This window comes from Labeo rohita, chromosome 18 (assembly GCF_022985175.1).
Source record: "Labeo rohita strain BAU-BD-2019 chromosome 18, IGBB_LRoh.1.0, whole genome shotgun sequence".
Taxonomy (NCBI): Eukaryota; Metazoa; Chordata; class Actinopteri; order Cypriniformes; family Cyprinidae; genus Labeo; species Labeo rohita.
The window spans coordinates 10,309,599-10,597,956 of NC_066886.1; the positions used below are offsets into that span (position 1 = coordinate 10,309,599).

A 288,358-nucleotide genomic window follows, 5' to 3' on the forward strand; every position below is an offset into this window, starting at 1 on the left:
CCGTCTGTATTTCAAAGCTTTGTCTTCCTGATCCCTTGGATCGGGTTTAACAGCTTTGGCTCTTAAATAGCATTAAAAAATAAGTTAAAAGATTCAGCAAGTGCCACATGACCACGCAGCCATCAAACAATGAGCTATATAAATAAAATATGAAAAGCAATGCTGAATATGATTGACCTTTTGAGGAGATTCATGGCTCTAGTCTGTCCCTTTACGCTGTCACAGCATTAACCTTATCTGTGAGGCACATAATAGACTCCTGACTACTGCATCAGTCACCTCTGCATGCTCTTCTGTTGTTGTAAACTGCATTTTAACACTATCATTTTTCCTCTTTTATGCCTCATAGAGGGTGGCAAGTCAGACTAGTGCTTTCATTCTTTATTGAAGTTGCATTTTCTTCAGAGGGGTTTTCTCTTTTTCTCTGCCTTTAAAGATTACCTTTAGGTGAGCAGGGCGCATTCAGCTAACAATTTTTGATTCAAAGAATGTCTGTGGAATGTTACTTTAAGGTTATAAAGCTAAAACCTAAAAGATTGTTTTTAAAACATGAGGAACTGGTTCCCAAAAGGAGTGAGCAGCATAAATGGAGCATCTGCTGTCTGTTAAATGCCTGCTATTTTCTTTTTCCGCTGTCTTAGCCCATGCTTTTCAATGCTGAAGAGAGAGATTTAAGTGTTTCCCATGGGTAATGAAGGAGTTGATCATCCTATTGTTGCCCTGGGCACACCCTGCCTCATATACCAATGTGAGTGCCTATGTAATTATTGCTACCAATTACTGGCAGCTGAATTAGAAGATGACAAGGTTATAAAAACCACTTGAACTTGTGGCATGAGGGGAGGGAATGAAATATCAAGTCATTGGTGCAATTTCCCTTGTGTTTTCTTTATTTATTTTTTTCCATTCTATCTACTTCCTTTGCTCTGTAGCTTGTTATATGTTTAAGTTGAACCTGATGTATCTCTGTGTGCTATATAATTATCATCAAATATAAGCAATGTTTCCTGAGGACCAAATCAGCACCTGGTTTGTTATGAATCCAAACCCATAAGACATTCATCTTCAGGACACAAAATAAGGTATTTTTGATGAAATTCAAGTTTTCTGACCCTGTATAGATAGCAGCACAATCGTTAATTAATTATTCAATCGTGAATGTGCATAAAAAAACTGACATGGAAGAGAAGAAATTGTTGAAAATAGTCTACTTGATCTTAAGACAAAAATGTACCTATGGGAACTTTTTCGCAAGACACAAAATGCATACCAATACATATCACTTAACACTAGAGGCGGTAAAACAGCGATCAGTTGTAATCGTTTTCTTACACAGTTATGATTACAGCTCCATATGTTTTGCTTTCCAGACATAACAAGCTTGCTCGGTAGGTCAGCCGGCATGGAATTGGACTAAGTATGTGGAATCCTTGGGTACAAATCCTGTGAAAAACATGACTCATGATGAAAGAGCTGAAAGCTGAGAGATTGACAAACAATCTAAAATCACATGCTTGCGATTGCATTTTTACGTCACATTCGCTTTTGTTTATACTATCTGGTAGGTTTAGGTGTAGTGGAGATGAGACGTTACTTAAAAATGTCATGGAGCATTGGTACGACAGCGTTTTAGTGCCACGTTAAAAAAATAAAAAAACTAAAATTATGATTTTTGAGAATAAAGTCAAACTTTTTCAAGAACAAAGTCAAAATGTTTTGAGAATAAAGTAAAAATTACGAGAATAAAGTCTAAATATTTCGAGAATTAAATTGAAATTATGAGAATAAAGTACAATTTTTTCAAGAATTAAGTTGAAATTACGAGAATAAAGTCAAAATGTTGCGAGAACAAAGTGGAAATTATGAGAATAAAGTTTTTTCGAGAAAAAAGCTGAAATTCAGAGAATAAAGTCAAACTTTTGGAGAATTAAATCAAAATTACGAGAATAAAGTCTAAATGTTTCGAGAATAAAATTAAAATGTTGCAAGAATAAAGTCGAAATGTTGCAAGAATAAAGTCAAAATTACGAGAATGAAGTCAAAATGTTTTGAGAATAAAATTTAAATTCAGAGAATAAAAAACATTTTTGAGAATTAAATCGTAATTACGAGAATAAAGTCAAAATGTTTCGAGAATAATGTTGAAATGTTGCAAGAATAAAGTCAAAATGTTTCGAGAATAAAGTTGAAATGTTGCAAGAAAAAAGTCTAAATTATGAGAATAAAGTTAAAATGTTTCGAGGCTAAAGTCAATATTACGAGAATTAAATCATAGCAGTTAAAGTAGCCTGCGCATGCAAATGGCCTGAAATGGGAGCACGGGAGAAGTTGCCAGGCCACCAGAATTTATTTGAATATATGTGTATATATGTATATATTAGCACAAAACAGGAATTAGAAATCAGAAATTAGGCCTAATTGTAGTGCGCCAGCCACCCAATAATAGCAATAAGCTTTGTGCTTTTGCTACTTTTAATATAAAACAAAGTCTCAGGTTTCAAAATCTGTCAGTTTCATAGTGAAATACAAACAATGTGTCTTGCAATTATGTGTTTTTCACAGTCTTTAAAATGGCGGGACAGATCGCTGTAATGATGTGAATCAGTCGTCTTTTCGATGAATTAGACATTCGTTTCATAAAATTATAGGCTACTGTTTTCTTTGTGAAAATTCCACCACCTACTCTGCAAAATTTTAATTAAAAACAACAATAAAACATTCTAAAGGTTGAAGTGAGCTCTAACTTGTTTACATAAGTTATATTGTTGTTTTTCTGAGGTATATAAGTGACTATTCACAAGCTGTTTTATTCATGGTATAATACAGTAAATTATTGGAAATAATATTTAACATCTTCCATTCTTTATTTGTAGCGCGCCAGCCACCCAATAATCGCAATAATTTTGTGCTTTGTTACTTTTAATATAACACAGCTCAGCTTTCAAATTCTGTCAGTTTTATCAATCAATCAATCAATCAATCAATCAATCAATCAATCACGTTTATTTATACAGCACTTTTTAACAAAACAGGTTGTGTCAAAGCAACTTTACAGTTTTAAATAGGACAATAGTGTGTCAATAATGCAAAAGTTCCATGCTGCAGATTTCAGAGGACTCATCTGGTTCCCGTGGACTTGCGCCAACTGCTGTCTAGGTGACAAGTTCCTCACTGATGATCTGTCTCTGGGGCTCATCTAGTTGACGTGGTCCCCGCTGACATTCAGGGCTGTAGAGGTTGTCTCTAGGTGCTGATCCACCATCTGGGCTGGGTACAGACTGGATCTGGGGGACTGCAGTGACCATCTGATCTGGAGTATCTCGAAATACAAATTATAAATGTGTTTTTTCTCTTTATTTCAAGTTTAGAAACATGAAGGAACATCAGAATGAATGAATGAAAAAAACCAAGGGTAACCTAATGTAATAAAACAAATGCCTCATTTTTTAATTGGAAAGACGACTGATTTACATGCTGCTTAAACTGAGGGTGAATTCAGCAATCTGTCACACCACATTAAAGAAAGTTGAGATTTTGAAATATCTCCGGTGCTCCCACTTCATTTTGTGCAATAGGCTAAAATATACTCTTAAAATATTAAAAACTTTAATCTCGTAATTGCTACAAATTAAGTCTCATAATTTTCTCATAATATTTTACTTTATTCTTGAAACATTTCGACTTTATTCTCAAAACACTTTGACTTTATCCTCGTATTTTTTTACTTTATTCTTGAAACATTTAGATTTTATTCTCATAATTTTTACTTTATTGTTGAAATATTTTCACTTTATCCTCAAAATATTTCAACTTTATTCTGTAATTTCGACTTCATTCTCGAAATATTTTGACTTTATTCTTGTGATATTTTTACTTTATTTTCGTAACATTTCAACTTTATTCTTGTAATTTAAACTTTATTCTCAAAATATTACAACTTTTTCTCACAATCTTCTATTTTTTTTTTTCACATGGCACTAAAACACCGTCGTAGATTAGTGTTATAACACCACTCCACAGACATTTCAAGTCCGAACTGTGGTGACACGTACAAAACCAACATCACATAAAATGTACCATAGGTAAAACCAAACAGCCTTTTAGTTCCACTCAGTGGACATTTCAGGTCTCGAAATGTATATTCTTAATGTATGTTCTTTCGAAAAAGTTCCCACAGGTACGTTTTTGTCAAGAGATCAGTTTAAAAAAAATTTTGTTTTTGTTTTCTTTGCATACAAAAATTATTCTCGTAGCTTCATAACATTACAGTTGAACCACCGATGCCACATGGACTATTTTATCAATGTCCTTACTACCATTCTAGGCCTTGATCGTATCAGTTGCGTTGCTGTTTATGCAGGGTCAGAAAGCTCTTGTATTTCTTCAAAAATATCTTCATTTGTTTTTCGAAGATGAATGAAGGTCTTGCGGGTTTGGAATGACATGGGGGTGAGTAATTAATGACAGAATTTCCATTTTTGGGTGAACTCTATAAATACTTATGTTGATGTAAGTTCCTGCTGGACCGTAACGCCATATCCTTACCTTAAAACTTGAAAGTGTGGGACCAAACATGTTTATTTTGACATGTTTTCCAAACCCATGCCTCATTCACCCATACAGAAAATATCTGCCTACGACAGCTTTAATGTCAAGCAATAAACAGAGGCCGGTGCGAGTGGTTTGAAAGCGGTGCATCAAAGAGAAATGCATTGCTTATGCCTTCCCAGGAATGGCAGAGGGAAATGGCTGAAGGTAAAGTTGGACAGATTTATAGAGTGTTTTTACGGGCCTGTTAGAAATCACTCAGGTCTTATTGAGGCTGATAATGAAGGGAAATATAAAACAGGCCGGCTCTTTTTGTTGGCACCGTTCCTGCCTATCCTCATTACTGAGGCATTGTGATGGCATTTTGAAATCTCACAAACACACACTTGCATACACTGATTTTTCTTTCCAAAGCCTGAAGAAATAAAGGCACGAGGGTCCAAAAAACTAGAAGCAACACTTGCAAACCAACTGCCCAAACAAAACAAATAGTCCATAAGTACATATGTTTACATGCTGAACAATGGATGGGAGTGTTGTTGCTTCTAGAATCATAATTGAAAAACTATAAAGTAATCCTCTGTACACAATTCCCCCTAGCAGATATTCATTGTTTTCCCTGAATCTACTGGAAATGAAACTCAACGGATGTCAGTAAGTGGTTGCATTCTTCAGTTTGCTTTAGCAATAAAAAGACGTTTGTGCATTTGCGGAATTGCTATTCAAAATCATTTTCTTCTTCACTATACCAGAAAATTACAGTGAACATGCTGTGTGCCTCACTCCACACGCTTTTGTATGCTGACAATATTAGCATTAGTTAGTTAAAATGTCCCTCGTAGCGCACAGCTGTGCTGTTTAATTAACATAATTTCCTCAGCCGCACACTCACTAATTGCTATTAAAATCCTAACACCGCTCTCTGCTTAAAATGGACAATGTCTTGCAAGCAAACGTTTTTATTGCCAGATTTCAGGCTGGAAATACATAGAGGAGGATCTGAAGGAAAAAAGAAACAGGTGTTGAAATCATATTAGCTTTGGGGGATATGCCAGAACTTCATGGTGAAATCTAGTTTTAATACTATACTTGTCTGGAGATGTCCACAATTTCATAAAGGCCGATGTTTATTTACTCGCTGGGAGGAAACCATGAAGAAACGTCCTCCATTTTTGCAGGCAAGCCCATGACTAAGGCTAAATGCTTATTAGAAGTCACATGATGCCCTTTAGGTTTTATATTTGATTAATATTTAGCAGTTTGCTAATATGAAATGCTTTTAAACTGTCTGTGCCCTTTAAAAAATCTAAAACATACTCACCAGTTATATTATATTAAAGAAACATGCATTTGGTTCAGCTCATCAGCGTCTGTAAATAACAGGTCTGAACAGAGCAACATTACAATAATTAATGGAAATGTTCTGTAATGTCACATCATCCTGTCTGGACCATTAGTATGTCTGGGACACAAAAACCCAGGACTGTCGTCAGATGTGAAAGGTTAGTCTTTCCATATTGATCCATATTGGAACCATCAGAATGTTTTTTCCAAAATCTCCCACTGCTTTATGGGTTCAAATAAAGGCCTGAATTTATGTATGACTGTAATAGTGAGAGTAATGTTTCAGGGCGGACCTTCACGCAAATGTCATTTTCGACAATTCATTTTGGAGAAGGAGAAGAAGAAGAAACTGAGTAATTCCAGTATAGGGTCTTCGCACTATCAGTGCTTGTGCCCTAATAAATGTGAGTTGCCTGAGTGGTTTTAAATGTGTTTTGCTGTCCGTGGTTTCCTAAAGTCTGCATGACTTTTAGGCATTAAGTGGGGTGTAATAGCATTCACACACACTGAATGAACATCTTTGATGCTTGGCTGAGCAATCTCATTAGAGCACAATATCATTTATAGAAATTTGTAGTGTCCATATTCCCTAAACAAAGATGAAGGGCAAATATTGAGATTCAAACAATTTAACGGCTGACCAGCACTTTTCTCTTTAATAGAAGTTAACACTGAGTATTGTTTTTTTTATTTATTATAACTTTTTTTTCACAAAATTCCTTGAAAATTCATGTGTAAAATGTAAAGTTTTATCATTTAATATATAGTAATATAGTATAGTAATTAAATTATAATATAAAGAATATATATGGGCAATATCACGAGTAGCAGTGCAATATGGCTGTATGTCAACACGGCTGTGATATCGCATGGCTACAAGTCAGTCTTTTGTGCAGAACTACTTTCTTTCAACACAGATTCAAATCTCAGTTTGAGCCCAAGCCTCTGTTACTAATTCAAAAACATCACTTTAGAGCTAATAACAACAGAACGTTGAGTTGTTTCATTGAAAGCTTATTGTATTACTGTATTAAAAGCTCACTGTATTATGTAGAGTATTGTGAAAGAGAGATGGACTGAGCAACTGTGATTACCGGCATCAGATACAGCATTCATTTTTCAGAACAATCTCTTATTCACAGTAAAACATTAGTTTGAATGTCCGCCGAGAAAAGCAATATCTTTGTCATACTATCCTTTCATCTGTTAAGGGTAATTTCTGATGACAGCACTGCTCAGTGCATTTGTTGGCTTTGTCTTACAAGCTGTTGTTGAAAGTAAAAACAGCTTCCTTGTTTACAACCGTTTTTAGTCTATTTCAATATAAAAGTCATTACTCGTGACTCACTCATAATGTCAAAACACTAGGGGTGTGACGAGACACTTATCCCACGAGACGAGACACGAGACACGAGACTGGGTTCACGAGAACGAGACGAGACAAGATTTTAAAACTTTTTTTTAAAGAAATCCTCAGTGATGGTGCATTTTGAACTTTATGAAATTAAACTTCCATTTTAATGAAATATATGCAGTAATAAACAACATTTAAACAAGAGCCTCATGATTCCGGATAAATTGAGAATCCCAGTTGTTTTTAATAAATTGGAGACTATGATTCTCACAATTCTGGAGAAAAAAAGATTAGAAAATAATGTAAAATACTAATGTAAACTAATTTTACTAGTGGTTCTGACAAAATGTTTATTGCTTAAGTCTTTTAAAAACATATTCATTTAAACAAAATAATAAAGAAATTAAATGAAGGAGTCAGTGTCTCCAATTCATTAAGACTTGTTTGACTATTGACTATTTAGATACTTTTGTTTTGATCGCTACTGTAGACAACAAGTGTTTATACCCAAACTAGAAACTTTTATCCCAGTATTTCTGTTATTTAAATGTCTGTAACACAGAAATAATGTTTGTAATATGGTTAAAAAGACAGTTTGCTCTTTCTGGATCAGCAGCAGCATGCAGATTTAAATGTCTTTAACACCTGTTTCACATCCTAAGTGTCAGTAGAGCGTCAGTAGCGCGTTTTGTCGCTGCCCATATCAGTGAAAGACAGGTTCACATCGGAAGCATAATGATGGCCTAACCTCTGATTCATTAACATGGGTAGTGACAAAACATGCTTCTCACGCTCCACTGACACTGGCGATGTGAAAGAGTCCTAATAGACAAATCGTTGTCATTCAGGAATAAGATCATGTGGGTGTTTGAATGGAGATCTCGATCTTCTAAGGATTAATCGTGCAGCTCTAATGTAAACACTGCAAAATGTTTTGCCAGGATATCATCACGCGAGATCCGACTGGTCTCGCGAGACACATCGGATCTCGTCACATCCCTACAGAACACACACTGTTTCTCAATATTAAATACCACTATTATTTATATAAAATGGTGAGATTTTGCCAAAACTATTTGCTCTGGAACAAATAATAGATTAATAAGACCAAAGACCGCCCATTAGATTTACCCGAAATGAATTATATCTTGTGTTTAACCACTATAGAGACATCAGAGCCAGTAGCAAATTCCATAAAAACTGTCCGAAGTGACGCTGCTCTCGGCTAGCTCATGTGCGCTGAACAGCCTTGAGTAAACACTAAAGCAAATTTTTAATGTACATTATCCTCTTTAACAAACTGCATATTTAAAGTCTAAACAACCATATTTGTGCCTAAAAACTCTTAAAACTACACTACATTCCATGACCAAAACAATATTATTAATTATAGTGGATTTGGGCGTCCACCATGACACTGGCTGTGAGAAATGCTGCAAGCAGAGTGATACAAACAGTTGGAGTTCTGTTATCACTTGCAAAAATCAAGTATGTCTCACACAGGTTGTATAATTTTTACATAACCTCTCATTGAGTGTTCCCGAAATGCCGTCTCAAGGAGCACTGAGAACCTACACGCATTAGCATAATGTCTATCCTCTGCAATCATTCAGACACAGCGACGCTGTCACAGAATTTCAACCAACAACATCTCATGAGCAATTAAACCATAACAGAAAGGGATGCATGCATTTTTCACAGAAAATCAATGAACAAAGGTCGTACGAAAGACGATACAAGAGACTGTAATTTAAGCACATGTCTAAGATTCAACAATTGGCCCTAGTCATCCTACAGTATGATTCATTGCAGAAATAAAGACAGACATGTTTCTCATAACCTTTCCGTTTAATGTAATCCATCAAAAGATCCTTAATCTCTTTTTGGGTGGATGAAATCTGCAGCTCTTAAGAACACTTATAAGAGAGACCATATATGATCGTTTTGCTTTAGAAAGCAAAGAAAATATTTTGTTGGCAGCTTGCAATGCAGGCAGCTTGATCTTTCCGCTCAAGATCACTTTACCCATTGAAAACTTCACTGCTTTTTTTCCTAACAAGGTGTAAGTAATAAGCCCCTGGAACCATTTCAGTACTCCAGTCATGCATTTAAACAATTTCGTATCAGGTTTATGCACTTTACAGTTGGGCATGTTATATTTGTTAACAAATGATCTTGGCTTGGGGAGCAAAAGTAATTTGGAAATGCACCCTGAGGGAGGCCGTGGCACACCTTCCAATTTAATTGGAAGAGACATTGGTGCACATTAGCAAATGTTTAGGAAAAATGTGATCATGTGACGCTCAAAATATGAAAAACATCTAATGTCAGTGGAAGCTTGTGGGTGTGTCTTTAAGGCAAATATCACTGATGTTCATACAGGGGCGGAGAGGAAACATTTTATGTAACAAAGCCCGGTAGTGACCGGTAGTTTTTAACCCCTTCTCTGTATAGCCTTGAGTTTATACTGGCCTCTTTTTACCCTGCCTTCATGTTTCACACCTCTCTCAGAAATCTGATAGGATTAGATAAAAACCGGTCTGGGTTACTTGTCACAACGTTCCCTATGGAGTCTTTACTCTCGTGCCATGGACATGTGACTTATATTTTGCTTCAGGACAGAACACAATATGTGTCTATGCACATAGCAAAATGCATGGAATAACAACCTTGAGGAAGTGGCAAAAAATTACATAATCTGCATTCTGTCAAAATTTAATACTTATCAAAAACGATATAATATATATAAAAACTACTACAATTATATATTTCTCTCTCCTTCGGCTTGCTCCCTTTATCAGGGGTTGCCACAGCGCACTAAAATTATATATATTTTACATTACAGTAGTCAACATTTGAAGTGGATCAAAAAAGTTAATCAAAGTTGTCCTAAGACAAGAACAGGTATCGTTTTGGTTTTTGGACAACTTTGATGAAAGGTTCTGATCCACATTAAATGTTGACTACTGTATTCTGTTTCTGATTATTGCTGCTGAAAATGGTCAGTAATTGTCATGTTTTGGGCTGTACTAATCGGTTGGACCGGGAAAAACATTTGGAGTACTATAGACTGCCAAAAGTTATAACAAATCAAGGAGAAGAGTGCAAAAAACTGTCTGAGGTTGGCCAGACTGAAAGAGTATTTCCAGGGCAAGAATCTTGACAACATTTGTGTTTGTTCTTATAATTTCCAGTCAGGTAGGTGAAATACTATGCTAATATCTTAATTAAAACTGCTTGTACCGAACGTTGATAACGTTTCTGACAGACAATATTACGATGTTTTTTGCGTTTGCCTTACCGAACGTGGTATCAAATTAATTGGAAAACACTGTCAAATTAATTGGAAATTGTCAAATTAATTGGAAAACACAAGCTCAAAGATGCTTTTAAAAGGTGGATCTGGCAACACGTCCTCACTCATTTTCACACCACGGACACTAAACATTCTTGTAAACTGTCTAAACTTAATTATACACGCGGACACTCATATGAGGAGTTTTAAACAGCCAATTAGTCATTCAGAGAATACATTTTATTTTTGAACATGTAAAGTTTACTGCTAAATTTTCAGTTAAATTTAAAACATTAAAAAAAGCTGAAAAGCCTATAATGGGCCATTTTATTGGCAGTCTCCATTGTGACAACATCCCCCAATAGAACAAAAAGGCAAGTTTGTGTTTAATGAAACTTAACTTTTCAGTATTTTACTGACATAGTTTGCTCAGTAAAGGTAGTTTACTGGAGTAAAATGTGTGACAACTATGTGTGTCCCCTACATTAAAAAAACAAAACATTGTTTTAGTATTTAAAAGCTTTTTTTTGTTCTCCATTCACACAATTCTCACAGGTATTTTATACCATATGTGGGTCAGTCGTAACATATGCCACATGAAAAGACCCATTATTCAACACTTTCCTAACGTATACTAAGACAAAAGCCAGACACTATTTTGAAAATGCCTCCATTGCTCTCCATTGAGTCTTCGTTGGAGATGGGGGGATCTGTGCATGCGTGCTGATACAGCCACATGAAAGCTTCCACTTCTGAGCGCATGTCTGCAGCTCTGCGCTCAGGGTGGTGTGAGAGAGCACAGTGCAACCCTGAGGAATAAGATAAGTAAGAACAAAGCTTGCTTTCCCATAGTGTCAAAACAAAGATTTCCCACTTCACCCTCAGGCTCGCCCGCCTTGAACGCTACATGAGAGACTATACGGTCTGAAGGAAGCTGAGGAATTAGAACACACTCTAGACATAACTATTCAGTGGATTGCTTTGTTTTTCTCTTTACTGTCATGGATTTTTTTTTTTTTTTTTTTTTTTTTTTTTTTTTTTTGGCACCAGACAAGTTTTGGATCAGGCGGGGTAAGGTGATGGAGATGGTAGCACTAGTGATGGAGTAAATTCAGGTAGTAAATTACTGTTGAAAACCCAAGCAAACATTAATATTTACACTAGTGAATGCAGTGCAATTTGTTTGTGATGGATAAATGAATGAAAGAAAGCCTGTTTCTGACACTGCATTTAAAAAATATGACCTGCAAAATATAAACTCAGAATTGTGATATAAAAACTAGCAAAGAATTGTGAGGTGAATTTTTTATTTTATTTTATTTTATTTTATTTTATTTTATTTTATTTTATTTTATTTTATTTTATTTTATTTTATTTTATTTTATTTCATTTCATTTTATTTCATTTTATTTTATGGTGGAAAAAAACCCCACTAACAAACCCAAACCAAACCAAAAAATAAAACAGAACAGAAATAGAATCAGATTGTACAATCAGAAAAAAACAACAACAAAAACATTTATTTCTCACAAACTTTATTTTCTCTAAATTGAAATAAATAAAATGCACCCCTTAAGATCAATTACCTGCCTTTATTTTATTTTATATTTTATTTTATTTTAAAAAGTTATTTTATTTTATTTTGTTCCATGGTGGAAAATAAACCAAACCAAACCAAAAAAGTACTTAATTTACTTCTCACAATTCAGACTTTTCTCTGAATTAAAATACTTAAATAAAATACTTAAATTAATAAATTATTTTACTTTATTTTATTTTATTATTTATTCCATGGTGGGGGAAAAAACACAAACCAAAACAAACCAAACAAAAACAAACAAACAGAATTACAAGAAGTACACTCGGATTTGAAAAAAAAACGAGTTCCTTATTTCTCACAATTCAGACATTTCTCTAAATAAATAAATAAGCAGACCTCAAGATCAATTACCTGCTTTTATTTTATTTTATTTTATTTTTTGGGGAAAAAAACCCAAATAAAAAAAAAAATAATTACAAGAAGAACCAACAGAATTACAAGAAGTACACTTGAATTTGCCGAACGTACTTTAAAACAAAAGTTATTTCTTTCTCTCAATTCAGACTTTTCCCTAAATAAATAAATAAACAAACAAATAAATGCAGGCCTCAAGATCAATTACCTGCTTTTATTTTATTTCATGGAAACGTTTATAGTAAATTATTGGCAGTATAAAAAAAGTGTTTGTTTTCAAAGCATTTTGATTAGATTTTTCCAAATCATTCTTCTTTGGAACATTAAAAGAGAAATGTTGAATATCCTGGCCACTCTTTTAAATATCATGGAAGTGAAGCTGGCACTGTTCAGCTGTCAAATGAGCAAAAAAAAAAAAAAGCATCATAAGTTTAATAAAAGAGGGGGATAAAACTCTAGTTCGAAGTTTATTTTGCATTTAATTAAATAAAATGGGAATTCAGCCTGCTGAATTCCAAAATGAAAGAAACGCCCTCCCAAATCACTTGTCACAGCAGAGGAAAAGATTAAAGATAAATAAAGGCTTCAAATTTCACATTCAAAGATATTCTATGGGTTCAAAAGAAATTGAATATATGAGAAAAGGTTGTATGACTACTTTTTTATTCTTATTATGTTCCGCAGATCCCCATTTATTTTCAAGAAATGAGTAGGCACTACATTCATCAACATTTATCCTTTTTGTCTTTTAAGAAGGAAAGTCATGCAGGAACAACATTTTGATTTTTGACTGAGCTATTCCTTTTAAGTCAAAGACTGATCATCATGTGTATTACGACTAATAAAGGTCATTCCACGTGGGCACAATGAAGGGTGTTGTCCATAAAATGCAGGCTTTCACTTTCTAGTTCAAACCCTCTGATTAGAGGCATTAAAGGTGATGGAAAGTAAATGAGGTGCAAGGATAGTGAGGGAGTTCAGAAAGCAGAGGAAGCACGCTGTCTCTTTGACAATACGCTGGAGCCCATGCCGGGTATCTGTTTCCAGGGTTGCACACGTGTACACATGGACACACACAATGGTACTTGGATGCACTCACAGAAGGGATAGGTCTCAACCTTTTTCCCCTCTTGTGGCAGCATTGTGCGTAATTCAGCAGGTGTTCCCAATAACCCAGCTGACATCACCCTCCAACACAAAGGCACATCAAACCTATCCGCTGCCAAAGAAAGCAAAACTAGAGGCAGCCGAGAAAGAAAGGTCAGAATACAAAAATACTTTCTACAGGACATACTTTAAGTACCACAAACCTCCTTGGGCAACCAATTTTACTAGGTGCATTATGTCTACTGTTACTGTTCTCTATAGTTCATTGAATTAGGTTTTCAGAACATTATATATTTGGTTTTATTTGATTTAAATAAAAGTATCTAATGATATAATATAGAATGATACAACATAGATGTAAAAAAATGATAGAATATAGCAAATATAAGTATAATTAATATAAAATATAATTATATAGAAATAATTATAAATTAATATTCTTAAATAAAAAAAAAAAAAAATCCTGACAAGCAATTAGATTTATTTTTAGAACTTTACATATAATATATAATATAATATAATATTAGTATAATATAATATAATATAATATAATATAATATAATATAATATAATATAATTACAGTATATTTAAATATATATTTATAAATAATATTAAATTATTTTATTTAATTGCATTTAAATAATATAATTAAATGTATAATATATATATATATATATATATATATATATATATATATTTATATATTTATATTTGCACAAACCTGATGAGCAATTAGGTTTATTTTTAGAACTTTACATTTAATAATATAATATAATATAATATAATATAATATAATATAATTACAGTATATTTAAATATATGTTTATAAATTATATGAGCAGTTAGGTTTATTTTTAGAACTTTACATTTAATAATATAATATAATATAATATAATATAATATAATATAATATAATATAATTACAGTATAATTAAAAAAAATATATATATATATATATAAATTATATTAAATATTAGTTCATATTTAATTACATTTATATTTGCACAAACATGATGAGCAAATAAGTTTATTTTTAAAACTTTACATAATATAATATAATATAATAATATATATTTATAAACGTAATTGAACATATTTGCTCATAATTTTTTTTAAATTATATTTATACATATTTAAGTATATTTATATTTGCACAAACCTGAAGAGCAATGGGTTTGTCTTTAGAACTTTATATATAATAATATAATATTTATAGTATAAATTATTTTTAGTAGAGTTAATAAAGTTTGGTTTGACAAAATGATATTTAAATTAAAAAGCATTTCATTTCAAATTGCCAGTTAAACACAACATAGTGCCCAAGGTCTAATTTCTAAGTCAACAAGTTTGTTATGTTTGACTTCTGCAAGTGTGCTTACAATACACATTCCATTCTATTCCCAGTGATATCCTATCTTCACAGTCCCTCGGGGTTACATCAATTCACTTTGTTACACTGGGAATCTGGGCCACTGCTCCAGAGGCCGGCCTGGTCTTACTCTAGGGACAGTCTACTCCTGTGACCTGCTTACAATGTCTCAGGAAATGGTGCATAAACATTGTCATTAGGCTTTGTTTCATTTCCTTGATAGTGGTCCAATTGTTTAAAGGGAATTATGGTTCATATCTTGTTCAGTCATATAAAAGTACATGATCCGGTAGCCTCCAGGAACATTTCTGTACTGTGCCAGTCAGGGGAGGGAAGCATTAAATGAATCTGGTTACCAAATTGAATTACAGCTTTAAAATTTAGTGTCTTTGGGGCGTTTTCCACTTATCTACTTTGGTGTTTTGTAAAAAGTGAAAATTACTGTAATAGCCGGAGATACAATCAGGGAGACAAATGATGATTCGCATTTTTTTTTTTTTTTTTTTTTTTTTGCCAAGATGTCTGGCCTCCTACATACTGTGTGCAATAGAATTATAGCAACCATTTACTAGGACACCAATTTCATTACACATTCCCTGTGATAAATACTGTACAATATACATTTTAGAGTACTGATAGAAGACAACAACACTGGTGGGGATTTTCAGTGACTCTCTGCATAGTTACATAGTTACATAGTTACGCCTGTAGGTGATGACAAATGACTTTTTTGAGTGAATTACTGAATCAAAAACGTTCAAAAACGCTGATTCACACAAGAATTTAACGCCTCTTTGCGTCGCCTAGAGATGTGTAGACTAAGATTTGACTTCGTTAGGAATTGTATAACGACGAAAAATAGATTAAATATATGTAAAACTGAAAAAGAAAACATTCAGATATATTTTTTGTTTATTTACTTGTAAAGTAAGAGCAGGTGCAGTCTTTATGGTGTCCTGGTAAGTAAACTGCTATTTGTTATCATATTATTTTCATTTTTATTATCACAATCGTAATTACACTTTTATGTTATTCTTAATTTGTTTACCTATCCACCGTATTCTTCAACACCATAGTAAGCCTATGCGCAAAACTTCAGATTCATTAGTCGCTATAAAGAAATAACAAGAAGAATAATAAAGTTTAGTAAATGGTAAAACTTTGCACTACAAACCAATGTGTTCATACTTACATTAATACATTAAAATAATATGGTAAGACACAACAATTTGCAATATAAAGCAGCAAAACGAGCTGTTTTGTATGGGTAAAAATAGTCAGATCCATAAAATTAAAAATTTTCAATAAGGTGGAGAGTGGCTAATAAATCGGAAGTCCAGCATCCACAGCACAAAACAGTCATGCCAATGAAATGCTTTAGCCTGCAGTAGGCAAACATGGCAGACTAAAATCTGATTTGACTAAAAATTGATTTGCTTCATAGCATAGAAGCTTTAGAGCTAATCAAAATGGCACGCTTTAATACTGCACCTCTTCAAAACTACATTACAGTAGGCTGTGATTCATTTCTACGAACCCGTCTGTTGAGATAAAGAGACTGCTGTACTGCAAACCAACTGAGGAACTGCATTACTCCTCAAGAACCCACCAAGGACACTCACATTGTTTCTTATTTAGTCTGTAGCCTATTATTATACAGTGCCTTGCAAAAGTATTCATACCCCTTCGTGTTTTCATGTTTTGTTATGTTGCACCCTTATGTTAAACTGCTTGAAATAACTTTTTTCCCCACATCAATCTACACTTCATACACCATAATTACAAAGCAAAAAAAAAAAAAAAAAAAAAAAAAAAAAAAAAACTTTATTAGACTTTATGTAGCAACTATTCATACAGTTTTTTTGGGACGTTTGAAACTTAGCTCAGCAGCATTTAAATAGCTTGTAGATGTTACTACACTTTGAGTGGAGCTAACCTGTGGCAAATTCATTTGAATGAGTATGATTTGGAAAGCAGATTAAATGAACTGCCTGTAGAGCTCAGAGACAAGACTGTGTCAAGGCATAGATCTGGGGAAGAGTTCAGAAAAAATTCTGATGCATTAAAGGTTCATAGAATCATTTAGCCTCCATTATCCATAATGGAAGAAGTCTGAAACAACTAGGACTCTTTCTACAGCTGGCCTCCTGGCCAAACAGAGCAATTGATGGAGAAAGGCCTTGGTTATACTGGTGATCAATAAGCTCTAGTAGAGCTCCGTGATCATATATGCAGATGGGAGAAACTTACAGAAGGACAAACATCACCGCAACACTCCACCAATCCGGCCGTTATGGTCGTGTGGCCAAACTCAATCCTCCACATAAAAACCCACTTAGAATTTGCAACAGATAACATAAAAACCTCTCCGACTGTGAGAAACAAGATTCTCTGGTCTGATGACCCTCAATTCCAAGCATCATGTATGGAGGAAACCAGGCACTGCTTATCAACATGCACAGTAGCATCCCAGCAGCCTCATGCTGTGGGGCTGTTTTTCAGCGGGAGGGACTGAGGGACTTGTCAGAGTAGAAGAAATGCTCAGTGCACCAAAATATTGAGATAGCCTTAATGCAAACCCAGTCTAGAGCATTCAGAACTTCAGACTGGGCAGAAGGTTCACCTTCCAACAGGAAAATGACCCTAAGCACACAGCAAGAGTAGCTTACAGACAACTCTGTGAATTTCCTTGAGTGGCCCAGCCAGAGCCTGGGCTTGAACCCAATCAAATATTTCCGTAGAAACCTGAAAATGTGGGGGCGTCTGCCCCTGTCTAATCAAACATAGCTTGAGAAGTGAAGAAGTGAGGAGGAAAATGCTAAATGCTGATGTGCATAGCTTGTCGCATCATACCCAAAAAGACTTGAGGCTGTAAAGGTACTTCAACTAAGAACTGAGTTAAGGGTATGAAATGAATACTTACGCAATGTACTTATTTCAGTGTTTTATTTTTAATGAATTGTTGTCACAAGCCTGTTTTGTCCTTTGTCATTATGGTGAATGTAGTGTAAATTGATGTGGAAAAAAGGTAAATTTAAAGCAGTTTAAAGGAAAACTCCACTTCCAGAACAACAATTTACAAATAATGTACTCACCCCCTTGTCATCCACGATGTTCATGTCTGTCTTTCTTCAGTCGTAAAGAAATTATGTTTTTTGAGGAAAACATTTCGGCATTTTTCTCCATATAATGGACCGCTATGGTGCCCCGTTTTTGAACTTCCAAAATGCAGTTTAAATGCAGCTTCAAAAAAATCCCAAATGCTGTTGTAAACGATCCCAGCCGAGGAAGAAGGGTCTTATCTAGTGTAACAATTGGTTATTTTAATAAAAATAATACAGTTTATATACTTTTTAATGCCAAACACTCGTCTTGTCTTACTCTGCCTGAACTGTTTTTGTTTGTCGAAAAAAACTCCCATCTCACGTTCGTCCTCAACTTCAAAATCGTTGTTTTACCTTTTTTGTTAAGGGTGTTTGATCTTCTTTGCATGTTTACTTGGCAAAGACTGTGTCGGTACTTCTGCAGTGATGTAAGATAATTTTGAAGTTGAGGGAGAAAATACGGTTGGAGTTTTTCGACATACCCTAACTGTCTTGAACCAGAATACACAGAGTTCAAGGACTGCAAGGCAAGACAAGGGTTTGAGATTAAAAAGTATTTCAATTGTATTTTTTTATGTAAATAACCGATCGTTACGCTAGATAAGACCCTTCTTCCTCGGCTGGGATCCTTTACAACCACATTTGGGATCGATTGAAGCCGCATTTAAACTGCATTTTGGAAGTTCAAAATCGGGGCACCATACCAGTCCATTATATGGGGAAAAATGCTGAAATGTTTTCCTCAAAAAAATTAACTTCTTTATGACTGAAGAAGGAAAGACATGAACATTGTGGATGACAAGGGGGTGAGTAAATTATTTGTAAATTGTTGTTCTGGAAGTGGATTTCTCCTTTAACATAAGGCTGCAACATAAAACGTAAAAATTGAAGGGTATGAATACTTTCGCAAGAAAAATGATTTTTTAAAATGAAAAATATCAAATTTATAACCGCCTTACAAAAGAAACAGCATTACATGACCAAGAACATGGCTTTTCACTGGATTTGTTAGAACAATGAAAGTGTCATTCATATAAGGTATAATGTACAGTATCTATCCTATTATTGGACCCACTGAGCTATTAGAAAGATGTATCTTGCAATGTGTTGTTTTTGCAATATTAGCTCTTACACTTTTATTTTACATCAAATTGCCAATTTAGCAATGAATTTAATAAATGCGGGACTTATTTGATTTTTAACTGCTCGGTTTTGTTGTTGGTGATAGCCAGGTTGGTAGAACTGTGAAACATTTCTCTAAGCTCTGACTCTGGAGTTCAACAGGAAATGTTGACCATTGACTCCAGAGGAAACCACTCCCATACAGTGTACAAAAGCAAGAGGAAAGAGACCCACAAACGTCAGTATATTATCAGTATATCTCAGAGATATGAAGGCCTTCACAGACCTGGTGGGACACTGATTTGTTGCCCACTGTCAAACCCAGCGCAAACTCTTCTTTGGAGTTTGAAGAAATTAGTACTTTTAAAGAATCCAGAAAAACTATTCTCAAAGTTTTATACAAATATTAAGCAAAATATTAACTGTATTCAACATTAGGAGATGATAATTTGACATTGAAGACTGGAGTAATGGCTGCAGAAAATTCAACTTTGTCATCACAGGAAAAAATTACATTTTAAAAATATATTCAACTTTAAATATTTTTATTATTTTTTCATAAATGCAGCCTTTCTGCAATTAGCATTAATATACGACAGCCTGCTTTAGAATTCTGTCCATGGAACCAGCAAGCTAGCAATGTACATTTGCATCATTTACCGTAGTATACTATCAAGGGCGAAGCACTTAGTTGCCATAGTGATTTATAAAGTGTAGGTTTTGGTTTGTAGGATGAGAGCTGCAGACATGCTCTCAGGAAATGAACGTCAACTTCTCTAAATCTTATAAACAAACTGGGGAGGAGAGAACAGAAGACTGAGGATGAAGTTCATCAAGATTAGTGTTGTGCCCAGCACGTTCTAGAGGAAGCCGGGAGGAGCGAGAGAGAGCGAGACAGGGCATCCATGTGATCAAAGGCCTGCCGTACAAGATCTCAACCAGGCAAGGATGGGTTCTCCGTAATTGGTACTTCAAACCCTACAAGTGGTGAGAGTGAAGGCCTCAGTTCAAAGTCTTCATCACAGACACTTCTGAGTATACCTGGTGTCACAAAGGCACTGGCATCTGTGTTTGTGCAGCGTATCCCCTCGTGTTTTGATCTCGGGTGAATCAAAAGATTAAAAACAAATGAAGAAATGCTCATTTTTTAAGATGCATTCATCGATGAGGATAATATGAATTTGCTATTGAGGGTGATTAAACTGCCTTGATGAGATTTCAAGGCTTTTAAAACCAATGGGACTGAAAAAAGACGAATATGAGAATATTTAGCCTTGAATTCAACCGGAATCTGAAGTAAAGTTAATATATTCACTCTCACAAATAATATTCATGAGAAGCGTTGATTTTATTAAAAAAAAAAAATCAGTTCATTACAATTTTCAATTGTAAATGAGCACCACCAATGTCTCATACGAATCAGCAGAAACAAGATGGGGTCATGGCTTTAAGCTGATTAGCTGCAATGGATAAACTCTCCATGCTGTAGGCAATCAGAGCGTATACAAGCGCAGAGAGGGCCTCAGAGGAAGAGATTGGGAGACGAGGACCAGGCTTCGAGGAGGATTCAAGCACAGAGGGTGAGGTGGCAAAAGCAATGTTTATATAAGCAGCTAATCAGCAAGACACACCAGGGTTATGAGGGCTCGTGGAAAGGAGGAGGGGGAACAGGAAAATGTCTCGCCTTAATGCAAACCCATGTAAAAACATCAAATCCTTTGGACCAACCAACATGGAAAGAGTGGAAAGTCCAGATTGCCGTTAATAAACGCCTGGCGGCAAACCAAACGACATTAATCCTTCTGGTTTACCAGCATTTTTGAATACTTCAAAAGCGTTTTGAACGCCTGACTGGCTGCCTGTCAGGTTAAGTTCTCCCAGAGCCACTTTTGTTTTCTATCTAGTAAATGTCCTAATCTATTTCCTTCCTCTTTTGTATCTCAACATGCAACCCCCTTCCCTCTCTTCGTTTTGGCGCTATAATAAGAGGTTTGCTGATGAGCCTTGGCGAACACCTGTGGCAGAGCAAATGCTCTGAGAAACAACAGCCGTAATAAGAGCACATTAATGTCTGAGCCAGGCAAGACAGAGAAAAATATAGACATAAAGGCAGTTCAGACCCGCTATCACCTTCTAGGAATGATCTCTGGAGACAATAGACCACCCCAGAGAGATCTCAGTGTGTGTGTGTGTGTGTGTGTTTGACGATTGTTTCAAACCAGAGGCTTTTGCAGGTATTTTCAGAGCCTTCATACTAATTCATTTACAGCACTGCAATAAAAATACTGCTGTGCTTCTGTGTCTGGAGGAGCAAGATTGACTGCCAATGTATGACAACCCTGAAGGCTTGGCTTTGCGATCAAGTAAAATCACTGCACTTTATACATACATCTTGCATTTCCTCAGTTTGAATGGGAGATTTGTGGCTTTTAGTCAATGTCTATTTGTTCTAAAGCCATCAGTATACTTCTGGAAGTTGACAAAATAAACTTTTATCAGATAAATGTATGATATATATATATATATGGTTTAAAGGCTATACTTTGACGACACGACACGCAATAAAAGAGATTTTGTCCTAACTAGCCACGACACACTAAATTTCTGTTTTAGAAACGGTTCCCATTTCCGCATCGTTGTGGCTGGAACAACATTTAAACTAATGACAGTGATAATCTCAGGTACTTATTATGTTCTTTATTCAAAGTTAAATGTGTCTAATGTGAGTTTGAATATCATTTTGTGTGACCTTTATAGCCATACTAAAAGCAACAACAGTTTACCTCAGATCTTGAAAATAAATTATTACAAAGATAATATCAGTCACTCAATATGTACATTAAATAATGTTAAAAAGGTTTAATATTTATGAATTAGATTATAAACGTACCCATTCCATTGCCAATGTAGTGCGCTTCCAGGGAGAGCCCGCCCACACACACTTCTAACTGGCTTTAATACTTGATCGATTCTTTGCGTTGTTGGTGTGGTCAATCTGGAATCTTGTCACATCGTGTGTAGTTAGGGCACAGTGTTATTCTTCAACAAGAAAGTAAGCCTATGGGCGAGACTTCCAGTTCATTAGCCGCTATAGAGGGTTTGCACTTACATCACGATTTGGTCAGTTACCCGGATGCGTGGCCTTACTGGCAATTCTCAAATGTAAACAACAGCATGGATTGCACAGTTAATGTACTACTGAATACATTGTTCAGCTAATTTATGATGTCTAAACCACTGAAAAAACACATGGAATCTGCTAAATCATATAGAGAAGGACTTAGTAAGCAGGAAAAGGCATAATATTTTGACAAACTAAAGTTAACAGATGTTAAAGTACGGCGGAGCAGTGTTAATTAAGATATTAGCTTAATATCTTACCCACCTGAGCGGAAATTATATTAACAAACAAGAATGTTGTGAAGATTATTGCCCTGTAAATCCTGGTTCAGTTTGGCCAACAACAAATGTCTTTTGTTCCTCAGTTTTTTGCTCTTCTCCCTGATTTGTTATAACTTTGGCAGTCTATAGTAGTCCAAATATTATTTTCCCCGTCTGAGCGATTAGTACAGCTCAAAACATGACAATAATTGACCATTTTCATCAGCAAAGTTTCGTGTAGTTCACTGGCATTGTTTACTTTCCATGCGGCCAATATGGACGACTTGGTTTTGAAAACACTAGAGTAAATGATAAAACCAAGATGGATACACCGGACTTGAGCGGGGCGACGGGACAAGACAAAAGACCACAGATCAGCCTACACTGTGATACGACACGATAAATCATCAACAGTAAACTGATGCCTTGTTCTATTTATGACGCAAATACTCTCACAAAGTTTAAATTATTTGCAACCGTCGGTTTACCATTTAGTGTTTTGCAGCGCGGCGCGACACAACAGTCGCGTCCATTGTTGACAAGCCATAAGCCATTCATCCATCTAATTCCAAATCATTTTACATATATTATGCATTAGGACATGAAATCATTATTGAATTGGCTATTAAAAGGAGATAAACATTTACTGATATATACAGTTTTGATAAATAGGTTAACACAGAATAGAAAACTACACCCGTTAAGTGATTTCGAAATCACTTTTAAATAATAACTAAACTATTTAGAGTTGACACATTTATGCCAAGATTTATTGCATGCAACTTTAGATAAACGTATTAAATTATACCTTACAAAACTGCAGCAAGCTGTGATTACTTTAGCTAATTTTATTTTAATTCAGAGAGTTTGGTCAAACGGCATCACCCTTTTAAACTGCTTTTATCCAGCCAATTACCTTTGACTTGGGAAGAAGTTCAGACATGCCGAGTGCATGTGAGGCAGAGACACAGTGAGCTTGTTTCAGATGCAGTTATTTTTATGGGATTCAAAAAAAAAAAAGATGAACCTGTTCCCTGACACGATTCTGCAAGTGCGCACAGTTTCGCCTGAACGCTTTGAACGTACACACAAGGATAGAGTGTTCTTGCCATGAGGCTGAAAAAAAGCTATAAAACATGTTTGCATAATGTTAAGATTGCAAACATGCCAATTAAAACACTACTGCTGGTTTCTGTTTGACAGATTTAAAGTATTTCAATTCTGTTTTAACTGAGACAACAACTTCAATTAAATTAGCTAGTCATTCACATTAAGGATGGGTTTGTGTACAACACAGTCTTTTGCATTGAAATGATACCCTTTAATACAAGATATTATGGCTTTCAACGTGTAATTCTGAGATTAAAAACAGAAGAATGACGAGTTGCTGTCAAGCGAGCAATTCAGTGGTTTCAGTAATCCTGTTAAACCCACATAGTTTCTTCTGAATGGCAAAAAAAAGTACAGTGAGTCAGTCTAACAGAGATCCTAAAATTAGTTTATTTGCTTTTTGGTACAAGTTCAAAACTTATTGGTATGTATGAGAAAAACATTAACATACAAGTCACAAAAAGCCCATCCAGGAAATGTCAAGGCAAACTGACAAGATAATGTGACTCTTGTTTTTGAAGATTACAGCATGCAGGCGACATTATTTTGTCTCAAGATGATCCAATCGCTTGCTGGATCAAAAACTAAATCTTGTGTTTATGAAATGTAAAAAGTTCAGTAGGACAGGTTCCTTGATCTAGTGAAAGAAAATACAAGTGTCTTCTTACACGACGGCCTTGCAAGTCCATTCCTCATCCCTTTTTATGCCACTCATCTTCTGCGTTTTCATTCTGTGAGGATGCACAAGTGTTCGTAATTGAAAGTTCAACATGGGGGAGCTGTCCTGACACAATCTAAAAGGACTGTTTACAAGAATTGGCCGGTGTAATTGTTAGTGCTGGAAATACTACCGCAGCAGTAGTGAGAGATAAAAGTCAGTAATTGCCATTTTCACACAGGAAATTACGGCCACGACAGAGTCCTGGCAGCTCTTTGGCTCCTCCTGAACTGACAGTGGAGGTAAACAAGTCACGACGCTGACAGTGGAGACATTAAAGAGCCTTCGGACTTTGTATTGCCAACACCCTGCAGGGGGTGCTGTGTGGGATCAGAGCCAATGAAGGGGAATTTGGTTATTATCTCAGCGCGAAGCCGGCACTCTGAAGGAGCCAATGAAGCAAGGCTTCATTAACACCCTCTGAATATCAAGGCCTGCTGCATAATGCAAGTTTTTAAAACCCATTTGTTTTGCATTACAAAATGGAGCCTTCTTTAAAATCCCATTTGTTATGAGTCACGCTGAATGACGACGGCGTAACACGTTGTTACCCTTCAGGAACTTGGCATTAAAGACCCTGCATTAATTCAATGAAGCAATGAGACCGCAGTCTAATAGGGCTGCTAAGTCTCTGCTGTTCGCAGGTTTTAAAGAAAGGATGAGGCAATTACTTGAAGCAAAGGGCTCGAATGTCTCTTTCCTGGCACTGACTGAAGAAATCTACAAAGGTTTTCCCATTAGAATTCAAATATTCCTTACTTGTGTTTGTATTAGCGTCAGAATGGATTCTTTCAGCGAGTGCTGTCTCAACCCACTTTAGCTGTGAAAGGAACATGAGTCACAGTCTACAAACTACAGTTGATAACACATCTTGCGTCGCAAAAGCACTGAGAGAAATTGCTATGCTAAAAAGGCTTCAAGCTGCAAATGAATTTGAATTCAGATCAAAATAAAACAAATAATTTATGCATATGTGATAACTTTTATCTCTATAGTTTGCAATTTGTGCAGTCACCTGTTCATACTGTACATTTTTAAAAAAAGAAACAGGTTAAAAAGTAAAGCTTATATACAAAGTCTATATTTGTTTTAATATAAAACAATTTTAAGTTCTTTCATCTAGCTAGCTTGATATTTACAGAGTACATTAAAATATTTTAATTCATTTCATATATTTTTTTCTTTAAAAATGGTATTGACAATATATATATAATTAAACTTATTTAGGTGAACAAAACATTTCAAATTGTGAAAATATGAGCTTAATAAATATCAGCAGGATTTAAAATAAAAGGGGTGATTTAACAAAAATGAATGAAATCCATAATTAAATATTTTTCAGCTTATTGATAATGTTTTTTTAGTTATTTTACATAATTAGTTTAGACTCCAAGTGCATATGAATTCTAATAAAGAGAAAAAAACAAGATGATAAACATGAATTCACGCAGTTCATGTATGCATCAATATCTATATGTTACCCTGGACCACAAAACCAGTCATAAGGGTCAATTTTTTGAAACTGAGATTTATACATCATCTGAAAGCTGAATAAATAAACTTTCCACTGTATGATTTGCTAGGATATTGAAATATTTGGCTGGGATTCAAGTATTTGAATATCTGAGGGTGCAAAAAAATCTAAATATTGAGGTTCTTAGCAATGCATATTGCTAATCAAAAATTAAGTTTTGATATATTTACGGTTGGAAATTTACAAAATGTCTTCATGGAACATGATCTTTACTTAATATCCTAATGATTTTTAATCATTTTGACCCATACAATGTATTTTTGGCTATTGCTACAAAAATACTTGTGCTACTAAAGACTGGTTTTGTGGTCCAGCATCACATATAGTAAAACTGTAACAGCACAATAGAGGTTATAGGTGCAGTTCAGCAAATAATAAAAATAAAAAATTCTGTCATCATTTACTTCCCCTCATATTGTATTATACGCCTTTCTTTGTTTGGTAAGACAAAAGAAGACATTCTGAAAAATGTCTCAGTGTGTCTATACAATGGAAATCAATGGTGACCAAAGCTGTTTGGTTGCCAACATGCTTCAAAATATCTTTTGTGATTCATCGTCATTCACACAGAATGAGTAAACCATGACAGAATTTCTGAGTGAAATACGGTGTGTTTCCTTGTTGGAGTCTTAAAATACATTGTTTTAAAAATACAATTGGTTAGTTTAGACTTTAAACATCAGTATCCAGAGGAGGCGACCTGTCCATACAGGGAGACAGCGAGTCCTGACTGTGAGTAGAGCTTATTCCAGTGTCCGAGTCCGTGTCTGTCGCATCTGTAGGGGAGCATGTCAGTTTGACCTTGCCTGCTGTCTGCTGAGAGACCGTGGCCCTGATCTGGCTCTTCAGAGATACTGGGCTAGGCTGGTCTGGACAGGCCCCCAACTCAAGTGCACTGAGTTGGGCAACTAAATGCTGGTATTCTTGATTCTGGGACTGCATGGCTGTTTTGTTCCGCTGTAGTTCCTTCTCGATTTCCTGCGTTTGTGCATGTAGGGAAAGCCCAGCTCTCATGCTTGACTGAAGTTCACTGCGTAAGCTTTCCAATTCTAGGAGATCTGATGAGGACAGCGAGAGGTTAGGTTCCAGCTCTAGCTCTGGACTTGCAGCTGCTGCGCCTTTCAAGTCCTCTAAATCTGAAGTCCAGTTCCTCAGCTCCAGGTCAATATCTTGAGAAAGCTGATCTATGAGTTCTTGGTGCCTGCAAACGTGTAGTTCTAGTTGTTCGAGTCCATCACTGGTGTATAGATACTCCTGAAGCTGGCTGTCAAGTTGGGACAACGACTGGCCGTCGTCACTCTCTGTGATGCTGGAGCGAGGCGTGGGGCTGTTCGTCAGCTGTTTCTCTGCATGTTCAATCTCCAAGTCAATCTCACGCATTTGATGAATCTGCTGCCGGATGGTCTGGTCCTGTGAGATGATCAACTGCACCAGCTTACTTATCTCTTCTGATCCCTCTGATGTCTCAGCGTTCTGGATCTTCTCCAATTTGCGGAAGGCCTTCTTCACCATGCGCTTCTGCTTCTCTGCAGACACAGTCTTGGCGTACTGTGCAGGTCCTTGCTCCCATCTTTTAGACCTCGCTCCGCGAGACTTAGAGGCTCTTTTGGCTCCTTTGGATGACGGCACAAAATCACTGATCTTCATGAGGACAAACTGTATAAAAGGTCTCTCGTCGCCCCAAGCGTTCCATAGTCTGAGAATTCGAGTGAGAGGTGGCAGTGCTCTCTCAAAGCCCTTCCACCTTTCCAGGATGCAGAAGTCTTTAGGTTCCCCATGTAATAGCCTCTTACTCTCGGGTAATGTCTGGTGGTCCTCCAATAAAGCCTTGACTACATCTGCGCAGGTTGTGTGCTTGGTCACGCCACAGACTACCTTTTCTTCTCGACACACAAGCACCTGGATTTCCTTGCCTGGTGTTGTTTCCTCTACAACCTTAGACCTGGTAAAGAAATATAACAAGTGCGTATTATAAAAAACAACAATCACAAAAATGGGTACTAATATGGTCATTTTATATAATGAAGTCAAAAAATGAAATAGTAAGTTCACCCAAAAATGAAAATTCTGTCATTCATTACTCACCCTCATGTCATTCCAAACTCGCAAGACCTTTGTTCATCTTCAGAATAAAAACAGATATTTTTGATGAAATCCGAGAACTTTCTGACCCTGCATAGACAAAAACGCAACTGAAATGTTCAAACGACCCATAAAAGTAGTAAGGACATTGTTAAAAGTATTCTCGTAACTTCATAACATTACGGTTGAACCACTGATGTCACATGGTCTATTTTAATGATGTCCTGACTACCTTTCTGGGCCGTTTGAATGTTTCAGTTGCGCTGCTGTCTATACAGGGTCAGAAAGCTGTCAGATTGCATCAAAAATATCTTAATTTGTGTTTCGCAGATGAACGAAGGTCTTACAGGTTTGGAACGGCATGTGGGTGAGTAATTAATGACAGAGTTTTCATTTTTGGGCAAACTATCCCTTAAGGGTCATTCCATGTCAACTCAAATAAATATTTATTTCTGAAGACATGTGTGGTGATAAAAGCCAAAATGTTAAATGTCATTGATAAATATTTACTGAGTAATCCACTATTTTGCAGAGGGAGATCAAAATGGCATTTTCAGTCAAGTTACAGGGGGGGAAATGGTTTCAGAGAGATGGTAGCATCATCTTATGTTTACACAGAGATCTAGGTCTGTTAGTAAAATCTGTTGACTTTAGCAATTTTGGTTGCATTATGTGCCAGTGGTGACCATTCAAAAATGAGGAAACACCACTTTTCAAGCACGTTTTTCTCCAGGGTTTGCATGCCTTTAACTTAAGAAGTATTAAAGATATTTTAATGCCCTTTTACATATTGGGTCCTAACAAACTTTCCTCTTGGCATTTTCATTTTTAATGCCCTATGAGATTTGGTTCCAGAGATACTGAAATTTCAATATGGCTCCAGGAGTAAATCATTAAAATGTACACATTCTCAGTGGTCAAAAACCAAATGTGGGTCAGCTATTTTGACCTCCCTTTACAAAATATTGGATTACTCAGTAAATATTCATCCATGACATTTAATATTTTGGCTTTCATCACTATACATGTCTATCTTTCCTCAGAAAAAATATTAGGGGAAGTTTTTGAAATTTGGTTGATTTGACATGACCCTTTAAGTATTACAAAATGGATATCAGTTTCATTACACACTAGTCTTTTGTATTATACAGCAGTCGCTAGCACAAAAGCAATACTTCCATCACAAAAGTGATTCAATCGCACTTATATGTAATTTTAGACACTCAAAACCTAAAAACACCCCATAACTGTGGTAAATCACTGTACTGGACAGACTGGAGTGGCATAAAGCTCACAAACTGTATATCTATGATTCAGGAGTCATTTTACAGTCTGTACATAACTGTACTCGTACTTTTTAAAAGGCACACTAAATGGCTGACATTATTCAGATGAGCAGAAGGCTTCATGACAAGTGTATCATAGCCACAATTATCTGAAATGGTTGTTTCATAATTTTTCACTCTCATAACATCACCATAACAAGGTCATAACATCGGGTATGACTAACCATCTTTTATAGTTCAGAACTGTAGAGGCTAATTAAAAACTATAAAACACTAAAAGCAATTTGAATGTAAAATTTACATTTGCTGATGTTTTGCTGGTGTATTTTGTCTTAATGAATGACCTCAGAAGAATGCAATATATATGCAAGAATGCAGGTGGTTAGTTAATATTTAGAAGACACTGCAGCTACTCTACACAAAAGTAAATAGTTGAGCTATTCACATGGCAGACCACCCAATACACCGCTGGTATACAAAATCGCAAACTATCCTTAAATATACTGTATTCTGTAGTGCTACAGGCCTTAGACTAGATCTTAGACTGAAATTATACAAACTAAATGCAAGATTGCTTTTTGTTAAATGTCGTATGATATAATTAACTGCATACAATGCTATTTTTAACAGTTAATCCCATATTGACACCTGTGCTAGTAATCCCACATGACTTCATCAACGTGACATCATAACAGAAGGTTACAACCCTGGCATTTACATAATAAGCAAGCAAAAGTATATAGAAGCTTGTCCGCACATGTCGGACGCATTACACTGAAACAGACAATATGCTACCATACAATACAAGCGTTCACACTCAGCTGGTTAACAAAGTGCTTTGTTGGCCTGCCATACCATTTTGATCCATTTTAGACGCTTGTTGAATGAGTCTGAGAAGAATAATCTACGCTGGGAATTCAATATTGTTTTCATAAAATAATCTATTTTATTTAGTGACTGTTTTCCAAAATTGTCATGAGTACAGGAAACAAATGAGGGGGGATGGAAGCACCTGTATTTGTCTTGTGGGAAAATCAATGGTGACCAGCAGCATCCTGTTACATACATCCTGCCACAAAGTTCATGTGTTGTGAAGCAATGGAAAACTACGAATTCCATATACTGTAAACGAATGGAGCAAACATGTACATGCATAAAACAAAAGCCTGGTTTGAAATGTAGATTAGATGTATCGGTTGTGCCCTAATAATCACGACACCAGAGACGTTGTCAGAGAACCACTGAAGGTGAAAAGAACAGAACACTCTGCTTCTCAACTCACAGAGCAAACACAAACACGCGTGTGACCATCAGACTTGATCCTTGTACTACAAAGAACATGCTGTATCCTTCTACAGACTTAACACAATGACTGGACAAGGAACATAATCTCCTGAACTCAGTCTATCATGGTTTATTAGGCTGTACAAAATTATGCTTGGGAAATTAAACATTGATTTAACAAAGCTGTGCAGATCGTTCACAGCCATATCTCATTATCAAAATTCATTATCTTATATTAATACAGTGCAGTCAAAGTTATAGATAGTGATTAAATAATAAATCCTTATGCAGCAGATGTAAAATTTGTGACTGTGCAAGTTAAAAGCAGATGTGAAATCATATTATATGGGTATTGCCTGTGTCAAATGATTCATTAACAGGTATCTGAGATTTTAGTAAGCACATGTGAACTGGAGCGAGGCAGAAGTGAAGGGAGGAATTCATAAGTGAAATGTTCTTATCTATACTGTAAATACATTCAGTTTTTTACTTCAAAAATGTACTTATTTTACATGTTATATGTAATATGTAATTAATTGTGGAATTTATGATTAATTTCTAAGTATTTTACAATCACAGTAAGATGGCAGTGATAAAAACAGTGCGCCTCCTGAGCCCTATGTAAAAGGAATGAGAGATTCCAAACTATGGTTTGTTGATTTCCATAAAAATCTACTTGATAACCATCACTGAGAAGACTAAACATCTCCACTGTGTGTTTAGGTGGAGCAGTTTGACTCAATAGCTTTAGCAGAGCAAAGTATACCTGTAGGTTGAAAAATTGTAATGCTGTGCTAGAAGCTTCTTATTTAACCTTCAACAGAGTGACATTATGTTTGGTGCACTAAAAAACCCATACAATTACGGCAGCTGAGGTAGTTTAGTTGAGTGTAATAACCCCCTCCAGTTTAAACTGCTGCTGTCAGAACAAACACCTTTGTATATTCACAAAACAGCATGCCTATGAATTAAAGCGTGTATAAATCAACATTTACAATGATACTCTGCATGGACCACATTAAATAAAGCAGACGTAGAGTTAGATTACCTTTGATTAGATTTTACTCTGAACATTTGGGATAATTACACTTGGCTTATGCTTTAAAGGTGATTTTACAGCATCATAAAACTATAATGTCCCCTCAGAGAGTCTCAAGTTTAAAAAGACTGGTAAAGACAACTAAAATGTCTTGCTGTGCAATAAATTTTCTGCATAGAAAATGCAAAAATAGATAAAAATTGTACATTTTTTGGGCATAAACCCTGATGAAAACTAATGTGGGATAGTCATCCTCTTTAGAAAGAAAGAATCCTCTTTAATCAGCCCACAACAAACACTACTGAATAATTAACCATATAGACAAGCCTATGTGGAAACACAGAGACATCAAAAGTAAACCAAAGCACTTAAACTGCAAAGTCAATTACACTGATGACATGAACCTTAAAGAGTATAAACTTTTAAAAAGAATTCTGACAGTAATTTATACTGTAGGCTCAACTTAAGTTCATCTCACGCAACCCATTTTTTTGTGTCAGGCCACTATAGTTTATTGCTACCCGCCCATCATCTACAATATGTTTAACCCTACTGGAGTCTAGCGACCTGTGAACTCGAATATCTTCAAAACAAATACAAATATTTATGATGTGTACATCTCCAAAACTGCGATAAATAATGAAAATATATGTATGTTTTGTCACGTACCTCCGTCGATACTGACAGCGATCGCACAATTATGGTTGCTATGGTTACCTGCTTATGCAAATTTTTTTTTTTACACATTTAGCACATTTGTGACCCTGGACCACAAAACCAGTCCTAAGTAGCACGGGTATATTTGTAACAATAGGTAAAAATACATTGTATGGGTTAAGGCTAATTATTCTATAGTCTTTGGTTAAAAAAAAACGATTTTTCTTTTATGCCAAAAATCTTTAGGATATGAAGTAAAGATCATGTTCCGTATATCAAAATTTATTTTTTTTTATTAGTGCTATGCATTGCTAAGAACTTAATGTAGACAACTTTAAAGGTGATTTTCTCAGTATTTTTGCACGAATCCTCTTAAAAATACAAACGTTCTCTAAACAAGTAAGTTGTTACAAAGTAACAAAGTAATGTTACATGTACATGTACTTTCATAATAACAATAGTTATCTAAGACTTAAACCAAATAAACAGGTCGGTATACTGACACTACAACAGGCTTTCCAATCAATTTCATCAAGCTCAGATTCGGACGCACCGTCACGCACATCCGTCGTCATCCAGGAATTCATATTTAGAAAAAAATGACTCATTGGAGACACTCATTTGCGTTACTTAACGCCAGCAACCAGCATCCAAGAGAGGCACCAGTGCAAGCAGAACAACAGCATTAAGTGTAACTCGACTCTCTGCAACCATGCAGCGACACACTTGAGTGAGAGCAAGTGCTGTTGTTACAGTGACGAGCGTTCACAGCCCATAACAATAACTGTACGCGTTTGATTACGCACCTTTCTAAGAATATTTCTACTTGTACCTTTTACGCTTGTTTCAAACTTTCACATAAATATATATTTCTATATCTATATATATATATGCCTGTGGTAAGACTGCGCAATCTTAAATGAAATGGATGGTGTGAATCATACCTGTTCTTCAAACGCGCCTTCAGAAAGTTTTTTCCAAAAGGAGCCATCGCGCGTCAATATGATCCCAGGTCAGATCCAAGACATCGTGTAACAGAACGGAGCGCCTAAACCTAATCAAGAAAGTGCCACTGAAGTGCCGGCCGCGGAAAAAGTTGGACAACTTGCGAACTTCAAAGTAAGAGGAGTTTCAAGCAGGGGCCGGCCCACTTCACACGGAGGGAGGCGACAAAACTCGCCCGTCGGAGAACTGTGTGAAGCTGATGGCTGTGATAGCATCTCTGCCCTGTTTTGGAGAACGGGGAGTGTTGTTACACATTTTGTTTCAGCGTCTGTAACTCAGTGGTTTTTCCTCCACTACGTGTCACTGATATAACGTTAACACATTTACCTGCAACAGTTTGAATCAGTTAATGTCAAAAAAATAGTTCGCCCACTGTTTAAATTAATTACAAACTGTTAAAGAGCGCTTTTGTTACTTTAATGGGTTGTAACACCAGTAGCAAATAATCTACAAATATTCGGATATCGAAAAATCCACCTTTTTCTGTAAGAGCGGGCGCTGCCATTTGTAAATTTAATGGGTCAGGCTTTTGGCCTCATGGCGTCCAGCTACTTTCAGCCGTACAAAACAGCTCGTTTTGCTGCTTGATATTGCAAATTGGTGTCTTACCATATTATTTTAATGTATTATCTTAATTATGAACACAGTGGTTTGTAGTGCAAACGTTTTATGGTTTACTGCACATTGTTATTCTTCTTGCTATTATAGCGGCTAATTAACCAAAAGTCTCACCCACAGGCTTCTGCATTGAAGAAAAAGGTAGATAGGTGTTATGCCATTCTAAATTAAAACCACACTCTCTTTTAACATTTGATTTATATATAATCAATTTCATGGCAAATAAAATAGCTTTTTTTAAAAAAAACAAAAACAAAATTCACTCTACAAACAGAATTCTAATTGTTCCGTAAGTCAGTTTTTACACAGAATCTAACACACCTCAGGAGGTTGGTGGTCATGTGTGATTGTGATTTGTTAAAGGGACAGTTCACCCCAAAAATAATATTGCATCATTGATTACCTTAATATTGTTCCAAACCCGCAAGTCCTTCATTTATCTTCGGAACACAACTTAAGATATTTTTTATGAAATCCAAGAGCTTTCGGATCCTGCATAGACAGCAACGCAACTACCAAGTTCAGGGCCCAGAAAGGTAGTAAGGACATCATTAAAATAGTCCATGTTACATATGTGGTTCAAAAACCCAATTTTGAGAATACATTTGTGCACAAAGAAAACAAAAATAATGACTTTATTCAATTTCTTAATAGTGTATAATGATGAATTATAATGCATCATAAATCTACTTTGACGCTGACTATCATGTATCTAGATAGAATACAGTATTTGTTTTGGCAAACAATCTAAAGTCAAGACCGTTTCATTACAAACTGTACTGAGACAATCTTTTAAGGTTAAACATCACACATTGGAATCTCAAAACAGTTTACATTTTATCTCAGCACAGTGTGAGCTATCTATAACAATGGAAAGTATGACGGACAATAAGAATTAAAATTGGGTTGACGTGCAGAACGGCGCAGCCTAAGATTAGTAATTCTTGAAGACTGTCAATATCAATGAGTTCAGTGAAAGACATTGCGCATCCTCTCTAACTTTCATCATCACGCTGCTAAGAACTAATCACAAATTCACTTCTTCACTCCCCCCTCCCTGTACTAGAACGAAGAGAGGAACATCAAATGAGCATTTATGAAAGTTTTGACGTCAACAATCAAAGTGGTTTCTGAGGTGTTTGCTGATGTCATTGTGACACAGGACAAGGGGGCATGGAGGGAGGGAGGGATGGAGAGAGAGAGATATGGAGAGATGGATACGGGAGGGGTAGGAACGATAGTGCGCTCCTCTGACATCATAGAGGCTCTTATATACCGGGTGGAATGGAGCCCGCAATTCCTCACTTCACTTCTGAGAAAGCCAAGAGAAGACGCAGCAAACAGGTTGGATAAGAAACCAAGAAGACAGCATCGTGACTTCTGCAGGACCATTTGCTGCGGTTTTCTCTCTCTGCTTCTGTAACTCTCTTACAACTTCTCTTTAGTACTCTTCCATCCGTTTTCATACCATTTTATGACCTTTAACCCTATGGACTTGGGCCCAGCTTGAATGTGCAGAAACTGTGGGACTACTAAGAAAATGCAGATGCAGCTGACCTCCGTTATGCTCCTTTTTTTATTGTGTAATGGACTGTGTTCAGGTACGTGCACTTTTATCGATTTATATCTTCTTTTTCTTTAAAAAAAATACCATTCAAAATGACAGATCCTTTGCAAGGAAAAAATTTTATGATGACGATGGCGAATATTCACATCATATTTTTTATGGTCTTACTTTGTTTTACTATAATGATCAAAACTGATATTAAGAATAATCAGTATTTCCACTAGTAGTATGTATTATAAATTCTATTATGTTTGGATAATTTTATTACCAACTGAATAAAGATAAAACATATTAAAATTTGATAAAATAAAACTTAAATGGATGGAATCAGATATATAGTCATATATTAAATTTAAACTTGCTAGAGAACAATTTTCTGCTTTTATACAGTATATGACAAGATAACTACAGTATTTCCACTCACTTAATGCTCTAAATGTCTTATAGACATTTTAACCTTATATAATTTAAACATGATCCTGGGCTATCCATTTGGGAATATATGAATAATAATATGAAATATAGACCCATTTCACATTTCTTTAGATCTTGTTGAATTAAAACTGACTCTCAGACAAGAAGGTTTCTCTGTACTTTGATGTGTATATGCTCAGTTCTACCCTTAAAGCATGTCAACATTGTGTGTTTTCTCCCTTTATAGATATAGACCAGGGGAAAAGGGCACTAGAGGAAGAGGTACTGAGAAGTCTTCTCACTTCAAAGGTACATTCTTGCTTTTAAAACACCTGTTGAGTGCGAGGCAATACTGGCCTTATAAGGGGCCCTAATATAGATATGCCCTTTGACTGTGGGGCAGCTGAATTTTAAATGAAAGTCATGGTTATTTTATGCTTTCTGGTTTTGAGAATACAGCATGGTACCGGAAAAGTGCTGTGGGATTTGGTTTGTGCACTGATTCATAAAATGGCTATTGTGTTCATGAATGCCATGGTGTACAGCGGTCCACAAATGTAGGTGCCAACTGATGTTAAATGCAATACAAAATTACACGTTTTTGTAAACTATTGATTGAAAAATAAACACTTTCAATCAGGCAGCAAATCAGAAGCAGTGTATTCAAAAAGCTAAATGGCTAAAGCTTTTACGCTCTATTGGTGGACCAAATGATGTGTCATTGCTTGAAATGATGCTCAGCTGCCTTCATTCATTGAGCAATATTCTGCACTGCATTAACATCCATTATCTATCGTCAGTACATCTGACTGTTATCCATTATTAATAGATAATCAGGTAGCATCATGGTGTTTGTAATTTTCTTTTGAACCCTGACCACACTTTCTGGCTTTTGTAACTTTCCGTATAGACATCCTCTCTACTGCAGAGTCAATTAATAATTATGACTTTAAATATTGACATTAAATATGATGTCTTTAAGGCTAATGCTTTTAAAATGTCAGGTGGCCAAGTCTAATTAAATGTAGTGAAATAGTTACTTTAATGGCAGACAGCCTGCAGGTCGGACACATGTGACATTTTCCTCAGTTATTTAATAAGAAAATATCTTTCAGTTTGAATGACTTAGATTATTTGCACTCATTTTTAATACCAAACGTATGAACTCAAAGGTGATTGTGTTAGTGTAATATAAGACTTAGACAAACTTACAGCCAACAGGTTGAAAACAGATTTCCAGATATCACACCAGGCCTTGATCTTGTTAGATTCATCCAGTGAAGGCGAATAAAAACCCTAGAGAAAACTCAAAATGCGCTTATCCAGTATTGGCACTCTGTAAGTGGACTGAGAATGTAGTAAATAAATCAAAATAAAGCTGAGAGGGAGTCATTTTAAGTAAACATTTTTTCTCTCTCACCATGTGTGCAGGTAAAGCAGAGCAAGCACATCGCCCCCCTGTGGAAGCTGCCGCTTCACGATGTCTGCAGGATGATAAACGGTCTTGGGGAGTCCTGGCAGGAGGTCTGGGGCAGTGAGGAGAAGCAGGAGGATGGGGAGGTTCAGGCTGACTATGACCAGAGGGTCTCGGGTACCCTCGCCCAAATGCTTGAGGAAATGCATGATCTTCAGAACCTCTGCAGGGTCCTGCAGCCTAGAGAGGTGAGAGATGATAAACACAGGCATCGAGACTTTTCATTTTTATTGGTAAATTTAGAATCATTCTTCAGTCACCTAACAGTTTATTAGGGCTGATTTTCTTTATATGTGAAATATAGGGTGGTTCATAAATAATTGATACAGATTTACATAAAAAAGCAGCATGAAATTAAACATTTTGGAAGAAATACCATGTTCAAAAGAAATGCTGCCAAATGGATTACAACACAAGCCAAAAAAGATTGCTTACACAAAGAGGCCAAATGGTTTATGAACATTTTAATGCTTGTCATTAAGCTGATGATTTTTATTCAATAGCACTACAGTGCCAATTTCAAGCAGTGTTATTTTAGTATCTATGAGATACTACTGTACATTTTATTAAACAAATTGACTTAACTGAGATAACTCAGTTTTTTACATTTTCATAAGTCCTGTTTTTATGATGTTATCACGTTTTTATGTGTTATTGTGTTAGTTAGCTGTATTTTTAAGTTATTTTCTACCTAATCAAAAAACAAAAAAACAAAAAACAAACAAACTGCAGTTAACTATAATAATCCTGATTGCAAGTCCCCCCCAAAAAAATATATATATATATATATATATATATATATATATATATTTAATTGGTTAACTATAATAATCCTAATTGAAAGTACCAAAAATAAATAAATAAAATAAAAAAAATATATATATAACTACATAACTACTATGATAATTTACTTAAAATTCACAGCAATTGCCCTTCGTTTTAAAGTGGGGCCCTACCATTTTCAAGAAGTAGACTCCATCAGTTATACATCTTATTCAAGCACACTTCAATGCAGCGTTGAGGAGGAATGATTAGAAAGAGCAAGTCGACGAACTGAGCATCAGTCAAGACATGGCAGTTGATTGACAGCATTGTCCACCCAATTGCTGTGATTTTCAACCCTATAATAATCTGAGTGGCATGGGGGAAACATCTTTAACATTATGTCTTTCATTTCAGCTTCAAGATGACCAAGAATATCTGGAGCTGGACCAAAACAGCGACAGTCCACTAAAGAGGAAATCTCCATATATACTTAAAAGGCAACTGCGCACCAATAAATCAAGACGGCCGTACATTCTGAAGAGAAGTGTGTATTACTGATGCTCGAGACCCAGCGATGGAAAGACATTTTTACATTTTGTGAATATGTGTCTGTTTTCAATGTCATAGTATTAATATAGTAATTGTATGTTCTGTTTTAGCTAAACCTTTATTTATTATGTGCTTAAGAAGTCAATCCCTTCGTCTTCATTATGGGATGGACGATGTAAATAAAACAGCAGTCAATTCAAGAGTTTATTATATTTATTTATTTATTTATTTATTTAATGTATATTTATTTTTTCCAATGTAATTAAATCATACTTATTAAAACTCTTTATGAAACATCTATTATTTCACAAAGTTTTTTTTTTTTAATCTTACATTTCCATGATGAGAAACACATTTGTGAAGTATTTTGAGTACCTCAATAGTAAACAAGTAACTATTAGTAAACACATATATACACGGAAGAGTAATGGAGTATAAACAATTTTCACTCAGAAATTGCTAGTAAATTTCACAAACATTTACATCGTATTAAACATGACATTTTGAAGTATAAATAATTTCCTTGTAAAAAGATTTGGGAAATATTAAAAATCTTGTTATGGAACATCTAATTACTACATTAAACAGATTTTAACATCACATGAATGTAGAAAAGATTTTTAACGTCACATGGACTATTTTAATGATATCCGTACTACCTTTCTGGGCCTTGAACGTGTCAGTTGCGTTGCTGTCTATGCAGGGTCAGAAAGCTTTCAGATTTAATCAAAAATATCTAAAATTGTTGTTTGAGGATGAATGAAGGTCTTACGGGTTTGGAACGACATGAGGGTAAGTAATTAATGACAGAATTTCCATTTTTGGGTGAACTATCCCTTTCAGTTTAAGAAAAGAAGTGCTACCTACAGGTAAATATATGATAACACTAACTGTGAGTTGCTGACCAATAACAATAACTGACCAATAAAAAAAAATGTCCAAAAAGTGTTCTGTAATAATACAAAATGCCATTTAAAATGCCTTTGGACTCTAGCTGAGATGTTAAAGCAATTACGAAAATAACAGGGAAATATATTCCATTACTCTCCATTAAGAAAATAAAATTCCTCTAAAGGACATTTGACTTATTTCATGAGCAACAAAACAGTATCACTCTGATGAATGCACAATGATTCGTCAAACCCCGAGCTACATGCACATCACTTTCATTAATGAAATGGAAAAGAGAAAGCTTGTTGGTTTCCATTTCTCTAATTGGCCACTGCTAATTAAAAATACTAATGCAACTAAGTAATTAGCTTTGAAAAGTGCTGAACAACTCAAATATATCATTTCTCTGTGGCCTTTTGACACCGACTGTAGGCTGTTGTGGTAGTAATTGCGCTGACACAATTATCAATCAATTCAAAGCCTAAATTCATGGTACACAAGTTATATATCAACAAAAAAGACAAATGTACATAAAAGTAATATTTCACAGATAATTCAGTAAGTAGTCAGTCTGTTCACCAGTAGATGGCAGTACAGTATAATGCAACCATAGGCACTCATAAGGCAGCAAGTGCTATCTTACAACTGATAAACATTATTTTTCAATATTTCATTATCTATTTCATTTCATTTCTAATATAGAAGTCTATTTTATATATTGGTGTCCCTGTGTAATTCACTGGACGGTACTATATAAGAAACATGTCATATAAAGATAAAGTGACTAAGAGTCATAACTAGATTCAGTAGTGCCAAAATAAATCTTTCAGCTCTGTTATAACGGTAAGCACTTAAGCACTTAGATGAATGTGCTATTTATATAGAGAGGAATAAAGTTGTCTCCTTTAACTTAAATGGTCTAAATGTGATAGAACAAGTTTTTCCCCCTTTGCACTAGTTATGCTGCTACTGCATTACTGAGATGATTTTAAATAGTAAGACATCTGTGAATATTGTCAGTTACAGGACATCACAGGCATTACTTGCAACGTTTCTATTTATTGATGCACATGTGTGCAGTCCTGTTTAGAGAGTGCTTTTCTCTCTCTCTCCTTTTTTTTTTTTTTTTACCATTTCTGCAGGCATTGATCGCATATGGCTGCTTGTCTTGTTTGTCACTCACTTTATTGCCTGCTGCTGAAGTCTAGGGAAAAACAGCCATGTCCTTCGACAAGGTCCCACACAATACAGATAGGAAGACAGCCACATATCTCTGTATTTACAGAACACTGATTATTTGATGGTCGTGTTGGTATGCTGCAATGTGTTTGATATTTGAGCAAAGCGGCAGCTGTGCTGTTCTTCGTGTTCTTAAAAATGTGATGTATATCAATATCAATTTTTCTTGAATTACAAAATAGCTAGATATCTAAGCAACTAAAAAAATGTCTGCCAGATTGGCATACATTGAACAAACGTGATGGACAATGATATCGGGGTGATATTAGGGATGTGCCTGTGAATCTGTATTCGGAAAGACACAGAAAACGATTAAATATTCCACGGAGCCACTAAAAGGAACGCTGTTAGTCGCTTGTTAGCGTTAGCCTGTTACATTACAATACACAAAATTTAACTTACCATATAAACAGAGTAAGGAGAGATGAGTAATAGGACGATGGCGAATGATTTGCAGAATCTGAGCACCACTATGTGTGATCGCGAATCTAGAAAGTGAAAGTAAAAAGCAATCGCGAAATGTGTTTTCATGACTTGTCATCAATTGATGTCATGTTTTGGGCTGTACTAATCGGTCGGATCAGGAAAAACATTTGGATTTTACATCTGGTTATAACAAATCAAGGAGAGGAGTGCAAAACTGTCTTGAGGAGCAAAAGGCATTTGTAGTTGGCCAAACTGAACCAGGATTTTCCAGTCCAGTATAATTACCCAACAATATAATTGCTGGGATGGGAATCACGATGCCGGCTCAACATTGTGATGTCAGTAAACTGTTTCATAGACTTCACTCAAGCAAAAAATGTCACAACACTTTGAAAAAGGTCATGGATTGTGAATGGACACTGGGGAAATGCAGTCCTACTAAGCATCATCTGTTGTGTCCATGCTAGAGCTCCTTAATTGTTTTGGCCACAATCCAGTGCTGAAGCTCTCTTTAATTTAGCTCAAATTTTCCAATAGAAGCACAGATTGACAGTTTAACTTAGCCACGGATCTTTGCCGCATCCCAGGCCTGACGCAAAATGAAAGTCATTGCCTTCATCTAGGCTGGGCGGTGCATCTCCTAGCAGCCGGTTACATCAAGATAATTGCTTGTGAAAGAACGAGATTAGTTCTCTTTGTGAGAAATCTGATTGTGTGGATTGAATCTGATTGTGTGAATTGGATGATGGTATAACAAGCATGACCTTGTTCTCTGCCTGCAGAGTAAATAATTAGGGCCTGCATATGGACAGTATTACCCAGCTTAGAAGTGACAGCCTCTAACAAGAGAAACTGAACTAATCGAACTTACTGTCTTCTCGCAATGAACCAAATTGAAGTGACCTCCCCCCAAAGCAAAGACAGATCCTCATCAGAGTCCTCAGAAAAAACAAGCCACTCTTGTTACTTGCAAATTAATGCACTGGTGGCCTATCAATATACAGGACACCTGGACATTTGACACCACAGGGCATGTGATCATTACATGTTGCCACATCTAGAAATATCATGAGGTGTTGAGATAGGTGTTCAGTTGCAGTTCACTGACCACCTGATGTAAAAGGCAAAAAAAAAAAAAAAAAAAGAATTATTGCCAGTTTCTGATTGGCTGGTGTTACACAGCTTTCAGGATTTTGGATCTATTAGTTTGGATTGATTTGGAAGAACCTGTATGATAATGAGCTTTTGATGAAGAATTAATCATAGATTTGTTCATATTTTTCATATAATTTTTGAAACATATTCAGAGTTTTGTTTGGATGCTTATTGCTGTACCAAAAATAAAGGTTCCATAAAGGGGGTTTAGAAACAATGCCATAAAAGAACCATTTTGGGTTCCCCAAAGAACCTTTCAGTCAGCTCTTGAAAAAAACATTTTCCTTAGTGTGAAGAAAATTCTGAAGAGTAATCTGAAGAACTTTTTTCCACTATATACAGTGCACTCCATTAATACTGACACCCTTGGTAAATATGAGCAAAGAAAATAAATCTGCATTGTTTATCCTTTTAATCTTTCATTCAAAAAATTCACAAAATTCTAACCTATCATTGAAGTAAAACAGTGGACAGTGGGGGGAAAATCTCATTATGCAAATAAATGTTTTTCTCTAGTTTAAGTTGGCCACAATTATTGGCACCCAATTATTTGCAACATTCTTTTCCCAAGATAACAGCTCTCCTATAATGCCTAATGAGTTTGGAGAACACCTGACGAGAGATCAGCAACCATTCCTTCATACAGAATCTTTCCGGATCCTTCAGATTCCCAGCTCTATGCAGGTGCTTCTTCTCTTCAGTTCACCACACCAATTTTCTATAGCGTTCAGTTCAGGGAACTGGGACGGTCATGGAAGAAGCTTCATTTTGTGCTCAGTGACCCATTTTTGTGTTGATTATGATGTTTGTTTTGGATCATTGTCCTGATAAAAGATCAAACCACGACCCATTATAAGATTTCTAACAGAGGCAGTCAGGTTTAGATTTTTTTTATCTGTTGGTATTTCATAGAACGTATCTTAAAAAGTTGTCCAGGACCTCCGGCAGAAAAATAGACCCACAACATTAAAGATTCAGCTGTTTAACCGTGGGCATGGGGTACTTTTTTATCCCCATTTGCACCGTTTTGCTGCCAAAAAGCTCTTTTTGTAGTTTCCTCTGACCATAGAAGCCAGTCCTGTTTGAAGAGCCAGTCGTGTCTGACAACTGAACATACTGGAGTTTGTTTTTGGATACATGGGGAGGATTTTTCTTGAAACCCTCCCAAACAACATGTGGTGATGTAGGAGCTGTTTGATATTGTTTTTTTAGGCTTTCTGACCCTAAGACTCAAAGAATCTCTGCAATTCTCCAGCTGTGATCCTTGGAGAGTCTTTGGCCACTCAAACTCTCCTCCTCACCATGCATTAGGATGATACATGTCCTCTTCCAGGCAGATTTGTAACATCTTTAGTTGACTGGAACTTCTTAATTATTGCCCTTTTGGTGGAAATGAGGATTTTCAATGCTTTAGCTATTTTCTTACAGCCATTTTTTGTTTTGTGAAGCTCAACAATCTTGTTCTGCACATCACATTTATTCCTTGTGACGGATGATTAAGGAAATTTGGTCTTTGTGTTCCTCATATTTATAATCCTGCAGAACAGAAAGTCATGGCTGGACAATTTCTTGCTCCTAGTGTGCTAGTAGCATCCTGGTGTGCTAAAAAATGTAAATATGAATGGGAATATACTTCAAAGACAGAATTTGTAGAGGTGCCAATAATTGTGCCCAACATGCATTGGAGAAAAACGTTTATTTCATGTGAGTTTCCCCCCACTTTCAATTGATTTACTTCAAAGAAAGGTTAGAATTTTGTGAATGAAAGATCAAAAAGATAAAAGAGCTGCTTTTGCTCATATTTACTAAGGGTGCCAATATTATTGGAGGGCACTGTACAAAGAACCTTTGTGCAGTGGAAAAGTTTCATTGATGTTAAAGGTTTTTCATGGAACCACAGATCTCAAGAACTTTTAGTTTTGAGAGTGTACAGTCTTTGTCCAGTCTGAGTGCTGTCTTTTTGTGATATAATATGCATTTAAACTCTAATTACAAAGTCTACACATGTTTCTTTGGTCATACAGTCTCTTTCTAAGTAGGTGGTTCTTGGCCATGATAAGACAAAAAGTATCATTAAGAGTTTGGATTATGTGTGGGATGGCTGGAAGTTTTACTTGGATCTTACTTTAAAGTAATGACACATTCCACAAAGAAATATAAAAACCCTCCTATCCAAATCACATAAAAAAGCAAAGAAACAAAAGCCATTAAATACAGCCATTGACATGGAATGGCAGAGGAAAAAGCAACATTTCCACAGCAAAAAGCAACCTTATCCAATTTGTTCCTCTCCTGTGCTGGCTCTTTTTAAAGCTCCCTCTAGAAAAGGAAGAAAGAAACCTGATGGTCTTCGACAGGCTCCAAGCAGAGCCATTAAAGAGGCTGATGGAGACGGCGGCAGTAATTGTCACACGGGAGGAAAGAAAGCTAGCCACTACGCAGGCTTTTAAATGAGCTGATTGCATCTCTTTGGCTGCCAAAATTGAAATGACTACCCTCAACGTCGCACCTCTATTTTCACAGCCTCCGCTCGGTTATTACATGGCCTGCAACTGGAAAGCGGGAGAGGGGATAGGCTATAGTGCCTTTGTTCTCCGCAGCACCGCAGCCTCTCCCGTTTTTAGCGCTCCCAGCAGTGCGGTGCTTTTAAAGAAGAGCCTAGGGAAATGAGTTATCTCCACTCTACACGCAGGGAAAACCCTGCCATTAATCTTTAATTAAGGCTGTTACAATGGAGAGGGACACTGCAGTAATAGGAGAGAGAGAGCAAAGGGGTCTGCTATAACAACAGGAGACAGACAGTGCATGAGTACATTAGTATGAGCTCATTCAACCATCATCAAAAACACGTCCTCTCATCATCTAACAGACTTTGAAGAGGACCCGTGCCACTTCAGCAAATACTGGGATAATTCTACTATTGTTACACAGAGTATTGAACTTTTTCAAAAATTGATGTATTACGAGGTTGCATCTGTAATGGATGTATAATATTTCCATGACAGTGGGGGCAATCTGTGTTTGCTGTATTGTTTACACCCACATGAGTAGAACGTGGATTAATTTCTTGCCTAATGGCTCATTGCTTGCAAACTGATCCTTAACACTTAACACTTTCTATCCTGGCTTAAAGTTGTATGTACCACAACAGATTCACATAATAAGCCACATTGTAAAAAATAATTATGAGGTAACTTGCTGTAAAGTTTACCCAACTAAGGGGAAATTAGTTGAATCAACTTAAAGTTGTTTTTTCAATGAGCAGAATACAAAAAAAATAAAAAAATTGTTCATGTGACATCACCGGTCCATTTTATGAGGCTACGAGAATACTTTTTGTGTGCTAAGAAAACAAAATAACAACTTTATTCAACAACCACTGATGTCACTATTTTAATAATGTCCTTACTACCTTTCTGGGCCTTGAGCATTGTAGTTGTGTTGGTGTCTATGCAAGGTTGGAAAGCTCTCGGATTTCATCAAAAATATTTTCATTTGTGTTCCAAAGATAAACAAAGCTTTGGAATGGGTTTCCAAACAGGTTTGGAATGTCATGAGGTAATGTAAGTAATTAATCACAGAATTTTCATGTAACTCCCAAAGTTGACATTGTAAGGTTTTCTTCTTCTACATTGGACAGGTCAATCAAGCTTTAAAACAGATGCATTTATATCTCCACACATTTAAACAAAGGTTCTTTGCAGCATTTTAGGTCCAACCAGAGTTTTTGATGCAGCAGCATATTAGTTAAAACACTGGTACATACAATATATCAAAAAATGTAAGCTTCTTCTATCACATCAAACTGTGAAACCATTTTTAGGGGCCTTTATTTTTTATTAAGTGTCCATATGCAATCAGTTTAACAATCACGTATCTTTTCACTCCATCTCGTGTCAGACTGTCTCTCTCTGGCACCGGCGGCAGAGGGATCTATCAACTGCTGCAGAGTGATGGGCACCATCAGTTTCATAAAGCTGCTCCATTGAGGGAGAGTGTCATCAGACAGTAGTTAATACTTATGAAACTTTAATGGGTTACTGATGAAAGCTGTGTAGAGGAGCAGGCATGAGCCCAGAGCAACACTCCGAGGGGACCAGCAGGATAAATGAGACTAATTATTGGATGGGGGTAGATACGGTTCCAGCGCCCCTAGCATGATATGTGACAGCAGCTGAGAAGAGCCAGATGTGGGTCTCTACCTTGGTGCATTGCAGTGATGGGATATTAAACCGCCGTGGCTCAGGGGACAGTAAGCATAGCCAGAAATGGTCCATTCCAACACCTGTGGCATTGTGTCTCTGGGCCCACAGATAAACACCTGCTTATCGGTGTAAGAAGTGTGCTAACCAGCTAATGATTGCCATGAGACGGATCCTTTGTTCTTATCGGACAGGGACTACAGGTCTTGTTTTACTCAGGGTTTATCCTCCCCCCGCTGGATTCATCTAAACCACTTGCATCCATGCTGTAATTGACTCAGGATTGTTTGTAAAAATGGCACAGCTCTATTGCGCCGCTTGGTCAGTGATACATGAAAATGTAATGCTGCAGCTACATCTTAAAGGGACAGTTCACCCCCCAAAAATGAACATTCTTTCATCATTTACTCTCATGTCAGTTCAAACTGTCTTTGTGGAATGTTTCTATGTTCCACTGAAGAACAGGCTTAGAATACAGATTTAAAATGACATGAATGTGAGTTAAATAATTACAGAATTGTTATTTTGGGGTTAACTGCACCTTTAGTTTCAGGCTACATTTACCCTAGTGTGTTTTTCGTTTTAAAACGCATAACTTTTGCTATGGTTCCGTCTATCGTTTACATTACTCCAGCGTTTTCGACCCTTGAAAACGGAGACTTTCGGAAACACTGCAGACCCGTTGTAAAATTCTGGGGTTGTGTTTCAGTGTAAATAGACCAAAACGGAGACTTTTGAAAACGAGAGCGTGTCTGCCCACATTCGTATCCTTGACGTGGAACGATCCTTGATTGTTTTGGGTGGAAACAAAGCTATCATGATGCCAAACCCCTCATGGAAGCAGAAAGTCGACATGTTTACAGCTGTAACAGCAGCTGCATTTCCATTACAGATTTGTGCAAAACTTTTGCGATATTTTATAAATGTAGAAAAAATGTTGCAAAATGACAGTGTTTCCATTAACTGATGTTATGACTAAAACATGATTTTTTCCTCTTGCAAAGTCATGGCGACGGATGTTGGTAGGATTATGTATATTGCAGCCATTATTTTTAATTTGAAGGAGATGTAGGCGTTTATCTTTAGCAAAGCAGTGTGGATATGGAAAGCATGGAAGCTCAAAAACTTGTGAATTTAAACATGTAAACAACACGTCAAATTCACATTGTTTATGTGTTAAAATTAGTGTGTACATTTTTTTCCCTTTTGCAATAAGTCATGGATGTTGGTAGGTTTATATATATAGCTGCCACCATACTAGCCATTATTTTTAATCGAAGGAGATGTAGGCGTGTATCTTTAGCGAAGCAGCGTAGATATGGAAAGCCAGGAAGCTCAAGAACTTGTTCATTTTAACAAGTAAACAACACGCCGAATACACATTTTTTACGTGTTAAAGCTTGAGATCGGCCACGTATGAGGTGTTTCTTTGAGGTTATAGTACATTAAAGAATGACTTTAACACACACCAGGTGACCTGTAAATGTGAAAAAAAAAAACTGTTTCAACTGCAGTTTTGCAAAATATTCCTTTTTCGAATTGCCTGAAAAACCAGCTCATGTGAGTGTAAAAACTTTAGCTATATATAGGAGTTTTGTGAAACTGATGCGTTTACATCGGGTGTATTTTCAATTCACAAATTCAGTTTGTGCAATTTGAAGGGTAATGGAAACGCAGCTAATGAATAAGGATCAACTCAACACTAGATTTTAAAAAAGTGAAGTTCACAGCATAGACTCTTGACGACTGAAGACAACATTCTCTGTTAATGTAGGGACAACAACTTTACATTTCATGCCCTGCATGCCCTGCTTTAAAAAGGTCAGTCATATGCCCTCTTGAGTTGTCCTTGGCCAATGAAAATTGCGATAGCGTCCACACTTTCTGCCATTAGTTTGAAGTTCTGGCTAGATGAGACTACTATTCCTTTAACATTTATTTTATTGTACCACACCTCTGAGGTGTTTTTCTCCACTGGAATTAAAGTCACAATGAAGCTGAAGTGGCAGATTGAGATGTGCATCCAAGTGTAACAGATTGTCAAAAAAGAAAAAAGTGCTTGAAATTGCTTCTATGCAGAACCAAGGTTCTGAGATTTGGAGATTACACTCAAAAGTGAAGTAAGATGAATGCAGACTTGCAGGGGTGAAGTTTAAGCAGAATAAATGATTGGAGACTTCCTGCAGAGAGTTATGCCACTTTGATTAAACATTACAAGGTCAAAACATTTTTAAAATATTAAACATACGCATAGATGAACTGTTCACAATAATATCTATAACATGCATTTAAAAATAGACACTGTGTCTTCAGCAAAGTAGCATGGATATGGAAAGCCAAGAAGCTCAAAAACGTGTGAATTTTAATATGTAAACAACACAAATATGCGTTGCTTGCGTAACAGTGTAAATAAGGGATTATCCAAACATTAATGGCAAAAAAAGCCTTTTATACTTGAGAGCGGCCATGTATTAGGTGGTTCTTGGAGGTTGTTGTACATTAAAGAATGATCATGTGACTTTTACGTAAGCCAGGTGACCTGTAAATACATAAATAATATTCCTTTTTTGAATTGCCTGAAAAACCACCACATGCAAGCATAAAAATGCTTGTTTCTCTTGCAATATATGGGAGTTTTTGCAAAATTGACGTGTTTCCATTGGACGTATTTTCAATTTGTAATTTAAATTTGCGCAATTTGAAGGGTAATGAAAACACGGCTAATGAATGAGGATCAACTAAACACTAGATTTGAAAAAAGTCTGTGAAGTTCACAGCATAGACTCTTGACGACTGAAGACGGCATTCTCTGTTACTGTAGGGACAACAACTTTACATTTCATGCTCCGCATCTTGAACAAAACAAACTGTATTTGGCTCAGTCAGTCAGATGCCCTCTTGAGTTGTCCTTGGCCAATGAAAAATGCGATAGAGTTCAGACTTTCTGTCTTCAGTTTGAAGTTCTGGCTAGATGAGACTACTATTCCTTTAACATTTCTTTTAGTGTACCAAACCTTTGAGGTGTTTTTCTCCACTGGAATTAAAGTCACAATGAAGCTGACTTGTGGCAGATCTTTTTTTCTTTGTGATGTGCATCCAAGTGTAACAGATTATCAAAAAAGAAAAAAGTAACTGAAATTGCTTCTATGCAGAACCAAGGTTCTGAGATTTGGAGATTGCACTCAAAAGTGAAGTAAGATGAATGCAAACTTGCAGGGGTGAAGTTTAAGCAGAATAAATGATTGGAGACTTCCTGCAGAGAGTTATGCCACTTTGATTAAACATTACAAGGTTAAAACACAAAAAAAAAATTAAACATATGCATGGATGAACTGCTCACAATAATATCTATAACATACATTCAAAAATAGACACAGCATGTCTTCAGCAAAGAAGCGCGGATATGGAAAGCCAAGAAGCTCAAAAACGTGTGAATTTTAATACATAATTTTAATACGTGCAGTGTAAATAAGGGGTTATCCAAGCATTACTGGCAAAGAAAGCCTTGTATACTTGAAAGCGTCCATGTGTTAGGTGTTTCTTGGAGGTTATAGTACATTAAAGAATGATCATGTGATTTTTACGTAAGCCAGGTGACCTGTAAATGCGAAATAACTTTTTTCATTGTCATTTGCAAGTGTAAAAACGCTCTTGTGTTTCTTGCAATATATGGAAGTTTTTGCAAAATTGACGTGCTTCCATTGGACATATTTTCATTTTTCAATTTCAATTTGCGCAATTTGAAGGGTAATGAAAACACAGCTAATTAATGAGGATCAACTAAACACTAGATTTGAAAAAAATCGGTGAAGTTCACAGCATAGACTCTTGATGACTGAAGACGACATTCTCTGTTATTGTAGGGACAACAACTTTACATTTCATGCTCTGCAAGCTGAACAAAACAAACTGTAATTGGCTGCTTTAAAAAGGTCAGTCAGATTCCATATTGGGTTGTCCTTGGCCAATGAAAGCTGTTTGAAGTTCCATCTTAAAGTTCTAGCTAGATGAGACTACTATTCCTTTAACATTTCTTTTATTGTACCACACCTTTGAGGTGTTTTTCTCCACTGGAATTAAAGTCGCAATGAAGCTGAGGTGGCAGATCTTTTCTTAATGAGACGTGCATCCAAGTGTAACAGATTATCAAAATAGAAAAAAGTACTTGAAATTGCTTGTATGCAGAACCAGAACTCAAAAGTGGAGTAATATGAATGCAAACTTGCAGGGGTGAAGTTTAAGCAGAATAAATGATTGGAGACTTCCTGCAGAGAGATGCCCAGTTATGCCATTTTGATTAAACATTACAAGGTCAAAACATTTTTTTAAAAATTAAACATATGCATGGATGAATTGCGCGCTATAAGATCTACAACATGCATTTAAAAACACAGTTCATGCCAGCTTTACTGTTCTGAAAGGCCTAGATGTTGTTATCGTTCCATCAGGTTTATATAGCACATGTTTGTTCTTTAAAACAAGAGTGCAGAGGTGGTTTGACGGAACTTGGCCCTTCTGTCTCAGCGACTGTTTGTTTCACAATGACACACCCGCCCCCAAACACATCAACACACAGATCACATCCTTGTCATCGCAGCTTCCCCGTGAGCGTGAGAGCGTCTAATCGCAAAGGGACCTTAGATCAGTGGCCGTCAGACAGTCGCCGGCTTATTACAAGTCATTCATCACCCACATCTCTGTTTTGAGCTCCTCTGCTCCTTGGGGAACAGCTTTTTACGGCCCTTTGTTTACCCATCAATCTGTTCATGCTTTTCTTTTCCATCCTCTTCATCACGTCTTTCTCTGACATCCATATCACTAGGCCCTTAAACCATTCAAAAGCCATATACATGCCAGCAACTTCCTTTGTTGGTTTTGGATGTCGCACCACAAAGCAAATCAAATACAATTACAATCATTCCTTGATTGCTCTTATAGGGGTGGGACAGCTGTTAAGTGGAGAATGTATTTTGCAGACAAGCTTTAATGGCTATTCGTTTAATTTTTAGGATATATTAATGTTTATTTAATTGCTAGTAAAGTAAGCTCTAATTTACTGCAGCTGCCATTGTAATAAGTAGCTTAAAATATTCACAGATTGGTGGTAATCCATGCCACTGGAGAGATGTGAGGTGATGGGTTCAATCAAATTCAATAAAAACACATAACTCATACATGTTTCAACATATTTTCTTCCTCACACTTTTAAAATCTTATCAAAGGGTGATATTTGAAAAATTCCTGGCTGGCAATCAAGAATAAATCTCAAACACTGCAGGCATTTTACTTGGAAATACTTTCAATGCTGCAAAACTGTTTAACATTTTATGTTGTTTTATGATGCTTTATGTTGTCAATCATAGTTTTATTTTGTAGCATAGTACATAAACCATCTAAAGCTTGTAATAAGGCAACTACAATAACACACTTAGGGTTTGTGTAATGTTTCCACGCATTTATTTCACAGGAATGTTTGGCTATCCATGTCTGACAACCTTGCAAAGTTACTGTCCTCCTTATAGCTCAATCACAAATGTTTAGGTGATGTGACGTCCATGCTTTTATAATCCCTAAAGGGGTCAACCATTTAAAGCTTTTATTAGCGCTTCTACTTTGACGTCCCTGAGGCAAATGTGGTATGATTTCTATCTTAAAGCGACATATTTATCTTTCAGGCTCAAGTTCTGCCAGAGAGCCGCCTTTGTTGCAAATTCAGCCCCCATGCTGTCACATTAACGGTGTAATATTGAGGTACTGATAAATCTATAGTTTCACTGTAGTGCTCTGGGGCTTAATCAGCTTGCAGTTTGAGACAGATCGAAGTGGAATTACTTTCATATGAAACTCAGCTGAACTTTTTGAGTAAAAAACAATCGATTGGTTCCCACTCCCCGCCTATTATCTTCTGCCTGCCTCTCTGAAGGTATTAACATCCATAATGATTTTTCTTGGGAATCAGATGGTGTGAGAGATCCTGAGCGCAGCGGATCATTTGGGAATAGGATAAGAGAAGCCTCTCCGCCTCAGATTCACATCATCTGATTGTATGGTTTGCTACCTTATTTACGCAGACCGGCTGCCATGGAAACCTCGAATCGATTGGGTGATGCTCCGCGCGGGGCTAGGAGTTATTATGGCATATTGGTTTTTCTGGACCATTCTGACACCTTTTAAAATGCACATTAGCTACGGTTTCGCACATATCTCGCTTGCCATATGGACTCACCTCAGCATTAGTTCCACTCCACTTTGAAGGGCAGTGCTGCTGTGGCCTCAGCTTTTCTCTACCTGCACAGAAAATGAGGAAATTGCTGGGTCTGCAATAAAAAAGGTCTTTCTAGTACATTCTGCATATGTGTGTTTATCTAACAAATGTAATGATCCTCTGAGATACAGTCGTTCAGATATACACAATTATTATAAGTGCTTTCTACTGTACAAATTAATAACCTATGAGTATGTGTTGACTGTAATGCCTATAAGAGTAGGGTACAACAGGAATAAAGGCACACCTTGACAAAAAATGTTCTTTTCACTGTGCATAAAATGTATAATTGCAAAAATATATATTTACGTTTGTATTGAACATTTATGGAGCAACAGATTTTGTGTGATAATAAATCATACAAGTCGTTTATTTTTATTTAAAATCTTATAAATGTATGAGGTGGCAAGGGGGTCCTTTTACCCCACACATTTTTTAAAAATGTCTAAAGTTAATACTTGTTCAAAACAATCACTTTAGCCATGTTTGTACTTTTATTTTGAAAAATAAAAGAATTAATTTTTGTTCAATAAATATATTGCCATTAAAATACGTTAATATAAAACATATTTTTTTTAAATACAGAAACTAAATAATTTTAAAAAGTAAGGATTTTGAAAGCATTAAGGGAGATCCCATATTATTTTAATAGATGTAGATATTTTTTAATATGATGGTTTTATTCTAAACATGTCAACAAATGGAAATTCAGCAAATTATTAATTATTATCATGTTAATTATTTTGCCTTTTAGCCCCAAGAGCAGGGACGCTTTTTACCCCAAATACCATACGTTTACAAATTCTTTCGATTTTAAAAACTGTTGCTTATCTTAAAACTGAAAATCATTAAGAAGACATTTGTCTCAAAATTTGCTACTTAAATCTACAACATTTTAAAAAAACATCAAATATTAGATCAAATAAGCACAGAATCAACTTTGTGCTGTAGCCCGTGATTTTGTCAAGGATCAGACAAATTTGCACATGCATCTTAAAAAGCGAATGTTTTGGAAATTGCTATGCCACATTTTTGTTCCATCTTGTGGTTTATAGAAAAATAATATCAAAGGTGCCTTTTACCCTATACACTGAGTGAAATGTTTAGTAATATTTCAAAAAGATGAATGATATGGAAGACAATTGTAATATTATCCTTTATAAAGCACAGATTATTACAGATTAACCTGCCATCCTTTGGAAAATAATTATTAAGCAAATACTTTTTCATTAATCACTATTTTGCTGAACTATTCTCACAAAGCAAAACATATATTTTTCAGGCAGAAAGAGAATTTTACAAATCATCTGCTAAATAAGCTTCATCACTCTACTTTATTTGTGATTGAAGTAGTTAAACGTGTTACAGTTGCCTGCAGTCTCTTCTACTGCACCCATCATTTATCATGGTAAAATTAATTTTATTATTCAAGAAAGGAATTTGCTAAGTGCTGTAAAAACTATTTTCAGAAAAAAAACTATGACTGTAAAACACATTGTAGTACTTGATCAAAATGAGAGCGCAAAAAGTAATAACGTTGGTGAAATATCTATGAAATGTGCATTACTTACTGAGAGCCTGCTTTGCTGGTAGGGTGATTTCACAGTAGCTTTTATTAGAGTGATTGGCATTTTACAGAGCCTACGCTTTTTCAGAGATACTTACATTTATTTCAAATGTTTCATGGAGGGGGGGAACATAATAATAATAAAAGAAAGAATTGCTGCAGAAGAACGAGTTTTCACCAAGTGAACATATTGGCAAATAATTTCAAGATCCAGATTTTACATTGGACATTAAGACACAATACAAAATCAGAATAATCAGGTCTGTCATGCAATCAAATTACCAATCAATCAATTTAAAAACACTAACACAATTAAATGTATCAATATACTATGAGCTGGATAGGCCAAACAACTTAAACGGAACAATAAAGGCTGGACAGGGGACAACTAGGAAACACAGGCCTATGCTGAAATATATCAATATTACCATGAACTGCACAGGCATAATCGAGGGTTTGCACTTGTGTCAAGATTTAGTCAGTCGGATGCGTGGCCATATTAGAGATACTCAGATGTACACAACAGCATTGATTGCATGGTCAATTTACTACTGAATATGTTGTTCTGCTAGTTTATGTTGTCTAAACCACGGAAAAAACCCTTGGAAGCTGCTAAATCATATAAAGAAGGACTTTGTAAATAGGAAAGGGTGCAATATTTTTACAGACTGAAGTTAATAGGTGGTAAAGATACGTACAAGCTGTATTAATAAAGACATTAGCCTAATATTTTACTTACTTGACTGGAAATTAATAGAACAAACACGAATGTTGTCAAGATTCTTGCCCTGGAAATCCTGGTTAAATTTGGCCAACCACAAATGCCTTCTTTCCTCAGTTTTTTACACTTGTTTCCTTCATTTGTTTTAACTTTTGGCAGTCAATGTAGTAAATGTTCCAAATGTTTTTTCCCAGTCCGACCAACTAGTACAGCCCAAAACATAACAATAACTTACCGTTTTTAGCAGCAATAACCAGCACATTATGCCAGTTTCTTTCTGTTCAGTTGAATTGTTTACATTAAGTGCAGCCAATATGGTCAATTCATAACAAGTCCTCAATTAAGAGACATACTGTTATCAATAAATTAACAAATTTGTGGAAACATAAACAACGCCAGAAGTGTAATTTACCACAGCATGTTAATTTGCTGCATGTTTAACTGTCAAAATCTATCAATTTTTACAAATATATATCATTATAGAGTAAGAAAGTAGCTTAAATGTACATTTTGCGCAATTTTCCACTAACAGTAATATATTAAATTAAGAAAACAAATAAAAACACGTGTTTTATAATGAAGGCTAATAAAGCAGTACATACCTGTCAGTCATACGAGTTCTGGTGAATTTCTCCTGCTCCATTAGGGTTTTTAGTCCAAAAGTGTGTACCTTAAAGTGTTGATGAATTATCCTAACATATACTTAACATTTCAATTCATGTCGATTTTTCAAGATTCAAGTTTTGACGATCTGAACAAACACTTTGAAATGGTGTGGTCCATTCATCCGCAAAGATACAGGCCGCTATTGAGCTGTCATGACCAACGTTAGCGTTAACGACGATATATAGAAGATGTGCGGACATTGATCCTCCAAGTGAAATATATAAATAGCAGCATGTTTTTATTTCAGAGACAACACTGAAACAGAAAGGATTTAAGTCAATAAACATATAAAAAATGTGTTTTTAAGCGATCTCATATATGTTCATTTATTTATTACAAAAACAATGTCTATTTTTATAAGTGTAGGCTAATGTAAGATGAGGAAAATAAATAGTTTTGGATACAATAAAAAGTTTTAGTATCACAAACTGTAGCTTGTATAGTTCTGTTCATGGGTCTTGAAAATATCAAGCAACCTTTAGCTACATGTTGGGATCTGTCGAATTTGTTGAACTTTTTAAAAAAGATGTTTTTTTTTTTTTTTTTTTTTTTTTTTTTTTGGTTATCCATGCACGGTTATATTGTTAGTTGTATTATATTATTTGAATTTATCATACTTTTTTTTACTGTCCTCCAAACAGACCTGCAATCCACCAGTACACAATCTGAAATTTATCAGCAATTGTGTTGCAAAATCCTTGACAGGCATTATAAGAGCAGCACTTCAAGACTTACTCGGAGGTAAAACACAGCCACTGCACACCCTTGAGGAAATATTTGTTAGAATGTGTGTATCGCTTATTTACACTTCTTTTTTTAACTCGTGCAACAACCAGAATCATTTGAAGAGAAAATCATATTGTGTGTTTCTACAAAATACTGTAAGCTGAAGTACTATCCTGTGGAGTAGAAACAGAAAATCCAGCCAAATAGCCCAAGCACTGTAAATTCATTATGAATGTATTAACATGACACAAAGCATATGAATAAACAAATAAATAATGCATGAGGCCGCTACTGCTTTGGGCCATGGTTTGATAGAATCCAATGACATCTGTGATCATTTCAAGACTCTAAAATTACTTTACATACTTTATCATGCAAGCTAATGTTTATTTCCACAGCAGTGAGGTATTTCTGAATAGTGTGGCTTGTTTGAACTTGTATTCACCTGCATACACACAAAAGCAGGCCTGTGAACTTATCAGGCAGAATATTCAAGTGGATCCATGCTGGCTAATATTGTGCGTCCAGCCAGTTTACTGCAGGAGAGATGTGTGCATATGCATGCAAATGTATTTAGACCTCGACTAAAAAGGATTGTTTCCCCAAAAGTGTTTTACTTTACAATCTCTGGATTTCCAATGATGAAATGGCATTCGTTTTGTCAACTCAGCACTTGAGTCAATGTATATTTAGGTACAATATACAAGGCAAACAGTTCTAATGATAAATGTAAAAAAATATATGTCATTTTACAATATAGTTACAGTACCATGTGACAAACAGTGTGGGAGAAATACAACAGAACTCTACATCATAACACATTCTCTTCACCTATGCAGCACAACACGTGAGATGTCCGTTGTTGTAAATGTAGTATTAGTACAGTTAAATTACAAATCAAGTACAGTACAATGCCAGTCAAGTTCAGAGTAGACACTTTAAAACAAGTCATAAAGCCTAAAACCGACAGGCGTACTAACACTGCGGCATTCTTTCTTAGCTCATGCATGAACAATTATTTAGTCAGTTGTTTTATTAGGAAGACAAAACCTTCCAATATTTTCATTTGTAACATTTTATTACGCACCCAGCCCTAAAATTTAGCTGGCTGTTTAAAAAAAGGACCTGTGCTTTGCTCACAAGAAAGCATTACAAAACTATCGAAAACATACTGGGACATTTAATAGCCATAGAAGTCTGAAATGCATCCAAAAGACCATTCACAAATACAATTGGGCAAGAGGTATTCACTTTCAATAAACTGAATTTGAAAGAAAACTGACATGGAAACAATGCAGTTCTGACCTGGGATGAAAATGAATGTATACAGCAATTTAACACATTTCTAGCCTGAGAAATAGTGCTAGTAATGGCTTCTTGATAACTATGGCAAAGTTAATTTTTGATTTATGTTGGTGCAAAGCACTTCTACTACCACTTCTGTAATGTCAATTTTGTATCTTGGGTGTTGGCAAAGACGACCGCAGAAATCATGCAAAGTACAGGTTATTTTTATGATACTGTGATAATAACATGAAAATGCCTTGTCTTAAAGAAAAAAAAACACAGGAGATAAACACATTCTGCAACATTACAGAGTCATGTAAACAGTTCTTATTATTGCATTTTTCATGTGACATGTTCAGTCTAACGGAGTAATTAGATGATTGCGAAAACAAGTTTTAATGTCTCTCAAAACAATTTTGTGACAAAGTCATTTGGGTAAACAAATACTTAGAGCGACAGATATGGTCTATAGTGCATACACTCACACAATGACACAAAACTTTAGATGGAGCGTCCAACAACTCCAGCCAGGGATTTGCTATGAGAACGGTCTGCACTAGGGTGGTTGTTGCTGGTGTAATTTTATGGGGGAATGAGCCAAACAAAATCCAATTTACCCTGGTAAAATTGCACTGAGCAAAAGATAGGAGGAAAATACTGAAAAGGGGAAGAAGGTTTACCTCATTTGTCACTGTACTGTCCAATCACAACACTTCAGAAGATGGGCGAGTAGCCACGCTGTTCCAGTCCATGCCTCTGAAGAAATGCACAAACAATACGGAACTACACTAAGGAGACCCTTTTGACCCAAGGTTGACTGAGTAAAATTTCTGTTATCATTCAGTGGGGAAATAGTATGAAATGTTGCTGAGTAGATTCATGCCACAATACATTGTATATTCAAGGCAATTTTGACCCTGTGTTGGCGGAAAGGAGCGCAGGATAAGCAATTATTTTAAAGGTGTACTGAAGAAAATAGTGAAGAAAACAAAAAATGACAACTGAAATGAAGTGCTTACAATTCAACTTCAAGCAACTATTTCAATGACTATAACAGGACATGTCTGTCTGTTAAAATATGGAAAACAGCTACACTGTGAAAAATAATTTCTTGTTCATATATAAACATTTTTTAAAACATTTACTTAAAGCAAAATTATGCAAGATATTAAGAGTTGTTTTTCAGGAACGTCTCGATTCAAGTTTATTTATCTTACTTCAATGGCAAATATTTTTTTCTTTTTAAGCACAAACCTCACCAGACCTTAATAGATTTCTACTTCAAGCAAGAAAAACTTTTAATAAAAGTTTTTAAAGAATGATTTCAATAATATACAGTTGAGGTCAAAAGTTTACACACACCTTACAAAAATAAGAGGGATCCATACAAAATGAAAACTGAAAACTTTTGAACAGAATGAAGACGTCTAAATTTTTCTTCTTTTGCCTAAATATTATATTTTTTTCATTTAGTACTGCCTTTCAAAAGCTTTAATGGATTTTTTTCCTTCTGGAGCATCAGTGAGTGTTTGAACCTTCTGTAATAGTTGCATATGAGTCCCTCAGGTGTCCTCAGTGTGAAAAGATGGATCTTAAAATCATACAGTCATTGTTGGAAAAATGCTGAAAAATCAAAGAATTTGTGGGGTTCTGAAGGATTTTTCGAAGAACAGCAGGCAGTTTAACTGCTCAGGACAAATAAGAAACTCATGAACAACTGTGGATCATTCAGGTAACAACACTGTATTAAGAATCAAGTGCATGTAAACTTTTGAACGGAGTAATTTTTATAAATTCATTTTCAATCATTTTCTCTTGTGGACTATATGTAAACATATTTTATGTGAAATATCTTATTCAGGTCAGTACTAAATAAAAAATAACATTCATCTAGTATGATTCCTCTTATTTTGGTAAAATAATTAACATTTTGCAGATTCTGCAAGGTGTATGTAAACTTTTGACCTTAACTGTATATTGAAATATATAGCTTCACACATACATGGGTCTGGTTAAAGGAAAAAAAAATAAAAAATAAAATTATTGTTTTTTTGCAGTGTATACCTTGGCCAAAGCAAAACAGTTTAGCTTTTCACTGAGGAGTATACATTATGGAGTAATAATGTAAAAATGGGGAAAACAATAGGTACTCTAAATGTCTTTATACGGTATATAAAAAATCTTTGAATAGTTGATGTCAGAGTTAATTGAAATGCCTCAGATGTGTGAAATCTTGTACTGCCTTTAAATTAGTCTGAATAAATTTGAATAAATAAAGATTTCTCAGGTGAATAAATAATTTAGAAATCGCAGAAATAAATAAATAGATAAATAAACAGATACTTGTGCCTTTAGGTACGGTTCGAAACAGTTCTCATTGACTGGCGCCTTGTGTAGTCCAGAGGCTTATGCTTCTAATGATAAGCCATTCTTTCTGACTTGCTGTTACCACAATGCGAACACACTCAATATCGAATGCTATCTTGTGGTCCACATCATGAACCTCAATGTTTCCATTTTTAAACTCCCCTAAAGTGATATAGGAGGAGCACTGCCTTCCCTTTTTGGTTCCTACTAATTTCTCCCCCACTTCCAGAGCTCCGTGATGCAAAATATCATTCTGCCGATCATCCGTTCCCGTGATGATCTTGATTTTGCTGATTTTTGTTGCCTTGTTGAACACTATTACATAGAAGTCCCCAGTGGATGGAGCCTTGCCCCAGAAATACTCATCCACGCTACTGTAAGCTTTGGCAGCATCATAGCTCTCAAATACATTTATGTTTGTATACAAACTGGCAGGTGGGTTATCTGGGATATCAAGGGAGTCTTCCTCAAAGTCATCATCCTTAAGTTTGTTTTCAGCTCCCTTATAGGAGGAATAGTAGCCCATGTGTTGGAAAAGAGAAGGCTTGAAGCGAATCGCATCCTTCTGGGCCAGTAAGCCTCGGAAATGGATAAGAAGCCAATCGCAAGGCATCTCCTGATAGAACATGAGCAGGAAATGAGCAAGTCTGGGAAGGTCTCGTGAGTGGTACAGCTTCCCTATGTAGCCCAGTTTGGAGAATTCCAGCATCACCCAATACGATCCCTCTCTAGATGCCACCACTTTCTTCAGGGCGGTGAGAAAGTTTCGAGAACAGCGCACATCGTCTTCCAACATCATGTAGAAGTCTGAAAGGTTGGTGCAGAAGTTGAGTAGAAACGCATAATCTACGTTCTGTTTAGAACGGAAGCGTACCCTATCCTCTGGATCGTTGTAGTTTCTCTTCAACCCATCCAGGGATGGGTAGTACTCCTCAGGTGCATGGATAACTAGCAGCCGACCTGCAATGATATGGTGGCCGAACTTCCTTGAGATTTCCTGAACTAGGCTCTCGCACCATGCCAGGTCAAAATCTGCCAAGTGGACAACCACAACAATCTCTTTGAGCTCCTCGTAGCTTGATTGGTCAAAAATAGACTTGATAGTCTCCAGCAGGTAGTTTCCTCGTTTTCTTTTCACGGATGACAATCCAATGGTGAGATACTCTGCAAAAGAACATGAAAAATCATGAGGTAAGAGAATGCATGCCTTGAACTCATCTGAAAAACTCAGAAAAGTTTTAAAGCAATATGTTTGTTATGTTGTTGGGTGAGAAATATACAAATAGTCTTAAAACCAGATAAATGTACTTAAAGTGACCCTATTATGCCATTTCAAATACTGTCTTTCATGCAGTGTGTAATGCAGCTGTATTTGAATGCATACAATCTGCAAAGTTGTAAAGCCGAAAGTGCACGATAAATAAACGTATTGTCTCCCAAAGGACAGAACGGGCTGAAAGAGTCGTTAGTCATTCAAATTCCATGTGTGTGAATTTGAAGATCAGGGTAAATTTTAACTTCTTTACTATCTTCTTTACTATCTTCTTAGTACTAAATAAAAAAACATGGGGAAAGATTCCCCATTCTGTTCAAAAGTTTTCAAACTCTAGCTCTTAATGCATGGTTTTTCCTTCTGCAGCATCAGTGAGCATTTAAACCTTCTGTAATAGTTGCATATGAGTCCCTCAGTTGTCCTTAGTGTGAAAAGATGGATCTCAAAATCATACAGTCATTGTTGGAAAGGGTTCAAATACAAAAAAATGCTGGAAAACCAAAGAATTTGTGGGACATGAAGGATTTTTTTGAAGAACAGTGGGCAGTTTAACTGTTCAGGGCAAACAAGGGACTCATGAACAACTAAACAAAACAAAACAAAACAAAAAAAAAAAACAACAGCTGTGGATCATTCAGGTAAGAACACAGTATTAAGAAACAAGGGGGTGTAAACTTTTGAACTAGGTCTTTTTTTTTTAATAAATTAAACTATTATTTTTTCTTGTGGACTATACTTAAACATCTTTTATGTAAAATATTTTATTCAAGTCAGCACTAAATAAAAAACAGCATGCATTTTGTGTGATCCCTCTTATTTTGGTAAAATAAAATTTTTAATGATTCTAAAAGGGGGGTGTAAATTTTTGACCTCTACTGTATTTTTTTGTACTTATTTGTTTAGAATTTTTGAAACTCTGTGTACAAAGGAATGCAGTCTTACTTTTTCGAGGTAAAGGTGTTCCAGCGAGGTACCGATAAGTCACATTGATTGTTCCCGAAAAATTGGTGATATCTTTAAAGGTATGAACATAGCGCTCTGAGTTCAGCGGATGCATTGAGGTTTCTCGTAACTGACGTTTGTCTTCCTCCTGAAACACATGACATCCAAGACAGACAAGTCTTAAAGCTAGAAAGAATCTCTAAGACAGGATTATATGTACATGAAATGCTAAGACTCCTTTTGCGTCTTTAAGTTTAAGCGCTGCATGTCATTATTTTTAGATTTGGCAATATTCTTGCACACTCTTGTATAATCTCATTAAATGTAAATGATGGCTTTGAATAATTAATTGTACACACAATATTACTCACTCAACTTTCTAAATAACTTATCTTGTATTGTATTAAATGATGGTATCGTTGCTATACTTCAATGTCTTTTTGCCACACATGAACTGTTCGCACTTTACAAATTTTTTGCCAGCGGTGTTTGCATTTCAATTAAATGGGGATTATTTAGAAAAGTGACTTAGTCAAAATGGGTACACCTTTTGAATAATTCAACAGACAAACACACGCGACATGTTATGATCACAAAGTTTTGATCATAAAGTTGGCCTCATGAATAATAAATGTGTCTCTTGCATTTGGACTGCCTCTACATCATGAAATTTTAAATAGGCTGCAGCGTGCGCTCTGATAATTATACATGCACAACACAGCACCGGCAGCCTTACACGCAACATTTGGTAATTAAAGCATATAAACAAAATAACTTTTCAGCACAGAGATAATTAATGCTAAATCACATGCAACAACAGTAGTCAAGTTGTTGTGAAGCCCACTATTGTCTTGTTATCTGCTCCACTGATGTTGTAAATAAATTGACCTCTGTAATTTACCTGCTGGATTTCAACAGGTAAACAAGCTCACCAGAACGTAGCCGTCCTCGATGTAGAGGTTTATGAAGAGCAGGAAGGTAATGAGAGCCACCAGAAAAGGAATGGTGGAACGCTTCCGGAAACATCTCATCTTGTCCAGGTACTTCAACACCAGTCTCATGATGAAAACACTACTGGTGAGATCTGATAGAAAACAAAGAGAAAACACTACATCAAGATGTATCATTGATGCACTAAATTTGATAGATAAAGGGTAAGAGCTGGAACATGGACTACATATGTGACCCTGGACCACCAAACCAGTCATAAGTAGCATGGGTATATTTGTAGCAATAGCCAACAATACATTGTACGGGTCAAAATGATCGATTTTTATTTTATGCCAAAAATCATTAGGATATTAAGTAAAGATCATGTTCCATGAAGATATTTTGTACATTTCCTACCATAAATATATCAAAACTTAATTTTTGAATAGTAATATGCAATGCTAAGAACTTCATTTGGACAACTTCAAAGGTGATTTTTTCAATATTTCGATTTTTTGGCACCCTCAGATTCCAGATTTTCAAATAGTTGTATCTCAGCCAAATATTGTTAATAATATCTTAACCATACATCAGTGGAAAGCTTTTTTATCCAACTTGCAGATGACGTTTGAAAAACTGACCCTTATGACTGGTGGTCCAGGGTCACATATAGTAATTTTATTGTGCTCTTTTTATTGAGCTTAATAGTTATAATCATCTCATATAAAGTAAAACAAAACCAAAAGGAAAAGAGAAAAAGACAAACTCAATCAATCCATTATTCCATCAATCAATCAATTAATCACTGGGTTCAAAGCAGTGAAGCCAAGATTGTGTACAATTCAGAACTGAATTAAAAATGCTTTTGAATTTCCAGTTAAATTCCTGAATTGAGGTAGAAAATGTGATGAGGATGAAGGATAAAAGGATGAATTTGAACTGTAACTGTATATATATATATATATATATATATATATAATGTATATATTATATATATATGAATGTATATATATATATATATATATATAATAGAAAAGCAAAGTCAAAAGCAAAGTACTGTCTTAATAAACTGAAAGTTTTGAAAGATTTTAAAAAGCCTTGAAGACAGACAGACACACAGATTGGATGATTGACAGCTTAATAAATGTTTTGTGGACCAGGCATTTCTCAGAACGCTGTGTTGAATTTCTTTGATTTTATTGTCATTCCAATTCAACTTCCTGTGGTGCGTAGCCAATTCAAATTCACGGCTGAGCTGAATGTGAGACAACTGTTCAGTTCGGAATTTTGCATAACCCTGATAGAAGTATAGTTCTGAAGTATAGTTTCCTGGCTAAATCCACATCAAATGACTCTTTTTGAAATAAAACTATTTCAGATGTGAAGACTCTACAGTAAAAATAAAGTGCAGCTCACAAAAATGATCATGTCTTTATTATTCAGGAGAAACTGCCACCAATTTCTGACTGTGCAGCAATCAGAGAAGCACTTCTTTTTGTATATAAGACAGGGCATTCACTATAAGGTCACACTAAAAATAAGCAGCAGGCTTGTGTGCCTTTAAGCCCGGTAATTAACCCGACAACGACGTAGGTATAATACAGACTTCACCTGAAGAACACGCTGTGAGGTTAATATCCCAACCCTGCTCACCAGGCATTAGCAATGTATGTACTCAGTGCCTTTAAGTCCTTTTGTTTTGCCCTTTTTGAGGTCTGTGTGTCAAGTACAAAGTATTGTTCTTAAAAGCTATACTGCAAAATGGTATTTCAATTTCAGCTATCTTCATCTGATGATACATAGTTGGAGTGACTGTCTTTGAGAAAGAAGAAAAAACATTTCAGCTATGTGCATAAAATAGGCCCCAGGCGTTCTTTTATTTCTGACCTCAAATTACACAGAGTAATCCAAGAATAGAAAGAAGGACGAAAGTGTTTTGGAGGGCTTGCGTGTATCAGCCTTTTTGATGGCTCCTGCTAAGCACCTTAGACCGCTAATGGAATACAACATAACTTTACAGCCGATTCCATGAACAGATGCGTATCGATTCTGCTCACCACCAACCTGGTTCAACTGGGGATTGTCAAACCAATATTCTATGAGCTCTTGCTTTTACTTAAAAAGTAGCAAACACATTGAGACCACAATGTGGGGTTTTATACACTATCATTCAGAGGTTTTGGCCTTTTTTTAAAAGAAATTAATATTTATATTCAGCAAGAATGCATTAAATTGGTTAAAAGTGACATTAAATAGACAGTAAATAGTACATTTTACAAAAACTCAACTGCTCAACTGTTTTCAGCTTTAATAATAAGAATTGTTTCTTGAGCCTTTTTTTTAAAGTTACAAGTAAACGCTATGCATTCATACACAATGTATGATTGTAAATGTCAGTTCCTAAATACTGTATATAATATGCACTTATTATTATTCAAAGAACATTTTAACCCTTCTTAAACCAATTGATTATAAAACAACGGAATGTAGACAGCAGAAAAATCATGTTGCCAAACTGACAGCTGTACTGCACATTTCCTTTTCTTCTGCATTTAATTACACAAGTGGCTGGCTTTTAAATTTTCCAGTTCAAACCATTTTGCATTTTGATACATGCAGGTGGATTCATGTATTGTTAATGCAGCGTAATAGCAATGCTGGATTGATTCAGCCTGGAAACCTGCTTCATCCTCCACTGGTGGCAAAGTGAGGAGAACCAGTGCAGACCCCTAACAGACCACTGATGGTTTTGCATAACATCACATGGTACCTAATTCTAATACTTTACCTTGTAAACTGACTTGATGTGATCATTTGAGAAATTTCTGAAATTGAAATTTCTAATTTTAAAAAAGGTTTTCACAGTGAGGCTGAGTCAATAACTAATATGCTTATAAAGTTAATATACTGGGAGTAGCTGGAGGTGGTTTAAAATGATAGCTGACCAAAAACAAAAATGTCATCATTTACTCACCCGCGTGTCTTTTTTTCTTCTGCTCTAACCCTAATGCAAATGAAGATATTTTGAATAATGTTAGGTCTAAACCATGGCCGTAGCCAGCTATAAGGTCACCGAGGTCTGGACCTCAGTTAATTTTTTATATTCAAAAAATGTTGTTCTTTGAATGACTAATTTTTAAAGTCCTCATATGAGTGTCTGCATGTATAATTAAGTTTGCAAGAATGTTTAATGTCCGTGCTGTGAAAATGATCACTGCGAGATGCTGGCGGAGTGAACAAGGCTTGAGAGAGTTGTGGGCGAGGGTTGCCATGTTGCCAGATTCAGTGATTATAAGTGTGTCTGAACTTGTCTTTTCCACTTAATTTGATACTTTAGAATGTTTACAATGTGGGAAGTTGCAGTTTTAGTGTTAGCGAAATCTTCTTATCATAATTGCAAAAGATTTGAACTAATTTTAGGTTTATTTTGTATTTATTTTTCGATTTTTATTTGTTTTAAAATCAATATCTGGCAACACTGCATGATCACCAGTACTTTACTGACAGTAAAAAGCCCACGGACAGGTTATTGCTGACAGGATAACACTTTAAATGCTGATGAGCTCTGCTCACCCCACCCCTCTCTTCCATGGGGTGACGAGCAGTTCTCTGAGAGACTGTAAACTTTAGCTGCATTTAGCCACGGAACTTCTGTAGGTGAAGCTGCATCATCAATGATTTGCGCAAACATAGATGCATTTAGGTAAATCGGGGAGCAAAAAAAAAAGTAATCCTCTGCGTCTTCAGTGGCTCAGATGTCGAGAGTACATGACGACTGCTATGTTCATTATTACATCCAACAACAAAACACCACAATCGGTTAGGAGACATTCTTAGTGTACAGCTCACTCAGGGCGGGTCTAAGGTAAAACACCAGTGTCAATAAACAATTGTGAAAGCGGCCTGGGTCTATGTGGCATCACACAGCCAAGAATCTGAGAATGGCTTGATTTGAGAAAGGTTTTTTTTTTTTTTTCAAATCAAGCCATTCTCAGCTTCTTGTCTGTGTGATGTCACAACTACAGAGGCTACTCCCACAATTGTTGATTTACATGACCGTCTTACCTTAGACTCGCCCTGATGAGCTGAGTGAGCTGAGAACAGACTCCGGTGCAGGGGAAGACAAGAATGTCTCCAAGGTGTTCTGTCGTCATCTGTCGTCACTCCCGACATCTGAGCTTGCTGAAGATGCAGAGAATTAACGTTACTTTTGTTTGTGAAGGGAATGCACCGCTGATCTACCTAAATGCATCTATTTTGAGCAAATCATTCCTGATCCAGCTTCACCTACAGCAGAAGTGAGTATAAGGGGTTTTTATGCATCTTTGCAAATCACCTTTGTTAATAATGTGCTAGTTAGCAAGTTTCGTGGCTAAAGTAAACAGCCTCAAAGACCGGTCCGTCACTCCACAGAGAGAAGAGAGGGGCAGGGTGAGCAGAGCTCATTAGCATTTAAAGGAATATGCAACAGAATGCACTGCTTTCTGCAGAGCTGATTTTGACAAGGTAAAAAGGCTGTTTTTTACACTACCATTGAGTAATTTTAACCAAAGTATGGTATAGACTTTTCATTAATACCCTAAAGAATCATATCAACTTGTGGAAAATGGGCATTCAATGACCCCTTTAAGAAACAGAAAAACAAGAAAGAATATTCAATGAAAATGTTTACTTGAACTAAACAGACAGGAAGTTAAAATGGCATTATAAATGTTTCCAAATATCTTGTTGCAAAACTGGCTGCATTTTCCCAGGTATTCTTCCACCCCCTCAAATCTCCAAGTGTCCAAACACTTCAGACGCAGCCTGAGGCTGAAAATAAAACATCCATTAGAAATGTATTAAGCTGAGCTGACATTATCCCTCCTCCTTTCATGGATGCAGAGAGCAGCGCTTGTTGACATACACAAAAAAATCAATTCTGATCTCTGAAACCTAAACCCCCTCAAAACTGGTAGAAAAACAAAGATTTAATAATGACTGCATTTCTTTCCCAGACTAAAGCCACAGATTTAGTTTGTAAACGGGAAAACCACCAGCCTGGTACCTTCATCTGCTGCGTAATTACACCTGACAGGGGCCGATTCTGGAAGAGTTGAAATTACAGGCAGTACAGCTGCCAAGGATCGCGCTTTTGAGGGAGCGCTGACGTAAATAACCTGAGGTTCATTCCCACTTCCTGCCGCTCTGCAGATCATCACCTCCCGGGGCGAGCAGCCCTTTTAGCAGTCAATATAAACTGGCCATTTAGAGCCGTACCGCCGTGCTAAATGAAGCGGCTCAATTAGAGAACGAGAGGAGTAATCCAAAGAGTTGATTTCATAAAAACACAAGCAATCCAGATGGTCCCTCTGACTAACATCAGCTTGTTTGTGCATAACGCTGCGTTCGCTAATGCGAACTGCTACGGTTTTACCAAACTCACAGGAAGTGTACTTATAAACACCCATTCATTTTAAAGCGGGAGCATTGTGCAAGCATCATTTGGAGCTGCGCATTTGCAGATATTTATCTACCATTCTTATCTTTTCACTTTCCTCTTGGTGACGGAGGGAGTGTCATTTCTCCCAGGGTGCCGTCTCTCTCTTTGCCTTGGTGACATGAAATAGAGAATAAACTTCAGAATGAGAAACAAGAAGCTCCCTGGTGAGAGGAAGGCAATTACAGTCATGTCTGATGTGCCGCAAGACCCCATGAATAAGAAAAACAAATCAGTTTACAGAGTTGGAAATGGCTTAGAGAGATGTTTGAGGAAGGATGTCTAGTAGATTGTAAGACTGCTATGCAATTTTTATTATGTAAATGCACTATGAGAGAATGTGGAATTAGAGAACACTTGGTTTGATTTGGATTTAATACAAACACTCGCAGAATCACGGATGCTATAAAGATTGAACCTACAAGGCCATGTGTGTGAGGGTATTGTGGTTGTTTCATGCCACATTGAAAGCGTCTTGTGTATTTTCTACAAGCTTGATCCTTTAAGGCCAAAATACAAACATGTGTAAGTCCACAAATTTCCTTACAGCTCAGTTTTTAAGCAAATTAAGTCTCCAAAGCATCTTGTCACTGAATAATTCCAATTCTAATTCCTAAAAAGCGAGCCAGAACAGAGCTAAAGCCTTTCGATTTCCCTGTCACACACAGACGCTCGCAGCTCGAATGCTAAGCTAATGTTGAAATCACAAGCCACCCATATTCTTTCAAATCAAAACGGCTTCATAAAACCTCCCTCAGCTGTAGCTTTTATGCTACTTGGGACGCAGAGGCGTACCTTGCCTTAATGCGAAAACCTGCATAGGGGAGAGGGGGGAAAAAAAGCCATTTTGACTAAGAGAGAAACAGATTAATAAAGCTGGCAGTAGAAAGCAATTCTTCCACATTTGATCTTGTTATCTGTTTTACATTATTTCCCAAGGGTATGCTGCACCTCGCTGATATACAGCTCTGCGCAAATAATCAATTAAGCCAGCAGATTCTACAGCTTTCTGCTCTTGCTTTGTGTCAGAGCTTCAGCCACTTAAATAGATTTTTCTCCTCAACAAAAGGGCTGAAAAGCAGAAAAAGAGTACCGGCTTCAGACGATAAGAAACACCGCCTCTAGATGAACACTGTCGGGCCTCAGTCCTGTGAATGAACTTTTGTTAATTAAATGAATTTCTTTGTGTTAATCAATTTGTGTTGCATGGCAGCCTTGTTTATTGAAATTTGCCGTTAGGGTTATTTTCAATATAAAAAATAATAAATAAAATACAATTATGTGAAGGATCATAGATCTCTGTGGAAAATGTGCAAACAAAACACTTGAGAGAAAAAAAATGCGGTGGTAGAATATAAAAGGTTATGATTTATGACTAATGTAATTAACTGTGCTCATATGAAAGCATTGATTAATCATTTGGAACTGCCCTGGGTACTGACTAAACAATACCATTAATTATTAGCAGTTGTAAATGATCAGAAGGAAATGCAATTGAAAGCTATAAATATTATTCTATACAGTTTATCATTAACCCCTTATGACCACATATGCTAATTTACAAGGTAAAATTAATCTCACATATAGTTAATCTTAAATTTAGTGCAATTTAGAACAAAATGTATTATGTAAATAATAATTATTATAATATATATTTTATATGAACATTAAAATATATAAAATATTATTTTATATATAAAAAATACAGCATATCATAATATAAAATATATAATATTTTAAACACTACCAGTCAAAAGTTTTTGAACATTATCTAAGGAAGTCTCTTCTGCTCACCAAGCCTGCTTTTATTTTATCCAAAGTACAGCAAAAACAGTAAAATTTTGAAATATTTTTACTATTTAAAAAAAACTGTTTTCTATTTAAATACATTTTAAAATAAAATTTATTCCTGAGATTTCAAAGCTGAATTTTGTAATATTCTGATTTGTTGCTCAAAAAAACATACATTATTATTATGTTGAAAGCAGCTGAGCAGATTTTTTTCAGGTTTTTTTTTTTTTTTTTTTTGATGAATAGAAAGTTCATAAGAACAGCATTTATCTAAAATGGAAATCTTCTGTAAAATTATAAATGTATTTATCATCACTTTTGATCAAATTAAAGCATCCTTGCTAAATAAAAGTATTAATTTCCATAATGACCCCCATTTTTTACATCTAAAAATCTGAAAGATCAAAGATCAGCATAATAAAAATAATGGCAGATGAAAATTTATCACAGGTATTAATAACATTCTGATCACAGGAATAAATTACATCTTAAAATATATTCAAACAGAAACAAGTTATTCTAAATATTTATATTATTTTTTTGTAATATTTATTTATTATAAAAATATTTCCCAATATTACTGCTTTTGCTGTATTTTGGATCAAATAAATGCAGGCTTGGTGAGCAGAAGAGAACTGTTTAAAAGACATTAAAATCTTACTGTTCACAAACTTTTGACTGGTAGTGTATAATAATTAAAATATATAAATATATTATGTATAAATATGTTATGGATATAATTATATTACAGCAATGATACAAATAATTTTAAAACTGCAAACATTTTTATAGAAAACTTAAAAAAAGTAGTGCAAAGTGAGTATAAAGTGACTTTCTGCCCATTCAAAAGTAACAAATATACTTACTAATTTAAACTGACTAATACTAACTACTTTACATTTCTGTTTATGAATATAGCTAACTTACTACTAAGTAATTTAATCCAAACTCTTTGGATTCATCATATTTTCCTTTACAAAGCCAATTAATTTTGCCTAAGCAGTATAAACCAACCTCTGAATATAACCTAGAGAACTTCGGTACAATCTGCTTGCTTGAAATGAAAACATCTGTTAAAGAAAAGCTAATTTATTAAAAAAAATAACAGCTTGTTAATTAACAAAACCTAAATGGCTGATATACAAAAAAACTTATATCTTATTTAGCAGTATGTCAGCAGCATACTTTTATTATGTTGCACTAACACAGCACATCTTCGTTTCTCAATAGTCTGACTGCCGGTAAATGTCTGTGCGTATGCCAGCGTTTGTACGTGCCTGCTGAAATGGCACCTCCTGACATCAGTTTTGCTCATCAACACATTCTTAAGGCATAAGATGTTCTCTGGAGAGTTCACAAGCCTGTAACTGCAGAATCTTTGCTAAAACACATGAAAAACATTGTTCAACTATTGCTGACACTGTCAGACACAAAACACACACAGAGCCACCCACATGCACATTTCCCCCTTTTCTTTCAAGTAGACAAGAAATATCAAGTCATAGTTTTCACTAAACCCTGCTTAGTCAAAATAATTCTCGTTTGTTCCTTCGCAGCAGGCTGGGAAAGCTGAGGTCGGATTTCTGTTTCTGCATAAGTGACAATATGTAAACACCGTGGACACTTGTTGTCTAGAACTTCATAACAACACAAAGAAAGATCTCTTTCCTTACACCCGGTCTCAAACTTTCCTCTAAAGCATCTGACATCTCTCGGTGTTGCATGAAGTTACATACTTAAACCTTTCTATGAGATAAAAGAATATATTTGTTTATATTCCCATCCCAAGTCTTGGTGGCAGCCTATTTTTAGCGACTCTCCTGCACAGAAGCCACGGTGGTGCTTTACTGTGAGGATCTGCCGAATGTCTCTCTGTTTTGATGTATGAATAAATCCAGCACCCCGCTTGGATTTGGGCGCAGTCCAGGCTGCAGCAAGCACCAGCTGTACAGGTGGCTTAGCTGCAGGTTGGAAGCTGTGTGAAGAGCTGGATTGATGCTGAATACAAAGCAAAGTCTATAATGGTTTACACATGCCAGTTTCCTTAATTGTAACAATAACGGAGCCAAACATACAAGAACTGAATAGAACTGCATTAGTAATGAGCAAATGGGAGAGAGATTGCATGATTCATTTTTCGATTTCCATTGCATTCCAATTCCATTTCCTTTTTGGTCCTCAATAAATGAAAATAACGCATAGATCGTGGTACTGTCCCGAATGCATGTCAAAGACTGACATGGAAGAGAAGAAATAGTTGAATAAAGTCGTTATTTTTGTTTTCTTTGCGCACAAAAAGTATTCTCATAGCTTTGTAAAATTAGGGTGGACCACTGATGGACTATTTTAATGATGTCCTTACTACCTTTCTGGGCCTTGAACGTGTCAGTTGTGTTGCTATCTATGCAGGGTCAGAAAGCTCTCAGACTTCATCAAAAATATCTTAATTTGTGTTCCGAAAATAAACTAAGGTCTACCGGGTTTGGAACAACATGAGTACGAGTAATTAATGATAAAATGTAATTATCAATCCTCCACCTGTCTCCAGCTGCTGAGTTACAGTCAGTCAGAGCGCAGGCTTTCTGAGTCCTCTACAGAAGAGACCGGTTCTCAGCGCATCTTCATTTATAAAATCTTTACTGTGCTGTAGATTGTATTATTACACAATTATTACTACGTATTTACGCAATGCAACATAAAGACAAGATGTCAGTCAGCTGCGTTTGTGTCACAGGAAGAAAACGCCTTTTGCCTTGCATAAAAAAAATGGATTTTATCCGTTACTGTACTGAATTTAATCTTAAAATATGATGTCTAATGGCAGTACTGTTATTGTTTATGGTAGTTTTTGGAGTCAGTCATGGCATCTTTAAGCTACGAGTGAAACGCGAGGCCACGGTCTGAAGTTGTGAGTAACTAATGATAGAATTGTAATTTTTTTGGTAAACTATCCCTTTACTCTACACAGTAAAGTAAATGGATTTTATTCGTTATTGTACTGGGTTTAATCTTAAAATATGTTCTCTAATGTCAATACTGTTTGTTTATGGGCAGTTTTTGGAGTCAGTCATGGCATCTTTCAGCTACGAGTGAAACACGAGGCCGTGGTCTGAAGTTCGCAGTTAAGCCAGTGAACAGCAGCAGCAGATTTTCGACAACACACCGACACAAGAATTAGTGCTATTTCAGTAAAAAGTGATTGCAGAGAATGGCTGAATACACTAAAATTACATTTCTTCATTTAAATGTTACATTTATTATGTTTAAAATGCTTGTTAAACGAGTTGAAATGTATGTAATATTGTAAACTATGCTGTAATCACCCACATAAATTCAATTTGTTGTTATTTTGTCCATGTGCTCTTGCTTAGTAATAAATATTAATCTTTTGATTATTGCTGTTGCCTCTAGTAATTCTGTGCGTGTTTTTTATAAGTTCCAGAAAAATAATATTTTTTAAACAATAGTTGACTTAAATAAATTAACCCAGCATGTTTGGTCAAAACATTTAACCCAACCAGCTGGGTCAAAATAACTCATAACTCGTAATCTCTAAACTCATAATAACTGAGGGAGAACATGAGATGGGAATTTTTCGACATACCCTAACTGTCATGAACCGGGCACAGTAAGACAAGGCAAGCGTTTGACATTAAAAAGTATATATTGTATTATTCTTATGAAAATACTTTATGAAATTGTTTCTCTTTACAACCGCATTTGGGATCATTTGACGACGCATTTAAACTACATTTTGGAAGTTCATACTCGGGGCACCACAGAAGTCCACTATATGGAGAAAAATGCTGTAATGTTTTTCTCAAAAAACAATTTCTTTACGACTGAAGAAAGATAGACATGACCATCTCGGATGACAAGTGGGTGAATAAATTATCTGTAGTTTTTTGTTCTGGAAGTGGACTCCTCCTTTAAATTATTTTATTGTATTACTGTATTCATAAACACATATAGTGGCTAATGAATCATGACTCTCACACATTCACAGGAAACAGCTTACTTCCACATTGAAAAATAAGGTGAATATGGCTGTGTAATTATACTTAAACATCATTTGCATTGTAAGCATATCTGCAACGCTTTAAAATGCTGTTGTTTTTGGAACTGAGCCACTGACCTCACAATATGTGCTAACCGTTCTGCTCTACGTTGTCTGACATTCACACATTTTTAAAATCACAGTATGGCTTCTTGCTTAATACGAGTGACTAATGCTTACTCAAATCTCTACCTTTCGGTGCCTTTAGTTACGTGGTGCATCTTACAAGGTTAGCCTGTTGAGCAAGGCTTTGTCATTGCCGTGAGGCACAGTTTTACCTTTAAGGTCAGTCAGAGACACGGAGGCCTTTGAAATTCTATCAGCAGAGAGTGTAATGAGGAAGAGAGGCATGAGAAATGATTCATGTGCGAGCGAGCCTCTCACAGGCGCCTCTTAGCAGTTAGCACTTTGACCCAGATTATAGCACCAACCCAAACCTCAAAGGGGAGCTCTGGAGATGGACCTCAGCGATATGACTTCCCCCGTTTCCACTATAAAAAGCACAAATACACCGTACAGTCTTTCTCATTCTTTTTTCCAATATTATCATTTTCTTTTACTCGCTTCCACTTTCCTCCTTGTCTTCTTTTCCACGCTTCACTTCCATTTTCCTCAAGCGCACTCAAATGAAACTGCACATGCATGATTTTTCCTCTCCCTCAAACACTAAAAACAGTGTGTGGTAGTGCCATGTGGATTTCAGTCCAGTATGAATTCATGTTCCAGTTTGAGATAATGTTTGCATGGCTATTAAAGGTCACCTTCCTTTTGGACCATTAGACAACAAATCCTCAGTAAACGCCACAGGTTGCAGACATAAAGATGAACCTTTGTCGCCGAGTGCTCATTAAAAACCAGCTCAATCATAGATCATCGTTTCAAGTAATTTCAAGTTCATTTCAATTCAGATGTGAACTAAAGTGGTAATATTTATCCATTTCCACCATTTTAATCTATTCAGGCTGATTTGTCTTATCAATATGGCATGAATGTACCCACATTACATCCATGACACACTCTCACACTCCGGTGAAAACATAATGGACACAAGGCGGACAAAAGAGACGCTGTTCCTCTCTGAAATTTCATCTGCTTATGTCACTGTTGGACAATATTAAAGGAATAGTTCACTTCCAGAATAAAAATGTCCTGAAAATTTACTGAGCCTCATGTCATCCAAAATGTTTGTCTGTCTTTCTTCCGTTGAAAAGAAATGAAGGTTTTTGAGACAAACATTCCAGGATTTTTTTCCATATAGTGGACTTCAATAGGAGCCAACGGACTGAAAGTCCAAACTGCAGTTTCAGTGCAGCTTCAAAGGGCTCTACACGATCCCAGCTGAGGAATAAGGGTCTTATCTAGTGAAACGATCAGTCATTTACTAAAAACATTAAAAATGTATATACTTTTTAACCACAAATGCTAATCTTGCACTATGTAATCACATTGGAAAGATCACACGTGGTTATTTTTTTGTCTGTGTATTCCGTTTCAAAAAGGTAGGGTAAGATCACTTCTCTTTTCTCCTTCAACTTCAAAATTGTCAGACATCATTTTACCTTTTTTCTAAAGGGCGTTTGACTTTCTTTGCACATTCGCTTTGTAAACACCGGGTCGATACTTCCACCTACGTCATGTGTGACCTTTCCAATGTGATTAAGTAATGCGTGAAGTCAAGCTAGCGCAAGACGAGCACTTGTGGTTAAAAAGTATGTACAATGTTCTTTTTTTTTAGAAAATGACCAAACATTTTGCTAGATAAGACACTTTTTCCTCAGCTGGGATCACTTTAACTCGTTGGTTCCTACTGAAGTCCATTATACAGAGAAAAATCCTGGAATGTTTGCCTCAAAAACCTTAATTTCTTTTCAACTGAAGAAAGAAAGACATGAACATCTTGAATGACAAGAGGGTGATTAAATCATCAGGAAATATTTATTTTGGAAGCGAACTAATCATTTAAGGTGAGGCCACATTAGCAAAATTTTCCAGAGAAAAAATGTTCACTGTTGTTAATTACAATCACTTTCAAACCAAGCAGCTTTCTGTTGGTCAACACAGTGAATACTCTATTGAAATAACTGGATTTCACCTGAAAATGTGCCCAACTATAAATGTGTACCTTTACTTTTAGAAAAATGTTACACAATCTCTAACATTGTAACATTTATAAAAATAAATAAAATAATACATTTTATTTTTGTACTGTTATATTTTGAGGAGCCACTGCCTCTTTGCCTCCACAGAAAACAACCCTGATGTTTGTCGTGGTAAATAAAAATTCCAGCGCAAGTTATCATTCAAACCTCAGGTGATTACATGCTTTCTTTTCTGCTTTTTTTTCCAGGCAAATACATTTTGACATCGCAGAGTGCTTGATCTGTTGGCTCTATAGGGAGAATGACTGTGAAAGCCATACCATTGTGCAAAACTTCCCTCCCTCTCCATTTATAAGAGAGGAATGGTGGGACAGGCACTCTTTCCTAAAAGCTCTGTAAAAAGCCAAGGTGACCGCTGGGTCACAAGTGAGAAATGGGAAAATGGCTGTGGGGTGTGCGTCCAGTAGCAGATAACATGAGAAAGCACTATCTCCTCTCAGCACATTTTTGTGCGAAAGAAAATCCAATGCTATAGCATTTGCAACAGAGAACGTTTCTTGCTCTCTGTCTTTCTCTCTCTCCGAAATGATGGACAGTTCATTGTTTATCTACTTACAATAGATACTGCGCATCAAAGTCAAGAGAAATGCTCTAAAGGGGCTCAACAATGCTGTTTCTGCTTTGGCACGATTCATTTGCAAAAGGACGGGTCTAAACAGACCCACTTGAAAATTTTAATTTACAACCTTCAATAAAAAGTCAACAGCAAACATGTGCCTTGCATAAGCAGCCAACATTCTCATACAGAAACATTACTGTGAAGAAAACTAAATTGACATTCACAGATGCAATAAACATCAGAGTAAAATATATGAAACTGTGTAAACATCAAATGGAATAGTAACATGAATAATGTACAGCTATTATTGCAAAATAAATCCTGATGTGGAGCAAGGTTGCCAAATACAATTGAAGTCAAAAGTTTACATACACCTTGCAGAATCGGTGCATTATTTTACTAAAACAAGAGGGATCATACAAAATGCATGTTATTTTTTATTTAGTACTGACCTGAATAAGATATTTCACATAAAAGAGGTTTACATATAGTCCACAGGAGAAATTAATAGTTGAATTTATAAAAATGACCCTGTTCAAAAGTTTTCATATACTGGATCCTTAATACTGTGTTGTTACCTCAATGATCCACAGATTCTTTGGTTTTTCAGCATTTTTGTGTATTTGAACCCATTTCAACAATGACTGTATGATTTTGAGATCCATCTTTTGGCACTGAGAAAAACTTCTTGAATTTGAAGATCAGGGTCATTGTTGGAAAGGGTTCAAATACACAAAAATGCTGAAAAACCAAAGAATCTGTCGGACCTGAAGGACTTGTCTGAAGAGCATGTAAACTTTTGAACAGAGTCATTATTATGAATTCAGCTATTATTTTCTCTTGTGGACTATATGTAAATGTATTTTATGTGAAATATCTTATTCAGGTCAGTACTAAATAAAACATTTTGTATGGTCCCTCTTCTTTTGGTAAAATAATTCACATTTTGCAGATTCTGCAAGGTGTATGTAAACATTTAACTTCAAATGCAAATAAATATGTGGGCAAGAAATATTGCAAAATTGAAAAAAAGTTTTCAAATGCATAACTCTCAGTCTGATTCTAGTATTTTGTATTGGAAAACTACCATTATTATGTTGCAAGTAAAATCTACAAAGTCTGAAGTCATTAGCATAAAGCACCTAATTAGAATGAAATTAGCATAAATCTAGACAAAAACAGTTAGGTCCAGATTTATTTTATTATTTAAATATAAAGTTCTTAATAGCTTGGAAAGCTTTTTAGCCGTTGAACCAACTGAACTGTTTAGAAAAACATCTTCACATCACAGTGGGCATTCATTAAGTATTCATTCCCCACAAATCTGTATCTGAATTATGACCTAGCTCTGTGCAACAAAATTATTCATACTAATCCATTACTTTTCATTATTTACATGACATTTATTATTTACTTATTTAAAAGAACTACACTGATGTTTTTCATTTCATTTCATTTTAATTGTGTAAGTGATGGAAATATGAGGAAATTAGAAATGATACAGCACGACTTACAAACTGTTGATTTGTGCCATTTAGCGAAACTAACTGGGAAAATTGGGGGGAAACAAACTGCAATATAATTTTTTCCACTGCTGTAGAAATATAAGTCTTATCTCCTTCAGTAATGCCTGCTTAGGGAGATGTTCATATGGAGTCAAATGAGGCTCTAAGCCATTTGTAACGCAATCAGTCCTTAATTAACGAGCACAACTCTGCTCACTGACATTTATGCTTGTAGCTGTGTGGAATAACTTTCTGACTTCCACACAACAGTTCAGCCGTTTACAATTAAATTCCCCAATTGCACTTTTAAAATGAACACTGTCACATCATAACCTTACACGAAAAGTCACGGCTATTTTGACTCAAGACAATAATTAATCGCTAGTCTGGTCTTAAAGGAATAGTTCTCCCAAAACTGAAAATATACTAACACTCAGGCCATTCGAGATTTAGATCATTTTGTTTCTACATCTGAACAGATTTGGAGAAACTGCACACCTTACTCAGCAATAGATTCTCTGCAGTAAATGGGTGCCAAACTACTTCAGTCCAAACTACTTCAGTAAATCATTATATCTGCTTTGTCTTTAAATTCGCTCCTCCTAATAATTGAAATCAATCTTTGAAATGCATACACTGTGGAGAGGTTGATGTGAATGTATTGTCAGTGATTCTCTTGTGAATCGTGCTACATTGCAAGTTTTTTGGGAAAAAAGAAGAATAAATAAACATTTCAGAATAAACCTGCTGCTGCCTCTTCTTTTGGCTTCCAGTCTCTCTGTCGGCTTTGAAGTTCCCCAGCAAGCCTGAGGTAAAATAAAACGGCAAACTTTTTTTCTTACTTAACAAAGGTAAACTTTCAGCGGAGTTTCAAACCACAGGAAGAGCTCACGCTTGGCATCTTTCTGATGTTTAGCACACGCAGCACATGTTCCCTGGTTGCTCTAAGAATCAATTTTGTGCATAGGCTTCCAGCCTTTCAGAGCTGCTCTTCCACACTAATGGTGGAAAAGAAGAACAATGGCCTGTTCTATTGCAAGCACAACAGAATATTGAATCAGATAGCTGTAAAAGCCAAGGTTCTTTAATTATTGATGATAACAGAAAGGATTTAGAAATTGAAGATACACCCCTTGTATTTAGACACTCTCATACACACAATACACACTCTTTTCTTTTTTGATTCTACCTCTCTAACTCTCAATTCACTGTCCTTTCATAAAAATACATGGTCGTATCTTTCAAGCTGCCAAATTCTCATGTTAGTCAAGTTTTATTTGTAACCAAAAAAGTTTCATGTGATAATTTTAAACCATGATTATTAGAATAGCTCACCCAAAAATGAAAATATTCTTAAAATGCACTCACACTAAAGCCATACAATTTGTAGATGAGTTGTTTCATCATCAAAACACATTTGAAGAAATGTAACATTAAATCACTTCAGCAATGGATCTACTGCAGTGAATGGGTGCCGTCGGAATGGGAGTCCAACCAGCTGATTAAAACATCTAGGGCTGTCACTAACAATTTTTTTATGATTTTGTATAATTATAATTTTTTTGAGGTACTAAAAATAGACATAAGCAAACAACAGCTTTTAAAAAACATATATATAATAGCAATGAGCCAATAAAAATGGTTTAAATAAAGTATCAAAAGCAAGTAATGAGTTTTATTGAACAAAACTGCGAAAATACACAATGTATTATGAACAATAGAACTAACGCATTATATCAAATGACTGCAGAGGGCCCCAACGACCTGACAATTGTTTTTACACTTTATTCGCGATTTAATCATTGTTTAATGTTGACTAACAACATTTAAATCAAATGTCCACTTAATCTTTAATATCTGGACATTTCTTTGGGACAGAAATGCCACAGCCACTGTAATTTCTTGAATATGTGGACATCAAAACATATAAACGTTTAAATAGAGTGAGGGTTTGAGCTTTTATTATGAATTTGCGTCGAACCTTTAGAATATTGAAAAAGATACTGACATATTCTCCTGTGTTTGCATAGGTTTATAAATGATTTACCTTGCAAAGCTGATGAAATGGTGCACGTTGCAAATCCAATCCAAACTCACAGCAATATGTAGAGATGGAGTTTGAAACCCTTGAGACATAGAAATTATAACTGTTGGTGTAGAGCAGCGTTCTGTGATGCAAATAGGTAACTTATACGCATTTAAATAATTAAAGCGCATATATTAAACTTGCATTGCATGTATTTATTTAATTGAATTGTACAGTTTGTGAATTCATAATAGTATTATTCTTTATTAGAAGTTTTAAATTAGTTAAAACAACAGAAATCAGTCTAATAATGCATTTCATGGATTCCCCTCAGTGGAATGCGCCACTTCCGATATTTTGCTGGTTACTCGACACAGGCAAAAGGCAATCAAGGATTTTTTTTTATAATCGAATTCTAAGCAATCCTCATGATTATAGTCCATGAATAAACACCTTGTAAAATGAAAAGTCTTTGTAAGAAACAAATCAATCAATTTTAACTTTTAACCTATTGCGTCCGGCTAAAATACAAGTCCTTTATCAATAATATAGCTTTTTCCAGTGATAAAGTAATTTCATCTAAATCAGGAGAGAAATATGGATAAAACATTTCAAAACTGTTCTAAACTGTCAATGGATTTTCATATGAAATGACAAAAGAGGATGGACCTTTTCACTGAAGGAAGCCTTATTATGGATTACGAATGATTAAATTTCTCCAAATCTGTTCTAATGAAGAAACAAACACATCTTGGATGGCCTCAGGGAGGGTACGTTTTTAGCTAATTTTAATTCTCGGTTGAATGATTCCTTTAAATAGGATGCAACCTTTGCACTGTGAACGCGTGCTGCTGCAACTTTTTCAAGATGAGTCCCCTTTTAATACCCCAGAATAACAACCTGCAGAGGCTCTGTCTTGGGGCAAAGCCTACCATAGTTCAGGATGGAAGTTAAGACAGCCTAGACTTCAGGGAGCGAAAGCAGTGCTCCTGTATTACGCATTCTGCTTGTACCCTCACAGCAGCCCAGATCCACCTTTGGCTAATTTCCCACAGTTTCCAAGCTTCCTGAAAATGAATATGCATTACAGTTGCAGTGAATCCATTTGCACGGCAGAATAATAATGAAGAAAAAGTGCTCTCAAAAATGCAATTAATCTTATGTAAAACGCCTGCTCAACGCCTCTAATTAGATGCCATTTTAATAACTGCGTATGTTGTACAAGAAAGACAGTTTAGCAAAGGTGGTAAACACCATTGTTCATTTGTTTGATGACATAAGAGCAAAAGTAAATAGATTTTGTTTACCAGAATATAACCAATCACTCTTCTATATGAAATAAACCCTCTGGAAAAGTACTGCAACACGCTAAAACCCACACAAAACAAGGCGAATTGCTAGCAAGAACACATTTCCACTGTAACACTATCAAACAGATGAGATATGCATTCAGAAAAACAAAAACAAATGTAAATAAAAATAAAAACGCGTTTTAAATGTGAAATTGGATTCACATGTTTGGCATTCAGACTATGCTTTACAGCAATCTGAACATGGCATTGTGGGAGTAGACGCTTTTGGCAAAGGATTACACCAAGCCTGTGGAATAAACCAAAGACATCACCAATAGAAACACCAGTACACGTTCTAGAAGCATGGTGTCATCATGTTTGTGCTATCCAATTGTAGGTGAAAACGGGGTCCTCCTACGACCGGCTTTAGGATGATAACATCTTCCAACGTTATTATACTATTACAGGTCACAGACTGGGTCGACAACTGAGGATTGCGAAAAGGTTACTGTTTCTTCAGGCTGTGATGTGAACTGCTCTGTGCTACAGAAATGCTTGATGTACCGATAGGTCCTTGGCGATAGGCTGTCAATCAACATGCCATGCCAAAAGGTACTGTATGTAGCAGGTTGAAAAACAATATTCTGGATGCAATACAGTTAAAGGAGATACTGGATGCTGACTTTCCACAAGTTGGTATGATATTTTAGGGTGTTCATGAAATGTCTGTAACATACTTTGGTTAAAATTCCTCAATGGTCGTGTAAAACAACACCCTTTTTACCTTGTCAAAAACAGCTCTGCTCACAGCAACTTGTTTCGGTGCATGTCTCTTTAAACGATAATAAGCTCTGCTTACCCCTCCTCTTTCATCTGTGGAAAAGGAAAGTGTTTGTAAAAAGCCATAAAAAATATAAAGTGTGAAACTGAGAGAAAGTGTTTCAAAAGGCTTAGGGCTGAAATATGCTAATATAGGACAGTCCGTCAGCGGTTGTGGGCGGGGCCTGAGCAATATGACATCATACTGCTCAGAAAATCAAAACAGCTTGATAATTGAGACTGTTTAGGTTTTTTGGAGATTAAAAAAAGTAGTGAATGGAGTTTTATTATTGTAAAGTGGTTGTGTCCACACTCTGTTAAGACACATTTATATGCAAACACCACGTAAAAGTTAATTTTGCATCCTAAGTCTGCTTTGAAAGATACAAAATGACAATTTGCTGAAGATTTACTCATGGTTTATAGTGACACACTTACAATGGAAGTAAATTAAGCCAGTTTATTAATGTTAAAATACTCAGTATTTCAATATAACCAGTGTTAATCTGTTTTTAGCATGAAGAAAAAAAATGTAAATATCCTTTTCTGGTTAGTTTTATCAAATTTTACAATAACCGTGATAATTGTAAATTTAAACTGCTTTACAGCACAAACAATTCTTTATTGTAGTTCCACAAAACTCTCAAACTTGTATTGAACCCTAAATGTGACCCTGGACCACAAAACCAGTCTTAAGTTGCTGGGGTATATTTGTAGCAATAGCCAAAAATACATTGTAAGGGTCAAAATTATTGATTTTTCTTTTATGGAAAAAAGCATTAGGAAATTAAGTAAAGATCATGTTCCATGAAGATATTTTGTAAAATTCCTACTGTAAATATATAAAAAAAACCTTAATTTTTGATTAATAATATTCATTGTTAAGAACTTTATTTGGACAACTTTAAAGGCAATTTTCTCAATATTTTGATTTGTTTGCACCCTCAGATTCCAGGTTTTAAAATAGGTGTATCTCGACCAAATATCAATGGAAAGCTTATTAATTCAGCTTTCATATGGTGTATAAATCTCAATTTTGAAAAATTGACCCTTATGACTGGTTTTGTGATCCAGGGTCACAAATATTCCTTTTTTAGGCAAATATGTATGACGTTTTAAAAATGTATATTTCATTACCATATTAACCTTATCATTGTGTTCACAAAAAAGCTATTTTTAGTATGCAGGCTGTGATGTTACATCTAAACCGCCATGGATTATTATTTTCACCCTTTAATAATTTATATAGAGATAACAATTCATTACACTGTTGTTTTATAAGTATATAAATATATAAAGTTGATAATTGCATTTTTACTGTGGCAATTTATTAAGAGTGACATGCTGAATGGCTACAATTATGAGACTGTTAAAATATATGGTCAGTTATCTGGAGCGTGTAAAACAAACTGCGATTGCAGGCGAAAACAAATCTGCCTGTTGTGTAGTGGAGTGCCAGTTTCCAGCGTTCAGCATGTTTATTTATTTATAGGCTTTAAGAAAGAAGGTCTTGGCACAGCCTGGACACTGGGCCACTGCGGTTATCCTCACTGCTCTACGACTGGACGAGGAGGAGGGAGGTAGGCCAGCACATTAATGATGCATGGGGACCAGTACGTTCAGTTTAAAGTTCTCCATGCTCTGTGCAGGCCCGCTGAAATATGCATGAGCTACACCGCATGTGCAGGCGGCAGCACGTCAAGTTACTTTCCACCTTGGCGGATGGTGCAGCGGCTCACGGCGCGCTTGCAGGAAAGCAGCCGCAGACTCTTCTGAAAAAAGGATGCTTGAGTCGTAAGTTGTCCGTTATAATAAACCGGTTCTGCATGCCTGTGTTTATCATGTAGAGTTCCTTAGTGCTTTATAGCTTGTTTGTGTCATAAAGTTGATTTACAAGGCAAAGTACAATACACAGCAAAACACCCTGTTAATAGGTGTTTATGATGATGTATGTTCTGTCCATATAGATATTCCTTCAAAGTTTGCAAAGCTGCAGGAATTCAGATTTGTCAACATATCATTAAAACAGAAAGTTTGGTTTATTTCTAAGCGATTTAAAGGAAAAACAAGGATTTTCAAAGTAGCTTGTTATGCCAGCTTGTTAGTTATAATGAGTTGTTTGTTCATAGACTGGCCTCTAGACAAAGTTGTTGGGTCTGCTGGATTTCCTTGAAAGCGGCATAAAATCAAAAGTGACCCTATTTAGGTTTTTTTGCATTGTTCTTGTTTAAATTGAACGATTCATTGGTGCAGGGCCAGAATAAAATAACAAGTACTGAAAAATAATAATAATCAATACCCAAATAGCTACAGTATCAAGGCTTTGTTTTATCAAACTGGTTCCATTCTGGTTTATTCAGTCAATTCCAGATGATATATTTTTTTTTAATACTGAATATGCTGTTTCATACATCATATGAAGTAGAATGGGATGCAAACATGGCTTCACTTTATGACTTTAAAGTATCTACAACAACTAAAACTGCAACAGCAAGCTCCTGAGTAGGTGTAGAGATCACATTAACAAATCTAAGGCTAAAAATGTGACATCTAACTTCTAAAAATGTAACTGCAGCCTCACCTATGAATGAACTTCAAAGTATTATGCTGTGTTGCTATTTTTACCACAGGTCTAACAGCGACCTCCAACATGTCAGGATCCGTTATCACTTCGTGGCACGTAATGCCAATGAGCTCACCGTGCAGCCGGGTGAGGTGCTGGAGGTACGGATGACCCTCTGTGAGGAGGTGGAGGAGGATGGGGAACGGGGCAGAACAGGTCTGAGGTACACCGTGTGGGAGGCAGAAGAAGAGAAAGCACGACTACAGCTCTCATGCAGTGCTCAAGGTCTAGAAGACTCTGTAGGCCGATGTTTGAACATAAATGATAAAAAAACATCCTGTTGGTCAAAAGTTTGTGGGAAACCTGAGGGAGACTAGATTGTACATAACATCTATATGATAAAAATACTTCTTTAATCTAGTTCTGTCTACTTTTTGATGCATTAAATAAGACTCTGTTTGCACGTTATCATAACACCACACTCTTAAAGGGATAGTTCATCCCAAAATGAAAATTCTGTTATTAATTACTCACCCTAATGTCGTCCCAAACCCGTAACCTTCGTTTATCTTTGGAATACAAATTAAGATATTTTTTATGAAATCCGAGAGCTTTCTGACCCTGCATAGACAGCAACCTTGTCAACCTTGGACGTGTGTTTACAAGAGTACTAACTTTCTGGGCCCTGAACGTGGTAACTGCATTCTGTCTATGCAAGGTCAGAAAGCTCTTGGATTTCATTAAAAATGTCTTAATTTGTGTTACGAAGATGAGCAAAGATCTTATGGGTTTCGAACGACATGATGGTGTATAATTAATGACACAATTTTGATTTTTGGGTGAACAATCCCTTTAAAGGAATGAAAATTTGCTGAAAATGTACTCACCATTCCAAGATATAAATGAGTTTACTTCTTCAGTGAAACAGATTTGTAGACTTTTATCATTACTTACTCACACATGGATCTTCTGCAGTGAATGGGTGCTGTCAAAATTAGAGCTGCTAAAAACATCACAAATTTGGCACAACTCCAGTCCATCGATTAACGTCTTGTGAAGCGAAAAGCTGCTTGTTTGTAAAAAACAAGTCCATCATTAAGATGTTTTTGAATCTTTGTTTCCGGCTATAATGAGCATTAATATTCATTATATTTCTAATGTTGTCTCGTCCGAATCGGGAGAGAAACATGTACCGTCAAACGCTGTTTATAAGCGAAAACAGTCTAACAGGTGGTGGATTTTTCACTGAAAGAAACGTTTTTTTGGATAATGGACTCCATAATAACAAGTACGATAAGTATTTTGGCCAGAAGTGACAATTAAAACTCCCTAAAATGCAGCTTTTCACTTCACAAGACGTTAATTGATGGACTGGAGTTGTCTTGATTACTTATAGACTCATTTGCATCTTGGATGGCATAAGGATGAGTACATTTTAGGCAAATTTTAATTTTTTGGGTGAACTAGAAAAGAAAATAAAGAGAGCAATGCCAAAGAGCAAGCATTTTTGGTGCACCAAAAGCCTTTCAGTTAACATTTCCTAAAATAATAATTTTCCCTTAGTGTGAAGAACATTTTGTTTCCACTATAAACAACCTTTTTGTACAACGCAAAGGTTTCATGGATGTTATTCTTCATGGAACCATAAATGCCATTAAAGAGCCTTTGTGTTTAAGAGTGTAAGCTCTTGCTAATGCACAATACCCACAACAATTTAGAAAGCTGAAGTCAAGCATGTAGAAAGGCATCCTTTCAACCTGTCACTTTCAGATGTCTGCCATTCCTCTCAGAACAGCCTCCAGCCCCGAGGCACTCTATTTACATGAGAACTACTGAAGTGATCAAGAGGGATTACCCCCAATTGGCTAATCCATCTGGAAACACGGATAATCGTGTTTCTAGACATGCCCGGCCTGAGCCTGGTATCACTGGGATTTCATTCGAAGATCCCAATAGTAGGATGCATCATTGGGACACAGTATCACACAACCATTGCACCAAAACCTTTTAGTTATAATTACACAGCATGTTGAATGAACAAGCAAGAGTCTGAAGAATAGATTTGTCCCCCCAAAAAAAAACAAATGCACAGACATGAATCTTATGTGCTTCTAGGTCTTGGAAAACAATAAACAGTGGCGGCTGCTGAGGAACCGCAGCGGTCAGTCGGGCTACGTGCCGTGTAATGTGCTAGAAGAGGTCAAACCAGGAGAGCAACAGTACAACCGTGCTGCTCTCTTCAACAGCCAGGTTAGCTTGCAGTACAAAAAAACCTCACTGTTACACTGTTCATCAAACAGTCTGGTTTATTATTTACATTCTAGGCACATTTATTAGGCACATTTCATGAATATGGTGTACTTTAGTGTCTTACTTTTTCTTCAAAGGGGTCATCGGATGCAAACTTCACTTTCACATGTTGTTTGAACATTAATGTGTGCTGGCAGTGAATGTACAAATCTACCCCTTAATGACAAAAATCCATGCAGTGGTTTTTAATTAATCTGTAAATCTGTTTTTCAAATCGAGCCGTTCTCAGATTTCTGTCGGTGGGGTGTCACACGATAGTTGATTGACATGAGCGTCTTACCTCAGATCAGCTGTAACAGCCCAACCTCCATTGTTTCGATGCTGGAGCAGGAATGTAAATTAGACAAGAACAGGAAGGAAGGAAATGCGCCTCTCGATCTACATAAATGCGTCTGTGTTCACCCAAATCATTTGTGATCCAGCTTCACTTACAGGAGAAGTGAGTATAAGGGTTTTTTTATGAATCTCTGAAATCACCTTTCCTAATATGTGCTAGTTAGCAAGTTTCGCGGCTAAACGCGCTAAATGCAGCTAAAGTAAACAATCTCTTAGAGCAGCTCGTCACTCCACAGAGAGAAGAGAGGGGCGGGGCGAGCAGAGCTCATTTGCATTTAAAGGAACAATCCCTCAGAATGGGATGATTTTTGCAGAGCTTATTTTGACAAGGTGAAAAGGGTGTTGTTTTACACAACCATTGAGAATTTTTAACCAAAGTATATTATAGACTTTTCATTAAGACCCTAAAGAATCATATCAACTTGTGGAAAATGGGCATCCGATGACTCCTTTAAACATTTTATTTTTAGTGCTATAAAACTACACAAAACTTTAAAAAAGTTAGATTGAGAGTCACTGAGAATAGGGCTCATACTGAGATCTGGCAAACATCTATTTTAGATGAAAATACATGTTTATCACCGGCTTTAACATAAACTACAACTGCCAAATAAACTTTAATCAGGTTAGATGCCATACTGAATTTAACCTGGGTGAAAATGAAGCTGTGAGGGATATGCTTACAGTCTTTACAAAAGCACACACCATACAAAGGGCCTGTATCACATAATTTTTTATAGAGTTTAACAACAATACAGTCCATTCAATGCATCGTATTTATATCAATCACATCCTCATTTTCAGTCCTGTCAAAAATTGAATGTGGCACTACTCTGAATAAGGTCTATAGTTCTATGAATTACATCTGTAATGAGCACAATTTACATGGAAAGATGGCGTGTTTATGCTGAAAAGATGGACAGTGACTTGATTTAAATATCCACAACACTAACAGCTCATTTAGTTCAGTATTAGGGGCCCAAATACCATGTTTTTGTAATTACAGTTGGTCAGAAAGTCAAAAGTTTACATACACCTTGCAGAATTTGCAAAATGTTAATTATTTTACCAAAATAAGAGGGATCATTTATTCAGGACAAACAAGGGACTCTTGAACAACTATCACTAAACAAACAAACAAACAAACAAACAAAAAAAAAAATACAGCTGTGGATCATTCAGGTAACAACACAGTATTAAGAATCAAGTTTATGTAAAATTTTGAATGGGGTCATTTTTATAAATTCAACTATTTTGTAAAATGCCTTTTATGTTAAATATCTTATTCAAGTCACTACTATATAAAAACTAACATGCATTTTTTATGATCCCTCTTATTTTGGTAAAATAATCTAAATTTTGCAGATTCCGCAGGGTGCATGTAAACTTCTGACTTCAACTGCAAATCTAGTAGATAGGATGTATTGACGTCAGATGATTTCAGCCTGTCTGTTTTATAAAATATTTATTTAATGTTTTAAATGTTTAGTGCTAGAAAATTACATAAAACTTTTAAGCTGTATTTAGACAGGTCCCAGTTTTGCTTACAGGGTTGAACAAATTGCTCACCTCATGGAAAGTGAACAGAAATAGGTTAATATAATAGGTTAACATAATATATCAGACCATTTTCTGACGGTTAAGCACTTTCTTTCACCGACCACTTGTGGAAAATATTTCATTTTTTTAAAGACTTTTCAGGCTCTTTTTTGTACCCTATTCATGGAAAGTGCACACATACATTCTCCCACTTTACATGGCAGGCGTTGGCTCTTTTTTACTCTGCCCCTCTGTTTTTCCCTGGCTTTTGTTCTATCTCTGCAGGCTGTGAATCCTTACAAAGGTACCTCCGCTGGCCCTGTAAATCACGCAGAGGTTTTGGAGATGAATAAATCCTCAAGGGATAAAGATAGTACGTACCTCTTATCTGCTCGCTGTATTTGCTGTGAGATGGAGAGCGGGGAGAGTCTGCCGAAAAAATGCAGAGAAGTGGGAAATGAATTTGGTGTGAGAGCGCTCTTATGTACATAGATTGCAGATTCCCACCAGAGCTCATTGCTCCTGTCTTGGGCAATCTTATTCACTGTGTCTCTGTCCCAGCGCTTGTTTCTCTATCTCTCGCTTCTTCTGTCTATTTCTCTAGACCGCGACCAACAGAAGGAGGTAAATGATGAATTGCTGAAGAGGATAACCGACAATAAGGCCCAGCCCCCAGCTCGAAACTTTCGGGTGGAGCGTTCAAGTACGTCCATGCCCATCACATATGAATCCCAGCCCTTTGAGGTCCACGCTTGGCTCAACGCAAAGGGATTCTCTAGACCGTGAGTGACACGTGAGCTGCGACATGTGACACTTTCACTGATATAAATGGGTGGTGTAACCGAGTGGTTAAACATATGGGCTGTTAACTGAGGTTACAAGTTTAAACCCCACAGGCGATGAACCATGTACCCTTGAGGAAGGTACTTACCCCCGGGTTGCTCCAGGGTGCTATGATAAAGATGTACAGTACACATACATAATAATATGTACAGTATAAAAATGTTGTAAGGGTTACACTATCTTGCAAACATCTATTTTTAATGAAAATAAACTCTTACCACTGGCTTTAATGTTAACTACAGCTGGCAAATAGTTCTATGAACACTGTGCAATCTATAATGTATGGAAGCCAGTTTCTGCCACTGAATAAAAAATAAAACAGGTAATTGCAAGTTTTTATCTCACAGTTCTAACTTTTGTTCTTGCAATTGTGAGTTTACATCACACAATTATGACTTTTCTCAGAACTGCATGATGCAAACGTGCAATTCTGACTTTTTTTCTTAGAATTGTGAGATATAAACTTGCTATTGCGAATTATACAGTCAGAATTGCGTGATTTAAACTTACAGTTGCGAGTTATAAATTCAAAGTAGTGGGATATAAACTCGGCATATAAATTACGTGAAATAAAGTGAGAATTACGAGACTTTTTTTTCTCACAAATGCGAGTTTGTACCTTGTAATTCTGACTTTTTTTTCTCACAATTCTGACTTTTTTCTCACAGTTCTGACTTGTGAGATATAAACTCACAATTGCAAGTCATGAAGTTCATTTCTGAAGAGAACAAAGACTGATATGTTCTCGTAACTTGCAACTGCAAATCAGAATTGCGAGAAAAGTCAGAATTTTGAAAAAAATGACAATTTTATTTCTCAGAATTGCGAGTTTATGTCTTGCAATTCTAAGAAAAAAAGCCAGAATTACGAGTTTGTATCACGCAAAAAAAAAAAAAAAACTTTCTAAAAAAAAAAATTGTTGTAAAAAATAAATTGTTGGCCAAAAAAAAAAAAAAAAATTCCAAAGCAACTTGATGCATCTCAACTTTAAGAATTGTACTCAGTAACACTACTATGATTTGTGAACTATAGTTGAGGTCAAAAGTTTACATACACCTTGCAGAATCTGCAAATTATTTTACCAAAATATGAGGGATCATACAAAATGCATGTTATTTTTTATTTAGTACTGACCTGAATAATATATTTCACATAAAAGACGCTAACATATAGTCCACAAGAGAAAATAATAGTTGAATTTACAAAAATGACCCTGTTCAAAAGTTCACATAGACTTGATTCCTAATACTATGTTGTTACCTGAATGATCCACAGCTGTGCTTTTTGTTTATTTGTTTGTTTAGAGATAGTTGTTAATGAGTCCCTTGCTTGTCCTGAACAGTTAAACTGCCCGGTGTTCTTCAGAAAATCCTTCAGGCCCCACAAATTCTTTGGTTTTTCATCATTTTTGTGTATTTGAACCATTTACAACAATGACTGTATGATTTTGAGATCCATCTTTTCACACTGAGGACAACTGAGGAGCTCATATGCAACTATTGCAGAAAGTTCAAACGCTCACTGATGCTTCAGGAAAACAATGCATTAAGAGCCAGGGGGTGTAAACTTTTGAACAGAATGCAGATGTGTACATTTTTCTTATTTTGCCTAAAAAAAATTCAAAAAGTTTTCACCCCCCGGCTCTTAATGCATTGTGTTTCCTTCTGGAGCATCAGTGAGGGTTTGAACCTTCTGTAATAGTTTCATATGAGTCCGTCAGTTGTCCTTATTCAGGCCAGTACCAAAAAAATAACATACATTTTGTATTAACCCTCTTATTTTGTTAAAATAATTAAAATTTTGCAGATTCTGCTAGGTGTATGTAAACTTTTGACCTCAACTGTATGTAGTTACTTTTTTTTTTACAGTGTAGAATGGAGGTGTGTTTGTGCAAAAAAGAATGAAAGTCACTTTTTCTGAATATTCACGCCAATATTTCAGCTCGTTTAGTGCCTGGAAACTGTATCAAGAAAGTTGCATACCTATTTAGTGAGTTTGTCCCAGTATATTTTCATAGTATATGAAGCAGTTTATCTCAGATGATCAAATAAAATTTTATTCCTCATGAAATGACTCCTTTAAAAAAAAAAAGGAAGAAGAAGAACATAATGTAATATTCTCTCCACGTTCCAGGGTGGTGGAATGTCTTGGTATTCTGAACGGGGCTCAACTATTTTCCCTCAGTAAGGATGAGCTGAAAGCCGTGTGCGGGGATGAGGGTTCCCGTGTCTTCAGTCAGATCACTGTGCAGAAAGCTCAAATAGAGGTCTGTCACAGAATTTGTGCAGATGAAACATTCATACGCAGTTCGAAAGCAGGACTGAATGTCTTTCCTTTTCTCAGAGGGGTCGTGGGGATACAGAACTACAGGAGATCATGAGGCGACGACAACAGGAGGTGGAGGGCTCAACCTGGGAATGATTACAGTCAATCAGGCCGTCACATTTTCTTCAACACTCTTGTTCACCCTACAATCAACAGCCGCCCAGAGGAATTCAGAACAGATGGACTAAACAACTCCAGTCATTAGTGAAGCCCAGTCCAGCCTATTTCCTTTATGACCCATACAATGTAGTGCTTAACGCTAGTGCTTAAACTGATGAACATGAATGCACTGGGAGTGAAGTCTTTAACCTCCATTTATAGAGAGGAAAATGATTTTGATAGAGGGCATTGACTTATGATTGGTGCTATTAAAGGAGTAGTTCACCCAAAAAAAGAAAATTCTTTCATTATTTATTCTCAACAATCTCATGTCGTTTCAAAACCCATTTGCTGTTATTTTTATTCACTAGCTTTTAAATCAGCTATGGTGCTGTTCAGCACATCTCGTCAAATGTCACTGCTTCTAAGGGTGAGTAAATAATGACATTGATTAATTTTCATTTTGGGGTAAGCTATTCCTTTAATCTGACATTCGAAACAAGTCCCATCTGTTTCTGCATAAATAATAAATGGGGAATAAAAAAAATAAATAAAACGATATTAAGTAATGCAGTGAAGTATTGTAATCTATTATCACATACTTAATTTGGTTAAATGACTACTTGAATATTAATTTTAAACAATGTGTTGGTATTTATTTTTTCATTGCTTCAGTACACTTATGCTTCACACTTCATTAATGCAAATCAAATCATGTTTATTCATGTTTGTGGATGATTAGTGCAGACTATCAACTTTTCCCTCATATTTCATAATAACTTTTGAATTATGATTCTGAATATATCGTTTGGCACTAAATAACAAAATAAAAAATTATGCAAGCATGTGTATATTAGTACGTGTGCAAGTTATGGGGTCCATACTTCTGTAATTTTTTTTTTTTTTACATGAATCATGTATTGTGCCAGATGTCACTACACTATTGCTTTTCACTTTTCACAATTCCTGGTTCTCTCTTTGGCCGATGTTGTCTATAAAGCCCACTTTGAGCCCTGTGCAAACCATAAGGCTGAATCTCTAACCGCCTCACTGACTGACAGCTTTGCTACTAGGCCTCACAGGGGGCACATAACAGTGGCTTTCAGTTTGTCTTGTTGCTTTATTTCTGGAATAGATTGTGAACGCATCAGCGAGTATTGTGCTGTGTTCAGGATGAGTGAGAATGACCTCCATCTCTCCCTTTGTATGCACTGTCATAACGCCTCCCGGCCTTAAGAGAGGGTGGATGTGGCTGCGTATTGTCACTATGATTCATGGCATGAATCAATGCCTAATGATGGGACTTACAGAGAGGAACATCAAAGAAAAGATACTGGAGATTTGCAGCGCAGTGGAACTATTGTTACTTGCATCCAGAGAATATACCATTTTTGAGAGAATTTCCTCTACTTTGTATTGATATACAATACACAGAGCAGTGATTATTATTTCTCTACGATGCTTCATTTCACATTAAAGCACTGTATTAGAACTTGATTAGTTTTGGCCAAAATATGTGATCCATGATGTCCAAAACTTCATTTGTCTGAGAACTATGATTGCTTCAGTATTTGATTAAGAAAGAAGAGTGAACCCTAGTTAATTCATGTATGTATATAACAGACAGACCAATCTGCATGGATCTAATGCAGATATCTTGACTGTCCAGCGAAAAAATTTTGCAGCCAAGACTTTTTGTTTAACTTAGGGTTGCGAACCAGGAATCTAAGAAAGCCCATTTCCGCCACTAAATACAAAATATACAAAATCTAAAGTTTTAATTTTACAATTTTGACTTTTTTTATTGCAATTGCGAGCTTACACCTCACAATTCTGACTTTTTTCTCTTTTATTAGAGTTGTGATATAAACTCGTAATTCTGAGAAATGACGTCAGAATGGCAAGACATACTGTAAACTCAAATGTGAGTTTGTATCTCGTAATTCTGACATTTTTCCTTGCAATTCCGAGTTTAAATCTTGCAGTTCTGACTTTTTTCTTCTAATTGCATGATATAAACTCGCAATTGTGAGTTATAAAGTGAGAAAGAATTGGAAAAACTCACAATTTGGACTTCTTTTCTTGCAAATATATATATATATATATATTTAAGAATTTTGAGATATAAACTTGCAATTGTGATTTATAAAGTCAAATTCTGAGAGGAAAAAAACTTAGAATTGCAAGCTTATATCTCACAATTCTGAGTTTATAACTCTCAATTACAATTGTGACTTTTTTCTCAGAATTGCAAGTTTATATCTCGCAATTCTGAGAAAAAAGTCACAACTGCAAAATTTAAACTTAAGAAGTCCTTCTTTCTCACAATTGTTAGTTGGTTAGTCACGCAATACTGACTTTATAACTCGCAACTTCAAGTTTTTAATTGCAATTCCAAGAAATACAGTCAGAACTGCAAATTTGTATCTCACAATTCTGACTTCATTCTCAGAATTGTGCGTTCATATCAATTTATATTATAGCCATCAGACTGCAATTGCATTTACTGCAATTATATTATAGCAAAAATGAAAATTGCGATTGCATTTATTGTTATTATATTATAGCTAGATAAAATCTTGCAATTCTTACTTTTTTCACAAATGTAAAATTGGATCTCGCAATTCTGACATTTTTCCAAGTTTTTATCAAGCAATTCTCACTTTATAATTCGCATTGCAAAATTATATCATGCAATTCTGAAAAGAAAGTCAGAATTGCGAGATATAAACATGTGCAATAAAAAAAGTCAGAATTGTGAGTTTTTATCTCACAGCTGTCACATTATAACTCACAATTGTGAGTTTATATCATGCAATTGTGAGAAAAAAGTCAGAATTGCGAGATATAAACTCAGAATTGTGAGTTTTATCTTGCAATTCTCAGTTTATAACTCACAATTGCGAGTTTATATCATGCAAGTTTGTATTGTAACTCCGAGAAAAAAGTCAGAATTGTGTGAAAAGTCACAGCTAGCTTTATTTTTTTATTCAGTGATGGAAACGGGCTTGCATAGGAACCAGTTCTTATTCTGAAAATTCTGCAAACTAATAATTCAATTATGACATGTATTTCCATTAATGGTTCTTCAATGAGGATGGAAAACCTTACTAAATCACTTCAAAAGCATTACTATCCAGAACAAAACATACAGTACTATCAGTAAATGTTTATTCTCAAGCTAATGATTCTAATGATTATGAGCTGGTTCTTTTTAGTGAATCAAAAACATGAAACCAGTGAGGAACAATTCCCAAGCTAATGACTACACCACCAAGGGTTTCTTTTAAACAGACATACAGCACAACCAATGTTCTGTCAAAGTCTGTCTGACCATTTTTTTTTTAAACCACATTAGAATGTTTATAACATTTGGCTTTTATTTACTCTCAAGGAGGTTCTATTATTTATCAAACTGATGTCAAGGTCCATCCCCATACAGAATAAAATAATCAACAACCGTTAAGCAACAGCATCTTTCACCACGACGTTGGGAGATAACAAATACACAAAAATAAAAATACTAGTAATATAAATAATAAATAATAAATAAAAAACAATAAACATGAACTATAAACCAGTACTAATAAATTGTTTAATAAAGAAAGTGACCTCCTTTGCTTATCTTCCTAACTGGAGCTCTGCAGTCTAACAAGAACAGTAAACTTTCTTTATTAAACAATTTATTAGTACTTGTTAAATCTGAAGCTTGTTCACAAAAGTTTAATGGGCTTTTTGTCTTTCAGCAGGTTTTTGTAAAATATCTCATGTTTTTTTTTTTTCATTTATTTTTTATTGATATACTGGTATAAACATTGAGACAGACACACACACACACACACACGTTTACTTAGCTCTAAATGGATACATTTCTTGTTTTTATATGCAGCTTGTTAGAAATACTATCACCTAATCATAGCATATACCCTAAAGGCTAGAAAGCACTGGGAACTTTTGCTCAGATTTTTGTCAGAGCTAATCTGCAGATATGGTACGAGTTGACAGATTTCACAGAAAATCACATAATGTGTGATGGGCACAGATTTTTTTAGCTTTAAATTGGGATTCCACCCAGTCTGATGATATCAAGCATGTTTGATATTTGATATGAGCCGATTTTAGAACACTTATTGTTTTTATTTGTCACTCGGCACCTAGCAATGCAACACATGTTTCTGTCATTTGTTGTGTTCAGAATGACTTTAAAAGTCTGGTAATGTGATCCTCAGTCATTCAGTGTATGATGCCCAGTTTTTTTCTGTATCTGTTTACAAAGTTGGCAAGTGTATAATGCCTAATGTTTTAAAATCTGTTCAGATTTTAAAAGTCAAGTAATGTATTCCAGCTTTCTGCATTTTTGAAATAAAAAAAACTTGATTTACTTTATTTTTATACATGTTTTTTTGCAAATGAGGACGTACCCCAGTGAAAAATATATTCTAAAATGTATTTAAAATACATTTATTTCATGCTAAGTATACTACAAATACATTTACATATTATGTACTTACTAAAAATACCCTGCAATTGTATTTTTAGTATGCCAACTGGTATATTTAAAGTTTGCTAAACTGGAACAACTAATTTTGTACTTAATGCACTTTAATTGTGCGGAAGTAGTCCAACTAAAGGTATACTTAAGTTTATTTAATTATGCTAAAGTGGAACTATTACAAGTATACAGGTAATATTTTGCATTAAAAGACTGATCTTATTTAAAGATAATACAAACCTAATCAATAGTGACATTAAAACATATTTTAGGCTTTAAGACAATATTAAGAAATGTGCATAGTGCACAAGTAGCACTCCAAATAAAGTTGAATTACAATTTTTATATCTTTAAGTCTCAGGCAATATGTCAGTAATTATGTTAATAGACTTGCACTATACTTAAATAAATGCATTTTAAATCTATTATTTTTTACTAGGGTCAAAAGGAGGTTTAGGATCTATTTTATATATATTTATGGTATGTTTTTCCTATGACTTCCTCAACACAACAATATCAAAATTAAATTCTAACGATTCATTAATGGAACCTTTAAGGAACTGGAGTCATGTGTTACAATTCCCACATGCAACCCAGAATTAGCTGTGACTAATGCAAAATGTACGAATCAGACACAAAATGTCCTCTGACAAAGACTCAACACATCACTGGCTGAAGTGAATTCCAATATCTGACTATTTGGTGAAGTAGAGAAGATGGCAATGACAAGCCTGAAGATGACTAAACCAGAATCTAATCATGCATAATTCATGAAATGTACAAATGCTAAGAAAAATAAGGCAAACACAGTCCTGTTCTGTTCGTTTACAGCCAATTATAACTAACTAACATTAAAGAAGCTGTCATGATCAGTTTGATGTTTCACCCTGGTAGAGAGAGTTGCCATAACTTGTGACAGATCTGGCATTTAAGGGTATGTTAGTTTGTGTTTGTGTTTGTGTTCGAGCAGGAAGGAGAAAAGTTTTTCTGGACAGACAGATAATACACAATATCAGTCACACCCGCACCATCAGCGCTGCAGGAGCCTGACGACTCCAAACTTCTTCTTATTTCACTCTCTGCACCACCCAGTGGGCAGTCACTTAAAATAGAAGACAATAACATGCATGGAGGCCCCTTTGAGGTGGCAGTAAAAGCGTGTCTGATGGAGCCTTATGCCTGCAGATAAAAGCCGCCTAATACGAGTTCTGCTTTGCAGAACATACAGCCGCGTAATCAATAAACTATCGAACTGCATATCTAACGTACCTGTATAGTTATCCAAACATCCTCTGGAATTTTGTAGGATGCTGTGGCAGCATAATTTAGCTGCAGTGCATCATCCAGAACATAAATCCTAATCTAAACTGAGATGTTATAAGCGATCTGCCACTTTAAGATGCCTGAAGTGACACGGATGATTAGGCGAAAAGGGAACGACATGACAATGCGCATATAGCATCTCTCTAAGCTCTTGCCAAGATTTCTAATTCCCTGTGTTTGTTCACAAGGATTAGTGGGTGCTCGGCGCTCTGTACCTACTCATCGAGTGCTCCCACTAATTCTTATCCAACCATGACAAAAGGCGGACAAATTTCTCGAACGACTCTACTGTTAGTCTTGCGTGATTTAGATTCACTCCGTGCCGTCTGGTTACTCAAAGGTGAGGGGAACCACGTTATTAGCCAGTTATTCCGCAAATGACATTTTCCCCCGCCTTACAGACATTTGAGATTTACACTCTAATTGCGACTAACTAGACAAGTGCCCTTTCTTTTGGCTTGACCTCACTGGCATTAATAGTTCAGATTAAATCAAATGTCATTCCACACTTAGGTAATTGAATTATATCTCTGTGTTCCCCCTGACATCTGCAGTGATTCATTTTCTTTCCCTCTTTTGTAAATCACCCGGGACTTCAATTTAGATTTGTGTCTCCCTGTTTTCGTCGACCGGAGGGAGCGGGATCGATCCGGTCGCCCCCCTCAGCATCTGAGAGGGTCTTACCGCTCGCACGGCGCGATCGATTTACAGTGCGGAAAGCTGTTTCTTTTTTAATCCGTCGAGAAACAAACCATGAACGCTTACCGGGTATGGAGTTCATGCGAGCGAGTGACGCTGACAGTGAGGACTGAACAATATGTGAGAGGGTTGATGGCCATTTAGCTCAAGGCTAATGTATAAGGATAGCCATTTAATCCTTCAGAACAGAGACAGATCAAGTTAATGCACCCTGTCACATCCTCTCTGCCTCAAGACAACTCTGCTCAATGTAAAAAAGGCCCTCAGCAAACTCCGTTCAGTCGAGAGACTGCTGGCCCTCTGTTGCACCAGTGGCCAATTCATGTGTTTCCAAACAGCTGCAATCTTATCCGAAAATGTCTGTTGACAAAGGGTTTATTTATTTATTTATTTTTTTTGTCAACAACAAATTCAAAAAGACACATCAACATCATGACAATAATTAAATCACTGAATTACTTCAGAATAATTCAGAATAAGATGAGGAAAAAAGTATCAAAAACCATTAACAATGAGCTTTTAGAAGGGGGAAAAAAAGGTTTTAGGTTTCATATACATTGTCCCGCACATTGTTTTTCCCTTCTGAAAACAAACTATATATACACTACTACAGTAGTTCTCAACTCCAGTCCTCGGGCCCATTGCTCTGCACATTTTGTATGTCTCTCTCATTTAATGCACCTGACTCAGATCATCAGCTCGTTAGGAGAAAGATCCATGAGCTGAACTGAATGTGTCAGATTCAGAAACATACAAAATGTGCAGAGCAGTAGGCACCGAGGACTGGAGTTGAGAACCACTGCACTAATATATATATGTTCCTCTCTAGAGTTAATTTTTTCTAGCTGATTAACAAGTCACCAAATGAGTTTTTTCTGAGGTTGTGAAGTATAACAAGCTGTTATACTGACATCCTTGTGTGGTTGAAACACTGATTGAGCGATTGCATTAGTCAGGATATGGATTTCAGTAAGTTGTACTCTTTTTTTTAATATACCTTCAGATGTTCATTCGTGTTTATTTCACTGTGTAACTGGTTTTAACGTGAAGGAGATGATCAGTTCATGCACCGCTTTTCTTAAACTGAGGTGCTACAGCGATCTGTCACACCACATGGCATTTATTGTTTGAATACTGTAATAAAATTGACAGAATCAGAAATCTGACACTTTGTTTCATATCAAAAGTAACAAATCACAAAGCTTATTGCGATTTATTGGATGGGAGGTGCGCTACAATGTTCCATCAATTAACTGAAAACAGCTCTAGTGAAAATAAATATACTAAAATGTATTTAAAATACATTTATTTCACATTAAGTATAGTACAAATACATTTACATATAATATACTTAATAAAAATACCCTGCAATTGTACTTTTAGTATACTAAACTGGTATATTTAAATTCTGCTAAATTGGAACAACTAATTTAGTACTTAATGCACTTTAATTGTGCGGAAGTAGTGCTGAAGTTCAACTAAAGATATACTTAACTTAAGTATAATTAATTGTGCTAAATTGGAATTATTGCAAGTATACTTTAGGTACACTTTAAATATCTTGCATTTAAAGGCCAATACTATTCAAAGATCATACAATCCTCATTAATAGTGACATTAAAACATATATATTAATATATATTGTGTATTGTGCACAAGTAGTACTTCAAATAAATAATGTTAAGAGACTTGAAATCTACTTAGTATAAAATAAATCTATTTTTTTTTTTTTTTACTAGGGAAGCTAGACTACTTTATTTATGGGATTTAAGAATCAATGCTGTTTTGTAAAATTGAGAATCGATTAAAATGGAGAAATCCCACAAAACAAACCTGTAAAATTTACATGCTAGTTAAAATGTGTGTGATTTACTGTCTAGCATAGCATAGTTGTAATTGTGAATATGCCATTGCTGTAATTCATTGCTATAAGTCTCTATACCACTGGAAAATAATAATCAAACAGTTAAAGCATGTAGACTTCACCTTGTATGCATTCCATTTTTTATACTGTATGCGTTTCACAAGCTTTTTACAACAACAGCAGTGGTGTTCTATTTTATGTTGACAAATCTTTTATCTGAATTTCTGAATACATTTCTTAATTTTATATGATTTTCTGTATTTTAAATGATAAATTCTAAAAATTAAGTCATTTAAATTATAGATCTAAATCATAAATTCTAAACAGACTCTTGTGTCCTTTCTACAAGAATAACATGAAAAACTTGGTTGACCCAAGCCAATGCCTGTGATAACAGTGCTAGGATGTGTCACTGCCGCGAGTCCCTCAGATCCGTACAAAGGTTTGAGTAAAGGCTGCATTGAGTGGCTGTTGTAATTCTCAGAGAGACAGGCCTGCAATCTCCAGTTTCCCAGACACAAATCCTGCTTATCTGCCGAGGGGAATCCTCCCCTCCAGTCCCTCTCTGCGGTCCAATCCCACGAGTTCCACCAGCTAAGCCCAGCCATCCAAGGGGACAAAAAGCATACAATAATACCACATAGTCGCCAAAACTGACCAATGAAGATACATGTCTGAGAAATTATCTTTGGATTTGAGTCTTCAGGAAGTTACTGTGTATGAAGCAGATGATGATGCATGCATAACAGTGTCGACTTCACAGCTTCCAGCTTGTTCCACAAGAGCTTCTTAAAAACCTTACATGGGCAGAATTTGTAATTTATGGCGTCAGCCGCTACTGGTTTCAGAATGCATAATGCAAACATGCCATATCTTTGGTACAAGAGATCTGAAGCCACATTGAAAAGACACAGCTTGGTCTGCCTAAACTCTTTCCCCATCCCAGAGGACTAACGGAGGGTGCCAGGAGATGAGAATCTGGATTTTGTTCATCACTTGCAGATGGTGGCCCATAATGAGTTTCTGGCCAAACAGGACATGGTAGATTTAAACAGCTCAGAAAAGCGTTCCCTAAGCAGGACAGCCTGCCAGATTGCAAAGATGTTGAGTGGGAGCTCTTAGCCATTGCATGTTGGCACACTAGGAATTTGCATTTTGTCACAAAAACATAATCTAATTGTGTAAATATCAGATATCGCTGACAGCAACATCCATCTTAAACTCATGTTATTTTTTTATAGCAGCTGATTTAATTTCCCCTCACATGTTTTTGTAGAGCTTCCTCATGTTGGATATGCAAATTGGCACTGTTAGATGTATTTACGTAAATGTGAGGTAATCATATGACAGAGCATGCCGTGATGACGTGCATTGAAACCTCGTTAATCTTATTTGCTATGACAACGTGAAACCACATTGTCGTCTCTCTCTGAATCGTTCCATAATCCAATTCATTCAAACGCACATCACTCAACGACTTGACATACACAGATTATTGATTCTACACAACGTCTGCTCTGCATGAAGGACTAACTTCAAATTAACAAGATCTCCAAACATATATCATACCCCAGTCCGTTTTAATTTATCGCACCTCGCTAAATCCAAATCAGGTTTCGCAATTTGTTCTCAAGGACTGATGGATTATTAAAAATGAACGGGCATAAATTATAAAAATGGTTCATGGATTTTCATGGGATGGGCTTTGATGACAAATGTGCTAGCGTGTGATGATTATGACGAACTGGCAAAATATCATAATTCACACCACCTCCTCAAATCTCACCGCTAATGATTTAAGTGATGATATGTCATCTTAAAGCACTGAGGTGGCTGACGCACATGACAGCCCTTGTTCATTAGGTCTGATAAAATATCCCACACCAGGGTCAAATTAAGCTCATTTCGTGGATAATACAGGCCCGTCATTGCCTCACCGTACCGCTGTTTGCGTTTTCATCATTCTGAAATACAATACACGAGAGTGAGAGTCTTTTCTCGCAAGTATTATTTTCATATGATTTCATGTTGATGTCAAAAGAAATATGAGGTTTATTAGTTTCCTGGTGCTTTGTGCGCTTCATTATTTTGCCGTGACAGTTTAGTCTGGAGGAGGGAGGGGGGTGTTTTTCATTAAACGCTTGTATCGTCTCAGATGCTAATGGCAAACGTGGGGAGAGCAGGAAATTAAAACCTACATCAATACGTGAGAGGCCTTCCACAATAACACATTTTCAGCCAGACTCTCATTATACGCTAGAGCGCAAAGCATAGACTACTGTATGTTTTCCTATTCCGTTTTCATCGATAAGCCACAAAATCCACCGAGCACCTCGGTGTCTGTCACCGAGGATATTTCAGCAAGAAGACCGATGGTATTCGGTGGTAATGTAAAGCTTTCGCAAACTATTCGCAATCCAAACATTCATCAACTCTGTCTTTTTTTCCCCCCTTTTTCATTACAGCTGATAGGAGAAGGAACACAAAACACATTTGGGCCCTCTGCGCTCCATAAAGAATATAATCAATTCTTTATTATTGCATTCGGGAGGCTTGAGGGCTGTCAAGCCGGGGAAAATGATATTGCTGGCGACTAAGAGAAGATAAATTCACGCGTGGAGCTTTGCTAATGGCGAACGGGGATCAGGGACTGTCCGGTTTGTCTGAGTCACGTTACTGATGATAAATGACAGGCCGACGATGACCCGCGGTGTGCCTGTGATGACAACGTGACAACATTCAACTGTAGCATGATAGCAAGACCAGATATCAACCCATTTCCTCCGTCGAGATCCCCTGGGATCTCAGAAAACGCACATTAACCAGCCCTCGAGACAGGTGGTAAATCCTCTTGACGTGTTTATACTTATTTTATAGCCACAACAACCACATTAAAGGATGGCAGCTGAAGAGCCAGTATTTCAGCAGGTCTGCCTGTGTTTGTGTGATGACGGTCTCCATAGTGACCTGAGAGCTAGTGTCTTTGAGAGGAAGTTGCCAGAGACAATGAAGCAACAAACATCAAAGGAAACTAGCATTTGCACATCATGTAGGAAATAATCAAGCAGTGTCTGGAGACGTGTTCACACTGCTATCAATAATTCATCGAACTCGGCTTTATAATAACTGACAGCTCCTCTGTTCTCCCGCTTGCTTTCTGGTAATTTCCCCTTTTTCATCTGCAAAGCTGAGCAATGGCTCAGCACAAAAGAATCAATATAGCAGAAAACAAGGAATTCCGACAATTTTATAGCTAATCTCGGACTGGGAGTCGTTCCATTAAACTCCAATATGACTCCTCCAGGCCCAACTTCTGTCATCAAACGCTAAACATTAATTGGTTTATCAAAGGTTAATTGCTCAATAGATACTAGGCAGTTGGAGTTTAATTGTGCCATTAAATGTTCTCGCAAGAGCCCCGGGTTCGGGTAATGGATTTTGTCATTTGAATGAAAATATTATTTGGTGGCAGCTGGACTGATAACAGCGTTGCGTATTGACAGGTCCATGCCCTCTCACACAGTGTCTGTCACACAGGGACAATACACAGAAGCGCATGAGTACACATGCTCGCTGCAAACAGTGATCGTATTTAGCTATGCTTTGTAAATCTAAATGACTCATTCTTCACTGTGGCAGACTTGTCTTTCTGTGCCGGATTTTATGAATGCATTTGCGTCTGCCATTAGGGTGTAACGCATCAAAAACGGGATGAGGAAATTGCATGAGCCACGCTTGGGCAAAATTCAAATCTGAGCTAGCTCCATTTTAGTTCATGAGTGTGAATTTGAATTACAGTGGCCATGCTGACAGGAAATTGAATCGGGATGACAGGAAAGGGATTTACTGAACTGCAATTAAAAAAAAATTCAATACAACTGAGACATTTGGGGAAACAAAGTGTTTTTTCTACCTTGTTTGAGAAATTGTTTGATTAAAGAGATAGCTCATGCAAAAATGTGAAATTCTGTTAAAGATATTTTTGATGAAATCCAACAGCTTTCTGACACTGCATAGACAGCAACACAACCACCACATTCAAGGCCCAGAAAGCTAGTAAGGACATCGTTAAAATAGTCCATTTGACATCAGTGGTTCAACCGTAATTTTCTGAAGCAAGGAAAAAACATTTTGTGTCCAAAGAAAACAAAAAAAACCTTTTTCCAGCTATTTATTTTCTTCCGTGTCAGCCTTCGACACACGTTCAAGAGAGTATCACAACGCATGCATGTGATGCTGCTGATGCAAAAGATGACGTTCTGTAATTCTCTCTAGACAAACATTCAAGTTTAAAAATTGGTTAAATTACTTGATTAGTATTTAAATTAATTTGAATTTAAAGCTATTTTTAAAATTTTAACTACAATTAAAATTTGCTTCCTCAATTTAAATTCAGGAATTCAGTAGGAATTTAAAAGTCATTCAAAAGTCAAAATTCTATCCCGGTGTAACTAAAAATTAAGAAGAAACAAGAAAGATTATGTGAGTTTCACCAATCAGAAATTTTACTCACTTTAAGAAATATATAGATTGTCTTATGCATCACATATGAATTTTTGTGCATTTAGCCTAATAGTATATACATTTCCAAACCTATTTTGTCTCAGTATGTTCCTTCCCTGGGAATTTAACCACTGACTGTGCTTTGACACCACAATGCTTTACCCACTGAGCTATAGGAACACAAACCCGCAAGAATCATTGTTGTACCAACAATAACTCTCATTTTTTTTACCCGCAGTTTCTTTAACGATCACTGGGTCATTCTCAGCACAATTATTTCAAATAATTGACCTTGAATTGTTGCTTCCAAACAACCATTCTTCTCTTCCATGCTTAATTAATCAGGACATCCACAGTAATTAATCTCAGAGGAGAACTGATTATGTGGCATAAAGCGATGGGTTTGTATTACACCGCTCTGTGGGCATCAATAACCAAATGTTAAATGAGTGGAAATACAAAAAAAAAAAAAAAAAAAAACACAACGCTTTCATGATTCCTAATGGCTTTGGCTAGGGTCCCGGACAAATAAAGCTGTCTAGATAAATGAATAACTGCATGATGTTTTTATTACATGCAAGTTAAAAATTGTGGTCATTCCTTCAGGCAAAACTGGAATCTATAGGGGTAATTCCTGACATGCAGTACTTTTTATGTTCTCATCATATAGCCTTTGTCTTGATATATATAATTCCTAAACACAAAAGTCATAAAAGTCTTCTCTTATCAACAAAATTACAATTAAACTAATAAACCAACTTTTTTTCATGCTACAGCCAAAAAAACTGATATTAAAAAGAGGGGATATTCAAATTCTATACCCTTATACCCTTTTATATTAAAGGTGTCATCTGATGTGATTTCATGTTCATGTTTCAGGTCCGAAAATCAGTCAGTATCTCTCTATCCTTCGCATGGAGTTGATCAGGTTGTTGATTGTGAACAATATTTGGGAGAATTTTTTGAGAGGCCTTTTGTGTACATAGTGTACATACAAAAGTTTTTTCTTTGAGTTCAGCTCATGGAAAATGGGGGCAAAAACAAAAGTGCTGTGTTTATAATTTTGGTCAGTGTATAAACTCTGTACAGTTGCAAAGTTAAAAGTCTCAAACCCAAATAGATATTCTTTATAAAAGTTAAGACTCAGCCACGCCTTGCTAAAATGCCTCATTCAAACACGCTTCCACAAATGTACGTCACAGAGTGAAAAGATTTACATAACACCTCCCAATGTATGTATAAGAAAAAAGGCGTAACTTTTATTCTCGTTGTAATATTGTTGTCGCCGCCGGCATGTTGTGGAGACACTGAAACTACTTTGTTTGGTCTTCCAAATGAGTACACAACTAGAAATCCAGAACAGTACAACCCAAATGCTCAAGTGTGTGTGGCACATTTTACGGAGGTTTGTTTCCTGAACCTGAGAGAGTAGCTTACAATGCCGGCTGTGCACAAAAGGTTGTTTCTATAAAGTGGGGCAATTCCAACTTTGCAAGGACAGTCTGGTGCTTCTGACTCACAGCCTGTAAGTACGATTTTATATTTAAAGAATCTGCTACTATTTAAACACAAGTTTTGAGCAGTGTAGAGTAGTGCTTGTTGTTTGTCGTTTCTACATTCACAAATGCAGATATAGTTTTATGTGTACGAGGTGAGGCACAATGCAACGCAACACGTAAAAAGATAATATAAGTCATTGTAATCAGTAATTATGTCGCCAGTGGATGCAACAAATGTCTCATTTATAATGGATTTTATTGTTTTTGGAACACAGCATCATAACATGGTAAGGGGCGTAACATTTCCATCACACACTTGAGGTATTCAGGCAACGCACTGGATAGCTGACCAATCAGAGCACACTGCGCTTTTCAGAATGATGAGCTTTGTAAAAATCGACGTGTTTCAGAAAGGTGGGACAGAGAGGAGCAACAATAATGTATTGTACGTGAAACACACTGCATTACACCAAATACACAATATAATGTTCTTTTTAGCAACATCATATGACCCCATTTAAAACTTCCTTCAGCTACAACCCAAGCATTTTTATCTTTTTTAAAGTTACAGAGCTAAAAAAGAACTGTGAGACAAAAAACACACTATACGAAATGAATGTAGAAAACCATATGTGTTTTCTGCAATGCCTTTTTTGAGAATGCAGTAGTAAAAGTGGTTGCAGTTCCACCCTGCCATTTGGTGTTCAAGTCAAACATGCCATCCAAATAAAAACAAACACTGGGAACAAAGGCCCCGCGCTTCCAGGAATTAGCATCCTGCGTGAGGTACCAGCTGTGTTTGCTCTCGGCACCGAGGTGTAGCGAAACGCTTGACAGTGTGTCACTTCTAACCGCTGCCATTCTGCCGACGCTGCAACACTCTACTCCTGACCCTCGCCGCCACAAAAGAAGTACACGCACTTTCCATCTCCGCAGAGCTCGCTGCCTGTCAATCTACCTATTCAAAAGGTTTCCCTCTCCCTGTGAGAGAGCCCATTCCTCCATCTCTCCATTTGGCCCTGCCTATAAGTGTCACTTTGGTTTAGATTCCACCACAGCCCCGGAACCGTACAAAAAGAGCTCCCACGGAGGGTTCGGCAGGGTGGAGCAGACCTGCTGTTTCATTAGCACTCCAGGGAAGTGCTGGTTCAAAAAGAGGCCTTGCGTCACACTGTTGATCCCTTTAGCTACATCAAAGAGCAGTTGTGATGATTGCATGGGGAGATTGAATGCCACACTGGGCACTCTTAGCGTGGAGAGAAGTTGTTGGTTCATGCGAGTATTTAGCATGCTAATTGGAGTAATGGCCATCTGTACAGTACGATATCTGAAGTCCAAGAGATTTTTTGCTTTAAATGCCAGTTTTTATAATACAAACGCTCTGGGAGTGAGGTTGAAGCAATGATGATTCTTTGGCAAGGGGAAGGGGTATGACTGCAGCATCTGTTGGGAAATAAACCAATGTTTGTCAAGGACTTCAGGAAAACAACATCAGTGAAAAATAACCCGGGAACGGTATAGATAAGGAATGGAGGGGAATAGACAGGTTACCGAATGAAAGACACAACCTTAGCAAGACAGAAATTGCAGACTGTATGAAATGCTAGCCGAACACCGTGTAGATGGATCCAAAGCTCATAGACTACAGCACAGTCTAAAAGAGAAATGTGAGATCCACACACACACATACACTTTTTCCCACTACTGCCGCATTTGAAATTCATTTCCAACTCCCCCTCTCCACAAAGTCTCACATTTATTTTTAGCTCTTTGCCTGGGAAGCATAAGAACGTTGAATGAAAATTCATTTCAACCCCCAATAGTGGTGAAAACCTATTTCTCTGAATATGTTTACCCCTGTACAACACTGATATAGTTACGTTTATCATTTACCTCCACTTACCCCAGCCAGTGTTGAGGACAAATATCCTATCCTAATAATCCAAACAGCCTAACACTTCAGAGTGATATCTGAGATTTTAAAAATGTCTTTTCTTCAAGCCCAGAGTAATTTAGCATTGATCACTATGGGCAGCTCTCGCATTTAACATGGTGCTTGCTGTTTTACACTTGATTGCATTCTGCTGACTGAGCTGCGAGCGGGTCCTTGCCCTATCGCCTCCGCTGCAGCCTACCTAAAAGACGCTGTGACCACGGAGGTCAAAAATATAGAGAGAAAACTATCTTAACATTTTTCATTCATCTCAAAGGCAGCTGCTCACTGACGCATGATCACCAGAAATACACAACCAAGAGCATCATGACTCACTTTAGCCTGTGGTGGTCTACTTGCACCTGCTATATGAACACAAAAAATAATTGATGTGAAAAAGGGTCACATCTTAGGTCTTTGTGGTCAGAAATGATTGCCACAGGAAACGAATGAGAAATAAAAACCACAAAAATACAGAGCAATTAAGTTACCCCCCTTAGTTACTGCTGCTACGTCCAACAAGCCTTCCGCTCTCATGCCATACATCATGTTCTCAAGCCGTGAAAATACATTGCGAAGCAAAGAGGAAATGGACAGCGCATCGACACAAGACAGAGCAAGTTACTTTTGGCATGAAACAAAGTGTCAGCTTTTGAATTTTGTTCAACAATTCATACAATAAATACCATTTTGTGGCTCTTTAATGTGTTGTGACAGATCGCTGTAGCGTCTCAGTTTAAGCGGAATGCAAATCGATCATCTCTTGCTTTTTACTAGTTATAGCACAAAATATACAGGAGGGAACATCAGAAGTTATCTTGTTTCAACCATGGAAAGACGTCAGTACACACCATTTGCAAATTCAAGTCCACTGACGTTAATCTCCCGTCTGGTTTGTTTGTCAGACAAAATGGCAGATTGGGCATTATGACTGGTCAGAACACCTGTCAATCAAACTCTAGGCAAAGGGTCAAAACCCAATAAACATATATAATTATGTCTGAAAATACTCTTATAAGCAAATAGGAAATACACAGCCTTATTAAAGAATAAATATTATTAAATATTACATATACAGATAGATAGATTAAAATTAAAGATAAAATATTTTCATTTAATTGACCCTTCGCAAAAACCCGCCCTCCTTAGTTACTGTTTCTATGTCCGACAAACAATTCCACACATCATGTTCTCACGCAGTGAAAAATACATTGCGAAGCAAAGAGGAAACTGACAACACGCCTACAGACAAGACAGAGCAGGTTACTTCTGGTATGAAACAAGGTCTCAGCTTTAAAATGTTGTAATTATTTAAGAAATTTAACGATAAATACCGTTTTGTGGCTCTTTAATGTGTCGTGACAGATCACTGTATTACTTTACTAGCTCAATGACACGTGACCAGTTGTCTTTTCTTTACTTAAAGCATGAAAAAAACATGAATGAACATCAGAATGTATTTTATTTAAACCACGGAAAGATGTCAATACACACAATTTTTCATGTTTAAGTCCACTAAATTTAATCTACTCTCCTGTCTGATTTGTTTGTCAGACAGAATGGTGGATTTGTGTTATGATTGGTCAGATCACCTGTCAATTAAGCTCTTTGCGAAGGGTCAACTACTGTTGCTACGTCCGACAAGCCACGGCACTCTCACGCCGCAATCATGTCTCACGCAGTTAAAAATACATCGTGGAGCAAAGAGAAAACTGACAACACACCAACAGACAAGACAGAGCCGTTTACTTTTTGTACGAAACAAAGTCTCACCTTTTAAATTTGTCATTTTGTAAAAAATTTAAGCAATAAATACTGTTTTAATACCGCTCTGTAATGTGTTGTGACAGATTACTGTAGCACCTCAGTTCAAGCAGCATGTGAACCGATCATTTCTTCCTCTTTACTAGTTATAGCACAAAATAAACATGAGTGAACATAAAGCTATCTTGTTTCAATCGTGGAAAGACATCAATAGACACCATTTTTCAAGTTCAAGTCCACTGATGTTCATCTACTCTCCTATTTGGTTTGCTTGTTGGACAAAATGCCTGATTCTGCATCATAAACGCCTGTCAGTCAAACTCCCTGTGAAGGGTTAAAACCCAATAAACATCTATAATTATGTCTGAAAATACTCTTATAAGCAACTAGGAAATCAATAAAGAATGCATATTATTAAATATAACATCCACAAATAGATTATAATTAAAGAAGAAATGTTTAATTTAATTCAGTAGGAATGTTAACACACCAAGACACAGTTCCGACTCGGAAGCTGGTAAAACACCTACTATAACAAAGAAAAAAAAATCTAGTCAGAACACATGTTATTTCTGAATGGCTGTAAACAGGCAAATCATGATGGTGTAGTTACAGCATCTACCAGCAGAGGCACTTATCGGCCAATTCCTGACCCCTGACTGTAAATAACTAGCCTTTGGGATTTTATTCCTTTCTCACACTCTCTCCTCATCAATGTCACGCTTTTAGTAACCGAGGTGAGAACATACACGTTGTCCATGCATAGCATGGCCTAAGGCTGTGTTTCAAAAATAGGTCACAGGCCTATCTAGTCCATATGCAGCCATCTGATACATGAGCTGGTCTGCAATTTAAGTAGAGAGGATGGAGGATAAGCCAATCATAAAAGGCAGAAAACCCCTTTAAATTCCATCTTCATTGACCCGCTCCTCTAAAAAGAGGTGATTGCTCATCTCCCAATACTCGCTTTAGGGAAAGGCGCTTTGGATGTTTTTCTAAACCGGCTGCACAGAAAATGGTACTAATATGGCGAATCTTAAACGTATAAGCCAGATACCAAACAGGTATTAAATACCATCGCTCACATAAACCATTCCTGCAGAACAAAAGCGGTATGTGCTTATAGGCTGGCATATGAACAATCGGATAATGTTAAGCCATAATAACAGTGTAAAAATAGTGGGAGGCATAAATGGGAGCTGCTTTTCTGCGAGGAAGACACATAATAATGCATAGCTTGGATCAGCGGAGTTCGTCTCCGCCGCCAAACTCTTTATTATAAGATGTGGGCTCCCTGGGAGCTGCTGTACGTTATCAGCGCTCATCAAAGGCACTGTCAAGAAAATGTAAAACTGGGACTTTCAGAGGCTGTCTCAGACGCTGTGCACATTTAAATGAGACAGCCTTATTAATTCTTCAAAAGCTAGGCAGCTTCCTTTTTCTCCCTCCGACTAATTTTGGCACATTTAGGAACGATAAAAGCTCTGTCACCCTCAAAAACACATGCGGATGGTCTCGGCCATACTTGGAGGTCCGGTCTAGTGAATGCTGACTATTTGTGTATACACTTGGAACAAGGTGTCACGACTGCCTTTCCCTTCATATCAGTAAAGTTTAAAAGAGATAAGTTATTAACATTTTAAATGTGCATGTGTGAGTTATTTCTGAAGTATCATGTGACACTGAAGACTGGAGTATTATTTTAAAATAATAATTAAATAATTAAAATAATAATAATGGAGAGTTATTTTAAATTGTAATGGTATTTCATAATATTATATAAATATATAGTTATGTAACTAATTGGTTATGAAACTAATGGCATGGCTAATAAAACTAACATGCATATGTCAGCCTATGTATTAATATATTAATGGACAAACACGAAAGTTACATTAAACATCAAGATCTCTAAGGCATTCCAGGTTTTCGACTGTGAGTACTGTGAAAAAGCTTGTAATCTTTTTCGAAATGGTTTATAAATGTAGTAATTTCACGGTTACAGCTGAGTGTGTAATTCTTTTCCAACATTACAATACTATCTTCCATGTCATTTGCAGATAACTGTAAATAACCCATTTGTAGATTTTTTTACCATAAAAAGTGTAAACACTGCAGGCAACATAGCAACAGTGGCTCATCCAATAGCATGAGTTGGGGGTGTGGCTATCTGTTAGGCTGTAATGGATTACAGGGTGTTCGTTCAAGGGAAACCTGTTTGAAAACAGTCACTATGCTAATTATTCAGGAATGACACACTTTAATGGTAATGATGCACACGACAGTCAAAACTGCCACACTTGAGTTCCAAGAAGCTCTCAAGCAAATATGTCATTACATAGACAAGAAATTCCAATTCAGCTCATTGAAAACACATTAACCCGCTTGGATTACAAAGCAAATAGAAAAAGTGTGGCGCCAGCATTTCTTCTAAACTCACAAAGATGCTGAGATTTGTTCAAGCCATCACGGCCATTTAAAAAATATCTGTCACATTAAGAAGTGTGTCCTATTCAATTTAAATGGAAATGGGGCGGCTTGGAAGAAAAAAAAATCAGTGGAAAGTAGGCTGACTTTGAGGAAAGCTACAAATTAGAAAATAAGGTGATTAAATTGGAGAAATCTCTTGTCAATACAAATGTAAATGAATTTCTGCAGTCTGTTTATCATCCATGAAGGACAGTGCAGAGTGTGCGAGAGGGCTATTGCATATTCATTGTACAGTAGCAACGCTCTCCCAGTCGGATATAAAGAAAGAGAGGTCAAATGAATATGGAGAGGAGCTTTAGTCATGACCTCTTTCTCTGAAACAAACCTTCCCCTGAAGAAACTTAGTTGAAGAGCTGCACAAGGACTTGTTTTCACAGGCTGCTTTTTTATGTATATAGTTGCTCAGCTGTGGAGTTGTACTTTCTGACATGGGACATCAAAGCTCTCATTATCTTAATTAGATATACTTCAGAATCTATTAGCATCAGCTGCTTTGCACATCTGAGGAAGATTGTAAATGTGCTATTGAAAACAGATTTTGAAATGCAAATTTTGTGGCTGTAATTGATATAATTTATAGATTGATAGGCATTTGTGTTTTAGTGTGGTCTGGGTAGCTCATTAAAAATCCCTAAGGAGTCTCAAGCTAATACTTTCTGGAGGGCCCTTTTTTACCTTTCTGCAAAACTAAGTACATTTAATCTAAATTAAATATTAATGTTTTGTTCAAAACCAATTAAAATGCAATAAACTCATCACTCCTGACCAGCAAACCTATCTAGATGTAACTAGTACTGGGGTTTATTTATCTCTACAAAATACTGAAAGCATCTTTAAAGGGATATTTATCTAAAACGAATATACTGTCATCATGTACCCTCATTTTGTTCCAACCCTGACTTTGACTTTCTTTCCTCTGTAGAACATAAAAGACATCTTGAAGAATATTCAAACTGTTTTTCGCAGTGAAAATCAGAGGAGTCCAAAACAACACTGACACACAAAAATATCTCTTTTTGATTTCTACAGAATAAAAAAGTCATACAGGTTTTATAGGAGACCGATTATGCCCCTTTTTACAAGATGGAATATAAGTCTCAGGTGTCCCCAGAATGTGTCTGTGAAGTTTCAGCTCAAAATACCCCACAGATCATTTATTATATCATTTTGAAAATGCCTATTTGGAAGCAGAAACGCTGTTTCCTGAGTGCACACATTTGAAGCACTCGCACAGAAAGTGGCTGTCACACGGCATGTGAGTACTAAACTAAGTTGTCTTTCATGTCTTATTGCACTTAAACTGTCAAATACAACCAGGTTTATGGTAAAAACACACCTGTCTGTGAAGGTAAACAGCTGGGAAAGAAATCAAATATTTATATTAGCTCTGTGTGGCAGCAGCATAAAATACAGGTGAGAAAATTACAAAATTTTCATTTGAGACTTAACTATGGCTTTATTGGTTACTGTAAAACTACAGTTTGATTGATGTATTCTAGAACCTCTGGTTGTTAATAACCCTTTTTAAGCATTTGGCTAAATTTGTGTCTTCTATCAGCCCATGAGCCCTACTTTCCAAAGGCTCACCCCAGGGAGCACTTCATTTAAACAATCAATCCCCTAAGACTGGCCTATAGAAAGAAAAGGCTGTTTTTTCCAGTCAGTGCGTCTGAAGGGCTGGCCAGTGCTGGAGCTTGGGTGGATAATCCGTTGGATCGAGTCTCCTTGGGCAAGGGCCAGCCGGCAGCCGGATGGTTTTGGGCAGCCCGCCCGGTCAATCCCCACACTCTGGAGGTCAACATCCAGTAGATGCCAGAGGTCAGAGCAGAGACAGACTCACTGTGTGCTTGGAAGACCAAAATCCTCTTCTAAAATGATCAACACAATAAAGAAAAGTTTTCGTCTAATAAAAGACGAAAACGATTCTCAACATTTTGAAGATTAAAACCAATCAAATCCATTTCTACAGCATATGACTTTTTTTGGACACATCAAGCGGTCAGTTTAAAATATATATAAAAACCATCTGATATATGCTGATCGCTATTGGCCAGCCTTCTGGTCAGCATGACTAAGCCTCTGCAGATGATCCAGAACACAGCAGCATGTCTGGTCTTCAATCAGTCAAAGAGGACCCACGTCACATCTCTCCTGATTTACTCCACAGTCGCTGCCAGAATCAAATTTAAGGCTTTGACACTGGCTTTCAAAGCTGCCACTAGAACTGCACCCCCTTACCTCAATACAAGTGCCTGCTCCCTCCAGTTAGTCACTGAATGAGTGGCACCCTGCTGAGCCTTCACAACGAGTCACTTTCCAAAACCTTCACCCTCTCTGATCCTCTCTGATGGAATGAACTGCCGAACTCTATCCGATCTGCTGAGACCATCACAACTTTCAAAAGCAGCTAAAGACATCTCTTCTCAAACACTTAACCACTCAACAACCTGAAAGGGTTAGTTCCCACAAAAATGAAAATTCTGTCATTAATTACTTAATGTTGTTCATCTTTGTAACACAAATTAAGATATTTTTGATGAAATTGGATCACATCAGTCTGATATGTTATGTTTTTTAGACGACCGCTTGAACTTACGACACAAACTACTAAGACCATTTAACCGTGATTTTATGATTCCAGATGTTTCAAGAACTATTTTCTTCATTAAAAACAACAGTTGTTGAGGGGAGAACATTAAAATAATAAATATGATGTCAGTGCTTGTGGTGTACAGGTTAATACTTTTAAGTCACCTTGCATCTCCCTGGGAAGTTTACTGAGGTCCCTAAGTTGGGAACTACTATATTAATACTTTCATAACATTTATGGTATCAGATAGTTTTAAAAAATGATTCAACAGACCCCTTGCAATTACACCACAGAACACTAGGTGTCTGTGGACCTCTGGGGTTGAGAAACACTGCTTTAATCAAGTAATAAAATGAATGTAGGAAACTTCTTATTAACTCATCTAAATTAACTCGCTATTCTGATTAAACAATCATTGTTATAATTTGTAAGGCTACTTGTTTCATTGCTGCACACACCCATACAGCTTTTGTTACACCAAATCTGACAGTTTGTCTCTTTTCTCACCTCTAACACACACAAAAATACACACACATTCACCTTCTCCCTTCCTCACCTCTCACTTGCTTCCATGCTCTTTCCACAATGTCTCAGCAACCTTCCTCTCACCCCGTGATCCTAGCTGAAGCTCTGTCTCTCGCTTCATGTCATGTCTCATCTCAGGGGAATTTTAGGCTTTTGCGCAGAGGAACAGCATCTGCTGGGGGACCGGCGAGGTAAAGGCGAATTCCTTACCTTGAGCATCAGCACTCCACTGGAAACTGTACCCTCTCCTCCATAACAAGAGAGATGTGTTTATTTTCATGACCTTTATTGGCTGCCTTCTCTCCAATCCAGTGTGCCGTCGCTCTGTGGTTTGCCATAATTACTTTTGCAGATAGAGGTGAGAAAGGGTGCAGACGCACCATACGAGGCACTCGCGCCAGTCAGGTGTCTGCATTTTTCAGCATACAGATTTGAATGTCAGTGTAAGGTTAGGCCAAATGACTTCAAACAGTGTTTCCTCTGAGATGGGCTCGATTTGTAGAATAAACGTATTAAGCAAATACGCCCAAAAGAAATGAAAGGGGAAATATTTTAACTGTGTCAAAATGAGATAAAGAAGCAGTTCAACCAAAAATGTCATAAATTCTGACATTATTTACAAACCCTCATGTCATTCCAAACTATGTATTTATTTATAAAATATTGCTATTAACTACAACTTTTGCTGTAATAAACTTCAAATTCGCTGCTTATTAACAATTAATACGGTAGTTCTATCACGACAACTGACAACTGAAGATTTTAGCATAGTAATTGATATGACAATGTTATACAGCTGCTGTTGGTTATTGCTATTGTTGCACATTATATTATTGCTGCAGCTACTGCTGCAAAGCAACACAGGACCTTGCTACTGCCAATACATACGCCGATACGGTCCTGTGGGATATTTTCGCAAATAGCATATATAATAACCTGTAGGAGACCTATACAGGAGGAGCTGGGGAGGTGGAGGGTTTACTGCTAGTGAATGTTAACCAGCCATTTAAATGTAAAGCAGCATGCTCATTGGTTGCGTATGCAACATGAACCAATCAGCTTCAATGTCATCAGTTTGTATTAAGGACACATTCAGTTTGTGCCATCTAGAGTTTCATGGCCGAATAAGGCACAATGTCCTTAAGTACTGTAAACAGCCACACAAAAAGACAGTTTTGATAGATTTGTGAGGAACAAACTGAATTTTGGACGTCACTGACATAATTTGGTTTTCATAACCATATGTCACATTCTCAAAGCTGTGCCAAATTTGAATTCTGAGTCACAGCCAAGGCGTTTTTCAGTGAACATGACTTCAATTTCATTTGGTTCCTTACACAAAGCTGTTATATGACTTCAGAAGACTTGAAATTAGGGCTAGGCGATATGGCCAAAAAATGATCATGATAAAATTTTTCTTATCAGTCGATATGGATAATTATCACATTCAGATCTTTATTTCTTTCAAGTTTAAAGGCAGAATTTTGCTCTTAGGTGAAAGTTGTAGAAACCAGACTGTTGATTGTGGTTTTAAACTACTCGTTTTTGAATTCTTACACTTTTACAGTCATTTTTGTCTTAACAAAATAAATATATCAATATATTTCTTAAGATACCCTAGTGAAAAACATACCAAATGTATTAAAAATATATTTATTTCATGCTAAGTATACTACAAATACATTTATATATTATGTACTTAATGAAAGTAACCTGCAATTGTATGTTTAGTATACTAAACTGGTATATTTTAAGTCTGCTAAATTGAAACAACTAATTTTGTAAAGACATTTATCTAAAGATAATGTATATTATATAGATATTATTTATCTATTTATTTAGGTTTAATATTGAGAAATGTGCATTGTGCACAAGTAGTACTCCAATTTCTCATATCAGTAAGTCTCGAGTGACATGTTAATAGACTTGAACTATACTTAGTATAAAATAAATTCATTTTAAATATATTACTTTTTTACTAGGGTAAATATGACCTTGCCTGACTTTGTTGACTTTGAAGTATCTTCAGCACAGATTGCAGTGCAGTCTGCAATATTAATACAATTATTATTTTTTTTTCTCTTAGAAACGTACATTTGACAGTAGCCTAAGTTTACAGTAGTACACTGAATTAGAATGCAGATTTATGTTCATTGTCAAAAATAGTAACATCTATAAAAATTTTAACAACTTTTTACATGGTGAAATTTACTTATTCTGACTGTTTGAGTTTTATGAAAATTAACCATTGGTCTTTCATAGTAGCATACATTTAGATAATGATAACCACAATTTAAACCACAGATATAACACCTCAATACCATGGTAAAAAAAAAAAAAAAAAAGAATATCGAAAAAAATAAAAGTCTGTGTGACACATATATTGAACATTTATTAAACTCTTGTCTTTTATTAAACTCTTGACTATTAAACTCATGTATATATAAATACACACACATGCATGTATATATTAAAGAAAAATATGTTATGATTATATATTAAGTGTATTTATATATAATATTAATTATATGAATATAAATATGTACATGTAAATACTTTCTAAATAAATACTATATGTGTGTCTTTATATATACATAATAAATATACACAGTAAACACACATATATTATGTACACAAAAACTTGAATGTGATTGATTGCGATTAATTACTGCCCAGCACTAATCACGATAATTATAATTGTCGTTTTATCGCCCACCTCTACTTGAAATGCAACAAGAGTTGTATGGACCACTTTTATGGCTTTTCTTAGTTCTTTCTGGAGCTGATCTGAAGATTTTGAGAATGAGAATGATTATTTCTGGGGGAACTATTCCTACTGGGATTTTCTTACCATATGCAGACAGAAAGAGTTTACTGTAACAGTTGTATGCATAATGCTGCTATATTTAAGTATGCGACATAGCATTAGCTCTTAAAACCAAACATTCAAGGATGCCAGAGCTGATTTCTGAATTGGCAATTATGTTAAATACCTGCCTGTCAAAAGATTCACTGAAGTGTGAAACACACTTTTAATTGTGACCTGGAAAATGCTTAAGCAGTTCTCTTCACAAGGTGAAAAAAAAAGAAGAAAATTGAAAATAAATGCATAACAAGACAAAAAAAAGGAGTGAAAATGCAGCAGCACAACACAACAACACAGGGACCTGCTTCCTCTCCATCAGCACAGCAACAAGCCTTGGGGTGCAGCTCTCGCAACAAAGGACAAGAGTCTCTCGCTCGCTCTTCTGAAGAATGCGATTTTCTCTCCTTCTTCTCCCTACCCTTGTACCCCGCTCAAATTCCGCCCAAATCCCCTGCTCTGGGATCCACATTCGGCATGCCACAATCCGTATTCCCCGATGTCTCAAAACATAAGTGTGTCTCAACATCACTCTTTTTGCTTTTAATTTTCCAAGGAATGCTAGTGCCATTTCACGCCTCTCTCCCTTCTCCCTACACGCCTAAAGCCAATACCCAGTGCATGTGTGTCTGAGAAACTGCCTCAACAGCTTCAAGTGAGAAAAAAAAGCTCCAGTGGATTTTCGAATGCTGTCTGCCAATGAGATCTTTTGATCAGCTGCCAGGTGATGACAGATGATCTGCATTAATCTCGCTCTTTCTCTGACTCTTTCCAAGCAGAGGGCAGCGAGCAAGGCTCATCGGTTTGAAAAGTGAAATGATGCCATTTGGGATTTCTTTGTTTCTTATTGTCTCTGCTGTCTCCTCCTGTCTTCTCCGTGCCTCATTGTTTGAGGAAAACTCGATGACATCAGCACAGCTGAGTCAAACTCGCTGCAAAACAACAGGGGAATGAGGTCAGACAAAGCTCTTGTTAGGATGTTTGTGCTAAAACTGGCCAATAGTGGGACGGAGGTTGTTTTAGTGCTGGTCTTCACAGTCGCTTTTGGGTCCTTACGAAACAATGTAATCATTTCTGAAAGTGGAGCTACTCTGGCTTGACTTCACAAGCACCCCATTGATAATACACTAAAACAAATTTGCTTATTAACTTTTGTCCAAGTTTTAATTGTGCAGACAGACACCCTGCGGCTTCACAAATTACCCCAAGAGGACTTGTACAATCTGCAGAAAATGAAATTGGTATGCAGCTACTGTAATGTACAACATATGAAGATTAATAAGGCGCACAAAGCTTTTTTGCAGATTTTTGAGAACATTTCCAGACAAAAATCTGCATTCACAACAGATTAAAGGTTAAATATTGCCATTCATGATATTAAACATTCTGAACATTCTGTCATCATTTACTCGCCCTCATGTCGTTCCAAACCTCTATGGCTGTCTTTCTTCTGTGGAACATAAAAGAAAATGACTACTATTTTAACTGCTTTTGTCTGTACAATGAATGTCAATGCTATGGAAGCTTGTTTCCTCTACAGGATTAAAAAAAGGTAACTGAGACTTTTTATTTCACAGTTTCACAGTTTTCTTGCAATTTTTACCTTATATCTCAGTGATTTTCTTTTTTTTAATAAAATCTGAATTTTAAGATAAAAAAATCGCAATGACTTTTTTATTGTTTTTTGTATCGTGGCAGAAACAAAATGTCAGAATTGTGAGATAAAAACTCAGAAATTCAAGGAAGAAATAATTTTGAGTTTGTATCTCACAATTGTGACTTTTTCCCCTTTAAAATTGCAAAAAATGAAAATTCTAATTGCTTTTCTTTATTCCATGGCAGAAACAAGTTTCTATGCATAACAACCCTGAATGGAAAAAAACACACATTCTTCAAAACATTCTTAACATTATTCAAAATATAAATTTCTCTAGTAAAAAATAACATATTTAAAGTACATTTCATAGTTAGTACAGTTCAATCTACCCTAGTGAAAAATAAATATACTAAAATGTATTTAAAATACATTTATTACATGCTAAGTATACTACAAATACATTTACATATTATGTACTTAACAGAAATACACTGCAATTGTACTTTTAGTATACTGGTATATTTAAAGAAGTCTGCGAAATTGGAACAACTAATTGCACAATGCACATTTCTTAATATTAAAACTAAAATGTGTTTTAATATCAATATTGATGAGAATTGTATCATCTTTGAATAATATCAGTCTTAAATGCAAGTTATTTAAAGTGTACCTGAAGTATACTTGCAATAGTTCCACTTTAGCACAATCAAATATACTTAAGTATATCTTTAGTTGGACTTCAGCACTACTTCTGCACAATTAAAGTGCATTAAGTACAAAATTAGTTGTTCCAATTTAGCGGACTTTAAGTTTACAAGTTTAGTAGACCAAAAGTACAATTGCAGTGTATTTCTATTAAAGAAGAGGTCCACTTCCAGAACAACAATTTGCAAATAATTTACTCACCCCCTTGTCATCCAAGATGTTTATGTCTTTCTGTCTTCAGTCGTAAAGAAATTATAGTTTTTGAGGAAAGCAATTCAGGATTTTTCTCCATATAATAGGCTTCATTGGTGCCCCGATTTTGAACTTCCAAAATGTAGTATAATGCAGCTTCAAAGGGCTCTAAACAATCCCAGCCGAGGAAGAAGGGTCTTATCTAGTGAAACAATCTGTATTTTTTTTTCCAAAAATAAAAATTTGTATACTTTTTAAGCACAAAAGCTCATGTAGCACAGGCTCTGGGATGCACGTCCACGACGTTACGAATCACGTCTAAGTTCATCATCTGTGTACTTCGGCTTAAAAAGGTAGAGAATGGTGAAAAACTCCATGTTTTTTTCCTACAACTTCAGAATCTTCCGACATCGTACCTTTTTGTTTGTAAACAACGTTTGACTTACTTGCACTTTCTTAGTCTTTGCACTTTCGCTTTGTAAACACTGGGTCTGTGGTTCCGCCTACGTTTTGCGTGACCTTTCGATGTGATTTAATAGTACGTAGCGTCGTGGACGCACATCCCAGAGCTAGTGCTACACAAACTTTTGCGCTTAAAATATATTAAAAAAAAAGATAGATAGATAAGACCCTTGTTCCTCGGCTGGGATCGTTTAGAGCCCTTTGAAGCTGCATTTGAACTGCATTTAGGAAGTTCAAAATTGGGGCACCAATGAAGTCCATTATATGGAGAAAAATGAACATCTTGGATGACAAGTGGGTGAGTAAATTATTTGTAAAATTGTTGTTCTGGAGGTGGAATTCTCCTTTAAGTACATAAACAGATTTATTTGTAGTATACTAAGCATGAAATAAATATATTTCAAATACATTTTAGTATATTTATGTTTGGCACAATGAGGGTACAACTAAATGATGAAAGAATTTTCATTTTATTCATGAACTATCTCTTTAACACATTCAGTGATGTAGAAAAATCGTCTCTGCTGCAGACAAAAATAACAACAACACAACATATATTACTGTCTGAGATGCATAGAGAAGAAATGGCAGAAGAGAATATGTCTATCTTCCATCAGTCCCAAATTAGCCTGAGGGATGCAAGCGCTCTGTCTGACACATGCAGACACACGTTCATGTTTCAAGCAGGCCCTGTCAGGGCAGACTGACCCCTCGGCAGATGGTGCGTATCACATGTATCACCTCAGCATCATCAGCATGAGAGTTGTCACTATTAAGCCGACCCAGACCCCTTGCCCTCGTCTCAAAATCCAGGTGTGAGGGTGACGAGACAGGAGCATCATTTCAGCAGGGTCACGGCTTTAACTCTATACAGCTCTCATCTGTAGAAGATCTGGTTTTGCACACAGCACACAAAAATTATGCAGTTTTCTCTCAGCACCTCCAGTCACAGCTAACAGCTGCTGATGAACGAGAAGCGACGGCTTGTGATGGCGCTTCTCCATTAGAAAAACATAACCAGCTGTTATTTCGAAAGGGGACGGTGGGCTTATTACCGTGATTTCCAGCGGGAGTAGCTCTCCTGTTTGGCTGATTATTTTGCGTGGCTGGGATTCTGCAAGGGAGGTACGTGTTTTGTGTCGCTGACAGATAACAGCCTTTTCCTTTCAACAAGGTCTAGGGATAAAGGACAAAATATTTCATCCTGGAAATGATTATATCTGCTAAAGTGAGAAAAGCCATCAGAGAGTCAGTTTTATGTTAGCAAAAAGGGGCATATTGTCTCAGATGACGCACAATGCCGAATTTGTCATTTTGTAATTTTGCGAGGGCAAACGTTACTCTGCGAGACTGTTAAAGGAATAGATCATCCAAAAATGAAAATGCCATCATCGACTCACCCTCGTGTTGCTCAAAAGGGCAAGATTTTCTGTCAATAACGGCACTCTGAATAACATTTAATTTGGAAGCTTTCATTGTACACAAACCACTAGCAAAATGCTAAATGTCTCCTTCTGTTTTTCACAGAAAATAAAAAAATTCAAATGACAGAGGATGAAGAGGATGAGAAGATGATGAATTTTACCCAGTTCGTGACAAGTAATCTTTCTTTGTGATCTTGCCACCTTTTTCATGTACAAACATTTTCCATACACTACATCTACTGTGTTAGCTAACTGCTAGTAAATAGAAACATGTGATGATTACTGTAAATTATGTATTGTGTTATATGTACAGTAAGTGATAGCCAATAAAATACAATTAATAAAGCCAAAATAATGAAACAGAAGTTAAATACGATTAGCGGCCAGACATTTATCTGCAAATGGCTTTCTCATTCATTGTAGTGAATGCTTCAGAGTACTATTTTGACTACTTTGAATGGAAATAACCACATAAAAGCGGTTTGATTTTTTATTAAATGACCGTTGACTGTTATCTACATGTATTTTCAAGTCAAGTACTTTCACCATTCTGAGGAAAATGAGATTGGCATAGCTGCTATAATGTTTACAGTTGAGAAAACCTTATGAAAAAGCTTTTCTGCCAATATTTTTGAGAACATTTTGAGCCAGAATATCGAAAAAGTAGCATTCACTACAGATTAGACATTTCTATTCATGATATTACAGGGAAATTCTGTCATATTTACTGACCCTAAACCTGTATGACTTACTTCTTTGGGAAAAAAAAGAAGAGATTTTGTGGAATTGTCAACTCTTTTCATCCATTCAATAAAAGTCAAAGGGGTCCAAAACAACATAAAATGGATAAAAGACGAGTCTTTCTCCCACTGACAATGAACTGAGAACTTGTGAGTACAGTTTACCAAAAATGTCCTTTACTCACCAAAATGAAGTCAAGACCACTTACCTAAGGCAACTGATACTGACAAAACTCTAAAAATGCTGGGTTAACAACCCAGCACTGGGTGAAATATGGATAAACTAAGCGACTGTGTTGTTTCGACCCAGCATTTAACCCAACCTTCTGGGTAGTTTTATTTAACTCAACTATTGCTTAAAATTACTATATTTTTTGCTTAAAATGAAACCAAAATAGGTTGGAAAATTAAATTTATTAATAAGCGAAGCAACATTTACGCGAAGCAACATAAGGACATGTCAGTCAGCTGCGTCATCAGTGGTCACTTCGCATGATGGAAACGCCTTCTGCTTTGCATAAAATAAATGGATTTTATTTGTTATAGTGCTGAGTTTAATTTAATTTGATGTTAAAATCTGTTCTCTAATGTCAGTACTATTTGTTTATGGGCAGTTTTTGGAGTCAGTCACAGCATTTTTCAGCTACGAGTGAAATGCGAGGTGGCAGTCTGAAGTTTGTGGTTCCCCCGGCGAACAGCAGCCCTTCACCGGTTCAGATTTTGGCGAAGCACCGGCAAAAGAATTAGCACTATTTCTGTAAAAAGTGATTACAGGGAACGTGTGAATACGCTAAAATTAAAATGCTACTTTTAAATGTCACATCCTTTCTGTCTAAAATGCTTGTTAAACATGTTTGTTTGCTGTTGCCTCTAGTAATTCTGTGTGTGTTTTTTATAAGTTACAGTCCATTTTAAGCCAGCAATATAATAATTTTTAAACAATAGTTGACTTAAATAAAATAACGCAGCATGTTTGGTAAAAACATTTAACCCAACCAGCTTGGTCAAAATAACCCAGCATGTGTTCTGTCCAACATTAATCCAGTGCTGAGTTGCCAAATAACCCAGGTTGGGTTGTTTTTAACCCAGCATTTTTAAAATGCATCTTTTGATTATTGCTGATGCCTCCTGTAATTATGTTTCTGATTTTTTGAGTTAAATAACCTTCTCAGACCAGCTGGGTCAAAACAACCCAGTCAATGGGTTTGACCATTTCATGCAGTGCTGGGTTGTTTTTAACCCAACATTTTTAGAGTGTAAAAAATGACTAATGAACAGCACCTTTTTTATTTAAAAAAAGGGAAAAAGATTAATAACACTCTTGAGCATTTAGAACAAAAGACATCAAAGAATTAGTCCTGAGAGTCACAAGTTGTTAGTATTACACAATGATAATTAAGGAGCTGTTTTACTGGACTTTTTCCAAAGCAAATATCTGGCTAATTTAATACAAAGCAAGGAGAGGAAAAACTGCATAGAGGTACAAACAGGCATAAATACAATGTGTCTGTTCATCCTCAGTTCACTCTAACTTTTAGCCTGAACTTTACCGTGTGTCAGATTGAAGCACAAAATCTTGAAATGCCACTGTCATAGTTTTCAACTCTCAATCCGTGGATTTCATGTTTTCCAGTATGAGGTAAACCCTTCAATCACTGAAGACAGTGAGCAGACAGATCTCTCGGCTGACTCTGCAGCTTGTGTAATACCCTGAGCTTTAGTCAAATTTTCAGCCCTGCTTCCTGCACTCTTCTGTTTCAGAATCAGAGCACATGGTGGCGGATCTTGCTGTCCTGGATAAGGAACAGCTGTTTGAATGAATCTTTAATGTTCACTCACATCGGTGTTTGCCTCTGCCAGCTGTACATCTGTACCATCGTTCTTCACAGTTTCAAGTGCCTATCATTCATTAGCCCACCACAGCTCGTTCTCATTTGCAGCCTGCTGCATGCATGTATGCATGTTTTGAAATCTGTCTTTGTACGCTAAAAGTATAGCGGAATTACGCAACTCATGAAAATGGACTGTTAATGTCTAGAAGTGTAGAGCCTGTTCAAACTGAAGGTTTTTCGAGATTTTCGAGTCATGCATTATGCATTTGGCATATACTTTTATCTAAGGCAATATTATATTCAGCTTATACTTTTTCCTAGCATGCATTTCCCCCTCTAATAGGACCCTTGATCTTAGCGTTGCTAGTATCATGCTTTTAATATGTAACAATTATAAATGCATTAAAGTTATAGGTAAAAAAGTGTTAATACACTCTAAAAAAGTTGGGGTGAAATATGGACAAACTATGGACAAAAGTGAGGGGTTAAATGTTTAGCCCAACCTTCTAGGTAAGTTTTAAAAATGACTATATTTCTTGCTTAAAATGACCCCAAAATAGGTTGGAAATTAATTTTTATAACACTTAACAATAAGGTGCCGTTTGTTAACATTAGTTAATGCATTAACTAACATGAACAAACAATGAACAATACATTTATTACACCATTTATTAATCTTTGTTAATGGTAGGTAATAAAAATTCAGTCATTCATTGTTTGTTCATGTTAGTTCACAGTGTATTAACTAATGTAAGCAAAAACACAACTTAACAAAAACACAATTTGTTGAGTCAACTTAAAATCATTTGTTACCCTGGTGCCTTAAATTTTAAGTTCAGTCAACTCAAATAAGTTTAGTCAACTTGAAATATTAAGTTGTACTAATTGACAACTTAGATATTTGAGTTGACTTAACTAAAAAATTGGTTTGTTAAACTTAAAAGCTGTTTGTTATCCGGCTGCCTTAAAATTGTAAGTTGAATCAACTCAAATATCTAAGTTGCCACTTCGTAAAACTTAACATTTCAAGTTAACTAAACTTTTTTTTAGTTGATTTGACTTAAAATTTTAAGGCAGCGGGGTAACAAATTATTTTGAGTTGCCTCAACAAATTGTTTTTTACAGTGTAAGTTTAATAAATGCTGAAGTATTGTTCATTCTTTGTTGTAGATAACAATGTAGTTAACGTTAACTAATGAACCTTATTTTATACCCAAATATATATATATACACATACATACATACATATTATTATAAGTACTATTATTTGCACCACTTTTTTTATCTCCACTAAGGAGCTACTAAGCTGTTAACGCACTTTTTATTTCTTTCGTCCTTTGATTTTGATGCCTTTTCTGAACCAAGACTGCCACAGGGTCCCTCAAAAGAAAAGAAAAAAAGCTAATCCTACATTCATTGTGTTAAACTTAATATTTCATCTTGTAGTTCACAGCATAAACTAGATTATTTTAGCAACTCCCTTTAAAAACGCAGGCTATAACGGCACATTTACTGCTAATGAATTGCTCCGGGTATTGAGCCGTTTACTGCACCGTTGAACTTGATGCAAAGTTTTGAAATAAAGCTGTGAGACCAGATCTCACAAAACTGCTTTTATGGAAAACTTAATGGCTGCTATAGATAGAGATTTCTTACTTTAATGCTAATACCTTATCTGGAAACCGCTGCGTATCTGTCGAGTCCACCACTTAACCCGACCGCGGAGTTTATAAAGTGTATCAGAACGAAGAGCCTCTTTTCCCTGCATTTACCTCTCTGTTACCTTTTAGCATAATTACTGCACCATGTTTAATGTCAGCTCAAATACCACGCTAATCAGCATCAGAAAAGAGGTCAGACTGTCTTACAATTGTTGCCGGCGTTTCAAAGGATAAAAGCCTGTGCTTGATTCTGCATAACAGCAGATCCTCTGGTCTCTTCTCACCTTTTCTTTTGTAAATCACAATGGCAGATTAAAGCAGGAAGGTTGCGGTGTGATTAACAGCAAACACGTTCTGACTCCAATTCAAACGAAAAAGCAAGGACAAAAATTAAAATGAAACACAAAATACCTGCTTGAAGGACTCAGACGCGCTTGTAGGAACGAGCCTTGTGGTTTGAGAAGATGCCGATCAGTGGATCCATAGACAATGGCTTGTTATCTGTGTGAAACAAACAGAAGAGAAGAACATTGCTCATTTACTGTTGCTGTGACGAGTGAGTAAACACAAGCTACCAAATCCTCCTGTTGAGAATTCTATTTCCTGTTCTTTATTCATTGGAGGAGGCAGCCGTGGGTGCTCTGGAGAGTAGAGCATTATGGGATTCCACAGTGCTCAAACACAGAGGAGGCCTAATTGGCACTCAATGAATGGCCATAACCATATATCACAAACCCCATGCCCAAGCTGAGCTATTACTGCCGCGGTTGTCTTGCCCTGACGTGCGCGCGCTCGTATCCCACCTCATTCGGAGACAAATATTAACATGTTTACACAGGAGAAAGAGATGAACAGCTGCATTCACAAGTCACAGACGCAAAAGCAAATTCGCATTTGAACACACTCAGACATCTGTACACGAAGACAGTGAGGAAAAAACACCAATGGCGGTTCATCGGTTGCTCTCCGGCTGTGAATTCACGCTGCCTGCACAGCAGACGGGTCCTCACGTCATTTTATTAGCACTCAAGGGTAGGGGGAAGAGGTGTCTGCAGGGAACACAGCCACTTCGAGAATATAGGATCTGACTAATGCCCTTTTCTTTCTGTTAGTGTGTTTGTGTGTGCGCAAACTTGCGCGTCGTAACCTTTGGAGTGCTTATATACTCACTAGACTTCATCAATACACCCTGAGGATAACTATATTGCTCATTCAGTTAATGGAAATCTTTCATTTCATTTGAAGTATCAGCTTCATCCCAGATGCTTCTCCTCATACTCCTTAGGAGAATGATTCAATTGTTGATATTCATTATGAAGGCAGAGTAAGGTTTCACTGATATTAAAATTCTGACAGATACTGTTAAGAAAAAAAAACACTAATAAATTATTATTATTTTTTTTAGAAATTATAAAATGTATGGTATAAAAATTATATTCAGTATGTGGTTTGTGTAATTAAATTATTATAAAAATATTACTGTTTTTAAAAATGACTTTTAATGAGAGTTATGCAATGGCAAAGATGGGCGGAAATTAGGTAGCATTCACAAATAAATATCCAATACTAATTTTAATATTAAATATCTTTTAGATGCTCATCAAGGGTTTATTTATTTGATCAAAAATACAGAAAAAAACTGTAAAATTGTGAAATATTATTGCAATATAAAATAATAGTTTTCTGTTTTAATATACTTCAAAATAAAATTCATTTCTGTGATGCAACGCTGAATTTTCAGCACCATTACTCCAGTCTTCAGTGTCACATGATCCTACAGAAATCATTATAATATGCTGATTTATTATCAATGTTGGAAACAGTTGTGCTGCTTAATTTTTAATTCAGGATTCTTTGATGAATAAAAAGTTTTAAGAAAGAAAGCATTAATGAAAAACAGATCTTTTATAAATAATATAAGTGTTCACTATCACGTTTTATCAATTTAGCACATCCTTTCTGACTAAAAGTATTCATTTCTTTCCTAAAAAAAGAGAAAAAATAAAAAAAAAAATTACTGACCGCAAACTATGGAAAGGTAGTGTATATTACAAAATATTTCTAATTTTTAATTATTTTATTATTATTATTATTATTATTTGTGCTTTTTTATTCATCTAAGAATCCCGAAAAAAAGTATCACAGGTTCCAAAAATTAAATAAATAAATAAAATATTTAATTAATTAATTAAACAAATAATATATAAATAAAAAAAACTGGCAGCACAACTTTCTTCAACATTCATAAATTATCATATTAGAATGATTTCTGAAGGATCATCTGACACTGAAGACTAAAGTAATGATGCTGAAAATTCAGCTTTGCATCACAGGAATAAATTATATTTGAAAATATATTAAAATAGACAACTGCTTTTTTTAAATTGTAATAATATTTCAAAATATTACAGATTTTTTTCTAATAAATGTGGCTTTGATGAGCATAAGAGACTTTACAAATCAAAAACATCACAAATTTTTGTCATCCCCAAACTTTTGTACATATACATACAGTGGAGATCAAAATTAGAGAATAATTTCCTAAATTTCAAGGTCACTGCTTAGTCCTATTTTAAGTTATCTTAACAGGAGTAAAAGGGCAGCTTTTAAGCAAATTTCATAAATTAATTGTATTCTGAAGCACAGTAAAACTTGTAAAACTGAGATTTTTGAAAAAGAACTCTGATCAAACACCTACAGATACCTCTGAAGGATCTGATGATCCTCAAATGCAAACTGTGTGTGTTTTGCCTTCTTTATTCTTAATTTATTCTTCATTCATTTATTGATTTATAATCATTAATCATTTAATCATTTCATTATTCTATTTAATCATTTAATCATTTATAATAATCATTATATTCATTTATATATTCATTTTATTGATTCATTGATTGACTAGTCATTTACATTATATTATAGTTTTTTTAATGTATTTTTTCCATTGTTGTTTAGTCTTATGACTGTGTGGTTTCAAGGGCTGTTTCTCTTCATGAATAAGAGATACAAGGGAATGTTTATAGAAACTCAAGGTTTATGGGATGCTGTTTTGAACCAGTTTGGTATAACAATACTTGTTGAATTTGTGTTCTCCAGACGAAGTCTGAGCCTTGAGACATACGCAACTAAGACTATTCAATAAACTCTGCTCCTTTTTATCATCATTACTTCGTCTCCTGCTTCTGCTCTTCATTTTCACTGGTTTTTCCTCAGTCAACTTCTTGGCTGATAAAAGACTGTTATTAGTGTTTTGGGTATTTTGGGTACCAGACAAGACTTCCTATTAACAGGGTTTGGGAATTAGACCTCTCTGCTGACGAGTTGTTCTGATATCGGACAAACTGATATTTTCTGACGGGATCTGGCGTCCGGGGCTGGATCTTATTTGTCTAGGCATGGAGACAGCGATCTAACACCTCCAAGTTATTGGTGTTAATCTAGCACCTGGTGCTAATTTCTTTAATTACATTACAAACCCTATTTAACTGACAGCATTTCTCTACTTTTCACTGAGATTCCAAGATGGCGGGCCGCTCTAAGGTGACTGAAACCCTGCAATGGGAGGATGTAAAGGACGAAAACCAAAGGGATGACCCTTGGGTCATTCCAAATCTGTGATTTCTTGAATATTGCAGGTTTACAATGACGCTAATTCATTGAAGTCACCCAAAAAGGCTGGTCGTCCATGTAAGACAAATGCACAAGAGGACAGGATGATACGGAGACTCTCTTAATGGGAAATAGGTTCAGCACTGCAGCTGGAATTGCTTTTCAGTTAAGTGCTAAACAGTTTAAGGACGTGTCTCAGCATGTTTAAGACAAGTCGAACTAAAAGCAGACTCAAAATGCTGTCTATAAGAAACACTTGAGATATTAAAGATATCTTATTTGTGTCCTTTCTTTTCTATCTGACAACCAAACAATGCACACAACATGACTCTTATTTTGTTAGACACCTACTTTGATTCCAGTATGAATGTTTGTGACATTCTGGATGCAAAACATCTCATCCTCAAATCCATAAATCAGACAACACTAGACATTTATCTAATTCACCTCTCAAAGATCTTGAATGTGATGTGCACACACAGTCTGTTCCTGCCCTGGTTTCCTAGGAAAAGAAGTCACAGATCATGGCACAGGAAGAGAGAGCGAGAAGAGAAAAAAAAAAGGGGGGAAGAGACAGAAACACTCTTCTCTGACTGGGTCTTCACAAGGAGGAGTGAATCCGTGGAGGGGGAAGAGAGAAAGAATGTCTGCTCATTATTCAGCCTGGCACTCGAGGCCACAGAAAATAGCTCTCTTCATTTTTCTTGTCAAGCTGTGGCTCTGTTAATGGTGTGTTCTCAGTCAGTGGTGAGACAAAAGGGTGGCTTTAGCCGGCACCAGGCATGTAGAGAGTCAGGATAAGCACTACAACCCTTTCCGATGACCGTTTGCTCCGTCGGTCGCCACCCGCCCGCAAAGGACTTGAGATAAAACATCTTAAAGAAAAGCTGGCCTCCTTTTAAAGGGGCTGCATTCCTCCATCGGAATGAAATGAGCTTTCTGCCTTGGAGACCATTGCCAATTTCCCCCTCTCTTCCTCAGTAAATCTTACCCTAAATTTCTGTGAAGACCTTCACTGCGCCATGATCATCTGGGTAATAAGAAGAGCTGAAATAGCCATGTTCTATTAGAGAGTAAGACTGATTTATAAGCATTGCATGCTACTGCGTCCGGTCTTTCCTCCATTTGGCTCATGATTGGTCTAATTCAATGAGCTAATAAGCTGAACAGCTGTGACTCTACTGTTGGGCTTCATGTGCTGAGATGAAAGTGGACCGGCTATCATTATGCACATATATTACCACACCAGTGACGGGAACTTGTCCATTTGCATGCATGGACAGGAATGCGATGCAAAAATTCCAGTGAGAACTCATGGATTATGCATCTGTATTGACAAATACATTGTGGGATTACATTTTTATAACGGATTACAGCTCCTACCAACCATATGGAGCGCTTATAAGCAAAGTGCTGTCTTACAGGGAAAATATATGAGGTTACACAATCACAACAATCAGGATGACAGCAAATCAAGTCATCTATATTTTCTGAATGAAGTCAGGACAGCCACAACAGAGTCCAGGGTTACAGGCACATATTGTTAGGCATTCTCAGAGCATCTGTCTTCCGACAGTCTCTAAATCCTGCATTAAGCATTTGACAACACTGCTGTGTTTGAGAATGTACTCTGCATCTGAATATTCCTACCTCCCTACTCTATAGTTTGCGAAAAGCAATGTTTCAAATGAATACAGCATGCAAGAAATACCAGTACCGGAGCTCGCATTTGTCCTTTAGGTCATTGCATTGCATCATCTAAGATAAAATAGGATAAAATAAGATAAAATAAAATAAACAAATAAAACTAAAAAAAATCTAAAATAAAATAAAATAAAAAATAAAGCATCACATCATCTAAAATGCATAAAGTTAAATTAAAAATAAAATAAAATAAAATAAAATAAAATTAAATTAAATTAAAATAAAATTCAATTCAATTAAATAACTATACAATAAAATTCAATTAAAAATAAAAACAAAATAAAAATTAAATAAAATAAAAAATAAAACATCATCTAAAATAAAATTAAAATTAAAATAAATTAAAATACCAAAAATAAAATAAAGCATCACATCATCTAAGATAAAATAAAAAATAAAATAAAATAAAAATTAAATTAAAAAAATAAAACTAAATAAAAATTAAATAAAATAAAAAATAAAGTATTGCATCATCTAAAATAAAATAAAAACAAAACAAAAAATAAAATAAAATTAAATAAAATTAAAAATTAAATGGAATTAAAATTAAATGAAATTAAAAATAAAATACAATAAAAATAAAGCCTTCTATCATCTAAAATAAAATAAAAATGTATAAATATATCAAATGAAAAGATAAAATAAAAATTAAATATAAAATCACATCATCTAAGATAAAATTAAAAAATAAAATAAAATAAAAATGTAATGTAATAAAATAAAATAAAATAATAATAAAATAATAATAATAATAAAAATTAAATTAAATGTAAAAATAAAGCATCATAAAAATGTAAAGAAATGTTTAAAAAATAAATAAAGCACTGCATCATCTAAAAGAAAAGAAAAAGAAAAAAGAAATTAATTAAATTAAAAATGAAATAAAACAAACTTAAATAAAAAATTAAAGTATTGCATCATCTAAAATGAAAATAAAAAATAAATAATAAATAAACTATGTAATAAAATCAAAAATAAAATAAAAATAAACAAACAAATAAACATGATTCAAGATGGCACACAAAAGAAATGTTACACTTATTTATAATTTATAAAGGTACCTATAAGTAATTAGAAATGCAATATTTAGATAGAAATAGTTTAGCGTATTTATAATAATAATTATTTTACTCAATATTTGTGTTCTACAGTTATATGCTTAGTAAGCACTAAGCACATAACCTTCCAGGTATTTTTTTGTTTATTTTTCTCATAGGGATTTTAATTAATAAATAAATAAATCATTAACCAAACCAATCAGCTACAAACAGACAAATATATATGTAAAATATTACAGGTTCAATGTAATTTAGAATGCTGTCTTACAATATAACTTCCATTGTAATCAGCAGGCAGCAAGAAAGCTCACTATGTTTTGCAGCAAAGCCCCTGTGTTTTTCCAGCCTGTGGAAAAAACAATCCATTCATGTCCTTTTGAGCTCTATATAAATCTCTATAAAACAGATCTCTACAAGAAGTATATAAACCTCACATGTTGTACTCCTACATGCCAATCAGAGCAGAAACATACCCAACATGACCTTCGGGGTTTGATCTCAAAAAGAATCCGCACACATGTTAGCAGAAAAACACAACAACATATGTCGGGCTATAATAGAGATTGAGGGAGTCTATACAATAGCCACGGCGAAAGTAAATGTGTGCCAGCACTGGGAAATAAGGTCACAGAGCTGATTGCTGAGAGGCACAGATAACCCTGAGCTGCACGGTCAGAGTTCCTCATTTAAAGCGCTACCGCTGGCTCCGCAGACGAGCCAAACTGTGAATAAGAGCACGAGCGGTGATTTTAAACAATGACGCCTCATCCAGGTAAACGTGCAGCACCCTCCCACCAACCAGGACATATAGCTGAACTTGAGAATGCGATAATGATGTGAAGACTAACACGTTTGTCTAAGACAAAGGAGAAGATAAGTCTTTTTGTTTTTCCTAAGGAAACGGGTAGATACTATGAATATTTATAATTCAGTGTGTGTGAGCTTGTAATGATTTATTATATCAGTAAAACCTATTATAATGTAAGACAATGATGTGAATGAGAAGGGAGCTGTCCATGGTGCTGATCATTAAGCTGCAATTTACAGTATATCTCATTTAGTGAGTATGTTCTGAATTAGTCTATTGCTTTCTAAGTGATTAAAAAGATATAGAAAGGCTATTGAAATTAATGAATTTTTGACTTGAATGTAAGTGGATATAAAGAACCATTCATTTTACACTTAATCACAGATTTGAACGCAAGAGCTCTGTTCCAAAACATAATGAGCGGCTGTCTAACACAGCATCATGGAACCTCATAAGAACAATTCGGAATGGCTCTGCACACAAGACTCAACACACATTCAAAGGGAACTCGGGAAATAAGACTTGTATGGCTTAATATAACATAAATGATGTCTTTTACTGAAATATGTAGTGGAAAACCCATGAAAGATTTATGTTATTTAAAAAAATCCACATTGGTTATACATATGTGACCTTGGAACACAAAACCAGTCATAAGGGTCAACTTTTCGAAATAGAGATTTATACATCATTTCTATTTTTACCGCAACACGGTTTATTTAATGGTTTATTTATGATCTGCTTTTCTCTTGACTCGTGAATTATCTTAGGTTTATATTTTCACTGAGCATTCTGAGATTATCTTCTCTATGAAAGATGCATGTTTGGCTAAAACAAGCTATGAGGTAACATTGCTTACCTTTTGGAACAGCTTATGCATCAGAAGCGACCCTATTCCATGATGCCTTAAAATGCCTCAGGTTTAGAAAGAGAAAGTCTTTTTGATAGTTACTGGCTTTAGGATATTTCCACAGCAGGTTCAAGTACAGTGTAGTCTATTTTTGAAACATTCTGCGGTACATGTTCTCATTGCACTGTATGAAGCCTCACATCGAGTTCAAGTAGAGAAAAACTTGTGTGACTTGTTAGCAGAACGGTTCTGACCCAATTAACTGTCTTTGTTTGATAAAGCAGCACTGACCTCTGTTTACACACTCATTTTCCCCTGATTTGTTTTCACACAGTATGGCTTTAATTAGCATTGGACCTTGCTTCGGGGAATTTGCAAATCCATATGGATATTTGCCCAGTGTGTAGTAAGGACAACATCATCCTATCTATTCCTTTTCGAGTAGCCGGATAGTTTAAATCACTTTGCAATTTTTTTATGAGCTCTCTGTTTACATTGCCCTAGAGGGAGATTGTTTTATTATTTTCAGCCAACTAAGAAAAACTGCAACTTTGGGAAAAAAAAAAAATCTTTCTGTAATAATTTGTACAGTGTAGTTGCTCATTGCATCCAATAGATTTATAATCATTACAGCATTTAGGTTTCATGATAACTGTGTAATTTTGCAGTTCCGTATTCACACATCTGAAGGTTGGTCATGATGGCGCTATTTAATGTACAGTAAGATTTCTACATCTACCAGTGGCAAACTACAACTCTAGAAAAATGCTGGGTTCAAGCCTGTTGGGAATTTTATTGGGCTGTTTTTAATATTTTTACCCAGGTGCTGGGATATATATGTTTTAACCCAAATGCTGGGTTCAACTTGTAGGGTCATTTTATTGGGTTATTTTTTACCCAGGTGCTGGGTAGTTTTTCTGTAACTAAGTTGCTGGGTCATTTTTAACACTGGGTTATTTTTTTCTACCCAACCACTGGGTTAAGCCTGTCTCTGACAAAACAACCCAGCTGCTGAGTTACAGTCAGAGCGTGGGCTGTTTGAGTCCTCTACAGGAGAGACTGGTTCTTAGCCCCATTTGGTGCGCTTCTTCAGCAAAATAAAGGTTTGTACATATTTTATTTCATTTATAAAGTTTTACTGTGTTGTAAATTGTATTATTTTATGCAACACAACATAAGGATGAGATGTCAGTCAGCTGCATCACTTTGCATGATGGAAACGCCTTTTGCCTTACATGAAATAAAGTATAGTGCTGAGTTTAATTTAATTTGATGTTAAAATTGTGTTTGTTTGTGGGCAGGTTTTGGAGTCAGTCACGGCATCTTTTAGCTGTTGAATACACTAAAATTAAAATGCTACTTTTAAATGTTACATTTTTAATGTCTAAAATGCTTGTTAAACAAGTTTAAATGTATGTAATATTGTAAAATATGCTGTATTCACCCAAATAAATTCAGTTTGTCTTGTATTTTGTCCATGTGTTCCTGCTTAATAATAAATGTTAATCTTATGATTATTGCTGTTGCCTCTAGTAATTCTGTGTGTGTTTTTTATAAATTCCAGAACATTTTAAGCCAGCAATATAATAGTTTTTAAACAATAGTTGACTTAAATAAAATAACATAGCAATTTTGGTAAAATCATTTAACCCAACCAGCTGGGTCAAAATAACCCAGCATGTGTTCTGTCCAATATTTTCCCAGCACTGAGGCCAAATAACCTAAGTTGGGTTGTTTTTAACCCAGCATTTTTTAGAGTGTAGCAACAAAAGTGGCTAACCAGTCAAAAATGAATACTTTAAAATAGAAAAATGAAAAATTTACTAACCCTCAGGCCATCCAAGATGCTGATTTTTGAGTTTTTTCATCAGAACAGATTTGGATAAATACATCACTTGCTCACCAATAGATCATTCACAGTTAAAGGGTGCCATCAGAATGAGATTCAAAACAGATGATAAAAAATATAACATTAATTCACAAGTAATCCATGCAACTTCAAACCATCAATAAATGTCTTTTGAAGCTCAAATTTGCATGGCTGTAATAAACAAATTAATCATTAATCAAAACATTTTTAGCTTTAAAATGTTGCTTCCTCCTAAAATTTGAGTCCTACACCCACAACATTGCTTGCTTGAGTGAAAAAGTTGTGAGAAAAATATGCACAGATAAAAAACACCATTTACAAGCATTACCAGCCCAGAACAGTATCCAACAGATATGTTTATTAAACAAACTTACAAACATGCACTGGAGTCATGTGGATTACTTGTGGATGTGATGCTTTTATCAGCTGTTTGGACTCTCATTCTGACGGCACCCATTCACTGTAGAGGATCTATTGTTGAGAAAGTGATGTAATGCTAAATTTCCTCAAATCTGAAGAAACCAAATCAAATTCCAACAAACAAACAAAATCATCTTCTGGGTGCACTATCACTTTAAGTGAGCAATATCGTTTGTTAATGTTACCAGACCTGAACAAATTCTCTTCTGAGTTTTAGGACTACACACTGAACAGCTATATAGTCTACAGTACATTGTGACAGTAAAATAAAAATAAAAAACCCTAGCAATTTAGCTTTTGGTTGCTCTACACTGCTACTTGTCGGAAAAGGTGGCTTGTTACTGGAAAAGTTTCACTATTTTGAAAATATCTGAGATACTGTCACTCCGAAAAATGTAGTTACGTTAGCAGAGCTAATGCGATGCTACATCTCAACACTGCTTTAGACTAAGCCAAGCATTTCTAATAATTATGTTTGTTCTGAGTTCCAATTTACAGGTTAGTCTTTCAAGAACTTTGCTGCTTTTATGACAAAACCAGAACTGCATATCTGCCATATATAAACAGAACTTAGTTTCCTTTTCCAATTCTGCTCCCTGCAAACTCTACAAAGCAATGATGTTTGGAAGATTACAGATGAACAGAGAATCCTTTCTTGTGTCCTCTGCTATTGTTTTAGATAGGAAATAGCATTTTCACACGTCTCGCTCTTCTTTCTCTCTCTCTCTGTGATGGATACCTGTTTCAGCCTGTAGATTTCCTTGTGACAGCATGCTCTCCCACCACTGATGAAACTGAAGGAACTTTCTCAAGCTGTCAAAGATTTCCCTCTATCTCACATAACTGACAGGCAAACCGTCATTACAGACTCTCACTCTCTCTCTCGTTCAATTCTCTCGTGTGCGCACACACACAAATACAAAAATCAGAGATAGGTCTGCTGTCAAATTGGGACTAAGGCTGATTTCCTTTGGAAAGAGGGAAAAGAAAAAGGCTTTTACAGAGCGCTGAACTTTACTAAAGAGAGTACAAAAGAAAAAGGTGCATAATGTTATCTGCTGTGTTCTCAGAACAATTATTTGTCAGCTTTGTTGCTGACCCTTTCTTTTGTAAAATGCACATGCAGGATGTTTTTAAAAGGCAAGTTAAAATAAATGACCATGATGTGGCTTTCATTTCAGGTGCAATCACATTTGTACATAGAATTAGTGAACATGTTAATCTATAATGAAGATGCAAAGTCAATAGCATATTCATGTTAGACTGAGGTTGAGGTTAGATGGTTGCACATGAATTATAAATGGCATGAAAAGAGTTTCTGGAGATCTGAGCACACTGTGGGAATGCCATGTGTCTGTTTTATGGATTCTGTTAATAAAGGCTTGCCCACAGAGATGCAACATATACAGCAGATCGATAGAATTCTAAGACATGCAGCCAATAAGCAAGTGCCACACAAAGCAAGACAGATAAAGGCAGGCAAAGTCAATATGACTGTAAATACATCCAGCTGCACTCACTTATATGGCTTATCCTATGTGTTATTACTGCCGGGGGCTTTCTGCACAAATAAAATTGTCATGCATTTGAGATTGAAAAAAAAAAATAAGGCAAACATTGTGGTTAAAATTCATAATGTGAGGGAATTAAGGCCAACGAAAGCTCGCACTAAGTCACGAGCGCAACGTCAGACCTGTAGAGAGAAAAACCATTGATTTTTCACAGAAGTGCCAGTTCATCACTCTGGGAGACACTTGCGATCGATTCCTCCTTTCATTTGTTTGTGATTTTGTTAGTTTCAAAGCTGGTCTCAATGATAAATTTGACCCCTTGGCGCACATCTAAAAATGAGAAATGCCCAGATGAAGAGATAGGGGGATGAAAGTATGCAAATGTGTATGAGTTATTTACTTTTAATAGTCCTTGGGTGCATGAAAGCAACTTAGAGTTTGAAAAACTGATGCAAGATTTTAAACTACATCAAAATGTTTTTTTAAGAAATTAAAGGGATAGTTCATCCAAAAATGAAATTTCTGTCAGTAATTACTCACCCTCCTTTCATTCCAAAACTGGAAGACCTTTGTTCATCTTCAGAACGCAAATTAAGATATTTGATGAAATCTGAGAGCTTTCTAACCCTGCATAGACGTTTCATGAATGCGCATCAAAGACTGAGACGGAGGAGAGTTGAATAAATCATTATTTTTGTTTTCTTTGCACACAAAAAGTATTCTCAACTTCATGAAATTAAGGTTGAACTGCAGATGTCACATGGACTATTTTCACAATGTCCTTACTACCTTTCCGGGCCTTGAAAGTGGTAGTTGCGTTGGTATGTAGGGTGAGAAAGCTCTCAGATTTCATCAAAAATGTCTTAATTTGTATTCCAAAGCTAAGCCAAGGTCTTACAAGTTTGGAATGACAGGGTTCGTACAGACTGTAAAAATGAAATTCTTTCAAGGACTTTTCAAGGGCTACTTTTTTTGGATTTTCAAGTACTTCAAGCAGAGATCTCACTTATTAATGTCTTCTCTTTCGAAAAAAAAAAAAAAAGATAAATTGACAAATAAAAATATACTAATAAAAATAAACGGGAAACATAAAGTGAAGCACGTGCAAAGTATTACTACTAAAGTAGTACAAAGTATACTACACTTTTTTCTATATACTACTTTTTTTTTATTTTTCTTAAGGAATTTGTATTTGTGTTTACTTGCTTTCTTTTTTCTTTAGTTTTTACAACTATACTGCCTTAATTGTTTGATGTTTTCTACGGTTTAAACTGCTTCAAAATCCTGATCTGAAACAAATAATTCACCATACGCTCTCCAATGCCCCAAACTGAATTAAATGATTCACAAACCTGCACTATAGTCCTGATCTGAATCAAAAGATTCGCAATACGTGATTTGAAATCCTAATGTGTGACCAAAAAAAAACAAAAAAACACATAATTTATAATTCAAGCAGTTTTCTAATACCTCTTTAGGAATATTGCTATTTTCACGGGTTTTCCAGGACTTAAATTTGAAAAAAAAAAATCAAATTCAAGCACTTCAATCATATTAAGTACCTTGTACGAACCCTGTAATTAATGACAGAGTTTTCATTTTTGGGTAAACTATCCCTTTAACACTTTTACTCAGCAAGGATGCGTTAAATTGTTTGACATTACAGACATTTATAATGTTACAAATGATTCTATTTCAAATAAATTCTGTTTATCTGTAAAAATGTTTACATAAATTAAACAGTACAACTGTTTGAAACAGTTTTGTTTGATAATAATAAGAAATGTTTCTAATATGCACTAAAACAGCATATTAGAATGATTTCTGAATGATTATGTGACACTGAAGTGAAGACTGGAAAAGAGCACTTTCATAAACATTTTGTAAATAGATGGAAAAATACAGTTGAATGAATGACTTTACTCGCTAGCAAATTTCTGCCTCCTGCTTGCTACATCAATTCAAACTCAAGAATCTAAAAAGCATTCTCAATTTAATTCTAAATAGTACACAAGCCTGCGATATACATTTAACCATTGTGATACATTCCATTAACATCAAACAAAACGAAACTGTTCTAAAGCACATCCCACAGTGCAGCCAGTGTACAGTCTATTACCTTCAGTGGGCACTTTCATCTGAATCCTGTCTTTAATCATTTCCCAGCATCCTTTGAGCCTTGTGGGAAGTAAACGAGGGGGATGTATCCAGAAACCCCTCTTTCCCCTTCTACAGCAAAGAAAGAGGCGAACCTATGACCTCGACCCACCGCTCCAGCTGCTATTAAAAAGCCTCCAGTATCTTGGGTAAAAGCTAATGCAGCTTCAAAGGATGTAGGCAGTATGGAAGACTAAAAGGGACCACTGACTGTGACACCTATCTGAGAAAAAACAACGCTTCTGCTGTCTGATTAATCTGGATTTAGATGAATCAACCTTAAAAGGAGGATTTCATCTCAGGAATGATAATGGTGAAGCAATTTGATTTTGTGTGTTCTGTGGTACTAAGATAAATCTGGTCAAATCGAAAACATTTAATCCGGAATGGACTAATATTTACTTTTACTGTAATTACACCTTTCATAATTTTTAATAAACCCAAAATGTGCCTCAGTTCCTGCGTGGCATCCAATAGGCAAGGCTTGCCTATCCCTCCCGATCCCTCTCCCCAGGCCTTTAAAATACTATTAATACCTAATGGGCTTTCTCATTAGATGCCCTTCCAAACATGTTCTGGCCATTATGAGCTCCATTTACTGTCGGGCCTCATGCCTGCATGAACAAATTCGAGTCGTCTGCCTTCTCCTGTTCCCTCTGCGCGTAGCAAACATCTAATACGGGCACGAACGGCCCCAATCGTGAGAGACTTCCTGTTTGAGTGTCTGTGTATCTGTAGCCCAGCTACTTGTTGTTTTTAGTGTAGAGAACAGACAAAGCTGTAAGAGGAGTTCACATCTATCACGTCTTTGCTCCGCAGGAAAGCTTAGGGAATCCCTTGCAACTGTTACTGTAAGTAAAGAGCAGCCTCAGACTCTAATATTACACACCGCTTGGCCTTGAAATACATTAACAGTACATACAGGCACATAGATATATTGAGAGAAAGGCTCTATGAAAGGCTTACAAATCGACAAGGCTTCTTTTTATATATTGTACTTGCTTGCAATAAAATCTACACTTGGAATAAGAATTAAAAACCCTTATGCTCACCAATGCTGCAGCGATACAGAAAATACAGTTTAAAAAACAGTACTATCATGAAATATTACTGTTTAAAAGAGCTGTTTTCTATCTTAAAAAAATGATTTATTCCTGTTAATACTTTTATTTGCATTAAACTGATCAAATGTCAGTAAAGAGGTTTATAATGTTACATTTTTTATATACACTACCAGTCAAAAGTTTTTGAACAGTAAGATTTCATCAATCCTGCATTTATTTGATACAAAGTACAGCAAAAACAGTAAAATGTTTTTTATTTGAATATATTTTAAAATGTAATTTATTCCTGTGATTTCAAAGCTGAATTTTTAGCATCATTACTCCAGTCACATGATCCTTCAGAAATCTTTCTAATATTTTGATTTGCTGCTCAAAAACATTTAGTATTATTGTTATCAATATTTGAAACAGCTGAGAACATTTTTAAGGATTTTTTGGGTAGAAATTAACACTTTTATTTAGCTAATTTAATTTTATTTAGCTTTATTTACTTAATGTTACACAAGATTTCTATTTCAGATAAATGCTGTTCTTCTGAACTTTCTATTTATCAAATAAACTTTAAAAAATTAGCTGTTTTCAACATCATAATAATATTATTATTAGAATAATTTCTGAAGGATCATGTGACATGAGGACTGGAGTAATGATGCTAAAAAGTGAAATCACAGGAAAAAAATTACATTTTAAAATATATTCAAATAAAAAACAGTTATTTTAAATAGTAATAATATTTAAGTATTTTACTGTTTTTGCTGCACTTTCAATCAAATAAATGCAGGCTGGGTGAGCAGAAGAGACTTATTTAAAAAAAAAAAAAACATGAAATGCTGTAGTTCAGCATTGATAATAATAATAGTAACCAGTATAAATAATAATGATAAAAAATAAAATGATTTCCGAAGAATCATGAAGCAATCACTGCTGCTGAATAATTAGTTTTGCTAGCACAGGAATAAAAAAAATATATTTTTACATTTTAAAATATAATAAAAAAGGAAAGATATTCTAAATTGTAATAATATTTCACAATATTAATTGTCACTGTATTTTGATCAAATAAATGCAGTCTTGGTAAGCATAAGAAACTGCTTTTAAAAACATGACAAAGATCCACAAAAGAAAGAACACTTATTCTGAATGTTTGAAAAGTAGTGTATTTATGAAATATAAATTGCTGCGTTTCAGAAGTTGTTTCTTGCCAAATGTATTTAAATATTCATTACAACATTTGAATTTTCAGCTCTTGTGTAATTGCAAATGCACTATCATTTGCATTTGATTTGGCACTTTCTGCCAATCCATTGCAGTCACATATTGAGGACATCCGTCCAGGATGATGTCTTTTTAAAAGCTGTTATTTGGCAAAGCAAAATTGCACTCTTGCACTTAAACTTTCATCCAACAAATGTTGTTTTATTGAGGAAAAAAAATCACCAGAATCATTTAAAATGATTTCCAATGTACTCAAAATGAAACTAGTTCTAAATTGTATGGGGATAGGGAATGGTAGTAAGATTAATATTCAGTATTCTGACAAGCATGCAAATCAAGTCGAGGCAAATTTTATTTGTATGGTGTGTTTACAATACACACTGTTCATAATATGTTAATGCCTTACAAGCAATCAAGCATTGAGCTATGCTATATTTTATCTACCACTCTATCTGAGTATACTGTATTTATGTCAATAAAGTTGGACATACTTTGGAAGCATGCATGGAAAAGAGGTTATTTTTGTTTCTTTGTGCATAAAAAGTATTCTCGTAGCTTCATAAAATTAAGATTGAACCACTAATGTAACATGGACTCTTTTAATGATGTCTTACTACCTTTTTGAAACTTGAACGTGTCAATTGCATTGCTGTCTATACAGGGTCAGAAAGCTCTCGTATTTCATCAAAAATATCTTAATTTGTGTTCTGAAGATGAATGAAGGTCTTACTGGTTTGGAATGACATGAAGGTGAGTAATTCATGTCAGAATTTTCACTTTTGGGTGAACTATGTCTTTAAGAACTGAGGTGAAACTGACACTTTCAGTGATGGACCACAAACACACCAACTAAAACTGGTCAATCGCTCTGAGCCATTTAATGACCCGTCCCATAAATCCTCTTTCTAAGGAAAATAGCGAGTAATTAACATAGTGAGTGGATTACACGACTGCACTGACTTGTGGATTAATTTGCACTGTTATTCCTAACATCTCCAAGCTACAATGACTGGGGCTCTTTTTAATGGGCAGTTTCCACTCGGCAAGCACATAGAACGAGACCGAAAATTGCTGGGTGATAAAATTACTAATCATAAAGCTAACTATTAGAGCAGATGAGCCTCTTCCTGAAATGGCTTTGATTTTTGAGGATTGAAAAGACAGATCAATGCCTAATTGACAACAACAATGGATCAGCATGGGAACTACTGTGAACGGCACTTCACTGAAGCCGATCAACTCGTACAGCCACTCGCTCAAAACCACTCTGAGAGAATACACACACACACACACACAAAATGACATAAACACACACACGCTTGCCTTACGGCACTGTTTCCTCTGGTGACAAGTATATCAGCGTAGTGTGAGAGGGACGAGTGCCAGGCTAAAAGGTTCTGGCAGGCCTCCTCCGTGCAGACGTGCCGTTTCAACCCTTATTTTCCTTCTCGCATCTCATCTCCACCTTTTTGAGAGTGAGCACATATGATAATGTCCAGTCCTTGACATCTCACTGTGTCAAACAGTGAAAGGCACAATCAATTAGCACTTTCAAATAGCTGCAAAATGGCAAAAAGCTGCCTCATTTGACATTTGATAATGAATAATTTAAGGTTAAAAATATTTTAAAAGATGAAGATTAACTATTAAAGACAACAAAGCATCTGCCCCGTGAACTGACATTAAAAACAAGAAACTGCAAGCACTTTTTTTTTTGAGGTACAAGTGACAGTTGACGATGTCCAAAATAAAACAAAATTTAAAAAAAAGATAAAATAAGTACAATTACATTACATTAAATTAGCAAGCATAAGAAACTTCTTTCAAAAACTGCTGTCGATGTCCAAGATAAAACAATATTAAATATGTATATTTATTTTATATATAAAATAAAATTCATTTAAACAACATCCTTAAATAAGAGTAATTTGTTTATTTAATAAACCAAGCAAAGTGACAGCCAGTGAATCCTTTATAAATAAATATCTTCCTTAAATAAGAGTACTTTCTTATTTAATAAACCAAGCAAAATTCCTGACATGACAGCCAGTGAATCCTATGTAAATAAAATGAAATGAAATAAAACAAGAACATCCTGAAATAAGAGTAATTTCTCATTTAATTAACCAAGCAAAATTTCTGACATGACAGCAGTGAGTCTTATGTAAATAAAATAAAAACTATAAAAAATAAAATAAAATAAAAATAAAATAACATAAAATAACAACATCCTTAAATAATTTCTTATTTAATAAACCAAGCTAAATTTCTGACATGACAGCCAGTGAATCCTATGTAAATAAAATAAAAATTAGAAAAAAATAAAAATAAAACAAAGAACAACATCCTTAAATAAAAGTTATTTCTTATTTAATAAACCAAGCAACATTTCTGACATGACAGACAGTGAATCCTATGTAAATAAAATAAAAATAAAATAAAATACAATAAAATAAAAAAATAACATCCTTAAATAAGAGTAAAAATAAAATAAAATAAAAATTATTTCTTGTTGAATAAACCAAGCAGTGAATCCTATGTAAATAAAATAAAAATTTAAAATGTAAAATCATTAAAATAAGTGTTAAATAAAATACAAAATATTTCAGAATTGTAATAATTTCTTACTTAATAAACCAAAATGTTGCATTGATAAAAGCAGCTATGAAAATATGAATGGTGCTCCAAAAATATATTTGAATTAAAAATCTGAGTGGGTAAGAATAGACCTGATGTTTCTGATTTCAAGAACCTATCAGTTGCCCACCTTGTTCCTGTGCTCACACATGTTCTCGCTCCATTATAAACTGTTCCACACTCCCTATCTCTGGCTGGAAAGGCATCATCGGCTATCTGGCCAATCATTTTTTATGCTTTGCCTCTGATGGCGATACAATCTTTAATCCAGTACTAGCCAACTCGTCCTCGCATCGCTCATGCACCCTGGCAGGGGCCGAATGAGCAGAGCGCCTATCTCTGTACCTTAATAATCATCCAGCGTCCGAGTCCCTCTCATATCAGAACGGAACTTTACCTTGGCGTGAGGGTTGGATCTGAACCGCAAAGTGTGTGGCGGCGTATACAGATAGGAATAGACGTGATTAAAATGTAGCTACTTCACGCCAATAGGTCCTTGGGCATCAGAAAGGTACTTTGAATGAAAGCTAATGTGGAAACATCATGATAGTTTAATAATAGTATACAAATATTATATTGTTAATACTAATATATCAGAGGTGTTTCCTCTGAGAAGGCAAAAGGAGGCAGTGCCTTCTCAAAATATTGGATGACAAAGAAAATAAGTAGTGGAAAAATAAAACAATGCCAATATTGCAAAATATAACATTAAAAAGTGCATAAATCACTTGTTTTTCTAAAAATTGTTACATTACGGCGGGAGTCCACGTTTCTCTCTCGTCTTCCCTGAGCCCATTTACTTTTAACAGAGGCCTCTAAAGTGTGCAGTGAGTTTGGTGGGGGGTAACTGAGAATGAATGGGGAATAAACACATGAGAGGAGGCAATGCATTCATCGCAATATGATTGGATATGACTGGTTATGTTGGACTGTGATTGGTTCATGTGATAAACCCCGCCTTGTGTTTGTGCGCATTCCGCATTTGCGAATCAGTCTGAATGAACAATATAATTGTGTTAATGGGAAGACCAATTTAAAAAAAACAACTCACACACTTTGTTATGCCAAAATAAGACTTAAAATGGCCTGAAAACATGATCTGTGGGAGTTTTTAGTGAGTAATCAGCTTTCAAGTAAATCTCTGTGTCTATGAGCAATATTTACCAAGCTTTGATGACTGATTATCTGAAATATTCAAAAATAGTAAAAAGTTGACTATTAAAAAAAAATAGCTAAACATAAGTTCACAAATAAAATATTAAATAAATTGTTTAAATTGTTACTGCCTACTAAATAAATGGAATTAATGCTTAAAAACACTAACTTCATTAGATTCATATTTGGCTTTAATAGAGAGAATATTAATTACACTGTTAATGTAAAAATATAAAATAGATTTTTCTTTCTAATAGTGTACAGTAAGTAATGTTTATTTGTTACTTAACCAAAAAATGTGACTGAGACAAGAAAAAAAAAACTTTCAGGACTTTGCCTCCTCATTTCAGAACACCACCACACACCACTGCAATTTACATATACAAAATATACATATATAAATATATATTATACATATATAAAAACACAACTTTTCACATTTTTGGTGTTAGAATGATTCCTTTTTTTTTTTTTTTAAAGAAATTCCTACTTTTATTTAGCCAGGATATGTTAAATTGATCAAAAGTGATAGTAAAGGCTTTGAAATCAGTTCCCAATAAATGCTATTTTTTTTCATTCATCAAAGGATCGAAGCATGTCTGTATTATATGGCCAGTTGCATTTTATACCTGCCTACTTCAACCCCAAGGAAGAAACCCCTGACCCACCAATTGAGAATCAGCAGCATGAAATGCTACATCGCAATGACCAACATTTAATCTTCGGCATAACCCTTCTGCGTTTTCCGATGCACAGGTTGTAGCGCTGCCGCCTGCCTGCAAGACTGTGAGAGCCCTATAAAAAATGCTCTTTGAAAATCAATAGGCTCTCAGCAGAGCATGAAAAAGCAGAATCACCATAACCTTAAATTTATTTGTTCATTGCTTTATGTGGCTATTCCAGTGACCTAATGCGCTTAAATTTAGTATTCCAGCCCCAAGCAACTCCTCCAATAAAACATTCGGAGCCGTGCTCTTCAGAACAAGTTTTCCCTGACTCTGCTCGGAGATAAAGCTGTTCTTGACTAAACCAGCTGTGGATGCTCCGAGGTTGCCTCAGCTGTGTTGGTCTGCGGTTGATCTATTTTGCACAGCTCCTGATGCGGGACGTGCACCTGTGCGGGGCGCTTTACAACCAAAGCGCCCAGTTACTCCATCACATATTACTACGGTCAGCAGAGCGCATAACAGATGCTGTGCGGAATAACAATTACGGTTCAGTTTGTTACAGTTCAGCACAATTCTTTTGGCCCATTTATCAAGCCAGCACATATGTACAACTAGAGTCAGCTACATCAATATTTCCAATCCTCGTCCTTGACGGCTACACCGCTGCGACAGTTAAAACATAAGAAATACTAATTCAATTTTGTGTGGGAAACATCCTCTTGGAGGTCCCTTATTAACATTACGAGGTTGTAATGGGGTGAATTTTGTAAGCAGGTGGGGAATTTATATATAGGATGGCATTAGTACATGCGGCTGACTCATTGGAAATGGATGAAACAGTACAATAGGGCCAAGAGCGATTTCGCTGATTGAGCTCCCTTGCCGCAGCTGGGGGCAACTCACTGTACTCTACATTCAAGTGTTCACACACCTACCGCAGAGCATCCGCTAAACATGTCACTGCTCATCTTGCTAATTACCGTCATTACGCACCAACTCGGGCTGCGCTCTTTCCTGACTAACCGCACACAGCTGTCAACCTCCATTTAGGTGTGCAGGGAAAGGAAACAATGCAGGTTTAAGCTGGAATGGTACAGCGCATTGTATAGCGAAGACGCTTTAACATCTATGATTGCATGCAAGAAGTTTAAAAACTTTAAAGGAGTCATATCATGAAAAAAAATCACATTTTCTTTCATCTATTGTAATAAAAGAGTTCTCTGTGCTATAAAAATAGACTGTCTCTTTCAGATCTTTGAAACTAAGCTGTGAAAATAGCTCATTACAAACTTTCGCAACTTTCGTGCTGCATGTCAGCGATGTCTATGATGTGTTTAGAAAATTGGCCTACCCAGTTACAGCGAAGTAATAGAAGACAGATAGTGTTATCAAAAATACAATTATTCCCCACTAACCTTGTGTTGTTTCCAGGCTATGTGCAGTTCTGCATTTCCTTTTGAAGGGTCTCAACATTAGAAACACACAGTTGAAATGACTATTTTAACAAAATCAGGCTGATGTTAACAGATTTCGTAGCTCAGATGCATTTAGGATAAAGGTAAAGATAAAGTAAAAAATAAAAATGTCCAAAAATAAAAATTTCCTGATAATTTATTCACTCCCATGTCACCCCCATGTCTTTTTTTCTTCAAGTACATTCCATTTTTCTTTATATAATGGCCTTCAATGGGAGCCAAAGTGTTGAAGGTCCAAATTGCAGTTTTAAGGGGCTCTACACACTCCCAACAGAGGAATAAGGCTCTTATCTAGAGAAATGATTGGTCATTTTCTAAAAAAAAAAAAAAAAAAAATTATATTCTTTTCAACCACAAAGGTCATGTGCGGTTAGCCTAGCACTTCGTCTGTGTATTTTGGTTCAAAAAAGTAGGGCAGGCCGAAAAACTCTATCTTGTTTTCTCCTCCAACTTCAAAATTGTCCAACATCATTGTTTCACCTTTTTTGTAAAGGGTGTTTGACTTTCTTTGCACATTTGCTTTGTAAACACTGTGACCTTTCTAACAAAAATACATAACATGTGAAGTCAAGTTAGTGCAGGATGAGCATTTGTGGATAAAAAGTGTTTTTTTTTTCCTTTTAGAAAATGACTGATTGTTTTGCTGGATAACACCCTTAGTCCTTGGCTGGGATTGAAGCTGCACTGAAACCGCAATTTGGACTCTCAACCCATTCATCCCCATTGAAGTCCTCCACATGGAGAAAAATCCTGGAACGTTTTTCTCAAAAACATTAATAAAGACATTTACATCTTCGATGACATAGAGGTAAGCAAATTTTCAGGAATTTTTTATTCTGGAAGTGAACTAATCCTTTAATTACAAGAAAAAATGATGAATGAAAAGTCATTATGGTCATTATTACCTATCTTATTTTTTGTGTAAAGGCAGGTACGGCCATTTGTAACTTGTCTATTGTAAGGCTTCCGGTTTCATTCACCTTCAGTAAAAAGAAAAAAACAGCGTGCGAGTACCGAATAGATTTCTTTTTTGCCTCTTCTTGCGCTTGAATGGTTTAAAATCGCTTGAGTGTGTGAACTAAATACGTACAAATGAAAAACTTTCACTCTATTATGGTTAAATCCTGCAGTTAATCTGCGGATCACATGCGTGCCAACCTGGCCCTTACAGATTACGAAACAACTACGATACATTTCTGTGTTGCAATAGGCAAATAAGACAAATTAAGAGTGAAGCTCAAACCAAAAAAAGTATGAAATGACATCCCATGTAACTCTAATAATGTCAAAATGATGAGTATGAAATAAAATGTGACATAAAAATGTGGACTTTTGCAAATGCAGTAAGTTTGTCTGAAAGAAACCATGCATGTGCACATTTTGGATACGCCTTTGAGGGTTAACGTAAAGTGAGGTTTAAAGCAAAGCAGTCAGCATCTTTACTGCCAGCACTACAAACCAAAGAGTCAGAGCCAGCTGTAAATTCTCCTCTTCGCATTCATATTGCACTCCTCCTCGGGGCCACAAAATGCTGTGTCCATTTAATAATAAAAGGGGAAATTCCAGTGTTGCTCATGAAACAATATGGACTATATATAATCTGCAGAGAAAGCACCACACTGCTCGAGCCACGTGGTGTTGTTTGTTTGAAATCCACCAATGTCAGCGAGAGTTTGTCTCCACTAATGCGCCATCTGTTTCTTAAGGGACCCCTCATTAAAATGGAGCAGATACATAAAAATGTCTTGCGTTTTCTCAAATGAACCCGATTCAGACTGGTCATGCTGGGAAAGGGAAAATCCCAGGGATCCTAGATTGGCCTTATTTCAGTCCCCAATCCATTAGCTGTCCATTCACAGCATGAAAGCTGATCTATTGTGATGAGCAGTGAGCAAAACATAACATATAATCTTCAGCTAACATCTAAATTAATAATTACTGTACAGTTTAAATAATACATGAGTAAAATGTACTGTGATCTGCTAAAATTGTCTTCAGTATAGTGTATGAGTGCTTGTAATATAGACTATGTATATTACAAATACTTATATACTTAAATATTGTATATATTTATATATACATATTAATACTGTGAAATATTATTGCAATTTTAAAATAACTATTTTCTGCAACCTGGTCTCATGACGAAAACGTACGACAAAAGACGGGAAATACGTACCAATAAGTACATATCACTGCAGTTTACAACAAAAAAGCGAACATTTGGAATTGTTTTCGTACACAGTTATGATTACAGCTCCATAGATTTCGTTTTCCAGGCGTAACAAGCTTGCTTGGTAGCTCAGCCCGGCACAGAATTTGACTTAGGATGCAGAATCCTTGGGTACGAATCCTGTGAAAAACATGAGTCACAATGAAAGAGCTAAAAGATTACGGGCCTTAAAAACAAGATAAAACAGAATGCTTGTGATTGTGTTTTTATGTCACATTCACTTTTGCTCATACTATCAGGTAGGTTTAGGTGCAGTGCAGACGACACAGTATTTTAACACATCACGGAGCATTAGAGTTATAGCACCACTCAATAGACATTTCAAGTTAGAACTGCGGTGACACGTACAAAACCAACATCACATAAAACATACCATATGTAAGTTAATCTGTTCCAGCGAAAAAAATGAACACTCTTTTAGCGCCACCCAGTGGACATTTCACATAAAATATGTCACAAAACGTACGTATTTTGCGTCTTTTGAAAAAGTTCCCAGAGGCATGTTTTCATCATGAGACCAGGTTGATCTTCTGTTTAATAAACTTGAAAATGTAATTTATTCCTGTGATGGCAAAGCTGAATTTTCACCAATGGCAGATTCTGAAAAAAGGAGACATCGGATGCCCATTTTCCACAAGTTAGAATGATTCTTTAGGGTCTTCATGACATGTCCATTAAATTCTTCAATAATCACGTAAAACAACACCTTTTTACCTTGTCAAAAACACTATCTACAGCAACCCGTTTTGGTGCATGTCTCTTTAAATGATAATGAGCTACTGCTCACCCCACCCCCTTTTCTGTTTTTTGTGTATTTTGTGACTTTTACATCCAACTACAAAACACCTGCATTGTTTACGAGACGTCGCTACAGCTGCTCGAGTGCGGAAAAAATGGCATACAAACTAAAGGTAAAAGTATGATAATACGTGACAGTCTGTCAGCGGTCGTGGGCGGGGCCTGAGCAGTATGATGTCATACTGCTCCAAAAATCAAAACGGCTTGATAATTGAGCCTGTTTAGGTTTTTTGGGATTTAAAAAAAAAAAGAATGGATTTTTATCATTGTAGGGTGGTTGTGTCTACACACTGCTAAGACACATTTATATGCAAACGCCATACGAAAGTACATTTTGCATTCGATGGCCCTTTAAACACAAAGTTTGCACTTTTTGATGTCTGCTCCACTCCCACAGTCCCCTACTGCTTAGCTCCCCATAGAGAATGAATAGAAAACGCCTGCTCATCTCCACACCAGCAGACACGTACGGTTAGGTATTTGAGCCCCGAGGAAGAAAAATTTGCACTCTTTACTAGGGCAGTTGAAAAAGCCATGTTGTTTGCATATCAATAGGATCAGGAAACCATAGAGCAATGGGATGTTCCTCTTACCCAGAGAAAAGGTACTTTCTGTTTTATGGATTCATCTTAATTTACTGCAAAGTCAATACATGGATGTTCCACCTTTAGCCTTAATGTTACCCAATACAAGAAGAAATGTCCTGGATATAATGAACTTTCCCATTGGGAAATAAAGATTAAGCCATCAAAATGAATTCAAGCTTTGTAGCTTGTCTCATGTATTGATTCACATCTAGCTCTAAATGAATGCATTTTACTTTCTATACATCTCATCTGTATAATTAAGCACATAAGCACAAATTTGCTGATTATAGAGTCTGTATTGTTTTAGCACTGAATGCTGGTGTTTACACAGATGTACATGATGTTGTTCCCTTTCACCAGTGTGAATCAATCTTTTATCTGCCTGCCATCGTTCACCCAGCTGAAGGTCACTCCAGAATGAACACTGGCTCTTTTACAAGCTGACATATGATACACTCTAATGGCTTGGCTTTAACCCTAATGCCAAGACAATTAAACTTTCCATTACACTCACGGTCTGAAAATATAGTCAATCACTCTCACAACCTAAATAAAATCTTAAATTTCACCAAGCAAGTTTGCGTTTCATTTCGCTGGATCGTTTCAGACTGAGCTTGGGCCTACAGCGCACCGCCGGAGACCTTGTTTTTCCTTCTGCTACTATTTTGCTGTTATTCCAGCCGCACGCATTCTGATGGTGAATCAGTAGGATCGCCTAGTAAGCTCGATATTTACAGTTCTCCAGACTCAGCTCTGCTTTTCTTGGAGAGTTTGGAGAGCTCTTAGGGGAAGAACACATGCTGCACTACAGCACTATGAAAACACTACAGGCTATGTAGGGGAAAGGGGGAGCAGCTTAGCCTAAAAACCCCAGAGGCACCAACTTCAGTCGGCCTCTGCAGGCCTAAGACAAGTATAGCTGACTATTTCTTCTTCTGTAGCCCTTCCTTTTCTTTGTTTTCTCTCCTTCCTCTCATTTTTCAGCGTTGGTGGTTTTTTGTAGTCTCTGCACGAATGATGAAGATTTAATTTGGCAGCTTATAGAATTATCCATGAGACTGAATTTGATACAGAGACATTTCTGTTGTTGATCGTCAGTGTAATATCAGTATATTCTCTGATATTGTATTCAATTATACTATTCATTTAGGTTTATACATGTGTATTGATCCATACATATTAATATGGGGCTCCCAAAGCAATCAAACTATTCAACATAAAAATGAATGGATGAATGAAGTAAATGTTGTTGGGAAGTAAATAACTAAAATATAGTGATCAGTTTTTGAAATTGTATATATATATATATATATATATATATATATACAACAAAAAAATGTGAAGTATTTTTTACTATTTAAAATAACTGTTTTCTTTTTGAATATATTTTAAAATGTAATTTATTCCTGTGATTTCAAAGCTGAATTTTTAGCATCATTACTACAGTCACATGATCCTTCAGAAAACAATTGATTATTATGATTATTATTATTATTATAATGTTGAATACAGCTAAGTAGATTTGTTTCAGGTTTGTTTGGTGAATAGAAAGCTCAGAAGAACAGCATTTATCTGAAATAGAAATCTTTTGTAACATTATAAATGTCTTTATCATAACTTTTGATCAGTTTAAACCCCAAGGTTTTGGTATAGTGTAAAATGTTACAAAAGCTTTTTATTTCAGATAAATGCTGATCTTTGGATCCACTATTCATCAAATAATACTGAAAGAAATGTACTGTTAAATATTTAAAATAATAATAAGAATAAAAAATGTTTCTTGAACAGCAAATCAGCATATTAGAATCATTTCTGAATGATAACGTGACTGTAATGATGCTGAAAATATAGCTTTTTTAATTAACGCTTTTATTATAATAAAATAAAACACTATAAGCAAGAATGCATTAAAATGATCAAAAGTGACAGTAAAGATGTGTATAATGTTATAAAAATATCTATTTCAAATAAAAGCTGCTCTTTTGAACTCATACACTTCATTCAAGAATCCTGAAATAAATAATATATCACAGTTTCCACAAAAATATTGTTTCCATAAAATTATTTTATATTGATAATAATAATAAATGTTTCCTGAAGACTGGAGTAATGGTTGCTTTTCCATCACAGGAATAAATTACATTTTATTACAGTTATTTTGACTGATTGTAATAATATTTCACAATATTATTGCATTTACAGTATTTTTGTTCAGCCTCGGTGACAAGAGACTGATTTTAAAAACATGAAAAAAAATTACTGCACCCAAACCTTGGGAAAGTAGTGTATTATATATAAAACGATATGTATTTACAAGCATAAATCAGTAAAAAATATAAATACATATGTATTTATAAAAACGTATTCAAAACTATGAAAGCATTACACTTGAACATACATTTACACAAAGTAACATAATAGTAATAATATTAAACAACTAAATATATAGATTAAAATTTTATTTTTACTTCTACCTTAGCTTGACCGTATCATTCAGTTATTCTTTAAACCTTTAGCTTTTAGCCTGACAAGTTACAATTGTAAAGTAGCTGTTAAAAGGAAAGAATTTGATTTCTTTATTCGTTCGGCATATTCCATCCAATCAGCAATGACACTATATATTTTACAGACGGGCTGTTCTCATGCAGGCAGCGGAAACTCTCGCACACATTCACTCTCGCTTCTGCTCGATCACTTTTACATTCCTATTACCTCTTACTAGACAGGCAGCCTGTGAACGTGTGTTTTCTGAATGCAGGTAGCTATCTGTATTTATGTCATTTTCTCTCATCGGCCTCACACACCATTACTCCTCCACGAGTCTCATTTTGCGAAGCGAGAGTGGTTCCCATCTCCCCGTGATGACCCACTCCCCCCGTTTATTATGACCTTTGAGAGCTCACCGTGTCTCCCGCGACCTGCCGTACTGCGCCTGCAATTACCCGTCCTAATTACAGCATATCTGCCATTGCGATGAGTTCTCAAAGAAACCTTCTCCCGCTCTTAAACGTGTCGAGAGAGAGAGAGACAGAGAGGAAGAGGACTAGAGAAAGGGCAATAGAGAAAGGAGAAGTGATAGAGAGAGAAATCTCTCTGCTTTGTCGACCCCTCAATGCGACCTGCTCCCAGAGGAAAGCAATTTAACGCTCGACTGCTTCCAGAGCAGTATATCTGAATCACAAAATAACCTTAGATAAATTACAGACGGCTACTTTTTCAGCTCCCTATCTTGAGTCTGGAGATCTGTAGACTCACCTCGGTGAAGACACAAAAACCACATAGCGGGGGGCCAGCGGCACACTGTCACTAAGCAACGGTCGCCAAATTGAACATGTAGAGAAGTGGTGGGTGGGAGGAAGTCGGAACGCGTTCCTACGGCGTGCCGTCTGAAGCAGACAGTCAGACTTTTGCTCAACCCTGACTTCTGTTCGTCTGCGCTTCTCCTTATGTGAACGCAAACCCTCTAGGCTCTGAGTCACATTTGTGTGCGTACATACTTAATGTTGAAAAAGGAAATGTTGTAATCTTCACTGAACTCCACTGCACTACTAAAAAAAATGTCTGTCCGGACAAGTACCCTCTCACAATCTTTGCTTAGCTTTCCACAAACAGCCGCAAGTCTCGATTTGTTGTGTGTACCGAGGAGCAAAGCTTTGTCTATTTACTTTCTTCCTACCACTTTGGTCAGCTCCCGGAAACACGGAAGAATTCAATTACATGGTGACTGGGGCCCTGACACGGCCCCGCTTCTGTTTCAATCACCCCACAGTCAGATATAAAGAGGTGCAGGGGAGGTTGTGTTACGTGTGCGTCTGTGCAACGGAGCAGCCAATGAGCCGTGCAGAGACACCAACAGGCCCTTTGGGACCGGGACGGAGAGATACTGATCCTTGTTGATTTGAGATGAGAACCTGGGACACACAAGTGGGATGAGAGTGGCTCCGAATATGTTCACTTGAATACAGGCTAGAAAATAAATAAATAAATAAATAAATAAATAAATAAAGTTCTAATATTAGCTCATAATTTAACTAATAACTATGATGATGATATTATTTACAATAAAATAAATTAAAATAAGAGAAATTCAATGAATACATTTAAGAGTAGTAGTATTATTTACAGCAAAACAATAAAAATAAAAATATAATAATATAAAAATTACAATAAAATAAAATGAATAAATGGATGAATAATCATTATTATTTACTGTAAATAAATATTTAAAATAAGTATAAACAAACAAATAAATAAATAAGTGTTAATATTAATGTTATTATTATTAATAATAAAAAATTTAATTTTTAATGATAATAATAACAACAACAATAATAATAACAAACATGTGTTACCATTATTATGAATAATTAAATATTACATCCTCATTGAATAATAATAATAATAATAATAATAATAATACATTTTTATTAGTAGTATTATTATTAGTTAGAAGTATTATTGGTATTAGTAAATAAATAAATACTATTATTAATAAATAATATAAATAATATCATTATGAATAATACAATTACTATTTTAGATTAAATTATTAAATTATTAAATAGATTAAACTAAATTAAGATTAATTATAAGTATTATTATTATTTTCAGCAAAAATGTAATAAAATAATGTTAAATAATCATTATTATTTACAATACAATAACTATTTAAACAAATAAATATAAATAAATAAACAAATAAATGTTAATATAATGAATAACTAAATTATTATACATTAAATATTAAATAATAATAATAATAATAATAATAAACGTAACACTATTATTATGAATAATGCAATATTATATCATTACTGAATAATAAAAATAATACATGAATTATTACTATTATTGTTAGTAAATAATTAAATAAATAAATAACAATATTTATATTCATTTTCTTATTGTAATTATAATTGACAATAAAATAACACAAGAATTTACAATCAAATAAAACAAGAAAATTCCATTCTTTTATTATTTATATTAGTAGTAGTAGTAGTATATAATAATAATAGTAATAAAAATACATCTATTATTACTGTAAGTAGTGCCGTAGTAGTAGTAGTAATAGTAGTTTTAGTAAATAAATAGCCAATATTTATATTCATCTTCTTACTGATATTATTATTTACAATAAAATAAATACAAAAAAAGAAATTTGTTATTATTAGTAGTAGTAGTATATAATAATAATAATAATAATAATAATAATAATAATAATAATAATAATAATAATAAACAAGTGCTAATATTACTGCAAAAAAATAAATATTATATTACTAAAGATTAATAATAATAATACATGTATTATTACTATTTTTATGATTATTATTATTAGTAGTAGTAGTAGTAAATAAATAAATAACCAATATTCATATTCATATTCTTATTGATATTATTATTTACAATCAAATAAAACAAAAAAAAATACATTTGTTATTTATTATTATTTGTATTAGTTGTAGTATATAATAAAAATAATAATAGTAATCTTTTTAATAAATGAATGAATTAATAAATTAATTAATCACATGAGCCACAAATTCCATGTAATCCCTCTGGAGCTGCAGGAAAATGTCATGACAACATCACTGATTGGCTGATGGAATTACAAGAATGCAATTTAAAATGAACAACTTCTAAAATACATGTTAATATACACACAAACATCTTAAATAACTTATGCGAGAACTGCAGAGAGGGAGCAATGTGATGACTAAACTGAAAAATGACTCGAGTTTTGTGTGGGAGAGCTGTATGGAAACTCACTTATGTGCCAATAACAGTTTGTGGATGAGGTTACAGTTAAAGTGTGTGTTAAGGAGCTGATCTACTGACTGCCCCCTGTTTGGATACTGCTGGTTTTAGGGGATGGAGGAGGAGGTGAGACAGAAGGCAGGGAGAGGGCATTTTAGCTCTGCTGTGGGGTCAAGCTCCGATTATAACCTGTACCATAAGTTTATGAAATTCATAGCTAGCAAGTATAAATAAGTCTAGCCAAGTATATTCTCTTTTTTAAAAAAGGGTCATACTTTGGTTTGTTATTTAAACTTTTTATACTGAGGTCCACTTGTACTGTTAAAGGGTTCATATGATGCGATTTCATGTTTTCCTTTGTCTTTGGAGTGTTACAAGCTGTTTGCGCATATACAAGATCTGTAAAGTTGCAAAGATTTAAGTCTCAAACCCAAAACGGCTCATTGTGTGGGAAGATTTGCATAACACAGCCCAAATGTATACGCAAAGAAAGAAAGCGTAACTTTTTTTCACGCTGTAGTACTGTTGTGCGCTGTAGTACGCTGTGTGTTTTGTTGTGAAAGTGAAAGTACTTTGTTTGGCCTTCCAAATGAGTACACAACTAAGAATCAGTAACAACGCAAATATTCGAGTTTGTGCAGCGCATTTTACAAAAGATTGTTTTCTGAACCTGGGAGAGTAGCCTACAATCTTCTGTGCACACTATAAAGTAGGGCAATTCCAACTTTGCAAGGACAGTCTGGCATTTCTGACTCACAGCCTGTAAGTACATATTCATATATCTAAAACATTCCAACTGGGACTTTCAAGAAAAGATTTTCTCAAGCCAACATTCAGCTTTTCGACTCTCAAATCTTGATTTTCTAGTTGAATTAGAATTTACAAGGCATTTTAAATGGCACACAACCTTGGTATTTAGCTTTGGGAACACCACCAAAATAAATAACAAATTAAGAATAAATATTAAAACAACCGCAGCTTCCCATCACCCCTGCTAAAAGGAAAACATCTCAAAACTTTACCTAAAGTTCTGGCAAGGTTCTCTCAAAGTTATGAACAAATGTTCTAAAGATATGTTCTTCCAGAGTTTTCTAACATTCTATAAAAATGTTATGACAAAATGTTACTATTTGTTAATGTTAATGTTACTACTTGTTTTAGAATGTCAGAGAACTTTCAAAAGTAACATTCTGAGAATGTAACAAACAAAAGAACTTTTAAAAACATTTTTAAAAACCAGACATTTTGAACATTCAAAAAACATTCAGAATTTTCATTTCATTTCAGAATTACCATGGAAAAATGAGCAAAATGTTTATAGAACATATTTTTGTTAGCTGGGACAGCACTGATCCTGTATTTACAGGGTTAGCTTATCCATAAAAATAAAAATTCTGTCATTAATTACTCACCCTCATGACGTTCCAAACCCTTAAGACCTTTGTTCATATTTGGAACACAAGATATTTCTGATTAAATCTGAAGGCTTTCTGACTGATGTCCTTACTGCTTTTCTAAACCTTGAACATGGTAGCTGTGTTGCTGCCTATGCAGGGCCAGAAAGCTCTTGGATTTCATCAAAAATATCCTAATTTGTGTTCTGAAGATGAAGAAGGGTCATCCCTTTAATGTAAAAAGAAAAAGGTTAAATATTTTAAATTAAAATACCAATACCAATTCATTGCTATTGATGTTAAGAAGAAATTTGCATGTCCCAACAGTTGCTGACCTTGCCGTGAAATGCATTTGAACGCACCCCTGTGTGTAATTAACAATCACACCGTTGAGGTGCTTGTGTGAGTACTCAATAAGCCCTTTCAGAAAGTGAGCTGATAAACACCACAAATGATTTACAGGAGGCCCTGGTGGGTTGACAAATTATACCAACAGCACAGAGAAGCGCCACACTGTCAGGAAGACAAAGAAAAAGAGGTTGTTGTGTCAAGAAAACTGACTGACAACAAAAAGTATCGTGACAATAATTTATGCAGCACAAGCTACAGAAGGTTTGTGATATCTGCCATATTACCGCGGAAATAACAGACCCCGTTAATGTATTCCGTCTCAGGCATTGCCTGGGGACAATGTTTTCATGTCACCAGCCAGGAACTGCTAGTGCCACTGCGATTGAGCAGACTGTCTCGTGCGCGCAGAGACCGAGAACCATGCATAAGCCCTCCTGGTGCTTTACAGTGTATGTGAGGGTATATCCATCAACAGAGGCCTCCAGAGCTGGGCGAAGTGTTAAACCAGGCAGCGCCGGTGTGGACGCTGCATTCCCATGCGGCTATAATATGCATCACATTTCTTTATTCCCCCGAGGGTCCACTGTCCTGGATGACTGAGCAGCCGTTTGTCTAAAAAGAGGCCATCATTTAACAGCCATTCCTTTAAGTTCCTCTAGGGACTCTTTTCTTTTCCCTACATACACGCCACCTAATTTTTCTCCAACATTCATTTACTTAAGAGCTTCTAATACTAATACTGTCAATTTGAGAAGTGCAAATTCAATTTGTAAAAGGCTGAAGACAAACAGACAGACATGCAGGGGACGTTCTTTTAATTACTAACAGAACAATACATTCAACATACAGTATATGATGCTTTTCAAGTCTCTTATGCCCAGAAAGGCTGTATGATTCTTTAGGGTCTTCATGAAAAGAAAAATACTTCAGTCCAGCATAAGAACCTTATTCCATCTGTGAAACATAGTGGTGGTAGTATCACGGTTTGGGCCTGCTTTGCTCCATCTTGGCCAGAATGGCTTGCCATGATTGATGGAACAATTCTGAATTATACCAACAAATTCTAAAGGAAATCTTTTTCGAGAACTGAATCTTAGAAGAAAGTGGGTCATGCAGCAAGACAACGACCACAAGCACACAAGTCATTATACCAAAAAATGGTTAAAGAAGAACAAACTTAATGATTTGGAATGCCTGAGTCAAAGTCCGGACATTAATTCAATTGAAATGTTGTGGAAGGACCTGAAACAAGCAGTTCATAGGAGGAAACCCACCAATATCACAGGGTTCAAGTGTACACTGTAAAATCCAATAGTTTACCTTACTTAGATATAATTAGTTATCTTTACTTAATTGCTATACGTACTAGGTTTTAAGTTACAGCTGCTTTCAAGGTAAGTAAAACAATTTACTTACTGCTTTGAGTGACGCTTACTTAAAATTTTCAAGTAGCCACAAAGGAACCAATGACATTAATAAACCAGAGGCATCAGTGCACTAATATGTTGCTAATTTGCAAAATAACAGAATAAGAAGGCAATTTATAATCTGCAGTTATTTTTCACTAGTTACATTCACTCATTTCCCAAAGTCATCTTGAATGTTGCTTCAATACAACTGAAATATTTGAGAGAACATCAGATAAGCTGACTTCATAATTGATGTTGATTTTCGTAAAATGTTGGTTTTTTTTTTGTTGTTTTTTTTTACTTACATTATAGTGATTAATGTTCCCATTGGTTGGGCACTTGGAACTTTGTTAATCTTATTATAATTTTCTTCCTATTGATGCAGCAATGTAAAATGAAATCGTATTTTTTGATTTCAAGGGAAGAAAAGTAATAAGCAGGTTGCTTTTAGAAGGTAACCTAATTCTGATCTTCTAATTAAATCATTAGCTAATGTGTTTTTTATATTTATTAATGATCTTTTACATTTTCATTGTTCTTCATAAACACCTTGAGAAGTCACAGACAGACTTCAACATTCAGCACGCAAATCACAACAATGATAATTCAGTTTTATTTATTTTTATTAATTGTGACAATAATCATTCTTTTATTTAATTTTCTCTTGCTGTGCTACTACTGACACAAGACAGTAAATAAAACTAGCAAATAAAAACAACAACAGTAAAACAAAACAATTGCATAATTTATTCATACCGCAATGCACTCTGGGAGTGAGTGAGTAGCTATACTAAGTCTAGAGTAAACCTAAAATAAAGGATCAAGTACCCCCTACAGTTCTTTTTTAGTTACTAGAACTCTCGTGTAAGTAAGCTAAGCATTTGTCAGTACAACATACTATTCCTATTTTACTTTACTTCGTTTTTTAAGGCAATCGGTTTGCATGCTTTTTTTAAGTAAGCCCAACTAATTCGATTTTACAGTGTACTGAAAAAGCTGTTGTGCAGGACTGATCAGCGGTTACAAAATCTGTTACCTGCGGTTGTTGCTTCAAAAAGGGGTCACACTAGATACTGAAAGCAAAGATTCACATACTTTTGCAACTCGCAAATATTTAACACTGGATCACGTTTCTCAGTAAATAAATGACAGTATTTATTTATTTAATCTCATTTGTTTGATTGGGTTGTCTTTTCGTGTCTCAACTTTTTTGATTGGGTTCTCTTTGTGTCTTAACTTTTAGGAAAATCTGATGATGTTTTGTGTTATATTTATGCAAAAATGTAGAAAATTCTAAAGGGTTCACAAACTTTCAAGCAGCACTGTATGTGTAGTAAACAAATCGTGTGTCTGCGCCATTCACACACACAAAGACACGCAGAACGTGAGCAATTCATATTTAAATGTTCTTTTTGCTCAATATTTAGAGATACTAGTCCATATCATGACTGGATTCCGCGACTCTGTCCACGTTTTCAGCATCGCGGAAATCATAGGGCCCTATGTTGTCGCTACAATTGCTTGAGAAAATGGTGGACAGCGCACAACTGGCTGAGGTCGGAAATATGGTAATATGGAACAATCCATCAGTGTTTGTGGGCGGGGTCTGAACAGTATGATATCAAACTCCTCAGAAAATCAAAATGGCTTGATAATTGAGACTCTTTAGGTTTAGGATTAGAAAAAGGAAGTGGATGGATTGTTATTATTGTAGGGTGGTTGTGTTCACACACTGCTGAGACACATTTATATGCAAACACTGTAAAAGTGAATTTTGCATCCGACATCCCCTTTAAAATTTTAGACTATATGTGGGTCACTAATCAATAGGTAAATTTGTGACATTGTGAATGTCTTTGTAGAAAATGACTACACAGGCAATTTTCTTGTTCCACTGAAGCACATGCTCTTTGTAACATTCTCAGATAATGCTGGATAACATGGATCATTAAGTTTCACTTGTGGAGTTCTTTTCAGCTCAAGTGCTGCTGTCATTTTGAAATCCATGGCATTTCCAGTTCAAATTTGACTCAAATTACTATGCTTATCATGTAATTTGTAATAAAAAAAAGTGCTTAATTAGAAAACTGTTAAACTGAAGCATGTCACTAGAGGCTTCAGACTTTTGGACCCAAATGTACTGAACAAAAGGACGCAATAAACAGTAGAGTTAAAATTCTGGGCTGTTTATACATTTTGTGTTACAGCGAAGCTAGAAGGCTTCCAAATCAACTCTCTCTGGTTATTTCATCCAGTGCCAGACTTTTAGCAAGATTCCAGGCTGCGGTCTCCTCATATCAGACCTCATTCAGTCTGCCAGACTTCACATTTACGTCGGCCTTTCACAGAGCCACTGCCTGCTCACACACACACATATGGTTTCTCTCTCTGTTTTATTGTAAAGATAAAAAGTGTTCAGTTACATAAGATACAGTAAGTGTTGGTCATGCTACGACCTTATACGTCACGTTGCAAATGGAATATCTGGAATATCTCTATATCAGTGTCTGAAGCATGAGGGAATTTCAGTGATTTGTTGACCCTAATCCCATTAACATCGACTTTAATATATCCTTCATTTTTCATCATCTGTCTCATCAATACTTAACAACAGCTTCACTCTGTCCGCTTCTTCAGATTTTATAGAAATTAGTCTGTTCTGTAAGAAATTCATGCCTGACATCTTATGTTTAAATCAAGCTTACATCATTTAAAAGTTTGGGATCTGTATGATTCTTTTTGTTTTATGAAGAAAGGCTCACCAAAACAGCTGTTTTCAAGTTTAATATTTTTAATTAAGTTTAATATAAAATGTCATTTACTTCTGTCACGCAGAGCTGAATTTTTATCAGCCATTACTTTAGTCTTACGTTTCATATAATGCTTCAGAAATCATTCTAATATGCGGATTTAGCGCTAAAAACATTATTATTATCAATGATGAAAACAATTGTGCTGCTCAATTTTATGCATCCTTGCTGAATAGAAGAAAAAAACTTTCTGACCCCAGTCTTTTACACGAGTGTATTATTGATGTCATATATTTAATTCACGTTGTAGATAAATCTGACATAAAGTTAAAATAAAGATGATACGTAACTCATGCGTGAAAAAGGAAAAAAGAAAAAAAATTACTACACTACCAGTCAGAAACAGTAAGATTTTAAATGTTTGTTTTAAAGAAGTCTCTTCTGCTCAACAAGCCTGCATTTATTTGATCCAAAGTACAGTAAAACACTAATATTTTACTATTTAAAATAGCTGTTTTCATTTGAATATATTTTTAATATGCAATTTATTTCTGTGATTTCAAAGCTGAATTTTTAGCATCATTACTCCAGTCACATGATCCTTCAGAAATCATTCTAATATTCAGATTTGCTGTTCAAAAAAACATTTATAATAATTATTATTATTATTATTATGTTGAAAACAGCTGAGTAGAATGTTTTCGGGTTTCAGGAAGCAGAAATCTTTTGTAACATTATAAATGACTTTATCATCACTTTTGATCAATTTAAAGTATCTTTACCAAATAAAAGTATTAATTTCTATAATTTCTCTCCAGATAAATGCTGGATCTTTCTATTTCTTAAACAGCAAATCAGCATATTAGAATGATTTCTGAAGGATCATGTGACAGTGAAGACTGGAAAACAATGCAGAAAATTTGGCTTTGATCACAGAAATAAATAACATTTAAAAATATATTCAAATAGAACGCATTTATTTTAAATAGTAAACATATTTTACAATATTACTGCTTTTGCTGTGTTTTGGATCAAATAAATGCAGGCTTGGTAAGCAGATGAGAATTATTTTTTTAAAAATCCTACTGTTCAAAAACTTTTGACTGGTAGTGTACATTACAAAAGGGATGGAATATGTGATTTGGAAACTACTCTGAACAAAATAACTATATAAAAAAGCTTTGTTTTTTAAATCCACTGAAATCTGAGTGCTCAAAAAAGAATCGTATTAGTTCACCCACTAAAAAGGCTTAATGCAAGACCGAATAAATTCCCAACTCTAACACAGTGCAAAGCGACACTAAATAGTTAACATGGCAAAGATCCTGCTTCACAAACCTCGGAAGGGTGCGAAACCGAGCTGAGAAACTCTGGAGATGCCAGGAGTGATAATGAGTTATATTTTAAGAACATTACATTTGTCAAGAATATTCAACAGCACATGTTGTTGATGAACCATCAAGAGCTTTATCCTATTAATGGTCCATGGAAGGGTGTTATCCATCATTATCACAAAGACTTGAGAACAGGAATGTACCGTCATTTACCAGACCACAAAAAACAGGAAGATACACATGCTAACGAGTAATGGTGAACCCACACTCCGTAATTGGGTGCATCATAAGAAAACACAAGCTTTCAATCAAATTAGCAATGTAGATGAATATGGGGGTTGGGCAGGAACACAGTTGAACTGCAATTATGTAAAATTCTCATCAGATGGGACAATCATACATCTTTTTCTCATCAGCTGAGCATAAGGAGCCCTAGGCATGAAAAACACACACACGGAGATGAGAGCGGCAACCATTAACCGAGTTTATTTCATTGGGTAAATTCAAGATCCTGCTGCATCTAATCCATCTCCTGCTCATGAAATGGCAATAATTATGTGCCGCATTAATTAAGCTTCATATAGTCTACGTGCTGTATCTATCAAAGCTTCAGCAACAGGGTTCAAATCAATAAGTGGATAATTATAAATATTTTTTTAAACCTGCGAGGTAATCCCCTTTGGCTATGACTTCAGATATGAAAGAAATGCAGAATATATCTCCATTCATTACGGACGGATTCTTACTTGAGTAGCAGCAACATACTATGCAGGTCAATAGGGCTGACTACCAAAGTAAGGCTGGGTGATATATTGAATATTCATGATTTATTCGCAAAGATTTTCTGAAGATATTAAGCCGTGGTGAATACTGTGATGACTTTCAATGCACTTATTACTCGCAATAAAACAAGGTTTCAAGACCCTTCTTTGCATTATAAGTATGAATGTGTTTTATATGGTCTCTCATCTAGTTTCATTTCAAATAGTCTGTAAAATGAAATGATTTAAAACTCTGATTTAACGGATCATCACTCAAAGTCATTCATTTCGGCTTTGCATTCTCTACATATTGAAGTGCTCTAGTGAACACACTGTGTATTGTAGGGCTGGGTAAAAAAATATTGATTCTTGATTATAATCAATTCTCATTTTTACAAAATGATATAGATTTTTAAATCCCAAGAATCCATTAGTCTACCCTGTTTTTAGTTAATTCATTTGAATGCAGCATTTAAACTATACATGGCGTTATATAACAGCTTGTTAACAATATGTCACTGAACGTCACATTCCGAACTTCACTCAGAAAAGAACATATTTGGTGACCATAAACTCATTATGAAAAATCTAGAGAGAAGCATTTTGCTAAATATTTAAGTTTTATGACAGCCAGCATTTAAATGTTTACATTAAAAAAAAAAAAGAACTAAGAGTAGAAATATAATTAACTGTTAATTATATTGAAAGTTAGTACTGTATCTTTCTTATTATGAAAACTTAATTGAGTGTAATTTAAGTGTTTGTACACAAACAGTTATTTTAATTTTCAATATTATAGTAATGTATTACCAACTGACTCATGAATATTTAACAGCGTTAGTTGAGTTTTTTTTTTTTTTTTTTTTGGAGAACATTTGCCATGTACTCTATCTGTTATATATCTAAAGTAATAGCTATTGAATCAAATTGGAATTAAATCACAAACTTGTGAATCAAAATCAAATCAAATCATGAAATTTCTGTCAAAACCCAGCCCTAGTGTATTATTCTGGAAATTGCTGGAAAAATAACCTTTTTAATGATTAAGATTTTCATTTATATATCAGTCAGTAAAAATCTAATTAATATAATGAATTAAATGATGTTTTGATTAATTAATCTAATTAATTGTAAAATAAATTTGAAACCCATGAAAGATGATTTAAAGCTATTTTTGTGTTAAATGAGAAAGTATCTGTAGGCATTACAAATTGTAGCTTTAGAAAGAAATATTTTTGATTCAACATAGAATTTATTCCACATAAACATTTAAGCTGAAAATTATTCATTCGATTCATTCAAACGGCTGATTCATACAAGAATGAAGTAAATGACTCTCTTTATGAATGGGTGTTTGAATCATGGGTTTACACAATTCATTTAAAACATGGATTCAACACCACTGTGTTGCTCGAAGACGAGCAACAATTCTGCTATGGCTTCAAAGGTGATATGTTTTCTGCAAAATTGAGCAAAAACACATAATATTGTGTTTAAAATATAACATAACATAAACTTCCTATTTACTGATTGTATAAAATCACATTTAAACTTGTAATAGATCAGGAAAAACTAGCACTCTCATATTGCTCTTGCTGCCAGTGTGTTATTGTATGATATGTGATATATAAATATGAGACAAAACACATACAGGGTCATTTTTTGCACCAGTATCTTGAATTTTAGGTCATAACTGCATTTGTGGAGTTGTTGCCTTGCATCAAATTTGTCAACAGCCAACTATATGAAATATAAGATAACGTGCAGGTCTGGGTGCCAGTGCATTAATATTTTAATCACGTTATTTTTTCATAACTAATTAATTACCGTGTTAAACTAATAACCCTAATATATATATACAGGACACACACACTCACAATATAATTGTCAAGGTGACTTATATAAAATGTGTCCGTGACCTTACAAATCGTATCACTTTTATAATTAGTCCAGGATTCCAATGCGAATCTATGGTGTTTTGATTTGCTTTCTACTAAAGAATTATTTAAAAGCTTGCAGCTTTTATGAATTTCATGGGCTTGAAAGCAATCAAGTTTAAACAAAACCCTGAATGCTGAAATGAGTTCAGTCACATAAGGCTATTGCTCTGCAGTTTAGTAATCTACCCTATTTTCTCCATTAATTTCAATAATTGAATAATTTGAGCTTTAAAACACCCTCCGCAAACATCAAACACCAAAGACCAATTTAGAGAACGCAATAAGAAGATTTGAAATCCCAAACAGGCTGGTTTAAAATAATAAGCACAAACAGGAGAAAAACAGAAGCCAAATCCATGGAGAAACAAAACACTTTTGCCCATTTGCTTTATTTAGCAGCCGTGACTCATATGAATAATGCTGCCTTGTTTTCATAAAGATGTGTTACCTTTGAAACCATAACATTATTTGCCATGAATGTGACTCAGTGAGTTCAAAATGAATGCGAGAAAAGAGAAAACATGAACTTCTGTCGGTACAGTATTTTTGGAGTGGTGAGGCTCGCCGTGTGCCACCAAAAAAATGGCTGTTAATAAAGGACACTTTAGGCCTTTTATAGAGTGATTCACTTTTCTTCTCAATTCCTCCAACACTTCCTGTGGCGATGGCTGCCTCCCATGAAGCTATAATGTATGAGATTTGTCAGTGTCAATTTTACAGCTAATCTCTCTGGTCCACCTAGGCCCTCCCATTCCCCGCCCATTAATTCTGTAGCCTCGTACACCAGATAGTAGACGGAACAGAGCAAAGAAAGCGCTACACCTTCTGTAGAGAAGTTTGTAGCCAAATGTAGTGGAGTTTTGTCGTTTGCGATGCTGCAGCCTCAGAATACAGAATACAAATATGTGAAGAAAAAGATTTTCCACAACACTAGTTTCCCATCAGGTGCAAATCTTGAACTTCTACAAGCCACCAAACGGATCTATAGATAAAAACTTTATTTTGCAAATGGCCAAGAAAATGGGATCAATATCGGTAATATTCCTCTCATGAAAACTGTGTTTGCTGAGAACGAAATTGGCTGGTTGTTTCAGTTGATATATTACACATCAGCAAATGCATTGTACAACCTGATAAAAATCCAGGTCTATTGATCTGCAAGCTTGGTGAACGTAGAAACTTAAAAACACACAATTTTTCATTTCCTACCACTTTTAACCCGCAAGTGCAATTCAGTAGACACTTATAAAGCGTTTTCTCACATACACACACCTCTGTGATAACTTGTGCAGACAGGGTGAACTGAGGTTATCCAGCTGGGAGTTACACTGCTATGTACTTGCCCCAAAAGAATCACCTAACAAATACAACAAGATTGTTTCAAAGAAACTGAGCCGTATTCATGCATAAAATAGAGCTGTAGAATGGCTGTTCATACAATAATTAAATTCACGCAATGATGAGTTTTAATATATTAATGTTGCGCTTTGATTTCAATCAGTGCACCATGTCGATTTAGCCTTTATCCACACAGCTAAACTTATTACACAAAAAATATTATTGAACTTGTTTCATTAAATAAACAGAGGCAAAAATATGACTGCAGAGATAAAACTGTCCAGAACTGCTAACAAATTCACTACAATACCAAAATCAAAATTGAAAGAAACAGTTCACCAAAAAATAAGTAAGGTAACAAATAGGATGCAGAATTCAAATATGAAAGTGAGGAAGTAGAATTAAAATTCAAAACATTGGATGAATGGATGGATGGATGGATGGATGGATGGATAGACAGATAGACAGACAGACAGACTATGGATAGATAGATAGGATGGATGGATGGACAGACAGACGATGGATGTATGGAGAGACAGACAGACGATGGATGGATGTATAGATATAGACAGACACAGAGACAGACAGATGTTGGATGGATGGATGGATGGATGGATGGATGGATGGATGGATGGATAGATGGATGGATGGATGGATAGCTCGACAGGTAGACAGACAGACTGTCAGATGATGGATGGATGGATGGATGGATAAATGGATAGATACAGATGGACATAGAGAGAGACAGACGCTGGATGGATGAATGGATGAATGGATGGATAGATATAGACAGACATAGAGACAGACAGACAGACATTGGATGGATGGATGAATGGATAGATGTAGCTAGACAGAGACAGACAGACTTTGGATGTATGTATGGATAGATATAGATAGACATAGAGACAGACAGAAATTGGATGAATGGATGGATGGATGGATGGATGGATGGATGGATGGATGGATGGATAGCTCGACAAGTAGACAGACAGACTGTAAGATGATGGATGGATGGATGGATGAATGGATAGATACAGATGGACGTAGAGAGAGACAGACGTTGGATGGATGGATGGATGGATGGATGGATGGATGGATAGATATAGACAGACATAGAGACAGACAGACATTGGGGTGGATGGATGGATGGATGGATGGATGGATGGATGAATGGATAGATATAGATAGACAGAGACAGACAGACTTTGGATGTATGTATGGATGAATGGATAGATAGATATAAATATAGATAGAAACAGACAGACGATAGATAGATAGATAGATAGATAGATAGATAGATAGATAGATAGATAGATAGATAGATAGATATAGACAGAAACAGACAGACATTAGATGGATGGATGGATGGATAGACAGACAGACAGACAGAGAGACAGACAGATGATGGATGGATGTATATTAGTAGACATAGAGACAGACGTTGGATGGATGGATGGATGTACGGATAGATAGATAGATAGATAGACAGACAGATAGACAGACTTGCAAGATGCAAGCAAAAACAGAACACTGCAGTGTATAGAAACTGTTTATAAAGGCTATATGGAAAATGGGTGGATAAAAAGTCATTTTCAGAAGGCATATATCCTGACCCGAGGAGTTTATGTGCAATTTATATTCTGTACCCACCAATAAATGAAAAATAACACCAGAGGCTGAGGCAAATATGCGCTTAGTGGCCACTGAACTGTACCTAATCCACATGTAAACAGCCCCAGTCAGTGGGAACCACTAACATTTACATGTTCAGCATTCAGCAACCGTACAAGCTTTTTATACCGCAGATAAATTAGCATTTCACTCTGAAAGGTCATTGCTCTCTTCACTCTCTGTGCTGTTTTCCGTTATACAGAAAGACAAATATCAACCTGTCTATGAGATGTCTTAGACCCCCATACCCCGCAACCACCCACACAACAGTTACATTTTACAGCAAATGTACACAGCCTGAAAAATACACATTAGTTAGCGCTCAACGCTGAAAAGCCATTTGCACAGAAGAGTATAGAAAAGTGTGTCCATTAAAATTAGACGTGATGGATGGTCAATGGTGCATGAAATTGTCGTTTCCCTGAAAGCTGCAGAAACAGTTAGTATGAAGATTTCCAAATCTATAAAGTCCAATAACAGACGAGTTAGTATAATTATAACGCACATTAGTACAGAGTGGCACAGTACATTGTGGCACTGCATATTTTACGAGATGAGGTTTTGTACAAATTTAGGATTCCCGGGACAACCATCGGGACAACTACTTAAGAGCATGTTAGCAAAACAGACCAGAAGAGAGTTCCTGTGCCTTTAATATATAATGAACACGAAGTCCTGCATCGTCTAACTAGCAGCACTATAGAGAAAGCAAACTATCGGCTACAGTGGACCTCACAAACCCAGGGGATCAGCACTATTCCTCACATATCTAGCAAAGACATTCTGCCTGCTGTCCAATTAGGGGAAAACAAGACTCCCTTGCACTCCAAGCGCATGTCTTTGTACAAGGGAAAACGGCAACTTATACTTAATGTAAAGAGATGTTTAAGAATAAACGAGTCTTAAAATATCTATGGGCAAAAGAATGATGTAGAAAACCCATTTCATAAGCTGAGTGATAAGTAGTGGTGACAATATTTCACAATATTTTTGATGGATGTGTTAATATTTTATTACTTTTCGTGGTGATATTAAACATTGTGAATCTTATCATGATTTTTTTGTACTTTTGGTTTGGTTTATACTAAGTACATTTTCATGAATCAGTATTCATTTCAATAAATAGATGAATGGCTTTTTCATATATTACACTATTTTAGCTAAAATATGTTGCTGTTTATTGTTATACTGGTGCACAGTTTTTTTTTCCCACTAAATTTCAATGCATTCATTTTGAAATGATGTTGAAAGCAGAAAAATCCTTTTATGACACATCAGGAAAAAAAATACAAATATTGACATACACACTGAATATGATCAAAAGATTAAAAAGAAAAAACACATATCCACCTTATTTTTGTGTAAAAGTGTGCCATTTGTAACTTGAAGGTTTCTGGTGTCATTTGCTTCCAGCTATTTTAAGCTGTATAAAGCAGCTCATTATGCTGCTTAATATGATGCAAATTTGCATTTCTCATCTTATTATTTAAATTCATTATCATATTCACATCATAAACACACTGATTTGCAGCACAAATGGTTTTACTCTTTACAGCACTTTGTTTTTCCTCTAGTTATTAACCTATAGCGGCTAATGAATCAAAAGTCTCACACATTCAGAGAAAAGAGCTTCTAAGGCAGACACTGTTTATGTTCGAGCTTTATCGTACAGCAATACTCTTAAGCATTCACTGCGTACTGTATGTTAACAGACTGTGTAAAATAGAGATGTGTGAAAATTGTGGCAGGTGGAGAAAAGCTGACCTGGCGTAACCCACTTCTCACTGATTTATGGTGGTGGCCTGCCCCGCAGACAGCGCTTTGCCCTGGGTGTCATCAATCTCTCCAGATTTCCGATAACAGCCATCAGCTACACCCTGATCCAGCATCGGACCACCACACACCTAAAAACATACAACCTGAAGCTAAAGATTACCAGAACAGTAAGTAAAGCGCAAACTTTCCAAAGAGAATTATCAAAATAAAGACTACTCCATATGTGTTACACCATGCTCAGTATGCACATTAATAGAAATCTTCAACAAATCAATTAATCAGTCATGGTGTCATCTGTAAATTTAATCTTTGTTTTTTTTTTTCTTTTTTTGACCAGCGAATCACACCATTGCCTACAAAAGGAACAATTACACTAAACAGAAGAGACTAAAATGCTAACCTAAGACAACTGATGAGAATAACCATATTTTATTCTCCAAACTATACTCCAAACTTGCATTATATATTTTGAGTACTACAGATGCCAAACATTACAAAAGAGAAGAAGAGTGCAAAAAACTGTCTGAGGAACAAAAGGGATTTGTGGTTGGCCAAACTCAACCAGGATTTCCAGGGCAAGAATCTGGACAATATTCAAGTTTGTTCTTATCATTTTCGGTCAGGTAGGTGAAATATTAGGCTAATATCTTAATTAATACTGCTTGTACGTATCTTTACCGCCTTTTAATTTTAGTTGTCAAACTATTGTGCCCTTTCCTGCTTACTAAGTCCTTTTCTATATGATTTAGCAGCTTTCACATGTTTTTTGTGTGGTATAGACAGCACAAATGATCATAATATAATCATATTCAGTAGTACATCAAATGTGCAATCAATGCTGTTGTTTACATCCGAGTATCTCCAATATGGGGCCATGTATCCGGGTAAATTACCAAACTGTGATGTAAGTGCAAACCTCTATACAGTGATAAAGGCTATGCCGATTAGCATTGCATTGCACCTTTGTGCATATAAAGGATTTGCTGGAAAGTTATTTGTTTTATTACTCCTATGAGTCTCGCATGTGGATTTTCTGTGAAAAGGCGCCCTCTGGTGTTGAGTATGAGTGAAACAAATCACACGTGAGAGTTTAACGCTCCATAATGGCGCTGCCGATGGATTATTATGTCTTACGTAACTGTATGTGTACTATTCATATTTAAATATCTCCAATACCGGTATATCGCGACTACCCTCGTTGAAATTTACATGAATTGTACTTGGCAGAAGGTTATTATAGTTACCTAAAACTTAAACTAAAACTAAAATTAAAACCATAAAAAATTTTATGTTAAAAAACGTACATTTAGTTTAAATTTAAAAAAAGAAAAAGAAAATTTTACTTCAAATCTAGTTCAATCTTAACTTGATGTACTAAAATACAAAAACTAATCCTGAAATAAACAATAAAATTACTAAACTTTACTAAACTAGTGCTGTGCAACGATTAATCTCAATTAAAAATGCACTATCCAGACTTACATTTTTATAATTCATGAATGAAAACAGTTTGTAATATGATTTTAATGTACATTTTCTGTGGTAATGCAATGTCTGATTTTAAAATGGCTTTCAAAGGATGAATTTTGGGATTTTAAGTTTTGAACTGATATTTAATTTCTTATGATTTCTAAAACATGATAGGGAAAAAGGCAACGAAGAAAGTTTTTTGTGCCAAAGGTCAGAACTCATGTTATGATGTTGATTTTTTTAAGATGCACTCTTGACATATGTTAATCTATTACATATGACATATGTTAATCTATACACAGCACACACACATACATTACGTAAACAAAAACTTTATTTTGGATGTGATTAATCACGATTAATCGTTGCACGGCACTAATAAAACAAATTAAAAATGAATAAAAACTACTAATAGTGTCTTAATGACACTAAAATAACACTGATTTGCCGAAGACTTCATGCATTTGACAGATATAATCACAATTTTTTTTTACATGGAAAAGAACTGTGTTGACTCTTCAAAATTTCCCTTTTGTGTCCAACAGAAAAACACAATATGGGTTTGAAATGACATTAGGGCGAATAAATGATACCATTTTGAATTTTGGGGTGAACTGTTCCATTATACAGACAGTACAAAGAAAGAGAATAGAAGAGAGGGTGTATATAGCAAGAAGGGGGAGATTTTCCATTCAGAGCTTAACAGCATCACAGCCTGAACTGTGAACACACAGGAAACCCATAACATTCCTACCATCACAGAGAACAAGAGAGAGACAAGCGTTTCCAAGAGCTGTGGTTTGTACATCAAAAAGACTGATGGAGTAAAGGAGTGGGGATAATATGTGAGAAATGGTCAGAATGCAGGCACATGAATGCTTACAGTCTATATCCTCTCCTGTATGCTTGTGTGTGTGTGCGTGGAGCTCCCCACCTGCCTAAATGATCTCCATGACTCACACAGGAGCAGATAATTGGCTCACAAAAAAGTGCAGCAAACATTCATCATAATGGCAATGGCCTGCTGAAGCGAGCAGACAGTCTTCTCTCGGTCTCTCTCCCCCGTCTTTCTCTCTAATATGCACTCTTTCTGTCTTTCTGACATGTGTGTAAACCCTGCTCTTCACTGTCTTTTGCTCCTATAGCACATCATGTGGTCTTAAAGATACAGTGCTCATCTGGCCCCTACGGATTTTATAATTAACCCTGATGGGGCACTGAACACTAGCGCTTAATTGGTATCAATAATTCACAGGATTCATTTAAGCACCAGCAAATGTGTGTCTAGAACAGGGGTCAGCAACCCTTTTGAAATGAAGGGCCAATTTGAACAAGAAATATTAAAGATTTGCAAAAACGAGACTGAACTACGTTAAGTAGATAACCAGTATGGTATACGAAGTTTACATATCCAGAGTTTATCTCCACTTAATGTTTTAAGCCCATACAACTCATAACTAAATAAAAAGATGCGGGTAGTTAGGCATGTAAACTACAATCAATCAAAACAGTTAACCAGTTAAATAAATCTAAATAATTTTTTTATTAAATTAAATTAAAATTTAAATTAACTTAAAATTTAAATTAAAATTAAAATTATATAAAATAAAAAAAAAAAAAAAAAATAAAAAAAAAAAAATTTCGGTTGTTTTTGATAAAAAGAGCCATTTGTACTGAGTAAGAAAAATTGGTTCAACAATAATAATAAAAGAATACATTAAAAAAATAATTCCTAAACTTCCAAAATTAAGGAATTTCATATTGTCAATGTACTGAAATGTACTCAAATGAAAATAAATACTACCAAATGTTATATATATATATATATATATATATATATTATAAATTATATAAATTTATTGTTATACATTTATAAAATAGTTTAAATATTTTTTTACATATTTTGTAAAATTTTTAATTGCCTTTACTGTCACTTTTTCACAATTTAATGCATAATTTCTGAATAACACTCTTAAAAAAGAAAAAAAAGAAGGAAAAAAAAGAAAAGAAAAGAAAAGAAAAGAAAAGAAGAGAAAAGAAAAGAAAAAGAAAAGACAAAAAAAACTTGCTGTCCCCAAACTTTTTAACCGTGGCGGAACTTTTTTTTTTTTTTTGTGCATTTAAAAAAATAAATAAAAAGTAAATCCGTCTTCAAGGAGACACATGGATCTCCGCCATTTCAGGTAACATGCATCCTGTCTCTCATCTGCTGTTCCACCAGTGCGGATGATTATACGTTTATTTCCGAAGCGGTGCGATCTAAACAGCTGTTGCCGTAGAGTTGGCTCTTCAATAAATAACCGTTTCCAATATCCCACCCACCACAACAAACACACAGTTTTGCCTTTGTTCTTTCGTTCACTTCGATTGATGCATATTTCATGGAGAACTTTTGCGTGCTTCCTTTGAGTTGAAAAGACGGCTCCGAGCTGACAGGCTGCCTATTACCAGACATTACAATCTCCACTGTCCCCATTGCTCGGAACATCTCCCTGCTCCAGATCCGTGTGCATTAACTTGTTTTTGTGAAGGTAATGAAATAGCTATGAAATAGTAATGAAACGTCTCTGTGCGACAAATGAAATACTAGCGTTCATTACATTAGCCTACATGACATGGCTACTGATTTAGCCCTGACAACATGAGAAATTTTACTGAAAAAGAAAGGACGTCTCAGGGATATGTTGTGTCTCTTCTGCTGACTGTTACCTAAAGGCAGACGTTAGGATGCAGGAGAGTTGGAAAAGAGAGAGCTTTTCTGAGCATGCTCATCTCTTCCTTTCATGTGAGTGCCAATACCCAAAACCCCTGAAGGCTGGAAAGAGTAATGCATGGAATTAATGTGCTCTGTAATGGGCTACCTTTTGTAGTCTGAATACATTTTTCCTGATCATGCAAATTAAAGCCTTTCATATGATGCAGACTGTATTGAAAGCAAAATCATCTTCAAACTGGAGCAACATAAACAGTAGCTAGCAGTATACATAAGTGGCAAGAAGTGAAACGCTTATTGTAAGTTCTGGACATGTTTGAGATGAAAACAAGACGTTTGTAATAGCCAAATCTTGGATGAAAGTCGAAAAAAAATTGCTTTAAATTTTTACAAGGTTAAGGTCACTTCACACGAAAATTTTCGTTCAAAATTTTTGCAATGTTAAAAAATAATTACGACCTCACGTTGTGTCAGTCACACTTACACACTGCCTCCAAAACTTTGATCCTTCAGAAAAAAATTTGGATTTTCTGCATTTTTCGCATCCGTAGAAAGAATTTTGAGAGTTGAGTTTTGACGTTTCGAGCCACCCTGATGTTCTGTGTGTGACGAATCTTGACGAATACGAAAAAACTGGGGCTGTCAATCGATTAAAATTTTTAATCTAATTAAATATATGATGTGTCGATTAATTAATCTAATTAATTGAAAAAAAAATTGGCTGTGAAAATACCCACAAAAGATTATTTAAAGCTATGTTTGTGTTAAATGAGAAAGTATCAAGTAGACATTATAAATTATAGCTTTAAAAATAAATAGTTTATTTGATTCAACATCAAATTTATTACACATAAACATTTAGGCTGCAACGGAACTATGGAACATAAAAGAAGATAATTTGAGAAACATATTTTTTCTTCTTATAATTAAAGTCATGGTAACCAAAATATTCAAAATATTTTCATTTTTGTTCCACAAAATAAAGGTTTGAAATGACATAAGGGTGAGTAAATGATGACAGAATTTAAATATTTGGGGTAAACTATCCCTTTAATGTTTTTATTATTATTATTATGAAATGAAATGATACTCTAAATAAGAAACTAATAGTGAATGTTTTTATGAATCAAACGGCTGATTCATTTAGAAATGAACTAAATGGCTCTCTTTATGAACGGGCCTTTGAATCATTGATTCACACGATTCATTCAAAAACGCGGATTCATTCCGAAACTAAACACCGCTGTGTTGCTCAGAGACGCGCAACAATTCTGCGATGGCTTCAAAGGTAATATGTTCTCTGCAAAATTGAGCAAAACCCCATATTATTGTGTTTAAAATATTACACAATATCAACTTCCTATTTACCGAACTGCTGTATAAAATCACATTTAAGCTTGCGATAGATCGGGACACTCGTGTCATATTGCTCTTGCTGCTCATGTGATATTGTATGATATGTGATATATATAAATATGAGACAAAATACATACAGGGACAGTTTTTTGCACCAATATCTTGAATTTTAGGGCATAATTATATTTATGGAGCTGTTGCCCTCTATCACATTTGTCAACAAGCAGCTGTATGAAATGTAAGATGATCTACCTATCTGGGGGTGGGTTAAAATATTTTTTAACTATGTTAAAATATTTTAATCGTGTAACGTTTTATAACTAATTAATTAAGGTAACATGTTAAACTGACAGACCTAGAAAAACATATGAAAATGAACTCAGTGTGAAAGGACCTTTACAGGTTTTTTTTTTATTATTATTTATATTTTCCTCCGGACATCTAAGATGTAGATAAATTTGTTTCTTCATCATAATAGATTTGGAGAAATTTAGCATTGCATACTTGCTCACCAATGGATCATCTGCAGTGAATGGGTGCCGTCAGAATGAGATTACAAACAGCTGATAAAAACATCACAATAATCCACAAGTAATCGACATCTTGTGAAGTGAAAAGCTGTGTGTTTGTAATAAACATATCCATCATTAAGACACTTTTATCTTCAAAACGTTGCTCCTGGCTAAAAAATTTCCTCAAGTGAAAAAGTCATGCACCATTTGCAAGCGAAAACAGTCTAAAACATTCTAAACAAGCTGGATTTTGATGTCAGAGGACAACACGGGATAGACTTTTTGACTGGAGGAAGCTTTATTATGTATTATGGACTGGTATTTTGACTTGTATTCTGACGGCACCCATTCAGTGCAGAGGATCCATTCATGAGCAAGTGATGTAATGCTAAATGTCTCCAAATTCCATTGAAAAAACAAACTCATACACATCTTGGATGGCCTGAAGGCAAGTCAATTTTCAGCAGTTTCATTTTTGGGTGAACTATTTCTTTAAGGACAGGAAACCTCATTGTGAAAAAAGATATATATTGTACAGTGTTATCAAATTTTAAATTCCAACAAACAGTACATCAGTGCAAACAGCTGCATGCATATAACCAGCAACCAAGGACTGCTGATTCGATATTAAGCTGCTGTAGCAAACGAGCCAATAACAGAGGGCCGTCATGTCTTGTCACTCAAATGAGCAGCACGAAATAAGTCACACTGATGAGTCAGATACAATGAGTCACCTAAAGCAGGACACTACGGTACTTGACCAAAACAACTGGCCATCTCTTTCATCAACAGCACATACTACAAACCACACATGAAAGCACTAATGAAAAATAAACTAATAAAACACATTTTCATAGACTTTCTCCTACCATATTTCTGTAGCACTGAGCCTTGCACAAAATATTACAATTTATTATCAGTAAACATGTGCTCACATTAAAATTCAACCACCCACCTCACTTTTGTCTCCATTGTCTAACTTTACAGCCGAGAGTGTCTGACTTCTAATCTAACTCATATAATCTAATTTTATCTAATCAAGAGCCCTTAATGTGCAAAACGATTAATTCTCTTACACTAATAAAATACACATTACCAACACTTAATAATTGCCCCTTGTGTTGGCATTCAACTCTGAAAACAAGATAATTATGATTAACACAATAATCAAGGTTTTAATTATTACCCATGCTCACGAAGCAATAACAATGTACAACACAATAGCACGCTATAAAAAAACAACTTCAACATCACTATATCATATTGCTTTCTTAGCAGCTAGTTAATTTGCAGATAACCGTATACATAATTCCCTGCACTATTTGTTGTACAGCAAAACCTAGTTAGCAGGTCATAAGCTCAAAAAACAGTAACACAGATGCATAATAAGATGTTTACCTTTTATTTATCCAATAGGCAGCCTTCAAATATGCAAACAAAAGTCTGTTTAAATATTGATGCTGTTAAATATGTAAATAATAAATATTCAGGAGCTGTATCTAAAATTAATCAGGGCAATAAACAAATACTGGGGAAGCTGACATCTATTTATTTTCATTTAGAGGAGAAAGTGCACTGTTTAGATTGGTATCACCACAGAAGTCAGTTATTCATTCACAGTGCTGTCTCATAAAATGTAAACAAGCATAATATGATCAAATACTGTATGATTGAAATCGGTCGCTTTTAATCCATTCGGTCTATCAGCCATTATTACTGAAATAAGTTTAATGGTGCAACCACAACTAGGCTAAATTGTAACTTATGCACGGCTGGTGCAACCGTCCGCAGATTCCCAGAAGGCCCATATCGATTAAAATGAGGACTTATTTGTTCAAAAGCAATAGTTATCCATCTGTCATACTTTGTAAGCTCCTGATTTTATGCTTGAATTTAGACAAAACTTGGCTTAAATATGAGCTTTGTCTTAAAAATGTAAAGCAGAGAGAAAGCCAAATCACCTCTTTGACATTAACAAATCAGGCTTTGGCGTCAGGTTTCACAACAAAGCTTGCTTGTGCGGTTGAGCGACGTCATTGTTGCCCACAAAATATCACTTGCTAACTCTAACAGATGGCCTAGATTCCTCCCACTTTCCTCCTCTTATGACTATACAGTGACTCTGCCTGTTCCTCGCCCTCTCGCAGCCTGCATTCATCAAAACCAGCGAGCCAAATCCCTGCTTCTTCCTCCCCATGTGAGGAAAATTAAATTCACCTGTCCTGAGAGTAATTTCACCTTTCACAGAGTGGAAGACAGACACAATTAGCGCCTGCACATGCATCACATCAGTAGTCTTTCAACTGAACTCGATGCACCCAAGCAACACCTTAACCTTGTTAAATCACACTCTTAAACAGGAAACAGTTCAAATCCAGGTTTAAGACAGGCCTCATTGAATGAAAACCTGCATTTGTGGTCTGTAAGTGTGAAGTTGTGGTGATACTGAACTTTGTGCTTCGTTCTCTTTTTTTTTATATGCATGCAAATGCTGGAGAGTGGAAATGCAAGCTGATGCGAAGAAGTATCGTATTTTGCTGTGTTTGGTGAACTCTGATCAGGGAGTTCGTATGGAGAAAAAACCTTGGCCGTGAGAAGATGTAAACTTGTAAAACACTGTAAATGTAAAACACTGACCTCTTGGCTCAATACAAAGAATATACATTTTAAAGATGCATGACATGCAATGTTGTGGGAAAATGGAATAGATGCTGTATTTTCCTATTCGATCAAGAATGTAAGTTATGAATTATTATTATTATTAGTAGTAGTACTAGTAACATAAATGTATAATATAAATAATAATAATAATAATATAGTAATAATATTATATCATATAGTAGTAGTCATATAAATGTATTTATTATTATTGTTGTTGTTGTTGTTGTTGTTGTTATTGTTGTTGTTGTTGTTGTTGTTAATCACAAATATTATATAATTAATAATAAAAACAGCACTAACAACAGTGATAACAATAATTCCATACTTCCATTAATTCCATATTCCATAATTCTGTTTTTTTGTTATGCATTTATTTAAAACAGAAGCATAACATTGTTGCTGATAATTGCTGCAGATAAAAATGGACCAAATGCAATATTTTCTCATTTTCTCATATAAATTGATTATTAAATTATAAATATGATTATTCATATTAATAACAATAATGTTAACAATAATTTAATACTTACAATTACTTGTGATTTATTAAAAAAAAGAGACCTAGAGCACAGCATCATATATTGTTGCTATTTTTCACATTTGAATTATTATTATTATTATTATTACTATTATTATTGTTGTTAATTATCACAAATATTATATAATTAATAATAAAAAAATATATATAGCAGATGCATTTTTTTCTCATTTTGTCAAATACATTGATTATTATTACTCATAATAATACTAATATGAAATATTATTACAGATATTATTACTATTATTAGATCATAAATCATAATAATTAATATTAATAACAATAACGTAAACAATAATGAAGTCCTAGAGCATGGCATCATATCATGTTGCTTTATTTCACATAAAATAAAATATAAAATAAGAAATAATAATAAACTTATAAAAAAAAAAAATTAAAAATAACAAAACAAAATATTATTATTAAAATAATAATAATAATCAAATCATAATACGTTTTATTATTATTATTATTATCATTATCGTTGTTGTTGTTGTTGTTATTAATCACAAATTTTATATAATGAAACATAATAACAATACTAACAACAACATGCTTATAGTTTTTTATGTATTATTCATTTACAAAAGAACCATAAAATCAAAACTTGTTGATGATAATTAGATAAAAATAGTAGATGCAATATTTTCTCATTTTTGTCAAATAAGCTGATTATTGTATCCACTCATTATAATACAAATCAGAAATATTTGTACAAATATTGTTACTATTATTAAATCATAAATAGAATTAATGACAATAATGTTAATAATAATTACATACCTATAATTATTTGTGATTCATTTAAAACAGAGGCCCCAGTGCATGGCATCATGTTCTGTTGCTATATCTCACATTTTTATTATTATTATTATGATAATTAGTGATTTATTATTTTTTTAAATGCTAGTTCTTGCCATTGAACGTTGCAGGGAAACTTAGCACGCTCAAAGCCAGTGTGACCGCACCTTCATTCGCAGGATAACAGCTGTTCAGGGTGAGCGTTCTTAGCACCGAAGTGCCCAATCAGAGGTCAGGACTAGAACAGCGATGCAAACTGTGGATACACACGAGAGCGAGGTGAGATAACGTTGACACACCTTTCCCACCTGCTACACTTATTCACGGGCACCTTAATCCTCTACTCCAGTCAAAGCCTGGCATTCTCATGTCAGAGCACATCTATAGTGGATTAAAATAGGACAGCTAATTACCATTTACCTCAGCAGGATCACGGCTGGATGTTGGGATTCTAGCTTTTGGAATGCGTGTAATTGTCTGTTAAATAATGCCGACCCACGCGCCTTATATCTGACTTGGCTCACTCACTCATGAAAAGACACTCATGAGTTGATAAGCAGGATGTTGCAGCTTAAGCCTTTGGAGAAACACTAATGCCAAGTGCTGCTGTGGGTCCCCCCGACTGTGTGGAAAGCAGTTTATTAAAACTCCCTCAGGAGTCCCAAAGGTACAATTAGTGTTGAACTTTGCTATAAAGTAATCATACACAATTTCTGGACTTTGCAACTCTTCCTCTAAGCAAAAATAAGCAGTATTAGCAATATAAAAGCATCCTGATAGCTAAGTGTGCTGATTCACTATGATTAAAGGTTTAAATCCAAAAAGTACACCACAGGCCCTGAGTTTAACACAGAAGTACGTATGAAATACACATGGCTTATTTTTTCTCAAAAGGCTTTGAATGTTACATTGCCATGAATAACCTACAAGTTCCAGCTACCTCTAATATGTTTTATTGGACAAAATAGACTTGCAGTTACACACCTAGGGCCCTATGATTTCCGCAAAGCAGAAAACGCAGGCGTTGGGCGGAGAATTTGCCAAATTTGGAATGAATAAATCAAAAGTAACTCAGTACAATTAAATCAAAACATGATAGTGTCTGTGAATATTAAGCCACAAAGAATACATCTAAATATGAACCTGCGCAGACACGCGGTTACATTTACTACACACATGCTGAAGCACGCAAGATGCTTGCAGGGTTTTTTAGCCTCACCCGCCTCAGAGAAGCACTTCATGAGCATTGTACTGTTTATTTTAAGAAAAAAACTATCACCATATCATATACAAACAGAAACTTAAAGGTCCTCATATCAACCAGTGTTGCCAAGTCTGCGGTTTTCCTGCAGAATTGGCTTACTTTAGCACTATTACCGCAGGTTGTTTTTCATGTCTGCGGGATGAAGCAACCCAATAACGTGATATTTAGCACCTGAAATGCAAATTTTACCAGTGGAAATCCACCAAAAAATGTGTATTTTACCCCCAGAATGTGATTTTTAACAGGGGACCCACCTCAAAACACAACTGGGCTAGTTTCGAGTAGCAATTAGGTGGGTTTTGTTGTAAAAACCTGGCAACCCTGACAGCAACCCATCAAAAAAAAAGTTCGGTTTAACTTGAAGAAATTGTGACAGGAATATATTGCTTAATGTAATGATAGTACTACTACTAATAATAAAATTATTACTAAAACATAATTTTTACGTAATATTTACCAGAATAAATATCTACCAGTATTTATTTACCAGAAAAATATAATGCACAGTAAATAAATAAAAAAATAAAAATAAATTAATTATTTATAAAATCAATTAATTACGCATGCTTTTGATTATTAAAATGTAATGAAATCAATAAAATGGAATCCAGGAAATTACTGGAATACACAGAATTTGGTCAAAATAAAACTCAATTTGAATAAAAAAATAAAACATTTTACAGGGCCTTAAACTTTGAACAAACTGCTGTTAAATTCAGCAGTTAAAACTGGGTATATTATTAAAATAAAACTGGGTACAGAACATCACTATATAATGAAGGCTTTGTATATTTGATAGTCAAAAGTGTGCTATACTGAGCTAAGTAAAATATACAGAGGGATTCGCTCCCTCTGTAAACCCTTCTTTTATTTAATCTCAGTCTCTCCGAGACTTTTCCTCACACAAAAGGGCTTTACTGCATCTAAAATACTATTCTCATTAGAAATGTTCTCTCTCTCTGAGACACTTCTCCACATTCAACAGTCTAGGAGTGTAGAGATGCATTAAACATGGGCACTGGTTCCCAATCTAAAGTGCATGGAGTGCTGCTTTATGTCTGAATTGGTAATACTGCCCACAGGTCAGAAGTACTGAGGACAGAATAGGGAGACGGTAGAAGACATGTCTTGCAAACCCCATCTGTTCCTTTAATGATATCCATTTATCACAGTGCTGTGTTTTTTTAACTAATCATAACATCTTAATAAACATTTCGGCTTTTTATAAGGAGGCATAAAGGTCAAAATTCAACTAATAATTGCCAACAATCGCTTACCTTATATCTTGTAGTGTAATTTAATATAAAAGCATTCAATGCGGACTATAAAAACACTGAACTTTTAATAAAAAGAATACCTGACACCTGATACAAGATCTCTTGAATTTGATCAAATATAGAAACCCTTCACCTTGTGAATGTATCTGCTGCAATGAATGATTTACCCCACTAGGGGAGGAACTACTGGTCCAAATGGCTCAAAATATTACAGATGCTGCTCTAAGGTTATGGTAGGGCATTAACTACATATAAGGTACTGTGAAAGCTGCGTTCATCATTTAAAACTGCTCATACTCTCTCAAGACTGTAATTGGGTAGATATAAGATATCCATTAATTTTTTTTTTAGATTTTAAGATTTTAAGTTAAAATGCTCGTGTGCATTAACAGAAACCAGTCACCTTTTAAAATCGTTGTTCATCCTTCAGTAGTTCTCTAGAATAGTCTTGCAGTGTGACAAATGAACTTTAAAAAGTACAAATTTAATTAATATGGTCATAAACAATACATGCATAATAAGAGCTGAAAAACTTCAGTTTTAATTGAATTACGTCATTGCGCACTCAGTGTCAGAAATTAGCTTTTATATCAAAAACAATATTTGTCCCATGGAATAGATTATCAGGGGTTTAGGAGTTCATTGTTTTTGTATATAAATATTTTTCCATACACATCTTTCATTAAAAAAAAAACATCTGATGATTTACGTAGCAACTATAGCCACTCCAGTACCTAAACAATAACTAGAGAATAGAATATCGTTAAATATGTAAAATATTTTTGCTTCTTAATTAAAATATCTAGGGCATTTGTGACTTTTGGTGACATTGTTTGTCCTAGTCAAACTACAGGGCACTTCTAAAACTGTTTGAAAATCCAACCTGCCAAATTACAGTAATTTTAACTTCTCATTCAGCTAGATCTTAAACTAACCCACATTAAAGTTAAGCCACATGCATATCATTCCCTGCCAGATGTTTGTCTGAAATCGTCTAAAACACCCATGACTGAAGCAAGCACTTCTTTGACACTACATTCAGTTTGTACAAGAAGAAAAGCCACTTTTTAAGCATACAAAGGACATGAATAAACAGGATACACAGTTACAATGTTGCATAAAGTTCACATTCTCTAAATAAATCTCACCCATTACAGCTATGCCAAGCTTTCATGCCTTAAGGGCAATATGACACATGTAGGTTATATCTGTCCTTACTTTATGCCAGTTGAGTCACCTATTATTTCTCTTAAAATACCCCCAGATGTCAACAGCGTGCAGAGGAAAAGACATCTGACAACTTTGAGGCTTCAGGCATTAAACACAACACAGACCCGAGCAAAACGACGAAGAATGTGGAAGATTGTTTTGATAGGAAGAGGCTGAATGCACAGGTGCGAGTGCCTATACGCTCCTTAACAAAATCAAGTTGGTAACACTATTTGAATTCGCCCATAATAAATACGTGCGCTTACCGTCGATCCAAGCGAACAGATGATTCAGAGTGGCATCTTCAACTTCTCCGCACGTTCACACATACTGTACATGTGTGTGTGGACAGCGACAGTGAATGAATGCTGCCCGGAGTGCGCACGAACGCGGTATGATGTCCAAAAAAGCTGTCTATGTAGGCAGCTCACTAGATAGTCTGACGTCTTGCAGACTCCCTTTCCAGCCACGTTGTCCGCCCCGTGTTAATTGAAAGAAACAACTCGGATCCCGCTGCTGTTGACTACATTGGTACAAATCTGGTTGTAATTATCGCGGCGCAGTCGGTTCTCCGCAGCCGCCGTGTCCTTCCTCTCATGCCGACTGAGAATGTGAGCGCAGCCGCCGAGATGCTCGATCGTGGTGCGACCTGAGGCAGCCTAGAGCAGTCACCCAATGTGATGAGCCTACTAGAAAGACAGCAAAATGCTGAAAACAGACTCTCATGAGACATGACAGCATGCTTGCTGTTAATTACAAAGGTGAGGCAAAGGCGAGCACATTCATATAAGCTACAACAATTCAAAGTATTAAAACATATATTTATATATTTTTATACTTATATTTATAATATATTTTACTTTATAATATATTTTACATATGTGTATACCTATATGTTGTTTACATATTTAGATGTTTTATGTTTGTTTGTTTTTTTTACAAATTATTATTATTATTTATTTATTTATTTTTGTTTTGTTTTGTTCGGAATCGTGGCTGGCAGCAGTATTTTGTGAACTGCAGATGTCTAATGGTCTTTTTGGGGAAGGCTGAATAAGAAGTCCGTTGCAGCAGTCCACCCTGCTGGTGATTTGTTTTTTCTCAGTTTTGTTTGCATATAAAATTTTATAAGTTTTATATAGTATTATATTTTTTAAATGATTGAAGTCTGAGATAGCTGTTGCATTAGCTACTGAAATTACAATCTAGTTCCAAAATGATACCAAGATTCCTGACTTGAAGGAATTCACCTTGAGTATTTCATGTTTTCTTCCAAATGCAAATACTTCTGTTTTGTCTTTGTTGAACTGAAGGAAGATATGGCACATGAAGTTGTGTTTACAAGGTCTCTGTTCAAGGAAAGGAAAAGAAAGGACGTGATGTGTGTATTTGTTAAATCTGCATTTTTCCCATCCAAGTGCACACACGGAACACTTGGAGCAGCGGGGTTCAGTACCTAAGTGGTATCGAAGGTGGAAGAAATGCTGTACATTCACTCTCCTCACCTACAATCCATGCTGGTAACAAGACTAGAACCCACAACCCTCAGATTACAAAGCCAACTCTCTAACCATTAGGCCACTACTACCCTGAAGGGTGATGGAATCAGGCCATCTGAGCTGTAGATGGATGACTTAGTTTTTTTTATCAGAACAAAAGTAGAATTACATCACATAATCGTCAGTGGATCTTTTGAAGGGAAAGGGTGCCGTCAGAATGACAGTCCAAACAGCTGATGAAAGCATCACAATAATTCACAAGTAATCAATATGTCTCCAGTCCATCAGTTAATGTCTTGTGTGTTTATAAGAAACAAATCTATCATTAAGATGTTTTAATATTAAACCATTGCTTCTGGCCAAAATATAAGTCTGTAATAAAGCTTCCTCCACAAAAAAGTCCATCGTCTACTGTCCTCTCACATTAAATCCAGTGGTTAAGGACTGTTTTCACTTGTAAAAGGTGCTTTTAATCTCTGCATATTTCTCTCCTAATTCAGGTGTAAGTCTTGTGAATTACTTGTGGAATAATGTGGTGTTTTATCAGCTCTCATTTTGACGGCACCCATTCACTGCAGATGATCCGTTGGTGAGCAAGTGATGTAATGCTACATTTATCCAAATCTGTTCTGGTGAAGAAGAAAACTTGTCTTGGATGGCCTGAGGGTGAAAAACTTTCAGTAAAATTTAATTTCTGAATGAACTATTCATTTACACAGCAAGCACAGAATGAAAAGGGATCATTGGATTTGGCAAAGTTTGCAAGGTTATTGACATTAAATCTCTTTCAAAGAAATGTTTGAAGCTGTTGAAGTATTATTTAAATGTGTTTTTCCACTACTGTCGTATATCTCAGATAATCTCGCCCTTAAATGATGAGATGTATGTATGAACAATACAAACCATTTTTCCTGTCTACGTGGGCGTTTCATGGCCAGAATTTGGACAGTCTGGCTATACGAGACTACTGCATCTAATAATTAATCTCATTAATGCACTGCCATAAAGAAAAGGCAAATGGTTATATTTAGTACAAGTGGGTTTTTGTCTACTCATAGCGTTTTAAAATATTACAGTACATTGTGACATTTCATTTGCATAATGACCTCATCATGATAATGCATTATAAGATCTCAGTGCTTGATAACATTCCCTTGTAATACAATAAACATTGTCATGCTCTGAAATCATAATAGGAATAATATAAAGAAACTGAAAACTCAAATTTGATTGCACAGATTGAGTTGAGTGTCTCACCCTCTGCCTCAGGACTATTACATCTCAACAGGTGAATCACAAAATGCACTGGCCACCCTTGCAAAGTCCTGTCTTTTTTCCCTTACAGCCTCATTTGGAATGCGTCCACCAAAATATCTAATCAACAGATCAGTTTTATTCTTGGCCCGAGCTATTCATTTCCACAGGCTATCACATTGTCATCAGTGTGAATCAACGAACTCTCTGAATGAGGGACTTTAATCATGCTCCCTCAAACCTAAGACTCAATAGTTCAACTGAACCGAATGTCTCTAGCGTCTGGGCACATCAAGGACACAGTCGACTACATGAAGAATGTACTGCATGTGTGCATGATTTAACTAATGAGTTTAAACTAATGAGCTTATCGGACAAAAATAGCCTGTCCTCTAAGAAAGGTCAAAGGTCAATTTTGATTAAAAAATGTTAATTTCCTTCCTACAGTATATGCAAAAAGATAACACCAAATGAGTAGGATTTCAGAATATGCAGTATTTATGAAACAGACAAATATTACCTGGCTGACACACAGCATCTGTTGAGATTCTGAAGTGTGCAACCACTAGTATCCCATAAGGCCACAGGTGCAGGGAAACTGACAGATTCAAAAACAAATGCCAAAAAACTATGAGCCAAGCAGATCTTTTCAAGTTTAAACATTTTAGGTAACAGAACATTGTTCTTTGTAATTGTACTTATTTAAAGGTCCACTGAAGTGCTTAGAAACATTACAATAGCGTTATTCTATGTGTTGACGTAGACAGGGCAAGACATATCAAGCAGTCCCACCTCCTTTTTTTAACTAGCCAATAGCATTTTGTTTATATCACAGCTTGGGCCAGAGCTGTTGAATTCGGTAAAGCGTATTTTACAGCGTATGACAGCCAAAATCTCATTCATATCGCTATAAAATATAGCATTCTGTGTAGAATTTGAATGGGTCTGATATGTTTTGTGGTCTGCGTCGATTCGCGTATATGATCTACTCCATGCTATGGAGTCTCTGGACCTGTGTGCGCACTGTGACGGTTCATGTGACATTTACACTGTCTGAATTATTCCCTATCCCCTATATAGGGCGCTACGTGCCATTCACTGTACAGAAAATAATTGTTCTTGTAAGTGACTGATAAGTGACTGATTTCAGCTGCATCTTCAGCGTCTATTTATATTGTGGGGGGCGGATCTCTTCGGATTCTAGAGAGCATTTGATTGGACAGAAAGTTTGATGACAAGCTGAAGTGCAGGGTGATGTCATCAAAATCGTTGATCCATATTGGCGGAAGTTAGAGACTAAGTTTTGAATGCTTATATCTTCTAAATGTGAATTCTGTTATTATTTTGAAGCACACTAGCTTATAGATAAACTTAAGGCTAACATATTCATACTAAAAGCCAAAAAATGTCAATTTTGATTTCATGGGGACTTTAACAACACCAGAGTAAATTACTTTCATACTACACAGCAAAAGAATGTACTGCAGTGAACAGTGAAGTTCAAATCAAGTACGTAATTCAGAAACAACCTTAGTCGTTTTAATATGGAAGGTATGGTTTGCCCTAAATAATTTCTCTCATTTTAGTCACCTTTTATCAGTTTGTGAAAATAAACAGTCTTTCTGTGACAATCTTTTATCGGCTTCAAAGCCACTTTCCAATTTCACATTCCCTTTCCAAGAGTTTTTCAGCAAAACTTTGCTGTTTGTTTGTTTGATGTTGCCTTGATTTGGTTTATACTCGTCCGGAAAAAAATCTGTTTGAACCTCTACTTACTTTAGAACAGTCAGGGAAGTAAAGAAGTAAAAAAAATGGCATGTATTCTCTTATGAGACCATGTTCAAAGTATCTTTGTCCCATGAGTATATAAACCCAATTCTGATTAAACCCACTGAGGGTTTAACTAGAGAAGAAAGTTTGTTAATTTATTTTTATAACATTATCTTTTTCTACTTCAGAACGATGTGCTATTAGTGGGGTGGTTTTGATCACTATTTTTTAACGCAGGTATGCTTTGTTCAGTCTTGCAGTTTCAATCTAAATATATTTTATGACCTGTAATCACTGTCTGGATATTGTCTTTTCTATTGCCATTCTACTGAATTTGCAATTTGCTTTTCAATTATTTAAACCAAATACTCAAATGGTTGAAAGAACTTAAGTTTAGTTTGAAAAATGTGTGTGTATTGTATCCTTCAGTTACTCCACGCATAGTCTAATGTTGATAAAGACTAGATTTTTAATGACTGTGACCATAGTGCTAGCAGAATGTCCTGCTCCTTTTCCACACTGTATTTCTGCGAGCGTCACCCACAGCAGGGAGTGGGTGTCGGGAAGGTTGGGGTCAAAGGCTGTGTTGAAATCACAGGTATGACGATAATTGGCCTATTTGTGCAGTTCCTACAAATTACAGAGTGAGTGGAAGGCAAAGGACAAATTCTTTGGCATCCAATAACTAAAACATAACCAAACCAGTGCAAAACTGCTCAATTTTCATGAGTTTCTCGATGATTGTTTCTACATAAGGATTCTACAGTTAATTTCTTTCAAAAGAAAAAAATAAAAGTGACATCTATAACAACTCATGCTAATAAGTTGAATGTGATGTTTACATACTATTTGTCTTACACAATGCATGGCTATCTCTCTATAGCAAATCACTAGTATAATGTCAGTGTAAAGTTTATTCAGTATATTTCAACTTCAATTTCCTTTTGTCCTGTAATACAGCTAAAAATATGTGCGCTCCCTGAAGGAAGACACATTTTCTGACGATCTCATAGTTTATGTGTTGTTATATAGAAAAAGATTGACTTCAGACCTGTAGCCAGGGGGGGTTCGGGGGGTTCGAACGACCCACCCCTTCCAGCCAAAGGTCCAGAATTTATGTAAGTTTTTTTTTTTTTACTAGAGCAGATGCGGTTACTCGCGAGCACTAAACAGCGCTGTGAGATCCAGAGTGAAGCTCTTGAATTTGGTGAAGAACACAATGACATGGCAATTTAAACAAACGAAACAGCGCTGACAAACAGGAGAAACACTGCGCAACGACAGTCAGAAATCAGAAATCATTTAATATGGATTATTTTTACTGTAATACTGACTGCATTACAGTATTGGTATTGCGGCAGCATTGTGGGATATATTGAACTGTGTTATATTACTATGTAGACGTATTAAATCTAAAGGAGTAATAGAATATAATTACAGTATTTTGTGATTAATAGCATTTGTGCATTTATACTAAGACCACTGTTCTTTATACAAATACCTAGAAGCCATGTAGTTCATTTTTATACCATTGAGGTGAATAATTATTAATAATTTCATCATATAACAATAAGGTTGTTACCATTTTTTACAGATGTTACTGTTTTGATAATGAACATTATCTGAGCTGTAAATCAGGATATCAGTTTAATATATTACTAGACATCTTGCTTATTCCATATTAATTCTATTTCTGCATGTCTTTAAAAAAGTAGCAAAAAGCCTTACATTTGATTTAAAAAAAAACCCTGCATAAAATTTATTCCTTGATATCTGTAGTTTGAAAAGGAGGAAAGACTGCATAGGGCTCAGAGGTTGAAAGGGGCCCAGAATGGGGGCTCAGAAAACTCAGTGGAGGGTGTAGCATGGGTCAAGGAAGAACACAGTACATTCTGACCAGGGGCGGTTCTAAAACCTTTTTTTCAGACTGTCATCAACTCTTTTGTTTGTTCAATTTGCACAATAAACATGGGTTGGACTTCTTACTTTTGAGTTCTTACACCAAATTAATGAATTTCATTTTAAAATGTATAAAATTTTCTCCTGGGGGGACATGCCCCCAGACCCCCCTACAGGGACACAGGTCCACCCACCATTTGTATATGTGTCAGTATAAAGAATCTCTGAATTTATTGCATTTAAAATATCATTCATTTAATTAACTAACTTATTGCTCTAGGTATTTGTGTATATTTACTGAACAAGGTGATATTTTGGTAAGCAGTTTGACAACATTGTAGTAAATATTTTTGATGAATCAAAAAATCATGCTTATTAAGATACCAGCAGACATGATAATACAGCACAAACTGGTGCATGACTAGTCACCAAAATGAAGTATTTGAACCGCATAGTTAAATACAAAATGGGTGGGGATTGAAAAAGGTCCACTTTTTGGAAAAAAAAGAACCCTCCCTTTCGCTAGGCTGGCTACGGGCCTGGACTTTATGCTCCAGAATGTTCTACAAGACAGTCTAGCTATGAAGTTCAGTTACAGATATGTCTCCAACTCCAAAGGAAAATACAAACTGTTACTAAAATTAACAAGATGCAGAGGTTGAAAAGCCCTTTCAACACATCACCGGCAACCTTGACAGAGTCAAAGAACCAGAAAGAATTGATCCCAGAGGGAAACCATTGAAAGAAGTGTGAATATGTGCTATAATAGTACCATCCAAGAGGTTTTACCACTCTACTGTACATCATCTAGGAGTTTGTCATTGATGCTCTGTAGTCCACAACATTCTCTGACAACAAACCCAATGAGCTCATGGTCCCAAGGGTATGTGTGTGTGTATATGCCTGTCTGGGCAGGATTTCCCAGCATATTTAGAAAGCTAATGAATACATTATAAATCTCTAAGAACGTAAAATCTACAGTGGTGAGTGTATCCCACTAGAGGGCAATTTTATTTGAGATACGCAGCTCATATTGATTCCTTACAGACGTCGGTTTGCACAGAAGTACAGCTGGATAGAGGAAGAATTATGTTACAGTATGCATCGTAATTACACTGAAACAATTTTCATACAGAAATCGCTAGTAAAATTCACAAATAATTACAATTAAAGGGTAAGTAACACTGAATTAAACAAAATGCAAAGTAGAAAAACTAAAATTGAATTTTCTTTTAAAGGGGTCATCGGATACAAAGTTCACTTTTACATGTTGTTTGAACATTAATGTGTGTTGGCAGTGTATGTACAGATCTACCCTATAATTATAAAAATCAATGCAGTGGTTTTTAATTAATCTGTAAAAATAATATCCCCTTTTCCAAATCGAGCCATTCTCAGATGCCTGTCAGTGTGGCGTCAAACTGACAGAGGCCACTCCCACGATAGTTGATTGACATGAGCGTCTTACCTCAGGCCCGCCTTAAATCAGCTGTAACAGTCCGACCTCCATTGTTTCGATGCCGGAGCAGGGAAGTAAGTTAGACAAGAATATCTCAGACTGAGTGATTGAGGTGTTTTGTTGTTGGATGTAATAATGAATATAGCAGTCATCATTTACTCCTGACAACTGGGCTGCTGAAGATGCAGAGGATTAATGTTATTTTCGTTTTTGATGGAAATGCGCCAGGCGATCTACATAAATATGTCTATGTTTGTGCAAATCATTTATGATCCAGCTTCAGCAGAAGTATGTTGCTTTTTGTACATTTCATGGCATTTTCAAAATTAAATGTCCAGTTGGTGGCGTTAAAAAGCAAGTGCAATTCTCTCTGAAACATATAAACACTACCATGCCAACATTTTATTACACTGGTTCATGCACATGTCATGGCAGTATGAAAATCAAATGCCTGATTAATTGGCATTAAAAAGTTAATGCACTATTGCATTTTAAAATAACATACAACCTACACTACATCTGACCCTAAAATTAACCAGTAGTGAGAAAAAAATTCATCTTCTGAAGCAACCATGCCATTTTACTGTCACAACACATGAGCTGCAAGGAGCAACATGAAGATGAAATGCAATGAAAAGTAGAATCAGGAAAAACTAGAATCAGGAAACTCGAAATGGTTCCGTAAATAGCTATCACTAGGAGAGTGATAAATGCTAAACAATTCTCAGCCCTGAATGATGGTTAGGGCCTTGTATTTATAGAGTATCTGATTGGCTGCAGTTGAGAGTGAAATCAGTGCAATGGAGCATGGGAAATATAGTCCCAGGTGATGTGTAACAGTCTGTGTACTGTGAGAGTCAATATAAATGAAAGGTAGCCTCTGATGGTGAGCAGACGGAAAACCATAGACAGGATTTGATAAACATAATTATAATTAGCTTGAAAAGGTTTCTGAAAATCAAATGCCCCATGACTGGCACTAAAATTAAATTTAGTTAACATACAACCTGTACTAAATCTTACCCTAAAATTAACCAATAGTGAGATAAAAATTCATTTTCTGAAGCAACCATGCCATTTTACATTGTTTTTACATAAGTACAGTGCTGTACCGGGTGAGCTACCGAGCAAACTTACTATATTGGAAAACCCATACATATAAAGACGGATATGTGATGCAAATTTTAAAACTGACTCCACCCTCATGTCAAAACAATGCTAGAAAGTGAAATGCACAGAAATGTGAAACACAAAAAGGAAAAATGGTATTGCAAGCTCACGCTTGACTGAAATGCAAAATAAACGCAAATAAATTAGTAGCTATGGCCATGGAAAATATGTGCTGCAAAATCATTGCTTTGCTCTGTTCATTTATATTTTGCAATTCCTTATTTTTGTTTGCAAAACTTCTTTTTGCTCCTCGCAATACCTCATTTTCTTTTGCAAAAAAAACAAAACAAACAAAAAACATTTATTTTTTCTCAATACTTTCATTTTCATTTGCAAAACGTTTTTTTGTTTTTTTTTGCAATTCTTCAGTTTTTTTGCAAGTATATGTGGCATTGATATGACTCCATAGTATTAGTTTACAAATCATTCAATATGGTAAAAGTGTTTTGCAATGATAACAGTATTGTGTCAGGAACTGCACAGAAGTGAGTCTTCACAACTTGATAATCTGCCCTGTAATCATAATTTGCATAAAAAGAAAAGTATGGTTTTGAATTTTTGCAAACATTTTGGTAGAGGCATGTTTTTCCAGTGAGCTTGGGTTGCGCTTGCAGTAATACATTGTTTCCTGACAAATGGGTTGTTCTTTTGACAAGCAGATAAGTGATGCGGATCTTCATTTTCACCTAGTCAGGGCAGCTGTGAGGCTTTAAATTAGCAATGCAGTGAAAGCACATCTTTTAGGGAGTGAGGGGAGAGTGTTTTTACCAATTTTACAAGGAAAATCTTGTTTTCTAATCACAGTTATACAGCAATCAAGACACCTCACTGATGTTATTGTCAGTCAGTGTGTTTTCTAAAAATGTCACAGAGTGTGAAACAGATCTCATGCTGGATTTAATTGGGGGAGTTGTAACACAGCCTTATTGGATGTTTTAGCTTGTTAACAACCGCAGTACATTTATAGGCACTTAACTGCTTTAAAGAGGTTATAGTTTTTACTGCGAATCACTTCTTCTTGGTGGTACACCGCAGAGTTCGCAGAATCATCATCGTTATCTAGGTCTAAAAAAAAATCTGAGTGTGCTAGGTCACATCGATTCAGGTTTATCTAACCCTGTTCTCGGTGGGCTGGAAGACGAAGGTGGAAATTTTCAGGATTTGGTCAGAAACACAAAGCCTATTAAATCCAGTGACACGGGGAGATCGATACGCTCTTAAAGTGTTTACGCTTGTCCTTTGAGGTTGATATGCTCTCTGAATGCATTTGCATTGAATCGTGGTGGAGAGACTTGGAACCGTCATTTGCTTGTCATTATATGGATCAGTCCCAACCCCCGAGTTCAAACGCGTGCTAAGTGCCAAGTAGGCGCACTTCGAGTTTTATTCTCTAGCATTAATTAAACAGGGATGCTATATGGGGAGATCTTTTAGAGATTCTATATGGTGAGGATGATGAAGGTGAAACATCTGTGAATAGGGTTTGATGACAACAGTACTTAATAAATAAGCCAAACACTTATCTTGCTGCTTGCACATTTGTCTCTAATGGGATAGACTGCTGCTTTCTTCATTTTGAAGTGAACTCACATAACATTCTCACTTATAACAACAAGCTAACTATCAAAATTATTTTGTCTCACTTTATCTCTCCTGCCAACAGGGACAGGATTTCATGCCAGATATTTGTTTGTCGGAGTTCCTTGACTCAACTCCATGTTGCCCAAGCCAATTCAGCATGCCCATCTGTGCACTGCAGTAATCCACACTCTGCAGCAATGTAAATCAAATGAACTAATTGTCTTAATTGCCAGAAATCCCTGTTGTCATTAAGTTTCTACTCTCTTGGATAAACCCTTTGCAATTTTATATAATTGATTGGCGTGCTGAAGTCAGTACTCCGAATTTACTCACATCACCATTTTTTTTGTTGTTAGAAAAAAAGCTGTCATTCTGAATTTAACATAATAACAGTGTGTTCTAGAACAGTTTTTATCATTATGCTAGGTTTGGGAGAAATGTGACTCTTTCTGCAAGTTACGATAAGTCTTTATAAGTGAGTCATTTAATCATTCGTTAATCAGATTTGTTTAAAAACAATGATTAATTCCGAAATAAGTCACTGAATCAAACGATTCATGCAAACGATTCATTCAAAAATGCTTATTCATTCAGGAATAAAAATGACATTGTTTTTGTTCAATCAGGAACAAACCAAGTTTCCACTGCAATTAAGTTGCATTTGGTGGAAATTTGACTTGTTCTGCAAGTTATGATGAGTGACTGTCTTTATGAGTGAGCTATTTAATCATTTATCTAACAGGTACATTTAAAAACAACGATTTATACAGGAATAAAACAAATGAGTCATTGAATCATTCATTCAACCGATTTGTCCAAAACACTTTTACATTCAAGAATAAAAATTACATTGTTTTTGTTCAATCAGGAACAATCAAGTTTCTGCTGCAATTAAGTTGCGTTTGGTGGAAATTTGACTTGTTCTGCAAGTTACATAGGTACAGTGAGTGAGTCATTGAATCATTCATTCAACCGATTTGTCCAAAAACACTTTTTCATTCAGGAATAAAAATTACATTGTTTCAGTCAGAAACAAAACAAGTTTCCGCTGAGTTTGGTGCAAATTTGACTTGTTCTGCAAGTTACATAGTTACAATGAGTGACCATCTTTATGAGTGAGTTATTTAACCATTTATTTAACAGATTTATTTAAAAAGAATGATTCATATGGGAATAAAACAAATGAATCAATGAATGAGTCAATGAATCATTCATTCAACTGTTTCGGCCAGAAATGCTTATTCATTCAGGAATAAAAATTACATTGTTTTTGTTCAATCAGGAAGTGAGTCACTGAATAATTAATTCAGCCAATTAGAAAACAAGTGAATGGGTCATCAGTCAGGAACAAAACAAGTTTCCACTGCATTTCGGCTGCGTTTGTTCGAAATTTGACTTGTTCTGCAAGTTAGTTACGATGAGTGACTGTCTTTATGAGTGAGTCATTTAATCATTCAGTCAAAAGATTTGTTCAAAAACATGAATAAAACAAATAAATCACTGAATCATTCATTCAACTGATTCGTCCAAAAACGCTTATTCATTCAGAAATAAACATAATTTTGCTCAATCAGGAACAAAACGAGTGAGTGTGTCATTGAATAATTAATTAAACAAATTAGGTCAAAACACACAAGGAAATGAGTGAATAAATCAATAATTTTCTTATTTATCTGATCAGATCAAAATCATGCAAGAAAACAAGTGATTGATTCGCTAAATCATTCAGTTAACTGATTCATTTAAAAACACTGATTTGTTTCAAAAAGATTTTTTTTTTTTTTAGGAAATGTTTGCTTTGATGGAGCAAAAACCAACCTCATAACTGATCAAAATGTCAAAAATGTAAATTACTCAACATTTAACATCTTACATTTTGAACTGTTGTTATAAAAGCAGTATCATACTCACAGCCTTCCTGTTTTGATTCCCTTAATAATGCACAGCACGTTGTTGTTTTTTCCCCACTTGTGGTGAAGTTAAATGTATACAACTGCAGTGTGCCTGTTCTGAGGACTGGCTATCATTTACATAACATTATGGACTGTCTCAAGTTCTTTTGCTATCTTCCTCAAAACTCAAAGAATATTACAGATATCAAAGCAAAACTCCTCTGCTTCTCTCTATTTTTCACATGACAGACTCACTGAGATTCAGAATAGAGATGCGTATCAGCATCTTTATAGAAATAACCTGAAATGCCGTTTTTTTCCTTTTCACTCTTTCTCTTTTTGAAGTAAGGTGTTTTGAAGTTAAAAGGAACAGACAGTGTTGGCTCTGCCTGCTGTGTTTGGGGTCTGCTAAAGGGACAGAGAGGAGACAAACAGACATGGGAAATTGGGTATATTTGTCTGTGCTTCACATTTATGTCCTAGCCAACAAAATGGGATATTATTAGGCAGATTTTTCAGGTCTCATTCAAGATTTTTGCACTTTGTTATAGGATTTAAACCATCTTTTTTGAAATGTTACACATTTCCTAATTTATAGATACATATACATAGCTGTATTATGCATCTATTTCTGCCTATATTGATGCTATGAACTGACATTAAATGGAAATAAATGCTGTGAAACACTTTCACTGCTGTAGCATGGTTTTTCTCAACTGGTATCTGTTCTGAAGTGAAAAATAATACTAATGCAAATAATAAAATGCAACCATATAAATGTGCATTGTGAAGATACCAAATTAATAGGCTCATCCACTTCCAATATCTTTTGCTGTTGACGTCAAATTAATCTGTCACTTGATAATATGGCTAATACTAATGCAGTGTTTGTTCTCTGTGCTAGGCTGGTAAAAATCACACTTCTGCTGTTGTTTATGCATTAATAATGGTAAAATGGTATAATTTATCCTATAATTGGGCTTATTCTGTTCATGGAAATACATTGATTTAAATTAGATTTTGTGTTCTTGGGTCACAGCTTGATGCAAAAGGAGGGGGGGAAAAACATTTGAGAAGCACTGTTCCAACATGATCTCATCCTAATATAAACCGGTACACAGACAGTGCTCAGTCAAGAGGAAATGGAGTAAAGTGGACGTCACATGTGCTCTTGCATGATGGATGGGACTCACCCAGGATGATAGCTGACTTTGAACTCTATTGTTTTCTTCCATGCAGAGTTAGGAAGCAAGACAACACAGCAGCTCTGGCGGCCCCTGTGCTCTCTGACGATGGGAGTTTTGCCCTTGAAAGGTTGATGGTGATAGACGGAAACTCTGATAGAAATTTCCGTCATGTTATTCCAAAGCCACCACCCATTTCCCCCCCAAACATGAAAAATGGCATTTCTTTCTGATGAATTCCAGCACTATCTTTTGTTTCGTCTTCTCAAAGCTGAATCCAAACAAACAGACCTAATTAAACACACGGAAAGTAATTAAAATCCCTCTATCAGCTATGAACAGCTTTGAGAGCTTTGTGAGACATGACCCACACAAAGACTGGGTATAGTGTTTAAAGCCTGATTGAATACTTGTGTCACATTTTTGTATTTTTCATGAAGACAAAATATTCTTGCTTTCACAGACATCAGGGGGTATCATTTGACATTATTACTGCAATGGACTACACAATAGGCCCCATTTTAATATGTACTGCACATTTATAATTTAGTACCATCAAATATATTATTTAAAATAAAACATTTGAATTAGCTCAAAAATCTGATCAGTCCAAAATTAAAAACAATAAAAGCCAAATTTGCACCATTTGAGGTGGAGCAAGGCACTGAAACCCTATTGTAATTGTTAGAATGGCCAAGGGTCAGCAATCTCCACATAAAACTGATCGTGCAGACCAAACCATAAGTCATTGAGACTTGAAACTTGGAAGGATGGTAGAACTCACTCCACCGACAACGTCACCAAGGCTCACCCCAATCGGCCTGACAGGGGTGCTTGTCACACGTACCAGATCACATGAGGTCACGAGGACCCGGAAGTAACCTTCACGCAGGTATTTAAGCAGGAAGCAGGTGTTGTTTTGCACCAGACATTGAGTTCATGCTAGACTCCTCGTCAGGTCCCGTCACCATCTCAACTCACGTGAGTAAATCTCTCTGCTCTTCGGAGCTCTTATTTACCTGTCTGTGTGCGTGTGAGAACGCGGATTTCTTGGTGGAAATCTCTACTCCTTATCGGAGCGTTCTCAGAACAAATACGTGATTAGCCTGCTCACTCGTCTGTATCCGCGTTTGAGTATTCCGTCACGTTACAAAGGGACTTACCTCGAACCTTACATTTCTCGTCCAGCCTCCGTGACAGAATGTCTGGTCCCGAAATGGTCCCGACGGATCTGGAACAATTGTGGGGTGTGATCCAGCAGCAGTCGGGGGAAATCATGAGTCTGCGGCAGGAGCTGGTGGGGCTTCGCGCGGAGGTCCTCGCGCTGCGTACCGAAACCGCTGGTCTTCGGGCGGAGTGCGGGGTTCTCCAGTCCGACCTCACCGCTCTGCAACTGATCAGATCAAAATCATGCAAGAAAACAAGTGATTGATTCGCTAAATCATTCAGTTAACTGATTCATTTAAAAACACTGATTTGTTTCAAAAAGATTTTTTTTTTTTTTAGGAAATGTTTGCTTTGATGGAGCAAAAACCAACCTCATAACTGATCAAAATGTCAAAAATGTAAATTACTCAACATTTAACATCTTACATTTTGAACTGTTGTTATAAAAGCAGTATCATACTCACAGCCTTCCTGTTTTGATTCCCTTAATAATGCACAGCACGTTGTTGTTTTTTCCCCACTTGTGGTGAAGTTAAATGTATACAACTGCAGTGTGCCTGTTCTGAGGACTGGCTATCATTTACATAACATTATGGACTGTCTCAAGTTCTTTTGCTATCTTCCTCAAAACTCAAAGAATATTACAGATATCAAAGCAAAACTCCTCTGCTTCTCTCTATTTTTCACATGACAGACTCACTGAGATTCAGAATAGAGATGCGTATCAGCATCTTTATAGAAATAACCTGAAATGCCGTTTTTTTCCTTTTCACTCTTTCTCTTTTTGAAGTAAGGTGTTTTGAAGTTAAAAGGAACAGACAGTGTTGGCTCTGCCTGCTGTGTTTGGGGTCTGCTAAAGGGACAGAGAGGAGACAAACAGACATGGGAAATTGGGTATATTTGTCTGTGCTTCACATTTATGTCCTAGCCAACAAAATGGGATATTATTAGGCAGATTTTTCAGGTCTCATTCAAGATTTTTGCACTTTGTTATAGGATTTAAACCATCTTTTTTGAAATGTTACACATTTCCTAATTTATAGATACATATACATAGCTGTATTATGCATCTATTTCTGCCTATATTGATGCTATGAACTGACATTAAATGGAAATAAATCCTGTGAAACACTTTCACTGCTGTAGCATGGTTTTTCTCAACTGGTATCTGTTCTGAAGTGAAAAATAATACTAATGCAAATAATAAAATGCAACCATATAAATGTGCATTGTGAAGATACCAAATTAATAGGCTCATCCACTTCCAATATCTTTTGCTGTTGACGTCAAATTAATCTGTCACTTGATAATATGGCTAATACTAATGCAGTGTTTGTTCTCTGTGCTAGGCTGGTAAAAATCACACTTCTGCTGTTGTTTATGCATTAATAATGGTAAAATGGTATAATTTATCCTATAATTGGGCTTATTCTGTTCATGGAAATACATTGATTTAAATTAGATTTTGTGTTCTTGGGTCACAGCTTGATGCAAAAGGAGGGGGAAAAACATTTGAGAAGCACTGTTCCAACATGATCTCATCCTAATATAAACGGTACACAGACAGTGCTCAGTCAAGAGGAAATGGAGTAAAGTGGACGTCACATGTGCTCTTGCATGATGGATGGGACTCACCCAGGATGATAGCTGACTTTGAACTCTATTGTTTTCTTCCATGCAGAGTTAGGAAGCAAGACAACACAGCAGCTCTGGCGGCCCCTGTGCTCTCTGACGATGGGAGTTTTGCCCTTGAAAGGTTGATGGTGATAGACGGAAACTCTGATAGAAATTTCCGTCATGTTATTCCAAAGCCACCACCCATTTCCCCCCCAAACATGAAAAATGGCATTTCTTTCTGATGAATTCCAGCACTATCTTTTGTTTCGTCTTCTCAAAGCTGAATCCAAACAAACAGACCTAATTAAACACACGGAAAGTAATTAAAATCCCTCTATCAGCTATGAACAGCTTTGAGAGCTTTGTGAGACATGACCCACACAAAGACTGGGTATAGTGTTTAAAGCCTGATTGAATACTTGTGTCACATTTTTGTTAGAACTCACTCCACCGACAACGTCACCAAGGCTCACCCCAATCGGCCTGACAGGGGTGCTTGTCACACGTACCAGATCACATGAGGTCACGAGGACCCGGAAGTAACCTTCACGCAGGTATTTAAGCAGGAAGCAGGTGTTGTTTTGCACCAGACATTGAGTTCATGCTAGACTCCTCGTCAGGTCCCGTCACCATCTCAACTCACGTGAGTAAATCTCTCTGCTCTTCGGAGCTCTTATTTACCTGTCTGTGTGCGTGTGAGAACGCGGATTTCTTGGTGGAAATCTCTACTCCTTATCGGAGCGTTCTCAGAACAAATACGTGATTAGCCTGCTCACTCGTCTGTATCCGCGTTTGAGTATTCCGTCACGTTACAAAGGGACTTACCTCGAACCTTACATTTCTCGTCCAGCCTCCGTGACAGAATGTCTGGTCCCGAAATGGTCCCGACGGATCTGGAACAATTGTGGGGTGTGATCCAGCAGCAGCAGGGGAAATCATGAGTCTGCGGCAGGAGCTGGTGGGGCTTCGCGCGGAGGTCCTCGCGCTGCGTACCGAAACCGCTGGTCTTCGGGCGGAGTGCGGGGTTCTCCAGTCCGACCTCACCGCTCTGCAAGCGGACTATGATGACCTGGCTGCTGCGCCGATCACCCCCGCAGAACCAGTCCGTCCCGCCCTTCAACCCAAGATCGCACTTCCGGATAAATGGGATGGATCCGGAACCCGGTGCGATGTATTCCTAACCAACCTGTCACTTTTGTTTGAGTTTCAGCCGGCACGTTATCCATCAGATCGCAGCAGGATTGCCCTCCTCATATCACTTCTCACCGGGCAGGCAGCAGAGTGGGCTGCGGCGGTCCTGAAAGCTGACGGAATAACCGCCCACTCATATTCCGAGTTCACCACCCAGCTCAGGGCCGCCTTCCAACACCCTGAGAGCGAAGTGGAGGTGGTTTCCCGTTTATATCATCTAAAACAGGGCGAGCGCAGCGTCAGCAAGTACACCACGGACTTCCGCACTCTCGCTGTACAGACTAAATGGAGTGATGCGGCGCTCCGCACAGCCTTCTATGAAGGACTGTCTCACCGTCTAAAGGACGAACTGGCTGTGCGTGAGCTGCCGACCACCCTGGAGGGCATGATCCAACTTGCCCTCCGGGTGGATCAACGTATGAGCAACCGTACTAAACGTTTTTTCTTCTCTTCCCACAGGCTCCACCCTCCGTCACCATTATCTGAATCATCCCCTCACTCACGCTGTCGCTGCGCCATCTCCACCTCCACCGGCCGCTTCAGAGGCCCACTCATCAGGAGCCGGGGAACCCATGCAGATAGGGCGCACCTCCCTGACGGCAGCAGAGAGGGCCAGACGCTACCGCGAAGGTCTATGTGCCTATTGCGCCTCCCCTGATCACCACCGCGCCATCTGCCCTCTGCGTCCGGGAAACGGCCAGACCAGGTGAAGAGGGGGAGGTCTTCATCTGGTTCCGCTGCCATCCAATCCTACCCCGCCGAATCCCGGCTGCTCCTTCAGGTATCAATCCTCATGGGCCACCGACGGATCGTGACCACCGCATTTGTTGACTCAGGTGCGGCTGGGAATTTCATCGATCAGGCTTATGCTGCCCAATTGGGGATTGAAACTGAGGTGTTATCCCGGCCTTTAAATATAACAGCCATTGACGGTCGCCCCCTCAACTTCAGCCCCGTCACTCAACGCACTAAGGAACTTCACCTAATCATCGAGAACCACTCTGAAAAGATCCATCTATTCATCACCAAAATCTCATCACCGCCGATCATCCTGGGACACCCATGGCTCATCACGCACGATCCGTTCATCTCCTGGACCACCAACAGGATTGTCCACTGGGGGGCGACCTGTCAGGAGCTCTGTCTCCAGGCGAAGGCTGGGACGTGTTCAGGGGAGTCCGAGGTCCCCGATGTCAAGCTGGAGGGGATCCCCGTTCAGTATCGCGACCTGGCCGAGGTTTTTAGTAAGAAACGTGCAGCTCGCCTACCACCTCACCGCCCGTACGATCTTGCTATTGATCTCGCGCCGGGCGCGGTACTGCCCCGCGGTCACCTGTACTCCCTGTCGGCCGCCGAACATCAGGCGATGGAGGAGTACGTGGCTGAAGGACTCCGGGCCGGTACTATCCGTCCTTCCAGCTCCCCGGCGGCCGCGGGCTTCTTCTTCGTGAAGAAGAAGGACGGGGGTCTCCGCCCATGTGTCGACTACCGGGGGCTCAACCAGATCACGATCAAGAACCGCCATCCACTCCCTCTTACCAACACCGCCCTGGACGCCCTCTCTGGTGCACGCTTCTTCACGAAGCTGGACTTACGGAGCGCATACAACTTGGTCCGCATCAGAGAGGGTGATGAGTGGAAGACGGCCTTCATAACCCCCACTGGTCACTACGAGACCCTGGTTATGCCGTTTGGTCTGTGCAACAGTCCGTCCGTTTTTCAACAGTTTATTAACGACGTTCTCCGGGACATGCTGGGTAGGTGGTGCTACGCGTATTTGGATGACATCCTCGTCTACTCGAAGACCCTCGAGGAGCACACCCAGCATGTCCGAGCAGTACTTCGGAGGTTGCTGGCCCACCAGTTGTACTGTAAGTTGGAGAAATGTGCCTTTCACCAGCACACCACCACATTCCTTGGCTTCGTTGTATCATCTCAGGGTGTGGCCATGGATCCCCAGAAGCTGGAGGCTGTGTGCTCGTGGCCCCTACCCACGTCGCTTAAACAGCTGCAACGTTTTCTGGGGTTCGCCAATTTCTACCGGCGATTTATCCAGGGCTTCAGCGCAACTGCAGCACCTCTGACTGCTCTCACCAAGCCATCACGGGGAGAATTCCAGCTCACACCTGAAGCCACCCAAGCATTCAAGAAATTATGTCATCTGTTTACCACTGCTCCAGTCCTCATCCATCCCAACCCAGCTAAATCTTTCGTTGTCGAAGTGGACGCTTCCGATGTGGGCGTAGGAGCGGTCCTCTCACAATGTGGTCCAGACGAGAAACTACACCCTTGTAGTTTTTTCTCAAGAAAATTCAATCCCACTCAGCAGCGTTACGGGGTAGGGGACCGTGAACTGTTGGCCATCAAGTGGGCTTTAGAAGAATGGCGTCACTGGCTCCAGGGCGGCGGCGACCCATTCACCGTCTGGACCGACCACCAGAATCTCACTGTCATCCGCCAGACCAAACAGCTTAACCCCAGGCAGGCGCGGTGGGCTTTATTCTTCGAGCACTTTAATTTCCACCTCTCCTACCGGCCCGGATCGAAGAACACTAAAGCAGACGCCATCTCCCGCCAACATCAGCGTGACACCATCTCCTCGGAGCCCGCGCCTGTCCTGCCACCTCACATCATCTTGGGCCCTCTCCAGTGGGGGTTAGAAGAGAGAGTCCGCCAGAGTCACGGCCTGGAACCTCCCCCACCCGAGACCCCCACTGGGCGACTCTTTGTACCTGACCATCTCCGCAAGGAAGTTCTCCAGTGGGGGCACGATTCCACTCTGGCAGGACATCAGGGGGTCCAGAGAACCATCTCATTCATCGACCGGGCTTTTTGGTGGAGGACGTTGAGGAGAGACGTACAAGAGTACGTCCAGGCATGTAACATCTGCGCTCGCTCCAAAACCTCCAACTCTCCATCGACCGGCAAGCTGCAGCCCCTCCCCATCCCCAAACGCCCCTGGAGTCACATCTCCGTCGACTTCGTGACTGGACTCCCTGATTCGCAAGGCAAGAACACCATCCTGACCATGGTGGATCGGTTCTCGAAGGCTGTGCACCTGGTGGCTCTCACCGGACTCCCCTCTGCCAAGACCACCGCTGAACTTATTCTCGAGCACGTAGTCCGCTTGCATGGGTTTCCCAAGGACATCGTCTCGGACAGAGGGCCCCAGTTCACGGCCAAGTTCTGGCAGGCCTTCTGCCGTCTGGTCGGCACCACTTCCAGTCTATCGTCCGGTCACCATCCTCAGACAAACGGCCAGACGGAGCGGGCCAACCAACAACTGGAGCGCTTCCTTCGATGCTTTGCGGGTGAACATCAGCGCTCCTGGGCACGCTACCTCGTCTGGGCCGAGCTCTCTAACAACCTACACATCTCTTCGGCCACCAAGCTAAGCCCATTCGAGGTATGCTACGGGTACCAACCTCCGGTGTTCAAACATCAGGAACCGGAGGTTGACGTCCCGTCCGCCCAACAGTTGGTCCGCAGGTGCCGGCGGCTCTGGAATCACGCCAGGACTGCCATTCGGAGAGCCAATCACCGTTACACCACCCAACACCGCCGCCGGCACCCTCCGGGACGATTGTTCCACGTAGGTGACAAGGTTTATCTCTCAACCCGCAACATCAACCTGAAATCAGACTCTAAAAAACTCCGATTAAACCCTGTCACCTTCCGGCTCCAGCTGCCTGCTGCCCTCCGGATCCATCCTGTATTCCATCAATCTCAACTCAAACCTGTCTTCTTCTCCCCTCTGTCTCCCCAGGTCACTGCACCTCCCCCGGTCCAGATCATCGACGGTGGTCCTGCGTACACCGTCCGGCGGATCCTTGACTCGCGACCCCGTGGCCGTGGCACCCAATACCTTGTCGATTGGGAGGGCTACGGTCTGGAGGAGCGGTCTTGGGTTCCTGGGCGGTTCATCTTGGATCCAGCTCTCATCCAGGACTACCGTCGTCGGGTATCCTCCGTTCCGGGACCGTCAGGTGCCGGTCCTGGAGGGGGGGGTACTGTCACACGTACCAGATCACATGAGGTCACGAGGACCCGGAAGTAACCTTCACGCAGGTATTTAAGCAGGAAGCAGGTGTTGTTTTGCACCAGACATTGAGTTCATGCTAGACTCCTCGTCAGGTCCCGTCACCATCTCAACTCACGTGAGTAAATCTCTCTGCTCTTCTGAGCTCTTATTTACCTGTCTGTGTGCGTGTGAGAACGCAGATTTCTTGGTGGAAATCTCTACTCCTTATCGGAGCGTTCTCAGAACAAATACGTGATTAGCCTGCTCACTCGTCTGTATCCGCGTTTGAGTATTCCGTCACGTTACAAAGGGACTTACCTCGAACCTTACATTTCTCGTCCAGCCTCCGTGACAGTGCTACAGCGATCAAAAGTACTCCCAAACCGTCAGTCGCAGTTTCAAGTGTCTTGGCTCACGCCAAGATTCGATCGTGAGCCTGGCAAAATTCTAGGTCCTAGCTTTTTGCCTGATCGAAACCAAACTAGTGCAGAAAGATTCTCTGAAGAGTGAATATCAATAATTATCAAAAAAAAAGTTGAACTTTCAACTCACCTTCACAAAGGGATGCCAAAACGTTTGAAAGGGGCAGGGCCACTTTTAGTAAAATGCCTATAACTACTGAATGGAATGAGATATCTCCGCCAAACTTAGAACACTTATGTAACAACTCAATCTGAGGTCACAGTACAAAAACTGCAGAGCTTAGTCACTTGGTAGCACTCTAAGAGGGGAAAAAACATAAAATGGGTATACCTATTGTACGCAACCATTTGTCATATCAACATGATAATCTTGGTCCAAAGTAGGACATCATCTGTGTATCTCAAAAAAAAAAACATGGCCACCACTGGCTGATTAAGTTTGAGCACCTAATAGCAAGGTTAACGGAGGCCGATCGGAATGAAACTTGGTGGGCCTGCCTGACTCATGGCCCCAAAGGTCTGTGAGAAATTTTAAAGAAATCTGCCACTTGGGGACAATATCGCATTCTTTAAGGGCGTAAACGGTTGTACATTGCGCATTTTTTCGCATGTACATGCAATACTCATATCATATGATAGAACTCCTCATTCCAGACAACTTTGTCTCTAGAACCACTGCTGTCAATCAAATCGTTTGTTAAAGGATCGAGATGTAAAATCCTACTTTCGCAAGCTAGTCCTATGTTTTTCACTCAGTCTGGAAAAAAACACTGCAGCACAATTGTCTGGACCCTCTAGGTCAATAATTATCAAAAATATTTTGAAATTTACCCTTTGGGAAGCTATAACAGGGACGTTTAAAAAAAGGGGCCTGTCCAAATTTACCCCAAATTCTATAAAGCCTAAAGGAAAACTCAAAACTTCACGAAACCTGGTGAGCACATGTGACAGGTGATTCTAAACAAGCATGCGACTTTTAAGGAGATCGGACCACAGTTGGCGCTGTAACAGTCATAAATGTAAAAAAAAACCATAATATTTTGATGGCAAATTACCTGGATTGGATGGTAATCGAATACATTTTTTGAGTGAATTTAATATCAATTATATAGTTAATATTAGACATTACAGATATCTTCATCAAGTCCTATAAGTCATCTTACACCATCTTACCCTCACTGGGTAGATGTTATAAGGCAGGTTATTTTTTCTTCAGTGATTTTTTTACCTTCATGATCTCAAGACCTGCGGTCCTGATTCAAACCTGCATTCCCATAAGCGCATACACTATCCAATGAACCACCGCCCCAACATTAACTGCCATTGTTAAATTATTATATACGAACGGATTAAGTATGGCTAGCATTTTATAGCGTAACTTGGCATGAAATGTCAACATGATGAATGTGGTATAGCACTGTGATATGCCTGTGGCGGTCAAGTAAGCATTAGCTATGGTAGGCAGCCATATGAAACACTCTATAGGAGCAATGTAGATGTTCACTTACCCACCCATGTTTTTTTTTTTTTTTAATGTCACTGCTGTGATGAGCTTATAAAGTAAAGGGGTCTGTTTTACAAGATGGTGGTAGGCCTTTTACAATTCTCAAGTTAGCTTACGCTTACATTTTCTAAACAGAGCGGTGCTGTAAACAGATTCAAGTTTGTTGGAGAAAAGTAAAACATCTGTAGTCAGAATACAGCATTAACAGCAACAGTGTTGGTAATATTCAGTGTTAGAAGATGTCCTTGCAGCCGTCTCGCCATCTTTGCTGCCTTACATGTGAGCTCTGCTTTATATAAATCTTGCCTGGGGGTTTAGCCTGAAGAATGCAGAAAAACATTTATTTATGTTCTGTTTGCGTCATTGGCTACTGTAATTTCCCCTGATCTTTGAAGACTGATTTGCATATTAGTACGCCATTAGGAGTTCCTGCAATATCATGAAAAAAAGACTGTTAACAAAAGATAACCTTTATTTGCTATTGATATGTGTGGTCATGATATAGTGATAAAAGATGTCTGTCAGCTCAACTAGAAAAAGCTATGCATAAATGTTAGTCGGGTTAGTTAGATCTTGAGTCACCATTGCACATCAACTCTCATCAGATTAGAAGCTTTTCTAAAGGAGGCTTGTCTAAATGTCAACAAACATAGATGCAGAGTTTTTAATAAAACCCTATGACCTTTCAAATTGAAGGTTTCAGCAGACTTTCAGTGCCATGTTTACTGGCATCCTTTGCCAATATGAAAACACTTTTGGTGTGAAATAGTTTTGAGTTTTCACTCGCCAGCAATCGCATTTGCTAATGGACAGAAGCATATTTTTAGGATAACCGTTCTGCATAGAACTATGCTTAAAGGGATAGTTTACCCAAAAATAAAAATTCTGTCATTAATACTCACCCTCATGTCATTGCAAACCAGCAAGGTATTTGTTCATCTTCGGAACACAAATTAAAATATTTTTGATGAAATCCGAGAGCTTTCTGAACCTGAATAGACAGCAATGCAACTGAAATGTTCCCAGGCCTAGAAAGATAGTAAGGACATTGTTAAAATAGTCCAGTGGTTCAACTGTAATATAATGAAGCTATGAGAAACCTTTTTTTGTGTGCAAAGAAAACAAAAATAACGACTTTATTCAATAATATCTACTTTTTCTGTCTATGGAGGCTCAGAAAGCTCTCAGATTTCATCAAAAATATCCTAATTTGTGTTCTGAAGATGAACGAAGGTCTTGCGGGTTTGGAAAGTCATAAGGGTGAGTAATTAATGACAGAATTTTCATTTTTGGGTGAACTATACCTTTAAAGACAATAAACTATTCTCGGTATCGATAGACTTTCTGATTTGATTATGATATCATTCAGATGCACTGGAGTACATTTCAGTTATAATGTGCATTTGGTTCACACATAGAAAGAAATTATTATTTCTTTATATTAACACTGAACTAACTCAAGCTAAATAACAACATTGCTGTCTATTACTCCTTATAGCTAAATTGTACTCGTTTCAAAATTGATTAACATCACACTATTATTGAACTGAACAATAACAACCCTGAACTGATTTGAGCTAAATAATAGTACTATTGTCTTTTAGAACTGCTTTTATATTGTCTCCATGATTGAGTTTCCATAATTGTTTCTGTTATTTTCTTGTTTATCAACTGTGAAGCTGCTTAAAACAATCAGTTTGGAACAAAAATAAAGGCAACTTCACTTAATAATGAGGTAAATTCTAAAGGAAAATGTTTCAGACTGATTCAAATTAAACTATTCATTAAAAGAACCAGCTCAAGTAATTTGTTTCAGGGTAAAGGCTAAATTTTATTTTACTAAAAATACCTGGCTTGACTTATAGTGGCTGGACTGTTATTGCATAGTGCTTGTGAAGACAACTCAATTGAAACACTTTTTTTGTTTTTGGTACACAGGGTTTTTATTACACTTAAAGGCACAATATGTAAGATTTTTTTTATTAAAATACCCAAAATCCACTAGAACAGTCTTATATATTTTGTTGACTTGTGTATATCCAGTACATTATACCAAAAGTTTCCAAGAATGTCATTATGTCACCTGCCGATGAGATCACACACCTTTGGTTTCCAGCTTTACGTTGTAGAAAATATGGAAACGCCAAAGACACTTTAATGTTATGCGTTTATTAGACAGGTGACAAACGCACGGAAATATGATTTCTTTTACCACAGCACTTAAAGGCACAATATGTAAGCTTTCGCCGCTAGAGGGCGCATATTCAAAACAAACAAAGAAACTAAAGGTGCATTCACGCCATATCGGAATTCCCATAATTACGAGATTCCAACTTGTAAAAAAAAGCATTCACATCCTCGTAGAACTCGTAATTACAACTTGTGAACTCAGAGTCTTCTGAGAGCTATGACTTGTACCACATGACCATTGAGTGTGGAATTATGGGAGTTGTAGTCTTCATCCCCACAGCCAATGCAATCGGTCGGGACTCGGGTAGAATTCATGTCCATGGATGAGCTAATGTATTAAAGACTTATTAAGGTCACTAGTTTGAAGCAGGGTGGGCTGAAAGTCATGGAAGTGAAAGCTGGACGCTGGAACGATTGATAATGAAGGACGAGCGCGATACACGACTCGAAAGCAGCGTAGCTTTTATTATGCCACAGCTGACCGCTTCCGCTTTTTCCTGTCATGCGTATATAGGACTTTTTCCTACGTACGCATGACTGGAAAAAGCGGAAGTGGAAGTGTGCTGTTTTATCATACTAGATACATTTGAGTGTGTTGAAAGTTCTGTTATAGTGCTACTCTGTGCGTTCCTCACCTGTCTAATAAAATGCATAACGTATTAAAGTGTCTTAGGGGTTTCCATGTTTTCTACAAAATAAAACTTGAAAATCGAGAGTGTTTGATGTCATATGCAGGCAACACAATGACACGGTCCATTACAATAGAAAAAACTGCTTATTTCTCTGGATTTAAACACTCATTTGGGATAATGTAAGAACACAATTAAGCAAAATATATAACATTGTTCTAGTAGTTTTTGGATATTTAAAAAAAAAATCCTGTGCATATTGTGCCTTTAAGACTCGGTGGAGTGCCGATCCTGAAAGAAATTAACAACAGGGTCTAAATTACACAGCTAGTGAGTTCATTCAACAGAATCCAGTGACATCTGCAGTATGGAAATGCACTGTACAAATACGTTTTCAATAGGCATGGAGTAACAGATCAATCTTTTACATTAAGGAATCAGTATGGGAATTGATCGAATGAAGATCTCAATTAATTGGAAAATCAATATCGATACCTAGACCTACTTAAGGCTGGACATTCCAGCCAGTGGTAGCCTACAGAATTGCCCATATAATCACAACAAGTAAATCTTTCACACATATTACAGTATTACACTGAGAATAAAATGCGTGTTTGTGAAAGTGCTTGGTGTGAGACACCTATTTTACACCGGCTTCGTCCAGTAATTACTTCTCTCTCCTCATTGCGATAAGGCTTAAGGCCATTTCCTCCAGATTCATTTAACAGTATGTCTCCATCACCAGAAAACTGCACTTGAGAGGTAAATGGAGTGAAATAACAAAGGCATTTCAAAGAAATTCAGTAGGTAATACCAAGAAATATATTTTCTCAATGAAATTGTATCCAGAAATTAAGTAACTTGGATTCTATGAATAATAATATTTAAAGCTAGTTTTTTTAGTTACAACTGCTTGAATTCAGAGTGCATTCCCAGCACTGAAGCAAGATGCTGAGATATACAAGATCACAACGGACAGTCTAATCTTCCAGTAAACACACACTTCACCAGCACCCCAGACAAAATAAAAAAAAATGAAAATCTCTCTCATTTGTTTGCTCCTGGCGGCATTCTGTCACAGTTTTCATTTTTATTTTTATTAAAGTCTCCTCACAAAACGCTAGCAGCAGCTCCACAAAGACCCGACAGCATGCTGGCACAATCGCTAATGTCATAAAAGCACTGCAGAGGGGGTTGTCTTTTTGGACTTAGGATGGCTCTGGGGGGTGACGGGGCTGAACTAATGTGAGCTCGTAGACAGGACGCAAATACCTGACACATCAGTTAACACATCTCTCAGCAGGGTGCTGTTCCAGCCCTGACACGGCCAATCACGTCTTGCTACATGCTGACTTCCGGCACTGGCACCATTGCACCCATCATCTATCATTTACTGGACTTTACTCAGAATCAGCAGCGCTGCACCCTTCCACCAGGCCTGAATGAGCTCACCAGGTCTAATCAACGAGGTGGAGGCCATATGTGTGCCAAAGAGAATAGAAGATAAGTTGTCATGGTAGCCCAGTAATGTAACGGCTCTCTAGAATCAGACCATACCTTGTCTGATTGTAATGGCAGGCTTTTAATGACTTCTTGCACTTTCAAACTATTACTTAAGAATGAACAGCAGTTCACCAAGTTTTAACTAATAATCTGACTCCATTTTCAAGTTATAATTAGTGCTGTGACCAGCAATCATACTGAGAGTGGGAAAATGTGCTCCATTTAATACTGTGTAGAACGCGTTGAACCTAACATCGCACGTATTGCATAATGAGAAAATGAAACTCTGTTAACAGCTTTAAAAACATTAGTGTTTAGTGACACCAGTGCAAAACAAGTTAAGATAAATAATTAGCCATTTAGGCATAAAATCTGAAACTAAACCAGAAATAAAAATAAAAAGTTGCTCAAGCTTTAACTGCAAATTAGAGCAAAAATAGAAACGTTACTTTTGTTGAGCATTAAAAAAAACATTTAGACATTTATAGTGTTACACAAGATTTCTGGTTCAAATACTTTCAGTTCATTCAAAAATACTGGAAAAAGACATCGAGTCATTGTTTAAACAAAAATACTAAGTAGCACAAGGATTTTGAACAGTAATAATAATAAGAAGTGGTTCTTAAGCAGTAAATAAATTATTAGAATGATTTCTGAAGAATCATGTGACATTGAAGACTAAGAATCTACTTTCAAAAATGAAAATTCTGACATTAATTACTCAGCCTCATGTTTTTCCAAACCCGTAAGAACTTTGTTAATCTTCGGAACACATATTAAGATGTTTTGGATGAAATCTGAGAGCTTTCTAACTCTGCATCAACGCAACTACCACATTCAAGGCCCAGAAATTAGTAAAAACATTGTTAAAATAGTCCATGTGACGTCAGTGGTTCAAATTTAATGTTATGAAGCTACGTGAATGAAGGTAAATAATTAATGACAGAATTTGCATTTTTGGGTGAACTATCCCTTTAAAAATGCAAAAAAATAAAAATAAAAAGTATTCCAGGGGGCCTTCGTAATGATACTTTGTACCTGTAATGCATATTAAACAGGTGATGGTTCTACAGCAAATTTTTATTTTTACTAATTTAATATGGGAATGCCCAGGATTCATCATTGTTATGCTGCCCATGTTTCCCAACTTGAAGTGTGTGGAGGTCTAGACCTCCTGATGGTTCATTTGCTTTGCCCTGTACTCTGATTTGGACTCAAAAAGTATTATCTGTGAATCAGCATCTTAATTAAACTGGCATTTAATTAAAGGAGCCAAGGTGTTTACATTATCTCTCTCCTTCCTATGATAATGAGGAAAAGCAATTTAAAGGAGGATGAATGTTGGTGTGTAGTTAAATGGTTGAATGCAAATCACTACATGATTCTCTACTCAATACTGTGCACTATTGGCTGGCATTACATTATGAGATGATAGATAGATTGGATGAATGTTCGCTGAAAGAAACCTTGGCAGTCTGTCAGGTTGTAGCCTTTTGGTTTTCCTGCACATATTAATGAACAGTTACTGTAATTAGGGTAAATGTAATTTGACGTGTCTCAATAAAATATTGTTTGCAGGCAAAGCGTACTAATGCAACTTGCATTACCAGTTTATGCCTATCGGTGTTTTTAATAGGGGTCAATGAGCTAACATTAGCTGCACTGTGTAAAGTCAGTCAGAACATATTGGAACTCACATTTCAGCAATAGGTAAATGATAAAACTGCCCATCAGGGTAATGCACCTCAGTGTTGCCAAGCCTGAGTTCTTCCCACAGAACTGGGCTACTTTTACACTGTTGCTGCAAGTTATATTTTAATCAGCGGGTTTGACAGAGGACAACTCCCAGACGGAGGGGAAAACTGTGAGAAAAAACATGATTGGGATAGTTTTGGGCTCGTTTTGAATTAGGCTGGTTTTGTTTTGCAGACCTGGCAGCCCTAATCTACTTTCTTTACCAGTCAAAAAAATCCCAACAGTGAAAAGACAGAAAGCCAGTCTTAAGCAGCATGGGTATATTTGTAGCAATAGCCAAAAATACATTGTATGGGTGAAAACGATGAATTTTTTCATCCCCAAAATCATTAGGATATTAAAGGGGTCATCGGATGCCCATTTTCCACAAGTTGATATGATTCTTTAGGGTCTTAATGAAAAGTCTCTAATATACTTTGATTAAAAATTCTCAATGGTTTTGTAAAACAACACCCTTTTTACCTTGCCAAAATCAGCTCTGCAAAAATCATCTCATTCTAAGGGGTTGTTCCTTTAAATGCAAATGAGCTCTGCTCACCCCGCCCCTCTCTTCTCTCTGTGGAATGACGAGCTTGTTTACTTTAGCCGCATTTAGCCGCATTTAGCCGCATTTAGCCGCTAAACTTCATAACTACCATGTTATAAGGAAAGGCGATCGCAAAGATTCATAAAAAAAAGGCTTATTTTTATCATTATAGGGTAGATTTGTACATACACTGCCAACACACATTAATGTTTAAACAACATGAAAAAGTGAAGTTTGCATCCGATGACCCCTTTAAGTAAAGATCATGTTCCATGAATATATTTTGACATTCCTACCGTAAATAGATCAAAACTTAATTTTTGATTAGTAAAATGTATTGCTAAGAACTTCATTTGGACAACTTTAAAGGCAACTTTCTCAATATTTAGTTCCCTATCTGTCGTACACTCCGAGTTGTGTCGAGTAGTGTACGACACTAGGGGTCGCCCTTGAGAGCCCAAACACCTCTGACAGTTTTGAGAAAGGCCAATGAAAATTGGGTGTGCAGATTTGCATAGCTGGCCACGCCCCGGACATCCGGGTATAAATAGGGCAGCGTGTGCATCTGCTCACTCGTTCTGTTCTTCGGAGCCGAATGCAGCGTCTCTCTGTGAGAAGCGGCAACATTCACCTCTCTCGTCGTTGGATCTACGGCACAGACAGCGGTCTCTCCCTCTCTGACACGGCTCGTGTTGTGAGAGTTCCCCTGGGTGCGTCGACGGCGATCTTCAAGAGAAGATTTTCCTCTAATTGAGCAGATTTTCTCTAAAAGAACTCCACGGGCGGATTGTGTGTTTCATTATGCCTTTCCGTCCGTGTCCAACTGGTTGCGGATTTTACCTTTCCCTAACGATCGGCACGATCGCTGTGTTCAGTGCTTGGGGCGTGAGCATGCTGAAGCAGCGTTCGCTGAGGGAGGTTGTCAGAACTGCGAAGACATGCCCTTGGGCACGCTCCGCTCACGGGCCGCGTTCTTTGCGAAGAAGCCGCGGCGCCATTCAACTGCTTCCCGCTCCGGTCCTTCTACTTCCGGGTACGAGGCCGCAGCGATGTGCGTTGAAGAAGAGCGGCAGGGGGACGACGTTTTGCCGGGTATGTCCCCGCAAACCGTTCACCCTGTGTGTCCACCGATGGAGTCTCAGGACGATTTTGAAAGCTCGTCTCAGTATGGGCTGGATCTTTTGTTCGGGGCTCCTGCTGAGGAAAAGGCAGGGTCTGTAGCATCGGAGGGAGAGCCGTCAGAGGCTGACGTCACGGCTGAACTCACCGCTCCGGCGGGAGGGTCTCAGTCTGTGGCAGATGCCGAAATGGCCGCCGCACTTAAACGGGCAGCCAAGGAGATTGGGGTTGTGTGGGTCCCCCCGCCCAGCCCTGAGCCTTCAAGGCTGGATGACTGGTTCCTGGGCAGTGCACGTGACTCGAAGCCACGTTCCTCCCCGGTCCCGTTTTTCCCGGAAGTGCATGAGGAGTTAACGAAGTCGTGGAAAGCCCCTCTGTCGGCTCGTTCACGGCACGCTATCTCCCCGTCCCTCACCACCCTCGATGACGGTCCAGCGAGGGGGTATACGGAGGTCCCCCAGGTGGAGAGAGCGATTGCGATGCACTTGTGCCCGCAAAACGCCGCCTCCTGGAGGGGCCGCCCGAGACTCCCGTCCAGGGCTTGTAAGTTTTCGTCTGCGCTTGTAGCGAAGGCTTATGCGGCCTCTGGGCAAGCTGCGTCCGCCTTACACGCTATGGCGATTTTGCAGGTCTACCAGGCTAAGGTTCTCAAAAACCTGCACGAGGGTGTTCCTGACCCAGAGCTGTTACACGAGCTGCGCTCTGCGACCGACTATGCTCTTCAGGCTACGAAGGTTACGGCGCAGGCTCTGGGGAGGGCGATGTCCACTATGGTGGTCCAGGAGCGCCACCTATGGTTAAACCTGGCCGAGATGCGAGATGCCGAGAAAGCACGCTTTCTTGACGCTCCCATTTCCCAGGCTGGTCTCTTCGGCGAAACCGTGGAAGAATTTGCCCAGCAATTCTCCACGGTGAAACAGCAGACGGAGGCCATCAAACACATCCTGCCTCGGCGTGCAGCGAGCGCGGGCCCAGCTCAGCCGAAGCAGCAACCTCCGCCTGCCCCCCGCCGAGGAAGACCTGCCGGTCCTGTAGTCAGTCCTGCCCAACGGTCCAGCACTCGTAGGAAGGTGGCACCGCCAGCCCGTCCTCAGGCCACTAAGAACCCGCGTCAGGCTTCAAAGCGTTCCTGAGACGGGCAGCCCAGGGAGGGAGGATCTTCTGACCTGTCCGGATCCGCACTCGACGAGGGGACGAGCGCTGGATTCGGCTTCCACCCGGCTGTCTGCCGCATGGCAGACGGCCACCACATGGTCAATAAAAGAGCTATTTCCTTCTTCTCTGGGCACAATATGCAGCACCTCCGACCCTCTACTCGACGGTCGGATGCTGCTTCCATTATCGGAATCAGACGGTCGCACAACACCTGTGCTCCCGTCTGCTCTGAAACAACGAGCTCGTCCAGACGATCTCCCCTCTCGGGTGGATCATCTGCACAGCTCTTACGGTTCGGACTCCCTGGACAAGACAGCCAGTGTGGTTCGGGGCTTCTTACCTCCGGCCACACACTGTTTTTCCAGCGACGGTACCCCCACCCTTGGTACACCGAATGTAACTCCTCTGAGACCCTTAGCGGAGAATTTTTCGGATTGGTTAAATCTCCCCAATCCTTCCCGCTGGCTCCTCAGGACCATTCGGCTCGGCTACGCCATCCAGTTTGCACGGCGTCCACCCAAGTTCCGCGGTGTTCTCACTACGTCGGTTCAGGGCTCCAACACCGCGGTTCTTCGGGCGGAAATCGCAGTCCTTCTGGCGAAGGATGCGATAGAAACTGTCCCCTCAGCCGAAATGAAGAAAGGGTTCTACAGCCCCTACTTCATTGTACCCAAGAAGGGTGGCGGTCTCAGACCAATCTTGGATCTGAGGGTCTTGAATCGGGCCCTGCTCAAGCTCCCGTTCAAGATGTTAACCCTCAAGCACATTCTCACGTGTGTCAGAATTCAAGATTGGTTTGTGGCCATAGACCTGAAGGACGCGTACTTTCATGTCTCAATCCTCCCAAGACACAGGCCGTTCTTGCGGTTTGCCTTCGAAGGACGGGCATATCAGTACAAGGTTCTCCCCTTCGGCCTCTCCCTGTCGCCCCGGGTCTTTACGAAGGTAGCGGAGGCCGCCCTTTCCCCCCTCAGGGAAATGGGCGTACGCATTCTCAATTATCTCGACGACTGGCTGATTCTGGCTCACTCGTGGGATTTGGTTTGCGCACACAGGGACATGGTTCTCAACCATTTGGCTCGGTTGGGGCTTCGGGTCAACTGGGAAAAGAGCAAACTCTCCCGGCACAGAGGATCTCTTTTCTCGGTGTAGAGCTGGACTCGGTCAGTATGTCTGCGCGTCTCTCCCCGGAGCGTGCACAGTCAGTTCTGAGGTGTGTGGCAACACTCAGGTGCGGGTCAGCGGTCCCCCTAAAACAGGTTCAGAGGCTCCTAGGGCACATGGCATCCTCAGCCGCGGTCACGCCACTGGGGTTGATGCACATGAGACCGCTGCAGCACTGGCTTCATACTCGAGTCCCCAGGTGGGCGTGGCATCGAGGCACATTTCGGGTGAACATCACACCATCGTGTCGCCAGACACTCAGCCCTTGGACAGACATTATGTTCCTACGGTCAGGAGTTCCACTGGAACAGGTGTCCAGACGCATCATTGTCACCACAGATGCTTCCAAGACAGGCTGGGGTGCCACCTGCAACGGGCAGGCAGCTTCCAGGGTCTGGACAGGCCCCCGACTGTTTTGGCACATAAATTGTCTGGAGTTGTTGGCAGTGCTCCTCGCCCTGAGGAGGTTCCGTTCTATGATTCAGGGCAAGCACGTGTTGGTCAGAACCGACAACACTACGACTGTGGCCTACATCAACCACCACGTACGCTCCTTTCGCATGTCACAACTAGCCCGCCACCTGCTGCTCTGGAGTCAACACAGACTCAAGTCTCTACGAGCCACTCACATTCCGGGCGAAGCCAATCGTGTGGCCGATTCCCTGTCACGACAAGTTTCGCTCGGAGGCGAGTGGAGACTCCACCCCGAGTCGGTCCAACTGATTTGGGATCGATTCGGCCAGGCACAGGTAGACCTCTTTGCCTCACCGGAATCCACCCACTGCCAGCTGTGGTACAGTCTGACCGAGGCCCCCCTCGGTATAGACGCACTGGCACACAGTTGGCCGAGGGGCCGGCTCAAGTATGCGTTTCCCCCAGTGAGCCTCATCGCACAAACCTTGTGCAAGGTCAGGGAGGACAAGGAACAGATTCTCTTGGTGGCCCCCTTCTGGCCCAACAGAACCTGGTTCTCGGACCTGGTGCTCCTGGCATCAGCCCCTCCCTGGCGCATTCCTCTGAGGAAGGACCTCCTTTCTCAGGGGAAGGGCACAATTTGGCACCCACGCCCCCGATCTTTGGAACCTCCACCTTTGGTCCCTGGACGCGACCAGGAGGACTTCAGAGACCTTTCACCTTCAGTGGTAAACACACTCCTACAGGCAAGAGCCCCCTCTACCAGACGGCTGTATGACCTAAAATGGCGCATCTTTGTGAACTGGTGTTCTTCTCACGGGAAGGACCCACGGAGCTGTGGCATCAATTCAGTGTTATCCTTCCTTCAAGAAGGCCTGGACAGGCACCTGTCTGCCTCAACACTCAAGGTTCATGTCGCAGCTATATCAGCTAACCATGACTTGGTGGGGGGGCAGATCGGTGGGGAAACACGATTTGATAATCAGGTTTCTTAGAGGAGCCCGGAGGCTGAACCCTCCTCGGTCGCATCTCATCCCCTCTTGGGATCTTGCTGTGGTTCTCCTAGGCCTACAACAAGATCCATTCGAGCCCCTTCAGTCAGTCGAACTCGATGCTCTCTCCTTCAAGACGGCTCTTTTGACTGCGCTCACTTCCATCAAAAGAGTGGGAGACCTCCAAGCCCTCTCCGTGAACAGTTCGTGCCTGGAATTCGGACCAGCGGATTCTCACGTTGTCTTGAGACCCCGGCCTGGATATGTGCCCAAGGTCCCCACCACTCCTTTCAGAGATCAGGTAGTGACCTTGCAAGCTCTCTCTTCCCAGGAAGATGACCCCAACCTGACCTTGTTGTGCCCAGTCCGTGCTCTGCGCATCTACATTGAACGAACGCAGCCCTTCAGACGTTCGGAACAGCTCTTTGTTTGTTACGGAGGACAGCAGAAGGGGAAAGCTGTCTCCAAACAGAGGATCTCCCATTGGCTGGTAAACGCGATCCGTATGGCCTACCTGGCCAGAGGCCTACCCTGCCCTCTGGAGGTAAGAGCCCACTCAACCAGGGGCATCGCTGCCTCAGCAGCCCTGGCGAATGGGGCCTCATTAACGGACATCTGTAGAGCTGCAGGTTGGGCTACACCTAACACATTTGCCAGATTTTATAATTTGCGCACAGAACCAGTGTCAGCTAGAGTCTTGATTACTAACTCTTGACTCAGCACACTGGTTGGTGTAGAGCTTGCATAGAGCGCTTCCCCTAATGGTGATTACGCTTCTGAGTTTCAGTAGGTTTCCTGATGCGAACCCTGGACACCATCTCCATCTTTGGCACTTCTGCGCATGGCAGAGTTTAGCGGAGAAACTCGCTATGGAATCCCTTCACAAGGTATGAATACCCTTTTTTATGATTGGATTGTGCCCCATATGTAGTGGCCCCTTATGTGGCCCCATATGTGTATTTCCACCTATAACTCTTGTGGTGCGGTGTTTTCCCCTGAAAACAGGTTCTCTAGGATCTGAGTCTGGCTGTCTTCCCAGGTGTGAGACCCATCTCAGGTCCCATGTCTAACTATGTCACTCTAACCCCCTGTTGGGCAGGTCGTGAATTCCGTAATGTCTCTCCTTCGGGAGCAGGCATTTTTCCCAACGATCTCAAGACACTCAGCCGCCCTTAGGGGAGGCCCGGCTGCAGGACCCCGCTGTACAGGTCAGTCCTTGGACGTTGGATGGTCACAGAGGAGGTGAGCTGCACTTACGTTAACACGTTGCCCTGTTTCTTCTGCACTTATCTCTCGTGACGCGGTCAGACATGTGGCGTGTTTTTACGGGGACCCCTAGTGTCGTACACTACTCGACACAACTCGGAGTGTACGACAGATAGGGAACGTCTCGGTTACGTATGGTAACCCTCGTTCCCTGATGGAGGGAACGGAGACGTTGTGTCTCCCATGCCACATCTCTGGTCCGCCTCTGAGTGAGCTGAGACGCTCGGCTCCTCAGAATCAGAACGAGTGAGCAGATGCACACGCTGCCCTATTTATACCCGGATGTCCGGGGCGTGGCCAGCTATGCAAATCTGCACACCCAATTTTCATTGGCCTTTCTCAAAACTGTCAGAGGTGTTTGGGCTCTCAAGGGCGACCCCTAGTGTCGTACACTACTCGACACAACGTCTCCGTTCCCTCCATCAGGGAACGAGGGTTACCATACGTAACCGAGACGTTTTTTTGCACCCTCAGATTCCAGATTTTCAAATAGTTTTATCTCAGCCAAATATTGTCCTATCCTAACAAATCATACATTAACGAAAAGCTTATTTATGAATCAATTACTTTAAAAAATAATTGACTTTTATGACTTGTTTTTTGGTCCGTGGTCGCAAATAGTTTTCATGCACTACATGTTGTTACCCAAAGGGACTATTTCTATATGTGGCCCATAAAAATGACTTTTGCTGATTTAACCTGCAGTCTGGTTGAATCAGTAATATTTAATATTATATGACTTGGGGGTAAAAACAAAAGTGTTGCGTTTATAATTTTGGTCAGTGTAGCTCTACTTGGTGTGTTGTTTATGTAAGTGTCTGATTCATCTAACTCCTTTTTTGGTTGGATATTTTCAATGAATGAACTGGTTCAAATGATTCAGTCACGAATTAGACTGCTCCAGTTTTCAAGTTCAACTCACTGACTCAATAATCTGGTTTCAGCTATTAAGATAAGGGAAATACTATCAGTTAAACTGATTTTCACTGATAATATTCCTCAGACTTATAATATCTCTTGTATACAGCCAGAATATAAGGCCTGTCCCAAAACCCATACTTGCAGTCTTTGCCAACAAGGGAGTAAGTGCGCAAGACTGTCCGAGGTCTAGAAAATGCCAAAGCTCAGTGCACTTAATGCAAAGTAAATACTGTATATGAGCACTTTAAGGGTAAGTGTATTACAAATGCATGTCAAATAAAGTATTCTCGTAGGTTCATAAAATTACGGTTGAACCACTGTCACATGGACCATTTTATCTATGTCCTTACTACTATGGGCCACTCTATGGGCCTCGAACATGTCAGTTGTGTTCCTGTGTGAAGATGAACAAAGGTCTTACAGGTATGGAACGACATAAGCGTGAGTAATTAATAACACAATTTCAATTTTTGGGTGAACTACCCCTTTAAACAAAACCATCACCCTATAGTAAGTACTGTACATGCTGTTACTTAATATTAATCAGTACTACAGATAAATGAAAAATAAATTATACATACAGATCACAAGGGTATGTATTAAGACAGGCCTAGATCATTCGGTACAGAAGTTACAGCTAAATGACCAAATCAGGGTCATTGACATTTTTTAGAATGGATAACATGGACACTGCCAGCTGAATTAAGACAACTAGGGCTTGTACATCAAAAACAGGTGCTACAGAATGTTATAGTCACGTGTACTTCAGTGATGACTAAGTCTTGCATGTGTGCAACTCTACAAAAAAGGAGAGAAAATGCTAATGAGATTCTAATAAGAATGGCAAGGTATGCGAATGGAGAAAATGCTTTTGTTCTGGGTGTTTTATGTAGCCAAAAGCAATGTCAACGAAAGTTGATGTTGAAATTCTGAGAAAGCTGGTTTTCTGATGCAGTGCCACTGCCTCAAGCTCAGAGCGGCGAGAACAACAACAGCACGCCACATTACGCATGGCTCCGGGTCAACTGCTGGGTGTTCTACATCTCATCATTATGAGTGGGTGTGATCAGCCCCACCAAAGGGCACAGGCACCCAGCCATGAAACTAATACTTCACAATTAGTGGGAGTGCCCCTTCCTAAAACTGCATTAAGAGACTTTAAACTGCACATCACGATGGAGCTGATGTGTGTGAGTGTGTGTAATGGGATGGGTGGTATGACCAAATCTTATAAACTACCACTACTTTTTGAAAGAAAACTCTAATGCTCACCAAGACTGCATTTATTTGATAAAAATCAATGATTTTTTTAAATAAAAATTTAAAACAACTGTTTTCTGTTTAAATGTATTTTAAAATGTAATTTATTTCTATGACGGCAAAATTAATTTTTTAACAGCCAATAATTAAGAAGCATTTCTTATGTTATTATCAATGTTGAAAACAGTTGTGTTGCTTAATATTTTTTGTGGAAACAGTGATAAACTAAGGCTCAAAATAAGAAAAGGAATGAACAAACAAAAATGTACAAAAACTATTTTCAACGTTATAACAAGAACCAATATTGATCATATGAACACCAAATCAGATGTGACACTGAAAACTGGAGTAATGGCTGCAAATTCAGCCTTACCATCACAGGAACCAATTACATTTTAAAAATATATTATAATAGAAAACAGTTATTTAAATATTTCACAGTATAATGGTTTTAACTGTAGTTTTGATCAAAAAATGTAGCCTCGTTGAGGCTATATAATTAAACCCCCAAATAAATCCAAAAATGTGACCCTTGACCATAAAACCAGTCATAAAGATCAATTGTTTGAAACTGAGATGTATCATCTGAAAGCTAAATAAGCTTTCCATCGATGTATGGTTTGTTAAAATAGGACAATATTTGGCCGAGATACAGCTGTTTGAATATCTGGAATCGTGAAATATTGGAATCGTGAATCGTGAAATCACCTTTAAAGTTGTCCAAATTAAGTTCTTAGCAATGGATATTACTAATCAGAAATTAAGTTTTGATATATTTACGTTAGGAAATTTACAAAGTATTTTAATGGAACATGATCTTCACTTAATATCCTATTTCAGATCGATAATTTTGACCCATACAATGTATTTTTGGCTATTGCTACAAATATACCTTTGTTACTTTTGACTGGTTTTGTGGTCCAGGGTCACAAATACATCTGCAGGACTGCAAGAACAACTTCACATTAAAACTGAAGATTAAAGGGTTACTCCACCCCAAAATTTTGCCATTAATCACTTACCCCCATGTTGTTCCAAACCCTTAAAAGCTTCGTTCATCTTCGGAACACAATTTAAGATATTTTGGATGAAAACCGGGAAGGTTTTGACCGCCCCATTGAGTGCCAGATAAATACCGCTGTCAAGACCCAAATAAAGTATGAAAGACATCATCAAAATAATCCATCTGCCATCAGTGGTTCAATCGAATCTTATGAAGCGATGAGAATACTTTTTGTATGCAAAAAAACTAAAAATAACGACTTTATTCAAAACTTCGTCTCGCCTGCGTCACCGTAGCGCCATTTTGGAGAATATCCGCTGGACGCAAATTGTTCTCTGTCAGCTGCATCACCCGGATACGTTTATTTACGCTTTGATTTGAATGAAAACAGCGTATCCCCGTGACGCGGCTGACAGAGCACAGTGTACACTGTTTGCGTACAGGGTATACTATCCAAATGGCACCATGGTGACGCGGAGGAGACGAATTGTTGAATAAAGTCATTATTTTTAATTTCTTTGCGAACAAAAAGTATTCTCGTCGCTTCATAAAATTCTGATTGAACTACTGACGGCAGATGGACTATTTTGACGACGTCTTTCATACTTTTCTGGACCTTGACAGTGGTATTTACCTGCCAGTCAATGGGACAGTCAAAATCCCCCGATTTTCTTCCAAAACATCTTAAATTGTGTTCCGAAGACAAATGAAGCTTTTACATGTTTGGAACAACAAGGGGGTAAGTGATTAATGGCAAAATTTTCATTTTGGGGTGGAGTAACCCTTTAAAAAACAAATCTCAAAGCAGTAAAATGGTAAATGTGACTGAATGAGCTACTTCTGATGCCATATGCCGCACAATCTTTACACATTTCTTGACACATTGACCGCATGTTATATACAGTCACACTGTCCAGCCCTGGTATGCGGTTATGTCTGAGTGGATGGATGAGAGCACCTTCTGTCAGTTAATGTGTGTCAAAGACATTTACCTCTGCCCTTCACAGTTCACTCCCTCATCCATCTGTTTTTCATCTCGCGTCCTAGTGCTAAGGACTGATTATATTCTTTAACAAAGTGAGAGGCACACATAATGCACACTTCAGACTCCCCGCCGAGAATCATTATCTGAATCCCCATGATAATGCAAAAGGTCAGACGGATTCCACCAGACTGACACACCGCTCTGGTGGGTCACTAAATCGTCGACATTAATCTCTCTACTTTGTTGTCAACCATCGAAGCTTCTTTTGTACCAGCCTACAAAAGTGAACGTATTAAAAGCATCTCTTTCTTTTTCTGTCTCTTTGAACTTATGTCTTACTGATAGCTAAAAGCATCTCTTTATTTGTAGTCATAATGGATTCCCTTGAGGGCGAAAAAGGAATTCACTATTTTATATGATCAACAGTAGCAGAGAATGAAATGTCCAGAAGCCTGTGAGGCAATTAGGAATGCACTGAAACAAAAATGCCATTAATTGTCATTAAAATCTTGGTCAAAAATCTGAACAAAAACCGTTAACCATTACACAGCATGTTAAATGATTCAAGTTTAATTAAATCTAATGGAAATCAAAACGATGATGGATGATATATTGACAGAAAAGACGACAAGAAGACTCAAGATTCGATCAAAAAATTTGCCTTTTTGATTATTATAAAGCACTTTTGCTGTTAAAAGTGACTCAAAACAAATCAAAGCTACACTTAATATCATACATTGTGTTCTTTTCAATAGTCTTTTACTATCAGGGAGGTTAGCCTGTCTTAGAAATGAATGCTTGGTTGTTTTGCCCTTTTGTGTTTCTGAACGCATTAATAGCCAACTGAAGGCATAAATTGTAAGAGAGAGGACTAAAAATGAAAAACGCATCACATCTGAAAAACACAAAACAGATAAAAAATACCATCATAATTGATGGTTCAGACTGAGTAGAGAGAAAACATATCTTAGTTTGAAAAAGTCAATAATGAATTCAGTCCTGGCATTGTGAATATCAAAGTCAAAGGGTGTTATTCATCAAACACAAGCACAACTATTTTTGTGTAAATGCCTTAAATTCTCTTATGTTAGTTGTCCCATTCAATTTAATACAGTTTATGTGAAAATGGAGTTATTAATGATTCACATGGCTGAAGTTTCATGATAAGGCCCACATAATAGCAGAATAGTTTTGGACTGAAACTTTGGAATAAGATGTTAACAGACATTAGATGAAATCTAATCAAAGATTTAAAAGTGTCAGATTAACTGAAAGTGCTCTTAGTGTGAGCAATATCTCTCGTCCAGTTTCCAGCTTTTGTTTACATGAATTATTTGGATTTTTTAATGTTCTCAATTTAATGGTTTCAAAGGAGCCTGTCATTATCTCTCAGAGAACAGTATGCAAAGTTTGATCAAATGTATCAGACCGGTAATTTGCATATTTATTGTTAGTATCTTTGTCTTTTCATTTTTAAAAGCTGTTTTTGAATTCCTTCTCAAAACAAAATTGAATTGTTATAATTGTTCTGACTTCACTTGCAGCATCTGTTTAACCAGACAAACAAGGGCATCACCTGCACAGTAAATCTGTAAATACTTACAGCTACAATTTCACCTTTACAGCATATGGACCTTGAAATAACACATGGGATTCCGTCTAGCTTTCACTGTCTAATTCCTCACACTGTACGGTGATGCAATGAATCATCTTGTTGGAGCACTGGTTTCTACATTAACTATTAACAAGTTCATGCTTTACCTCACAGCTGCTTTGTTGTTCACCGATGTCTACCTCGTCTATTGCAATTCTTTAAGAAACTGTTCACAAAAAGTCGACAAAACAGGAATGAAAGGATGAGACAAGTGAATGTTAATTTACAATAATGAAGAATATTATTCAAAGCATCCAGAGTTTAAAATCCTCAATAATTCAGGAGTCTGCTCTCTTCTAATTCCATATTGATTTCTCCGCTTTCTCTGTTAAAGAGATAAAAGGCCAGAATGTATAATGAGAGCAGTGTTTCACTGTGTTCAAAGGCAAGCTCTGTTCGCCTCCCAGTAACTTCCTTTAGTTCAAATCGCTTAATTGGATTAAATACTGTGGCCTAAATGGTGTCATACTATCCTGATTGTGTCATTCCATTCAAGTTATGCACAGTTTCTAAAGCCCTAAATTGCCCCTAGTGTTGCCGAAGTACTAAAATTTTAATAGTCGGTACCAATACCAGTAAAATTTCACAGTATAACTATTGCAAATGTTGAATTTAATTTTTAATATCCTGAAACTCACACAAAAAGTATTCTCCTAGCTTCATAAAATTAAGGTTGAACCACTGATGTCATATGGACTATATATGGACAATTTGTAACCTGGCTGCCTTAAAATTTTAAGTTCAGTCAACTCAAAAAAAGTTTATTCAACTTGAAATGTTAAATTATACTAAGTGACAACTTAGATATTTGAGTTGAATCAACTTTATTTTAGTTGACTGAACTTAAGGCAGCAGGGTAACAAATTATTTTAAGCTGACTTAACAAATTGTGTTTTTTAATTTTTACAGTGTACCTTTCTGGGCCTTGAACGTGTCAGTTGCGTTGCTGTCTATGCAGGGCTCTCGGATTTCATCCAAAATATATTATTTTGTGTTTCGAAGATTATTTTGCAACAAGATCTGAACATTCAGCATTACCATTGTATAACAGGTCATAAATACAACAGTAGACTTGTGAGCTGTATGAATATGCTCCTTCAGGCAAATGTGGGAAGAACAGCTCCTTGAAGACTGAATTAGTCTTTCTGATCTCGTAATCAATTTTGAAAGTGAAGAATAAGTAGCAGAATTCTACTTTCATACTCAAAGAAAATAAATCAGGTTGGTTGCGGGCAATTGGGTGTCGGTGAGAACATTAATTTGCTTCTGAGTTTATCAGGTGCACACTTATACCACATCTATGCTTTTGATCTGTGCTACCACACAATGTGCTCATAACACAAGCTGTAAGATGAATAATCTATAACTTCAGGAGACCTTAATGTGGCAGGTGATCTTGCTCTGCCTGGAGGATTTGTTCACAAGTAGAAATATGTGTGTGAAGGTCTGTTGCAAACCCATATAAATCATAACCTAGGGCAGAGTCAGAGCATTTGCATATAGGTAATGGAATATTCAAATGTGCCAGAGCACTCGTAGATGGAGCAGGTGAGTGTGTAATGATGACACAAAGCCCTGCGAGGAACAGAAGTGATTAATGAGGACTGAACGCAACTCACACTAACCTTACGCGCACAGGCCAGAAAACTGGGTCAAACTCACAGGTTAACGCTCAGTCAAGCAGCAGAGCAGAGACTTCTGCGGTCTTTACGTTCCACAAGTGAGCGACGATAATGGCATCAATCGATGTGTACTCAGGGTATAAAAGAAGAAAAAACAGAGAAGGAGATCAAGAGGAGAAACCTTTCACTGTGCAGGCATTACTGTATAAAAACAACACTGAATTGTTTGTCAATTAACCGAAAGGGCTGCATTTATTTAAAATAGAATTCTTTGGCACTCCCTGTTAAATAAAAGCATTAATTTTTTTCAATAATATATATATATATATATATATTTTTTTTTTTAAGTACAGACGCAAACATTCCAGGATTTTTCGGACTTCTATGGTTGCCAAGTGGTTGAAGGTACAAATTGCAGTTTCAATGCAGCTTCAAAAGGCTCTACACGATCCCAGACAAAAAATAAAGGTCTTATCTAGCCAAACTATGGGTCATTTTCTTAAAATATAAAAATAAAAAAATGTATATACCTTTTAACCACAAATGCATGACTTGCACTAGCTCGACTTTACGCATTACCTAGTCACATTGGAAAGGTCACGCATTAAGTAGGGCGCAGTACTAACCCAGTATTTACAAAGTGAGCGTGCAAAGAAAGTCAAACGCCCTTTACAAAAAAAGGTAAAATGTTGGACGCTTTTGAAGCTGAAGGAGAAAATGAGATGAAGTTTTTTCATCACAGACGAAGAACTAACCACACTTGACCTTTCCAGTGTGATTACATAATATGTGAAGTCGCGCATGCACATCAAAAAGCTAGTGCAAGATGAGCATTTGTGCTTAAACGTAAATGTTAAATTTTTATTTTAGAAAATGACTGATAATTTTGCTGGATCTTTATTCCGCGGCTGGGATTGTGTAGAGTTCTTTGAAACTGCAATTTGGACCTTCAACCCGTTGGCTCCCACTAAAGTCCACTATATGGAGAAAAATCCATATAGTTTTTTTTTTTTTTTTTTCAAAAATCCATTTCTGTTCGACTGAAGAAAGAAAGACATGAACATGTTAGATGACATGGGGGTGAGTAAATTATCAGGAAATTTTTATTCTGTATGTGAAATAATCCTTTAAACTGCAATAAATATAACAGATGAATAAATCTTCTCCATCTTTTGAGATAAAAAAAAAGTTCATTGTATTACAAAAACATACTGTACCTTTCAAAACTGCAAACTATGCTCACTTAAACTTAGTTTAATAAGCATTACATCTACTTTTTTAGAGAAGTCATCGAATTTTGTGAATTTTGATTCATTTACAACACTGCCAACTCATTAAATGGTCTCGGCCAAATGGTGACAGCTGTCATGAAACTCTGACAAAACATCTAAATGTCTTAAAATACAGCCTAGATACAAGCACACCGTGCTGCATTTACAGATCTTGCACTTTTCAATCTTATGGAAACTTTTTGAAAGCACTGAAAAGAGCAAATCAGTCACATACTAGCCCATTCCCTGAACAAAAACTAGAAATATTTATTTACATAATATCTCCGCTACATTAAGAGCCAAAAAATGAAAAGGGCTTGGCTAAGCTGCTTATATGCTTTATTGGCTAGCTTGATTAGACAGGAATTAATTTTTACCAAGACAGCAGGTCTCTGCAGAGCGTCTTAGTGGTTTTCCCTTTTAAAACTGTCGAGGATCTCCAGACAGCAATTTAGCGCTTTAGCTCTTATAGCCCCGCTGTCTGAGATATAACCGGAGTCAGTCGCTGGAGACACCAACATTAAAGCCCAGCTCTTCCAGAGAGTCTCATTGGCTGCCGGTGTACCGGCATGCAGATGAGGCCAGATGGCAGGAGGCCCCTGCTGAGGCCCTGTCAGGTGAGCACCGGAATTCTCAATGAGGGCGGAGAGGGACGAAACTGAGGGGGAGACAGGTACCCAGCTCAGCTCAACCATCCTGACAGATCCAAGAGAAAAAAAAACGCCTGCTGCCAGAGAGGATGTGGGGCCCTTGGACGATGCAATGTGTCTCCCTCTATTTCGCCTCACGGCAGAACTAACAGGGCATGACTGGAGAAGGTGTGTGTCAGAGACCTCCCCACAGCCCCGTGAGCCGAGAATCCAGCTCTGATGAGTAAAGCTAGCCGAGGTGCCTCATCAGTTGACTTCACCTGCTTTCAAGCAAATGCGGTTAATGATAAAGCAGCAGATATTTTATAAGGGTCACTGCTTATACATAGAAAAACTCCTTTGCTTTTCTTCTCCAATATGACAAAGGGGGAAAAAGCATTTGTAGCATTAATTCAAGTGTGCTTTGGTGTTCTGACAAAGGAAAACTGCTTTAGAATGATTCACGTTGTGAAAATTTCCACATACTTATAACTTACTTAAAGTTATGTTGACATGACTTACTGATCATATAATTTTTTTACAGTGTACAGGAGCATTAATGACATAATGTCTCTACTCCATGAAAAACTGTTGTAATTTCTTTACAAAAATGGCACAGTATTTTAGTTTTCTATTGTAACACATGCATTTTTATGGTGGTTATTAGTACATTTAAAGATAAAAATCTTATAATAATAAATAATGTTGTAAAATATATATGCACCAATATGCTATCCCGCAATACATGAAACATTGTCAACAGTTTTTACGGTGAATATCTGGCAACCACAGCTGTTAGTTTTTTTTACAGTAAATTTAACAGATTTTTTTGTTTTTACAGAACCACATTACAGCTGTCAGTTCAACTCTTGCTATTCTTTTTAAAGGCATTTAAATTCAGTAGCATTATTATTAGCAAATGGAATAACAAAAATAATGGCTTTTTGCAATGGGTTTCCCAAACACATCACCTTATTGGTGATACATTATTTGGATAACCCAAATGTTCATTTATTGAGTCAATGTCACAGGTTGGGATAGAAGCAATTATTTTAACATTGGGGAGAAAAAATACACATTAACAAAAGCATTAAATATCCATATCTGACAAATAGCTATGACAGTGTTTGTTAAATTAAGGTAGATAATGTTCTCAGAAATGCTGTTATACAATGTTGAAGCAGATAGTTTATCCAAAACTGAAAAAAGTCACAATTTACTCACCCTCGTGTCTTTTCAAAATTGCAGTGCGTTTCCCAAAATCATCATGGTCGAAAAGTTCCATCTTTACAAACACAGTACAACGATTCGGTGTTTCCCGAAACCATAGTTCGAACGAACATTCGCAAATACCGTCTAATTTAAACGACGGAGATGCGGCCCGCGGCCGTTTTTGGGAAACAGTTGTGACTTGCTAGTAGAGACTTGCCCCTCTGAATAACTGAATTTCCTTTATGGATCAACTATCCCGGTTTTAGGTGTTTTGAAACCTTATTTTGCATAACGGATACATTTGTAAAAATGAAATTAATTAATGGAACTGAATATAGGCTATAAGTAATACAAATGTAATCTGCTCTGAATGCATTTTTCTACCTCTTAACATGGACTACAGGGCATCTTTATCCCTTGTTATACTGATTTTGTCAGGGAATTTTCATTATCCAGGATTATTTAGACAGAGGTGACTGGCCTTTCATCCACCACCCCTGCAATTAATCGAAAAGATTTCAAAAGGCAGCGAGGCAGATCCCTTGATATAGCCATCCACTCTGTCTCAGCCAGCTAAGAAACTCTGCAACAGAGACAATGATTTAGTGGCTGTTCTTAAAGGAAAGGTCATAGCTTTCTGTATCACGGCAGTGGACCCCCCTGTAAATACCTCACAGCTTCAGCTCACACCAACCAAACTACCATGACTCACAGAGGTGCCTCATATTTCATTTTTCCCAAGCAAACAGGCTTGAGGGTGTGTGTGTGTGTGCATGTGTGTGTTTACACCTTTCTTCACAATTCAGTTCATAAATTGTAGCTACTTGACAACAGGTACAGATGTTTGTAACGAATATAATAATGTACGTTTTCGTAAAGTCATTACTCTTGTTTATTATCTGTCAACACTCAAAAATAATACAAATAGATTAAAAGTATAAAATAAACAAAAATACTGAGTGCATCTATAATATTTGTCTGATTCTTTGGTCCAAGGTTGCCTGTCACTCTATATCAGCAGACATATCGGGCATGTTCTTTTCTGCAATATGACTGATGACAGCTATGTATCTTAAAAGCAAATGAAAAACTGCCTACAGGATATTTTGTATACACTGTAAAAAACAATTTGTTGAGTCAACTTAAAATAATTTGTAACCTGGCTGCATTAAAATTTTAAGTTCAGTCAACTCAAAAAAAGTTTATTCAACTTGAAATGTTAAATTATAACTTAGATATTTGATTTGAATCAACTTAAAATTTTAAGGCAGCGGGGTTACCCATCTGTTAAGTTTAGCAAACACAAATATCTAAGTTGTTACTTAGTACAACTTAACATTTCAAGTTGCCTAAACATATTTAAGTTGACTGAACTTAGAATTGTAAGACAGCAGGGTAACAAATTATTTTAAGCTGACTCAACAAATTGTGTTTTTTATTTTTTGCAGTGTAGTTACTATTTTAGGCTCTTTGAGATCTCTTGTAGGTAAAGACATCTCTGACATCAGAGGTGTGTGTAGTGCACTATTCAGACCTATTTCAAGCATCCAAGAGAATTTCTGTCTCAGTGTAAGTTATAATCGATTGGCGTTTCAGGAGTGCCTACAAAAGTAGATTGGCATAAGATGAGTTTCTTGTAAACATCAGTACCATGTGAACAGAAAAAGGCTCTGAGGGCCACAGAAAATCGTATTGTCCCGTACGAGTGACAAGTGATCTTGTGCCCCATGAAGTACTACACTGTTTGTATTTCATTCACACTAAGGACACAGGTAGATAATGGATCTATACAACTGGCTGATGTGTATTAAATTACAGCCTTGCTCAAATATCTGAGTAAATACAAAATATAATATTACAATATAAGATATATTACATCAAAACAGAAAAACAAATCCTTAGATACGTTCTGAGAAAACACATTGATTGACTCTATTGATGATCAATAGAGAAAACTAAGCAATTAAGGTCGTTCATGGTGGGAAACATACGTTCTCATGAAATATCTACGCTTGAATCAATGACTCACAATTATAACAACACCGATTTTTTGGAATAAATGTGAAAATGTGCCTTTAAAAATCACCATAACATTTACATTTATTAATTTCACACAGCTTTATTCAGACTGCCAAATAAGGAATGCTACAAAACAACCATATCATCCTAAATAAGACGGCAGTGCTCCAATCCAATATGCTTTAATTCACACATAGCTAAAATTGTGTGCGACATATGCTTGCATTTATTTCTCCCAGTTATTTGGAGCATTTATATCAATGTTCGCATTGATGGATTTCGATATATTATGCAAGATGCTTGCATCCGTCCGCCTGCAGTGAGCTGATAGCCCCTCAACAAGAGCTGTCCGAAGATTGCAAAACTGGCTTTAAAATATGCCTGAATGCTGTATGAACTCAACATTATCTGAGGCCTCATTGCATGCTCTACTTCACAGCCTCTGAAAGCTCCCAGTCAATCAATGTTCTTCCCCTAAACAGCCTTCAGAGGACAGCTTTTGAAGGGACACTTTAAAGTTTTCAAAGAAGGGCAAATATGTAGGACATAGGTTATAAACATGTCTGTCCATTGAGCTTTCTGTGAGTTTAAAGAATTTCATACACATTTCATATTTCTAAAATGATATTACAGTATAAACAACAGCTTCAGAAAGGTGTCTCATAAGGGCTGAACCTAAAACTGTCTGCATTTAAAGACTTGTTTTATGTTGTTTGAAAGAAGGAAATAAACCTAAAATGTTGTTTGATGTAAATGCACTAAGCCACAGAAATCTCAACATCTTTACCTGTTAAGTGTTTTTTTTTAAGAAAAGCCACTGTTTATTCATCAACGGGGGACTTGTTGAGAGCCGACTCAAATAAAATGCAATTTAAGCATAAAAACTGCAATGTGTTTGAACAGATCGATCAACTGCAGGGGAACCTTGAAAAAGCAGTCGACATAAAACTGTTGTTTTATGAATTCTGCTCAATGGGAATTGCTTGCAAACAGCGTACAAGAAATAGAAAGCCACGAAACTGACAGCAATGAACAACTAGCCGTTTACATCTCTTTTATTTTCTTACCACTTCAGTTTTCACTATCACAGAGCACAAAATAACTCTGTCCAGAGAGCACACAATGAGATTATGAATCTTATGGGAAAAATGTGCCAGCGTGTGTTGTGCCACACAATGAAACTGATATAGTCTCCACCAACACATTATCCAAGCTAGTACAAAATCTCTTTTAGCAAACACAATACATAAAACGACTTAATTCATGCAAAACATAACATTAATCTTTGATGGTACAATTAATGCAATGTCATTACATGCATCAAATAGTCAGTGTGCCACAAATTTGTGCATGATTGGATAGTGCATAACCCACAAATTTCTCACATTGCAGATTGAATATGTCCAGTTTCATAGTTAACATTATGCTGAGGCAGTATTTATCCAATATGACTGCAATCCCAGTTGTAATGGTCACTTTTTTAACCTTGAACATACCTACCATTATATGCTGTTGTTTCACCAGGGAAGAAGGCCTAATGTTCGTACAATTCCTTGTACAATATTATGTTATTACTTCAAAACAGTTTTAAAATGCTGCAAGATTTGAAAACGCAGCAATACGTTTCTGTACCAACATAATACGTATTGAAAGGGCGTTTTAGCGCCAATCGCTGGACATTATTCACTTTGAAACTGCCACAAAACATGCAGTAAGTACATAATATCGATTTTGCTGAAACATCACCAAAACATCTTCTAGCAAAACGATTGGTTATTTTCATAAAAATAATACAATTTTTATACTTTTTAATGTCAAACGCTCGTCTTGTCGCACTCTGCCTTAACTGTTTTTTAACTGTTTTTTTCCTGTTCATGACAGTTAGGGTATGTCGAAAAATTCCCATCTCATGTTCTCCCTCAACTTCAAAATTGTCTTATATCGCTGTTTTACCTTTTTTGTTGTGGGTGTTTGATCTTCTTTGCACATTTACTTTGCAAAGACTGAGCTGGTACTTCTGCAGTGATGTAGGATGATGTTGAAATGATTTTTGAAGTTGAGGGAGCAATACCAGTCCATTATATGGAGAAAAATCCTAAAATGTTTAACTCACAAAACATAATTTCTTTACGGCTGAAGAAAAAAAGACATTAACATCTTGGATGAGCACCTCAAACATTTCTCTAGATTTTACAGTGACCTTGCATGACACAAAGTGATGCAATATGTCAGTTTTTAGAGCACAGATTAAGGTTTCCGAAAATGTAAGTTAACTTTAACAGTCATGTAAGGATGAGAAGCTATTCATTGTGGAAGGGACATAGTGAAATGAAAAACTTACCTTAGAAAAAACTTTCGCCTATATCTTCGAACTGGAGAACCGTATGTACTTCAAATTTCCCACGATCGAAGAGGGTGCTAATACGCATGTGCGAAAGCAAATTTCACAGATCAGACTTGTTGCACAGGCAAGTTATTTAAGGTGCTTCAAATGTACCCCTGTACCAACTCTACCCGGTCTAGCCTACAAAACAGCTGCTGCTTGATATTGCAGATTTGTGTGTCTTGTTATTTTAATGTATTATCTTAATTATGAACACATTGGTTTGTAGTGCAAACAGTTTTACCATTTACTGCACACTGTTATTCTTCTCGTCATTTCCCTATAGCGGCTAATGAACCGGAATTCTCGCCCATAGGCTTACTTCCACGTTGAAGAATTAGGTGGATATAAGCCTGGGTTGGAATATTATCATTAATGGTTTTCCTAACTTAAGGGGATTGTTGCAGCCAGTTTCAAAACCCTACCGGGGCATCCAAATAGCTCACCACATTAGGTTCGAACATAATCACCATCAGTTAAAAAATAAATAAATAAAATAGCAGAACATCTATTTAAAAACTCACCATAGCGACTGGTGATCCAATCAGCAGTGTTCTGCCCTTTAAGATCCCTATCGGACAGAGCATACAGGCAGATTCTCAGAAATCCAGACAGGCCAGCTCCTAATTCAAGACTTATCGCTGCAAAAATATCAGTGTTCTCACCTTTCTGATTGTAGGAAATCATTAGTATCGTCTCACGGAGCTCACAAGTGAACAGAGACACCCATGTGCAGAATTCAAATGACTACTATATGTGCAGATATATAGACACAAATTCAAAAGCATTACAGCAATCCAAAGCTGGAAAGGTCAAAACAATGAGGGTGCTATATTCCACCTGTCATATAATCAGACAGCAATCAGGGTTCTAGGAATATTCTCAGACTTCAGTGTATGAAACAACAGTGTGATTGTGATTAAATCATATTTCAAAAAGAACTCAATTTTGACTAAGCTGGGCAGCTTTGTGCATCTCACTGTATTTGTGGTGCTTCCTTGTGATCACTTTTTCCGATTCAAGTCTACATGTGTTCACGTTTGGGCTGATCTCTGTTTTGAGATCTTTTCATGTGAATTTTAAAATTTAAAATGGACTGCACTGGGAACTGGAAGATGCAGGGGGAAAAAAATCCAAAACACAGTCTTTTTGTAGTCTTTAAACTACAATGTCAACTGAGGTTCAAGCTACTTGTGGGAAGTCGTCAAAGATGCAAATTTGTTCAAAGGTTGTTTTCCAAGCTAACTATCATTAGATCCATAATATTACATTTTAGTGATTAAAATAACACATCAATGAAATGTTTATTTTCCTCAGACCATGTTTTAAGCCCCTGAAGACCCTCACAATAATAACTGCTCCTAAAGGTGCTTGCACCATTTCCAATGCAGACTATTTGGGTGCTTTTGGTTTCCACAACACAACAATTATCTTGAATCAGGCATTGCCATAGCAACAGTGACAGTTTTGGAGCGATACTGTGAGAGGTGGTTGTTTTCAGGGGTTGGGACAAGGTTGAGGGTCGTTGACATGGACACAGGTCTTATGGTAAATGTCATGGGCAGCAGCTGCACTAATAAGGGTTAGATATAGAATGGACCCTTCAAGCTTTTCCTGGAAGGCTATTGATTTTGCTGTGTGCAGCTGATGGGCAAGTTGTGGATCAGCAGCAGGAGACAATGACAGGCTGGAGCTCTAATGAGAGCAGGGCGTACACAGGAAGTGATGACATAGAATGGCGGCTGGCAGAGTGCGTAGGATAGCATATCTGATCCATGTCTGCTCTGCTCTTTTAATAGTGGGTTGAATAATGATTTGGGAAGACGGTTGGCAATTAAGAGAAGATAAGAAGAATAGAGGGGGAGGGAACACGGGATGCTTCCGATAGCTGTTGCTCGCGATCAATGTCTTGCTGAGATGCCTGTTCCATATCACTGGGTTGGCAGTGTTTGAACAGCTAAATCTAAATACGAGGCTGTTAGGGCTTATTAGGACCAGCTAACTAAGTTACAAGGACATAAAATATAAAATATTAAATGTATACCAAAAAAAGGACATTTTAGGAAAAAAAATGTAGATGGCTGGACATTTTGCACCCTCAAAAATATTTATTTGAAATTTAGTCATATATATATAATAAAATTTTATGACTAAATGTTAAATAAGTATTTTTTATAGGGTGCAAAATGTCCAGCCATCTACATGGTTTTTTTCCATAATGTCCTTTGGACTTAATGTACTTAAATACTTGAAATAAACATTGACTGTATTATACTGTATAAGTTGCATTAACTGAATTACTGACATAAAATACAATAAACCTTTTAATTTCAGCTACATGTCATTTTAACTTGATGTATTAGAATAACTAAAATTTAAATAAAATTAATAAACTACATTTTTTTTTTAATTCCCTTTTTTTTTACATTAATATATATATATATATATATATAATTATTTTATTTAATTATTTTTTTTAATTTGGAAACACATTTAGTTGGCTGGACATTTTGCACCCTAAAAAATTGTAATTTATAGTCAAATATATATATATATATATATATTTTTTTTTTTTTTTTTATTTATTTTTTTTTTTTTTTTTTAATGTAAAAAAAATTGAAAATTATATTGGTGTGTGTGTGTGTGTGTGTGTGTAATTAAGTAATTAATAGCAAGGTATTATTAGTTCACTAAAACTAAAATTAAAATATTTTTATCATATTTAAACACTCAAAATATAATAAACATAAAACTGAAATAAAAATGAATTTAAAAAACTACATAGACATATTTTTAAAAAGGCCAAAAATGACAAAAACACACCACCAAAGTATTAATAAAACTATAACTAAATCTAAAATAAAAAATATAAAAATAAAAACTGATTCAAAATTAAAAACTACAGCAGTATATCTCATTGATACTAAAATAGCACCCACTATTAAACCAAACTGTGACTGCATAAATATGATATTCTCAGGTCTCCTTTTTTGCCTCCTCTGCATATGTATCCCCTGGAGAAATAGACAGACATGCAGGATCAATTTTTGAAAAGTGTTTGTCAAACTGCTGTCACAACATATTTGCTCGTGAATATTTGCTTTATCATCAGTCTCTGAGACTGGCACTCCATTCTTGCCCTGTGACTTTTGAATGTCAGAATATTATGATGTATGTGTCTGCTGTGCACAGCCATTGATCGGGCACAGTTAAACCAGAGCTATAGATCAAGCTTCAGCTTGTCCAGTGGCGAGTAATTGCTCTGTATTGCCGATCTCCGATCAATAACCATCTAACATATATGAGCTAAAACCCTCTTACTATGCATATTTTCATTCTCAGGGTCTAGTCACACTGTGCTGGGGCCATCATGTGGTTTACTATTACTCAAAACCTGATGGTTAAGAAAAACTTTTAAAGACAGTCTCTTTAAAAATACATCATTTCAGAACAATGAAGCTGCAGCAAAAATGGGTTTTCCAAAGTGCCAAGGGGATAGATCCATTTCGGTTATGAAAAAGTGAAAGAAGAGAAGCACAGAGAGCTCAATTTTGAAACAGAAAATGTCAGGCTATCAAGAAATGATGAAACATAAAATGTTCATTCAATGCTCCCACTTAAGGCCTGTTCACACCAACGACGATAACTATAAAGATTTAATAATCGCTCTAAAAAAGTGATGTCGTTGGAATTACTTTCAGAACGATTTTTTCCAGCTGACAAATGATAAAAAGATTGACAGCTAATCAGAATCCACCCCATTTTAAAGAGTTTAAGTTTTTAAAGCGCAGGTAACACAATAGCAGCGTGCACACATAATACCAAACTTTATCAATGCTAAATGTTATAGTTATCTTTATAGTCAGCATTCTTGGTGTGAACAGGCCTCTAGACTTAGCACATCAATAATTCATTGCTGTTACTGAGTATACACAATATACTTTACATATAGCCTATTAATTACAATTACATCAGTGTTCCACTGTAGTAATACGCATCTGGCCCCCATCATGGAAATAAGTCATTAGGAATTAGTTCACAGCATTTACTGTGAACTGAGCAGCTCAGAGATGGTGTTTGTAAATCACAATAGGGTTATTCTTATGATTTTTAAACAGATTTATAATACGTTTCATAGATTATCATCCATGGAATACTCCATTCCGGTATTTTACCAGTTACTCGATACGGGCAATTTGCTGTTGATAATTTTTTTAAATAGGGTTCTCCTCATTAATCACTTCTGGTTCTCTTAGGGCTTTGTGTCATCATCACACACTCACCTGCTCCATCCATCCACATTTTAATATGCCGTCACATGCATGCAAATTGCTAAAGTCTACCCTGCGAAATGATTAATATTGCTTAATATGAACCTGTGTGCATTGAGAGTAAATACATTTGGAGATAGCAGTATCTTGTAAATCACAATAGCATTATGCTTATGATTTTTAAGTGGATTTATAATGCGTTTCATAGATTCTCATCCATGGAATACTCCATTCCGGTATTTTACCGGTTACTCGAAAAAAAAATCGGGTACTTGAATTGAATCAAGGAATTGTGACAGTCTTGTTTACTGTAAAAAAAAATAGTTGAGTCAACTGAAATTAATTTGTTACCTGGCTGCCTTAATTTTTTTTAAGTTTGCTCAACTCAGATTGTTTTAATCAACTTGAAATGTTAGGTTGTACTAAGTGACAACTTAGACATTTGTGTTGACTAAACTTAAAATTTTAAGGCAGGTAACAAATTATTTTAAGCTGAAGCCACAATTATTATTTTTTTTTAAAGGGGTCATCGGATGCTAAGTTCACTTTTTCATGTTGTTTGAACATTAATGTGAGTTGGCAGTATATGTACAAATCTACCCTATAATGATAAAAATCCATGCAGTGGTTTTTAATTAATCTGTAAAAATAATATCCCCTTTTTCAAATCGAGCCCTTCTCAGATGCCTGTCGGTGTGACGGCCGCTCCCACAATAGTTGATTGACATGAGCTCTTACCCTAGACAAGCTGTCACAGTACAGGACCTTTCCTTGTTTCGATGCCGAAGCAGGGATGTAAGTTAGACAAGAATATCTGAGGTGTTGTGGTGATGTAATAATGAACATAGTGGTCGTCATTTACTCCCGACATCTGAGCTGCTGAAGATGCAGTAGATTACGTTTGTTTGTGAAGGGAATGCGCCTCCCGATCTACGTATATCCGTCTATGTTCGCGCAAATCATTCATGATCCAGGTTTACTTACAGCAGAAGTGTGTATAAGCATTTTTTATGAATCTTTGCAACCACGTTTCCTTATAACGTGGTAGTTAGGAAGTTTAGCGGCTAAATGCTGCTAAAGTAAACAAGAACGTCATTCCACAGAGAGAAGAGAGGGGCGGGGTGAGCAGAGCTCATTTGCATTTAAAGGAACAACCCCTTAGAATGAGATGATTTTTGCTGAGCTCATTTTGACAAGGTAGAAAGGGTGTTGTTATATCTTCTTTTGTGCTCAGCAAAACAAAGAAATTCTTACAAGTTTGGAACAACATGAGAGTGAGTTAATGTTGACAGAATTTTCTATATTTTTTGGGGTGAACTATCCCTTTAAGACTGGAAAAATATTGGATGGCATTAACATAATGTCTATTAGCAGCTCAGCATGGCTTGCATTCTAAAATGTGTTTGGCTGACGCAAAAGAGAAAAATAGGCAATGTAATCTGCTCTGAGATGTTAAAACATTGCAAAGCTGTAAACACAATGTAATGTAGATTATTAGCATACTTGCAAGAAGACTGCTGTGTAGACAAGTCCTGCTGAGACATTAAAATAGCAACAGCGCTAAGACTGTTTTGTCTCTCTGGTAAGCAATGAGTTGAGCCCAGGTAAAGATTTTTTTTTTTAATAAAATCTTGAAATTAGGTTCAAATTTCAACATAATCAGCTTTCAGTTCCGTTAGGTTCCAAAAATAGAAAAATCAACCTTTTAAAAGTTTAGAACGGGAGAAAAAAAAATGCCTTTAACTCCGCATAAGATTAAGATAAATTCATATCAAGCGATTTGGCAGAATAAATTTTTATGCGCAATGAATCTAATTTATGAATCCGTGGAGAAGCAGATGCCTCTTAAGGTGGCGGCCTGGGATATCAGGTAAGCCTCTGCTCTAGTTAGAATAATGAAATGAAAGTTATGGCGAGAGAGGTCAAGGCAATTTTATATAGATAACTAAATATTCATCAGTTTGACCCTAAAACCATGCAATGATTAATTGCATCCCTGATGTGATCAGAATTTAAATACAGTTTCAAAACCATGAACTCACTGAGCTGAGACTTCCAAAATTAGCAATTTGTGCTTAATGCATGAAATATGCAGTGTGCGGCACAGCTTTGACTCGACCTGGTCATTCTGCTCCTGATAGCACTGTTTTTTCTAACAGGATGTCCTTCCAGAGAGGTTGTGTGATTTTTGATATGTAACCAAATTTTGCAAAAAGATGTACATAAGCTGCAAAACCTAGCCCTCGGGTTGTGTTCTGCTGATTTTGACCAGGAGAGGATTTTCTTTCTCCAAAAAATTCTAGTTAATGTTATCGCATTGGACTAAAGCTTACTGACTTTGCTCGCACAGGGAATAACAACTTCCCTCAAAAAATGTAGAATTTTTGTACTTTTTGGGATTTTTCCCCCAGCTTTATTACACTTCTAGACAAAAACGACCAGCCTACAAAAAATGCTTAAAAATTACTTCTTGTGCTGTATTACCAAATATCAGATTCAAACTTTTTTTTATCAACTTGTCTTCTTTAAATCAGAGCACTTCTTTTTTAACTGATTTATCATAGGCCTTGCTGACCTAAGCTTATAGACCTTGTTTTTTGAGTAACAATTGCCAAAATTATCCACAAATAGGATTTTTTAGTTCAATGATCAACGAGGCCTACAACCAATCAGTGCTAAAAAGAAACACTAATTGAAAGAAAACAATTTAACAAAAGACTGAATCCAATATTTAGTGATAATACTCCATAATGAGAGATTCACAAGCAAATTTTTGAAAAGCTGATCATTATCACCCAAGTAGGTAAAGGATTTTCAGCCATTTTTTTCAGTATAGGGCTTCACAAAACACATAGGCTATTGTTAGAAAGAAGCTTTACGCAGAAAACCAAAGCAGCTTTACTGCGAAAATCCATAAATAGAGCAGTTTTACACAATGCGTATAATAGGTTTGAATGACATGAGGGTGAATAAATGATGAAAGGAGAATCAATTTTGGTGAAATGTCCCTTTAAGTATTCTACTCAACTTCTGTTCCCGACCAGCATTATATGAACATTTGAGTCTGACCCAGTTTTCTGGCCTGTGTGGTGTGTAAGATTGGTGTGGGTTGTGTTCAGTCCTCATTAATCACTTCTGGTTCTCTTAGGGCTTTGTGTCATCATCACACACTCACCTGCTCCATCCATCCACATTTCAATATGCCGTCACCTGCATGCAAATTGCTGAAGTCTGCCTTGCGAAATGATTAATATTGCTTAATATGAACCTGTGTGCATTGAGAGTAAATACATTTGGAGATAGCAGTATCTTGTATAGCTCATACTTCATAGTAGAAATGAATAGTTCGCCCAAAAAGAAAAAAAAAAATACTGAAAATTAACTTGTTTCTGTCTGCTCCAATAGCCTCTTCACTGTAAAAACAATCTGTTGAGTCAACTTAAAATAATATGTTACCTGGCTGCCTTAAAATTTTAAGTTCAGTCAACTCAAAAACAGTTTATTCAGCTTGAAATGTTAAATTATACTAAGTGACAACTTAGATATTTGAGTTGATTCAACTTAAAATTTTAAGGCAGCTGGGTTACTTACCCATCTGTTAAGTTTAGCAAACACAAATATCTAAGTTGTTACTTAGTACAACTTAACATTTCAAGTTGACTAAACTTATTTGAGTTGACTGAACTTAAAATTTTAAGGCAGCAGGGTAACAAATTATTGTAAGCTGACTCAACAAATTGTGTTTTTTATTTTTTACAGTGTTGGGCAGCGCGTCGACATGCAGCGCCGTTGCGCTTTGTGTTCGAATCCCGGCTCCCGGACCTTTCCCGATCCCATCCCCCCTGTCTCTCTACTGTCCTATCAGTAAAACGCCAAAAATTATTTTTAAAGAAAGTTAACTTATTTCTTCATCAGAGCGGATTTGGAGAAATTTAGCTTTACATTACCTGCTCATCAATGGATGCTCGGCAGTCAATGGGTGTCGTCAGAACGAGAATCTAAACAGCAGAAACTTATCTACATCTTGGTTGACCTGAGGGTGAGTACAAATTTAGCAAACGGTCAATTTTGGGTGTGTTATTCCTTTAAGCGAGAACACTGTAAGCAAACAGTACATAACTCAAATGCACAACATTTACAAAGTGAGCGCTGTAAATTACATTCATACATCATTATGACAAACTCTGAATATTCATCATAATGAATAAGGATGTGAAGTATCCACACACCGGTTTGAAAAACAGGTGAAAAGAATTGCATTTTCCCCACAGCTTCTTACAGCCAGCAGCCAAAAGTGATTTATTTCTTACATGCTTGCTAGTTGAAAACTCCAGTGTTTCTTTTTCTTAGCTTTCCAAATCAATTAGTAGATCAAAAGACTAATTCAATCCTTGAGGAGCTGTGCTTAGACAGATATTCCCTAGGAGCCTAGAGGAACTCATCCATAAAACATTGAAGTCAGTTGTGTCATTCACGTCTCCGCTGTTACACACCGGCTAGCCTACACTAACAATTCTGATCACGTTGCTGCAAGTCAGCCCTCTTAGTGTTTGCTTTTGAGGTAATTAAACTGCATTTGATGGATAACCTTGTTAAAGAGAGAAGTTTAGGTAATGATAATCCAATTAGATGTTTTTATCTACTGGAACTAATACAAATATAGTTTAAATTACAGCGCGAGCTGCCGACGTTGATATACCAAGAGAACAAAGCACGTCACATTTCTTGCATGATATTTTGACAGATTTCACAAGTGTACCAACATATTAGCAACTTACTGTCTTTAGAGGAAGAAATAATGCATGTACTTACAGAAGCCATGATTTCACTACTGACAAGAATTTGACTGAAAACAAGCAAGAATTGACTATTTCGACTACATAATGACATACATAATGACATTTGGCACAGACAATTTGTGGTTTTAATGATGAGCTCCAAGGCTCTGTGTAATAACTTAAGAACAATTGGACGGCATCTGCTGTTATGGAGGAGGCTTATCTCAGAGGCTTGAGAAATCTCTTAGAGACAGTGTGATTTCCCATTATGTTTCGTTGTTTAGCACCAGCGAGGTGCAAACTCTGTTTAACACCCTTAGACAGACTGACTGCCCTCATGGGGAGAAAAAGGCATTAGAAACGACTCTGCTGCTTATGAAAAATATTTATCTGTTCTGAGAAGTTTCTGAATTATTCCCCAAGCACAGTAAAGTTTCAGATTCCAGTATGGAAAAGCAGTGTCAAGTGTGACCATTCCTTTTTTTGTACAATGCAGTTTTTGTTTTCTGATGCACAGTGCTCACATGTGTTTTTAATATACTTGTTTTGTGCCTTGATATTAAAATAAAGTCAATAAACTTAAAGGGATAGTTCACCTTCACGTCATATCAAACCTGTTCATCTTCGGAACGCAAATTAAGATATTTTTTATGAAATCCAAGAGTTTTCTGACCCTGCATAGACAGCAATGCCACTGACACATTCAAGGCCCATGAAGGTAGTAAGGACATTGATAAAATAGTCCATGTGTCCTCAATAGTTCATTCTACGAAGCCTTTTTATGTGCAAAGAAAACAAAAATAATTACTTTATTTAACAATTTCTTCTTTTCCATATCAGTCTTTGATGGAAATTATCTCTGTTTATGATTATATATTAAATGCACTGCATGAAACAAAAGTTGCAACTGAATGTAATGCACTTGCTAGTGACACTTAAGAGCTGACTCACAGGAAGCAAGGTTTAAGTCTGATTCCATTTCCCCCTCTCAATCTCATCTATCTATTGTCCCATAAATAAGGATTAAAACATAAATAATTGTCTGAGTAACAGTTTCAACACAAAATCTGATTTTTCTCACTGTTAAGTTGTTCACAGCAGACGTCCAGTAAAGATATTGGCTGGATGATTTGTTGATGAGTTGATTTGATTTTTCTGTATCCCTGCGCTCCGGGGTATCTGGCAGGTAAGACCTAATCACTACTCTTCAGGACAGCTAAAGCATAGGGAAAAGTATTATAAATGCAAATTCCCAGTAAGAGCCCTGAATCTATGTTGAAAGGTCCTCTCCAGGAGATAATTACAGCCTGCTTTGATTACGTTCAAAAGACAAGATTGCAATAAAACTCATAAATAATTCAAAGCAACAAAAACACCCATCAGGTTTTTTTTTTATTATTAAGACCTAGACTGAGGCCATGACTGCTTTCATTCCAGATGTTAGTTTTGCAGACATGTAAACTGTTTGCTTCTTTTCCAGGGGTAAGTACACGTCTTAACACTTCTCTTTCTGAAGTGTTGTTTGACAATCTTTGTGGTACAAAATGCATAATTTTTGTTTTTTAATTTATTTTTATGATTTTTTAAATTCAGTCTTTATTCATTTATATTAAAATTATATTCTGGGGCAATACGATTAATAGACAGCATATGTTGCATAAAGTTGATTACACAAAGGAAATTATTTAGACTTGTCACAGCAAACAGCGAGTTGCAGTAAGGCACATACAAAGGAAGATAAAGAACTTGCAGTGACTGCATGGTTAATGTACTACTGAATACATTATTCTGCTAATTTATCTATCTATAATTCATCTAAACTATGGAAAAATGTTCTTGACCTGATTCTTGCCCTGGAAATCCTGGTTCAGTTTGGCGAACCACAAACTGTTTTGTTCCTCAGACAGTTTTTTGCGCTCTTCTCCTTGATTTTTTTATAACTTTTGGCAGTCTATAGTACACCAAATGTTTTCCCAGTCCGACTGATTAGTACAGCCCAAAGCATGACAATAATTAACCATTTTCAGCATCAATAATCAGCAAAATATGTGAGTTTTGTTAGGTTCATTGGCATTGTTTACGTTACGTGCTGCCAATATGGCAGATTGATGGCACGTCGTGAAAACACTCTATAGCAGAAGACAGCATTAACTGAATGAACATGAACCAAAATTGATGGGTGCCGTATGTGTTTTAATAAGATACAAAAAAATACACATGGGGGGGCACGGGGCACGACCTAACACTTTTTGAATTTCTCAGTTTGTGTAAATCTACATGGTGTTCAGAGTATATTTTTTATCCACAGCCACTATTAACTTCACACTTGTCTTGTACACATATGTTGCTTTGTTTCATAATTACAGTGTATATGTTTTTCGTCATTTACCTCAAAAGAAAGGAAGTGAAATGTGACAACATACCCTGTAGGTGGGGTACATTGTAAAGTGTGAGGGGCATGTTGTAACATGACCATATGATAGCTTAAAATGTTATCTGATCTAATGAAAAAAATACTTTTTCAAATAAAATAATGACCTTTTTTAAAATTAAAAATAATCTAAAAATAATCTAATTTTGGAGTTTGACAATGAACACATCACAACCATGCTTGAGACGGCCCTGATTACAATTCACAGCTATACAGTAGTATAGTTCAAAACAATGTACACAAATGAAGAAACATTCAGACATTCAGCTCTCAAAAAACACGAGACACATAAACGAGCCAAAATGCTTTACATTTCTTGAAATAATAATTTCTGAACATTAAACATCGATTATCAGTCTTTAATGATCTGTTTCTTGTGGTTTCTTATTAAAATCTATAGGGATAAATAATGTACAATTACATAGCTAATGTCATATAATAGCCTGGTTTAACATAGCGGGGCACACTGTAACACAGTGTTAACTTTCCCCATCTGCGCAACTGGACGTTAAAACCGGTTAGTGTCTTGTACTAGATGCAATGAATGAACTATCTAAAGTGATAAATAACAGATTGAAGATTAAAATAATAGCAGATTTGTCTCACTTAAAATGAATACTAAAAACTGAGATGAAAAAAATTACTTCAGCCAGATTTTGACTTTTACTATGGTAAAATAAATATTCAGCGATATCTTCAAAAAGCTTTTGAATTTCGGCACACTTTTTTTCTATATAGTGTTGATATGGCAACTAGTAAATACTGTAAATTTGGTAATGCTAGCATGTGTGGAAATATTTAAACCACGTGTGTTACAGTTAACCCTGCGTTAGTTCGTACCCTACACTCCCCTCTTACAGAAGGGTTTTAGAGTGGAACAAAAAGGTTATTTTCCTCATTGTTCACTGTCAAGGAGTGCTTAAAATCATACAAACACAAGCTTGCCAGAGAGTGTATACATACATAATGCATAACAGCGAAAGTGTTTTCACTGCAGTGAGCAAACAATTAATGAATACAATCTGAAAAATCATCATATAAATAAATCACTTTTATTCCTCAGGTTTATCAAGGGTCTTGTTGAGATGCAAATTTTAGCCTGAATTCACAGGGCTCTGTCTTTCAGTGTGTACCTCTGTAAAACTGGGGCTCCTGCTGATGAGCTTGTTTGTCTTGTGCATTCATTTTTCACTAATTGCAGTCATTTGTACCATTTAATAATTGTTAATTATTAACATGAGTCATTCGCTCTCCTTTCCTCTGCTTCCACTTGGTTAAATACAATACATCTCTGTCTGTAATATCTCTCCCATCATTGAAAAGCATGGTGGGTGGTTCAGCGGTGAATTACACATTCCAGACTATTGATTGGGGTCATGTGACATGGCCTCCGAGTGTGTCAAGCTCTTTTATCAGTTGTAACTGTCCTTATTGATTCGGATAGCGAGTGTGTGGGATGGAGCCAATCACTGAGAGAACTTTGCGGAAGTGACCCTCGAAGCAAATGTCTAACTATCAAACCTCTGACCTTTCCCACATGCATATTTTATGCCAGCCAAATTGTCTTCGGTTAACACGGCTCAGCCATGCACGCCGGAGAAAATGGCAGAGTACGATGTCATGATATTTCTTCCCGCATACGTCTGTTCTGAGATCCTCATGCTAGATATGAAATGTCAAGGGTGTGTTTGGAATATTGCCTGATACATTGAAGTTTTCTGTAATGACAACGAGATGTATCTTTGCGGCGCATCTGGATATTGCCTGTAAATGTCTCTCTTTTCTCACTGTCTCCTCCTGTGCAGAGAGAAGAGAGGATGGCCTTCTTTTAGATTCCGTGAACTACCAGGCTGGAGGCTTTCGTGGATCCCTCAGGGCTCTCTCCCCGCATACATACATACTCATTTACAAACCCATCATTCCTTTTGATAATGCCCTCAAAGCTCTATCAAGCAGATGACTTTATTTGAACACAACAGGATAAATGAATAACAATGCACAATCTTCTGAGAATAACGCTACAATGATTGAGATGTCGCAGAGGATGATTTATCAGAATATGAGATTATGCAATTTGCCTGGTTCGCCTAATGGGAAATAATGGCGAACAGTATTGTGTAAATATTAAAATTCAAAAGTCAGGTTTTTATGAGTTGTTGTAGGTCAGGGTCATTACAAAAATAAGATGGATATGATAAATCCTCTATGCTCTGATTTAATATCATTTTCCTGTACACTTTCAGGTCTATATTGCAAATGCTGGAGGGCTGCTGAGAATTGTGGGGAGGAAGGAAATGCAACATCAGACAGAACAACAGAAAGGTGTGACATGATGTTCATCTTGCTGTTTAGCCTTTAGAAAAACTTGTGTTATGGAATGGCATTAAATTTCCTTTAAAATGCTTCAGGGGAATGCTCGAAGTATTACATATATAAATCAACTCAATATTAAAAGAATCAATAACAACAACAAAACCATAAATGCCTGGCATTTTGTTTACATTGTATATCATTTAAAATATTGGCTGTAAATCATATTGTTGTACTGAAAATGCATTTTTAGGTTCCACATGATGCACGACTATTCAAACTCTTAAAGAAATGTGACCCTGGACCACAAAACCATTCATAAGGGTCAATTTTTTGGAAACTGATATTTATGCATCATCTGAAAGCTGAATAAATAAGTTTTCCATTAATGTTTGGTTCGATAGGACAGTATTTGGCTGAGATACAACTGTTTGAAAATCTGGAATCTGAGGGTGCAAAAAATCCAAATATTGAGAAAATTGCCTTTAGAGTTGTCCAAACTAAGTTCTTAGGCATGAATATTTCTAATCAAAAATTAAGTTTTTATATATTTACAGTAGGCAATTTACAAAATATCTTTTTGGAACATGATCTTTACTTAATATCCTAATGGCTTATCCCAATGTATTTTGGCTATTGCTGCAAATATACCCATGCTACTTATGACTGGTTTTGTGGTCCAGGGTCACAGATACAGTATTTGACCCAAAAGTAAAATTGGCTGAAAATTAGATGTATCTAAGATGTACAGTAGATGAGTTTGTTTATACACTAAAACAGAATTAGAGAAATTTAGCATTATCACTTATTCACCAATGGGTCCAAGATAGATGTCGTCAGAATTAGAGTCCAAACAACTGATAAAAACATCACAATAATCCACCAGCAATCCACAACTTCAGTCCATCACTTGTCTGAACCAGGAGAAATATTCACAAATCAAGCACCATACAAAACAGTCCAACACAATTCTAAACAAATTGGATTTTTATATGGGAGTACAACAGGGGATTGACTTTTTCACTGGAGGAAGTGTTATTATGAATTTTGGCCAATGCTTTACAATGCTTTAATGAAGGATTTGTTTCTTACAAACACATACAATTTCATTTCACAATATGTTAATTATGGAATGGAGTGGTGTGGATTACTTGTGTATTATTGTGATGTTTTTATCAGCTGTTTGGACTCTTCCGACAGGACCCATTCACTGTGGAGGATCCATTGGTGAGCAAATGATGTAATGCTACATTTCTCCAAATTTATTCCAATGAGAAATAAACTCTACTTCTACAATTTGGATGGCCTGACGATGAGTTAATTGTCAGTAAACTTCCATTTTTGGGTAAACTAATCCTTTAAAAAGTGTGCAAGCTTTTACTCCGTCACTCAAGTTTATGAAGACACCGTTTGTATTGATGCCACAGATACCCAGCAACTTTAATCTAAAATGAATAGGTCTCTGTGCAAACATCAAATGTAAAACAGGCTGTTTCTGGTCTGTCTCTGATCCTTTGGGACAACCAAGCAATAAATAGATAAACATATGCACATCTTTTCAAAATGTACTGATGGAAGCTTTTTATAAGCATAAATAAATGATGAAAGTGTTTATTACCTCTAATGTGAATTAAACTGCGTACAATAAGACTAGAAATTTGTCTTTTATAAGTAGAGTAAAATTTTAATTTCACGTTGACATTAATAAACTGTATATTTTGCCATTGTACATTTTCATTTCAGTATGAACACACTGAATTCATTAAGGAGCAGAAGAAAAGATAATATAAGACACTGTCTTTATTTAGTGAAAACATTTATTTGCTATATCTCAGTGGAATTAATTACGCATTCTGTTGAATAATGAAAAGACAAAGCTGTACAGAAGAGCAGGTATGCAAAAAAAAAAACATCACTTAGAGAATTACCATACTATTTTCTGCAAAGATTATGTATCTTAATCGTTCTATGAAAAACACAAATGCATTAAAGGAGAAGTCCACTTCCAAAACAAAGATTTACATATAATGTACTCACCCCCTTGTCATCCAAGATGTTCATGACTGTCTTTCTTAAGTCGTAAAGAAATTGCTTTTGAGGAAAACATTTCAGCATTTTTCTCCATATAATGGACTGATATGGTGCCCCGATTTTGAACTTCCAAAATGCAATTGCGGCTTCAAACGATCCCAAATGCAGTTGTAAATTATCCCAGCCAAGGAAGAAGGGTCTTATTGAGCAAAACGATTGGTTATTTTCATCAAAAACATACAATTTAAATACTTTTTAATCTTCAAGGCTTGTCTTGCTCTGCCTGAACTCTGTGTATTCTGGCTCAAGATAGTTAGGGTATGTCAAAAAACTTGAATCAGATTTTCTCAAAATCATTCTACATCTCTGCAGAAGTACCAACCCAGTCTTTGCAAAGTGAACATGCAAAGAAAATCAAACACCCTTAACAAAAAAGGTAAAACAGCAATATATATATATTTTTGAAGTTGACGATTTTGAAGTTGTGGGAGAACATGAGATGGGAGTTTTTCGACAAACCCTAACTGTCATGAACTGGAAAAAAACAGTCCAGGCAGAGTAAGACAAAATGAGCGGTTGACATTAAAAAATATATAAATTGTATTATTTTTATGAAAATAACTGATCGTTACGCTAGATAAGACCCTTCTTTCCCTTCTTTACAACCGCATTTGGGATCGTTTGAAGCCGTATTTAAACTGAATTTTGAAAGTTCAAAATAGGGGCACCATATCAGTCCATTATAGGGAGAAAAATGCTAAAATGTTTTCCTCGAAAAACATAATTTCTTTACGACTGAAGAAAGAAAGACATGAACATCTTGGATGACAAGGGGTTGAGTACATTATATGTCAATCTTTGTTTTGGAAGAGGACTTCTCCTTTAACTTAAAATGAGATGTTGGTCTAAACATGTCTTAATTGCTTAACGTTGAAGCTTCTTTGAGCTGGAACACCAGGAATGTTTAACTATCACTGAATGTTTTGGCTGGGATCATTCACGTTATCCCTGAGGCATGGCCCTCCGGCTCTTACAAAAATTTGCTGAAGTTACTGACCTCACAAAGAAAACATGTATATAGCTTTAGGAAAAAGGAATAGAAAACAAACAGGTTTTTATTCTGTTAGGCGTGTGGTTTTATTTGATTGCCTGGATGTAATGGTTTTAGCTGTGCGATTTGAATGAAGCTGTTTACTGTGCGATAAAATGAAGCTGTTTACAAACATGTTTTAGAAGAAAAACATCACCACATTAGATCATAAAGTCCAGGTGATTGCAATTGCAAGGGAACGAGTCAAAAACACCCACATTAACCAAAATTAACACCCTTGCGCCCACAAACATGGGAGTTATATGCAAAGCTCAAGCCACGACATGAAATATCAGAATGAGCTGGTGCACAGCATGGCCAGCCCTCAACGGCTCTCTTGCTGCAGATTTATGGGACAACCTCCAATCATTTCCCCCTGGAATCCATTATTTCTGCCTCCTTTCTTCTGTCAAGGTTGTGGGTGTCGAGTTGAAACGACTTTTCAACCCAAGCTTACAGTTAAATTTAGCAACTGTTTGTATTTCACTTTCTGTTGGTTATGTGCACCTGAGCCATAAACAACAGAAATGAAGTTGGCAGAAAAGAAACTCGATCTGGCATAAAGTTTTATTCTACCTTCTGCTGTCTTCTCCAAATTGACTTTTACTGTCAAAAAGCATTGTGAAAAAACAAACACGACAGCAGTACACCAACATTTATAGATCAAGTCCAGTGGCAAGTTGACTTTCTTCATCTTAGCTGGAAAAAATAGTGGCTTAATGGAAAATAAGCTTTTGATTGAGTCCTGATAGAAATGTAGATTAAAGAAATTTCTTAAGGATGTGTGGCGTGTGGCAATTCAAGTTACATTTATTAAAGCATTTCTTTGAAAAATAATGAGAATAGAACAGAATGACCCTAAACTGCACATCATCAATTTTGTTGATTAAAATTATACCTCAAGGGTTCCCCAGAAGATTTTATTGCACTGGATCTGATAGTGGTGAAAATTGCACATGGTTTGATTGCACAGGTGTATTTGATTAATGAATTCATAAATCATGAATTGGGGTTTTATGTTGTTGCGTTGGTTAAATGCTGTAAAGATGTAGATTATAGGGTGCAATGAAAGATATTCATATTTGTGTATACATATCATTCTGAATGCAATATCAAAAGCAAACCTTGTGTGCGGCAATCATTTAGCTTTGTGAAATCTTAAGCGTGGCCCTTAACATCTGAGGAAATCATAATCTTAAAGAAATTACTTCATGTTGGAATTACAGTGTCTGAACAGTGTTTTTCATGTGTTATCACAAAGCCTATCAAAAGTTCTGTTCATCATTTTAATTCTTTGAAGTTAAAAAATGTGCCTTTTTTGTTGCAGAGAGAGTAGTGGCCTTTCATGTGCAAATCTAAAAGGATGATATTTCCAATACAGGAAATAAAAGGCCCTGGGGTCATTGTGCTAATGCAGAAACTCCCAGAAAAAAAGTACACTCTCCACTGATAAAACCGATTTGATGTTTCTCCCAAGACTTTTATGTACGTCGTGTCTGTAGCGTAAAATAAAAAATCTCCCTTGAACCTCAGACATGAATATTAACACTCCTGTGTGTACCAATAAATATATGCCAATTGTATAATAATCCTGAAGGCAGATGAAAGAAAATTCCATTTCCTTGTGTGTCGTATATTTGAATACAAATCAGTTATTATGATGAATTTCTCATTTTTATTGCTGTATTATCTGAAGAATCATTTCAAGATACTATTATTTCACATATCTGAACAATATCTTTGAATATAATATGCATGACACATTTAAAGTCATTATGAAATCCAAATTGATCCTATTTACTTTCCTTAATACATATTTCTGGTCTCACTGTGAATGATTTACAGTTGAGGTCAATAGTTTACATACACCATGCAGAATCTCCAAAATGTTAATTATTTTAGCAAAATTAGAAGGATCATACAAAATGCTTGTTATTTTTTATTTAGTACTGACCTGAGTAAGATATTTCAAATAAAAGACATTTTCATATAGTCCACAAGAGAAAAGTTGAATTTATAAAAATGACCCCATTCAAATGGGATGATTCACAGCTGTGTGTGTGTATTTTTTTAGTGATTGTTTTTTGGGGGTGAAAACTTTTGAATTTGAAGATCAGGGCAAATTTTACTTATTTTGTCTTCTGGGAAATATGTAAGTATTTTCTGTAGCTTCTGAAGGGCAATACTAAATGAAAAAAAAAAGAGTTTTTCTCTGCAAAATAAGAAAAGTATCAGTGAGCACCTGAACCTTTTGTAATAGTTGCCTATGAGTTCCTCAGTTGTCCTCAGTGTGAAAAGATGGATATCAAAATCATGGGTTCCAATACACAAAAATGCTGAAAAACCAAAGAATATGTGGGACCTGAAGGCTTTTTCTGAATAACAGCGGGCAGTTTAACTGTTCGGGACAAACAAGGGACTCATGAACAACTATCACTAAATAAATAAATAAATAAAAAACACAGCTGTGGATCATTCAGGTAACAACAAAGTATTAAGAATCAAGTGTATGTAAACTTTTGAATGGGGTCATTTTTATAAATTTGAATATATTTTCTCTTGTGAACTATATGTAAATGCTATTTATGTGAAATATCTTATTCAGGTCAGTACTAAATAAAATAATAGTAAAAAAAAAAAAAAAAAAAACATCCATTTTGTATGATCCCTCTTATTTTGGTAAAATTATTAATATTTTTCAGATTCTGCAAGGTGTATGTAAACTTTTGACCTCAACTTTATTAGTAAATGTTTTTCCAAAATTAAAAAAAAATGCTGTTGTAAACTTTGAAAACACATAATACATAATAAATATAATAAATGAAACATTACAACTTTTGGAAAATTCGACTATTGGCTAACATTAATAGAGTAGTTCACCCAAGAATTAAAATTTTTACATACGCTTTACTCCTCAAGAAGTTAAAAGTACTTTTGAAACATGTTTAAAAGGATTGGGTTAAGATTTTTGATCCAAAAATGAAAATTCTGTCATTAATTACTCACCCTCATGTCGTTCCAAACCTGTAAGACCTTTGTTCATCTTCGGAACACAAATTAAGTTTTTTAAATGAAATCCAAGAGCTTTCTGACCCTGCACAGACAGCCACACAACTTAAACGTTCACATGGCCCAAAAAGGTTGTAAAGTAGTCCATGTGACACCAGTGGTTCAGCCGTAATGTTATGAAGCTACGAGAATACTTTTTGTGTGCAAAGTAAACAAAAATAACAAATTTTTTTCAACAATTTCTACTTTTTGTTCATCAGTTTCCACTGCATGTTCACAAGAGTACCATTTTTATGTGACAGTTGTTGTGGCAGTTTAAACTTGATACATTGATTCTTTGTGGTTTTCAAAAACTTTGTCTTGATTTTCCTCCATTTGCTCTAACTTACCTAGTATTCATTCTTTTTATGGATAATCCATTCTAAGTGTGTGATCATGTTAAAACAGGCTAAAATTCAACCTCTGGGAAACCTCGAAGTCACAATTCATCCCCTAATTTGGAAGTGACGCTATCATCTGAAACACATCTTTGAAACACGGCCCTCTGGCTGCCACCCTACCGGTGCTCATTCCCTCCAGCAGATAAAATCTATGAGCTTGAAGGGTTTTAATGAGGCAGAAGATTCCTGTTAGCGATGGCTTTTTAATTATCACAAGGACCACTTCGCTCGTCTTCAGGAGGGGAAGGAAATGATTGGATGCATCACATCTTGTTGAGGTTTTTGGCACTGTTATGGCAGGACCTGGAGAAATACACCAAGGTTTAGCCTTTTATTCAACCTTGGTGACTGTGATTTTGCAAATCAGATTGAGTGTTGGGTGAAAATATGAGGGTCCTGAGCGACCAATGTTTCATTTCTTCTTTATGACAGTGAACGCAGACAGAAGGAGAAGGTTTGTGCAAACATTGGGAAAAAAACCAAGGAAAACATTCTGTGCAAAGATCAGTTGTCAACAAGACCAGCCTTGAATATTTGAGAAAACATGTGAAATAGATCTGTGTTGCGGTCGTCTGGTTCTGAGTGACTTTCGTCTTTAGGGTTCACACAAAAATGTACACACTTGCACTTGCAAACTGACTGTAAAAGCTTTCTTGCTTAATCCTTATCAAATTTTAATGTCCCAACAAGACACAACAGCAGAAAACTTGCTTTTTAGCTTCATCCTCCCAGGCATTACAACAAGCACATATGAAGTTATATATATTTGTTGGTCTTTTGTTTTTTGCATAATTCAATCCCGTTTTTACGTTGAATTGATGCAATACTTTGCAAAACAGTCATTCTGTATTCAGAAAAATCCTTCCTGGAAAGAAGCTGTTTTGCTTTAACAACATCATGTGAAATTAATTTCTCCCTATAGGTAAAAAACAAAGGGACAGAGGCCATTTATGTTACACTGAATGCATTTTCCTATATAAGTGCTTGAGTTAGCACATCTGAAAACAAATAAGGTGTCTTTAGTTTACATCATTACTTCTAAATCATGTCGCAGTTGAAGGACAAAACAGCAGTGGGACGTAAACAAGAAACCAAGTGGCTGTTACCAAAGTAAATTTATTTTTGTCACTGTGTGTATCCTTCGTAGTTCAATGGGCCTGCAGTACAAACACAATGGAAAGTCATACTGTGAGGGACACCCGAGAGACTAGATTTGACTTTGAACATTATTACATCAGGGAATTTATGAACATATTATTTTAAACTAGAGGTAACGTGCTTGAATCTTCACGTTCCCATGATGAATTCACATTCTTTGATTGTATGGAAACAATCTCGTTAGAGAAATGTGATTCCCAATTTCAGAAACTTGTTGTGGTTTGCTTGCCTTATGAGCCTTTGAAATACTGATTAAAGAATTTGCATTGTCAGGAAGCGGAATAGGGCAAATTATAAAGGAACAACAAGGGAACGCGGTGCACCGTGAGAGATGAGTGTACTCTACAGGGCAGCTTAACATTTTCACACTGTATTAAAGTTCACACTTGTGCAAACAGTTGTTTACAGACATTATGCACAATAGTAACTGTATCCAGGATTTCAGGCAACTCGTAGCTAAGCTGAATATTATGAATTTGATGCCAGATGGCCTTTATATCCTATCTCCATCTTTAGGGGACGTCAAAGAGGTGCCATTAAAAGTTGTGATAAAACAGTTCCCCCAAGCTGACACCTAGAAATATGTCATTTCAATACGTATAGCGCTAATGGAAATTTTTACAGTCTAGTAAAAGGAATAAATAGATGATAGAGCATTATTGGTTAATCTGTAAAAGTGGCAGGCATATTTGTCAGATCCTCTGTAGTCTGTTTCATGTCTGACCTTCAATGACTTGCAAGGTAATAATAATCTTCAAATAATAAATTGAAACATGTTCTTTCTGCTTATTAGAAAAATCTGTTGTATGCAATATATGAATGGAAGTCCAGGAGATCTTGTCTGCATTGTATCAGGTAGATTAATTATTATTATACTGAATTGCATTTCACCTAGGGTCAAGAGAAAATGAAACTTCAGTTTACTAGATTAAACCTTCATGCTTAGTGGATAGTTGTGTTGTGTTCATGGGTGATATACAGTATAGGACTATTGTCACATACAGAATATGAACGTATATCAAACAAATGTGGCTTTTTATTTATAATCATTTGGATTATAAATAAATAAAATGAATGGAAGGAACTCATGGTACACACAGCAGATGAAATAAAAACCCTAAAGGATACAATATAAGATAGAAAGAGTTTTATATAATCTACAGTTTAATTAATAAAGCTTTGTATGTGCAAATGAACTGTTCATATATCAATTTTCGGAGGCAACTGTATTTTGGGCTTGGTCTCTACTGCCATTTAGTGGCTAAAGTCAGAAATGCAATTTAACCGTGTATGAATTATGTTAATGGAATGTTTGATGGGACATTGGGATAACGATTTTGTTCATTTGATTTATGGCACAAAAATGGAAAAAACACAGATGTTATAGTTTTCAAAACATTTTTCTTCAAAATACACTTCTAAATGTTTTTTTTATAATTACAGTACTTTATTTGTCCTCCAAGACAAATGTGTATTTTATCTTTATATGTTGTGTCTAAAAGCACTAAAATTCAGCAACATTTAGTTTGTACTAAAACTAAATAATTGTCTCATTTTCATTTTTATTCAGAAACATCCAAAAGATGATTTCATTATGAACTTACGAATATCTGTGACCCTGAACCAAAAAAACAGTCATAAGGATCAATTTTCTGAAATGTATACATCTGAAAGCTGAATAAATAGGCTTTCCATTGATGTATTGTTTGTTAGGATAGGACAGCATTTGGCTGAGATACAACTATTGAAAATCTGGAATGTGAGGGTGCAAAAAAAAATTAAAATATTATGAAAAACGCTTTTAATGTCCAAATGAACTTCTTAGCAATGCATATTGCAAATAAAAAATGAAGTTTTGATACATTTACGGCTGAAAAAATATCTTCATAGAACATGATGTTTACTTAATATCCTAATGATTTTTGGCATAAAGAAAAAATTAGCATTTTGACCCATACAGTGTATTGTTGGCTATTGCTACAAATATACCCGTGCTACAGGTGTAACAGGTTTTGTGGTCCAGGGTCACATTTAAAGAACTTTGCAATATTACATAATATATTTCTACTGTATTTTATTGTCTACAAGTACAGTGTGAAGGGACATTCCATTATACTGTATAATACTTTTAATTTCATATTTCCTACAAAAATGATTAAAATTGCATGTCACAATCCATTCATTAGCATGTGACCATAGTTATTACTCCCACCCATGCCATGTTATGAAATTCCAATAAGCAGTTCCCTTTTAATGTGATGCAGATATATAATTGCTGCTCTTGACCCAGCTATTCCATCAAAGCCAGGGTATTTCCACCTCTCTTTGTTGCCCATAACAAGCCTGTGGGCAATTCTGTCTAAGCGCACATGATCAGACACACTGTGTCTACTGTTTCTTATCTTCAGGTTTTCAGTCACACTTTGTGATACAAGCTTCCCCGTCAGCTTGATGCTGCTGGCCTTGTTCTCTTTGTAGAGACAATGAGCAGTTTGACTACTCAAGCCTACATTATATGATTACTCTTCATTTTTCTCACATCTGCAGTTAAAACTCATTCAAATCCATGCCATTGTCATGGTTACTAAAGTCATATTCTTTATAACTTTTATCACTGGAGAAGCTTATCCTGCATTTCCCTGGTGAAAAAAACAGCATATGCTGGTAGGTATGTTTTGATGCTGGAATGCTGGTTAGGTAGGTTTTGATGCTGGTTTAAGCTGGTCCTTTGCTGGTTTTTGCTGGTCATGTTGCTGGTCAAGGACCAGCATGAACCAGCAAAGGACCAGCATAAACCAGCTAAGGACCAGCATAAACCAGCAAAGGACCAGCTTAAACCAGCATCAAAACCTGTTGTAGTTGTTTCTGAATAGTGGCCTAATGTGTTCACTCATGCTTCAGTTCAGACCCTGTCTCTCACTGTGCTTGCCATGAAGAAACTGGAAGTCTAAAATGAATTGTTCATTTTAACCTGCTGTGTTTGTAAGGCACAACAACAGCTTCCTGGGTAAACAGTATTTCCCAGAATACCAGATTCTCAGCAAATTTCAACATAAACCTTTCATCATTTTAGTAGCAATGATGTGCTTTATAAAATATGGAACTATATATATATATATATATAGTTCCATATTTTATATTTATATATATATATATATATATATATATATATATACACTGTGTGCAGAATTATTAGGCATGTTGATATTCTGGTCATATTTTTTTTCCAAACACATTTTACCAATTCCAAACCACATCAGTCTTAATAACTACTGTTAATTTTGTATTTAATCATTTATATGTGATATGTAATTGTCCGTGAAGGCTGGAAGTGAAAAACTCCTTATATTCAGGTGTGCATAATTATTAGGCATGTTTTCTTTTACAGATAAAATGAGCCAAAAAAGATATCTAACCCAGACTGAAAAGTCCAAACTATTAAATGCCAATGAGAAGAATGCAATACTAATGCATTACAAGAATTTGCAAAGTTATGGCTTGACCATTGGACAGCGAAATGCTTGTTGAGTCTGCATGGTCAGAAAAAACAGGTGGAGAAGAAAAGATGCATGGTAACTGCAAAAGAATTAGGAATTAAGGTGAAGAATTAGGTGAGACACCATCAGGAACCGTTTAGTCTCCAGCGCCACCATTTTCCAGAACCGCAACCTACCTGGAGTCTTCAGAAGTACAGTGTGTTGGGTTCTCAGAGACTTTGCTTGGTAAAAAATTCGAAAAATGCCCCTGACTTAATAAGAATAACAAGCTGACGTGCTGTGAAATACATGAAGACAGTTTTTTTTAATAGGCTTTATAGACAGATAAGTTGAGAGTGACTCTTGAAGGACAAGCATCAGAGTTTTTCACTTCCAGCCTTCACGGACAATATCACATATAAATGATTAAATACAAAATGAACAGCAGTTATTAAGACTGATGTGGTTTGGAATTGGTAAAATGTGTTTGGAAAAAAATATGACCAGAATATCAACATGCCTAATAATTCTGCACACAGTGTATATATATATATATATATACACATATATATGAGCTGGATGAAACGACTGCCATATGGAAATATTGGCTAGCCTGCATGTACTGTGCATTTGTCTATCAAGCTAGCTAGCTAGCTAGCTTGTGCTCCACATATGTAACAACATAATTAACCTAAATGACTATGGCAGAATTGTTTATTTGTTTTCAAAATGCATCAGAGGAAATCAGACAAGACTTGTAGAGCTCAAAATACATTATATTCTGAAATACAATCATATTAGTGAAGGCCTACAATAACATCCATATTGATTGGCTACACTGGATACAGAGTCAATGTCCAGGTGTAAATTAAATTAATCAGTTTATGATCAACCGTTTTGTTTATCACCAAAATTAAAGTTCTACAATTAAAATTACACATTTTAAAATATAAATAAATAAACATTTAGGAGGCCTTTAGAAAATCTCTAGCCAATGTGGTTCTCTCATAAAAACGGAAAATTACTGCCAACAATGTCCCGACAAATACAAATCAAGTTCCTGTGTGACGTCAAGCAGTCAGTGAGGAGGAGGTTCGCTTACAACATTTCTCACCCACAGTGAGCTGCAATCGTGTCTGACCGGTTACCGTCTCAATACTCCCAAAAACATATCTATTTTTTATATCTATTCTTTTTTCTCTTTTAGAAGAACAAAACCAAAAACAAAACTGAGGTTGCCTTAGTAAAGGTAGGGGTTTTTTTTGTATTTAACGTATGATAAAATGGCTGCTGCTATGAGTGCGTGAATGCAGAAAATGGCGTCGTTATAGAACAAACACCTGAGAGTGTTTCTGCTTGCTTTACTGTTAATATAAAATATTGATATACGTGTCAGTCGTTCGATTAATATGTCTATCGTGGCTTTTATCTGTGTCTTGAACCGTAACAAAATATTATATGACAAAACAAAGCTTACGAGCCAGATATTACGCAAAAGATGTTAAACCAAGTAGAAATGTAACGTTATTTCTTTGCGTTTTTGTTATTAAGTAATTTGGTCGTCTCTCAGGCTTTCAAAATAATGAAACCAAAAGGCGTTATCGGTGTTTGGTGGTTTTTCTTTGTTAGCCTCGTTACTGTGTTAGCCAGCTAAAGGTTTGGCCTCTTTTGTTATGAAAAGAGACATATCATTTTATTCCGACCAAAATATATTCGTATTCTACGCTATTTTTGATCACATCTGTTCTCAATCTCTGATGTAGGCCTTTGCATCTTTAGAGGAAGAGGAAATCGTTAAATCTGATCAGACGAGTATCTCCAGTGTGTGTACTACGCAGCCATTTGTGAACATGGCAGTTGTTTTCTCTCGTGTTTCCTTGACTCTTTCTTTATCTGTTTTTCTTCTTTCTTTCTCATACAGTTCGGATTTCCCCACCCCGCCCTTTGATTATTATTCTTTTGAAGATTCTTCGTTGTCAAGCCGCCAAAGTGGAGAGTGTGATTGCAGAAGGGGGTGCTTCTCGTTTCAGGTGAGATCAAAAATCATACATTGGCCAGGATTTCTCTGCCAGTCTTTCTTAACTCTTACCCATCTGTAGAAGAAACATAGCTTAGCTGTACCCTAAAATACACCACCAGTCAAAAGTTTTTGAACGGTAAGATTTTCAGTGTTTTTAAGGAGGTCTCTTCTGCTCACCAAGCCTGCATTTATTTGATTCAAAAAACAGCAAGAGCAGTAATATTGTGAAATATTTTTGCTATTTAGAATAACTGCTTTCTGTATTTAAAAATGTAATGTATTCCTGTGATCAAAGCTACATTTTCAGCGTCATTACTCCAGTCTTCAGTGTCACATGATCCTTCAGAAATCATTCTAATATGCTGATTTGCTGCTCAAGAAACATTTATTATTTAAAACAGTTGAGAATATTTTTTCAGGATTCTGAAAGATCAAAGATCAACATTTATCTGAAATAAGCAGCTTTGTAACATGCACTCTATACCATTCAAAAGCTAGGAATCAGTATAATTTTCATTTAAATGATTATAGAAATTAATACTGTCATTTAGCAAGGAAGCTTTAAGTTGATCAAACGTGATGGTAAAGACATTTATAATGTTACGAAAGCTTTTTATTTCAGATAAATGCTGTTCTTCTGAACTTTGTATTCATCAAAGAAACCTGTAAAACTTCTACTCAACTGTTTTTGACAATAATAATAATAATAATAATACACAAGCAGTTTTTCGAGCAGCAAATTAGAATGATTTCTGAAGGATCAATGTGCCTGGAGTAATGATGCTAAAATTTAGCTTTGAAATCACAGGAATAAATTACATTTTAAAATGTATTTGAATAGAAAACGGTTATTATAAATGGTTAAAAAAATGTCCATGTTTGCTGTACTTTGGATCAAATACATGCAGGTGTAGTGAGCAAAAGAGACTTCTCTTAAAAATATAAAATCTTACTGTTCAAAAACTTTTGGCTGGTAATGTAGCTTAGCTGTACCCTAAAAACATAACAAACTGTCTGTATTTACATCATTCATTGTTCATCAAAAGGCTTCATTTTGAGGCACCCAAATGGTATTTTCCCAATGTTGATGCTTTTCAGGTCAAGATTGTCTTTGTGTAGACCTACTCAGAGATTAAACACCATGAGCATTATGTATTGACTGGCATTTCTCTCTATTGCACACTGGTTCAGTTGCGTTTTAGACCCGAGCATCTGCGTTGACGCCACGCCAGTCGCCTTGAGCAAGCGGACAGTACAATCGATTTAACTTAACTCATGACAGAGGGGTAAAACATTTGCCTGAATTTCTAAACGGATATTTGAATTGAAAATTGATCAAGATGGGGGAACTCTTTTTGATGGGTGTCTTAAAATGGACTCACTCAGATATTGGGGTACTTACCACGTTAAAGATAAGTCATAAGGTGTATTAACTGGACCACCAGTTCCTTTTTTCTGCTGCTTTGCTTTTGTATTGTCTTGTGCTGAGGTTATCTAATCTAGTAATGCTTTTATAATTCTAGTGCTTCTTCGGGCGGAGGAGGAGGTAGGGGTGCACCTCAGCACTATCCCAAGACTGTCGGTAACAGGTATGGTTTGTTAAAATCAAAAACCGTCCAGCTTTGTAACATGCTTTGGAGTCTCTAACCGCTTTGTTTCCCTTCAGCGAGTACCTGGGGAAAACCCCAGGGCCTAGCGTTCAGAGATGGGTTCCTTCACGAAGCACTAGACGAGATGTCAACTCCTCCAATGAAAAAGAACATCACGATGCAATATTTAGGAAAGTGAGAGGGTGAGTGTCCTTAAGAAGCATGAATATTCACTTCAGCAGTGGTGGAGTTTAAAGAAGCCTCTGTTTTTGAGCTCTTTTGTTCTTTGTGCTCTGAGCCTTGTGAGCATGTTTTTGTGGTTGGGTCAGCTGACGCTCTCAAGCTCAGATAAGCACAAATCCCTACATGTGGTAAACAGCGGTATTTTAATTGGTGCAAGATATTTATTCTTTGCTTACGCTTTTCTCTTTCAGCATACTTAATAAACTGACCCCTGAAAAGTTTGACAAGCTATGCCTTGAGCTTCTCAATGTGGGCGTAGACTCTAAACTTGTCCTCAAAGGAATCATCTTGCTGGTAAGTTGCTATTGCAACATTTTAAAGTGTGTGTATATGTAGCTTAAATTTTGCCAGGTTTCATAATAAATTTGATTGAACCATTTAAACCGTTTACTGGAAATAGAAAGCTTTTGTAAGATTATAAATGTCTTCACTGTCACTTTTGATCAATTTATGGCATCCTCCTTGAATAAAGCTAGAAATCTTTTTTTGTTTATTTTTTATTTTTTTAAACTTTAAAAACTTTTGAATCATAGTGAAGGTTACAGGTTTTGCTCATTCAGTCCATTGTTTTACAGTAGTAGTAATTAATAAAATATTTAGACTGCATCCTACAAACCTACTCGGATATTAGTCATTACATTACTTTGCCACTCCTAAAGAAAAACAACTCTCATGAATGATTTAATGCTGATTCTTGCCATTAAAGCAATAAACAGTACGTTTCATACGTTTGAAAAACAAACCATTTTGACCAAGTCATACCAGATATGTTACGATAATTAGTTAAACCTGTAGGTTTCAACATAACTCATGTGTTCATTCACTACGGAATTACTGTGGTTACATTTTAATTAATCTATCATGTCATTTATCCTGTAGATCGTAGACAAAGCCCTAGAAGAGCCCAAATACAGCTCACTCTATGCTCAGCTATGTCTGCGTTTGGCAGAGGATGCACCAAACTTTGATGGCCCAACACCTGAAATCCAGTCATCACAAAAGCAGAGCACAGTGAGTACCTAAATGCCGTTACAAATTGTATGGCGTAACCACATTTTTTTAAAAGTTGTTGAATCTAAAAGGTTCAAACAAATCATTGGTTACCAAATTAAGTGCCTTTAGTTTCATTTGTCTAACAGTGCACTGTCTATTTGCCTGCAGACTTTCAGAAGACTTCTAATTACCAAGCTTCAAGATGAATTTGAAAACCGCACCAAAAATGTTGACAGTGAGTCATTCCCTTCCAAACATCATTGGTGTTTTACCTTCAATTCCAAGACATTCTGCTGTGTTGCATGTTTCTAACACTCATCTGTGTCTCTTCATTTAGTCTACGACAAACAAGACAACCCTCTCACCTCTGAGGAGGAGGAGCCAGCGTGCCATTGCCAAGATCAAGATGCTTGGCAATATCAAATTCATTGGAGAACTCGGCAAACTTGACCTCATCCATGAATCTATCCTTCATAAGTGCATCAAAACAGTGCGTATCTCCCTCAACATTTCAGTCTGTTAGTTCCACTCCATTATGTGCTATGGTTAGCGGTGACTCAGTGATCTTGATTACTCACACTCTATCTGTAGCTTTTGGAGAAAAAGAAGAGGGTCCAGCTCAAGGACATGGGAGAGGATCTGGAGTGTCTCTGTCAGATAATGAGGACTGTGGGGCCCAGACTCGACCATGAAAAAGCCAAGGTACCACCTGACCAGTAACCATTAAGGGTTACTATTGTTATTCAGCAGTGTGAAAGATTGACTGATCACCAATTTGTCTCTCACAAGTAAACACGTTTAAAGTATACAGTCATATCTATTACATTTGTTTTTCACCAAGAAATGTGACCCTGGACACAAAACAAGTCTTAAGTAGCATGGGTATATTTGTAGCAATAGCCAAAAATACATTGTATGGGTCAAAATTATTGATTTCTTTTATGCCAAAATCATTAGGATATTAAGCAAAGATCATGTTCCATGAAGATATTTTGTAAATTTTCTACTGTAAATCTATCAAAACTTAGTAATAGATTAATAATGTGCGTTGCTAAGAAGTTTGGACAACATTTGGTTAACTTAAAAGGTGATTTTTCTCAGTATTTTTATTTTTTTTTATATTTATTTATTTGCACCCTCAGATTCCAGAATTTTAAATAGTTGTATCTCTGCCAAATATTGTCCTATCCTAACAAATCATACATCAATGGAAAGCTTATTTATTCAGCTTTAAGATGATATCTCAAATATGAGATTCTTATGACTGGTTTTGAGGTCCAGGGTCACAAATATGATTGTAGTGCACATTTATAAGTGTTGAGAGTTTGTGGTTTTGTAGGATTGTCAGGGATGACTTTCAACCATTAAGCAATTGTTGGCGGCTTGTTCCTTCTGAAATTGATCCTTGAATGATGTACTTTATTTCATCTTGTGTCTGAAATTGGTCAATTTGCTGAAAATGGGCTTTGTATTTGTGAGAACCAGGCCATGACTGATTGGAATAATGTCATGGTGACATTTTGGAAAGTACCCAGAGTACCTTTTAAGTCTTGTTTTCATGAACACAGCAAATCTTGGACTGAGATGAAAACATTTGTTCTCGCGGAGCAGTTTTAAGAGGATGATGCAGCCATTGAGTTACGTAAGTGTGACTTGTGGGCATGATTTCTCATCCATTGTTGCCTTTTCCACAGTCTTTAATGGATCAGTACTTTGGCCGCATGCGATCCTTAATGAACAACAAGGATTTGCCTGCAAGGATTCGTTTCCTACTGCAGGACACCGTGGAGCTGAGAGAGAACAATTGGGTTCCTCGCAAAGCTTTCATCGACAACGGACCAAAGACGATTAACCAGATTCGTCAAGATGCAGTGAAGGTGAGTCAGCGTGGGTTTTTTTCTTTTTCTGTTACTTTTAGAAAAACTGCCACCAATTATATTTAAGCATGGAGTCACTGCTTGGGTTTATTACAAGTCTCTGTCTTTCTCTTTCTGTAGGATTTGGGTGTTTTCATTCCACCCATGAACCAGGGACTGAGAATGGACTTCTTCCTAGAAGGCCCCTTCATGCCGAACAGGATGAAACTGGATAGAGAAACTCTCGGGGGATTGGCCGATATGTTTGGTCAGATGCCAGGTGAGTTCATCACCTGTCAACTGTATTTATTTTTACTGATAAATGTGCCACGTCTTCATCTTTACTGCGTTTTTATTTGCAGGTAGTGGCATAGGGACTGGTCCAGGTGTGATCCAGGACAGATTTTCCCCCACCCTAGGACGTCATCGTACAAATCCGCTTTTCAATGGCCACAGTGGACACATGGCTTCCCAACCACAGTCACAGTTTGACTTGGGTATGAAGCCTTTCATCAAGTCTAACCAGGTAAGCATAAATGTTTTTGCAGCACTTATAATTAGCTGTTTTCCTAAAACCATTATTATGAGATTACTAAATGACTATATATCCCTAGGGACAGAATCAGCATTTTCACAATCAAAACCAGAACCATTCGAACCAGCAGCAAGCTCAATCTAAGGACATGCCTCCACGCTTCAAGAAGGGGCAGCTTAATGCAGATGAGGTAAACCAGAGACACCAAGTTCTGAGTAAAACCAAAACATCTTCCACCCAGTGATTATAAAAAGACGCGTTATTCTGAGGGACTCCACTGGAGGGCGGTTTTCGTGCTTTGACTGTTCTTTGTTTCTTCCTGTTCTTTCTCTCTTCCTGTTCTCTTCTCTTCTGTCCCTCACTCTTTAACTGCCAACCAATCCGCTGACTGCGATTATGAGATATGAGGGTGTGAATTGTCAGTAGTATCAAGCGTTTCAGTTTTTGCAACTAGACTAACAATATTTTGTATGTATTTTCCCATGATTCATTCCTACAGATCAGCCTTAGACCTGCTCAGTCGTTCCTCATGAATAAAAACCAAGTGCCAAAACTGCAGCCCCAGATTCCCACCATGATTCCTCCCAGTGCTCAGCCTCCACGGACACAGACTCCACCACTTGGACAGGTAGAAAATTTAGTTGAGATTAATATTTGCATACCTTAAATTTGTTTCCATGGAATGACATGGCATGGGGAACAATCAATCATTTCCCTTTGTTCTTTATAGCCTCCTCAACTTGGTCTGAAAACCAACCCGCCTCTGATCCAGGAGAAACCTCAGAAGACTACTAAGAAACCAGCACCTACTAAGGAGGAACTGCTGAAAATGACTGTGGGTATCTTTGTTTGTCATACAACCCTTTTGTATTTAAAGCATTTTCATCAGCACTTCTAATGGTTCAATAATTTTGTTTGCAACAGGAGAACGTTGTGACTGAATATCTGAATAGTAAGAACATGGAGGATGCTGTCAGTGGTGTGAAAGAGATGAAGGCTCCCAAACACTTCCTGCCAGAGATGTTGAGTAAGATCATCTTATGTTCTCTGGAGAGGACTGATGAGGACCGGGAACAGGCTAGCACTCTTATCCATACGCTGCGTACTGAAGGCTTCATCACTGGGGAAAACTTCATGCAGGTAAGCCACCTTGCTTGTTTTCTATCTCTTAAGCAATCAAAATATTTGTATCTAGTGTTTCAGTGCTAATTTTTGTAATTATGGTTTTTGTCATCAGGCTCTGCTGAATGTCTTAGATCAGTGCCCTAAGATTGAGGTGGACATTCCTCTGGTGAAGTCATACCTAGCTCAGTTTGCAGCACGGGCTGTCATTGCTGAGTTGGTCAGTGTGGCAGAACTGGCTCATCCGCTGGAGAATGGCAACCACTTTCCTCTTTTCTTGCTATGCCTGCAGCAAGCTTCCAAACTCAAGGACCGAGAGTGGCTCACAGATCTCTTCCAGCAGAGCAAGGTCAACATGCAAAAGATGCTTCCCGGTATGTCTCCTTCTTACACACAACTCTCTGAAATAGTTGATTCTGATGGGTTAATTGCAAGATACTTTGCTTTTAAATATGATTGATTGTTGTATTTAGCTAGATATTTTTGTTCTTCAGAAATCGACCAGAATAAAGACCGTATGCTGGAAGTTCTTGAGGGAAAAGGTTTAAGTTTCCTTTTCCCCTTGCTGAAACTGGAGAAGGAGCTGCTGATGCAGATCAAGACAGACCCCTCCCCTCAGGCCATCTACAAGTGGATCAAAGACAACATTTCTCCCAAACTCCACACCGACAAGGGCTTCATCAACATACTTATGACCAGGTGCAGGCCATTGAATGTGCACTGCATTTATAAATATAGATGCGCAAGACAATAATGTTAACAACTTATTGTTTTTCCATTTAACAGCTTCCTGCACTATATCTTTGCTGAGCTTGGCGTGAACGAAGGTGATGAGCAACTGGCCTCCCCTTCTAAAGAGCAACTGGACCAGGAGAAGCAACTGCTACTCTCCTTCAAGCCAGTCATGCAGAAGTTCCTCCATGATCACCCTGACCTGCAAGTCAGTGCCCTGTACGCACTGCAGGTGCACTGCAATGCCAGCGCTTTCCCAAAAGGTACAGAAATTACTCGGATTATAACCTGCTGTGCCTGTGGAGATTTTCTAAATCAATAAAACCACTTCATTAGGGGTTCAAGCGCATAGCGCTGAAACACTTGTGATTGTTAGAATGGCTAAGGAGCAATCTCCACGTAAAAAAACATTGTGCAGACCAAACCGTTAGTCATAGACACTTGAAACTTGGAAGGATGGTTGCACTCACACCGCTGACAGTACCACCAAGGCTCGCCCCAATCGGCCTGATGGGGGTGCTACAATGATCAAAAGTAGGAAATCACTCGTATCTCCTAAACCGTTAGTCATAGGCTCAAGTGTCTTATGACGTTTGAATCCTTGGCTCATGCCAGACAAAACGCATGCCTCGGATTCAATTTTGAGCCTTCGGGTATTTTGGATGTTTTAAAAAAGCTACTTTTGCGAACTAGTCCTAGGTTTTTATTGCCTGATCAGAACCTAACCAACGCAGAAAGATTCTCTGGAGAGTGAATATAAATAATTATCCAAAAACGTTGAACTTTCGATTCACCGTAACAGGGACACCAAAATGTTCAAAAGGGGCAGAACCACTTTTAGTAAAATTTCTATAGCTCCTGAACGGAATGAGATGTCTTCGCCAAACTCAGAACATTTATGTAGGCGCTCAATATGAGGTCACAGGACAAAAATAGTGGAGCTTGGCCACTTGGTGTTGCTATAAGAGAGGAAAAATGGCTATACCTACGTAACCATTTGTCCTATCAACATAAAATAGCTGTACACAGTCATGGTTCAGAGTGTCTAAAAGGACATTTGCATATCATCATTTGCCTTAGGCCAATGAAGTTTGAGCACCTTTTAGACAAGGTTAACGGAGGCCTATCGGAACGAAACTCTGTGGGCCTGTTTGACTCACAGCCCCAAAGGTCTGTGAGAAATTTGAAAGAAATCAGCCTCTGGGGTGGGCGATATCACATTTTTCGAGGGTGTAAACGATTGTGCTCATACACATGATATTTGTATCATACGATAGAACAACTAATTCCGGACAAGTTTGCCTCTAGAAACACTGCCATCAATCAAATCATTTGTTTAAAAAAAACAAAAAACAATTTTTGCGAACTAGTCCTAGGTTTTTCACTAAATCTGGAAAAAACACTGGAGTACAATTCTCTGGACTCTCTAGGTCAATAATTATCAAAAAATTTAAAATTTACCCTTTGGGAAGCTATAACGGGGGTTGTTTAGAAAAGGGCCTGTCCAAATTTACCCAAACTCCTCGAAACAGCCTAAAGGAAAACTTGAAACATAACGAAACCTGTTGAGCACATGGCGATACAGTTTTAAGGAGATCAGACCACAGCTGGCTTCAAAAAGTTATGTTAAAATATCATATTTCTATGGTAAATTACCTGGATTTGCCAAAAATGCTTTTTACTTGTTGATTTAGGTGGTTACAGGCTTGCAAAATATGTAATGTGTTTTTTTCTTATGTGCTTAAATGTTTGCAGATGTATTTTATTTGAGGTTTGAGACTCTTTTTGTTGTAATTTAGGTATGTTGCTTCGCTACTTTGTCAACTTTTATGACATGGAGATCATTGAGGAGGAAGGTTTTCTTGCATGGAAGGAAGACATTTCCCAAGAATTTCCTGGAAAAGGAAAAGCCTTATTCCAGGTAGGTTTAACTCTACAAATGGAAAGGTGTTTACCCTTTTGAGTACAATTATGTACATTTACACGTCTTTAATCTTTCTTTTCAGGTGAACCAGTGGCTGACTTGGCTTGAGACGGCTGAGGAAGAGGAATCTGAGGAGGAAGCCGACTGAGGAACCAGACTAACCTTCTAGAGCACATTAATTTCTTGCTACTTGACTTGCTGTCGTCCTTTTGGTTCCAACACTCGTTGCAGTAGCTCACTCTCAGCCAGTTACATTTAAACAGCTGCTAGGCTCCTGAATTAAACGAAGACGTAATAATACCATTATCATAACGTCTCTAATGTGTTCTCTCACATCATAACCAACGTCAGGCTTGTTATCTGCTTTAGTTTCAGAACTACTATGCTTTTTCAATAGAAAAAGTGGTAGTCAGTTCTTCCTTACGTGTTTAATTTGTTTTTGTTTCACAAGACACAGGACAGAAATCCTTTCACCGTCTCAGCGGAAGTGAAACTGTTATGTAGAAGCAATGATTTGTTTGCAGTCTGTCTTGGGGATTGATCAAAATGAATCATGAGATCCTGATTGAATGGCCTTCGTAGGTTACGCTGTAGACGCTTTTATTAGTGTTACTCTGGGTTGGTTGCAATATCCGTCACCCCTCATGCATGACTTAAACATCCGTAAGACTGTAATCACTGTAACATGTTAGCAGTTTCCATTTCTACCTCCTAGTGAGTAAGCGTTATTTAGTGCAGGCTTCTGATATGTCTAAAATTTAAGATCCAGAACATCTGCGTAGTTTGATTTTGCACAACACACTACCTATTATCTCAGCTTGCAGTAGTTTAAGTGCTTTCCATTTGAAGAAGAAATGAAGCTACTAGTGTCAACTTAATGCCTCTGCTGCCCCAGCCTTACTTCATTAATGTCTGCAGTGTGTTCTGACAAGGTCACTGAAATGTATTCTCTGTATAATTGCAGTAGTAATGTTGCCCTTTAGGTCCCGCTGATCTGCTGCAAATTTTTCCAATCTTAAACATCAAAGTGGTGAATTATTTTAACCTGCCTTTTAATGGGTCATTAAATGTCAAGGAATATCAGAAAAATCTTTAAAAAAAAAAAAAAAAAACAAGAGCGGAAAGGCTTTTGCCCTTGTCATTAAGGGGTTCTCAGACCTTTTATTGACAGGTGTTTTAACTGTATTTGACAAAGTTAATCTTGTGCACTTGCATTTGCCAACATGTTAACTGCAATCCAGTTGTCAGAAAGGAAATGGCTCTTGATCATGTCATTGTAAGACTGTTTAGTGCTGTATTCATCACCACTATTGCTGAGTTCACAATAAAGGAAAACCTTGATCAGCTGAAGTGTTTTTGTTGACATCTTTTGTAAGAAATGCACTGAGAATTTTCTCTTTCATGGCTTCCATTGTGCTAAATTACTTCTTGTGAATCAATTTACTCAATTTTCTAAACCACAGGGATACAATGCCATTAGTTTTAGATGTTAGCATAACATTTCAAGTGTATTTTGTAGGTGAAAAGATTTATAAAATTAAATTTAGGTAAGATAAATCTAGTAGATGTTTACAACCAATACTTTGTTTGGGCAGTATATCTTAAACTAGATTTTCACATTCATTCCTCATCAGTGGGAATCCAGAAATATTCCACTTTCCTGTTTCTCCTTGAAAATCCAGATTCATGGGTATCTGCCATTGGTGCCAGCTCGCTGAAGTGGGCTGGGCCGGTGTCCCGTCCAACTCGAGGTGCGGCAACCCTAAACATTGTCCTGCTGAACAGATGAGACAAATTAGCAGTCTATACATTTACTAATCAAAGGTTAGCCTTTGATACATAAGACCTACCTCCCTGAACTCCTCTCTGAATCATCACTGTTGAGGTCAGGTGTGGAGATGTACACAGGGTCTCCTTCCTGTTGGATGTATGTTGTTTAATGCTATTATCTAGTACAAAATCAAAGTGTTTACACTTATTTTGATGATAATGTGTAGAAATGACAGGTAAAAAAAATTACCGTGAAGTTCCTTGGTGTGCCATCTTGATTTTTCAGGATCTTAACCCTCTGGTCGCTTTCAGTCATACACAGGAAGTAGCTCTTAATATTAGCTTGACACTGAAGTGAGATAAAAGGATGTGTTATTGTACTATTAATTTAGAAAGTTTAAACAATCATTTCATAAGACAGTGGTAGTTCCATTTTGAAAATACATTTTCAGGGTTATTTCTTTAAGATTTTTATTCTATGTATTAGGGATAATTAGGCACAATATTATCAGACCGATATTGGAATCGGCCAATAATGGCTTTTAATGTAAATATCAGAATCGGCCTGATATTAAAAATTATGCCAGTATGTCTTGCCCATGAGAGGAATAACTCACATGTGCTCAGGGTGTGCTAGCTTTTAATTCCATAAGGGGCGCTGTTGCCTACTTCTAATAAAATTAAAGTGAAATACACAAATAACATTTAGACTGTGTTTCTGATTAAATAAAGCAATAATTGATGTCATAAAATTGAGTATATTTTGATTTAAAGGTCAGAAGCTATAGCTTACATGAAACATGCCGTTTCATATTTTAGTGGAAACTGTAATTCTTTGTTCAAGATTCTTTGATTAATTTAAATAATTTCAAATAAGAATTTATTTGAAATAGAAATATTTTGTAACTTTGTAAATGTCTTTATTCTCACTATTGATCAATTTAATGCATCCTTGCTGAAAAAAAAAATAATAATTTCAGTAAAAAGGGTGTGTTATATAATATCTTTATATAATATTATATATGAATTTATTTCACTTCATATTTGGTGATTTGTTGATTTTAAATGATTAGTTCACTTCCAGAATAAAATGTCATCCAAGATGTTAATGTCTTTCTTTCTTCGGTCGAAAAGAAATTAAAGTTTTTGAGGAAAACATTCCAGGATTTTTCTCCATACAATGGCTTTCAATGGGAGGCAAGAGGTTGAAGGTCCAAAGTGCAGTTTCAATGAAATTGTCAACGTGAATACGTAATGTGTGAAGTCGTGGACACAGAGCTACTGCAAGATGAGCATTTGTGATTAAAAAAAAGTATATATTTTTTTTTTTTAGAAAATGACCGTTTGACTAGATATGATCCTTATTTCTCAGCTGGGATCATGTAGAGCCCTTTGAAGCTGCATTATAACTGCATTTTGGAGCTTCAACCCATTGGCTCTCATTGAAACGCACAATATGAAGAGAAATCCTGGAATGTTTTCCTCAAAAACCTAACTGAAGAAAGAAAGACATGAACATCTTGGATGACATGGTGACCAAACTGTCAGTAAATGTGACCCTGGATCAAAAACCAGTCATAAGGGTTAATTTTTTAAAATTGAGATTTATGCATCATCTGAAAGCTGAATAAATAAGCTTTCCGTTGATGTATGTTTGTTAGGATAGGACAATATTTGGTCGAGATACAACTATTTGAAAACCTGGAATCTGAGGGTGCAAAAAAATCAAAATATTGAGAAAATCGCCTTTAAAGTTGTCCAGATAAAGTCTTTAACAAAGCATATTACTAATCAAAAAATAAGTTTTCATATATTTACAGTAGGAATTTTACAAAATATCTTCATAGAACATGATCTTTACTTTATTTCCGAATGGTTTTTGCCATAAAAGAAAAATCAATACTTTTGACCCATACAATGTATTTTTGGCTATTGCTACAAATGTACCCCAGTGACTTAAGACTGGTTTTGTGGTCCAGGGTCACAAATATTTATTCTGTGAGTGAACTAATCCTTTATGAGAAAAACGACTATAATAATTGATGGTAAAATTCTCTCAATTAAAGAAGAGACTCTATAGTCAAGAGGACATACTGCTTTGGTCTGTCTCAGAGACTTAAGTTCTTCCTGGGCTCTGATGACTTCTGCCAGAGCTTGGTGTTTCTCTCTCCAGCTGAGACACTCCCTGGTGCGATCTTCCCTCTCCCGCTCAGCTAAATGTCTTTCCTGCTCAGCTTCCTGCTGGGCTTTATTGGCCCTTTCTCTCTGCTCTTCAGACACCAGAGCTCTGCGTCTGGAGTTCACCTCCCTACAGAGAGAGAGAGGATGACAGTGACAGACAGCATCATGAAGCAGACTATTGCAATTTAGTTTTTATTGCCTTATAATGGCCTGAATCCTGTCACGCCAGGATCCTTTCACAATGCTTGTATTACTAAAGATAAATGGCATTACTGAATGCTTTTGAGCTTACTTTTCCATTATCTTCACATTCTCCTCAGTCAGCTCCTTCAGTTTGTGTCGTAACGTGTTCCTCTCGTCTTCCAGTATTCTGTTCCCCTCATGGAGAGCCTGCTTTTCTCCTGACACTCTGTCTAGTTTTAGCTTGGTCTCAAAGTAATTCTTTTCAGCTTGTGCTAAAAGCAGCTGGACATCATTGTGCTATGGATGACAGTATGAATGAATTCAGTGGAGCTGTGTGTATTTGCATTATTTTGCGTATGATATTGTATCTGTACCTCTTTTTTCAACATATGTAGATCTTCACTGAGCCGTGTTTTGTCAGCTACTGCGAGATCTTTTTCTTGCCTGCTGTCCAGTGCCCGGGCCTCCGCCAGCGCCCTGCTCTTGTCCGCCTCTGCTCGTCCTCTATCAGCATCCTCAGCGGCCCTGGAACACAGTGTCGCCCTCTGCTGGCTGAGATGGAGCTTCTGTTTTAACTAATTATTACAATGGAATAAAGAGACAAACATGGTTTTAATTAAGAGTATAATGATTAGAAATACATTATTATTATTCGAGTTGTTCTTATTTTCCATCAAACCGTTAAAAGTTACAACACTGACAGCATCAAAGGCAGCAGAAGTGCTGCTAGTCTACTAGGTTAGTGTAAATTAAACTAGTCTATTCTCTTGTTCTTCTACATTGTCTATGATTCCAGATGCACACCTCTTTAACTTGGGCCTGGAGTTCCTGGTTGAGATTGCGTAGGTTTCTCATGGTGAGCTCACTCTCAGTCCTCATCATGATCCTTTCCATGTGAATTTCATTAGACAGATACTTGTTCTCCTTTTTTAAGTCTTCACATTCCTGAACAACACAGATACAGTGGCAATGAGGGACTGTGTGCATCCAGGAAGGCACAAAAATATTTTGAATAATGTTTCAGCCTTCTCAGATTGCTGAAAATTCTATAAGGTATTATTATAATATATTTTTAATCATTATTTATTACAAACACATTGTTATTGAACTGATCACTTGTCAAGTTGATTGTTGTCACTGAGGGTATGTATTTACATACAGTGCAGTGTTATTTTAGTATAATTGAGATATATTTTGAATCAGTTTGTATTTGTATATTTTCACATTTTCAATTTTCATTTTAATTTTAGCTAAATGTATATACAGTTGAGGTCAAAGGTTTATATACACCTTGCAGAATCTGCAAAGTGTTATTTATTTTACCAAAATAAGAAGGAATCATAAAAGTGCATGTTGTTTTTTATTTAGTACTAACCTGAATAAGATATTTCAGATGTTTACATATAGTCCACAAGAGAAAATAAGTTGAATTTATAAACATAACCCTGTTCAAAAATCTACATACACTTGATTCCTAATACTGTGTTGTTACCTGAATGATCAACAGTTGTGCATTTTTGTTCAGTGATAGTTGTTCATGTGTCTTTTGTTTGTCCTGATCAGTTAAACTGTCCGCTGTTCTTCAGAAAAATCTTTCAGGTCCCACAGATGATTTGGTTTTCCAGCATTTTTGTGTATTTGAACCCTTTCCAACAATAACTGTATGATTTTGAGATCCATCTTTTCACACTGAGGGACTCATATGCGACTATTACAGAAGGTTCAAATGCTTACTGATGCTCCAGAAGAAAAAACGATGCATTAAGAGCCTGGGGTGTAAACTTTTGAACAGAATGAAAATGCGTACATATTTCTTATTTTGCCTAAATATCATATATTTTCATTAAGTATTGCCCTTCAAAAGCTACAGTAGATACTTACATGTTTCCCAGAAAACAAAATAAGTTAAATGTACTTTGATCTTCAAATTCAGAAAAAGTTAAATTTACCCTGATCTTCATATTAAAAAGTTTTCACACCCAGCTTGTAATGCATAATTTTTCTTTCTGAAGCATCAGTGAGTGTTTAAACGTTCTGTAATCATTGCATATGAGTCCCTCAGTTGTCCTCAGTGTGAAAAGATGGATGTCAAAATCATACACTCATTGTTTGTTGTAAACCCAAAAATGCTGAAAATCCAAATAATTTTTGGGACCTGAAGGATTTTACTGAAGAACAGCGGACAGTTTAACTGTTCAGGACAAAGGACTCATGAACAACTATCACTAAACAAACAAACAACATCAACAAAAAACAGCTGTGGATCATTCAGGTAACAGCACAATATTAAGAATTAAGTGTATGTAAACTTTTGAACACGGTCATTTTTATAAAGTCAGCTCTTATTTTATCTTGTCGACTATATGTAAACCTCTTTTACGTAAAATATCTTATTCAGGTCAGTACTGAATAAAAATAACATGCATTTTATATGATCCCTCTTATGTTGGTAAAATAATTAACATTCTGTATCGAATAACGTTTATTTTATTTAAGTAATGAAAATGTTTTTCATGGTTGCACTTTTAGTTTTAGTTAACTATAATAACCCTAAATTGATGACAGATTTTTTTTTTTTTTTTTTTTTGTGCACTCTCTTTAACTTAAAAAGAAAAAAGCAAAAGGCAAAATATATAAATTGGGGGCGGGGGTGGGGGGGGTATCTTGCAGTGAAAATGACTTGTTTACAAACTGATTTTCTACATGTCATTTACAATGTTCTGAAACATGAGCCCCAAGCCAGAATAATTGAGAAAGACCTCAAATGCAAATACAGAATTTACAGAATACAGAATGTGTGTGATCCAGTAAAATACACCCTAATGTTCTGAATGTGCCCACAGGACATTGTCCTAATGTTCTCCATCATATCAGCAGACTTAGCACCTACCTTCCTCTTCCTCACTAGTTCTCCCTGCAGGTGGTTGATCTGCAGGAAGGAGCCGCTGGCACTCAGAGCACTCACGGGTCGGACTGCACGTACAGGTCTTCGAGGAGGGTGCGTGGGTTTCGAAACTCCTTTAATCTCCTCGATGCTTTCGAATCGGCCGCTCATGTTGTTGCTGCTGTGAGAAAGGGACCTAAAAGTACCGCTGTCTGAAGCAGGTGTCTTCAGTGAGGTCAGAGCCTGGAGCTCTCCATGAGAGCTGGCCCTTAGGGTCATCGTTCTGACTGGACTCTGAAACCAGATTCGAACTTCAAACCTTGAGCCGTTTTGAAATGTTTATTCCTCCTGCTGACCCAAAGTCCCTGTAGACGTGAATGCAATGGGAACTAAGGAGACTCACCAACATGCAGCCTAGTTCAATTATTTATGAGGAAATGTTATACCAACTCACAGGGAGCAGAAACTCTATGCTACCACAAGGGATCAAACACAGCTCATCTCATCCTTGACTAATTGCACCATAGTGCCTCTCAACATCCTGAAATGAGCTGGTTAGGGTTAACAGAATATTGGTAATGATGCCAGGACAGAAGATTAGATTTTCTGAAGAAAATGTCTGGTGACTGGTGCTTACCAAGAACATCTTGCTAGCAAGATGCTAGAGTGTTGTTGATAGTTCCTGAAAAACTACATCAGTATAAATGTTGGTGTCCATAACAGGACACCTCTCCTTAAAATAAACCACAATATTTGAAGTATCATTCATGTTTGTACAATACTTAAGTTCAGTGCTTATGGTTATTTAGCAAGCCCTACTGTTTAATAAATTGTACACAGGCCTCTGAAATACTCAATTCCCATTGGTCAGTCATGCCATTTAGTGGTCTGATAGTGGTTATTTCCTTTGCCGTCATCAATGGCAACTGGCGCCATCTTACATCTCAGGTATTGATTGTAGTAAAAATGACCTCAGATGATTTTACCTATTGTATCCACTGACGTTCTTATTCTTCTTTTTCTTCCGCTCTGGAAGTCTATGACAGCCCATAGAACCTCTTGCAGAAAAGTTATGAAATTTGGCACACTGATAGAGGACAGTTTCATCATTAACCACCGCAAGTTTGGAGTCTCTAACTCAAACTCTGTAGCGCCACCACTTGTCCAAATTTTCACTTATGTTTATGCTAATAACTTTTGAACCATAAGGTCTAGAATATTTTTTTTCCCACTGAATCCTTACATTTTAAAAATTTAAGTAATCATAAGGTCAATTTGCTATTTTTAATAGTTCGAAAAACATACTTTTTCGAACTCATCCTAAACAGTTTGTCTGATTTTCACCAAAATTGGCTCAGATCATCTTTAGACCGTGCTGGCGAAAAGTTATGGAATTCGAATTAATTAGTCACACTGTTCTCAAATAACACGTAAACAAATTTAATGGAGAGCATGCAAAAATGAGTGTAAAGCTGTATCTCCAGAGACTAAACTTTGTGCGTGTTATAACAACCATGACCTGAGGCTAACTGCACTATTTCGGCGCAGCGCCACCTAGCGGTTGGGAGAAATGAAAAATAGCTACTTTTGCTTAGAACTTCTGAATGGTTTGGCCAATGGTTTCTTTAGATTCGGTGCAGCATGCCGAGTCAAACCATACCCAATTGTCCCATATCAGCCATTTTGGATTTTGTTGTAAAATGCTATTTTTTATGAATGCTTCGGTGTTTCGTTACGAAACTCCGTATGTGTCTTTGGCACCATGTCCTGATGGTACTGAAAACTTGTGGTCAAAAGTTATAATGAAAATTCTCACATTCTAATAACTTTTGTTTAAATTAGCCTGTTGTAATTAAACTGGTCTCAATTTACTTTTTGGGTCATGCCGAGAACATAGATACCAATTTTGCCATAGTCAGCTGACTAACCGGTCTGTCATTTTAATTTATGTTGAAAATCTACTTTTTTTAACTCCTCCGGATCAGCTTTAGACCGTGCTGGCAAAACGTTATGGATTTTGTGTGAATATATGAAACTTATCGATTAACGCATCAATGAATTTGCTGGAATGATGACAAACTGTGTCTGAGGCTGTATTTCTGCAAAGTTTTTACATACTTACACCAAACTTTGCGTGTGCCATTGTCACCTCACACTGACCATGCCACATTAATTTTGTAACAGTGCCACCTATTGTTCAAAAGTGATAAACCATTCATTAACCATTAATAATGATATTTCCAAAAATGCTAATAACTTTTACATTAGCCTATTGTAAAATATCTCTTGGATCATGCCAAAAACATAGATATCAATTTTCGCCATAGTCGGCCGAACTTTCTGACTGCCATTTTGATTTATGTTTAAATCCAACTTTTTCAAACTCCTCCTAGACTGTTGGTCCGATTTTCACCAAAATTGAGTCAGATCATCTTCAGACCATGCTGGCAAAAAGATTTGGATTTTGTGTTTTAGCACTGATACAAATTTGAGGCATGATGCCAAACTGACTCTGAGGCTGTATCTCTTCAAAGCTTTGACATATTGATACCAAACTTTATGTATGCCATTGTCACCTCACAGTCAAAAGTGGTCAAAAGTGATGACCCAAGGGTCAAAAGTGATGACCCATTAAATCATATTACTAGTCATTGTATTTATGATTTTTCAACCATTTTGTCTAAAATGATCCTAAAATGGCTTTAATTACTTTAATTGTTGCAGTTGGTCTGATGCTCCGTGCCATGCTTAGCTCCTCATGTTGCCTCTGTTGTGCTTGGCCCCTTAATTGCTGCTTGCAGCTATATTTATTATTGCACTCAGTACTGGTCCTAGACTTCTGGGGGCCCTAAGTAAAATTTTGTCAGGGGCCCCTGTTGATTCTTATTAAGTCTTTCCCTGCCAGTGTTTTTGAAAAAAGTAGCCATCCACTGCTAGCATTTTTAATCATTCTCACTAAAATTTCATGTCCAAAATGTAATAAAAAAGCAACACTTTGAGAAAAAAAAAAAAAAAAAAAAAGTCTTTCACAGTTCAAAATGCTTTTTTAATTAAGTATTGAGTTCGTCCAGCAAGAGTCTGTATATTACGAAAATCATGTTACAGTAGCACCACATGGATGTGTCGTGGTACACTTATGAATGTGCATCGTAGATGAAATTGTTGAATAACGTCATTATATTTGTTTTCTTTGCACACAGAAAGTATTTGTCACAGGTATGTCGTCGTGTGCGAGAATGAACAGGAGGAGAGCGGAATCCAATAATTGCAAGTTTATTAAACAATCCAAAAAGAACAGGAACCGAGGGAGAACAGCAGAGACCAGCAACCACAATGAAACACTCTGTGAAACAATACAATCACCGACAAAGACCAGGGGCACCACCAAACTTAAATACACAGAAACAGGGGAGTGGTCACAAACGAGGAAACGAGGGGAAGTACAAATAAGGGCAAGACTGAACCAAAAGAACAAACCTAAGGGGGGGAAACCTGGACTAAACCAAAACTAAACAAACCAAGGGGGGAGACAAAGACTAAACCAAACACTAGAAACACAAGGGAAAAACACTAGGAAAAAAAACGAGACAAAACAGAACATAACCCTGACATTACCCCCCCCTCCTACAAGGCGCGACTCGCGCCGTAACACACACTGGGGTGGGGGGGGTGGGTGCTCTGGAGGCCGGTAGGCAGGGACACAGGAGGCACCGGATGTGGAGACGGCCTCCAGGGCGGATCAGGGAGTTCAGGGGCCCATGGCGGGTCTGAGGATTCGGGGAGCCATGGCCAAGCACACAGTCCTTGTGGCCATGGCGGGTCCAGGGGTTCGGGAAGCCATGGCCGGGTAAACAGTTCAGGAGGCCATGGCTGAACAGGGAAGTAGCCCCCCCCCCAAAATTTTCTTGGGGGATTTTATGGTTCTGACAGCCCTAGGGAGCGCTGGATAAGGTGCTGGCTCAGGAGGGCGCACTGGAGGAAGAGCGCGCGCAGACTCTGGAGGGCGCGCTGGAGGAGGAGCGCGCACAGACTCTGGAGGGCGCGCTGAAGGGCGTGCTGGAGGAGGGGGGCGCGCAGGAGGGCGCGCTAACGGAGGAGCCGACTCAGGAGGGCGCGCTGACTCAGGAGGGCGCGCTGACTCAGGAGGGCGCGCTGACTCAGGAGGGCGCGCTGACTCAGGAGGGCGCGCTGACTCAGGAGGGCGCGCTGACTCAGGAGGAGGGCGCGCTGACGCTGACTCAGGAGGGAGGAGCCGACTCTGGAGGGGGCGCGCAGGAGGGCGCGCTAGGGCCTCCCTGGGCAGGCGCAAGCGCTGCGTCACGGCCTGGGACCTGGGGAGAGCAGGGATAGAGGAGGTGAACAGAGGAAGGGGAGAAGCAGAGAGTTTATGGGTTGACGCCGCCCCCATAGGAGGCTCTACAGCCGGGGCTGACACCTCTGGGGGCATGGGCGCGGCTTCTCTGGTGGAAGAGAGTACAGTCATGGCTTGACTCGGCTCAGGAACTACAGCCATGGCTTGACTCGATTCAGCAGCTACAGCCGTGGCTTGACTTGACTCGGGAAGTATAGCCGTGGCTTGACTCGATTCAGCCGCTACAGCCGTGGCTTGACTCGACTGGGAACTGCAAGAGTGGCTTGACTTGACTCAGGAACTGAACACTCGGCCGCTTGAGAAGCCGAGCTTGACTTGACTCGGCCGCTTGACTTGACTTGACTCGCCGGCCCCTTGACTTGGCTTGACAGCTCGGCCGGGCTGACACCTCTGGGGGCATGGGCGCTTGACTTCTCTGGCCGCTTGAGAGTACAGTCATGGCTTGACTTCTTGGCTCAGGAACTACAGCCATGGCTTGACTCGATTCAGCAGCTACAGCCGTGGCTTGACTTGACTCGGCCGCTTGGCTTGACTTGATAGCCGTGGCTTGACTTGACTTGACTCGGCCGCAGCTTGCTTGCCGCCGCTTGACTCTTGACTCAGGAACTGCAACAGTGGCTTGACTGACGACTCGGCCGCTTGACTTGACCGACTTGACTTGACTCGGCCGCTTGACTTGACTTGACTCGGCCGCTTGACTTGACTTGACTCGGCCGCTTGACTTGACTTGACTCGGCCGCTTGACTTGACTTGACTCGGCCGCTTGACTGACTCAGGAAGTGGAGCTGTGTCTTGACTTGACTGACTCGGCCGCTTGACTTGACTTGACTCGGCCGTGACTTGACTTGACTCGGCCGCTTGACTTGACTTGAAGTGGAGCTGTGTCTTGACTGGCAGCCGTGACGTGACTTGACTCAGCCGTGACGTGACTTGACTCAGCCGTGACTTGACTTGACTTGACTCGGCCGCTTGACTTGACTTAGCCGTGACGTGACTTGACTCAGCCGTGACGTGACTTGACTCGGGTAACACAGTTGCAACTTGGCTGGACTCCGAAATTTGACTGAACTCAGGAAATGCAGCTGTAACTTGACTTAAGACAGGAGCAACAGTGTTAACTTGACTTGATACTGGAACAGCAGCCGTAGCTTGACTTGGTTCAGGGAACGCACCTGGAACTTGACTTGACTCAGAAGATACAGCTTTGATTAGACTTGACTCAGGGGTCGCAGCTGAGTCAAGTCTAATCAAAGCCACTTGACTTGCTTCGGGGAACGTAACCGTTCCTTGACTTGACTCGGGAAGCGTCGCCGTAACTTGACTTGACTCAGTAAACACAGCTGCGACATGACTTGC

The 288,358-nt window shown here is 36.7% G+C and overlaps 6 protein-coding genes and 1 non-coding gene across 10 annotated transcripts; 4 read left to right on the forward strand and 3 right to left on the reverse strand.

Annotated features, from left to right (window-relative positions):
* Positions 1-24,056: 24,056 nt before the first annotated feature.
* On the reverse strand, positions 24,057-33,503 carry rassf9 (Ras association domain family member 9). Its single transcript, XM_051134481.1, has 2 exons — positions 33,234-33,503; positions 24,057-27,883 (listed from the first exon to the last, which is right to left on the reverse strand). The coding sequence occupies exons 1-2, from the start codon at positions 33,278-33,280 to the stop codon at positions 26,614-26,616; spliced, it is 1,317 nt and encodes a 438-aa protein (XP_050990438.1). The 5' UTR covers positions 33,281-33,503; the 3' UTR covers positions 24,057-26,613.
* Positions 33,504-35,186: 1,683 nt separating this feature from the next.
* nts (neurotensin) lies at positions 35,187-38,944 on the forward strand. Its single transcript, XM_051134490.1, has 4 exons — positions 35,187-35,513; positions 36,141-36,202; positions 37,325-37,555; positions 38,547-38,944. The coding sequence occupies exons 1-4, from the start codon at positions 35,423-35,425 to the stop codon at positions 38,688-38,690; spliced, it is 528 nt and encodes a 175-aa protein (XP_050990447.1). The 5' UTR covers positions 35,187-35,422; the 3' UTR covers positions 38,691-38,944.
* Positions 38,945-56,968: 18,024 nt separating this feature from the next.
* Positions 56,969-188,993, reverse strand: mgat4c (mgat4 family member C). Of its 4 annotated transcripts, XM_051134479.1 has the most exons (7): positions 188,569-188,993; positions 128,610-128,699; positions 90,155-90,202; positions 67,404-67,520; positions 63,341-63,492; positions 62,409-62,556; positions 56,969-61,357 (listed from the first exon to the last, which is right to left on the reverse strand). In XM_051134479.1, the coding sequence occupies exons 5-7, from the start codon at positions 63,467-63,469 to the stop codon at positions 60,201-60,203; spliced, it is 1,434 nt and encodes a 477-aa protein (XP_050990436.1). In that variant the 5' UTR covers positions 63,470-63,492; positions 67,404-67,520; positions 90,155-90,202; positions 128,610-128,699; positions 188,569-188,993; the 3' UTR covers positions 56,969-60,200. The 4 variants fall into 4 exon arrangements, with proteins under 4 accessions (XP_050990436.1, XP_050990435.1, XP_050990434.1 ...); XM_051134478.1 differs by lacking the exon at positions 67,404-67,520; XM_051134477.1 differs by lacking the exons at positions 67,404-67,520; positions 90,155-90,202.
* On the forward strand, positions 84,749-94,604 carry eps8b (epidermal growth factor receptor pathway substrate 8b). The gene is made up of 7 exons (XM_051134486.1): positions 84,749-84,819; positions 85,656-85,749; positions 87,704-87,838; positions 90,059-90,146; positions 90,378-90,555; positions 92,750-92,882; positions 92,960-94,604. The coding sequence occupies exons 1-7, from the start codon at positions 84,809-84,811 to the stop codon at positions 93,035-93,037; spliced, it is 717 nt and encodes a 238-aa protein (XP_050990443.1). The 5' UTR covers positions 84,749-84,808; the 3' UTR covers positions 93,038-94,604.
* A 76,673-nt stretch (positions 188,994-265,666) lies between the features above and the next one.
* eif4g2b (eukaryotic translation initiation factor 4, gamma 2b) lies at positions 265,667-276,727 on the forward strand. Its single transcript, XM_051134467.1, is given in 23 exon segments — positions 265,667-265,847; positions 266,520-266,628; positions 267,810-267,904; positions 268,142-268,207; positions 268,285-268,410; positions 268,642-268,744; positions 269,330-269,461; positions 269,612-269,678; positions 269,781-269,824; positions 269,826-269,933; positions 270,035-270,145; positions 271,138-271,320; positions 271,441-271,579; positions 271,662-271,825; positions 271,914-272,024; positions 272,334-272,462; positions 272,565-272,669; positions 272,759-272,974; positions 273,072-273,330; positions 273,451-273,655; positions 273,743-273,951; positions 275,488-275,609; positions 275,695-276,727. Coding segments are annotated over 21 exon segments (2,676 nt in total). The 5' UTR covers positions 265,667-265,847; positions 266,520-266,628; positions 267,810-267,893; the 3' UTR covers positions 275,761-276,727.
* On the forward strand, positions 272,068-272,247 carry LOC127181267 (small nucleolar RNA SNORD97). Its single transcript, XR_007829755.1, has one exon. It is a non-coding gene; the product is annotated as a small nucleolar RNA SNORD97 (small nucleolar RNA).
* Positions 276,728-276,995: 268 nt separating the features above from the next.
* LOC127181122 (trichohyalin) lies at positions 276,996-282,909 on the reverse strand. Its single transcript, XM_051135673.1, has 8 exons — positions 282,637-282,909; positions 280,551-280,691; positions 280,121-280,321; positions 279,856-280,043; positions 279,477-279,690; positions 277,633-277,731; positions 277,463-277,530; positions 276,996-277,386 (listed from the first exon to the last, which is right to left on the reverse strand). Exons 1-8 carry the CDS (start codon positions 282,907-282,909, stop codon positions 277,233-277,235), a joined length of 1,338 nt encoding a protein of 445 aa, XP_050991630.1. The 3' UTR covers positions 276,996-277,232.
* Between the last annotated feature and the right edge of the window lie 5,449 nt (positions 282,910-288,358).

Excerpts from the sequence above, each read along its gene's own strand:
- nts (XM_051134490.1), top strand. The coding sequence starts at position 35,423 with ATGTGCAGAAACTGTGGGACTACTAAGAAAATGCAGATGCAGCTGACC. Across the intron at positions 35,514-36,140 it reads GTGTAATGGACTGTGTTCAG|ATATAGACCAGGGGAAAAGG; the intron begins GTACGTGCACTT and ends CTCCCTTTATAG. Across the intron at positions 36,203-37,324 it reads GAAGTCTTCTCACTTCAAAG|GTAAAGCAGAGCAAGCACAT; the intron begins GTACATTCTTGC and ends CCATGTGTGCAG.
- eps8b (XM_051134486.1), top strand. Across the intron at positions 85,750-87,703 it reads AGCCGGGTGAGGTGCTGGAG|GTCTTGGAAAACAATAAACA; the intron begins GTACGGATGACC and ends ATGTGCTTCTAG. Across the intron at positions 90,147-90,377 it reads ATCCTCAAGGGATAAAGATA|ACCGCGACCAACAGAAGGAG; the intron begins GTACGTACCTCT and ends CTATTTCTCTAG.
- rassf9 (XM_051134481.1), bottom strand. The coding sequence starts at position 33,280 with ATGGCTCCTTTTGGAAAAAACTTTCTGAAGGCGCGTTTGAAGAACAG. Across the intron at positions 27,884-33,233 it reads AAGGCGCGTTTGAAGAACAG|GTCTAAGGTTGTAGAGGAAA; the intron begins GTATGATTCACA and ends TTTCTTTACCAG.
- mgat4c (XM_051134477.1), bottom strand. The coding sequence starts at position 63,469 with ATGAGACTGGTGTTGAAGTACCTGGACAAGATGAGATGTTTCCGGAAG. Across the intron at positions 62,557-63,340 it reads TCGAGGACGGCTACGTTCTG|GAGGAAGACAAACGTCAGTT; the intron begins GTGAGCTTGTTT and ends CATGTGTTTCAG. Across the intron at positions 61,358-62,408 it reads AACACCTTTACCTCGAAAAA|AGTATCTCACCATTGGATTG; the intron begins GTAAGACTGCAT and ends GTTCTTTTGCAG.
- LOC127181122 (XM_051135673.1), bottom strand. The coding sequence starts at position 282,909 with ATGACCCTAAGGGCCAGCTCTCATGGAGAGCTCCAGGCTCTGACCTCA. Across the intron at positions 280,692-282,636 it reads AACTAGTGAGGAAGAGGAAG|GAATGTGAAGACTTAAAAAA; the intron begins GTAGGTGCTAAG and ends TGTGTTGTTCAG. Across the intron at positions 277,732-279,476 it reads CTCTGAGACAGACCAAAGCA|TGTCAAGCTAATATTAAGAG; the intron begins GTATGTCCTCTT and ends ATCTCACTTCAG.